Genomic DNA, 288,358 nt, shown 5'->3' with positions numbered 1-288,358 from the left:
AAATGGCAAGGAGCAGAGTTATCCTTTGGGAGAGCATAGGGTCACATTTGGAAAACAGAAGAGGCAGGATGCAGAGGCATGTCTGTAGTCCACGAAAACATGATGCTTCCCTGTGCACTGTGACACTGCTCCATCAGGAAAACATGCGAACCAGGGTGAAAATGCAAATGTGAAGAGTGGTATTTCCCTGTGCTGAGGGTCAAGTGGTTCAGGATGCAGGAAGATTTACTTTAGAAAACCTCTTTGTCCCTGGTGTAGCTTTGGACTGAAAAATTGCCTTTGCCTAGAAATACCAGGGCTTCCATGAATGACAGGAAAATATGTATATGAAGCTAACACATTTACAATTGTTTAGGGGTACCAGTCACTTAAAGACTTCTATTTCTATACTTATATCTCTTTCAAGCTCAAAAATTTACCATTGGTTTAAATTTTAAGGCACATAGCTATTTGTAGATTTTTGTCTCCTGGAAAATTAAGGAACTGTGCCAAAATACTTTGTAAGGGTAGGTGGTCCCTTGAGGAACCCAGAAGCATTGCTAGGAATTTAACTGTCAGGAGCTTTATTTTTCATAATAAACATGGTGTGTGGTTTTGTTCTTTTTTGTTGTTGTTGTTGATTTTTTTATTTTTTTTTTTACTACATGGTCCTCTGTTCAGTGGGCAGAAACATACAAGGGTACCAAATAGAGAAATGACAGTAAATGTGAGTGTGGCATGTTATGCATGTTATGCAAGTTATGCAAGTATTTCTAAAGTTGTAGGTGAGGATCTCTAACACGGATGAACTTCAATCCTTTTGCAAGTAAATAATATTAAGAAAATCTGTTAATATATCCACACCCCAGATTTTGACTCATGTTCCCAACTATTTCCTTGGTGAAGATGACAACAGGATGCTCTCATACCTCCAGAGACATTTCTGTCTTGTGAAATATTAGCCCGCTTACACAAACTCGATCTCCGTGTCTTCACCTTTCTCCCCCTGCACTCCAAAGAGATTCCTTGTTAGCTGTACAATCAACACAAAACATAACCTCAGCAACTAGTCAATCTAGTTTATTGAAACATGGTTTTGACACAAGTGAGATATATCTATCCTTTAGATGCAAAACTATTCACTAATAGGGTGCATTTGGATAGACACAGACACAAACACATTGGTGAGATTAGGCTGAAGATAACCATCTCTAGTTATTTTCCATTCCCTTGTAGCATTTAAGGTGTAGAGTACCTTGCCAGAGGCTCCAAGATTGTCACTTGTCCCTGCTCAGGCTTACTCCTGACAGGGGAAAAACACATAAAAAGAAGTTGCCCTCTTTCCTTCTAATTATTTGCCCACTATCTTTTTGCACAGGCTACCATCTTGGTCCCACTGACATTGCAGACCTTACGTATTACTCTTTATTCCTTCAATAGCATGGGACCCAGCACTGCAGGAATTCATATGGCTTCCTTACATCAGCTTCAAGATGTGCCGCTGGACACATAAGCCAATCTGAGCTATTGAAATAAGGATTTGGAAAATGAAAGTCGGTGAAAACTTCATGATAAAGCTTTGTGCTTACGTCAAAGACAGCATAAAATGACTAAAACACATTGACTCTTCAATTGAATATAACCCTTAGATAGCCAAGAAAAACAGGATTTTCCCAAAGCTATGTCAAGTACTTTTCCACCTGACCAGCAATGACATGTTTTCTGCAAATTTGAGACAGAGCTGAAAATAGCTAGTTGCAGTTATTTTTGCTTGGGAGTAATAATGCTCAGTTTACCAAGAGCTTTCTCCAGCAAGGTTCAGAGCATTGAGAAAGCACTTTCACTGGCAGAAACCTTCCTTTGGGAGGATTTCACAGGAAGAGAAGGCTTTCAGCCGCGTCTGCAAGTTTTCATAAGACAGTTGCTTTCCTGGGAAATATGACAAGCCATGACAAGTCTTTTTTTTTTTTTTTTTTAATTATTATTAAAAAATGAGGTACAATTAAAAAGAAATCTCAATGTGGTCAGAGTTTGGACCCTGTTTTCACTTAATTGCAACTGGTCTGATTTGTAGGAAATATGCTACAAATTATTCACGGACTTAAAAATGCAGACAGCCATTTCATGAGATTTCCCAAAGTACGCATAGGAGTAACTTGTCATTGCCTAAATAATTTTAGTTTTCTTCTGGATCCCTACATGAGGATGAGCTGCCAAACCTGCAGCCTTCCAGCTCCATGCCAGCCCACGTCCTGCCCTCACTGCCAATAGTCATCATTCGTAGCATCCCAGTACCCACACTGTTTGCTGGAAACCATTATCTCACTTGATAATCAGCGAAATGTTAAACAAAATACCTCAGTGGCCAGCTCAGAGAGGAAAATCTGGAAATGGTAATGCCTTCTAAACAGGCTGTGCCAGCACTGGGTCCCATTTAGTTCTTCACCTGATCTACAAAGTCAGCCTCAGCAGAAAGTATTAGTGATACTTTACATTTCTATTATGTGTAAACCTTTGGCCAGTGTTTGTGAAGAGACCTTGCAGAGGAGTGTGAAGCTGTTGGGTGACACAGCACCTGAGATAGGCACCTCTGCATGTGCAGAGAAACAGAGAGCAAAGAGGCACTAAGATACTCAGGTGAGCGTTTTCCCTTTAAATCACTGGTTGGGTATCGTGAAATTAAATAAATGGACTCCAGTAGCAAGGCACATTCCTTTCCTTCCCTTGTCATGGGGAAGGTGGGCACTAGAGCTGCATCTACAGTGCTCAACAGACAAGGAGCAGGGATCACACCCAGGCACCTAACCTCTGACCAGACATGCCACCGAACTCCTGCCTTGCTTTTGGCCAACCCCGTGAGGTCTTTCCCAGACACTTGTGGTCCAGAGGGGCCTGGCACAGAGCAGCGTGGCTACAGGGTGGCCAGCGCCATGCAGCCTCTTTCATTTAATAGCATGGACCCAGTCTAGATGCTCCAGCAGGAATGTGCGTATGTGATTTTGCAGTTCTGCACCAGCTACCTCCGGTATAAACTTCTGATTCTTGCTTTGAAATTTTCAGCAGCAAAGTAGTAGAGCACAGGGTCGAGGCAGCTGTTCATGGCAGCAAGGCAGAGCGTGACCACCAGTGCTTTGTGCACGGACAGGTTGTTCTGGCTCCAGCTGTCGAGCATCAGGTGGACTGTCCTCAGTATGTGGTACGGCAGGAAACACAGGAGGAAGAGGATGAGAGTGATGATGATGGTTGACAGTGCCTTCCTGTGAGAGACCATCTTCTTGCGCTGAGGAGTCCTGGACTTGAGCAGTGCCCTGATGGCAAAGACATAGCAGATGATAATCGTGCAAAAGGGCAGGATGAAGCCCACAACGAGGACAATGCTGTTCATCATGAGGAGAATATCTGTGCTTTCAGGGTGGAGGTCCAAGCATTTGTCTGGGTTACTGTACCCAGCAATTTGTTTGCAAAACAGAGGGCTGGAGGCTGCCAGAACAAAGACCCATATCGCTGCACAGGTTATCTTGGCATACTTCATGTTGGTTACTTTCCAGCGCTTGAATGGGTAGACAATGGCGGTGAAACGAACCACGCTGAGCACGGTGAGAAAATAAATGCTGCAATACATGTTCACGTACAAGGCGTAAGTCATAATCCTGCAGACAATATCACCAAATATCCAATGCGATCCCAACAGGTAATAGGAGGCCCGAAAGGGCAAAGTGCTCACAAACATAAGATCTGAAACAGCCAAGTTCTGCATGTAAATGTTTACTGAGGTCTTCCTCTGGGAAGGCTGGAAGAAAACATATATGGAGAGGCTATTTCCAACAGCACCCAGGAAGAAGATAAAGAGGTACATGACAGGATAAATGGCTTGCTTGAAGGCATCAATGGTATAGTTGAATGAGCTGCTATTTGAGTTGTTTAGCATCGTCTCGGAAATATTCATAGTCTGGAGTCTTCCTGCCAAAGTAGAAAGAAGTGGAGTGAGTTCAGGGTTGCAGCCTCTGCAGGGACTTCAGTGCTGGGGTGGTTTCACAGGGCAGAAGTTACAAGATGCAGTGGAAAATAAAGGTTCCTTAATGAGTAATCACTTGCAATGCTCCTGTAAATGATCTCAAGATGTAAAAATCTCAAGATATAAAGCACCAAGTAAGCTCTAAATGGTTTCAGTATTACAGCATCTCTTTGTTATCTCAAACTATGAAAATCCTGGCTCTTGAAGGTGAATGTTATGCCTACATTTTGATGGCAATTCCCTGATCTTCCCTATGCAAAATAACCTGACTTACCACCAGCCATTTTGTAGCAGGGAGGTTTTGAGTCCCCAGTTACCTCCCAAGGGAACATCAAAAGAGAAATCACTGTCCGCTGGTAAGTTTGTGCTTCAAATTAGGATAAAAAGTCAAAATTTGTCTAGTTCCAATTCACCAATTGGAACTAGACAATTTTTTCTGGTATGTTATCTGCTGTTGAAAGCGTGTCACTGAGCTTTCCTGAGCAATACCAAGGGCATATTGACACACTTCAATATGTGTCAATTACGGATGTTTCGACCTGAAACACTGAGTAAATGTTGTGCTAGTCATGCATGGTTCCTTTTTTAACTCCCTCCTCCTTATTTCTTCTTTCCTCTAATTGGTTTCCAAGGTCTCTTTTTGTGGGGCCTTTGCTTCGTTTACTGCTTTTTCAACCTTTTTTGTGCTCATTTTCTCTAAATCAGACACTCATCTATGCACACTTCCAGGACTGCCTGCATTAGCAGTCCTAATGAAAATGGCCTGCGAAAAAACAGGCTGTGTTCATAGAGAGTGACATTTTCCCCCTCCATGAGACTATATTTCAATCAAATCAAAATCTCTGATCACTAAACCACTCTAAATAATATATATTTCTCATTAGAGGCTATTTCCTTGCTAAACTCCTCGTTTCTTCTCCCAGCAAACCTGCAGCTAGTAGTATTTGAAAATGAAGTCTCTAGTCTTGTTACTTGTTTAACAGTGGGACAGCAATCCCCTCTCTGCATCTACCAGCACATCCCAGAAATGAAGCTCTGGAAATTTTTACCCTAAAAAAGAGAATTATATGAGATTTCCAACTGCATTAAGAAGGACGTCTTAATTTGCTCCAGAGGGAGTGATACTGGGCCAATGGCACATGATTGTGCGTTGTATTTTAATTTGGACCTCACAGGCTTCATGATTTTAAATGAAATTATTTGCACTCCTGGAGTCTCCCTAGGGGGGAGAGTAGGATCTAGACTTGGGAGCCCTTGTCTGCCACTTGCCCACTAGAGTACTGGCAATGCTGCTGTGAATGGGAGGTGATTTGTGAACCCTTAGCCTTTTCCCATGGTGTGGGAGCCTGTGCTATGCTGAGGGCAGCCCACGACATCTTCAGGGCTGTGTCTGGATCCCCTAATATAGCAACCAGATGTGCCCTAGCAGTCACCTTTTATTGGTTCCCCTGTGAGACGGAGCATGGGAAATGGGACCTCTCCAGGCTGGGCTCCTGTGGGACAGGGCTTACCCTCCCTGTGGCAAGACGGGACCGTGGCAGCTTAGGCAATGAGGACATTTCACTCACAGTGAATTTGTGTCCATCCCTGCAGTGACCGCAATCATCCCTCCAGAAAACAAAGACAATATCTAGGAAGCTTAGGAGCACTGAAGACTGGAATGGGGAAAACTGAATATTAGTGCTCAGCAAAGCCTCTGGAAACAAGTGCTCCTAGAGTAAACCTCATCCGAGAGCCTCTTCCACAGTGGAGGGGATAGACAAGGTACAGTCCCTAACAAATCTTTTGTGGTCTGAGGAGTTTTGAATGATTTTGGTTGACTCTGTACAAGTTGCTTACTGTCTGACACCGAAGTTTTCTGTGTGGGATCAGGAACCAGCTTTTCTCCTAATGGAAGTTGGTCCCATTTTGCAGGGAAACATTGCATCCCTATGTATTACAAAGGAAAGAGACCTGTTGATTGTGTTTTGCTATGACTCAAGCATCTGTGCCTTTAGAAACCTCGAAACACAACAAAATATCTATCAGTGAAGAAACCTGCCAGTTGTAGAAGCATCCCTGTTGTGCAGGTCACCAAGCCCTTCTGTGAGATAAAGGAGTAGAATGAGGAGGAAGAACTTGGAGCATGGTCAAATTCAAAGCCCTGCTCAGCACCACGAGTAATGAAAGTCCCGTTGATGAAAAGCCCTTGGGTACCTGTGCTCTGTGCACTACAGGCACAGAACCTGAATTACCATTGGTCAAGCTCTTCAGGTGAGGTTATCCAGCTAGCAACTACCATTACAGATATTTTGTGCTCCTTATCTCTCCTGCCATCTGAAGACCTTCAAGAAACCAAATGTGTATGTGTAATTGAGGAAACTCAGCATTCTTGCATCTGGCAAGCGAGCCAGTACTCAGACTCCTCTCCAAATTATACAAGTAAAACCTTAAGGTGTTATGGGCTGTCTAAGAGAAAAAGACTGGGGACCAGTAGCCTGAAATGCGTTAACCACCATGGTGCCTGCCTTCTGCAAACGGCCAGGAATGACCCTTGCAATTTTCATATGCAGATGCTCCTATTAATTGTTTTAACACACAGATCAGTGTCAAGCAGAAGATGTGCAGTGAAAGACATATTCCACGCAGGACTATCTCAAGCAACCACAGAGGAGAAGGAGAGAATTTTAATCCCGTCCTTGAAGCCAAGAGCTGTTCACCAGCCAGCTAAGGCCAGGAGATGGCTCCTTGATACACAGAAAGAATGACATGTCTAAGGAAAGGCAACAAACTTTTTCACAGAGCATCCAGACTGTCTCCTGGGTCAGGAACAAACAGCAGGGGTTTCAGGTGAGAGGGGATCTATACGGTCCCCAAAAAGACTTCCAAAGGGAGATTGATAGTTCAGTCTAATATCCTTCTGAGAAAAAAAGAGGGAGAGAAAGGGACAGTCTGCAATGAGAGTCTCCCTTCAGTGGTGCTTGAAGACTTCTCTGCTGGAAACTCACTGGGAGGAGTTTTTTCTTTATGTGACTTTCTCTGATGGAAGCTACCAAGAAGAAGGAGCTGATGCACATCCCAAAGCTCTACCTTGGCAGGAGAGGGAGCACATCCACTGATCAAGGAAAAGGGAGGCTTTTCTGAAGTAACTGCTGTGTAAGTAGATTAGATGTTGAGTTTGGGCGGTCTTATTTTTTAATTTCTTCTCCTCCGAGAAGTTTTCTAGAAACATTTACAGCTTGATTATTATGGATATCATCAAGGAATATCGACCTTTTATTATAAATCATATATATACAAAATTATATTTTTTTATTATGAATAAAAATGCTGCCTTTTATTTTAGCCTGGCTTGAGTGTGATTTACGATTATGTGGCAATAAGAAAGTGAATCTAACACTCTCAAGAAACATGGGTACACAAGCCAGGTGGGGAACTGACAGAGCAAAAGAAAAAGGAGACTAATCTTGATTGAAGGAGATACTAAACTAATAAAAGTGTCCCAAAACTACCAGATTTTAAGTTGGGGATGCAGATAGCAGTCTGCACAGACTTGGGGCGTTTCAGCACGTGGATGAGACTGTAGAGAGGAGAGATCTAGGATGTAAGGAAATGAGGGATCTTTTGGGATAAAGGCAAACCGTACAGAAAGGATAGGCCGCTCCATACCCAGAGTGAAGCCGGAGTGCTGGCACTGCAGACTGAAAGGTTTGCAGAGGAATAATTGATTAGAAGCAACAGGAGAGCTGACGGGCATGGGAGAGCAAGTGGGCTGGACTGACAAGAGCTGCAAGAGCAGTGCTGCTGACATCCAGTGCACTGCTGAAAAGGCCAGGAGGGAAAAAGCAAAAAAAAAAAAAGCTGTAAAGCACAGCTGCAATAACAGCAATAACCAGGGAAGGCAAATCCAACTGCCCGTAAAGGCTGGCACATGCTATATTGAGGGAGTGAGAAAAAGCAAACCTTACACGTAATTCTGCACCAAAGCTCAAATCCTAGGATAAGACAGGGGGGCTGGAAGGTTTGGCATGAAACAGCAGCCCTGGTGCAACAGGCACCTCAGAGACCTGCTGGGGAGAGGATAATCAATGGGAGCCTGTGTTGCCATGCTACCGGCTTTATGGTAATGATAGTGTAGGATGTACAGGTGGAGGAGTGGCACTGTGCAGGAAGGACTGTGTAACTAGCAATAGCATAAAAATATTATCGCTACAGAGAAGCGCTACGAAGTCCTTGTGGGCAAACATCCCATCCTATGATAATAAAAATATAGTACTAGGACTGCACTACCAAGCTCCTCATCACGACGATGATAGTCATCAGAAAATGTTAAGTGAGATTAGAAAAGCTGAAAGCAGATAGTATTAGCAGGGGATTTCAGATGCCTTTGTACAGATGTGATACTGCATCAGAATAAGATACAGAGATGATATCTGTATGCAACAAATGCACAGTTCCTAGGATAATTAGTCCCACAATCCACAATACAAGATGTTATTCTGCATTTGATCTTTAGTGCTGCATGGATCCTAGTTAAAGCAGTTTTGGATGGAGAGAGCCTTGTACTAACAATCACAGTAGAGCCTGGTTCCAGAACCAAGCATTCTACAGAATTTGGGGGGGGCATTAAAAAAGAAAGAAGAAAAAAAAAACACAGAAAATTCAACAAAACCTGTTAGGTCAGAGGAGCTAGATGCACTTGACGTTATGTGTGCAGGAAATATTAAGCTGGCTAGATAAGTAAGAAGCCAATAATTAGTGAGGTCCATGTGGCATTCATGTGAGTATCCCAAAGGATCTCAAATGTGGCGCTGCTGGCCAAAGCACATAACCCACCATTACAATCAAGCACGGTGCCAGGGGACCAGTGTGTCACCACTAAAGCTCTTCACCTACAAGAAAGGCTTGAGAGAGGAACTCGAAGGCTGTGAGTTGGTGGTCTCGATCCTGCCCTACTCGCCTGCTGAAGGGCTGTAAGGATGGATGAAGGGGGGCATTTTATACGTGTATACGCATATTTACGCATTTACACAGTTGGATTTGTCAAAGCTTTTGACAAAGCTCTGCACTAAATGTTTCTAAGTTGCCGGAGAGCTGGAAGGTATGTTATCCTACGGACTGAAAGTTGGCTAAAGGGTAAGAAGCAAAGTGTGGGGCTTAACAAATCTGCAACACAGTCCTCTAGAGTTCAGTAGTCAGACCAGACTTGTGGAGGATTTTAAGAGTGAGGACTAAAAAATCTGGGTCTCTTCAGTACGTACAGGAGGATAGGGTCAAGGTCTGCAGATTTTCAGAGGTGGAGGATAGTGTGAATGCACTATTATTCACAGGGTCCCACAGCACTGGGACTTGTGGTGCTCAGCAGGGCTGTTGGGAGTCTGCTTTCAAGCAGGTAGAAGAGGGTGTTCCTCTGTGCAGTAAGGAGCAGGCAGCACTGGCAGCCTGGGCTCTCCCCAGTTCTAGTGGGGAGCTACACCATGAGCGGACAGACAAGTCAGCCAGCATCTCAGCTGACAATGGGAACAGTTTCTGTGCTTGCCCGGACGGAAGGACATGCTCCTTTCGGGGAGGTGTGATGGAGGGGACTGCTGCTAAATGTATAAATGTGGAACTCTCTATTTCCAAATTGAAAAAGACCAAGTAAAAGCTCAAAATCTGCTGCCTTGAGATCTACTACTGAGATCTTTGTAATGCAGAGAACTACCAAAGAACATATTTTCAATAAGATGTTCTGCATATGTAATGATGAATAAGGATTTCAGGCTATTCATTCAAAATACATATCTTTGTCATGCTAAGAGGTATATAGACCTGGTTGTATTACAGGAAGAAGAGGTGCTCTGTGAATCTATCACAGTATCCCTTTTGTCTGCAGAAGACCCCAGACACCGCAGTCTCATCATATTCATTATCTGAATAGGAAGGCAGTTGTGGTATTGCTGCTATATAGAAGCAACAGAAGTTCTAATATTCCTTAAAGTTCATGTTGGCTTTCTTTCTAGTATTCACTTTGTGTTTCAGGAGCAGCATTACCAAGAATAAATGTAACAGAATGTAATATTTGGAATTAACACTGAATTCAATTTGCCAAAACATATGGCATTTTATTAACCTTTCTACATGCAAGAATCTGACCTCTAGCCCTTTTTATTTTAAAAGTTGGCCATAAACTAAATCTATATTTGTCATCTAGTTAAAAAACAAGACTTACTTAATCAGATCCACTACTTGACTGCTATCTTCCATCTGGAAACAGTCCTAGTTACATAAACCTACTTTTCTTTTTTTCTGCCAAAGAAAATTCAGAAGCCCTGTGTTATCACAGAGAAATTTAGTTAACAACCACAGCTACTAGCAAATTCAAAGTTTACTGCAAGTAAGACGAAGGTCGTGCTTTAGTAGTTTGTATTTGAGTTATTGCAACCCTTTCTATCTACATCAGAAAAAGCAGACAAATCTTGTCTTACCTCAGCTCGTGTGCCTTCTGGTGTGCTCAGTATTTCCTTCTTCTGCTTGCTGTTGTTAACAACTTTCAGTTTTGTTAGTGGAAAGGAAAAAAAAACACACAAAAACTTAAAGCAAAATTCAAATGCTATTTATGCAGAAGCCACAGAAGGGCAATGAGTAGTAGGAAAGGGAAGTAAATCCTGATGAACAGACCTTATGGGTTCTTAAGAGAGAAATGGTCTCAGCTCAAGGAGTGGTGCTAGCAATCACATGGCAATGTTTCATATCTTTCACCCAATGGAAGGGGCCCTGCAGCTTACGTGGTATCTGGAAGCTCTCTGGATTTCTGTATTTGGCTCACACTTAAATATATGTGCTTTTGGGAAATCAGGATTGCTTGAAGTATTAGAAGATGTTCCTGTATATGTTTCACATGGATAAGAGTAGTTCTTGGAATTATGGAGAGGCCATATACCCACTTTATCTCCGAGGCTTCTTATGCAGAAAGGTCACGATGAGCAAAACCATAAGCAGGCATCTAGGAGTTCATGAGAAATCTAATTCAGCTCGCAGTCGAAAGACAAGTTTATGGAGCAGAGGGACTAATTTTCCCTGAATGTAGATAAGAACTGAATACATCACTATTTTAGGCCATGAACAAGAGACTGGAGTGAATGACTTGCTGTCCCTTAACATTTTACCACTTCTCGGTGGAGCTACAGTAACTACAATGTTGGGTGCTCCTGGACAACTGCAATGCTGAAATAGAGTTCTTTAAACAAAGCTTGTTAATTCTTTATAACTGCTTGTTTATCCCTCTTCTGTGTCGTCAACACACAGGTAGACCAGACACACCTCAGGTGCTGTGTTTTATTTCATAAACATCAGGAAACGCAATCAGGAATTCTCACAGAGCTGCTTACCACAGCTCAGCAGGTGGGGAGTCTCCCAACAAACCTTCTCACCACCTACGTTTATAGTCTTTTACATCCCAAATTGCTTTAGGTCATCCCATTTGTAATCTTTCCTCCATTGGCCACTTGCATATGATTCTCATTTATCACAAGGACTCTTCACTCTGGCTGTACACATGGGCTTTGGAACAGGTGAAATAGGCTTCTGGGTGTGCTCCCTATGTGGGGTCGTAGTGGGCAACGTGCAGTGGCTGTGAGGATCAGTGCCACCAAAACTCCCAAATCCCACGGAGGAGGTACATATAGCTTTCAAGTGGCTCCGTGGGCTTCTTTTAGCGTGGACCTGAAGGAGGACATGAAAAAACAGCATACCAAGGACCTAGACTAAAATCTTCAGTCTCTGGGGTGAGCTCAACATCCATGAGTGGTGGCTTTGAACGTTTGCCTATATTTGCATTGACACTGCAAAGTAAATTTAAAAAGACCCCTGGTAGAAGTCAATGTCAAGTGAACTTTCAAGGTGTGGTGGCTGAATTAGGACCCAAATGAAACCACTCCACTTAGAGTGATCCACTCTAAGTTAGGGCCTAACTTAGACTTGCCAGCTCTTGCGGCACCAAGGGTTGTGGAAGGCATCCTCTTGAAGCTGTGGTCATGCTGGCTGCTTTGCTTATTGTCTCAGCCCAAGGTCTGCCAGCAGTGGCTCACATGTGTGCTCCCAAACCCACTTTGGCCATAAAGACAGGTGCTGTAGATACCTGAAACAGGAGGTTTTAGCTCACCCAGCCTCTTTTGACCAAAGCAGGGTAGGAAATAACCCAGTGGGCAGCTTTCAGGGGCAGAGCCCTTTAGGAGGAAGCTACGATGTGCAGCAAGAGGCAGCATGGGGAATGACTGCTTCAGACAGCAAGACCATGGCCGGAGGAGAGTTATGGGCCCGGAGTTATCTCACGAGATGCGCCATCCATTGAGACTGCATCTTAACTGTATCTCATCTGCAAGTGGCAGAGGCAGTGCAGAAGCAGTCTGATAGCATCTCTGTCACATGGTTCACGGTGATAATCATGCTGGGACTGATAGGCAGGCTGTTCCCAGATACACAGGGTCAGAGACTGAAACATGCAAAAAAGTTAGACATTGATCATGTTATTTTCCTGAATGTGTTTTGAGACTGACTCTTTCGCCGTATGATATGGTTATCTTCATTGCCTGCAAGACTTCCTATATTCACATTCTAGTACACCCTGCTTTCTGGACAGACCTTTTCCCTTCCTTTTATAAAGTAATTCTGCATTTTGCTTTTAGCCTCAGTTTGAATAGATGGGGTTGGCTGCCAGCTCACCCTGCACCTGACGAGCTAGATCCGGAGTGACTGCTTGGGATTTTTTATATACAGTCAGTGGATGACTCAGCTTCCGAGGAGAGTTTATTACATTTCTTACTGATAAAAACTTCAGCAATTCTGGAGAAGCCATCTCAGAATATCATGAAAGAGTCATTACAAGACTCTGTGCGCACATCACACTCAACAGTTCACAACCCAGATTATTTCTGCATCTTGAGTTCCACAAAACTCACAGAGGATTCAGGACGCAGTAGAGTGCAAGCCACCCCTATGGGTTGCAGTTACACACCGTCCTGCCTCTGTTTCTCTTCCCTTTTTACACTTATGGCTGCACAAAAGCACAGTTTCAGGACGGGGTGACTCATTCTTTTTAATTCCCCTTCTATACAGACCTGCCTCCCCTCCAGCCCTGCACAGGCTCATTGCCCATGGAGGGCACCACTCCCTCCAGCCCACAGTGGTGAGCAAAGCCACCACTGAAGGCTCTGCATTGCCGTTGCATGGAGAAGCTTACCTTTCAGACTTGAGATAAGCATCCCAGGCCAGTTAAAAGCAAACATTTAGATTCTCCTTCTCCTGTTCAGCATTTTCTGTAGGCTAGTTGGAATGTCCTTGTGGGCTAAGCACTACCTGGTGGCAACCAGTCGAGCAGTCTACCTCCCATGCCTTGCTTAGCATGGACATCCTAAACACATATCATACTACCACATGCTGCAAAGGGCCAGGCCTTCCTCCATACCTGTGCTGTATTTCTGGAGAGCTGGGAGTTCTCTGTGGGAAAAAAAAAAAAAAAAGAAAGTGCTTAAGGCATTTTTAGAGAGCTCTGCACAGGGGGTTTCTGGCCTGGGTAGAGCTGCTGCTCCTGTTTTAAACAACAAAAGAGCAGATGTCTCCTTCTAAAATAAGTCTCTAGGCACATCGGACAAATTGCCATCTTCATTTTTCCCACTGACTAGAGAGGAATGCTACATTTTGTCTCCTAATGTCACATCACCTGGTGCACATCTCTATCCCTGCAGTCTCACCGGGCAGGTAGTTGTCTGCTTCACACTGCAGCAAAGGGGGCCGAGAGCTGCCCGACACCCACCTGGGCAAATCTGTGTGTCTGACACGTATGCGTAGCCCAACAGCTATCAAGCTGATGCGCACGTTCATCAGCCAGTGCTCAAGGGGCACAAAGGCATTTGTACATCAGCCCCACTGCCATGGGGACCATGCATGTGAGATGTGGCAATCTCCAGCTTTGGGGCAGCTATCAAGTGACCCAAGCAAGCCAAGTGAAGAAGTCCGCATATTTTTTCTCCTGTTCAGTCAGTGTTTTGCTTTCTGCAGGCACAAACTTCCAGTGGCAGAGTTTCACTTCTGCATGACAAGAGATTTTTGATAAAAATTGATCTGTCAAGCAAGCAGGAGGAATTACCTTCATTGAAGGTTTTAGCACTGCATGTCTTCAGCACAGCAGCTTAGCCTACTAACACATATCTCTTTCCAGAGACTAAAATCGCAAAGCCTGCATTCATTTTCTCTGCAATCCAGGAATAAAACAGTATCAAATGCTGGTAGCTCATCTGCTGACAGCCATAAGGCTTGATAGATGGGAAGATGAAAGTGACTGCTGCATGAAGAAAGGGGAAGTAGGGGCAATTTTAACAGAAATAATTCAGAAAGGAAAAGCACAGGAGGTTTTCAAGCTGTTTCTTCTGCAACAGTAGTAATTACATCTTTTTTAATTGCCTCTAGTTATCTTGTTACTGTTTGCTATTCCTCTTTAATATACTGATGAGGGCAGAAGAATGTTAATATTTATCTGGAATAGCAAAAGACACCTAATATTGTTTTTATATAAAATAAGCTATCCTTCCACAGAATCATAGAATATCCTGAGTTGGAAGGGAACCACAAGGGTCATCAAGTCCAACTCCTTGCTCCACACAGGACCACCCAAAAATCAGGCCATGTGTCTGACAGGATTGTTCAAACACTTCTTGAACTCCAGCAGGCTTGGTGCCATGACCACTGCCCTGGGGAGCCCGTCCCAGTGCCCGACCACCCTCTGGGTGCAGAACCTTTCCCTAACCCCCAGCCTGACCCTCCCCTGTCCCAGCTCCACGCCGTGCCCTCGGGTCCTGTCTCTGTCCCCAGAGAGCAGAGCTCAGCGCCTGCCCCTCCGCTCCCCTCGTGAGGGAGCTGCAGGCCGCCATGAGGCCTCCCCTCAGCCTGCTCTGCTCTGGGCTGAACAAACCCAGGGACCTGAGCCCCTCCTCATACACCTTGCCCTCTAGATCCTTCACCATCTTTGCAGCCCTCCTTTGGGTACTCTCTAATAGTTTTATGTCCTTCTGAAATGTGGTATGAACTACCAAAACCAGATATGTTTTCTGCCCACCCCTCCAAGGGTGACTGTGGGCCTTGGGAAGAATTGTTGGTTTTCAAAACTGTGGATTGATGGTGGCTGGGAGCATTAGTGCATTTCCTGGACAGTTACCGATCTAATCTTTGACTCTGAAAAGGCTGAACTACAGCAGGACAAAACACCAAACACTTTCTAAGGCCTTCTTCTAAAGCCCATTGAAGTTTTCAGAAAGAAAAGGTTTTGTTTTGTTTTGTTTTCTTTTTGATCAAAACCTACATAAGATAGCCTCAGAAACTTTGAAAGGAAAAAAGAGCTAGCGATCGCCACCAGTCGCCTTGATGCTGCAGTGACTTTCTGCTTGCATTATGTGTTTTGAATAATTGTACAGTCAGCAACTGCAACCTCTATTAGTTCTGGTTGTTTTTTGTGGGGGTGTGGATGTGTATTAGATATTACAGAATTGCACATTGATTGGATAAGGAAAGTGCAGAATCTGAAGGGCTTGCCAACGACTAGTTATCTCTATCTTAAATATGGTCTCCCAAAGACTTGCTGTTTATATATCGTGGCACATGTACACAATGTTACAGTAAGTTCCCTACTCAGAAAGCTCTTTTGTTTTGATCTGTGTTTATCTCATATTAAGTGTTCTGTTAATCCTGTGCTATTCTGCTGAACTCTCCCTTCATACAAATATAGAAACCACACGCAAAACAAGCTTCTTTTAATGTATTTTTTCTGACTGTTTTATAATAACCATGACACAACAACTGGATAAAAAAACACCAACGATGTTCCAAAGTCAGAATGATCAGGTTTTAGTGCTCTGCATCTTATATTCAGTGGTTAAATGCCACTGTTAAATATAGCCTGCAATTCTTTCCACATAAACTCCAACTAAAAACAAACCCACTTTCATATCAGTGTAGTCGCTGCTAATTCTTAACCTCATGAAGTTCAACAAGAGGAAGTGCAAAGTGCTGCACCTGGAGAGGAACAAGTCAGCTGGAAAGCAGCTTGGCAGAAAGGACCTGGGGATCCTGGCGGACAGCAAGCTCAATGTGAGCCAGCAATGTGACCTTGATGCTAGGGAGGTTAATGGTGTCCTGGGCTACAGTGCGCAAAGCATCACCAGCAGGTCAAGGAAGGTGATCCTTCCGCTCTGCTCAGCACCGGTGAAGCCACACCTGGAGTGCTGGGTCCATTTCTGGCCCCCCAGTACAAGAGAGATGTGGAAATACTGGAGAGAGCCCAGCAGCGGGCCACCCAGGTGAGGAAGGGCCTGGAGCATCTCTCCTGTGAGCAGAGGCCGGGAGAGCTGGGACTGCTCAGCCTGGAGAAGAGGAGGCTCAGGGGGATCTCACCCAGGGCTGTGAATCCCCGCAGGCAGGGGGCAAAGAGGCCGCAGCCAGGCTCTTTTCAGGGGTGCCCAGCGCCAGGCCAGGGGCAGTGGGCACCGAGGGGCAGGCAGGAGGCTCCCTCTGAGCACCAGGCAGCACTTGTGTGCTGGGCGGGCGGCTGAGCGCTGGCCCAGGCTGCCCAGAGAGGCTGTGGGGTCTCCTCCTGGGAGACACAAGTCCCTTGCTCTTTCTATCCGACATTGACCGCATGTGTCTGCCAGAGGTGATTCTCCCTGGAGTATGTAAGATGTTCTTCCTTCAGGCACCACCTGTACCTGACATAAAACGTAAGTTTAAATTTTTGTCCTGGGTCTGGATTTTAATGATGCTTCTTTAGGTAAAACTTAGGCTTTGGATCTCAGTGGCAACATTTTCTATTCTACAGGCTTTGTGAAATAGTTTAGAGCTTTGGATGCTTACTAAACTGTATTTTAAAATACCATATAAAGATAGACTGACTATATATGTGATTTTGAAGGAGATAATAATGTGACCTTTAGTCTCAGTTTTTTTTATCAGAATTTTAAGAAAATATCTAACTGTTTATAAATGATTGGTCATCAGTTGTGAAAAATGTCCATTTACAAATGAAATTTCCAGCCTTGTATTATATATTTCTTTCATAATTAGTTTGCAACTAGTGTCTCTCCAGATAAAAATGAGAATTAATTTAAGCTCATCTCTGTTACCCACTACATGCTTTTGTGAAATGATGTAGCAAAATCCTCTTTACTGGTACATACAGGCTGAGTCAGGCTGGAGGCGATGGCGGCAAGGGCGGGAGAGGGCAGGGGGAATTTCTGCAGCACCGGGTTCCTCCACCCTCGTAGGACAGGAATCATTCAGCACTATGGGTAGTCTGTCACCCACACATCCCACACCACCATGCTCTGGAAAGCTGCCCAGACTGAGCCGATTAATGCCGTCTTTGGTCTTTATCTTCAATGTTTTAGTCTCAACTCTGGGTTTCTTTGCAGAAGACAAGTGAAGCCTGAGCCATGATGCTGCCCCACATGCCTGGGTACCAAGCCTGGGGGGTACCTCAGCACCCATCTTTGGGGTGGTTTGTCACTGGTTGACCTTGTTCACCAGTACCACTAATGTTTGGGACTAGCCTGGAAAAGTTTGAGCAGCCTGAGGTGGGCTGGCTACAAGAATGGTTGATAGTCAGTCAAGCTTGCATGGGGTTTTACAGCAAAACCAGGAGATAGCTCACTATGTCTTTTATAAACTGCCTGCTGTTTTGCTTTTAGAGTCCTCTGTGCAATGAGGACAGGCTGGGCAAAGGCTAACTGCTCTTTTTCTGCAGAAAGAAAATAAACGCAAATACATGATATAATTCAGTTTTGTTTGGCAGAGATGTTTCTGCCGGTTTGTTATTGTTGCTACAAGACCAAAGCTGTAATTCTCTTTAAATCTGGAGCATGACACCAGAGAAAAATTAGCACAATGGTTTTAGTTTTATGTAACATTCCTAATACCCAGCGACCGAGTGCTTTAGAAGAGAATAAACAAAATGAAGTAAGCTGTTTGTTCAGCATGTTCCAGCACCCATCCATCTGCTTCCCTTTGTACTCGCAGTCCTGCAGCCACAACTTTTCTCATCCACTCCTGTCAAAAATGTGACTCATTCTTCACATAATGGACTGGGGAAGAAGTAGAGAAGTTTTTATACATAATAAAGCTTTCTCTTGCCCAGGATCTCCTGCATCAGCTTATTTTACTTCTCATTAAAATGAATGACACAATGAAAATGTACTTTTTGTAGCTCTAGTTATCTGCAGTAAGATTCACTATCTATGCCACAATTAGCTCTGCTGGACTCTTCTCACAACCAGGCAAATGAAGCTTTGGTATAGCTAATTTTAAGACAAGGAATTTGTTCAATTCCCAGGCCAGGAGGGTACTAAGGGCTAGTAAAGTTTACAAATAGTGAATTTTGTGGATAGAGGGGAATTCTCTTCTCTCCCCAGGCTCTGATAACATACTTTCCTGGATGTACAGGGCTGGCATGGATGTCCAGCTGTGGAGGCAAGGGCTTGAATCTGAATGCCTTTGAAATCAGAAGCCACTCTACAGTGGGGACACAGGCCAAAACTTCTGTCTCTGTCACGTTTTTAATCTGCGTTGCATCAGTATAAAAACTATATATCCCCAGGCAGATGAAGTGTTTTCCATGGGAAGGGGCCATGCATTCTGCCCTGTTGGTGGCATCTTCAGTAACTCTGTTTTCCATGGAGTTGTGCTGTACTCTGCTTACAGGAAGACTGATACTGAATTCCCATGCTAAGGCTGTTTTCCTGGAGCAATAGCACAGATCTCCCTGCTCTTGCTTTACACATGCTAGACTGGTTTTAACAACATTTCTCCTGGCTGATAGACAAGAAGCAAAACACACAGCAGGCCGTCAGCAGATTTCCAATTCAGATGAAATCTCACAGCTTTTTTTTTTCACACAAATCTCTCACTTTCTCATGAGACCTTCCTATGAATCAAGCAAGCATTGCTGCTGCAAGAAACTAGCATGAGTTAGACCAATTTCCCCATGAGGAGAACATCACTTGCCAAGCAGGTGGCGGGAAGAGATACAGCAAGCCCAGAGGGTGACCTGGTCTGCTGGGAACCCCTGTCCCATACATGTGGCACATGTGGCACTGTGCTGGGGAGAGGAAGGCACCTACCAGTGTAGCTGATCTCCAGTCAGTTGGAGGATGTCTCTGACAAGGAGATTGATCCTTTGCATTTCTCAGTGCTGAGAAATTTAATGTTTCTTAGTTGCAAACACTGGTAGTCATGCACATGGCAGAAGTGGGACTACAGCCTGTCAACTCTGATTGAGATGCCCATAAACTTTGCCAGGTTATTTTGTGACACTGAAGTTATTACAGAAAGTCACAGGCTTATGTAAAGAGGAAACAAGACAAAGTTAATATGCTTTAAAATCACAGCAGCTATTTACCTTCTGGATCTTAACATGACTTGACAGAACTGCATGATGCAGTCTCCAAAAAATATCACTCTGTGGAAAGCTCCAGAGAACATTGCCTTTAATATGCCTTTTGCACTTCATTTGCTCTACTCTACACATTAATTTCCTAGGCATCTTTTAAGTGAATTCAGTCAGATAGTAAGTATAATTCCTAGGAGCTACCTAAATTACTTTTCTCCAATTTGTATGAGCACTTATATCATTTTAGCATCATTACGTGATAATTTAAACCTTTCATTTCGCTACTAATCAAATGCAATTCTAGAAAATAACCCAAATGTTCTAATTTAACAATAGTATCATGTCTTTACTTTCTTTTTTTTAATAATCAAGGATGGTCACTATAACCTCTGAAGGTAATAGAAAAGTTTCCACATATCGGTATAGCAGTGCCATTTTCTTATGTCAAGCAGACTTACTAGGTCTTAGAATTCACTGCTTGCGTCTCTGCAAAGCTTAAATGCTTCAGTAGGGTCAGCAGCTTTATGTACAGCATCCTCTGCATACACCCTTAGAAAACTCCACAGGCCCATATGTATGCATATGGGTCTCATACAGACAAAATGTTCCCTTTCCCTGGTACCCTGGCTGTGACAGGGACCAGCCAGGGGCACCTGTGGAGCAGTTCAATAAAAAAAAAAAAAAAAAAAGTCAAGTATGTAGTGATGCTTCCCCAGAATAATCTTTCAGCTCTCAATACCTCTTGCTTAAGGATTTGCTGTGGGAGATTCAATAACCCTTGATGTTTTTTTTCTTCAGTGAATTTGCCCATGCCAGCCCCTGACAGCCACAACATCTTGCACAGAAGAGTTCCTCTGCTGAACTGCTTATCGTAGAAAACATATGCTGCTGAATCAGATTGTGTGCATTAAAGATGTACAAAAGTATAGTAGAGTTACATGAGTGAAAAGCATATCATTTCATCTCTTTTGAACTTTTGAACTTTTCTTTACTCCCTAGTTTTGTACTGAAAAAGAGCAGAAAAAAATGTTTCTTCCTATGTAGGAAGAAAAGACTGGCTGATGTGGAATGAGGATCTATGTAGGCCAGCATCCTATCTCCACCTGTGGCTAACAGAGGAGACTGGGAACAAAGCAAACTTGGCACTTCCCCTTAGTATTCTCCCACCTTGCATCTATTTTAGCAAAGACAATTCCTTCTGTGTATTCTGGATCTGGCTCCTATTTATCTCTACTGATGACCCTTCAATCCTATACAGAAACAAGTGGTGCATTTGGAAGACAGCATACAGCTTTCTGGCATTACCATAGGTGACAATTTTCCTTTTATTTCCAGACTGGATGTGAGTGTTCTGCCTTCCCAGGCCATCCATGGTTTTGCAGACATTTTCCACATCCCCATATCATCCCTTTCCCAGGCTGAAAAGCCCAAGCCTACCCATTCATTCCTTGTATGGGAGAGGCGTTGCACACTTTGGTCATTTTTAACCCTGAAACTCATCCAATTTAATACCCACTGGGCAGGGGAGCTCAATACACCACAGAATATTAAAAACATGTGTGCATTATAGATTTACACAGTGGCATAGTAACGTTTGTAGGATTTTACACAGTAGCATAATAAGTATTATTTAATTATTAATATTATTAATATTTGTTATTAATAGAATAATTGTTTATTTTACTTCGACCCTTTCTCTCCTGACTATTCACACAAGGATCTTCTCTTCTACCCTCCAGCTGTTAAATTGCTTTAAAAAGTCCCCTTGGCAAGAGACCTTCTTTGATTTCCTTTGAGCATTCAGGTATGCTGAATCCATGTCTCCTTTATTAATGTTTTTTTGTTCAGAGGACTCTAATATTAATTTGAGTGATACAATTTCCCATTGCAAAAGTTCTTCCTTGCTATGTCAAGTTTATGCATAGATCCACTAATTCTCAATGTTTCTTTAACAGAGTTACTAGTAATTTGCCCAGTATACACGTCAGGTTTCCTAATTAGTGGTTCCATTTTTCTCATTAATCATCTTCCATTCCTTTAGTACTAAGACAGCTGTAAGTGCAAAGTTACACTTAACAGTGAGAAATTTGGTGATTTCTACCTGGAGCTCCTTTGATGCTCTTCAGATAAAAATGATCAAGAAATGGGGACTTGTTAATTCTGTCTGCTTGTTCCATGACATTTTTAGTTCAAATTGAGACATGTCCTCTGATAAACCCTCTGCAAGAAGAACTATTCAGTCTCTTCCTCAGCAGATAGATCCAAAAAGTACAAATAAATATGTGTTTTTTTTTTCCTGCCTGTGGCTATTTTCCCCCACATCTTTCACGCATTGATAATTGAGTTACACCAACTCACCCCTAACGGCAGTGGTGGCAGCAGGCTTCGTGCTGAGGAGTGGGTGAGGCACACAAGGCCCCAGGGGATGTCTGAGGGGGTTTCCAGGCCCTGAAGCTCTCGGGACAGTCCTGTTCATCATCTTATCAGTGATCTGGATACAGTATTGTGTGCAGTTCTGGGCTTCACAAACCAAAAAGGATATTAAGGTCCTCGAAAGCATCCAGAGGAGGGCAACAAAGCTGGTAAGAGGGCTGGAGGGCATGTCCTGTGAGGAGAGGCCCCTTCCAACTGTTCTGTTTGGTTCGGTTCGGTTCTGTTCTATTCTATACTATTCTAAACAATCCTCTGAGAGGCTTTGCAGTCTGTGTTTTTAGGGTTTACTAAAAGCTTTTATGCCTTTTTTTTTATATATATATATAAATAATTTCCAGTGTTCTTTGGATTTTTGAGGGATTTAGGAGAAGGTTTTTTTGGCCTGCTTTACTGCATTTTTGCACGTAGGCACAGCTTAACGGATCTGTCCATTCACCCTATTTGGTCACAACTTCAGCGTCCCGAAGGAAGCTTTCTTGGTCTTAATTGCATGCCTTTCACTGATGTTTATCTATGCTGTCTTCCTTTTGTGCCTTCCCAAATCTTTTTTGATTAGCAGAAGACATTTTCTTTGTTGCTCCAGTATGGTATCCTTGAGTGGTCCCAACGTTGTGTACAGTGATTCAATTCTGCCCTTTTAAACACCATCTTAATAAACATCCTTACTTTTGTGTACTCCCCCTTTGTAAAATTTAACAGCTCTAAGTGAATCTTACTCGTTTCATTGGGAGTTTTTGCTTCAGTTAATCCTGCAAATGTTGTAAATCCAAGCAACTCATGGTCACTACTACAAAATGGCTCTTCCATGGTAACAGTGACTGTACGTCAATGTTGTTTCTTCTTGAAGTCCTGTGCAACCTGCTCCAGCTGACCCCGTTTTGAGCAGGGGGGTTGCACTAAGCAATATCCAGAAATTCCTGTCAGCTACATCTATTCTGTGATTCTATAATGTAATACTATAGTAATAACATACTATTATATAATAGCAAACATTCTAGAAAATAATGTAATATGAATACAGTCATATTTGCAATATGTTAATATAATATGATACGCTAATATTGTATTTTTCTTTCAGAAACCTGGAATTGCAACCCACAAAGATGAATATGTAATTAACACAAGTAGAGTTTTCTCTTACGTAGAGCAGAGCTCCATCAGCATAGGTGTCTACATCGTTCATGGATACTTTGTGCCCAGTATTATCATGTGTCATCAGGTTTCTGATACACCTATTACATTGATATCCTCATTCTAATTTTCCACTTCGATTTCTCTGTCCCATTTTCCAGACTTCATCTGTTTTTCCACATTTTCTATTTGAATATTGCAATAGTCTGTCCTATCCTTTACTCAGTATTACAGAGTTTTCCACTAGTGGATACTACATCTCAAATCATGTACACTTCCTTTTAAATACTGATCTGTGACCTTCTTAAGTCGAAGTGTCAACAGCACGATTACTTTATGGTTTATATCAGGTCCATCTGGCTGGTATACTCTCCCTTTACTATAGAAGTATCCTTTATAGTCAATGAATTTTTATGCCTCCCCTTTATATCATTTTCTCCAGCAACTATTGGAATTATGTCTCTGCCTCTTTCTAGTCTTTTATCAGGTGCCAGGAGCATTTTGGACAGAGAGCTTCCAGCTTCCTACTCGACATGGGTCACAAGTACCTCCAGTATTTCATAGAAGCTGATTCAGACACCTTTTGAGGTTCACCTGGCAAGCAAGTCACCGCTATGAGCTCACCTGTTTACATAAGTGATGATCAAACTGCCCGCTGCTACAGCTGTTCCTCCCTATGACAGGTATCTCTGCCTCTGGAGGGCTGGCTTCTATGCAAGCAGCCTAATTCTGAGATATCTGGAGAAGGGTAGGGGAGCAGCTACTTCCTTCTGGGTAGGAAAGGAAATAGAGCAGTATCAGAGCACTCCTGGATAAAGATTCAAGTTCTTGTGGTTTCCACCTTAAGGTAAAAATTTTTCAGTATTAAGTTAGTCCTGAAGGATTTGATTAAGGACTTAATTAAGGATTTAATTCCTTAACTTAAAGACATAGGGTTTAATTTAAACCTGAAAGGTAGATTTTGATGCAGGAGAATCTATTCCTATTGAAGCAGCAGGAGACTACTTGGTCTGTGCTGGAAATTAAATGCTTTTCTAAGAGAGGTTAAAAATCCATGGAAAAAGGCAGATAGCCACTAGGAAATTTTAAGAGAGGTGATTTCTGAAAGGTTACAAGGAGTCTTCAAGAAGCTCAGGAAGATGCAAGAGGAAGAAAGGGCGGATATTTTTCAAACAGTATAGGATGATTAATTCAGGTATGTCTAGTGCTATAGCTGGAAGCGATCAGAAGGCCAGCAGAGATCTCTTCTAGTGGACTTACTAATCAATAGGTAAATACAGGCCGAACAGCAAAGCACATAGATCGATGCTAAGACCTGAACTGACAGAGCTGAGGAATTCTCGTGTAGGAATTCTGGTTTATTCACAGCAATGATGTCCACTTATATGTGAAAACATTTGGAAAAGGATTAATAAATTGAGGACTGCAATAGAAGGAGGTGGACTGCTGCTAACATAGCTATGAAAGAATACTGATATTTCAATGACTTATTTCTTCAGGGCCTACGGTGGTAAAGCTGGGCGTGATGAAACCTTGGATGCTATCATTCAGAATAGTACCTGGGAGAGCATAAGGCTTCTGGTGCCCAGGGTAATTCAGAAGGAGGAAGAATTAGGCTCCTTTGAAGGTTGTCTTAGGTATCTTGGGTTGTCTTCTGCCCAGGGAGATTGTGGAGTCTTCTTCTCTGGAGATATACAAGGCCCGTCTGGATGCCTACCTGGGCAGCCTGCTCTACGGAACCTGCTTTGGCAGAGGGGTTGGACCTGGTGATCTCTAGAGGTCCCTCCCAACCCCTTCAATTCTGTGATTCTGGATATGAGCATCTGATTGCAGCGTTGGTAAAATTCTGTCCCTAGCAGGACAAGACCCAAGGCATGTAAATCATTGCTGGTGAGCTCTTATATCAAGACACAAAGAAAAGAATAGTTCTGTTACTAGATTTCGTCCAGCTGTGGGAAGGTAATCAAAGAAGGCCTGCGACAGATAGATAGAAGTAAGAAAATAGCAGCTAAGCAAAAAGTCTAGAAGGGAAGGATGGCTGCTGTGCAGCGAGAGAAAGGAGACCCCAACAAAACAGGGTGCCCAGTAGGGAGAAAAACAAAGGAAGAGTCATCGGAGATTGAGGAAATGGTCCCTTTGTGTTTACTGCAAGGCACATGCTGAATGCTGACCAGGACTGGGTGCACTGGGAGAAGCCAGTGAACAAAGAAATATCCTCAGCAGCTGAGACTGCAGGAGAATGACAGCAGGGTCATCTGAGTACTGTGCCCCTGAAACCCATCCCTGGGATCTTCTCAAGTACGGGGCAAGGAGGTTCTAACAGCATTTACCAGTGGCTCTGAGCATCTAAGATTTGAGACAGGCAGTAAACACCAGTAGCATTTACAGTAGAAAAGAAATATAAACCTTAGATAATATTTACTAGGAAAAACTTCCCATTGGTAAATTTAAAAATAGAGACCCCTGGGAAGAGCAAGAGTCTATGAAACGGTTATTCTGAGAAATATGGTCCATAATAACAGGGAAATAATGCATGCCCAGAGATGTTCTCACATACCATAAATGTTCCCAGATTGTCTACAATGTTAAATGGTTTGAACAGCTGATAAACAGCAGATTTCTCAAGTAAATAAAAAATGACATCATGAGAAAATAGGCATCCAAACTGAGAGAAAGAGTCATTGGCAGGAAGATACAGAAAAATATACTAATGATTGCCTACCAAACAAAGGTGCCAACACTAATCATAAGAAACCAGGCATTCCTATTCTTAGTATAAAGAATAAATTCTTAGTATCTGTTCCAAGGAGCCCATTACAAAGAACTTAGCAAACCACCCTCCCTTAGGCAATGCATGCATGATTCAACTGTGACAGGGGTTGAAGCATTTCCCACTAAAGTCAAAAGAGAGGAAAGCTATATGGAGATTTCTGGGAAAAGAGAGACTGCCAAAGGAGCTACTTCTGTAGGAGACATTACTGATTTGTACTTCAAATGGAGTGGACTGAATGAGTTAGTCAGTGAGTCCATACTCCCTTTTGCCCTTTGCGCAATGAGTATGTGGAGAACACCATCAGGGCTATGACCATGATTTGATTCCATCACAACGGAGAAAACAATACCAGAATAACGATAAACAACATGTCAGTTAATATACAGGGTGCCAGTTTACATTTTGTTTGTGGTGACCCTCAAATGCTTGCCTGTTGGCATAGTACGGTGCTTGGAGGCTAAAGAATTATTTGCCTGAGCCAAGGTAACCTATGGAGGTGAGGTGAGCAGAGTATCCCAGTGACACTAGCAAGGAAAGCACAAAGGAAAGTGATTGCCAGTCTCACAGTCCACCCGTCTTTGGCTCTCCAGTCTGAAAAACCAACTACTTTATTTATGTAACCTTCATTTTGGCCCCAGAGCAAGGCTTGAACTGGCACTTCTGTGTCTTTCGCTTATGACTGCACCTCTGTCAGGGGATGAAGTGAGATTTCGCTAATCAAGGTATGTGCACAAACCCCAGTTTACAGTATGACTTTCTTAAGTACGTAAAATATTGAAAAACTCTCAAAAGGAGCTGAAGGACCTGCCTGGTTTATTTTAGAGTGCAACTGACTATGAGGAGCTAGGACACCTATGCTAAACCAAATCCTTATCTGCTGAAATCCACCTGGATGTTTTTTGTTTGAAGGCTGGTTGTCCTTAGCAACTTCTTAGCAAAAGCAAAAAAAAGCCTTCAGGAAATGGCTTAATGACTTTGATCTAAGCAATCAGAAAGCAAAAACTCTACAGATGTCTAGTGTATGCATTGCCAAATAGGAAAGGGTCTCTTTTCAAGGCAAAATTACTTACCGATGCAGTAACAGAGGTTGTTTGAAGTGAATTGATATGCATTCATTCCTGGTACATATGAATACTGTGGCCTCTCCAGTGAGAAAACCATGAAAGTGAATAAAATGTAAGGATATTAATTTTGAAATAAGTTTGGGCTTTTGTCTCATAATGATCATATGCCAAAAGAAAGTAATATTTGAGACTTTGTAGACCTTACCTCTACAGTCTTCTGGTGGAAAAAACTTCTCCTAAGAGGTCATCTTCATAAGGGTAAAGAAAACAGGGCTGGAAAACATTTTTTAAAAATGTAAAATACATCTCTTAAGGGAAGTATATAGAAGTGCTTTCACTTACAGTGTTTCCTTCCCACACTCTCATACTGGTAACAGCATTGCCTACCTGAAATGTCCAGGAAGACAAGGACTGCAGAATACATGAGTGTTAGTTAAGGCAAAGGAACACAGATTCTTAAATGCAGTATTTTCTTTTTAAATGTACTTGTTTCTGGTCATTAACTCAATGGGTAAATTACATGGCACCTAAAATAGGCCTTCCAGTATTCTATTGCAAGTAATTGCTATTCTACATCCAGCATGTCAGCTCCCAAACCATCACAAGTTTTCAGGACAATGTTGCAAAGGTTCGTTATGTGTTTGCACTCTCTCCTTGCCAGTCCTAATGAAGAGTGATGGGCTTTGCTGATTTTATCATGGGTGAGAGGTTATATGTCAAGGATGATCTGAGAGGTGACAGATTCTTGTCTGTCAGAAGGGACAGAGTCTTTGAGCCAGTGCTTTCTTCTAATGTCAAAAAAGCCTAAGAGTGCTGCAGTGCACTGAGCAAAATAGGCCAGCAGCGCCAGAGCGCTCTAAAGAAATTGGACTTTGGAGTAGCAGCAGTTCAACTTGAAAGGGCCACAAATTTGGACAGTGGTCTTATACAGTGCTTCTTGCATTTCAGGTTCAAGAATATCTCTATGTCGATGGAGGACTGAATTCTGAAAACCAAGTCTCCATGCTGATTTGAGCACAGAACTGAAGGCAGGTTTATGGTTTCAGGGTATGTGTTTTACTGTCTTCTGCAGTTTTATGAACCAGCAAAATAAACATACAGACAGACTGCATTAAGAAGTACTTCAACACCCTCTACAGGAACCAGAAACTGAAAATAAAATGATTTCTACCTGCATTTAATTCTGGTGGATTGAACTGATAGACTCAAATTCGTATGGATTACTCAGGTAGTTCTGAGAACTCTCTTTCTCCTGACCTCATCGATATGTACATTATATCCTAGCAACTCTTACATGTTTTGTTTTGTTCTGTTTTTCTCAAAACAGATGTTGACTTGAAGAATACAAACTTCCCTCACCTTTTCACTGATTGTATACTTCTTCTTTCTTGGTTCTAAGAGTAGATTGTAACTACCATGCAGTCTCTGAAGAACTTTATAATATCAATGTTTGAAAGCAAATTTAGTCCAAGCAGTCCATGCTATTTCCAAAATTCAAGTGTGCCTTTTGTCTTATCATCTGCTAACACCATTGACAAAGGGTAGGTACAACTTCTGAGTAAAATTCCAGTCTCTAATGTATTTTGGAAGTACTGAGAAGGGCTTAGTCCATATTGTGTCTCAGCATACAAGATCATTGTTTTCACCTAGGTGACTTGCTCAAAGAAGAGAGGACAAGAGCAGATAACACAAAATTCAGATCCAAATCAGCAGTGCATGAGGACTTTTTTTGCCGAGGACTTTCTCTGGCATGGAGTAAAGCCCTGAATGCCTTCTTCTGTGGAAGGAGCTTACGAGCATGAGACCAAAACTGCACAACTCAGGAGCACCCACAGACACTACAGACCACTCTCCTAGACTACAGGAGAGAAAGAATGACTTTTCCTGGGTATTTATACATGGGTGTGAGGGAAGAGTGGGATGGGATGTGGGAATCAGTATTCAAGATGCAAGACACACATAATCAAGCACCATGAATTTTATCTTCACTAAAAGCAAAACCTAATTCTGCTGCCAGGCTTAACACCTCTGCTCACCTTACTCTTGGAGATTATGGGCAAAGCTGGGGGTTTCATGAGCAGTCTCCTGAGAAAGTCTGTCCTACAGAAGCCACACAAGCATCTTATGTAAATGCAGCCAGAATGCCTCCACATCCAGCCACAGTACCCACAAGCTTAAATTCCTCCTGTAAAACTGGATAATTTGTTACCCACATGTCTCATCCCCCTTCTTGTCGCTGGCTTTAATAGCTTTTCTCAACAGATTTCATGTAATGTGAGCCACAGGGTGGCAAAGCATCTATTAGAGAGACCTGTTCATAGTGAAGCATCAGTTCGTCTTTGAAAAGGTCAGCCTTCTCCCTTGTGTGTTTGGAAAAATGAGCAATCATGTTATAAAAATACTAAAAATACCTGAAAAATGACTTGGAATCATTTCTCTAAGATGTGTCAATGCCGCTTTCAAAGTGAGTTGGTCTTGTGTGAATAGGGTGAGCTGAATTTCAGACATGCTGGTTCTTGCTCTACCTCTTAATGAGTTCTTTGGATGCCTACTTGTCATATAATTTTGCCATTTGCTATTTGATTAAGGATGTGTTTTTTAACCATTCCAGTAATTTATTGAGTTCTGTGTGAGCTGTGGGTGTGAGTACTCTTTGATCTCTATTTGTATGCACACAGTTTGCTAAAATCCCTGCCGGTTCCTGCTAAAGGAAGAAAGCAAGTTGCTACCTGTAGAGTGGTTCCTATGACACTTTGCAGTCGCCTGGATTAAACCAGTCTCTTTTGCTTTCTGAGGTGGCTTTGGGAAGAAAATGTGCTTCAATGAAGCAGCGTCCAGTTTGAATTCAGAAATTCCTTTTATGTATATGAATATTCTTTCTGCATATAATATATGTAAGAAAAGAGATCACGGACTCCTGATACATCACACGATTCAAGCATGGGGGTCTTTTTAAGGGGTGTGACTGTAAGATGGCAGAAGACTATTTTCCCCATGTTGCATGAAGAATATTCAGGGACACACACTTGCCATTTTATTTACAGAGTCTCCAGCTAATGATGAAAGCTATTTTAGGAGGAAAAAAAAAAAAAAGGCCCACAGGGCAGAGAGGAAAAGCGAAAACTCTCTGACTGACCACCTGGGAAGAGCAGACCCAGATAAGCATCCTCCTGGTTTTCTCTAAACTAAAAAGCTCCAAAATGAAAGGTAAGAAAGGAGGGAAATAAGGTGCGAATCTCACGCCAGTGGTGGCTGCTTCCTGTGAAAACCCATCATAACAACAATATCTGGGTTTGCAGGTGCAAAGCCATGAAAAAAGCATGAAAAATGACAAGAGCTTGAGGACAACAAGGGAAAAAACACTGCTTTAGAAGCTCTGGAAAATGCTGCCTCAGCTGCTTTGGAGAGAGGTTGCAGAGCTGTGAGTAAAAGGCAAGCTGCAGGGCTGCAAATAGCAGGCCCTCAGCATTACCAAGGCTGAGGCATTGAGGTGCAATGCCCATCCCAGAGATGGGGCAGAAAAGCCTCAGGTCCAGACCATGGAGACCACTGCAGCAATGTCACCTCTCCCCTGTGCCAACCAGGCTGCTGCTGTCTGGTGAAACAAATCTCAGCATCAAGACGCTGAGTCACAGACAGATGTTTTCAGTGCAGTGTTGCCAATGTGGAATGAGCTCCAGAAGGAAATCAAAATGATGCAAACCATAATTAACCTTCAGGTGTGCTGCAAAATCCTCCTTCTTGTTTCAGTGGTCCCACTTGAAAGGCCAGAAAATCCCAGTTCTACTGAGGGCACTCGGGGTACTGAGTGGTTTTTGGATGACACATGATATAAAAAACCCTGTGACAGAGAAAGATTTTGACTGGCAAAGCAATATAATCATAAATCTGTTAGCCAGGGTAGGTAGACCAACAGAAAAGTTGTTCCACAATTTACAAAGCAACATAACCCTTGTATTAGAAATGTTATTAAAAATAATAGATCTTTAGAGCTAACAGCACCTTTGCATGATGCATCTGAAATTAAAAGCTATCAGTTCTTCTTGAAACAGCTGGAACATGGTAAAACTGATTTCAGTTCATAACCAGAGGCATCAGTCCTTCAGGGAGAACAAACTGACATTAGGCAGTAAAGAGGTTTGAAACAACTGCAGGGACATATAAAGATAAATTTCACTGCATCAGTTACATGTGAAAGGGCACCCCAAAACCTGCTTTGTAGGGAGGTGAACCAAGCAGCATCCCTGATCTCATCCAAATATGTGAGTTGGGATGCCTTGGTACAGACAGGCTTTGTTCTGCTCTTACAGTGCCTGTTACTACAGGGCCATGCTGCAGAGTGGAGAAAAGACTCCAGGCTATAGAAAAGTTGGAATAATGTCATCAATCTTCTTTCATATTTTATGTAAGCTAGCATGTTCCATACAACAATAATAAAGCATAAACTAGATATTAAAAAAAATAGTAAAAAAAAAAAATCTGCAGAAAACATCCTAAGCCATGAAGTCAAGAGTGAGATAAATAATAGCAGTTGTCAAAAGTTAGCAGAAGGGGATGCAAAACTCAGGAGCGAGACACTGGCGCCATCTAGAAGAGGAACATAACGTGCACCGAGCAAGAGTTAACTGGGAGCATAAAACACAGCCCAGCCTGGTTTGCGAAGTGCAAAAGACACTTCTGCTTCTCACGCACTGTATTTTTATGAATTGTAAGACCACTTTTCAATGAGGAGGATTCTCTACATTTCCACGCCTCGGTGATACTAAAATAAAATACTTACAAGTGTTTTTATCCTGTTTTTATTCATATTTTTTCATATCACCATCTAGTTACTGAGACATCTTCCTCTCCATGGCTGCTACTTTCAAAATCTTATTTTAGTGGCTTCATACATAAACCACTGAAACAGGTACTTTTCAAGACCCAGTTTTCCATCCCTTTCAGCTAACTTTTTTTTTGTCCCCAAGGCACCGCCAAGATGTGGGGACTCTGAGGGCTGAGGTGGGCAGCTGTTGCTCAGCCTTTCATGAGGGTTACAGGGAGGCATTGCGGGTGGCTGGCTCCATCCTAGTGCGGTGTGACAGAAGTGCCCAAAGCGACTACAGGGGGTGTGACTGTGGCTTCCTGCTGGGAAGGCTTTGGAAGGGAAAAACAATGTGTGTTGTTTCTTTTTTTTTTTTTTTCTTTCTCTGCTACATGCAATAGGCCATTTGAGTGGGATGAGAAACCACTTCCAAATGGGAGAGCAAAGGTGAAAGAACTGCACTGGTCTTGCTGGTGTTTTGAAAGTAACTCTTCATGATGCCCTTATTGCAGTCTGAGATTCATGAATGTTTTGAACATTATGAAACCTTGTATTCTAACATAACAGTCAACACTCAGGGGCGTATCAGCCATGTGGAGTCTCTCCCTGTTACTTAGGAGAGAGATACTGTACGACATTCATGCAACAAGGAGATACTGCAGCTGCAGCTTGTGCTGGCTGCTCACAGAGTAATGCAGGAGAAAGACCAGACCAGGCAAGCAACAACTCAGACTAACCTGACCACCAGGAACCAGAGGATCAGCTTGAAGGGGTACACTGTTAGCCGAGAACACCTATATGAGACTGCCATGTCTTGAAAATATCTGAGCTGTGGGTCTACAAACACATCCCCAATTTTGCCATCATCTCTTCTCCTTCGTGTGTCATTTTGTTAGACAAGAGAACTGACTGCTCTCCACAGCTCCACCATAAATGAACTACTCTGTCTTTCTAATAAAAAGGACTACTCAAGGGCATGAGACGTCTACAGATGCCCTCTCTCAGGAAAAGATCTTCACTAAGGTTTCAGGTACCTCTGATATCCACTTGGGTTCAAACAACTCTTGTTTTGACTATTTTTCTTTTGTGTGCTTGAATCAACTAATTTCATACCTTTGGTAGGAATTCTCCAGCGTGTTTCAACAGGACTAGACAGGCCAAGATTTCTGAGCTCAAAACCTGCCTGTACATCTATATTGCTCTGACAGGATTTGTTCCACCAAAATTAACTCCAAAATGGGAAGAGAAACATAAGTTTTATAATCCATGGTTCTGATACTGAGCAGCCAGACAAGATGATCCTAAACAGGGAGACCTTTCACAGGACTATTTAATGGAGGGCTTATTTGTCATCTGTGTGCCTGATTCATGGGGGGAAGCCAGCAAACCTCATGGCAGAAATATGACGCTCAAATAGGGCCACACTGTAGGGTTACACAGGGTCAGAGAGTTAAGTGGCAAAACCACCAGGGGCAGTTTTATCAGTAATATGGGATAAACTGTGTAAAAGTATGAAAAGTGCATCTCCCTCTTGTTGTGGTCAAGTTACTGACTCGATAAGGCTGTCGTTTTGAGCTACACATTGGTGACCACATGAGTTGGTCACTGCTGTGATGCAAACAGTGCAGCTCGAGAGGCCAAAGTGGCTGAGAACTTATTTCACAGAATCACAGAATCACAGAACTGTTGGCGTTGGAAGGGACCTCAAGAGATCATCGGGTCCAACCCCCCTGCCAAAGCAGGTTCCCTAGAGCAGGTTGCCCAGGTAGGCGTCCAGACAGGCCTTGAATATCTCCAGAGAAGGAGACTCCACAACCTCCCTGGGCAGCCTGTTCCAGTGCTCCGTCACCCTCACCGTGAAGAAGTTGTTTCGCATGTTGGTGCGGAACTTCCTGTGATCCATTTTTTGGCCATTGCCCCTTGTCCTGTTGCCACAAACCACTGAAAGAGGTTGGCCAAATCCCTCTGTCTCCAACACTTAAGGTATTTGTAAACATTGATGAGATCCCCTCTCAGTCTTCTCTTCTCAAGGCTGAACAGACCCAGGTCTCTCAGTCTTTCCTCACAGGGAAGATGCTACAGGCCCCATATCATCTTTGTGGCCCTCTGCTGGACTCTTTCAAAAGTTTTCAACAAATTTCAGTTGTTGTAAGGGAAATATTAAGGATTTGTCTTTGAAAAAGAGGAAGGCGTCTATCAGACAAAAGGCAAGAAAGCTTTGTGATGCGCCAATTTCTCAATGTGGATGGATTTTGAGAGAAATCACAACGTTTGATGCTGTGTTATAAGGAGGCTGCGATAAAACATTTGAGAGTCAGGGTGGCTGCTGCACCAGCAGCTCTGTTGAGATATGTGTAAGATTACTGGGACCTTACAAGGTCTTGGTCTAGTAATGCTGTAATGACATAGACATGAATTAACTGATGTTTGACGAGAGGGACACAGAAACAGAATCTACTGCAAATTAAATGATTTAGGCTTTAAAAGGCAATGGCTGAGGAATGTTTTTGGAGAGCTCATCACCTCTTCATCTCTTGTTTCTCTTTTGTCCAGAAAAGCAGGTTGTGAGCAAGAAAAACATAGGAAGTTAATCCAAAGTTGTTCTTTGTGATTTTTTTTTTTTCCATTTTATCAATTATAAACATTACCTCTTGATTTCTACTTAACTAAGCTTATTATTTCAGTGTTACATTCTTAGGGTGAATGATCCAAACCATTCCTAGGTAAAATAAAATGACCACCGTTTACTGGGGCTATATATAAACTCAGTCTAATCAGACCAACGTCTGTGCCTGTGACTCTAAAAGCAGTGAGATTAAATTAAAATCCAAAAGTGGTCACCAGACATTCTGGCCTCTAAATTTTCAAAACATTTAGACTCGAGTGGAGATTTCAGTATGGAAAACCTGAACTGTAGGAAAGTTGGCAGTCATGCTTGATTCTACCTCTGAACTTTGGAGGCTGGCATGCTTTTTTCCCTAAGGTAAGCGTAAGTAATAGCACTCATGGCATGACACAAAGCCCACAGGACCAATGTTTTAATGAAGTCAGGATTTTCTTTGGATGAGAAACCTACAAGCAAAGCCAAAAGGCTGCAAGAAAAACTACTGCAAGTGGAAGGTAATTTATCTGAACCAGAGTCCCACCACAGTGGTCGCAGTGCTACCCTGCAGATGTAGCTTCAGATAGGAGCCAAGATGGTTCCTCACTGCCAAGATGGTTCCTCACTGCCAAAATGGCTTCCTAATGGAGATTCTTGTTAAGAGCTATTCTCAAGAACCCCTTGCACTGGGATGAGGTAGCCGAGTGACGGGAAGGTCCCTAATGTGGCTCAGGGGAATGAAAATCCAGACTGGGGGAAGTGAAAGGGGCCTAGAGGAAAGAAGACCTAGGGCAGGAGCACCTGGACTAATGGAAACTGCAAGCTGGACTGATGAATGAGGCGAGGGAAGAAGATATCTGTGCAGATAAGATGACTGAATGCTGCTGTGGAGAAGGACACTTTGCCCTTTCCAGCTGAGAGCATCCTGCAAGGTCCCGGCCTGCTTGCCTACACCAGGCCCTGCACAGGACTCACAAAGTGCATTTTCCTGGGCCTGTCCTGAGCGCTGCGTGCTGGTACATCTACACAGAACTACACCCAAAGGCAACGACAGCTCCCTTTTAATCCACATATAATGCACATTTGAAATCAAAACTGACAGATTTTAGCAGAATTAGCAGACTCAGTGTCTCAGCTCTCAACAGACAAATTGGAGTTGCATTATCCCCCCATTTTAGAGGGTCTTGAAAAAACATAACTTGTGAAGCTTTCAGACTCTGAAGTTGTGTGTATCATGGCAAATCCCAAACAGAGAATAATTATTGCTTTAAGAAGAGGAGCAGAACAAGGCTTATGGGCCACCATTATTTCACCTAACTTTAAACACTCAAGGTGTGTGATATAGGCAGTTATTCACCAGTGGCTTCCTTCTGCAGAAAAGAGAGAGAAACACTTCCAAGAAGTAATTCAAAGTTGACACTGAACTGAAAACGGCTGAGGAAGTGCTAATATCTCACCACTGACTCCAGAGGGAGCCTTGAACAACTGTCTCCTCATTGCAGTGCCGCTAAACCAGGCCAAAGGCTGAAGGCTAAAGCAGGACAAGGCCAGCTGCTGAGGAGCAGGTCTTGAACAATCATCACTCTTCCTCATTGCAGAGATTAAGGTAGAAATTATTTGGAGCAAAACTAGGAGGGGAACTAGAGGCTGCATCACAACATGCCTGTGCAAAGGGAAAAAAGAAAATTGTCTGCGCAATTTTTTCTGGCACTTCCTAACTTTGGAGAGCTTGGGCCTGAAGCCTTCATGCTCTTTTATCATAGCTTGCTGTGCAAGATGTGCAGATGTGCAGATAGGAATGGTAATAGTACTTTTTCTTTTTTCTTTTTTTGTTACCTATCTAGTTTCCATTTTCAGTTTTGGTTGGATACAGGATTTCTTTCACCTTCAGAAATGCCCAGTGAAACTGTGAGTTATGTTTTAGATGATACAATTGCTTATTTAGTACATGGTATGCATATCTCTATATATATTTGTGTACACATCAGTACATTATAATACACAGAGTATATTTAGAAGGAGCATCAGGTAATCAAAACATACCTGGAGGAAACAGGAATTTTTAGGGGATATAAAAATACTTCTGCCATGTTTAGATTCTGGTTTTCCTTTAGGTTGTGTGAGAGGAAGGGACAGGGGTTGAACAAGCACTATACCTCCAGTACTGCACCTGTGTTAAAGGCAATCCAAATACTTCCTGCATGTGGCTCAAAATAGGTTACAGACAGCTCTCCTAATTCAGGCATAAGCTTTTTTTTGTATACTATTTCTGTAGAAGATGCAGAGTACGTCTCTAAAAGGTGGTGTCAGAGCAGCTTCAGAGGGAGCTTTCCCAGGAGCCATAGAAAAGTTTTGCCTGCAGCAGCACCCCGCAGCAAAATGCCTTTGGCCAGAGCTGCTGATGAAGTACCGCTCCTCATCTTTCCCTTTTCCTGCAGTTCTGGGTGGAAAAACCACATAACGGCATATCCAGAACATGCATAATTATATACGGAAACATTATTTATAGAATATAATTATGTAAGTATCACTCTGTCTTTGGCATGACTTGCACACAGCATCATTCTCCCTGTAGCCCTCTCTACTGAGGGAATTAGCTGCCTGTAATGATTTACACACTTGAGAATGAATATTGAGTTAAATCTTTGAGTTACTAATGTTATTTTAGGACAACAGCCAAGTCATACTAAGCTATTTTGGTGAAGTTTCACTGGAATAAAAGATAACTTTAGGAAAGACAATCTTGCTTCCATTTCCTACATCTCAGTCATACAGAAGTGAACAGAGTTGTACGTTACTGCTGTTGACACCTGACAGTACCCAGAGATGGATATAGCAAACAGTGCCATTTCACAAAGCAAACAAAAACATGCATGATCTCACGCAACCTCTCTTATGCTCTCACTTGTGCTCTTTTGGGAACACAATGGGAATTATCAAATGACATTCTCCACCATCAATACTGTGCCTCTTTTGCAAACTACAGGTAATAAACTACAGACAATATGGCATATAATACAGAATCAATTATACACTTAAGCTTTAGTAAAATTAAGGTTTTCTTCTTCCTTCACATATTTTCCAAATCTACCTCCATTCATGATCTGTCAAAATTTCTCTCCACTATCTAATTATTGAGTAGTTTGTGGTCAGAAGTCAAACCTTTAAACCATTTCGCTCCAATTTAGTAATTTCATCCTCCGCAGTATCTCTAAGTGTGGGCACTGCTCTCTTGTTTTCAGTCATTTCAGAATTAATAGCATCCGTGATCTTATTCCATTTTATATAGCACTGGTTAAGGCCACAGAAAATGTTTGATGTGCCTTTTAATCCTAAGATTATCTACACACTAATTTGCTGTGAATTCCAAGACAACTGGAAGACAGTACGATAGTAATCTTTAAACTTTACAATTTGGTAGTAAGGTTGCACTATTACTGAAATAACATTCCTGCTTTTTAGCAGCATAAAGAGCATTATCATACACACATCATCGCCTATGGTCTTACTTTTCCTTATGTCGGTTCACTGTTTTGCAGGAAGAAGTCACTACCTCTCTTGGATTATCTGGAAGAGTTTAACAGTAAAAAAATAATCTCCATGTTCTTACATCCTGTCTTGCTAAATTCAAATCAGTACTGATTTCAGAGCTTCTGAGAATCACCATCAATTCAAAAACTTTTCTTCACAAAGCAAATGCATCTGCTCTGACTTTTAGGACCAATTAAAAATTTTAAAAGGAAAGTTCTCAGCAGCAGCCAAAATAAATCTTCCCCCTTCCCGCTCCAACCTGCAACTAGCCAGCATTTGTTCCTAATTATATTTTCACACATTACAGTGTCTCTTCCTTTGGAGAAACATATGGAAACAGCAGCTAGTAATACTTTCCAACAACCTGTATTTTCCCTGCATTATGGTGGGTATAGTGTAATGGATGCATCTCTGGCAGGCAATGGGTCTATCAGTGCTCACAGTAATAGTATGCACTGCAAGGTCCATATATCTGCTTCTCTTTGACTTGTAGGTGGGCATTTGGAGCTGATGTATGTTCATAAAGGAAGCTGACAGAGGCAGAAAGTAGACTGCCACAGGGCAGATTCCCAATACACCCTGTCTGCTTTGCTGCCTTCATTCAACCATAGCCATCAGAAACCAATCCCAATTACACTGTTAAACTGGGTTAATGACTACTTTTTGTCCTTGGGAGGAAATAAAGCATAAAAAGTCCTGGGTGTTTTCAGCATATATCCATTATATTTTAAGTGACTGGGCCTACCATATTAGGCATACATCCCATTACAAACAGTCTCTATAACTCTTTTTCATTGGCATGGGCACTTGTGCTTATAATGTGTCACAAAAAAGGAGGGGTTGAAGGGCTGTACGACCACAGATTGCCCCATGAAATGCCATGTACCTGATGTACTATGCTATGAGCAAACAAATGAATAAATACAGTGTGAGCCTCTTGTCTACCAAACTTGATGTCCCTAGGACAGAACAGGTACACAACAAAACTGAAAACAACAGCTTCCTAATTCACTCTCAACTTTCATGAACACTTCCATGTTCACTCTCAACACGTTTTAAGTTAGTGGTCTGCAGACTGCTTTTATTTGCAGTAATAAGCCCATGTCAGCTGTACATTGCAGGGGTGGGACACAATTCTGCCAACTCCCTGCACAAAGAGAAGGTGTTGAATTAGGAAGTTTTCTCCAAAAACTTTCCAATATTGTAAACAGACTTATTTAATCACACCAACCCACACTAAATCTTTCTTCTAATTTTGCCTTAGGCTCTCTCTTCTATTTCAGAAGACATAAACTTTGAGGTCTGAGGCCTATCCAGCAAGAGGGATGCAATGCACTGTCTTCTTTGGTTCACTGCAGATTTCGGTCTCTGTCAGTCCAAACACAACTGTCTGCCTTACAATTTGTGGCTCAAAACACAAAAGACTGTGATGGTTGAAGTAATTATAATATGTGGGGAAAAAAAAGTTCATTTCTATTCAGAAAAAAAAAATGTTTTTAGAAATGCTGTACATGCTCATAACGAAGAACAGGAAGGAAAAAAATGTAGTTAGCCTTCAAAGTTTAGCAGCACGTTATTGAAACATTATGTTGATGCTACTCGGCAAATAACTCAGTCTACCCCAATACCAGACTGCGAATTTGTAAGCAATAAATGCTATGGTTGCATGTGTGATGAGGATTAGCAAAAACACAGCCAAGACGGGGTAAAGACAGTTTTGTTGCAGAACATTAATAATTCTGCAGGGAAAGAGGCCAAAACACTGGTATTAGCGTTCATCACTGGTATGATGAGATTACAGGCAGTGCAAAGACAGACAAGAATCTGATACAAACCCAATCAGACTAGCAGGAAAGCACAGCTATGTTTTTTTTTCAGAAGACCAAATCATTTTCATGCACAACCCAAGACTGAATTACTGATGCCTTCCCAGAGGGTTCAGCTGCAGCCAGCCCCCTCCCAGAAAAACTACCTACTTTTGAGAGGGGAATTGCTTACCCAGCAAGGAGACTGAGCTCTGCACCTGATTTTCCTGACAATTTGTCAGCTTTGCTCAAAAGACTGAAGTAACAAAGGATTTGGATCACTGCCTGTAGGGAGGCACTGTGATAGTCACTTGAGAAAATGAAGGGTTTTACAGAAAGGAGCTGGGAACAAAGCTCAGTGCTGAAAATGGAAAGTGAGATAGCGCAAGACAGAGCCTATCAGGCCAATGGGAAAACCCATTTCTGCTCTGGCATCAAACATATCAACACATCATCCATCCTAGACTTTTGGGTTGGATCCCAAGGCCCCAGGTGTGAGGGTTTGAGGAGGTGTGGGGTAGCTCACCCCATGCTTTGTCACTGAGCAGCTCCTCTGACCAGGCTCACACAGATCACCCCCCAAAGCAGGGGGTTGTGATAAGGCTTTCAGGAGTCACCAGGAGAGTTTCAGCACCCACTAACTGAATCTACAAAGAGATTTTTTTACACTACGTGTGTATGTGTCTGTGCCTGATGCTTCTCCACACAGAAACAGGTTTCTGCACAGGGCAGACCAAGCCCAGAACTTTTTCATATCTCATACCAAATATATATATATATATATATATATAGGTTGAAACTAATGGATTTGTGCAAAAGAAGTTTTCATTCTAAATAACTGATGTTTTCTGATGACATAAAAAGTTCTTGGCTGTCTCTAATTTTCATAGAAAACTATATTTAGTGGTTTTTTTTGCTTTTAGTTTGTGTTTTAGTCTCTCTCTTACACATATACTTTTGTACAACATCAAGCCCAAAGAGGCCACAATCCCATTTGAGACTTGTACATGTAAATAAATATAGCGCTAATTGTGGTGCACACAGAGTGTGTGTTATTATCTGCCACAGATATAGTAGCCCTGCTTCTGAGTTCAAGGAGTTCACATTAAAGCTCTGGGACTGTAGATCACTTTTCCTGGAATTTTACATACTTTTCTTAAAAAGGCCATGAAAACCTGTTCCTGAGGCAGTGAACCAAGGTCAAATGGATTCTGTTTTCAGTCTGGTTGCATATTTGGACAAGTTTAGAAAACTCTTATCAGTTCATTCAAAGAGGGTAAAGCAAAGAAAAATGAACCACGGAGGAAAAAAAAAAAAAAAAGGCAGCCAAATTACTTCATGAATGCCAGAAGTAATAAGTCAATCAGACTTCTTCTTTTTGGGTCCCTTAAGCCACCTTTCAGCTGCACGAATGTGCTCATCCCACAGTAACCCAAATGTCCCCCAGGCTCTCCTGAGTTCCCCCAAAGCCAGAAAAAATCACATGCTGGGGCAGCTAGTGGCTGCTAAAATGGATGCATCATGATCTGGGTCTGCTTGTTTGTCCGTAGGTAGGCCCGTTTGTTCAGAAATCTCCTCCATCTAGCTGTCAGTCTCAACAAATCTGGTAGAAGCACGATTATTTGGAAAAGCTCCATCCCTCTGTTTAATTTGGTTGAAACAGGACAATGAGTTTAAAAGTAATTTGCTGAGGGGAAGAGAAGGAGAGAAAGGAGCAGAGAACATGATTGTATGGATATCTTTTCTTCTTTAAAAAAACTGGTGTAAGAACTCAGCAAAATATCAGCAGTGAGGAACTCCCGTAAAATAGGAACAGAGAAAAATAGCACTAGAATTATTTTTAGTGTGGCCAGAAAAGAGAGAGCTAGACAGTAACAAGAATAGATAGCAATAATTAGTCTTTCAGGTTTGGAGATTCAGAAAGCAATTTGCATTTTAAGTAACCCAATACATATTGAAACTAATAATATCCAGCGTCTCTTCTTTTTGATTTTTTATGTCACTGTTCTAAAGAGAGATCAAGACTTTTTTGACTTACTCATGTTGATTAATATCTTAATTGCAATTTAAATGTCTGGAAAGATTATTGATTTAAATTTAAACCTAAGTGCTCAAAGATTGCTCTCAGCTTTTCCTGATGGAGCCAGAGAACAGGCATTTCTAATTCTTTGTACAAATCAGAGTAAAAAAGAATTGTGTGAATGTAAGCTATTTGCTCTGATGAATATCAAATGAAAAACACGAGTGATTTTTTTTTCCTGATATCTGTTTACTTCATGACAATATTACAGCATTTCTGCACATACCTCCGAATAGACAACATCATTATAATTATTAAAAAGTCATCCACTGGCTCAGTACATCATGCTTTTGCTTTGTGGGCTGCCATGTGCCCATGAAGTCTGAACAGTAGCCAGTGGTGGATTTACTCCATCACAGATTTCTGAGCCAGTCACGATCCTAATTCCCCTCTGTAGTCAGCAGAGAAGAGGGGACATTGCCAAGATTTAATTCATCTCGTCCTAAAGCAGACAGCTAAAACAAAATAAATCACCCCTCAAAATGATGATTATTCTCTCCTGACCGTAAAGGATGCATGAGGGATCGTATAGGTCTACCCTATAGATACCTGAAGTAAAGGAAGATGCTCCCACCCGTTATGTCTGCTTGTGTGGGGACTGGACCCAACCTCACTGAGGAACACAGAAATTTCTCACAGCTCACATCACTATAAACTCTAGTTTCCACTTAAGAGGCCATGGCTTTTCACAGCATGAAAGAAGGAATATTTTAGAGTTATTAAAGAAGGAAGAAACCTGTACTTCTGTGAAGCCTTTTGTTTCTGGGGAATGGAACCAGATTCCTCCTGATATCACACGTTATGAAAAGACTCAATTCTAGGCGGGCATTCTTCATCTAGGTTTAGTTCTATCCATATTTATTTGCTTATGTGATCTTTGTCTGTCTCTGAAATGTTTTCTTTCTGTAGAGCAGACAGCTAAAAATGCATGATTTTTTTTTTCAGTTAACGTATGGGTTTGATTAGCCATTTGGATTCAAAGTAGCAGGAGGAAGAATGAAAAGAGGTTAAAATTTTCTTTGCAGAGGTTTGGACAGAGAATAGAAAAGAACAGGGTTAGATAGAATTGCAACCATAGCTCCTCAGAAAGAAAGAAATTCCACTAACAAGGAATAAAACCAAAATCATTGCTAAGAAAGAGCTTCTGAAGAATGGTTCTTTATATATGAAGCCCCTGAAGGCGACAAAAATGCCGAAAGAAATATCTTTGGTAAACTGGAGCTGGAACTCCTCTTTAAATTTTGAACAGCTCCATCCCAGCATTTGCAACATGAAGCTTGTACCCAGAAGTCCAGATGGCTTCCAGATGAATAAATATCATTTTGTCCACACCCCACTTCGCCCCATTTTGCTTGTCTTTCTGTTCACTGAACCGTGCTAATCTGAACCCTTAGCACTGCTGCACGCTCTGTCACTTGTCAAGCGATGCTTTTAGAAGTCGCAAGCCTTGCCTCAGTCCCCTGGCAGCAAGTCAACCGGTCAGCAGGCAAAGCTGGGTAATTACTGCTTAGCCTTAAAGAGCTTAACGTGTGTTTGCAGAGGCTTGTGTCCTGGCAACACCAAGGCACCGAACCAGAGAGTTAACTTTCTTCTCCCCGAATATTTTCTGTAAGGGAAAGGACACAAGGGACTTTAGCACAGACACAAAATGATGGTTACCAAGAAGGATTACCAGGGATTGGGATATCTGGACTATCCTCTTGGGTTGGCTTGCTGACTTTATAGAGAAGAGACTGCTGGGCTCCATTCCTCCTTTTCCATGTTTATAAAAAACTGCACAGGCCTAAAGGTACTTTGACAATTGCCTTAGCAGAGGTGCTTAGAAAAAGGCCTGTCAAGAAGGCTATAACATAGACAAGAGAAAAGGCAAGCTAGGAGGTATTAGATTGTCACAGGGCAAGAGATGTTTGAATAGCGGACAACAAACCACCAACAGAATGCCAGCTTATAGTCACTGTATTGTAGCAGCGAACCTTTACTACACAAACATCTATTTTTAAGTGAAGTATAACCAATTTAAACATAACTGTACTAAGCAAAATGCAGACAACTCAGAATGAGCATACTAAACGCAACGTCAACAATTTAAACTAGAGCAGGGGAAAAACACAGTTATCAGAATGACGGGGGACGATGCCTTTAATGATTAATCTCACCCACTGATGAGCCATGCTGGAGGAAGTTGTGAACCTCTCATATTCTCCATCACATCAGATGTCTCCTTCGCTAGGCAGCACCTCTGGACTGTCAACAAGAGCTACCCAGAGCTCGAGCTGGGGAGCTGCTCTTACGGGGTGGTTGCTTTCAGCTGCCTGATCTACTGGCTGATGCAAAAGCACCAGTGTGTGTCTAGAAGGTTGGTGGTCCATGAATAGTGGACTATTATCTAGTGAATAGTCTATCCATGTCCCTGAGGAGAACATTGTCTAGACCATTCATGAGCAACCGAGTAGGCCAACACAGCTGTGTCATCTGTGAGTAGTCCATTGATATGTTTAAGGACCACTATGTGATAAATCACAGATTTATTTGTATAAATTGGCTATGCAAGCATGTTACGTGAGCATCTGTTGTCGTATTGTCCCATGCCATAGCTGAGGAAAGGAACGTCTCACCACACAGGCTACATGTTCCAAGTAAAGCTAAAGTTTTCTTTGTTTATCCAGTGCAGTTTGCTTGTTGGGTTTCTCTTGTTAGTTTTTCATGGCTGAAGCATCCTGACTGGCTCCATATGGAAGAAATAAATTTCCCCAGACAATGACCAGGGTAGTAAGGAAGGAGCTTAAGACAGCTACACTCAGTTTCTCTACGGCTAGCTGCAGCCTTTCCATGATGTTGGCGTTCAGTGTGTAGGAAGTTACGCTGGAGTGATGGCAGCAACTGCCACCCTACGTGTCATGCTCATGCATGAAGGTGATCCTGTGTCCACAAAACAAAAGTCTAAATGGACGTCTTCAGTCACCAAATCATCTTGCAAATGTAGGCAGTCAGGCTATACAACCCTGTTCGTGGTCTAAATGCCAAAGTATCAAAAAGAAGCTGCAGTGTTCAACCTAAGTACACTCATTCTTCACTGTTATGTTACTCCTATTCCCATTTAACTCGTGACATTTATGCAATTGCATTTACACTGTAATCTGGTAAGTATTGAGGTAGTTTAAAGCTATATTAAACACGTTGGATGCAGAGTGACAGAAGTAGCAGGGTATTTTTGGAGTCCAGTATGAGCATTATCAAAAATGTGGAGGGGAGCTGCATCCTACCACATCAGTCAACTCTGTTCTGCAAGAATGAACCTAAACCCAGCTTGGGGCTGGATTTGCTGCCTGTTTCTGATAACCTATGAGAGTCTTCAGAGGCAGTCTAACTTGTATGTTCAGGGAAAACCAGACCTACTACTTTCCTGGGACGTTTCTCAAGGTGTTTATCAGCTGTACGAAACAGTCCTGCTGTGCCTGACCTCTCTAAACCATCTCAGCAAGATCATACAGCCAAGAGACACGTGAGTTCATGGTCTTTCTTTGAAGACCACTGACCCTGCTGTCAGCCAGGGAAGAAGGGAAGCACAAGCAACCTTATATTGGCATGGGAGAAATGTGGATGTTCAGAGGGAGATCCCAGAAATGCTTTAAGCTTCAGGTTTGCAGCAAAAACTTAGAGATCTTTAGGGTGTGTTTTTTAAGACTTTGAGAGTCCTTGGTTTGGTTTGTACCCCTAAACCTTGAGACTTAGGCACCATTTATGTCCTGTGTCTAACCTTCTAAATCCAACCTCATTTCTTCATCTACATTCTACTTAGGTCCCCTAAAATGTCAGTGGTGCCACAACTGCAACTGATGGTACTCAGCACCTCATGGATTGGATTCATTAGTTAGAGATACTTTTTACTTAGCATTTGTATGGGTCTGTAATGTGCACAATACTTGTTGCATAATGTACCACTGCAAGCTTGTAATACAATAGGAATACCAACCTCAGCTTGCAATGCTACTGGGGCTACTGTGTTTGTCCATTATGAGCATGTTCTTTTTTTTTTTTTTTTTCTGTTTCAGCTGGGGGCCTTTTTTGGAAAGGGGTGTGAGAGACACCCCACAAATCACTATTCCAAAGCATAAAAAAGCATTTTTGAAAATGTGCTAATTGTGGTTCTAGTCTCTCTTTACTGGCGTACTCCGTTAAGCCTGTATAGAAAAATAGGTGGTATCTTAGCAATTTTTTTGTTCATCATTTAATAGTGATATAATCTGTTTTTAGTCTTTTGGCTAGTTGAACTATCACAGGAAGAAATACATAACCACAGTGCTTGCATTAATGATGCCTGGAAAAGAGTAACAAGCACTTCACTTTGAGAACCTCTGAGGACTTAGGTACCAAAACTGGGACCCGGGTGAAATGTCAGTTCCTTACTCAAAGTTGTTATGAAAATTGCCACAAAGATATTGCCCAGTATGAGATAAGTGTCCCAGGGGAATGAGCTAAGCTGGTATTAGATATTAACTCTTTTCTGAAGACAGAAAGCAGAGGGAAGACTGAACAGTCTGTATTACAGGTATTGAACTCTTCCTTAGGAGGACTTTGCTACATTCTTGGCTATATCAGAAATCTGTTATTTTGTCCAATGCATTTTGCAATCTGCTGTTTGTATCAGCTTTAGAAAAGAAGGGAGAGGAAATATTTTGCAGTGAATATGTCCAGCATTTTATTATCTAAATGTTTTAGATAAAGAACTACTAATCCATTAATGGAAAATAAACTACCTAACTTAGGGCGATTAGACTTCTTCCAGTGGATCCCTCTTCAGATACATGAGCGATCCCAGGGTCTTTGAACAGCCAGGACCAGTTGGGTCCCTTTTTGCACTTATCTCAAAACCACTGAAGAGAGAACACCACTAACACCCAGGAAAGCTGTGATGTACAAAGAATTTTTGGCACTGGTGGAACTAAAAGAACTGACCATAATTTTGAAGTTAATTATATTCCCTGGATATTAATTTAGGAGATCAAACTTCAGATGTATACCACAACTTGAGATTTATACTTGAGATGCCCCAAACTTGAGGTTTGTACTACACAACACGCTTACATGTGATGCTCAGACCAAGAAAAAGTACAAAAAAGGAGTGATGTGAAATAGTAACCGTACTTCGGTGTTTAATTACAGTGTTAGGCACTCTATTGAAGAATGCGATTTACATTCCAAAAGTGCTTCCTGGACTTCTGCATCTCTTGTCCCTTTGGACAAGAATGAAAAGTTCATGCTTTTAAGAAGTGGATTTTGTACTACAGTAGAGTCGTCAGAGCACTTCACAAAGAACAGGACTCCTGCTTTGGGGGCTTACTGACTAGACAACAGGCAAGAAGCAATTTCACTCTATCTGTAAGACATTCAAGGACAATAATCAACACTTGAAAGAGAGAGGAAGGAGACTGGGGAAAAGAGAAGGAAAGAAGTGCTGTAGAACACGTCATGTACAAAATATTTAGTAGTAAAAGAGAAAAAAACATCCCTAAAAAAAATAATAATTTAAAAGTGGAATTAAAAAAAGATGGAACTCACTTTACATGTAAACAAATAATTTCAGGTGAACTATTCTGTTCCATGGCTAAAATTTAAAGCACAATTTGTTTCCTGCCTCCAAAAAAAATAATTTTATTTAAATTAGAGGATTTTGACATTAGAATTAGGGAAAAATTAGGATTTTTGCAAGGCTTCTTTATTCTTCCAAATTCCTCCTAGTAGAAAATCCTCCCCTGAATGGCACAGATTCTATCTGCTTTTTAGAATCATCTTCATTTTTTCCATGAAGAGAAGCTGACAGGGTGATTGATGAACTGTCACACAGTGTGACTTGTAGCTATAGAAACATATGAAAAAGCTGTGAAACGCAGTATGAGCCATTCCCCAGTGTACAAAAGAGAACATCAAAAATCTTATGGTGGTCCAGAGACCCTTGTCACTGGAAAAGATTGAAGGTTTCGGGAAAACTTCACCTGACGCTGACAACTCGACTTGCCTGTGGCTGGTCTGAGGAACTCCAGTTTTGTAATTCCAGCTCTTTACCCAGAACAACTTGCTTATTTTCCTTTCCCGTCCCCAGGTACTGTGAAAAGTAACAGTTATACATCACTCTGGGGAAAATATAACATGTCTTTAAAAGTAAGTAATAAATTCTATTTCTATGTCACATTTCCTACAAAGAGTGCTGAATACTGTATAGACACGTTGACTCAACAGCCATATCTGATATTGGACTGTTTGAATTAATCTAGTATTTTATTAGATTTACTAGATTTTTATTTGCCTGTTCGTTTGTTTTCAACGTGCAGGTTAGTAAGACCATGAAGAACTTGAAAAATAGCAATTTTAAGGTTGATAATAAAGACAGATACTTTAGGGATACTAAGTAGGCCCAGACTTATTGATTCACCTTCATTTTGAATTCTGGCTTTATTTTTTGACATTGTCGATTAATAATAATGCTCATGTATATCTCTTATGTATGACACTCTATAGATCATCTTTAGAGCTGATCTATCACTGATTTGTGTAGCATTTTAAGTGTGTCTTAACACCTATATATGGTGTACATACCCTATAATGTGTATATAGTAAAATACTGTCACATTTCTGGTGGCAATACAATAATTTGCATTTACACAGAATACATGTTATGCTTCCTTCTTTAAGCTATTCATTTCTGTGTATTTTAGTACAGCATATATGAAACATATTCAATGACTCGGGGTGGGTTTGGGCATGCCTGGCTGCCCAATCAGTCTTGTATCACATTTCCTAGACTCGTACAAAATCTTCAGTCCCTCTGACCTTAATAGAGAATAGTCCTCACATCAACAAACAGCAACAGTGCTTCCGTTAAAAACAAAACACCAAAAAGCCCCAATCCCAGAAAGCACTGAGCATTTCCTCACAGGAAGAAAAAAGCGCCTATCTGTGTTATCTCAAAAGCTAGAAGCATAATTAAAACATCCTCTACATAAGGACAGAGAATGAAAGAGGGGCCATTGGGGGTCAGGTCAAAGTTTTACCAAACCCAGTGTTTTCTCCCCAGCACTGACAAAGTCTGTTCCCTGGCAGAGATTATAAGAAAAGAATGGGGTAAGTAAACATAAAACTTGCCTTAAATATTGTCGTAGCCTTCAAACGTTTGTATCTCAGAGACTTCCTGAGTCTCTGTTGAGCAATCTCAGTTGATTGCTCTCCCATGACTTCTTCATGAAAACTTTTAACACTTGCAGAATCTTGTAACAGGAAGTTTTGTGGGTTGAATTGCACTTTGTGAGGAAAATATCTTTTTGTTTGAATTGTTAGTCTAATGCTGTGAATTTAAAAATAAATAAACAATTTTTTACACACATCGTCAGACAGATGATTACATCAGTGTCATCTTCTTTCAGATGCTTATGAATTCAGCCCCGAGTTGCATGTCTTGGATCAACATTTTGCAAGAACACTTTCATTCACTCTCTTCTAGCGTAACATTTAAAAAAAAAAAGAGAGAGAAAGAAACCTTTCACTCTGTTTCATATTCTGTTTCCTTGAATAATTTACTGAGGATACCTCCAGGATGTGTACGCAAATTGTATCTACCCCCAACAGACTAACAATCATGTATTTTTAAATTCAATCTTATGCATGTGCCTTTGTCTAAAGGCTCCTTCTTCACATTCTTCTTTCCTCAGGCCTGACAGAAATAAAACTAGGACAAAGCCGTAGTTAAACCCCATGAACTCATCATACATGGACACACAGGCTGAACACTTGACCTTAGAACATCCAGACTCTTTGTTAGCTGACTTCCTGGCAGATTTGACCTGTGCCAACTAGCACAGTTCAGGGATAGTGCATACTGAGCACTGCTCCCAGTGGGCTCTACGGTGAGCACTGCTCCAGTTCTGCTCCCTAAAGTCTACCTCAGCACCATCTCAGCAGGCTTTGCACCTTCAAATACTACATGCTTTCAGTAACTTGCCTTAATTTTATTTTTCTTGAAAAACTGCATGGAAGAAATCACGTGTTGTGTTTCACCATGTGTAGATCAAACTTTTAAACAAAAGGTAATAAACAGCCACATTCAAACACAATGAACTGGGAAAAAAAAAAAAAAAAAAAAACCTCAGCCATAAGTAAGTGTTATGTCTGAAGGCCACAGGATGTTTAACAGCACAGAGCAGCTCCAGGGCCAAGAGCTACGCAACATCAATTTGTCAGTCTGATCTGAAGGGAAATACAGCCTTAAATAATATGGACGTTAGCTAGGCTACGCCAGGAGGCTTCATGGCCAAAGTCTGTGTCCTGGCCATCTACTATTTAGTAGAGGCGTAGCCAAATGTACTTATGATCTTTGTGTGAATGAGAATCAGAATCAGCTATATTCAAGTGATACTGCCTGTCTCTTATCATTAAAGTAACCAGGTAACTCCAAAAATGGCAAAGGTGGTTCTGTTGATGGAAAACATGATATTTTGATAGGGTAAATTTTTAAATGTCATCTCATTTTAATATTAGTTTGCAAGGATGATGCTTTGAAGCTGTTTAGAAAGTGCCAAAATTCTTCTGATACCCTTCCAGGACAATTCAAGTCCAAGTTAGCACTGAACAATCAGATTCTCCATGAAGTCCCACCTTCTAATCAAAGACTGCTTTAGAAGCTTACTGCAACCACAGCAAAAAACGCTTTATTTGAAATACTGAGAAACCTCCACCCTGCTGGGAATTCCCAGTTCCCAGAATGTCCCACGTGTTTTGCTATTTTATTTATTGTTACAGGCAAAGTTTAAATGATGGGAAATGGACAATATAAATTCTTGCATCGCATTATAACCACGTCTGCTTTACTGAAACCTTTGTTTGACAGGATGAACACACTTAGCCAGATCATATATGTGTGTTAATTATAGTAAGGAAGACAACAAAATGACAATACTTATAGCAAATCCGACCAACAGGAAATGGTTATCCAGCTGAGATAAAATGTTTATCAGGAAACTTTGTTACACTATCCAAAACATTTCCTGTCTGCAACATTTTTTTTTGTGGGAAAAAGAAAGTTTGTGGTGCTAGAAATAGAATTTTTGCAAGGAATTAAATAACAGTGCTATAGAAAATCATAGCAGTCACACTTCTGTTTTGTTTCCTGTTTTCTTCTTTGTATAAACTACGATGTAACATAAAAAGAAACCCACCTTCAGAATTAACATGGGCATTCATTAAACATGAACAAGTTGATAAACATGAACTTCAAACATTAAAAAATAATTTAAAGCTAATTTTACCTATGTAATATCTAAGCATTGTAATCATGCAGGTAGCAAAGCCCTGTCCCTTCTCTCATTGACACTGATGGTAATGTATTATTTATGTTGGTATATATGGAAAGGATGAAGTAGACTGAAAAACAGCACTGATAAAGACGTCTACAGAGCTATACTCAAAGTAAAGAGGAACCAGGGATTACGTATTGAAATGTTTATTCAGAATGAAAATAATGAAGAATTAGATTTCCCTAATCATGATTTTTTTCAAAAACAAGGAAAATCTGATTTGTTTAAAACATAATAATAAACTGACATTTTGATATGAACAAAGATTTGACAGGACTAACCTAATAAGACATTACTGAACATGGAAGCAAAATATATCATTCTTTCTAGACTTGTTGCTCTATCAACTGTTTGAAGATTAACTGACAGTTTATTCCATTTTTAAAAGATCCCAACCCAAAAAAAAGAATAGTGGATGGCGATGGATATTTAAAAGGAATTCAAGTACCAAAATTGCTCAAGTATTTTGAATAATTGGGTTACTGTGAAGTAATATTTTTATTATCTATATGAAACAGACTTTGCTTTAATTAAAAACAGCTATTTGTTCATATCTTAAATTCAGGTTGTATTCCAGTAAATGGAAGTAACGATGGAGTCCTAGAAATGGAATGGAACTCAAAAGGTCATCTGTTTGACTACCATCAGCTGAACTAGAATCAACAAAAGTTATTTTATTCTGATATACAATCTCTAATGGTAGAAACTGTACAACTTCACCAGGCAATCTATACCCAAGTTCCTTATTATTACTGAGAGTATTTTTCCCTACTGCCAAAGCAAAATTATCTCCTTTATTTCAATTTTTCTCCTGATCATTCAGAACAAAAAAGTAAATCTCCTTCCTCTTTACAATAAAATTTCACATTCTTAAAACTGTTACTCCATTTTCCCTCAATCCTTTCTTCTTCAGTTTAATAAGCCCTACTCACTCAGTTCTTCCCCAAGCCTGTTTTAAGTGTTCATTGAGTTTAACTTATATTGAACTATTTAGTTGTTTTACAAATTTCTTGAAAAACAACTTTCTGCAGCTGTTCCACAACTTTCTTGAGCTCCCATAACAGGGAGCTGATAGCAACATTCCTTTGAATCTTTCTCCATAGCAAGAAAAGGGCACAGTTTCTTTTCTGACAAAACGAACAAACAAACAAAAAAAGGCTAGCACTACTATTTTTGCTATTTTTATTTTAGTTTATGGCAGTAGAGTATTAATAAAACTACAGGGCACATAGAAGTGAACAAAGCAGGACAGAACTAAGATAATGCAATTAGAGTTTAAAGGATTGCTGGGATCTTGGTCAATTTGAGAAGAAAAACATTAAAAAGCAAAACAGTCAAGATAAAGCTACTTAACCACAGTAAACCATTTTGTTACAGCAAAATGACTTGCTGTATTGATCTACTGTGACTATAAGTAGTCTTTGGTCATCGGTGTCAACTTCTCCAATTAAAGGTATTATTTAGGCATAGGATAAATTTAGGCATAGGATAAATTTATTAATCTAGAAACAGAAACTAAATTGTCTTCTTCACGATGTGAAATCCAAATCCGATCAATATCTCTGCTTCAAATAAACTGTTTGAGTTGCTCAAGTAGCCACATGTCTACATCCTGTGGGAGGAGTTCTGGAATGGCTTAAAGTATTTGCAAGGCCATAAAAAATCATGACAGGAGATTGACTGACTTTCTTCTGTTACCGTAAAGTTACCTCCAGAAAACAGAATGAAAAAATCTGTTTTGCATCTACCTGCTGTCAGAAGCAAGAATATTGACAGTGAGAACCAGCCTAACTACTAGACAGACATTTAGGGGGAAATTGGCATTGCAATTGAAATGGATTCGATGACCTAACTTTATGGTAATTAAGTGAAATTCCTAATACCTTTAGACAATACGAACATAAGAATATAGGGTTAATATCTAATGTTTATTTGAAAATGAGCGAAATTTGAAGAAAAAGTAAAGCAGCATTTTGCTACCGACTCCACTGATGCCAAGATTTCTCTCTACAATGATAACAGGGAGTCATTTAGGACTGTCTGAGATAGAGATATCTCTGAGATGTCTGTCAGAGATAGCTGAATCCAGTGGCCCAGCAGATGCGAGGGCACTGCAGCTCCATGCCCCGAGGTTCAGGCAATAGCAAGGCTGAGCACGTGCTTCCAAGGCACACCAAAACACACGCAGTACACACACGTGGCTGACCACACAGATCAACAGACAGAGAGCAGTGCCTTACCAGCTCCAGCACCACACAAACATGAATGGCACAAACTGCTCCATCCTGTTCCTCTCCTCTGTCGGATTAGGGTTGAAGACTGCTAGCAGTGTCCAGACATATACACGCAGGTGTCCATGGACATTCAGTCACTATAGCTGGTTCCAGATCTCCTGCTCTCCTCGGTTGCTGGCACTTGGGCATACAAATCCCCAAGGTTCATAGTCTGCTGGTATTTAGATCTCTTCTCATTGTAAGCACAAACAGAAACAATCTCAGTGGCAGCTGGTCCGGACCTACAGTCTACCCTGTAGCTGAATCTCAGAGCCCCTGGTCTCACTGGTGGTTGGCTCAGACCAATGGGCCCTCTGTGAGGCAGCTTGTAGATCTTTCATCTCTACATGGAGCCCACGGACCTATGATCCCTACGATAGCTAGCTCCCAGATCTCTTATCCTACTTGCAGGCTACTTGGGCTTGAAGAACTCTACCAAATTACAGTTACACACACACAGAGGATTGACGCTCCCTAGGGAAACGTAGCACAGTCACGGTCTCTCCAATTGCTGGCCCACAGACCTATGGCTCATATAATATATATGGATTATATGGATTATATGATAAATATGATTTATCACTTTCAACAAGTTTACCTAACTTTTCTCGCAAGGATCCCCTTACCTTCCTGCCCTGATGCTCCTAACCACAGTGATGCCTTCTCCTTGCTTATGGGAGACCATGATGCCAACTTCTTGTGACTCTTGAGGAACATTACGTTTGGCTGTTGCTACCACCATCCCTAAATTCTTCAGGTAAGATGATCTGAATGACAGACAGGATGATGCAAGGTCTTTATCAAGACAGCAGCTACTCCTTTTCGGATGTCCAAACCAAACAGGCTACAAACAAAGCATTTAGGGCAGTGAGAGCGAGAATTAACAAAATCACTTAAGCCGCAGTCCCAGACTACTTTGGCCAAGTCTCTACCGAGTGTCAGGTGGATCTGCAGCACATTCCAGGAGTCCGACTGTTCCATTTTCCCTGACCAATCTGCACACTGGCCTGCTGGCTACCTGTCCTAGAAACCAAGGCGTGGAGCAGAAGGGAGAAAGGATGAGCCAAAAGGGACGCTGCTTCATGCCCAGGTCTTCCCTTGAAGTGAAGCACAGCTGTGATCAGAGCAAAAAAACAGGTTTCACAAGCTTGAAAATTCTTGGATCCACCAGCATAACTGAGGTTTCTTAGCCTTTATTTGCTAAGGCTCTTTTTACTGACAAGAATGTAACCTATCCCAAAGCATGTTAAAATGTGTAAGTGCTTTTTTCAATCTTAGTTCAACAGAAAAAGACAGCTCTTATTAAACATCTGCTTTTGGGACACTTACCCTTTCTTTAACTTGCTGTGTCTTCAGGTCTAACAAGTTTATATGAAAGCAGTCATAAAAATCTCAAACATCCTCTAATCTCGCATGTGGTGACAGAATTTACCAGCCTATGGTTGCCTTGCACTCACATTATTTAGCTTCCACAAAGGCTGACGCAGGCCTCTCGTGGTAATAACTGAGGACGCCAGTAGTTTCCCCGATGCACACAACTGAAAAGTCATCCCCAAACCCACAACACAGGTAATGGGAACCCTGCCATTGAGGTGGGAAGCTGGTTTTATTTTGGCCTGAAAATACTCTTAGCTTTCTCACTTCCTGATGACAGGCTTTTGAAGAAGAAATACGACAAAAGGTTTACTGAAGTATTTTATTTGGCAACTGTTTAGCAAAACAAGTCTCTACCATTACCACCTCTGCCCAGTAATGCAGTAGTTGGGCTCAAATACAGAGGCTTTAACTACTGAATGAGAACTACAGCATTTGATAATTTTGTAGCAAACTCCAAAATTATGTTAGTCCAAAGCTTTCATCAGCCAGGAAGTACAGAAACCCTTCCCAGTGCTTCAAATTCTTCGGGGAGATCTGTTGAGGAATGTGAGATCAGTCTGTAACTGTTTCATTGTTCTGAAATATTCCAGACAGAATTGTGTAATTGATTTTGAGAATCAGATTATCGTGAGTTCAAGGTGATGGGGATGTATCTGGGATGTATCTGTGAGGCTCCACATCACTACGCTGCGGCAGCCATTTACGGCAGCTCAAGCCTACAGATTTGCCCAGTGCCTCCTGGAAGGTTTCCAGACCACATATTCCAGAAAGGGAGGTGGACCCTTCTTGGAGAACTTGCATCCTGAAACTCAACTGGTGTACCGAACTGGTGCTTACATACTGGAAAAATAAACAACTTCAGGCAGAAAACAGTACTGAGGAAAAGTAACTGAAATCCTATGGGTTTGGAGTATGTTGGTGCTGGAACCAGTAAGCCTGTTCACTGACTTATAGGTGTTTACAATCTCTGCTACGTTCTCATTTAATGTCTAATCATATTTTTACACTGTACAAAATAATACTGTCAAATTAAAAGCAGAATAAATGTCAGTTAATCAGAAAAGAAAACCAGGTCATCTTCCAAGAAGTATTATTCCAAAGACCAAATGGAAATGCAAAAAATTCAACTGGAAAACATATTAAGAAGAAATATATGCAAAGCTTAAATTTCAAAGGACAATACTTTGCTATTTGATAAAAAGAAAATACAGTCCTGGTACATATAAAAAGAATGTCTGTAAGATGAAACAGAGATATACTTCCTTCCATTCATTGCTGTTGAGTTCTAAATCTAGCACTACACTTAGGAAAGAAGAAAAGCAAACTGGAAATGGCCCAAATGAAAGGAAGAAATTGAGACAGGTGTAGAACAACCGGTATGTAAAGAAAGGCAGAAGTAACATAATCGCTTTTTGGTTTGAAGTAATCAATAAATGGAGACCACTTTCAGCGTCAGACATTTGTCCTCCATTTCTGATTTATATTATTATGGCTTTAATTTCTCCCCGTTTCTTTTTGTTATGTCTTTTTTTCCCATTAAATTAAAACACCACTCAATACTTAATGTTTTCTCATTACAAAGAACCTATAAACTGTAATCTAAATAATAAACTGTTTTTCATAAACTAATCACCTTCTAAAGCATCTCTCGTTTTCAAACCATTGATCATCTCTGTGCAACCTATCACATTTTCAACTTCGCTATCAAAATATATAGTAGCTTTATGTGCAGTTTCCCACTAGTTGGTTTCTAATAATTACTGGAGGCAAATTTCCTGTTAACTTCTATTTGCTTCACTTTTTATACATTCAGAAATGACGTTAGCATTTCTTACTTTCACACTTTCAGTTATTGTTCACCGACAATCTGTTAGCAAAACGTTTCAAATGCAGACTCTTTGCTTGTAGATTTGCTTCTAGATTTAAGGGCTTCACTGTATTAAACCCAATTTTTTTTGAATGGGTCAAGCACACCATCTGTTCCACCAAGTGTGACCTTCAGCCTAACACAGTACAGTGTTCTTTTGGTTAAATAAAGCATAACTTTTAGAAAAATATCCAATGTTGTTTTACAACGTACACCGAAGAATCAATAAACAGCTCGCAGCCCAAAATTAAACTTGTTTTAGGGAACAATTGCTTCTACTAAAAATGTTTGTCTTTCTGCCAATCTGAAAATGAATAGCTTGCTACCATTGTCTGCTAGACTGACATTATCAGGCATATTTTTACATTTACACATGCATCTGAGTTCCGGCAACCTTTTTCCCCTGAAATGGATTCAGGAAAACAGGAAACTGGGAAATGAACATGGCAACAGACAATAAATTGTATTGTGTTTTACTGTGATCATTTTATTCTACATAAAGAGAGAACAAAACTATGGGGCAACACATTACTGTCGTCATTGAGTCCAACACCCCCAAAATCTGCTGACACTCTACACAAATCATTACTGATATCTCATTCGAATGAAGAAAACATTCCTAGGGAAAAACACTTCCAATTATCTTGGAAGAACCACAGTGACTGAGCCAGCAAAGCAGAAAACAGAGACCCTTTGCAGATTAAAATGCATTGGGAACACTGAACGTATTTTGATGTGTAGTATCTTTACTTCCAGCTGACAAACTAAAAAGAGATGGATACTCCACAGAGCACTGCAGTTAGGGACAGACAACACACATGCATTAGGGGAGCACATTAGGGAAGAGCACTGGTAGACCCTGCGGTGGTACGGGCACTTCCCGTATTACGTATGAAGGACTGGAGGCAAGGCACGTGAAGCACATCACATGAGACCATCACACAGCATAGCAAGCATGGAGAATGGAGTCTCTGCTCCTTCGGTAACTGCAGAGACAGGTTTGGCTGTTTTACATACTTACACAAGCCTCATTTTTTGAAAATTGCCTATCGATCTGTGATTGTGATTATCAATTGTGATTATGATTATGAATTGTGATTATCGTGACTAAAAAAAAAAAAAAAAAAAACTGAGACCTTCCCCAGGTGATAAAGGAGTTTCATTTTTGTCAGAGCGCTAGCTCCTACGCCACATTTCTTTCTTCTTCTGAATAAGGTTCCCACAAGAAAAATCTAACAATATTATTGTATAAAACAGCAAAGGTCTCTGAACATACCACAGCAAGGAAGCAGGGTATATCAAACAGAAGGTAGGAGATATGACCAATAAAAACATGGATGCTACCTTCAGAAAACATTTAGGCTATCCTGTTAAGGGAGAGATAAACTTTAAACACAAATTGTAAGAGAAATAGAAAAATAGTTACGTCCCTTCATTTCTCTTGGAAAAATAATTTTAACTATTTATTGCACATACAAATAGTACACAATGCTTGGTGTTCTCATAATAATCATCCCTGAACATGTCTCTCACTACGTGACGTTGTCAACTGCACTTAGGCCGAGGCAACAGCTGGAGGAAAAGTGTTTCTGTGCGCTCTCCCTCAGTGCCGTGCTTGCTTCGAGCACCCAGCTCTTCTCAAGGCGCCCACATCACCAAAAGCGACGCGCCTCAGAGAAGAGATGGGGTGTGTTTTCTCAGCCTCTCCTCGCCTCAGCTCGGCGGCAGCCGCACTCCCAGCCCCGAGGGGCCGCCCCAGCTAAGCCTGGCTCGGCTGCCCGCTCCGGCTGCGGTAGGAGGATCCCGGGGAGGCGCTACCTCCCTTCCCTCCCCCTCCTGGCGGCTGAGGAGGCGCCTGACAGCGGCTGCACCCTCCCCAGCCCCACTGCAGGGAGGAGGAGGAGGAGGAGGAAGAGGAGGAGGAGCCGCCGCCGCCTGCGGGGAAGGTAAGCTATACGGAGCAAGCAGCCCGCCGCCGCCCTTCCCTCCCCGTCCCCCGGGCAGAGCCGCCCCGCTGAGGGGAGCGGCGGTTGGGACCGGTACGCGGCGCCCCAACGGCCGCCGCCCGCCCCGCCCCGCCCCGCGCCAGCCGCCGCCGCCGGGCATGGCGGGGGAGGGTGGGACGGAAAGGGCGGGCGCTGCGCCTCCCGCCCCGCGCCGCCCGGCCGGCATCTTGGGGCTGCCCGCTGAGGGGGCGTCGTGGGCTTTCCCGGGCGAAATTCCATTGTGGTTCCTTCTAGAGATTGGGTTTCTCGTGTTGTTGAATACAAATAAGAGGGTGCAGTTAGCACGGGGATCGCAGTGTGGTTGCAAACTGAATAAAGTCTGTTTACGGATGGTTTTTGTGCATCGTTGTGACCCGCTGGGGTGAAGTGGTGGTTGGTTTGGGGGTGAAGTAATGGTGGAGGGTGTGAAAGGAGGCACGGGTAAGGGAAGAGTGGAGAAATAATGACCCTGCTGCATGTGGGGTTGGGGAGAAATAAACGTGACAGAGTGACACTTGGTGGTAATGATGCGATGGGCAGTAAAGCAACAGGAAAAGGCTGTGTGGATAAAAAAATAAGCAAGCTTATCATTGCTTTGATGGGGAAAAGAATATAGGATCTTTTGATGGTGTCTGCTATAGACCAGAAAAGCTGGATTTCAATGAGGATAGTGCTTGCTGAGAGGAAAATACCAGGAATTTTATCATAGGTGGGCTTGTTAACATCATCATTTGGAAGGAAATACAGCAGTCCACTTCTTACACAGAACTGCTCGAAGCTTGCTGAACAGGCACTGAATTGCCCGTTTCTCAGTGTGAAAATTTCTGGGAAGAGCTTTCAAGGATCACATTTGTAGTTTGATTATTGACATACAATACAGGCCTAAACAAAGGTTGAAATTCATGATCTCGGGAGGGCCAACTTTGAAAATCAAGAGGCTTAATTCGTGATGTCAGTTGCACTGAGTCCTGAGGGCCCTGAAAGTAAAGAAGGTATGAACTTGTTTTATGCCAAAGGTAAAGTTTGTTTGGAATTAATATCCAAAAAAGAAAAAAGGTCTGCCAAACTGTTACTTATCTCAAAAAGAATGTTTTGGAAAAAAGAGTAGAAAAAGGACGGATAAGCAAAGAAAGCTGCAGGAAATAAAGTGTAGTGATGAAGTGAAAATTGTCCAAAGTTAGTCTGAGTTAGTTATAGGTGAGTGTTTTTAAAGCTTGTGTAATCATCTAAGTAAAAATGAAAATAGAAGTAAGACCTCTAGGTGATAAAGTTGAAATAAAATAACCTTGGCCTTACGTTGCATGAGATGTCTTACAGTTTGGAGACTATTGCAGCAAGTAGATTTAATATTAGATGCTTAAACACATTAAGGAACAATATTTTGTCTCTGGATTAGTTTTTAAGAGCTGGGAAACTTCTATCTGCTATGTCTAATCCTATACTCTTGCTATTTTTGTTGGTCACTTACAATTTCAGAAGACTCTTAAAGAAATACCCAACTGGACAGTTAGAGTCATTTACTCACCAAGAAATACTGCTAAATTTTTTTTTCACGTGCAAATTCTATTTACTGTTGTCTCTCTCCCTTCTGTAAAATATATCTTTTTTTATGCAGACAGCTATAACTATCAAAGTTTAAACAATCTGAATTCTTAGATCCAGGTATAGAATATCCATTATTTGTATATCTATTTTAGATAATACGTTTATATTTACATGGTAGATGCATATTGCACCGTCCTTCAGCCCTGCCTGGCCTTTTCTGCTGGGTTCATGGGAAACACTCTTGCAAGTACCCAGTGTTACAGGGAGGTCTAAGTACGGCCAGCAGTTCATGCTGTGGTCGTGTTAGACATAGTCTTGAAAAAAATCCACTCTTGGTGACCCCGTGTGCAGAAAGACTGTGCTAAATCTAACAATGAATGTAGAAAAGAGAGCCAGATGTGGTTTAATAATGCTTATGGGCTTGTTTATTTACTTTGTTTTTGTTGTTGTTTTAATTAAGGCATAGAATGTTTTAGAAGGTACCTTTTATAAATTAAAGCTTTTAGCTTAAATGGGGCTAGAAGGCATAGAAGGCACTTCCTTGGACACGTAAGGAACTGGTTGTAGGTTAGAACTATAGGAGCTTTCCTCTTCAACAGATTGAGCAGGATGTGAGGTCAAAGATCCAACAGCTAGACCTGATACATGGCTCAAAATTTGGCTGGATCAGGTAATGTCTGGCGATTAACAATTTAGGCTAGGTGAAATCCCATTAGAGGAGGCATAACGAAGTAAGTGCATTTGCTTGCTGGTTTTGTATTAATGTAATGACATATTTATGATTACATGATAAAATAAAGACCCTTGCCTGACATACTGTTCCTATGGCATTGAACTGGTGTCATCAGGCTCCCACTTGTAGTTGCAATGCATCTTAACATCTGCATTATACATTGTTTATCCTGATAAGCTTGATGAACTGTTAGTATTTCTTAAATTCTTAAACCTTAAACATTTTCTGAACTAAGATTCATTAAGGTTGTAAAAAGAAATGCTATTTCTTTCACATATTTTATTGCATTATTTTGCATTCATTTGCTATGCTACGTGGTTGATATTTTTAATAAAGGTATTTTAAAACCAAATCTTCAGAATACTTTCATTTCCCTAAAGCTGGTTCCTTGAACTCTCAAGTTGGAAAGTCAAAATGAAAAATCAATATAAGTTTCAATTCTACCAAAACGGTAATATGGTAAATTAAATGCAGTATTTTAAATGGACAAGAGCTAATAATTGCATCCATTGTTAATATTTTATTAGGTTTGTCTCTGTATGGATTATAGGAACTGAAGAGTGTTCAGAGTTTGGCTAGAAATTTGGCAAAGAGAGAGCTTTTCATGTTAGTTTTTTGAAAATCTGGAATCGGTCATTTTAAAAAAGCAAATATTTTTCTTTGGCATCTCAGGTTAGATTTAGATTATATTAGATTTAGATACAGGAATAACATCCTGTTCCCAAGAAACTGTCTAACAAATTGTTTGATTATTGTAATATACCTGAAGATCTGGAGATAATGCTCATTATATATTTTTTTCTTTTAATGCAAAAGTAAACCACTAATTATGTGAAAATGACTCTAGCATGCTCCTATCATGGTTTTCAGCATTGAAGGTAGTTTGTGCATTCATTTTCCATTATCTGAAACATTTGATTGCCTTCAAAAGGTATTTTTGCTCTTATATAAAAGAGTGAAAATAATTTAAAAATATTTTGTGATCAACACCTTTTAATCAGGCTTTTTTAGCTGCCAACCTTGAGATTTCAACATAGATTTGCTGAAGACTATTTTCTAATCTTTGTACTTCTGCTTTTTGTTTGTTATATATTTTCTGTTCCTTAATAGTTTTTAGTTGTTTCATTCAAATCTTAATTTTTTTTCCAGTCAAGTAGATGGATGCCCAAAGCTTTCAAATTATTTTTTCAGGGTGACTGGAGGGTTTGTGGAATGGAGAAAAGAATTTGAGATTTGTTTCTTCTGCTTTAAGCGTTTTCCCTCTGGTAGATGACGATGCATTTTTCCAGTCAGTTCCACTCTTGCTGCTCCCTGGTAAACAATACACCATTCTACATCAATGACGATGAGAGACAACAGTTCTAAGGGGGGAAAAATAGAATAGGGATGGAAGAAATAAAGAAGCTTAATATGGGCAGTGTGTCTTACCATCTGTTTTCTATAGGACTTACAAAAGTCCTATTGAATTTTACAAAAATCAAATTAATCAAATTTTCTTCCTAACCAAAAGCTCCAAGGTTTGGGGTGGGTTTTTTTTTGTTTGTTTGTTTGTTTTGTTTTGTTTTTGAGGTGAGGGGAAGGTGTCCCAGGAGTCTTCATATGAGTTTCAGAGCAATTTTGTCACTTAGGGCAGAAATTTCGCACCAGATCCTGACACTTATTTTTAAACCATCAAAGAGTTGAAAGGTCATGTCATCTGTTTTCTTTCCTGCCTTCTCACTTATTTCAAAACATTTTTCCCTGATATATTTGTTCTTTACCACCACGGTACTAAAGCTGAATTGAAGGGCAGTGCTGAGCATGGGTTATAAAACAGTATTCCCACTAACTTCCTTGCTTTGGTATGTCCGTGTTCCCTTGTTGTATGTTGTTTGTATCTTATCCTGCACTGCTTTCATTTATCTCAATTAATTTATTTTGGGATGATGAAATTACTGGGAAAGAAAAAAAAAGCCTTCGCGTATAGATTTCAAGCATCTAGCTCCAATAAATCATTCTGCATGTAAATGGGGCTCCAATGTAAGAAGGACATGGACCTATTCAAACGAGACCAGAGGGCTGGAGAAAGGCTGAGAGAGTTGGGGGTTGTTCAGCCTGGAGAAGAGAAGGCTTCGGGGAGACCCTATAGCGGCCTTCCAGTACCTAAAGGGGGCCTACAGGAAAGCTGGGGAGGGACTCTTGGTCAGGGAGTGGAGTGATAGGACAAGGGGGAATGGCTTTAAACTAGAAGACGGGAGGTTTAGATTAGATATTTGGAAGAAATTCTTGACTCGGAGGGTGGTGAGGCACTGGCACAGGCTGCCCAGAGAAGCTGTGGATGCCCCATCCCTGGACGTGTTCAAGGCCAGGCTGGATGGGGCTTTGGGCAACCTGGTTTGGTGGGAGGTGTCCCTGCCCATGGCAGGGGGGTGGGACTGGGTGGTCTTTCAGGTCCCTTCCAACCCAAACTATTCAATGAACCTCTGATAATTTCAGTGGGGTCATACTGGATGTCTCTTCCTGGAGCCAACAGGCAGAACTGGTTATCGTGCTAAAAAGAGAGATAGCATCTGACTAGATGTTTTTTGGCTGAAGTTTTGGTTCTGTAGAGTGAGACAATAAGGCTGTCTTATTTTAGGTCATTTTAATTAGAAATTTCTGTAGCAGTTACCTACTTCACAAGGTCAAGGATGTCAGGCTTTCAGACTGTCAAGACTGCAGTCTTTCAGAGGTTCTTGGATTCAGCCTCCAAATTGCATGTAGTTTTGCTCTTGAAATTAGTAGGCAGCCAGTGGAGCTTGCATCAGAAGCCAAGAAGTCACAGTACGGTGTCAAGAAGCAAGTAGGGAATGAGAAAAGAGCGTGCTTTCGTTGGAGATAGCAGCTCTTCAAACAACCACTTACTGTTTGCCAGGGTCTGCAGTTCCTTGGTCATGGAAAATGCTGCATCAGTGGAGGAGTAAATGAAGATCTGAGTTCTGTCAGTTTATGGTCGGCACTAGACAGGGTAGTGACATTTCAGTGTTTGTACATGAACAAGGATGATAATTTTGAAAATAGACTCATGTCTTCCCAGAAAGGGAATGTAACCTCTTCAGTGGGAGTAGCTGTCAATAATATTACTGTTCTGTCCTCTCCTGCAAGATCAGTTGAACAATTTAGCATTGTTTCATGACTTTTCCTGCACATGGCTGCTGAGAAATCAACAATATCAGGCAAGGTTAGGTCCCTTTCCTAAAGGTGTCAGCAAGTCCTTTTTCTTCTGTGACTTTTTCCTTCTACTTTTTCCAAGGCCTTTGGTTAGAGTTATTGGGGGAGGAAGCTCCAGACAGACCTTTGATTCAGCAGATGAGATTCAGAAATGCTGAAATTAAGTGCGAGGAAATACTAAGTGGGGTTCTGGGAAGGAAAAAAAAATGTTTGCTTGCCAAGTTCCTAGAGAGAGAATCTACAGGCATGTTTACATTCAAATGAGTTAGTGAACCTGTATAAATATTTAGGATTAAATGGTCTGGTTAGACTCTTAATAGAGCTTAGCTAATAGAACCAGCATCTGTGTTACTTAACTTAATCTTATCTATACCACAGAGGCATACATAGTCTACCCACATACCATGGCTGCAAGAAATCCAGAGTCAGAACTTACAAATTGCACAACTTGACTCAGGCTGCCAGAGTACGCTGTCCAGATTCTTAAATTGGACTTGGGTTCCAGATAGGAGATTTATGAAAGTTCAATGTAAATGCTTTTAAAACACTGTGTACTTCCTCAAAACATGGACATTTACTATGAAGTTTCTTCTTTAAGATTTTCGTGTTAGATTTTTTTTTTGAAAAAACAGTTAGTGAATATGTATATATATAAAGTTTTAATGCATGAGAAATATTTCTTGCTTACCTACTTACTTTTGAAAGTATTGCCTTTTTTTTTTTTTAAAGTAATGACTAGCTATTCTAAGGTAAGGTTTTTCAGCAATTATTTGCATATTTTAAGATTTCGTAGGTGAACAGCCCTAAAAACTTGGTTCTAGTAGCTAGGACTGTATTTTTCTTCTGTATCTAAAGTACTCAAATATGAAGGTTTTGTTCTTTAAACATTTGATTAAAGTACTGTTTTTCCTTTGCTTCACAGTAATTTTTCTGAAGGAAAAATTCCTAAGAGTAAGCAAACATGAATCATCACTAGTATGCTAGAGGTACTCAGATAAGAATGATTGTTATGTAGGCTTAATGATTTAATATATTTTCTTTGTCCTTCTTTGTTTTCAGGATCTAATACTCAATATATACTCTTAAATCAATTGCCTCTTTTTACAAAGAACGCCCTTGCAGATGCAAACATGACAATCAGTATGTACTTGTATTACATCAAATGAATTTGAATAAAAGAATAAATGGGTATCATCTGAGGCATCCTACGTACCGATACCCTATGTAGGACTGTTCAGAAATAAAGCACCTATGTTTGCAGAATGGTTAGAAGAATGGAGTTGCAGGGTAATTTTCTCATAGTTATGTTTAAGATAAAACATCACTTTTGAATTGTGAGGACATGTAAGTGATCTCTGTTCTTGCAAAAGTTAGTTCAAAGCTCTCAGTATGTTTCTGGGGCTCTGAAAAATTAGTGGGCTGGAGATCCTTTTGTTAGGTAAGTGAATGGTCCATACTGATGTATCTTCATTTATACCAGCAGATAACCTGCTTTTAAAGTCAAACTATGTGCTTTTGTCTAAACAGAAGAAATGGAAGTAAAATATTAGAACTCGAAGAATGATGAATATCAGTCTTGTATCAAATGGCTTGCAGAAGAGAGACAGAATCCCACATTCACTTAAATTAGAAAATTCATAGTTAATAGGTAATCTCTTGGAGAACCTGTCAGCCGTGTAGGCTAAAGGTGGCTAAGGAGATGATTACACATATCAACATTGACAGGCAGTGTTGGAAATTGAAGCTGCAAAATTTTGCATGGCCTTGTTAATCAGTTTCACTCTTAACACTGCTGACGTGGTTGACGTTAAACGTTTCAGAACTGCAGTTTGGGAACACAATCCTGCCCTGGTCATGCAAAAGGCCTTAATTTGGCAGGTTGTTTCTAGTTTCAATAGAGATAACATTCGCAACATCAAGTGGTTGCGTTCTCATTGTCTGAACAAGTAAATATGTTGAAGAAAATAAGAAAATAAATTTCTTAACAGCAAAAGCATACCAAGTTACTGTGTATTATTAAGGTGTAAAGCATGGTAAATGGCCATGTGTGTTCCTTCAGGGCTCTGTTCAGTTGTGTAAGCGTAACTGACTAGTGCTCATTTAAGGCAAATAAAGAGATTTTTTCTTTATTCAGTGAATTAAATCATATTTGTTAAATCCTTAAAACTGACAATATTTAAATCGTATGAACTTGATATATTCTACATCTTTGGGCTTGGTCTTACAGGATGAAGGCTTCCATAAGAGACATGTTTTGTAATAACATTAGCTAGTTTTATAAAGCTACAGTTGATACTTCTTTTAAAGTGTAGTAGTCTTCTGAAAAATAGCTAAATAAAATGGTGGTTTCTTGTTCTTTGGATGTTATTGTGCCTCTAATCAGAATTTTCCAGACATTCTGTTTTCAGTGAAATGTAAACAGATTTTTAGCATTGGCTGAATCGGTGCCCCTCCAAGAAAATGACATTTACCACTTTCCAACTTGCTGAGTAAAAGAAGCCCGCACAGCTTCAAAGCTGCTTAGTAATTTGTGCAGTTTTACTGGAAATGGAGTTGCATGGCTTTATGGTAGGGAATTGTTTAAGGATAGCAGGGGCATGCATATTCATGTGGGAAGAAACATCTGATCTGGAAATTGTTTCCACTGATGATGCACATCACAGAAAGCATGCAATTCTTTTACAGAGCTGGCAATATTTTCTGAAACAAAGTGGACATTCTAACAATTCTCAGTAAACCTGAAAAGCCCCAAATGATTTTTTCTAACACGGCTTTTCAAAATGGAACTGGAATAAGAACATTTGAAGGCTTATGCCAGAAATGGAAAGCTTTGTCGAGTGTGCTTTTTCTTTTTTTTGAAAGAACTGTCTTGAAAAATTACATGAGCAAGGTTCTAAAGCTATTTTTACTACAATTAAAAAAATTAGAGTATTGTATTTATTAAAACCTTTTCCTTTCCAATAACTAACTGTACCACTTATTAAAAAAAATAAATAATTGTCCAAGAATTACTATTTAGGTAAGAATACAGAATAGTAGAGTCCATCTCACTGATCACTGTACAGTTAAATATAAAAATGAAATTGTCTGAGCTTCATGATTTTTGTTTTCTCACCCAATATAGGCAAATAGTTCTGGCTTAATATGGAGTGTGTATAGTTCTATAAAGTATTTTTGCAGCAATATGATATGGTGATTTTAACCACAGTTCTCTCTCTGCAGGGGGACACAGGCACAAATCCATATGGAGGATGAAACTCTTCCTGCTCAAGAAGTCAGTGCCAAGGTCAGAGTGTGACTTTGTGTTAAGACTTTCATACTGCTCTACTCAAGAGGATTAAGCTGGTTTCATTTAGTACTAACTTAGTACATGCTGGTAGCTTTCAAGATAAACTTAAAACCAAAACTCTAGGTATAAAATGATAGTTGGAAAAGAAATGTTACTTATGTGATCCACAAATCGTTAGAAGAACAATACATTCATTTGAAGTGGGTTGAATTGCTCCTTTGTCTTACAGCATTGGTGTAATTTAGAATTAAGTTCTGAAGTTACTTGTTTCAGCCTGATGTTTCAACAAGATGAACTTGTAAGAATTAACTTTTGTAGCATAATACGATGAAAAAAATCAATCCCGTTTTTCTCTTTCTTTTTCTTTGAAAACCCTGTGTGTAAAACTTCACGAAACGTATCATTTAGGTTTTGAGCTTAATGATAGTGCCTTGTTAAGGTGATCTGTATGACAGAACTGAATAACCAGCTTTTAGACTGATTGATGAGGTCAAGTGAAATTTTGGGGATATTGGAGACATAGCTGATACACCTTTGCGATAGGTAGCTGGTTCATTTGAAATCTCAAATTTTTGTCTAGCTCTGTCTTTCGTGAACCTGTGCAATATAACAAGGGAACTAATCACTGATGGGACATAAATATTGTAGGCTGATTCTTCAAGCTCTCCTTTTTGGGGGGACAAAATATGATGGAAAGTGAGGAAGGGGAAAAAATCTTTAAAAGTGAAAGAATGTCTCTTACTAAGTTGGATGAAATTAGTGATTCCAGAGACAGGATTTAGATTATGTTTTAGTCTGACAAAGTCCGTTAATAATTCTTCTATTAAAAAAAAAAAAGTCAATATTGTAAGTATTTTTCTTGGGTGCTTTTTATAGTACTTTTTTCAGAGTATGATTTTAATGTTAAGAAATGCTACAGTTTTTTCTTTTTTTGTAACCTGTTAATTATGAGGGTAGGACAGGAGTTCTTTGTAGAAGGAGATTACAGAAAAAAACTTCACTCTTTAAGATGAATGGGTGCTCATTCATCTGCTGTGTACTTGGAATTTATAGCTCACATTTTAAAGAAACCAGTAGCTTATTTTGCTGAGGCATTGGTAAGGGAATCTAAAATTGAAGGGCACCCTGACTGTCCTTTTGAAACTCTGGCTTCATCAGTCTTGAGCAAAAGTGGAATGCAGTTTTGGTAATGCAATTGACTAGTCTGTGATGCTTTTGCTACTCGTTATCATACTTTAAAAGTCCCTAAAATCTTCCATAAAATTCATGCTAACCTCTTGACATGAAACAAACTGTTCTGTGAAAAGCAGATTTATGAATCCTGATTTTAGATGAATACGTAGCCTTCATCTCTTATAATTTTGCTATGTGTCATGGAACACAGCGTTTCCTAAACTGGCTTGGCCCTACTTACTTGCTAACTTACTTCATAATGTATGTGTATGATTCTCCAGTTGCCTACTGCCAAATGGATTGTGTAACAGCTGAATCTTACTTCCCTTTCACTTGCAAATTTGGCTGAAAATGGTCACTGAATCTAGTTATTTGGTGTGAGGAGATGGGGAAATAGCTAGTGTCATCAAGACCACAGCTTTTTTTTTTAATGGAACGTGACCAACCCTCCTTCTCCTTCCTCAGAAGTATATTTGTTTAAAGGTTGAAATTCACAATTTATTTAGGGATTTATCTCTAGTTTCAAACGTTTTATCTGTGCTTCTGTGAACATTTTTTCATAGTAAGTGATATTAGTCAAAAAAGCAATATCCTTAAGACTGACACAGATGACTCTAAAGTAGAATTTATTCATATCTCTGTTTCAGTCAGAGGTTAAAAAAAAAGTATTCTGTGACTGTTCATTTTGTAGGTCTGCTACTTCCTAGATGTAAGCAAATCATGCAGTCCTTGCTGTTATGTGGTGAACTACATAATGCCATGATAGGCAAAAACCGTTCTTACTTATCTTCAGAGCTGGCAATTAATAATACTTTTCTTCACACCCAGAACTTATTTTAATGTTAGTAAAGAAACTTTGATGAATGTTCTATGCAAAATTTGCAGCTAAATTTTGATACTGCAACATTTTCCTGATTTATGCTATACTAAAGCAGTAGAAATGTAGAGTGAGACTCAGACATTAACTTGACTAGTTTTAATGTCTGGAGAGAGCTACTTTTCTTTTCCTTTGACAAGAAACTTGTTATTTCTCCTTGACTAAGCTGGAGAATGTTCAAATATCTTTTTTCTTTTATTATATATTTACTTACAAATAGAAATATTCTTAGAAAGTTTCCAAAGATTCAATAATTGTTGAAACACAGACTATTTCAGAAGTGAAGAATAAAGGAAAAAATTTCTCAAGTTTTCTTGAGTTTCTATTTTTAATGCATGAAAATAAATGTATATATTTGTTAAATATAAGTATATTCTTGGGCAGTTCTTACACGGTTCTTTTTTTTTCCCTCTTAACAGTAATTATAGAATCAGAGGAAAAAACACATTATTTTCAAGTTTTGGATGTATACTTCACACCTTGATATTAAAATCTGGTATATTGAATCCTGTAACCTAGCAGTTATGTTGTATAAGTACAATGAAAATATGACTGCAGCATTTAACTTTTTATTTTGTACTTTTCTTCATGTGTATTGGTACTTTCTTTCCGGATCATGATATAGTTTATTTATTTTAATGGCTTTACTCCAGCTATTGTTCTAGAATTAAAATATATTTTGTGGTTGTGAAAGCTTGTAGTGGTATATCTCTGAATTTATCCTTTTACTATGCAAATTTATATACATTTCTCTATGTCTAGGTATTTTATATCATTTTTCTATAACATCAGGTCTTGGAGGCAACATTGTTGTCAGCCCTGAAGATGCTGGATGTTGGGAAATGGCCAATTTTTTCTCTTTGTTCACAAGAAGAGCTCAAGTTAATTCGTCAAGCTTGTGTGTTTGGCAGTGCTGGTAATGAAGTGTTGTATGCAACTGAAAATGATGAGGTAATTGTTCAAGTGTATGAACATGACATACTTGGTCATTCATGTGTCAAGTTATTATGAAAGCTAGTACTGTGATTGTATACCTAGGACAAGTTGCATGCTGAATACCTGATCGTTTTCATTACTGCTAAGATATTTGCAATGCAAAGCACTGGATTCCTACCATGATCAGAGAATAAAGAGAAGATGGGGCTACACATTTATTGGAGATGCATGGACACAAGTTGGAACATGGGAAATTCCAATTAAATATTAGGGAAAAAAAATACCATGAGACTTGTTAAATTCTAGAGAGCTTGTGAGATCTCTTCCTTGGTGTTGTTCAGGACCCAATGGGATATGGCCTTGAGTAAACTGATATATTCAGACTTCTGTTCAGAAGAGGTTTGGACTAGTTGACCTCTGGAGGTCTGTTCCAACTCAAATTATGATTCTGTGATTCTTTTGTAACAGGTTTTTGTGCTTGGAGTGAACTGCAGTGGGTGTTTGGGAACAGGAGACATCCAAAGCACTATTGAACCAAAGAGATTAGATTCTCTGTGTGGCAAAAAGATTGCCTGTCTGAGTTATGGAAGTGGTCCTCATGTTGTTCTTGCTACAGAAGGTAAAGTATGATGCAAATACTGCTTTTTCAGATAGGTCAACTTTAATTAGTCAAGCAGGAATTAAAGGTCTGTTGGGAGCATAAGAGAGAAAATTGGGATATACCTTCTGGGCTATCAAGTCTAACATGCTTTCATTAGCCAACGTGACATGTTACTTCTGTTCATAGCTAGTTCTTTTTGTAAGTTTCTCAAGCTCTGCTTTGATCTTGTTACTACTTCTGGAAGATTTTTCAGTACACAAGTTAAATTTGGAACTTCTGGTTGGATTTAAAATGTGTTAGTGGCTACATTATGCTCCTGTTCTTGTGCCAACATTGTCCTTCAGCTAAAATGCATCTTTTCCCTCAAGTACTTACTTCCAGATGTGCTTTAGAACTTTTATATTGCCTTTCAGCTTTTTGTTTGCTGTTGTCTCATTGGCGCTCTGTTGAAACATATACCATGCTAGCAGCCCTTCTGTGGATCTGTTCTCTATTAAGTACATTATTTTTGAAGACAAATGGCTAATGTTGTGTTCTCAGTGAGATTCTTTTAGATCCTGCCTAGTATTTGTCTCCATTAATGAGAAGAAATCTTGTTAACTAGTTTAGATTAGATGAGTAAAGGTAGGTGAGGTGAATTATGTTCTCTGTGTATAACTATTCTTTATATACTGTTACACCCCATGATTTTCTCCAGTCTTCAGGGTCACTCATTCTGGAAGCTTTTTACATATGCACCTGCATTTTCTTTTGAGCTTTGTTGCTGGTAGATCTACTCATATCCCATCATACTCCTTATCCAGATCATAAAGTGAAATATTGCACAAGAACAGGTCCAGAACTGATCCTTGATGACTTTTACTCATAACTCCATTCACATGATTACCTGCCATTCAACACAGACTCCTTTAACCTGCCTGTCAGACTGTCCTTATGCATTTCACAACTCTTGCGTTAATTCCTATCATTCTCATAGTGATGAAATGAGGAGAAGGTTGTTTGTATTTGACAGCATAAAGCCGGTAGATGCAACCTGTTATTGTAGAGAAATATTGGTTTAGTGTAGCACATTTTCTCTTGTTAGTTTTGAGGGAACCCTTCTTAGTGAAAACATAAGGAGTCTGGTGATCTCTTTAGAGATCTGAAGAAGTTCTATGTCAAATCTAGATCTCCTGGAATAACAGTGTAACTTAGGTGTAGAAGATGATGACGATGGTAGACAAGATGAAATTAGAATAACTATTCACTAAATCTGGCGCTATTGTAACAAGAGGATACCTGATTTAAAACAAAAGAAAAAAAGTGAGTACAGAAAGGTGTTAGCATCATGCAAAACAGGCCAATACACATACATTAAAGTAAATTAGAAGGGTTGTGCCTCATAATATCTGTAATCTAGTGGTTCTAAATGCTTGGGAAGTATGAGGGGAATGGGCTGCAGGTTCATTTTCCCCCTAAACAGTATCTTTTTTTTTTATTGCTAGTCAGAAACAGAATTCTGCACTAGATAGACTAGATGCCTAACCCAGTCAGACATTTCTTGCATTCTTAATTTTACTAGCATATTTCTCAAAATGCAAGACACGAATGGCATGTTTAAATAATAAATAGCAGCATTGCCTAATTGTTTTTCCTACAAGCATCTTCATGTATATTGCAGTGGGATGAAAAGCTTATTATTTGAACTTTTCAAAAGTGGGAAACACAGGGCCAGGACACAGACAGAAATTTTGGCTGGCTCTCAGTAACAAAGACATAAACTGAAATGGGGACTCGTGTCATTTCATCTTTTTCTCTTCTATATTGCTCTATCTCCTTTCTTTCAGCTATACGATTTCTTTTTACGAAGATTATGGTGATACTATCCTTTTGGATTGGTGGTAAACACTATGAGAAGATAGTATTGGGATAGTCCATGGGATTAGGTGCCCAAAAGGGCACATGTATACTTAAATATGTATAATGTGTTACTGAATTTGACTTTTCAGTTCGTAATTTCAAGTCATGTAGTCATTGGAAAAATAGATTTTAAAACAACTTTTTCCATTTTTATTATAGAAGGAGAAGTGTATACATGGGGTCATAATGCTTATAGCCAGTTGGGCAATGGTACAACAAATCATGGTTTGGTTCCCTGTCAAGTCTCCACTAACTTGGTGAACAAAAAAGTCGTTGAAGTTGCTTGTGGCTCTCATCATTCTATGGTGTTAACATCTGATGGAGAGGTGAGAAAAGCTAGAATAAATCTCTCTTTTCTCCTAATGAAATCTTTGTACATGAGAAACTGGAAAACATACTGCACCTAGTGCATTGGTTGTGCTTTCTGTCCTCACGGTGCTGATGCAACACAAATGTTTAGCAAAAATGGAAAATCTGTTAGTCTATCTACTTTGACGTGCATGTAGGACATGGATTTTTGTGCCACATCTGCTTGTAATAAGAAATTATCATTTCTTCCTATTCTATACCTTATTGTAGATGCTTAATGGCATTAAAACTGACGTCAATTTAAATCATGTTCATGTCAGGAGTTTTACCCAGTGAAGTAAACAGTTTTATTGTCATTTATTTTGAGATGCCATTTGTGTGCAGTTAGTCACTCTGCTTTGGGCTCTGGAAATCTAACAAATCTTTTGTACGATTGCAACTGTCGTGTTGCCTCTTAACTTTGGTTGGTGGAACATTAAAGAATGGAATACATAAATATTGTGAGTGGTATAGTTTTGATAGAAACAATTATATTGTAAACCTGTGTATCTTCCTAGATCTTAAAAGAATACATGAACACAAACTCAAAATGTACTTTTTAATGCACGTAACTTCTTTCTTGAATACGTACTTAGAACTGTATGTTATAAACTCTACTTTGATGACAATTCTTTTACGACAGGTATACACATGGGGTTATAATAACTCAGGCCAGGTTGGGTCTGGCTCAACAGCTAATCAACCAATTCCTCGAAGAGTTACCAGCTGCCTACAAAATAAAATAGTAGTTAACATAGCCTGTGGACAGATGTGCTCCATGGCTGTGGTGGAAAATGGAGAGGTAGGAAATTTTAATTGAAATTTCTGACTGAATTTTATTGTATGTAGTATTATAGGATTTGGGTCATTTTAAGCCTTTCAGTAATGTACTATCACTGGGAAAAGCAGTATTTATTTCCAGAATCCCTCAAACCTACGTGCTTATACTGTTTGTAAAAATCTTTGTCATAAGATGTATGTTGCATATTCTCACATACTTAAGCACATTTTCCTATTTGTGCTGGTTATAGCTTCTTTTTTAGAAAGAAGTTAAATAGAAATTTGTTCACTAATATTTGGCTTACGACTTCTTGGTTTATGAGGTTACTCATAACATTTAACAACTATTACTTTGTATCAACTACTGAAGTTGGCTTTCCTGAAGGAATTCAGGTATCAAACTTCAAATTTACTTGAAAATACAGTTCGGAAGGAAAAAAAAGAAGGAAAAAAAAACACATTTTGAAGGCCAGATTTTTACAAATGTTGGGATTCAATCAAAAAAGCTATATATGTGTATTTAACATTTCATGTTAGCTTGATTTTCTCATGTGTAGAAACAAGGAACTTTGTAACAGCGATTTACTGATTTTTAGAGTTGGTATTATATTCTAACAAAAATGAAAGTAGTGATTAATGTTATCCCACTGCTGTCTTTATAGCAAAATAAAGTATTTTGTCTATACTAGAATCTTATATATCAAGAACGTGAGAATAATCAGTCAATACTATCTTAGTTTTCAGTGTCCATATATACACATTATCTCAAGAAAAAAAGAAAAACGGAGAAAATAAAAGCACATTGCATATGTTTGTTCCACCTCAATACACCTTGAATCCCTCTCATACTTTTTATTTTTTTTAAATCTCCATTGTAAAGATATCAAGGGGATATAGTGTTCCTTCTGCTTTAGTTCATATGAGCTGAAGACTGAGGGCAGCCTAAGTCCTCTCCAGATTCATCATTCCAAGCATTTCAATTAAGACCTAGGTAGCTACTGACTGCAGTAGAGCAGTGTAATAATATGTCACTGAAATTATCAGTACTCAGTATTTTCCTTCTTATATTCGTTGCAAAACCATTAATAGTCTACTCAAACTGTTGTGATATTTTCCAGTTTATACTTGTTTTAATATGTTTTCTTCTGTGTTAGATTTTCGAATGAGAAATTAGCTCTTTGAAAAAGGGAAGTATTTGTGCTGAATCTGCTCTGTGCTGGGGAACAGTCCTATGAATCACTTACTTTCCATTTTTATAACTTCTAAAAAGCAAGATGAATATGAAGGGTTAGAATTTTAGATGAGCGTACACTTAGAAGTTTTAACTGATGAAGCATCCAAAATTTGTCATTTCAGGGGCAGAAAAATATATACTTCTTTTATGTATGATTATATAGGTATCTGTATATTTATATAAGTTTTGTGTATATGTGTGTGTGTATGTGTATATATATGTACACATACATGTAAAGTACAGATCCTAAGGTGTGGGAACCCGAAATATTGAAAGAAATTATTATGGGAACAGTGAAGTAGTTGTATTGCTTTCAAAAGAATTACATACAAGCAAACAGTAGAAATCCCTGTTTCTGTTTTTAAGGTCTATGTCTGGGGTTACAATGGTAATGGGCAGCTTGGACTGGGCAGCAGTGGTAATCAGCCAACGCCATGCCGAATTGCAGCCTTGCAAGGCATTCGTGTACAGAGGGTACGTGTGTGATGCTCCATGTCAAACCCTTTGTGAACAACTGAAAAAATGCTAATATTCTGTATGTGAAGAATGTAGTACCGAATCTTTTGTTTGAAGTGCCGTTCAATCAGAATGAAAACGTATATCTTAAAATGAACCTCTGAGAAACTGTGGCCCTGTGGAGTTCAGTGGGAATTTTGCTATTGACTTCAGTGAGGTCAGGATTTTACTTCAAGAGGACTAGGAATTTAGAAACGCTTGGTCCTTTCTAATAAATATTTTTTCCTGACATTTTTAATAAATGTCATTTTTAATAAAGTCTTAGACTTGTCTTCCATTCTTCATTAGATTGTCTTTTTTTTCTGGGAAAATGCTACAGTTTAGTATTTTGTCCTTCTGGCTGACTTAATATCATTTTTAGAATTGCACTTCAGCCACAATCGCTAGCAGGTGTTTGGAGTCAGACCAAGCTGTCCCCACTTGATTTTAGTCAACAGTTGGTATGATTTCATGGTTGGTGTTGAACTTGGGTGGCTATTACGCTCTACCAAATAACTGAGCTGCCATCAGTGCTACTAGCAAATCGGTAACTTCTTTATAGAATATTTCAATCAGAAATATTTGAAGTAAATGCAGAACTGATACTGAAAGTTTTAAATTGAGACACTGAGGACACTGCCAGGAAAATGACATGTTCTGCTAGGAGAAATGTTTTTGTACGCTAGTGAGAATTTGCAAGAGTGTTTTGAACTTTGAATCATAATTATCACATTTAATCAGATAAATTATGGATTATTATTTGAATTTGAAACTGAAGTGAGCTCATTTATTACATAGTTTTACATTCAGGTCCTAGGATGTAGTCTGTAGCTTTGATGGTAACAGTTCCTACTGGAGAACAGTATAATAAAGCAAATAATACTTTCCCGTCTGTATATTTTCTTGTTTAGATAGTATGAGCATTCCAGTAAATTTGCCTTAAATCCTATTTCCATCCACTTCATTTGCTTGATATCCATTAATACTAAGCTGTAGACATCCAATCAGCAAATCACTTAAATATTTATTTCATTTAAAGCATATCTCATGCTTCCTGGATGTCAGTGGACTACATGTACTTACACTGTTTCTGCTTTGCAGACTATATAATGGTACATGAGCTAGTTTTGAACAAGGTAAATTGGTTTTAGATTAAATTTCATCTCTTCTTTTTCCTTCTTGGGTGGCTGCTCCTGTTGCTTATCTTGTATGGGCACTGGTGGTCCTCAGGCCCAGCTGTGGAGAGTTTCCTTCCACTGATGTAAATTATCTCAGCAGAGATAAGCAGCAGAGCTGGCAGAAGGTGGGGGACAGTTTTGTGTAGGCAGGCACTGGGGAGACCTCACTTGTTTTTACAGTGGTAAGCTATTCAAGTTGGGGTAGTTGCTTATAGTGCAGGGTTAGTGCAAGCCTTGGTCGGCCTTTTCTCACGTTTTTTTAGCATACTGTCCATATTTGTCATATAGCTTTCCTTCTTTCTCAATCCCTAGGTATTCCTTTTTGTACTCTTGAGATTGTCTGGTGGGTTCCCTCACAGATTTCTTTTTTTTTTTTAAAGTCAATTTTCTACTTTGCATCCCATTTTAATCATCTTACCTGTATTTGTCATTTTAAAAAAATTTTATCAACTATAGTGAAGTACAATCAATAACATCAATGTATAACATAACAGACATCTGTCTATATTAACTTACTATTGCATAAAAATGAGATTTTTGTTTTTATTATTTCTTACAGGTTGCCTGTGGCTGTGCACATACGTTAGTGCTAACAGATGAAGGTCAGATTTATGCCTGGGGAGCCAATTCATATGGCCAGTTAGGTACTGGGAATAAAAGTAACCAGTCTTACCCTACAACAGTTATTGTGGATAAGGACAGGTAATACTTACATTCTAGCAGTCAGACGTTAGTTGGCATATGTTTAGAAGAGCTACATAAAATAATGGCATTTTTTAACTTTTCTTTTTGAGGAAACAGACTATCATTTTTACTATAGTTCTCATGCTAAATGTGAACAGATTGGAAATTTGTCTGACATACAAATTCAGTACATTAAAGTTTGATTTTCACAGAATCATGGAATGGCTTGGGTTGGAAGGGACCTTAAAGATCATCTGGTTCCAGCCAGGGATGAACCACTTTCAGGGATGGGGCAGCCACAGCTTCTCTGGGCAACCTGTTCCAGTGCCTCACCACCCTCTGAGTGAAGAATTTCCTCCTAACATCTGGACTAAATCCCTCTTTTAGTTTAAAACTGTTCCCCCTTGCCCTATCACTACCTAACCATTTAAAAAGTTGATCTCCATCTTTTTTTACAAGCCCCCTTGAAGTATGGAAAGGCCGCCATGAGGTCTCCCTGGAGCCTTCTCTTCTCCAGGCTGAATGCCCCCAGCTCTCTCAGCCTTTCTTCACAGGAGAGGTGCTCCAGCCCCCTGACCACCCTCACGGCCCTCCTCTGGCCCCGCTCTCACAGCCCCACACCCTCCTTGTGCTGGGCCCAGCCCTGGACGCAGCACTCCAGGTGGGGCCTCACGAGGGCAGAGCAGAGGGGCACAATGCCCTCCCTCCCCTGCTGCCCACCCCTCTGGTGGTGCAGCCCAGGACGCAGTTGGCCTGCTGGGCTGCAGGCACACACTGATGGCTCCTGTCCAGCTTTTTGGCCACCAGAACCCCAAGTCCTTCTCCTCAGGGCTGCTCTCAGTGAGTTCTTCTCCCAGTCTGCGCTCATGGCTGGGATTGCCCCGGCCCAGGTGCAGCACCTTGCACTTCTTGGCCTTGTTGAACCTCATCACGTGGGCCCACTTCTTCAGCCCGCCCAGGTCCCTCTGGATGGCATCCCTTCCTTCTGGGGTATGACTGCACCGCTCAGCCTGGTGTCACCTGCAAACTTGCTGAGCGTGCACTCGATCCCACTGTCTATGTCACTGCTAAAGATATTAAACAGCACCGGTCCTAGGACAGACCCCTGAAGGACACCACTCGTCACTGGTCTCCACCTGGACATGGAGCCATTGGCCACCACTCTCTGGGTGTGGCCTTCAAGCCAATTCCTTCTCCACTGAATGGCCCACTCTTCAAATCCATCTCTCTCCAATTTGGAGACCAGGATGTCATGTGAGACTGCGTAAAGGCCTTACAGAAGTCCAGGTAGATGACATCGGTCAGTCTTCCCTTGTCAACTGATGCACCCACTCCATCATAGAATGCCGCCAGCCTGGTCAGGCACAATTTGCCTTTGGTGAAGCCGTGCTGGCTGTCTCGGATCACATCTGTGTCCTGCGTGTGCCTTGACATTGCTTCCAGGAGGATCTGTTCCATGATCTTCCCAGGCACAGAGGTGAGGCTCACTGGGCTGTAGTTCCCTGGGTCTTCCTGTCCAACCTTTTTAAAAATGGGAGTGATGTTTCCCTTTTTCCAGTCACCAGGGACTCCACCTGACTGCCAGTACTTTGCAAATAGGATGGAGAGAGGCTTGGCAACTCCATCAGCCTGTTCCCTCAGGGCCCTGGGACACATGGCATCGGGCCCCACAGACTTGTACCTGATCAGTTCCATCAGGTTGTTTCTAACCTGCTCTTCACTTGCGGTGGGAGGCACTTTGCTCCCCCAGCAAAATCTTGCCCAGAGGTTCAGGCACTTGACAGATGTGGGAAGCCTGATTGGCAGCAAAGACTGAGGCCAACAAGTTGCTGAGTACCTCAGCTTTCTCCATGTCTGTCGTTACCAGTTGTCCCCTCTCATTTATCAGAGGGGACACGCTCTCCTTGGCCTTTCTTTTCTGGTCAATGTACCGAGAGAATCCCTTCCTGTCATTCTTTGCATCCCTCGCCACGCTCAGTTCCATCCATGCCTTGGCTTTCCTGCCCCCATCCCTGCACACCCGGACAGCATCCCTGTGCTCTTCCCAGGCCACGTGTCCCTGCTTCCCCTGCCTGTGCATTTCCTTCTTGCACCTCTGTCTGACCAGCAGCTCCTGGCTCAGCCAGCCCGGTTGTTTGCCCTCCCTGCCCACTTTCTTACACAGGGTATGGAGAGTTCTTGTGCTCTAAGGAAAACATCCTTAAAGAGCTGCCAGCTCTGCTCAGCTCCGTTGTCCCTAAGGACAGCGTTCCAGGAGATCCCATCCACTAGGTCTGTTGACAGCTGGAATTTTGCTCTTTGGAAGTTCGGGGTCCTGATTTTGCTCTTGGCCAGGCCCACGTTCCTCGAGATCACAAACTCAGCCACAGCGTGGTCACCGCAGCCCAGACTGCCTCCAATCTTAACCTCTTTAATGGGTTCATCTGCATTTTCACTGAAAGTGCCTGGATCCACCCCATAACCACCCTTGAGAAAGAAACTGAATGTTCTGAGCTCAAATGTGCCATTTTCTGCTTCAGCTCGCACTGCGCTTCAGAGGTCTTCATTGCAGTTTCTCTTTGGTGGTGTAGTTTCATTGTTTGAAGTCAACAATAAAAGCTTTATTGCCTCTGAATATAAATTGTATTTTAACATGCTACATTTGACAAGGAATACACACAGAAAAAGTGAAGAGTGGACATCTGCAATTTGTGTTATATCTGCTAATAAATCCAGCTCGTAACCCAGGGGAGAGAGAAAGGGATCTGTTCTCTTTCGGTACTGTTGCCTGAAAATTAACCTTAGATTTTTACCAATTGAATACTTTACTGTAGTCCTTGATGGGTAGCGGTGCAGTTATTTCTATTGCTAATTCAAAGCCATGTATTTATGTGGGCTGAGAGATGAATCTATTCCGTACTACTGAGTGGTGATTGTGGTCTCCTGTTGTGAATATTAAGAAAATCATTATGTCTCTTTCTACATGTGCCTGTGTCTGTTACTGTAAGGAAGATGGAACTCCTTGGTGGTGATGAGACACGGCCTGGTTTTGAACATTGCTATTTCTTTGTATTTGCGTTAAAATGTAACTGATTTTTTTCCAAACACTTTGACTGCAGTTGAAATGTTACCACATTTTAATATTGTGCATTGCCTTTTCCTTTTGTTGGCCAGAATGTGCATTCCTGGTGTCAGTGAGAGTATTACCTCACTAAAGCCTGCAAGATTTGTACATGCAGCTTTAAACAAGTTGTTTCCCAGCTATTTTCCCCAGGCAGCTGGGAAAACAAGTAAACGAGCTGTAGTTCAAGCTGCAAAACAGCAGATTGTGTAATGTTGTACACAGTGGGAGTCAGGAAATCCTAAATCAACTTTAGGATCACTGAGATAGCCTACCATAACTTCAATACATTTAGAAACAGCTTTTAGTGCTCTGCTTGGTTTGAATTTGTCATTTTCAAAATGAAAGTCTGTTATATGTAAGTAATAATAATGGTATGAGTAATGACACTATAGTATTTTAATTAAAATAAATCTGTTTAGATTGTCAGTTTATGACCATTACCTATAAACAAGCAGAAAAAATTTGCTCTCATTAACTTTCTATGATGACTCGAAGTACAAAAAAACTTACCTAGACCTGACTTTTGTATTTTTCTTATTGGCAACACCTCATTTTCTCCTTCGTCTTCTCAAGTACCTCATCTCCACAGCTTAATGCAGCAACTCACCTCACTGTGCAGCACCACCGAAGGCATGCAGAGACTTGGAGCTCCTCGTGGCTTTGTTTGAGGGAGCAGAGTGCGTGCTGCAGCCTGGTGCTCTGCTGCAACAGCGGCTCCTTACACCCATGAGGCTTTTCCACCAAGAAACTTTCTGAGCGCACACTATTTGAAGAAACATTGAGAGCTGTTTTAATTTTGCCACGTATGATAGGAAATGTTCTTGCAATCTGAAGCGCATGTGTGCTTGCAGAGAGGGTTTGCACCAGGGAAATGCAGGAGGTAGTGAGCTTTTTCACTGCGTTTTGTTCTTGTGACAGTGACTTGCTTTTGTTCTTTTTCTGCCTGTGAATTCAGAGTTATAGAGATCGCAGCCTGCCACTCTGCTCACACTTCGGCTGCCAAGACCCAGAGTGGCCAGGTGTACATGTGGGGCCAGTGCCGCGGCCAGTCTGTGGTCCTTCCCCACCTCACTCACTTTGCCTGCACTGACGATGTGTTTGCTTGCTTTGCTACCCCTGCCGTTATGTGGCGTCTTCTGTCAGTAGGTGAGCTTAAACATTTTTGTTTCGACATTTTCTAAATAAAATCTTTACTCCATAAAACAGGTGTGCATGTATTTGAAGCTTAAGCTTAGTTTATTGCAAAAAAATATACTGGGAATTACAAATGGATAGAACGATAAAAATTGGTAAAGCTTGATGGCAGTGCTAAATGATTGTCTATTTTATTGATGTGATCTATTTCTATGGGAAATGCTCTTTTTTTGTGTGTGTATTCTGTGTGCATTTGTTGTTGGAATGGTGTTCTGAATAGCTGGTACATACTGTATTTCTTGTAAAACTATTGAATGTTACTGTACAATGGCCATGGATGGAGAAGCTGAGTTTGAATTTGGAGAAATGAGGGAGCCGTGCAGAGTCATTACGAGCCATGAAACTTTCTTTGGTGCCTTTTAAGTAGACTACTAAGAAGGAGGGATTCAAATTCCCACGTTTAGAATTGGTCCCAGGCACTTAGAATCCCAGGCACGTCACAAGTGATCATTACCTGAGCTTTTGAAGAGGCAAGTTACTGGATCTCAGATATTTGATTTACATGAAGATCACAGAGTCACAGAATGGCTTGGGTTGGAAGGGACCTTAAAGCCCACCCAGTCCCAACCCCCTGCCATGGGCAGGGACACCTCCCACCAGACCAGGTTGCCCAAAGCCCCATCCAGCCTGGCCTTGAGCACCTCCAGGGATGGGGCAGCCACAGCTTCTCTGGGCAGCCTGTGCCAGGGCCTCACCACCCGCTGAGTGAAGGATTTCTTCTTGAAAATTCTTCAAGTTCATTCTTCAGCTACAAATTCAATTCCATATTAGTTGCTAATCACTGACCTAATTGAAGGTGAGACTCTTGGGGTTGTCTGTAGATGTCATATGGGAGCTTGAGCGAAAAACTAGAGTACAGCAATTTGTTCATTTGTAATTTGAACTGTGTGGAGTGCATCATGCATCTGTTCCACTTCTGGACTGTCTTTGCTATTGCTTTTATGTTGCCGTGTGCTTTTGTCTGAAAATTGCTGAACACACTCTGCTCCCGTGATCCATTCTGAATGCTGGGCTAAGGAAACTTTGATACTAGTAGTCGTATTTCATCTTTGGGAGAGTAGGGGATTCAGTGGAGAATCCTGCCCTGAGGAAATGTCTTCCCCGAAATTCGTGTTTTGGGGCATAGTCCAAAGACCTCTGTTCGCTCTAAGGTTGAAGCAGTTGGATTTTCTTGGGTGGCTTGATCAGAACTGTAATAAATATGCTCAATTCCTGTGGATATTATAAATATTCTTAATATTGGTCTAATACTAATTAGATGTAAATCGTGTTACTGCACTAAAATCCCAGGTAACGAGGTGGCTGATTCATGTAAACATGTTTGTCAGTTTTAAGTTCTAAATAAAAGGATCTCTGGTGCATTCGGATTTGAAAATTGGCTTCACCTCTGAATACTGCAGAATCCTTCGAACTGTTACAGTAGAGCTTCAGCTTTGCATTGGTTGTTAAAATCCCTGTACTTAGTAGCAGATGTCTGAAACCATATCATACAAAAGAAGAAGTAACAGTAGTTTTGCAGTATCATAATTTCGGAAGGATTTTTATTGCAATTTCCTTGCTTTTTTTCCTCATCCTTTCATCTGTAATCCAAAGCACTTTTGCTTTTATTGTCCTAATTGGGTATACATACGTATTCCTGAGCATTTTCCTGAGCAATTTCAAGTGCAACAGTATCCAACTGTGTGTATATTGTGTTGGGTTTTTTTCTACTGCTTGTGGTGGAGGTGCTTCTATTTACAGCAGACTACTATTGTTCTTTATAACTTGGTAGGCTACAGGACCTAGGATTTATGTAATTTTCTGGAGAGGACAGCTTATTACTGCTCCACAAAATTTGTATAAACCAGTAATTTGTATTCTTCTAGTAAGGAGAAAAAATGTTTTCTGGATTAAGAATGGTGTTTGAGGTTTTTATTTTGTTAATAGTAGTAAAAAAGATAGTTCTCTAAGACCACCTAATATGCTGGAGAATCAGTTCAGAATCAGACCTGGAAACAGTTCAGGAGATCAAAATTTCTGTGGAGACAGTTTTCAAGGCTGCCTGTTAACTTTATAACGCAAGTGTCATACGCACAGTGGGATGTACGTACATATGAGGCACACAGGAATATAGAGACAGACACAAAGAATGTTTCCTAATACTATAACTCAAGGAAGAACACTCTGAGTAGACCGGTAACTGCTGGTATTTACCTTTAGGGGTATTGTACTGGACAGTTTCGTATATAATGGTTCTCTTCTGCTTTAAGATAATGTCTCCTCATGTGAATATTTCAGATAACCTTACTCTGAGTTTTATTGACTTTTTGGGCATCTTATTGTAAGCAGCACCTTTTATTTGGAATAATTTAGCCAGTAACAACTGATAACATTTGCTCTCAGACACGTTATTAAACTTGTGAGACTATTAATTGTATTTTTTTTCTGGCCTTGTACAGATGAGGTTGAGGAGTGGGACATGCTTTTTGTTTCTGAGGCATATTTGTTTGGAGCAGGAAACCAGTAAGGACTGAAAGATGCCCCTTATTTGCTTTCCTGGATGTTTATACTGAGCATGTTTTTTTGTTCGGTTAGTTTTTACTAGCCTTACAGAAAAGTTCTGTTAAGAATGTTAACTGCTGGCAGATCCACAGGATGTTATCATGAGCGATATCAGTATTACCAGTCACTATCAATTACCCTTTTTATCCTAGAGCCTGACGACCATCTAACAGTAGCCCAGTCACTGAAGAAGGAATTTGACAACCCTGAAACTGCAGACCTAAAGTTTCTAGTGGATGGAAAGTACATCCACGTCCATAAAGTTCTTCTCAAAATTAGGTAAGGAACAAACTGTATAGTTTACTATAAACTAAACTGTATAGTTACGTCCACTATGCTAAGTAATTACTGCTTGAAAATATTGACTTTGTACGAACTCCCTTTTACTTCAGGCGTGAGATTCACCTGCTGTTCTTCACTGTTACCTTATTTTCCTTACTTCGTTGCTGCTTGGAAATTTCAGACATGCTGCTTACTAGCAGCCTTTTCATCACTTTTCTCCATCAGACATCTATCCTCGTTTGTACTACCTAAACAGAATATAGTACAAGAATGTGGCAGAAGCTAGATAATAATTAAGTCTATGAATTTGACGTGATGCTTTTGTATTTTATTTTAAAAAAAAGAAAAACAAACAAAAAAAACTGATAAAATCAAATGTGAAGAAGGTAAAGTAAGTGATAAATAACTATTTTTCATTTGTATATAAGTTGTGATGTCTTTACGATGTAGACTTGTCCAAGAGTCATTAAAGGAAACCAACTTATCTTGTACATTAAAATTTTTAGTAAAAGAAAAGCATATTCTGATGTGTAACATTTGGAAATAAAGTGGCAAAGAGGACGAAAGAGTCATATCTAAAGTACTAACAACGTCCTTTTCCTTCCTCACTAGATCATGTTGTAGCAAGCAGGTTGAAATGTGAGAAATGTCTAACATAATTTAAACTTTATCTGTTACAAGCCAGGTAATCGAATTAATAGTTCATATATAACTTCTTTAAGAAAAGGACCTCAGAAACACATGGACCATCCTTAAAGATATTATAAGTAGAAAGGGAGCCTGCTATAAAATAATAATAACAACAAATAAAAGAAAATTCTGAATTATGTAGAAAGCTGTAAAGAAATTAACATATTCAAACCAAGATATCATATAGCTAGAGTTTATGGTTGTGCATTTGGTCTGCTTTTTGTTTGTTTGTTTGTTTTTTTTACCAACATCTTACTGCAGTTCATCTTTCATGCTTAACTCTTTACAGTAACAATTGTTGTTCTTGTTTTGTAGGTGTGAACATTTTCGTTCCATACTGAACAATGATGATGAAATTATAGAAATGAGTGAATTTTCTTACCCTGTTTACCGAGCCTTCCTGGAATACCTGTATACAGACAGTATTAGGCTCCCTCCTGAAGATGCAATAGGTATTGGCCATAAAGGGAACTCCAGGTTACTGGTGTAAACTCATTGCTTCTGATCTGAAAAACTGTTCCGTTCTTACAAAGGCACTAATGCCATTGTAAAACCTTACTGTTTGAGTAGCTGCAGCATTTCTATCACAAATGAAAAAGAGCTGTTCCCTGCATGAATTAAGAGTGTGTAAGTCACTAACTGATACCTCGAATGAGGTGTAATACAGTAGACAAGAAGACACAAGACTTTCAAATTAGCAAAGTGTCCCTTTTTGATATGTCATCTTTAAAAAGGCACATGATCACCAGGGGGAAAAATAGAATAAGTCTGATTAATTGAGCTTAAAACTATAGAGTAATTAATTAGTTTGAATAGAAATGTATATTTTTTGCACCAGGATAGCTAAAAATGTATGACTTTTCACAGGGCTGCTAGATTTGGCAACACTCTATCGAGAAAACAGGTTGAAAAAGCTTTGCCAACAAACGATCAAACAAGGCATTTGTGAAGAGAATGCGATTGCTCTTCTTTCTGCCGCTGTCAAATATGAAGCTCAGGTAAGCAGAACTTCTCTTCAGGCAAACAGTTCCTTTCTCAGAAATGAAACTGTTTTAATATAAACCTAACTGCATTTAACGTGAGTCACAATTACTTGCAATTACCCTTTCTGACTTCCCAGACATGTTTTGCCTTATTTAACCTATAAAAACTGCAGCTACTAGCGATACCTTCCTGACCTGTTGGCTTGCACCTGTGAGTCAGGATCCTTAATCTGCTTGCTGCCTGCTCGTGTAGCACAGCATGGCGAGCACATTTTTCACTGCCATTTACTTCTCCGCCTTTGCGTTCTCCACCTGCTCGTTTTGTCTGTTTGTAGCTGGTACAGTCATTCTGGCACCACCCTGTACAAACAGTCGGAGAATTTACCTGTAAAGTCCTTCCCTGTTTATGCTTGTGCTTATATCAAAAATCCATTTTTCACCATGTTGCTTACGGTGGATTGTGCTGTCATGCAACAAATTGCCCATTGTTACTCCTCTTTCCGTATCCTGTCCTCTGGTCTGCCCTTGGCTCTGGAACGTTTCACTGGCACTCAACCTGTCATCAGCAGTACTGCGAGCACTTCATTTGTAAACAGACAAATATTTTGAAAGATGTTTTGCTTTTCTCGACTTCTTAATGCCATGCTGACTGCGGGAATGGTGATGTGGTAGGTTTTGTTAGTCAAGAAATCCATGTAAAGCCATTGTCATAACTGAGCAGTTTAGTTGGCCATGGAGAAGTCCTGATCTTTCTGTTCAAGGTTTATTTTGCTGTGTAAGAATAAAACTAAGATAGCCAAACAGAGAAATTGACCTTTTAGAAGAGCCAAAATACATAGTTGGTAATATTATTTTTTAATTAAACGTCTTCCTTTTGCTTTTACCTGGTTGTGAGATGCAGATGCTTAAAATAAGATGCATTGAGAGATGGTTCCAGGCATAGGAAGCAAGTAGAAAGAAGGGACTGAAACAAAAACTGAGTTAGGAGTGTTGCAATAACCTGTTCTGTATGGCAGCAGTATACTAATGAGATAAACTCATGTAGGACTTGCAAAGAGGAGGCTGGAAGTTTACAGTGAGTTTTGTAAACGAAGAGGGGATAACATCAGGTTAGTAGATGATGAGATTAACAGCTGCTGGTAGAGAGATGAAGTCAGACTTAACCAAGGTATCAAGACTAATGATCAGTAATGGAAGGCATGGACAACTGAGGCAAAAAGAGGAATTGTAGTTTCAGTGTGTTGTGGAGGTAGAAGCCCCGAGTAACGGGAGAAGCTGGACAGGAGAGGAAGACGGAATGATTTGATTCTCCTAAGAGCAGAAATTTTCATTACAAGTTTATTCTGGAATTTCTCTTCCTAGAAACTTTTCACCAGTTTTGAACATCTCAAAAATAGAAGTAGCTTTAGTTGACCTGTGTCAGGTGGAGTAATTAGAAATATATTTAGGTGTATTGGGGAGTAGTGAAACTAGCCTGGACGAAGTACTAGAGATTATGTCAGAAAAACAATAAAAGAGATTGGGTAGATAACTATGTATATGCTATCCTCCTCTTCCTCCTATGATTCAGTGTTTTATTCTGCATACACCGTATTGTTTTAAAACACATGTGATATTTTAACACAGTCATCAGACAATGAATTGGTTTACCTGCCCCTCACGCAGCATGTACAGGAGTAGGTTGTTGTCCTCCTTCCTACATCCATATCTCAGAAAGGGATATAGGAGAACTGCTTCAGGGAAGTGCTGTAAGACTTCTTTATATGGGGTAGCCTCTGTCTAGGGCACTGTGAAGTAAGTCAGGAGACTTACACTGATATGGTAAACATGGGTTTGAGAACTGTCTGCAGTGTATTGGCACTTCGGTAACAAGCCGTCCAAAGAAGGATTATGAAAAAGGGCCTGGTAGCTTGGAAGTTTGGAAAGGGAGAATTAGTTCTTTCTGTGGGTTTGGGGTTTTTGATTTTGGGTGTGGTTTTCTTTTTTGGTCATCAATGTGAATGCTGCAAGTGGAAGATTATAGTGCTGTGCTTATCTGCCATCAGCAAGAACATTAACTGAAGACTTGCTTGGCTATTGTACCCATCTGGTAGGATTAAAAATTCTGATAATATTTTTTTCTATCCTCAGGAAGTACAAAGATCGTCTGCTAAAAATTATTTTTAGGTTTATTTCTAACGCACAATGTGGAAAATTTTAGGTTGATCATCTTTGATATAACAGAATTAGTTAGAAAGATAGCGTTTCTTGAAATTGCAAAATTAGTCACTAGAATTCTCCGATACCTTGGTCATCTTTTCAGTCAGTACCAGAAAAGGCAGCTGCCGTTCAGTTTATTTAATGTGGAAGTTTGCACACTGACTGTAGAGCAACATCTGATTACCCAGATAATGGCAGCAGCACTCCAGAAGTGTACTGAAATCTGAGCTGCCAGTGACTTTGGTCTTCTATATTCTACATTTTTTCTTTTTCCTTTCTCACCCCTTTTCTTGCTGTGTCCTCTGTCAAAGCTTCAGTTGTATCTTAGCAAAGGCAACAGACCTGAAGTTTCAGTCTAAGGAAAAGGTTTCCAAAGGAAATGCGCAAGTGTTCTGCTAAATTTCTTTGTACAGGCTGCAAAGTTTGTGTAGATTACATAGAATAAAATTGGCATGGATTAAGAGCGCTCTTTTTGCTTTAACTTCCAAGAGTTTATAGATCATGGATTATACTACCAATTTAGGTTTGCCTCGCAGCTGGCCCCAGCTGTGCTTGCTGCAGAAGGCAATTCATTTTCCTTCAGCAGCAAGTTGTTACGTAGGAACCAGCTAAGTTCTCCTAAGGTAACCCACTGACCCAGTAGGTGGAGAGGAGGATTGCCACTGTTGTGAGCAGTTCGAGTGGGCAAAATTTGCTGAGTGAAATCACAGCTGTATGGCTTAATGGCTTGTACCCCATCTTGCCCTGAATATCTGAACGTCTTTTTACAGCAGGACCATGGTAAGACAGAACATTTCAGCAATCTAGGTATCCCAGTACCAGGAGAGGGACATAAAATTCCTAGGCCGACCACAGAAGACACTCATATCCTAACATACAGTTTGTGTTCAGTGAGCAACGGCTATTTAGGAATCTCAATTTCTATATGCTTTCTCCGTGTTATATCATTTTTTTGCTTTTATTTGCAGAAAGACTAGGATATCTGTTGGTTTTCACAGGACCACCAGTGAATTCAGTGCAGGGAGGAAAAGGAAAGAGTCACTGATGCTCTAGTAGGCGTATGCGGGGAAAGCTGATGGTGTCAGTTACTAATAACCTTTTCTAATGAACTCAGTAAATATGACGGAGTCCTAGAGTCAATTTAGGTGGGTGCTCTTGGTTTTTGTGTTTATTTTTTCAGAGGGGGCTTATTGAATAGTTTATATTGACAAATTTCATCCTATCGCTTGTGATCTAATGAAGCTGATCAAAAAAAGGGATTGGTAATGTGAGAAAGCTGCTATATTGTCTGCTAATTACACGATGGATTTGAAACAGGAAAATAATGATAATAATGTTGCTGTCGGTCGTTCAAATTACAAATGAACTCAATCTGTTCCTAGGACTTGGAAGAATTTTGCTTCAGATTTTGCATAAATCATTTAACTGTTGTTACACAAACGCAAGGCTTTGCAGAAATGGACCACGATCTCCTGAAAAACTTCATTAGCAAAGCAAGCAGAGTGGGAGCATTCCGAAACTGAGACCCGAGTACCACCAAGCTGAAGAGCACATCCTCTTCCCTCCTGGAAATACTTCTCCCTTGGAGAACTTACCCATGGTCAGAACGTGCAGAGGTGTGGAAAGAAGGACTTGGTGTCCACCAGCTTAGGAAGTGTCTCGAAGTCTGCTCACGTACAGCTTTTGGAAAGATGACTTCCAGCGTAGATGTATGGTGAGAGTTCGTTGCCAGCAGTCAGAATTTGACAGCAGAATCTAATACAGTAACTTCCCTTTCCCACTTAAGCAAACTAAGCTGTCATTATCTCACCTATTTTGAGTATTTGCTTTTTGGTTTTTTAAACAACCTGTATCTGGATTTTATGAGGCAGTGACATGTTTGCTGCTAAAACTTCTATAGTGTACTTTTATCACCAAACTAAGTTGATATGCCATAGTGGGCTTCTTTGTGCCTGGTTTATCATCCAGTGAAGATACAAACTTGTTTTTCTGAATACGTGCTATCAATTTTGTTGCGAGGAGAGGCTTTCTGATTGGTAGGAGGTTTTGTCTCGCTACGTGTTCATTTGGAGTGTAAATACTTAAACCATGAAGAGCTTCAGCTAGATATCACAGGATATAGTTCCTGCCAGTTATGCCCGTTGTTCTAGACAATGACAAAACTCTTCCTCTCCATTGCAGCAAGCATGTTCCCTGGCACCCCAGTGGGGCAGTAAACATTCAATAGTATCGGTCTGGACACGAATTACTGTTTTCTGAGTGTTTCTGAGCACTCTGAAAAACATCTGGTTGCTCGTTTCTAAGAAAAAGAAACCCGAATGAAATCTCCAGGAAAGGGAAGTTCCACTTGAGGTTTGTTTGTTTATTCTTGTCTTACTGCCTGTCCCCAGATAGATCACTTTACGAAAAGTGGAGAAAGAAGATAATTTTCAAGTGAAAAAAATCGGTCTTAAGATTAAATCATGGAAGTGAGACTCAGGCTGTTTTCCTTCTGGCAATAGGGCACCTGGTCCAAATATGTTGTCATAGGTTCTCCGTTGGTCCCTAAGGGGGACCACACCACGTGCATTACATGGCTATTTTAGGTGAGAGGAGTTGCCCTCTGGACGTGCCTCTCATATCACTGACCATCAGGGGCGACGGGATGGCTCACGTGGAGTAGGTACTTGATTTCTCACCGACTACAGTGAGCGAAGATGAAATCCCGCTTCGTGTTACGCAGACGGGGGTTGCCCCTTTACGGAAGATGCTGAGCTCATGAAGCAGTTACTTCAATATTTTTTTTAACAGGCAGCTGTAAATTAACTCTGAGAAATTATTTATCTTGAAAGACTGCGTGAAGTGGCTTTAAGGGCCTTTTGCGGGATTTTACAGGTGCAGAAGGCGAGAAGCTGACTGTCTAGGCTCTGTGCACGGATACATGTCGTGCAGCCTTCACTCAGACCCTTGCTCTCACACAGAATCCTTTGGTGACTTATCCTCATCCTCACGTGTGGTTTCCAAGAACCACATTTAATTCCCTTAACTGATCTCAGCTTCATTTCGTCATTTCTGAAGTGAAAATAGCTGTCCTTCATTATGTCAGATTATTATTTCTCAAGCAATCAATCATATTCCTTGAGGAGAACGAAGAGGAGAAGCAAGTCTGAAGAGAAGATGAGGAGAAGGAGCGAGTAGTTCCTCTTTTCACAGCAGGCTCTGCGGATGTGATTGGCTGGGTGAGGCGCGCAGTCAGCAAAATTTACATAGGAAGAGGGCTGGAAGCAAATTAATTTGGAAAAATGCTCTGGTTAAAAAAAAAAAAATCACTTCTGTTTTCAAACCATCACTAGAAAGATACTGAATTATCTACTGCTACCACGCTTTTTTTTCTGTCCCCTGATCATACAGCTTTGTCCAGCAGCATAACTCCATCCTGCAGCAGCTGTGTCACTAGTCTATATTCAAACAGAACTGGTCAAAACTTTTCAGTACATAATGCAGTTTCAGCAAAACCACAACTTCCCTCGGGGGGGGGGGAATCCATTTTGATAATTCTGAAAGGCACTTGATGCAGGCACGCAGATAAAACAGTATTCAGAATGGGGGCATAAGTTTACTGCAAACCTCGCGGGTTTTGGTTAAAACATCTTTGCCCAGCGTTAATGATATCAAGAACACAGATATAAAGCAGTGCTACGTGAGCCAAGGCCGGGGAATTCCAAACCTTTTGGGTGAGCCAGGAATGGACGGGGTGAAGCCTTTGTCCCCTTCACCCCGGGGCCCAAGACCTGCCTGGGTAGTTATGAAATGGTAAGTTCAAAAAAACGTACGATAAAAGTCTCTCCAAATACTCCTGTTGTTTTACTTAACGAACCCAAACTGGCAAAACGAAATGTCCACTTTATTTATTTATTATTCAGTGTCTGATCAAAACCTTTCTCTGCTCAGTGAAGAGCCTGGCTCCCCGGGGATCCCACTCCCTGGACTTAATGACACCACTCTCCTGTGCAGGCTCAGGTTCACAACACAGTGGTTCGACATCCCGAGAGCCCCAGATAGAAACTCCTGCAGTCAAAATGTTTTCTTAGCGAGGCATTTTTTGGCTTAATAGGACCACTAGTGCCTTTGGTTGTTTTTGTGTGTTGTTTTTTTGTTGTTTTTTTTTTTTTCCCCGATTCATTTTTCTCCTGCTCATTTCCCACCTCCCGTACACATTAAAGCTTAGCTGTAATTTCAGAATAGCTGACAAAGCCTGTAATTTTGAGAGAAAGCATCTCCGGATTGAAAGAAGGTGACTCTAAAGATCTCGTATGTCTGTGTTGGCTTTTATTCATGCAATGTGTATCATTTGACCTGGATGTGACAGTATTTTATTCCTAGAGACGTTTATTTATTTCTTTGTTAACCGTCATTTGCATGCACTTTCCTTGGCACTTAAAGGTCAATGTTTAAAGAAACATACTGGCTTAAGTGGTTAAATTTGGATGCTTGTGCATAAATGTGCTTGAAACCCAATCATGGGACGCTTTAGAAGAAATTAAGGATGCATTTTACCATTGTACGATTGTCTGCAAAAAAACTTACATTGTGGTTCTTGCAGGTTAAGTGCTTAATAAAGGGGTGGGTCTCGTTCTTTTTTGGGGGACACCACAAACAAAAAATGTATTTGTTATGTGAAAACGTGGTCCAGCATAAAACGTGCCTGGGGTTGAAATAAAGAGAGATCTTCAACTTCTCAGAAAGGGAAACGCAGGTGGATCAAATTTCTGAATCAAGTGGAATTTGGAAGAAAAGATAGGACAGGAATAGGATCACTTCAAAGTTACGTTACTGAAATAAGAGTTAGAATTGCGATGCCATTTAGTAGTTTTGTTATAATACCTGGTAACTCTGTAAAGTGCTGTTTTTATGTTGTCTGAGTAATTTCCATGCGCTTTCCTTGTAAAACAAAGCATTTAATTACTCCATAGAGACAGGACTCGCTGGGTACCACCTAATGATGTAGAAAGTTTACAGCCTGAACATAAAAAATATGTTTTGATTACTTGTTTCTTAATAAACTTGCCTGGTTTTAACAGACCATTAATAAAAATGCCATAGTATTTAAAGAGTGTGAGTGGGATTTTTTTCTTTCTTTTCATCAAAGGGGAAGAAAGTCTGACGAATGTTTGCTCAGATTTATAAGCTGAGGTGGCTACGTAGTTAGTAACGTGGGAAGAGAAGAAATAAAGATACTGTTTCAGAGAGAGATTTAATTAAAAGACCATTAGTGTTTTTAAGGAAAATAACTGCCACCAGATAAAGTGTACGTAAGCAGAATGAAAACTGAGGCTGCAAAGCAAGAGGGCTGGAGAATTTGCAACAGTGTGTTTCCACCTTTCACATTAATGCCCTAGTGATTAAATCATTAAAAAAAATGCTTCAGACCACCAAGAATTGCTTCTGAAGCTGATGTTAGTTCCCGCTTTTACGACCAGCTTATTTATTACCTTTTAAAATATCTCAACTTGCACTTTGCACCAGTATCACTCAGCCCTCGTCTGAGCACTATTCAACACCTCCAAGTCAAAGGCAGAGAGGAGAGAATAAGTTCCAGTGAGAACATAAGAACAAACTGTTTGGAAAGAGGACAGCAGCAAGAAATTAAGGCTTAAGGTATAAAACTACAAAAGTCTGGGAGTCAGCACCTCCATCTCGAGACGTCTGCATGGCCGAGGCAAGCCACTGAATTCCCTCAGCATCAGGGGAGAGAAGTGGGCCTTTCTGAGACGTGGAGGCTAATTGTTCTCTGCTGGCATGTTCCTCCACGCTCATTAGGGGAGTTTGATCAGGGGTACGATCCCCAGCAGTAAGGCACACAAAATGCCTGTCTTGTTTTCCATCCAACTCTTCTGCTCTGGAGTCTAATCTTTTTCCCTGAACACAGGTTCAATAGCACAGGGCATTTTGAGTAGACCCAGGCCTTGCTGTAAGCTGTACTCTCAAACACAGTGAGATTTCAAAATCTGGTAAGAAGCTGATAGCTGCAATATGCCTTTCTCTGCACAAGAAGATGTTTTTAGAGGGGGCAGGGACCGGCAAGTTTGCAAGTGCACTTGTGTGCTCTCGGCATTATGTCCTGCGTGTCAGTTCTGTAAATAACCCCCCAAGCTCAGCAGAGCTCTGACTCACCGGCACCTATAGACTCTCGTAAGGCAAAGACAGGAAGCGTGCACGGCCGAAGTGCCTGCAGCTGGACACCTGGCTGAGGCAGCGATGACAGCTCACACTCCCGTTTTGACATCCTGGGCTATTTTCAGCAGTTCCAAGAAGACGAGAATCGGTGGTGAAAAGCAGGGTGGTGCAGCGACGTGAACGCTTCTCAGTGCAGACAGGAACTTCTCCAAGGACTGTCTCAGGCACCCCTGCAAGGGCTGTGCCATACAAAGCCTTCTGCTCATCTAATAAAATCACCAACTGTACATCTTTGAAAAGCTATTTTATTTGTCTTGAAAGGAGAGAAACTGATTAGTTGTATAAAATATTATCATACATTTGATGTAAAGCCTTCAGTCTGTTTGAGCAAAAAATACATTGTCACAGTAAAGAAATAACAGATCTGTTTGGTACTGGGCTCTGTAACGTTACCCCTGGAGACTCTCACCAAAGGAGCACTGAGGAACTTCAAACGCTGTAACAGAGCTTGGGGATAGCGACCCCAACACAACACACGTTCTGTTTGCAAAACTGCAAGAAGTGAAAAAATAAACATAGGGTACTCGTAACGCTTCTGTACATCTTTCAGGAAGAAAGCTGAAGCCATATTGAGACTAAAAAAATAGCTCAATTTTATTTTAAAATTCAGTGACAAATCCGGGTGCTGTTTGCAGCATTTTTAGTAGCTCTAGGGTTAGCTTCTGATCAACACCAGAACTGATCTTTAAAATGTACTACTGTAAGTATTCTAGGTTCGGCTATACAATTTCTAAATAAGCTACCCAGAGATGCTTTAAGTTGTTACTGTGTAAGGAACAGCAGGCTTTTCTACTATAACTGTATTAATTTAAGTAGCTGCAAAAGCTACATTTCATTAAAAAATGGGTAATTTAAAAGTGGGATCTCATTTACTTATGTAAAAGTATTATTTCTCATTTCTTCTTATTTCTACTAGGAAATAAAACAGGCTTTCCTTAACTGGCTATTTTGCAAACCCTTTATCATTGCGAGAAAAAATCCAGTATCCAAATCAGTAATTTACAAACACATTTTAAAAAAAAACAACTTTTTTTTGGCTACTTGTAACTGGTCACAAGTTGCCTATTAAATTCTACCTTTTGGGGTCATGAAATTTGGCTTTTGTGCAGATGCTGCCACCAGGCCAACGAGAGACACCCTGCACTTTTAGATAGCAGGCTATCTACTCTTACCTGGAACCCAACTTTCGACACAGCTTTCAGCTGCAGGAAATAGCTTTTGAGCCTGTTTTTCAACTTTTTGGGTTTGGCTACAGTTAGATGAAAATTTGAAATCACTCCAAGACAATTCCACGTCACTGACAGCTTACGTGTACCAGGCGCAATGTAGGTCCGTAGTGCTTTTTGTTTTAATTGAGATTTTCCAAAATATTAAGGAGCCTATCAAGTACTTTGCACATGGGAATAAGTCTTGGTTTCTGGGACTCATTTAATCTGTGAAATTCACATTCAATAAAATTTGAACTGGACAGATGGGCAGTGCCCTCTGAAGGAGCGGAGCGAGAGCTGGGACAGGAAAAATGCAAAACATTCTGTATCTGAGGTATGGATTACTGGTTTCAGTAGTACAGCTACATAATGAGTTCACTTTGCTTTCTAGTTCTACTTCTGCAGTGAGATCCTGACCCTGCAAGACTGCTGTGCAGCTTAAGTTAATGGGAATTTGATCTAATTATATACAGAGTCAAATCTTTGCAGTGTCTGGCCCCTAATTTTCAAAATTTGCAAATAATGCTTCGAGTTCCGATATTAAAATGAAATCTAAGTAACAAAAATTAGTGCACTTCAAAACATTCTAGCTAACATTTTGCCTTTAGACAGAAAAATTCAATCCAAGGAGACTGAACTGGCTTAAATCAGTAATGTCGCAATAGGAAACTAAGACATTTTCCAAGTCTGTTTTTAAAATCCTCAAAAAATATATAAATTAAATTCAGTGGCTTACATCGGATACATGCTACATCATAAGGCAAAGGTATCATGAAAAATATTTAAAAAATAAAAAAGTCCAAATGTTTTCAACTAGGAGTTTGGAATAAAAAGCGACTAAAAAAGCAACTCAATTAATGAAGGCTGTAAAACAAAAACAATCTAAGAGGGCCTGCAGCGCAGACCCTGGTCCTGAGAAGAATCTCACTTTTCTTCACTGGCTGAGGTATCGTTTCCATCGTTCAGCTTCTGCTTCTGCATTCTTGTTCGAGTGGATGCTACAAAAGAAAGAATGAAATTAGCTACTTCCTTCAAAATTATTTTGGACAGGATTATTTATTGTAAAAATTGGTAATGACACAAGGAATAGAAGCACACTAGCCTAAGTAACAAAACCTGCACTTAAAAATAAATGCAAAATGTTATTTCAGCAATTCTTGCTCGATTTATTTCACCACCTTACAGAATCCCACCCATTCTCATGGCTGTTGTATCCTCACTTTTATCTGTTTTCATCCTTAAGATGAGCAAATGGACTGCTCCGTGTAGGGCTCTGCCTTGTCGCCAGACAGACCGAATGGGTTGCGCAGTCCCCACATCCCAGGGCCAGCCCATGTAGCAAATTCCCTTTTCCCCCCAGTGACATACGAACACAGCTGGCCATGGAACAGAGCAGAGCACGCCATCTTAACCTCTGCCACAGGTAAACACTGAAGCATTTCCCCTACCCTAAAATAAACGAGAGGCGCCTGGTTCTGCAGTCACCCCTGTCCTGATGAGCAATAGCACCTAGGTAAGAATTTTTAACGGGCAAATCCACTCAGCTACAGAGCTCGGATTCTACCAGAGAGGTCAATGCCTGGTCAATCCAAGAACGCTCCTTTCTCAGGAGCGGAAAATACAAATTCAGAAGTGGAAATGGAGCCGCTTTGTTTTTCATGAGCTAGATTTGAATTTTCTTTGAAAAACATTTAAAAAATTGAAAGAAAGCTTGATCTGCAGTAGAAGAAAAGCAGTCTTGGGCATTCGAGTATAAAAGCAACACATAAAATTAGGTACAATTTTCCTGTGCGTATAATTTTCCTCGACTATACTGTAATGACCTAAAATGGCGTTCTGGTCAACTAATGCTGTTGCAATTACTACTGATTTCTACCTGCAAGCTCTCAGTAAAGGATCTGTCATTACAACAAATGGGAAAGCCCTGGAAAACATTTAATTCAACTTCAAAAATTCTAGGATTTAGGAAGACCAAGTCATGCTCCTTTTCCTATTCACATGCAATGGCATGATAATATTAAATAGCATAGTGCCATTGAAAAGAGCCTTCTGAGGATTTTCACTTAATCATCTCCATTTTTTAATATTAAGTGTAGCAAATATAAAAAAGCAAGCACTGAAATGCTATCAATGTTGAACAATGTTTTTATCTGAGTTGACACAAATTATTTTATGCAAGGCACTCACTGCTGACAAGTTACTGAAAAAAAAATACTCACTCATTTCTGCAAGCTTTTGTTGGAACTTGGACTCCTGGGGTAGGTGTTTACTGCAGACAGAAAGCATTTGATTAAAGAGAAGTTAAAAAAAATATATATATATATTTTAACTTTTATCCTGATAAACCTAACTATAAATCAGTATTAATTAATTTCAATGCTATTGCCTTATTTTACAAAGATAAACTATTTTTTTCCTCCAAAATAAACTCATGAGATGCTTGATTTCAACACTGTCTAAGGACAATAGCATGATTTAGATTTAGCACTCAGCAGAAACACCAGGATGCTGAATGTATAGGCACTGAATAAATCCTTGCTTTTGACATCATGACACCAAGTGTCCTATTAAGTATTATGCTTCCAGCTCTCATTTAAAATTTTTGAACTTCCGTAACTATAAATGGACATTGGGATGCATTCTGAAGGGCCTGAGAACCAAACATAGTTTGGTTCGGTTTACCTGAAGTCCAAGAGCAATCTCTTACCTCCCATCTGCTTCATCTTGCCCTTCTATATCAAAGCGCAGCCTCTTCAGTGGCTTAGGAGCATCGCTTACTTCGGCACTGCGTTTTAGCTGCCTCTCACTGTTGCACACCATCTGGTTTATTTTTTGAAACTTTTCGGAAGTCTGAAATGACACAAAAATAGCGAAAGAATTACCAGTAAATCCTGAAACTACTCAGACTTCCCAGATTATCCACTACAATACTACAAGTTCTAAAGCTGCAGCCTAAGAACTCTGCTTTTAAAATGTTTTGCATTTGATTTTAGTCGTTGTGAAAGAAGTCTGAATATTTGAAAAAAGGTTAATAGTACACCCCCTGTAATCCTTGTGCTTACAAATTCCATGAATTACTACATTAAATTAGAAACACTGGCCGGTTCTACAGCTGTCAGGAGGCTCTCTCATTCCTCCCAAAGTTACACGCATTCCAGATCAGACAAAAATTGTAAAACTCACCCCAAACGACTCTCCGATTGACACCAGAATTCTGCCAAATGAAGAAAACAAGTGTTTTAGATTAAGTAACATTCCGGAATGAGACACAAAAACATCCATTAATTTAAACAGCTTCGCATGAGACATTAACGAGCTCTCTTTCTCTTCCTCTCTGTGCCAACAGTGCAAACACAAACCGTGCTTTGCCATGTTCAGATCATTCATGTTTCCATTAGGGCCAGTGAAAACTCAACTGCCAAACCAACAGTCCTATACAGATAATTAATTAGAAACTGTGGCCTGAAAGAATCAAAGGCCCGGCAGTCCATCCCCTATCAACAGGAGGACACTTCAGTGCTGAGTACCTGATGATCATCCCTTAATTAGATAACCTTTAGATGTTTGCTAATCAAACCCATACAAGACTTCAACCTAAAACATACAATAATTGCACAGTGAATCAGTTGTACCAGTACTCACTTGATCCGACTCTGAAAAGCCCACTGGAGATATGCACGGGCTTTTAATGGTGAGATGGAAATGCTTTTTACAGACAGCATGCCTTTGATTTGCCATCATCCTTATCAGCTAAAAGCTAGTGACCAGGAGTTTGAAATGTTTAGCTAAGTCAACTAAATATTCTGAGCCATCTTGTTCCAAAAAATTATTTTCTCCTTAACCAAGTGTAAAAAATTCATTCATCTTTTATGATCCAGAGTCAAAACCAACAACATTGAAACAACCAAGCCAAAAAACACATATTGGATGCAATTATCTGGGGAGAAAAAAAAATCTTACATACTAACCAAACTGAAACAGAAACGTGCTCAAAGATTCCAAATACAGGACACAAACTTTTAAGCAGAAAAGATAAAAAAAAACCACAGACTATTGATAAACTACACCATGCAGTTCTCTGGAGTCCCAACAACTTCACTTCGCTCAAATAAATGGTTGCAACCAACATACCTAGACCTCGGAGTCATCTTTGTGGGAGACTGAAACCCATCAGAGAATTTGTATGGGCTCTTTAAGGGTGAGATGTAGATGTTATTGCCAGCAGGGACACGCCGAGGAGAAGTGGAAAACTGGTAAGGGCTGCGAGGAATGTGTGGGATAGGTGACAGAGTAGGAGGCTATAAAAGAATAAAATAATTATGTTTTATTGTCTATATATTCCCATTCTATTAAATAAGTAATACTGAACACAGCTAACACCTTACCCTGTTGGAGGCATACTGCAAAATGTTCGTTTTCAGTTTCTGCATAAACACTAAGTTGTAGAAGACTATAATGGAGTCGTACTGTTCTTCCCTGATAAGAACACGTTTGAAGGTCTGCATAGGGTGAGAAAACCATACACAACAAAAAGAAAAAATGAAAAAAAAATTACATTTGACAAACTCATAACACCACTCATAAACTTTGTGGCATGTGTCAGGTACCAGCCTTTGTGACTACTATTTAGAACGTTTTTTTTCAAACGTATGAACAGCAGTAGAGGTTCCTACTTAATTAAGCAGCACATCCCTTTCTTTACTGTGAATGTAGTTAATCAGTACTATAACAATGTTTTCCAAATTTCAGCTCCATTTACTTTCAGACATCCGATTGTCATTAAAAAAACAAGGCCTTGCTACTTTTGCTACTATGATCACCTTGCAAGGCTAAAAAGCTCTTCATTACTCACCTGACATGGATAAAACAGTTCTTCAGGTTTGGAGACAGAGCTCAGGGGTTTAGCCAAGACACACAAATACACTGAGAAAGTCTGCTACTAAAAGGACACTTACAGTTCAAACAACTGTTTTTTGTACTGAAGCAACTTTTTATGTTAGAATCGAGCCTGTAACTTTAATAGGCCTCCCTACACTTACCTATTTGAAATATAACCACATTTCTATTGGAAATATCTATAAAAAGTAATCTATCTCCCCTCAACGGTCAATGGAAGTTAGGTAAATCTAAAGCAACTTAGGTTGCTTTTGAAAAATCTTGTTAGTACTCCATTTGAATCTTTCATCTAGTCTCCAGATAGAACCATAAACTGTTATTTAGTATCTTGAATTAAAAAGGCAGAATGAAGTTTGCCTTCTGAGAACTACTAACATATTTGTGCAAGATGTTTAAAGAGACATTTAGTATTAGAGCTGGTTTTCTCATCCCCAAAATTGAGATACAATAAAGCATTTGGAGAGTTTGTACTGAACAGGAACATTTGTATGCCTGGTTTTTCATTTTAGACAGAGGAAAAACAATTTAAAAATTTGTTTATCATATTGTATATCATATTAAAGAATTTCCATACCTCTTGGTTTGTATTGGGAAGCTCCTTGTATGCTGAAACTATTATTTTAAATCTAAGATCCACATTTTTTACTTTGCATATGCCATACATGGAACACATCATGATCTATTAAAGAGACAAGAAAAAAACAACTGAAAATGCAGCAAATTAATTCGGGCTTTTCATTTCGAGTTTAGAAATCCTACTTTTTCTGTGATACTCTTCTATGCTTTCATGTTTTTAAAACAGAAAGCAATTCTGGCTTCAGCGAGAGCAAAAGAAGCTTTGCTACTGACTTTGAAACTTTCCTAGCAGCTGTTCTTGAAGTAAACAAAAGCAAAAGCTCAGTTTATAAGCCTTCTGTTAGTGACTGTGCTCTGAAAGTCACCGTGCAACTCACCTTCGTAAGAACTTTCAGAAAATATCAACTACTGTTCCTTCCATTTCTGTAGGACAATTAACTAATTGCAGCTGGTAATACCTTTTCAAACCCATTTCACAGACTGAAACTTTAGGGTCCAATAACAAAACAAGGATCAGTCAAATATTTTGTCTTCCCAAAGAAAATCAGTATTTTCTTACACAAATTAATAGAAAATTTGGTCTCTGTTCATTATTTTGAATATACCCATAAATGGTATTTTGAGCATTTCATAGTACTTAGAAACAAACCAGAGATGATCAAAAATACACTTCACTAAGTGCTTAATTTCTGTTATGAGTGATCAATAGAGAAATAAAAGCTCAAATCATAATTTTTAGCAGTTAAAGAATGTGTAAGGAACATTTTGTGCAGGAAAGCCTTTGGAAATTTTTTTTTTTTTTAGTGTTACCTGGTCCAAGTGTCTGTCTCTCATAAGCTCATATTCATTTTGCAGTGTGTGCTGGAAGAGGGTCCAGATCAAGGGTTCCAGGTCAGGATGTTCAGAGAGAAGCCGAAAGAACAGGGTACGTAATCGAAGATAGGCCAGTAGATACACTTGAGGGATAGAAAAGAAAAATAAACTGAAATGGTAATAATAGGGGTATACAAAATAAGAGGAACATGATGGAGGATGGATAGCAATTAAGTGTTCACCATCTCCCACTACAAGAGCTATGAGCTATCAAACAAACTAGTTAGGTTCAGAAGAAATGTAAGTGGATACGTGGAAGTCCACACTGTACAATACTGCACATATGTCTGTGTCGAATCAAAAGGTCTGGACAAGCATTTGGAAAATGAATCTACTGAGAAGTTATTAAGCAGACGTACCACAGAAAGCTCAGAAAAACCCCCAAGCTGGAAAAAGTCAAAGCTTAGAAAAGCATTCAGGGGAAGCATCACATAAGCTTGCCCAGTTCTTAAGCTTTTCGTGACACCTATTAATGGTCACTGCTGCAAAATGGATATTATGATAGACGAACCCTTCATCTAAGCCAATGTGGTCATTCTTATAAACAGTAGATAAGCTTTCAGCTGAAACTTGGTCTGTAGAGTGCACTCATTAACCCGCTGGCACCATTTTACTATTTCTTTCAATAGCAGTTCAGTTAAGGGTTTGTATGGCCTTTTGCTACATATTTCTATCATTACCTCTTAAGAATGTTGAGCTCCAAAACCAGATAAATGACCGCTTTACAACTTCAGTAAGTATAGAAGCAACAAACCTTTTTTGTAGAACAGAGAGAGGGAGGTAGATTTTTGCGGTTTCTGTGTTTGCGGGCTTGCAGCTGGCTGAGCATCTGGATTGGAAGTAGCACTGTGAGGGTGTCCAGATGCTTTCTTCTTAGGAGATCTCACAGGAGAAAGATACCTGGAGATTCAACTTCTATTAAGCACTTAACATCACAAGATAAAGGAATAATTTAAAATGAATAATACTTGCACGAACTCTTCCCTCTCCCCCCATGAGACTAAATGTATTGGTACTGTAACCAGTTATTCCCATAACAGAAATAAAATTTCAAATTATTGATTAAATACTAATCTGTATTCCTTCTTATTACAGCTCAGAAGAGCAAGAGAAATGTGTTAGTGATAGCACAAAGGAGCTGCATCATCTTTCTCTTCTTCCCCTCCTCTCACAAAACTCGTACCCATCCACTCACTCCACTAACTAACCTCAAGGCAAAAACCAACTAACGTCAAGTCAAAACCATTTTACTGATAAGGGGACTTGTTTATTCCTAGACAAATAAGGTAACAGTTTGCAATTACAAGTTCGATGGGGCTTGGATTTAAATATTAAGGGAGATATTAGCTATACATTTCACTAGACACCAAGCATGCACGTCACTTACAGGTCTGCTGCAGTGTGGTTATGTTGGAGAGGCAGATTTAGAGTGGAGGCAGGCTCAGGCTGATCAGTTTGACCTTCTCGTTCTTTCGACTGCTTGATAAGATCAAACAGAGGTGAATCCTAGAAAAATCACAGTAGCAATACATTATACTGAGAATAGTGATTGGATAGATGTTATTCCTTCTCTAAAAACAACCCCCCAAATATGCTCCTAAACAGAAGATTAATGCTTTGAAATCCTTCAAAACACTCATGCTTTGTCCAATAATACCAACCAATTTTAACTATTAAAATACATCAAACTTTTTTTTTTCTGTCCACTAGATACAGGTCAATTGCAGAGTTCAGACATAGCTGTTGTATTCTAAAGTCTCTTATTGATTCCTATTAAAAAGCCATTCCTGAAGAGAAAAGTAAATGGCACATAGAGTATGAAGACAAAAGGTCACGTTCTCAAAAAACACATGGGTGACTAGAAGGTAACTGATGAAAGAAAGGTACTATTGCTGCTACAACATCTACCTAATATTTTACATGTGACAGATAACATACAAAACACAGTCATAGCCCATCTAATTGCACCAGGGACTATTCAGATCTCTGCAATACCATTTTTGGATGTGATTTTCCTAGGGCTACTTTTGGCAAGGGCTATAGTCGCTCTGCATCCATTAAATCTCTGCCCTTACGCCCAGCTGGGATCTTAAAGGCAAATACAGCGACCTGATCCTGCTTTGGTAGCTTATCTTCAACATTACGTAGCTTTCAATAGGCAACCATGATGATGGAGAGAAACTCCAAAACATCAGTTTGATATTAAAGGACATATTTAACTTGAAAAGAAGTCCACACATTTTGATTTTAGGTCAGTTATCTGGACTTTAGGAAAGGCAGCTGGAATAAGCTTGAACTTACTACGACCTTGAATTAAGGAAGCAATGAAGAGAGGATGTAAGTGGAAGGTGGATGGTTCTGGCTGAAGTAACATTAGTACTACTGCTGACAATAGTAACAAACAGCACTCTTGCAGAAACAGAATCTCAGGCTTTCGCCATTTGCGTGTCACGTACAGGGTAGAATTCTGCTGAGACTGCAAGTCTTCATTGGAAAATAATTTGGCATCAAATTTATACTTAATTTTGAAAACACGGGGTTGCTGGCTTCTGTTTTTTACACTTTCTTTAAACAGGACTCTCGTCCTTGAGCTGAATGTTGCCTGCCAAGAAGGCAGCATCAGAAGTCCAGAAGCAACAGAACAACATCTTACAGAAAACCAGCTGCCTTCTCAGAGTTGAAAGCAGTGTCCCTAAAGACAGGGCAAAAATAGAAATTCAGCTTTTTCCTCCAAATGGTCTCCTAAAAGCCACAAAATCAATTAGGTCAACACTTTGTACATAAAATGTCATCTGATTGTCCAAAGTCTGTTTGATCCTACAAATGCATATATTACTAACAAAATGTGATGACACAAATGACAAACCTGTACAATAACAAATACGAACATAGCATGCTGTTAAGCAAGCTGAAGGTGATTCTTACCGGTTTTAATAGTATTAAAACCAGCATTAAGACCTCCTTTTAGTCTTACTTCTAAAAGAGCACTTTCCTTCTGAAGTGTGACAACTACAAACTCAGAGCAACAAGATGAGAGCGGCTTGAGATTTACAATTCTTCACATTGTGTAATTTTTAAATTAGGATTTTGGCAATACTGAAGCAGTTCCATCCATAACAGAAAAACATCAGTTACTGACTCATAACCACACAGTTATTTCTCCACCATTTCTCAACCAGATCTTGGACTGGCTTGCATCATCCTTCCTTGTATTTAGGAATGCACGTGCTTTCTCACTTGTCTCTTTCAGTGCTGCCCTTGAGGAAAACGCAGACATGACCTCCATTTCTTATTCTTCTGGCCATTTTGCCTGCTCTTTTTTATTATTTCTAACCATGTCTCACTACGCTCTGAAGGATCCAGGTTTCTTTCCCGGAGCAATCACTAATTCATTCTGAAAACATCTCTTGATTCCCTGACTAAGAGTTAATCCCGCTTCATTTGTTTAACATTTTAACTACAATGACTGGAAAGTATTTTTTTAAATAAACATAAGTAGAAGAAAAGGGAATTGATATAGGGTGAGGAAGAGGTCAAGAAATGGAAACTGCAGTCACAGTTTTATAAGTTAGCACTCAAGACCAGAAGTTCTGGGTCCTCTTCTCAACCCTGCTCCAGTTTTCACTACACAGAGTGTGGTTTTATTAATCACATCATTTAATCACAGAATCATAGAATATCCTGAGTTGGAAGGGACCCAAAAGGATCATCGAGTCCAACCCTTGGCTCCACAAAGGACCACCCAAAAATCAGACCATGTGTCTGAGAGCATTGTCCAAACACTTCTGGAACTCCAGCAGGCTTGGGGCTGTGACCACCGCCATGGGGAGCCTGTTCCAGTGCCCGACCACCCTCTGGGTGCAGAACCTTTCCCTAACCCCCAGCCTGACCCTCCCCTGTCCCAGCTCCATGCCGTTCCCTCGGGTCCTGTCGCTGTCCCCAGAGAGCAGAGCTCAGCGCCTGCCCCTCCGCTCCCCTCGTGAGGGAGCTGCAGGCCGCCATGAGGCCTCCCCTCAGCCTGCTCTGCTCTGGGCTGAACAAACCAAGGGACCTCAGCTGCTCCTTTGGGCACTGATAGCTTTATGCCCTCCTTACACCGTGGCACCCAGAGCTGCACACAGTGCTGGAGGCGAGGCCGCACAGCGCAGAGCAGAGCGGGACAATCCCTTCCCTCGCCCGCTGGCAGTGCTGGGCCTGATGCACCCCAGGGTACGGCTGGCCCTCCTGGCTGCCAGGGCACGCTGCTGGCTCGTGTTCAGCTTGCTGTGACCACAACCCCCAGATCCCTTTCTGGGGGGTGCTCTCCAGCCTCTCATCCCCCAGTCTGTATGTATAGCCAGGGTTGTCCCGTCCCAGCTGCAGAATCCAACACTTGATCTTGTTGAACTTCATGTGGCTGGTGATCGCCCAGCCCGCTGATTTGCCATTTGCCAAGATCTCTGCAAGGCCTCTCTACCCTCAAGGGAGTCAGCAGCTCCTCCTAATTTAGTATCATATGCAAACTTGCTTAGTATGCATTCCAGTCCTGCATCCAGGTCATTTATAAAAACATTGAAGACAACTGGCCCCAAAATGGAGCTCAAGAACCCAACCAGTGACTGGCTGCTGGCCTGGTGTAACCCCATATACTACAACCCTTTGGGCCAGATCCGTCAGAGAACTGTTCACCCATCGCGTTATGCACTTCTATGTCTGTGTGCTGGACATTTTGTTCAGAAGGATACTGCAAAAGACAGCATCAAAAGTTTTGCTGAAATCCACAAGGATTACATCTACTGGCTTCCCTTGGTCAACTAGGTGGTCATAAAAGGACCATAAAAGGTCAACCTTGTTATAAAAGGAAATTGTTTGTTAAGCAGAACTTTCCCCTCGTAAACATGTGTAGGATGTGACCAGTGACTACACTGTCTTCCAAGAGTTTTTCAGTAACTCCTAGAATAATCTTCTACATAATTTCACCAGACACCAAAGTGAAACTAACAGGCCTGTAATTACTAAGGTCTTCTTTCTTATCCTTCTTGAAAACTGGGACAACATTTGCCAGCTTCAAGCCAACTGGGACCTCCCAACATTCCCAAGACTGCTGACAATACTTGAGAGAGGTCTCTTAGTGAGATCAGCCAGCTCTCTGAGTACCCTGAGATAAATCCCATTGGGCCCCATAGACTCATATGCATCCAGCTGGAGCAGCAAATCCCGTAGAAATTCAGAGCTGGCTGAGAGTTTATCATTCCTGCAGTCACAATCTTCCAACTCAGGGTATCCCAGGGCCCATCACCAGTGTTAGAGGCGAAGAAGTCATTAAACATCTCTTGATAATGACTGAATGAGAGGAGACATGGCAGCTTGCTACCTATGAAAGGGATCTGCCGACTTTTAAATGATTTTCCCTGTTTCTTTCCTCCTATTTACTAGCGTTAACATTCATTCAATCTCCATGCAAATCAATCTGATGCACTAAAAAAGCAAAAATTTAACTTAAAGAAAAAAAATTGGTTTGAGTTGAATCAGCTCAGAATCGAGCAAACAAAGCCGAACAAGCATTAAGAACAGTGAAGGCAGCAACGCTAAGGTTGGGAACAAAGTAGGAAAGAGCAGAAAACAGGGAGTACAAGATCTCCCACATTCGCTGACAACAACCTGTTAAATCAGCTGATTTGCACATGAAACATTACCCTATGGGAATTTATATGAAAAGCACTGCTTTCCATCAGGTAGATGAAATACAGTAAGCAAGAAGATATTCGTTGCATTGAAAAATCTACTTATAGAGACAGAGTAGTAGGACACAGCAAGCCCAGTACATCTCCTGGCTTCCCAAAATTCTCATTGACCTGGTGGTAAAATAAATAAATAAATAAATAAAATGTGTGGCCATAAATGAGTGGTTGTCACATCCCAGCTGGCTTCCAACAGCAGAGGCTGGCTGGCATGAGCAATGGTGGGATGTGCTAAAGCATTGACTCAATGGGTTACCTTGGGCAAAAAGCACAGTCACCCGTGACCTGACTGCAGAAACTTGGTTAGTAATGGGGCTGCACGAGGCAGGAAAAGGTTATTTAGCTTTTAGACCTGTTGAAATGAAAGGTGAGCATCCTGACAATCATAATTTGCGCTTTATGGTTGAAAGCGCTTTAGGTAAAGCCATCTGTGCTCTTCTCCCAGGGCCATCCACCACTATTACTTATGGCTTTCCAAGTGCACAGCCACACGCTGCGAATGAAAAGTAGGTACTAACCGCATCGACAAAACCAGTGCCTCACAAAAAAACAGAGACGATGTTGAAATACACAGATGTGAGTTTTTGCAAATGCATCTATCCTCCACCCTACAAAACACATCAGCTATTAAGGGCTTAATTATAACCCTGTCTCCTTCCTTTATATACATAAACATGAAAAATACTTTTATTTAGTGAATCTTGAGCTTGCAGTCATTTTTCTAGGCCAGAAATTACCCAGAGCTTATCAGTGCTAACTCTGTTCAGCTTCAGTCACACTATTTGGTATTCAACAATCTACCTCTCACTCGAATGAACAAAATATGATGTCAATAACCAGACAATTACCAGTCCCCTAAGTAAGAGTCCAAAAAAAGAACTTTAACCCCCAGGTCCAGCTTTATCTAGCAGGAACGTTAATCAGTAACTCGTTTCTAAAGTGACATTATTCACACTATCTTTTACAAATTTTATATTGCTTTTCAAAGCTTTTAAGCAGCGCTTCGGGTCAACAGGTCACCTCCAATGCATTCCTTTCACGTGAAAGGAGTTTTGCGCAATTTTTACCTTAATGCTAAATGCAGCCACAGAATAAATTTTACTAATAAAACGTGATGCTGCTTTTCCTTTGAGACTTCCACATGGTAGCTAGCCAAGCCCCATTTTAGTGGTGCGAAAAGGAAGGAATCAAGTAACGGCCAAGATTTCTCTGGGTCAAATGGCCATTGGCAGAAGAACCAAGAACAAGACAGAAATTTGACTCAGTCCCCTCTTACACTAACTAAAACTCTGCAAAACCAAACAGTGCATTACATGGGGGTTAGTTCAGGAACCCTCTACAGGATGCTTCCCTGCGACAATACCTGCACCACAAGCCTTTACGGTCATTTTTCCACAGTCTTCAAGCTCATTTTCTGGACAAAATACACTGAATTTCTTGTTGGCTAACCTTTATTTGGCTATGATGAAATACAGGATACACGGGTGCTTCACAGCTTCCTGATGTTTATATCAGCTCTGTCCCAACTCCATGTTTAACGGGACTTTGGTTTCCATGAGAAGATTAAATGAATGACCTAAAGCCTTAAATACAGAGAACAGCAACCCAGGGGTTTGGGTGTAGTCCACTGATTATAAAGGAAGGCCCCGAGCAGCTTTCCTCTCAGGCAGTGTTAATTAGCAGTTTACAATATTTTAAGGTCTGCTTTTCTCTTTATTTTCTACTGCTTTACACTTCCCTTCTTTACAGTAATTTTCTAGTTGGTTTTTAGTTATTTGCCCGTAATATACCTTAATACAACGTTTATCGCTAAATTGTGCATCTCAATGCCTAGCAGCATTGTGGGGTTTCTTGGTTTTTGACAATTAACACCACCACAAATTATTCAAATTATTGAGTTCATCAATACAATACATAACATTAAGAAATGTTTTTCTTCATAATATGCTAAAAGGTAGATGTGATTTTGTATGGCAAAATAAAGCTAATTTAGAATTGACAACCTTGGAATGAAAGGACAAGGAGCAGATGGGAGCTATCAACTTCCATTCCTCTTGTCCAGGACAGAATTACATGCTTAGAAAGCTGACTTCTGTTTGCAACTGCGTTTTCAGAAACATTACACAACAACTGGTATTCAGAATTTTGAAGTAATTTAGATCTGCCACACCAAAATATACTTCAGTCTACATTTAAAGAGTATTGCCATGAAAAAAATGCAAGATTAGGAACTTTTAATTTCACATATATGTACACATCTCCTACTAGATGAGCTGTTTATATAAATTATGATCCTATTAGGTCTTGTTATTACAAAATTTATTAAGATAACATTAACGACTGCAGTGTTAGCGGTGTAATTCATTTAAGAATATTGTCAGATCTGCTTTTAACTCTTTAGAACAACTGTATGTTTAATACAAGTCCTCCTTCTAACTTAGGGCTAGTATAACACTGGTTTACAGAACAAAATGTTGTCATCAAGCTTTGTGATAATCTCCTTTTATCTAAATACATAATGGACAGAGGAAAAAAGGAGAGAAAAAACAATGTTAATTAGTCCTGGTCATTTGAGAGCTCTATTTTAACAGGCTTTTCCTCCTCACACAAAAGACTTGGAAAGTCATAAACTACAAAGAAGGTGGCAAACACATACTGACAGCATTTGCAAATCACGCAAACTCCAATTATTTGAAGTCCTTGACAGAAAGCACATGAACAGCTGATCTGAATGTGGGTGTCCTAGCCCCAAGCCTACTAGGAACTTTCAAGTCCAGTTCTCTCATGTTCTAGATTCTCATTAAAAAAAAAGTACTGCACCATAGAAAGAGCAATTATTCTGACACTTGGAACCCCTCATGGAAACTTGGAACTGCTTTAGAGATCCTGCTGTAGATAGTCTCTAGCATACCTACATGCATATTAATATGAAATCAAGCATCTCTAATGGGAGCAACTGCCATTTCCTATAAAGAAGTACTTGAAGGCCCAATGAAAAATAAGCTCAGATATCTTCAGTTAGAGAAGGAAAGCCAGGTTGCCACAAGCCATTCTTCAGAAGATGGCTTTGTATGAACCAGTTCTCTATGTTTCACAAAGCTGATCTGTGAATGTCTATGGGGCCACCTCACTACAGGATGTAAGAGCATCACCAAGATATGTTTCCTAGAAATGGAGAAGGATGCATGTGACAACTTCTGGGAGAGCACCACACACGCATCTTCCCTTGAAATTAGAAGGAAGGTGCGAGAAAAGATGTAAAAACTCAAGAAGTGTATCACATATGAGTGGTTGGAAAGCTGCCTGGCAGAGAAGGCCCTGGGAGTACTGGTTGATAGTCGGCGGAATATGAGCCAGCAGTGTGCTCAGGTGGCCAAGAAGGCCAACAGCATCCTGGCTTGCATAAAAAGCAGTGTGGCCAGTAGGTCTAAGGAGGTGATTGTCCCCCTGTACTCGGCTCTGGTGAGGCTGCACCTCAAGTACTGTGTTCAGTTTTGGGCCCCTTGCTACAAGAACGACATGGAGGTGCTCGAGCGAGTCCAGAGAAGGGCAGCAAAGCCGGTGAGGGCTCTGGAGAACAAGTCTTACGAGGAGCGGCTGAGGGAGCTGGGATTGTTCAGCCTGGAGAAGAGGAGGCTCAGGGGCGACCTTATCACTCTCTACAGGTACCTTAAAGGAGGCCGTAGCGAGGTGGGGGTTGGTCTGTTCTCCCACATGCCTGGTGACAGGACGAGGGGGAATGGGCTAAAGTTGCACCGGGGAGGTTTAGGTTGGATATTAGGAGGAACTTCTTTATTTAAAGGGTTGTTAGGCATTGGAATAGGCTGCCCAGGGAAGAGGTTGAATCACCATCCCTGGAGGTCTTTAAAAGACGTTTAGATGTTGAACTTAGTGATATGGTTTAGTGGAGGACTTGTTAGTGTTAGGTCAGAGGTTGGACTGGGTGATCATGGTGGTCTCTTCCAACCTAGACGATTCTGTGATAGCAAGATGAACAGTTGACAGGCACGATTAGATATCAGGGCTGACAGCTGCTTTCAAAGTAGAAATAAAGTCAAGCTAAATTTTAAAAAGTGAAACAGGACTCAAGCAATCTTCTAGCAATCATTTTTTTCTTCAGTTTTTAAATGTTAACCATAAAGATGATAGACCTGTTGTGTTAAGAGTGACTAATACTATTGGTATGTGTAAAAAATACTACACAGACAGATGATAGTACTTTACAAATATGAAATCTACTGACACAGCGATTGCTTTGTACCTCTGTAAACCAATCAGCAGTTGAATATTGAAGAGAAAAAATGAACCATGAGCATCAAGACTGTTCTTGTTTGCCAAGGTGGTGAAACTAGCTTTTGGAAATACTGCTTTAAAAGGAGGTTGGAAGAACAGCCTTCAAACAGAAATGCGTCTTTATTCAACTACTTGGTTTAAAGCACTCAGAACAACCATGGGAAGACTGCTGCTACGTGGCTTGCAGTAGGCTCCTGCATGGCTTTCTTCAACAGCTTTTCTGCTCAACGCTCACCTAACATACACCCCTTTTTATTAATATATATATATAGTTACCTAGCAAGCCTTTCAATATTCAGCACATTAAAACCTTAACTACACAACGCTCTAAGTCAGCATAAGCCAGCATTACACCAAAAGACACAGTCCCAAACCCCTCCATCACCCTGCTCTGTCCTTCCAACTATACCCAACCTGTCTTGTTCAAGTAGAGTTGAGTGACTGCATGTTGAAGTGGACCAGGAGCTGTGCTTTTTTCTGTTCTGCTGGTTTTTCTTAATTTTCGGCAGGGGATGCCTTAGTTGTACACTCTGAGGTGCTCTCCTATTTATGGCACCTTATGGCAGTGCTGGTGTCTGCATGGGGTCAAATGAAGAGACAGAAACGAGCAGCTGTAGGATGACATGAGACAGCATCTTTCAGTGGCAGTACCAGGGTAGAGAAAGGGAAGTCATGCCCCACAAATCCCAGGATTTCTCCTCTAAAGTAATAGAAGCCATCTGTGAACAGGATGATCCTGCAGCCAGAGCATGTCCTGGTGTGGTGGTTTTACGTGGGTGGGCAGCCAAGCTCCACGACAGCCGCTCTCTCACTCCCCCTCCTCAAAGGGAAATGGGGAGAAAATACAATGCAAAGGGCTCAAGGGTTGAGACAAGGATAGGGAGATCCACAGGCAAAAGACTCAAAGTAGATAGACAGCAAAATTTATTGCCTATTACTAATAAGCTAGAGAAGTGAGAAACAATGGAAAGAAAAAAAAAAACCTTCATCCCCATCCACTCTCTTTGACCTCCTCCCCCCGAGAGGCACAGGGGGATGGGGGCTGTCGTCAGTCCCTGACACTTCGTCTCCACCGCTCCTTCATAGTCACTCCCTGCCCCTGCTCCACGCGGGGTCCCTCCCACGGGATTCTGGCACCCCCAGGCCCCTGCTCCTGCGTGGGCTCCTCTCCACGGGCTGCAGCTCCGGCCCGGGGCCTGCTCCTGCGGGGGCTCTCCATGGGCCGCAGCCTCCTCCAGGCCACATCCACCTGCTCCACCGGGGGCTCCTCCATGGGCTGCAGCGTGGAGATCTGCTCCGTGTGGGACCCGTGGGCTGCAGGGGGACAGCCTGCTCCACCAGGGGCCTCTCCACAGGCCGCAGGGGAACTGCTGCTGCCTGCCTGGGGCACCTCCTGCTGCACTGACCTTGGGGGCTGCAGGGCTGCTTCTCACTCCTCTTTCCCAGCTGCTGTTGCATGGCAGTTTTTTTTTCCCCTTCCTAAATCTACTCTCCCAGAGTCACAAACAACATTGCTCATGGCTTGGCTCTGGGCAGAGGTAGGGCCTTTATCTAACCTGGGGCAGCTTCTGGATTCTTCTCACAGAAACCACCTCTGTGGCCCTCCCACTACCAAAGCCCTGCCACTTAAACACTACACCTGTTCTCCATGAAGGCTCCTTCAGGAAAGGCTCTTTAAAAAGTGCTGCCAGGGGGCAGATGGGAAGGCAGACTAAAAGAGAAATATCACAGGCATGAATAGTCTGTTTTCACTGTGGAGAGAGGTCATCGTTGAAGCTTCACACTCTCTGCTGAGACAGCAGCTGTTTAACTTTCATTAAAGATGGGGAAAAGGTGGCACGACCAGGAAGGAAAGGCTGCTACTAGTAGCACAAAATGCTCAATTGTAGGTGAACCAAACACACTGCAAAAAAAATCTCACTAGTTTCAGTGACTGGATGATAAAGTTGCCATGGTACTTGTTGATAAAAGCGAAAATAATGAACAAAAATTACCCTAACTTTACATTCACTAGGGCTCTGTAATCACTATTATTCTATGAGACATTTAGAACTAGCGTAATTCTGAAAACGCCAACTCAATGCTCAGAAGTCAAAGTGTAAAGAATTATTAGGAAAGTAATAAAAGTTACCATTGTGCCAGTACAGTAGTAGCCCGTGGCAGGATATGAGGAGACATTTCTTCCCAGAAAGAGCAGTCAGGCACTGGGACGGGTTGCCCAGGGAGGTGGTGGAGTCACCGTCCTTGGGGGTGCTCAAGGAGAGGCTGGACATGGTGCTTAGGGACATGGTTTAGTGGGTGACACTGGTGGTAGGGGACGGTTGGACCAGATGATCTTGGACGTCTTTGCCAACCTTAATGGTTGTGTTTTTATGGTTCTGCTGGACATCATCACTGTAAGTGAAGTTGTAGCCTAGTCCTGCACATAGTTTTCCCCACAGCAACTGCCACAAGCCTCTTCCAGATGGATCTTTGGTCTGAATTGGCAGTGCTGCTACATAAACAACCTTATCTGAAGTCATCAGCATGTTTATTGCCTAGCTCCCCATTGTAGCCAGGCTTCAGTATGACTAATTCTTGGACACACCTTATTTGTCAAGGTTTTTTAGGCAAAAGCCAAACGTCTCAAAGACGAATCGAGCTCCTACCAGTTCCCCCCCAACACTCAGCACAAGAATTCGCATACAATTCATAAACTAAAACGCACCCAATGTGAGCCGTTTGACTGTCGGAAATGGTGATGCATCATCAGTCAGCAACAAAATGTCCTGCCAAAAATCTTGAGGTTGAGAACTGTATCAACAACCTTCAACAGTAAGAACACTGCAGGGTGCGAAGACATTTTTGGGAAAGGAAGTAGAGAAGGCATGCTTTAAAGGACCATTACATTAACCAACAGCATGCAAGTATTAAGAACACAGTATTTCTACGATTATTATACATGAAAAATAATTGCACTCAGAAGCAAAATAGCACTCAAGCACTTCCTTTCTTCATTATTTTGGGGTCACAAAGTGCCCATTTCTGTAAGGAGAATAAAGTTATGTAATTACTCTAGTAACAACCAGATTGTTACAGTACCATATCGTGCTAAGTTCGCTCTTCCTGGCCGTTTCATTTCTGACTGACTTGCACAGTCACTGTTCCCAGAACAGTTAACCAAGAGTAGCAGTTCCAGGAATTACTTGTCTGAGTACAAGTGCAGACACGAAATTCCCCTTACTTCTCTGATCTTCTTCAATCCAGCAAAATACTCTGAGGTGATTACAAAGCAGTGTCAAATGTGGATGAAAATAAGCCAGCATAATGTCATGCTGATGAAAACATGCAACCTCAGCCCAAGAGTGAGCCTGTTACCTCGTTTTCCTCGCAGCCTGTGCTGGGACACACATCACAGCGCATCAGCTCTGCCTTTGGATGAGGCATTCCCAAGAAATCATCATACTGAAACCTCTAACTTCAACTAGCTGCTCAAAGCCCAGCTGGCAACACGCATCTTTTTCCATGAAAAAAAACATTTAACACAAATTTCCTTCAGGTACCAACAACATGGCATCTCTTCTAGATCTTTGCTTAAAGCCAGTAATTCAGTTTCAAGTCTCATTTTCTTTCCAGTTTCTCCTTAGCTGGACAGACTTAGGCACAACATATCACTAATAACTCTTAAGCCAGGTAAAGCAGTTAAGGGTGCTGAGAAACTTTGTGGACAGCAGTTTTTAAAAGCTGGAGGGTATCTTTTAACAGAGCCAAGGATTTGAGGAATTATGAATTGAATAAAACCGTAGACAACAAATAACCTGCTGAGAATGTGGATGTCTAGAATGAGTTGCAAATACAGTAAGATTAATCCTGTAGAAAAAGGAGCATTAACTGGGAAGAGTTACATCTTCTGAAACCTGTAAGAACAGACTGGTGTACGATCCTGAGAAGCAAAAATTACTGCAAGCGCTCTGCAATAGACTTCATATAGTTTAAGTAGAAAAAGGAGGTAAAGAAATTGGGAGTTCCAAAAGCAACCTGATATGTCGTGTTTCACATCAAAATGCAGCCACACAAACATGAATACTGTTTTTTATGCAACAGATTTAATGACTGCTTTTAGAAAATATCTCCATCTGCAAAAAATTACACATGAAAGTGAAAAGATAAAAACTAAATTTGTAGCAAAGCTATCTTACAGCAGAGTGTAACAACACTCTGGGCATAAATCCATCCTTTATAATGGCTTTTGGTCTTAATTTGAACCTGTACTTCTGTGACCACCATTAGAGAACGGGCAAATTTTAGTTACCTCAGTCCACACCTAGCCTTTGCTCACAGCAGACAAAACCTGGCAGTCATCCTGTTGCGCTCAGCTTTCAAGAGGCATAAGCAGAGCTTCTGAGCACCCAGCTGACAGGATTAGCAAGACGTCTCCAGTTAAACACTGCTGCCTTACAAGCACTTGGTTAACGATCAGATAAAATATGATACAATGGAGGTAGGGAGGAGAGTGCTGGAAATGAGCTTAACATTTTAAAAACTCCTTGGGTTGGACTAGATGACCTTCAGAGGTATCTTCCAACCCAAACTGTTCTATGATGCTATTATTAGTCAGCCTTCATTAAGAACACATTCCTCCCAATCTGAAAATAAGAAATTCAGTTTTCATAGTACGATACAGAACAGTATAAAAATCAGAAAAACATCCCCAAACTTCTCAATAACTTGTCTGAACAGATCTGAAACAAAACCTTGGAAGACACTGGTATCTGTATTCTTTGACGTTGCACCCATTTCACACTTTTTAGTGATTCTGCAAATCTGGTATTTTAACATTTACTTGGTATTTTTCCTGCTGCTTTCTTTGAAAGTTTTACAGCTAATTCTGAAGTGGATATTACATGGTTTGCCACCCAGACTTCTACCTGGTTATTGCTTCACTCTCCCCTCCTCCTCTTGAGGGCAATTTCACTGATCTACAGTATTAATTGGCTTCCTCAGCTACATATAAATGCAGACGTCTATAACAGAAACAATTCTAACATTAGTACATCTACACTAGCTTTTCATACATTTGAGACAAAAATATAACCAATATTGTCAAATGCATGAGTATTGCCAAGAAATGATGGAATCCGAAGTGTCTTACACTAAAATATGCAGAGAATCATAGAATATCATGGGTTGGAAGGGACATCAAAGCCCACCCAGTCCCACCCCCCTGCCATGGGCAGGGACACCTCCCACCAGACCAGGTTGCCCAAAGCCCCATCCAGCCTGGCCTTGAACACCTCCAGGGATGGGGCAGCCACAGCTTCTCTGGGCAGCCTGTGCCAGTGCCTCACCACCCTCTGAGGGAAGACTTTCCTCCTAATATCTAATCTAAATCTGCCCTCTTCTACTTTAAAGTCATTCCCCCTTGTCCTATCACTCCGCTCACTGACAGAGTCCCTCCCCACCTTTCCTGTAGGCCCCCTTTAGGTACTGGAAGGCTGCTATAAAGTTTCCCCAGAGCCTTCTCTTCTCCAGGCTGAACAACCCCAACTCCCTCAAGCCTCCCTTCTTCATAGGAGACAATCCAGAGCTACTTCATGATCCTCAGAAACATGAAAGAAAACTTAATAAAAATGCAAAATATACCTGCTTTAGTATTTTTCTAACAGAGTAAGAACTAACACTTTCCAAAATTAAACCATTATTTTTCAGCAAATAATGTTAAGACATGATATTCAGCACCTCTCCTCATGGCCACAGACAAAAATCTTTTTTTGAAGACTCGGTGAAGGATAGCTCTGGCAAAACAGGCTGGCCGATGGCTGAACATTTCCCCCTCAGGTATTTAGAGGGAAGTGATGCAGCAAATTACTGATTTATACTGCTTTAAAACACTTGGTTTCCAGTTTGCACCATAAAGTCAAGCATAAATGCTTTTCCATGTAAATACAGTGGCCAACTATACAATGTTTGATCGCTTGATGGTATAGGAGACAACTGTTAATTATTACTTGACATAAAATATAAAATAAGCTGCTTTCATTCACCTTGGCAGTTTGGGGGGTAGTGGAAAGAGTGGTTGGATGCTGCCATTGGGAATCATTTGACTAGCAAATAACAGATATGCAGAGAGCTGCAGTAGATAGGTAGTACCACCAAGTTATTGTTGCAAACTCAACACATTTGTGTTTGTTTTTTTTAAAGCTTCCTTGAGGCTGTTAAAAAAAATAGACTAATTTATTTTTTTTCTTAGCTATTTGAATTACAGGAACTAACAGAGTACCATGTAAAGATAAGTGACTCGAGCAAAAACGTGTTTGTAGAGAAAAGTGTCTGAGCGCTGACATACCGAGACAAAAGCAAGTCAGATCATGAGATAAGCCCTGCAGATGGCTGCAAACTACACAAGCCTGTGTTTAGAGCACTCTGAGCACTTCTGTTTGTGTGACTTCACAGGGACTTGGGGCAGCAATATCAATCATATTCAAGTTTTAAAATCACAGTAACAAGAAGGCAAAGACACCATATTTTTTCTCTGAAATATGATTACCAGATCCCCCCCTTCGCATTTGAATAGCACCAGCGCAAAAACTTCCCTCCCTATGGGGAGGCTTTGTGCTATGCAGATGTGCAGCGAAGGACCCACACACAGCATCCAGCTTTCCTATGTGCAGCCCCCGTTGCCCACCCGTTCTGAAACCCAAAACCAGACCTGGACTTCAAGGCTCCTTGTGAGAAAGGTGAGGACAACCAGGTGCCTCAGGAGGATGGCTTCAGCAGGGCTCACCAGCACTCACCTAACTGGGGACCCAGAAGTAAGGCCACCAGCTGAGAGATGGGAGTAAGGGGCTTGGGTTTTTGGTACTTGAGTACTGAGGAAACGACCCTCCTTTTAGATTAAAATGACTAAATATAAACATTAATATATCCTGAAAAAAGCGACAAATTTCCTGAACAAATTTCATGCCTTTTTTTTTTCTGACAATCAGGTACTCCTGAGTGTTTGGAGATGTGTTTCTAGAAATCAAGAAACTTGCATGGCCTCTGCTCTCTCCCTCCTCTGTGCAGCGTTCATTCCTTGACCATTTATCTTGGGGTTGTATTTCTGTTGGCATCTAATTAAAAACTACAGCGCACACAGAAAAGAATGCTGTGACTTTCCCTGAAATAATAAAGCAGTGATGCTATATTACACGTGAAGCCTGTGTATCAGCAAAGCAGTAAAACTGACTTAGGTGACAAGGTATATGAAATTATCAAATGATCAAAACTTATGTTTCCCCTGATCTCATTAAATTACAAATATCTTGCTGTTTCCACAAGAAATACGCCAAATTATTCGGTAACAACATGCTTTTTATATTCAAGCTCTCTGGATTTTTCCTTGTGAGAAATTCTCAGTCATTTCTAAACAGAACAAAACCCAGGTTTCAATGTTTCTGATGAAACCGCTACGTTTTACAGGTCCTGTTTCGAGAAAATTGAAGTGTTCTGATGCCAGTTTTACTTCCTGAAGTTTCAGGAAAATGAAATTAGCTTCTAAAGATACTTCTTTTATTTGTCCTTCTTGCAAGAAACCTCAATGAAATATATTCCCACAGAAAGCCTAGATTTTGTGAACGTGTTTTCCAGCAAAGAGCATTTCCAACTCTTCCTGTGAGTCTTACAGTCGAGATCCAGTGTCTCTTTTAGCAACTTCAATATAGGAGCATACTGATCAGGCTTTTGAAGGCATTATACTAATTTTAAACCCTGGTCACACTGTGAACTAACATTGCATATGATTTAATCAAAATATTTGAGTACTGTTACTGAAGTTGCATACAACCATGTAGAATTTGGTGCTGTCTACTTTCTGTGAGCTTGGCAAGTTTGGATGACTTACAAGCATCCTCTCACCATAATTAATTTTAAACCACCGGACATACAGAAGATTCCCAAAATATTTCCCTTTAGCTCTCCAACTCCAAAACGTGTAAAGGTCACACATTATGTGGACAGAAACGCAATCTGAAGCCCATTGAATTTTACAGCTTCTCCTATTATTTGCACTTGAAAAAACAAACCCAAACTGCAGCTTAGCCATTTCTCCCAAACCTACCTTTCACGTACTTTCTATTCTGCTTATTTCCTAGCAAAATAAGCATGTTGTTCAATACTGAAGCTCTGCACATTCAAGCTGTATAGACATGGAATAAAGCTTACCTCTCCCAGGCACGAAGACTTCAGCAACACCTATAACCTTTGGCACAGCTACAGCAACTAAAAATGAATTCTGACTGACAGGTCTATGCAGGAAGAACAGTGCAGATGCACTGTTTGAGCACAGCATGCTCAAATGCATTAAATGAGCTGTTTCAGCCCCAGTTACACAGATCTCCCACATTTTTTCCCCCTCCCAACAGAAGCTGAAAACCCTTCTTAAGAAAGGGTGGAGGGCAGAAATGGTTCACCTTTTTAAAGATTAAATTTTATCAACTTTACTACGAATGTGAGCTCTGAGAGAATTACCTTAAAAGAAGCAAAACGTCCATGAAATCAGCAGGTCATGGCCACCATAGATTTTTATTGCATTTAAATAAGGAAAAACTTCCTGCTTCAGAAAATCTGAAGAATAAGAAGAACACTGAAAAATACAAGTTGACCTTGACATTTCAACACTTTGCTTCTGGTAAGGAAGCAGAGCGTTTTCACACCAACTCACTCTAGATATGTTTAAATTGTTCTGTGCATTCCAGTGTTTTATTCCCTCAAAGGAAGACAGGCAAAGAACACATGGAAATAGCTGTCAAATGTAAAGGAATGACTTTGTTTTGGATGCAATTTTACTCACTGCCTTTACTTTCACTGTAGAGAAAATGCCTATTTCTGCTTTTGGCTGGTGTGGTATCTGTTTTGGGCAGCTTCACTGACATCAGTAAAAGCATATAAAATAAACATAAAGTGAGAGAAATCAAAGCAATTATGTAACATCTTACAGCCCAACATGCACCCACAAGTGCCCCAAAACAGCAGACAGGAGCCTTACGTAGAAGTGTCTATTTATGAAAATCTCATGCAAGGCACCTCAACTCAATTGCAACAACCAATCAGTATTTGTTCTGCAAAGTAGACTTCTGTATTTTTTTTTTAAACTTACATATCTAATAAGCTCCTCTTTTGTCACTCTATGTGCATTTTCTACACCTACTCCGAACCAAATGTATCACTAAGCCATAGCAAAAGCAGCAGATGAGTTTTACTATAACCCTCCAATGAAATAAGTGCGTGTAAATCGAGGTATTCCTGAAGTTAGATCCACAACTGACAGACTGAACTTGAATTTCTCTCTGCTGACTTTCTAGTCTTGGTTTTAACCATACACTGCACGAGGTACCTGCAGTATATTTGTCTGTGGCTTTGTAACTGTCTAGATGGTTTGACATGAGCCTGTATACTTTAACCTGACAAGGAAAATAGAAGCTGATACCAATAGAGAGGACTGTCAGCTCAAAGCATCTACCACCCTGACGTCAGTAAGAAAGCTTCCAGCAGCTTCAATGAAGCAGATTGGGTGTTTGGCTGTTATCCTGAATCACACCTCTATCAACCTCAAACAGCAAAGCACGACGATGGGCAGTATGTCCGTGTTACTGTGCATTTTTATCTTCCTTTGTGAAAAAATCAGGCACACATTTTTCTCTACTATGTTATAGATATCACTATTTCAAGCCATTTACATTAAAAAAATTATAGGGTGCCACACCAGAAACACAGATCTCACTCTGGAGCTTAGCAGAGGCTTCTAAGCATCGCATGGCCAATATTAAGTTAACATCAGTCCAAGAGCAGAAAGAAAAGGAATTTGAAAGCCTCAAAGTCTAACACCCCACCACAACACTCACTGCAAAGTTTCACAGTTGGCTTAAATCAGTTTAAGTGCGCTGGTACTTCTCTAAACTGCACTCGAGCATCTGCACTTTCTGCTCTGTCCCTTGCTTTAACATTAGCACAGCTACGACTACGGCAATTATGTGCTTGTTAGGATTAGCATAAAACCAAATCATTTTCCTCATTCAATGGACCGCACGTAAATACGTACAGCACAGGAGAGGAAACAGGACTGAATGGAGGGCAGTCTGATTGCTTTGAGCAACAGCCCACATTTAAACTCAGTTAATCATGAAAACCATGTCCTCGGTTGCCTGGTGCACGGAAATACGAGAACCTAATGGATTCAAGAAGTACACAGTTAAGATAACATTCGTAAGCAGATGTAGGACCTTTGTGGTCTTTCCTAAATAATGGGTACTTAATCTGCTCATTCTTACCCTCGTCCTCATATCAAACATTTTTTTCTTTAAAAGTTGATGCAACTGGTAACTACTGAAACCTGGAGCTAATAGCTTTCAAAACTACTGCTTCTACCGCAGATTTGAAGGACCTGCATGGCTACGTTTTCTTTTTTTTCACCTCTATCAGTACACCACTAAACCATCACAGATAGCAGCTGAGAAAGTTTGACAAAACCCAGAAACATAAGCAACTGGTACACATGACAGCGCATGCTGCCCGCCGCCACCCAGACCTCACTCTGACCTCTGTGGTCTTTAACATTAGCACAGATACGACTGTGGAAATTAAATATTTGCTCGGATTAGTTTTAAACCAAGTCATTTTCCTCACTCAGCAGAGCACTTTTGCGGTCTAAAAGTACCTGGGGGAACCTACACCCCACTGCATGGATGGCTCTCTGGAAATTGCAGAGGCAAGCTTCTGCTCTCGATGCAGATTTCTGAGCTCAGGGGCGAGGTCCCAGTCTCCCCTCTTCTGACAGGGTCACTCCAGTACCTCCCAGAATGGCTTAACTCTTCCAGGAGGTCTGTTAAGAAAGACTCACATGACAAAAACCGGTTCTGTCATGACAAATGTCTTTTCAACCAAGCTTAAGACCTTGAAGATGCTTATCTGATGGAAAAAATGTCGTCTTTAATTTACATTATTTTGTAATGGTTTTGATTGTCCAACTCCATTATTTCCAAGATATCAGCAGAAAAAAAAAAATCATGTGAGAAGCACATCCTTTGTCCCTCCTCCAAAGCATTGACATGTATTCTTACCTTGTACGTCTCCCCTCATTGTCACACTGAAAATGTAACTGCCAAAAGTGTGCAATGCGATGTGTGCAATGCAACAACGAAATTCATAAAGCACTGAATTTGTTTCAGCAAACTTCAGAAAAATGGGCTGGGAGGAAAAGAGCAGTTGTATGGGTAAAGTCAGCTGAAGGACCTCTAATACTGTTTACCAGAACTAATGACATGCTACATAATCATTTAAGTGATCTTATGATGCAGAATTTAAAGAGGTTATTTGCTGACTTACGCTTTCTTTAGAAAGTAATCGTTCCTCATGTTAATCAAGTCCGAGCTGTGCTTTTTGGCAGCAGTTCTCTCCAGACAAGCATTTTCATGTCAGTATTTATCTATACTAATTAGCTTACCAGCTTGAACAACTCTTACGAAACGTTTTTCTCCCCTAACTTCTTACATTCCAGTTTTGTGAAGGAAAGCAAACTAATTCTATGTTTTTTTAAACTGTATGAATGCACATAAATCTTATAGAACAAGTATGACAAATTCTTTCAATAGCTTCATAATGCTGTCCTTTACAGAAGAGAACAGGAATGTGACTGCGGGCTTCGAGCTGCCGCTGACAAGCAGAGGTTAAAATCCTCTCGTATAAAGGCAGAGGCCTCCGCTGTGTCAAAACTGCAAGAGGCTGCAAGCACTCGATCCGGTGGCTGCAAGTAATTTGGCATGGAAGTGAAATATGTCTTTAAGACCTACACGGATAAATACCAGTTATCCTGACACGGAACCCAGTCCTGGCAAGAGAAGAAGAGAGGCTGGGCAAAAGCTTAAACTAAAGACCTGAAAAATAACAAGCAATTATCTTAGAAACTAAATAAATCATAATCTTCTTTCTACAAGTTCTGCCCTACCCCATTTCATCCTGTACGTTTGGAAAAGCTTCCAAAATAATTTCTGAAGCGTCTTCCATTTCCTTTCCGTCATTCCTAGGATTTGCTTACTATGGCAGTTGATTTTTTATTTCTTTCATCAAAGTCGTGTTTCTGCACTTGCAAAGTATTTTGAATGCAACTTTTGTCATTAAACGTTTTGCAAATTTCAGCCAATTCCAGTTAAAGTCTGAATTTCTAATCCTATGGTTTAGAAAGTATAAACTTGAGTAGTGCCAGAATATGTTATAGTCTTAGGGAAAGCCATTTTACTTATTTCTTGTATATAAAATGGAGAGAAATCTCAGCTACCGACAAGATTTCAGCTGTACTTGCAGAATGGTTGGATAAACGTCCATCCCTTTAAACCATTCAGTCAAAAGCTTGAAGCTTGAAAAGATTTGAAGTTGTTTAACCACCTACTAACGTACTGTACTACCAACTGCAGTTACTTACGTGTTGTCATCGTCTGATATCCAACACACTTTAAAGGATGATTCCATACTGTCTTCACTAGTGAAGACCTGAAGATATTTCCTTTAATTAATTTATAAAGAACTGCTCCAAACATCTCCTCAGGATATATCTGGATACCTGTTTTAAACCACCAGCTCACAACGTCACCATCCCTAACAAACCAACAGCCAAGTGGACTCATTAAACTCCTCTAAATATGCAACAGAAATGGCAATTTTGTTCTTCATGCAAAGTAATTTCTCCCTTAGAGTGAGAAAGAGGTAGAAGCTTAAATTGTTAGGGACCTAACACAGACACACACTGTTCATAACTACAGAAAATGAAAAATTAAGAATTAAGGCTGGCACGGAGCGCTAAGTAGATGTTTCATTTCTTACCTGCTATTGCTGCATGTATCAGATAAAAGTGGAGGGCACGATTTTAAATGTATCAGATAACAACTGACATGTTATCAACATATCATCAATATTTTACCAAGTTACTGCTTACTCTTTTCAGATATCTTTACAATCAAGTTCTCAGAAAAAATTTACTTTGCACATCAAAATATTTTAGAACATAAGCAAAAACTAAGATTTTCATCAGTTGCACAAAAAAATGCAACTCAAAAACCCTTATGCAAATATTTACCAGTCATCTGTTAGTGGCCTAAAACACTGCTGTAACTGCTCGTGTGTATTTACAATGCAAACAACCAATCTGCATATCCCACTACACCATTTACATAATTCTAGGTAAGCCTTACGTGTTCATTAGTGTAACTGGAACTCTGAGATAAAAGCTTTTTTTTTTTTTGCTGTTAGACACTGCATGTTTCTATCAATGCTAGAGAAAACTATTTCCAAATTTTAGATAACGTGCCTTAAAAAACTGACGCCGTAAATTCAGTTACTGTCACAATAGCTGTGCTCAACAGAAACCAAGTAACATCAAGATTAAGCTCTAAAGCGTAAGCAGAGGACGCATACAATATTTTCTGAAATAAAATATTCTAAAAATATCTTCAGAGCTTGTACAACATACTCCAGGATATAGTTCTGCACTTTCCTCCATCAAAGAGCACAGGAAATTTTCCGCCAACCCTGTTCCTGAAACCTTTTATGCAAAATCAAAATGAAACAAGGGGAAAAAAAAAGTCAAATTAGTAGCATTTGAAAGATTCTCCAATTTTCCCATTAAGTCTCTTAAGAATTTCCCCTTTAAATTAGAGCATCTATAAAGCCTCGAGTAGTCTTATGAAGGATTACATTATGCTAATAGGTACTGCGAAGCCTGAACACAGCCCCAACAGCAGCACTTGAGATTTGAAGCTCCACTTCAAAGGAGAAGGGGTCCCAGCTACGAGAGAAAAGCAATGTAATGTACTTGTTTGCCTCTTAGTTACTTAGAAGTGATTAACCACCACACATTGGTTTTCCTTTCCACTTATGTCAGCTTTTACATAGTATTCTGTAATAAAAATATGTTCTCGGTAGACTACTTCTCTTTATGATATTAGGTATAAAGGACAGTACAGGAAACAGCAAGAGATTGTACGTAACTAGTGGTTCAAAAACTGCTTATTCGTACATGGGCATACCAAAACTGTTGTGAAGAAGTGTTTCAAACTGAAATACACTGCCCTACGCTCCTAGAATTTGACTAAAAGTGGCATTTTTAAAGTACGGTTGGCAAAATCACTGCACATATTTTTAAGAACAAAGAACCACAGCAATCCATTACGCTTGAGTTGTCCAAAGACACTGCAACAACAAACTACCTTTGCTATACTGATATTTGGGTCTAAGAAGCCCTCCCTCCATGAATCCAAAAGGTGGAGGAAAACACAAAAAGGACTCCAGCAGCCTAAAATTAAACAAAAGGAGAGAAACCGTTTCCTCTTTTTGTAAGCAAGAAAGGAAGAGCTGTGCTTCCTATAAAGGAAACACAAATAGAAGAGAGAAGCATTTCAGCTATACAGGAACGAAGAACTCTTACTTTATTCTGAGCTTCCTTCTTCCTTTTTAAGCCATTACACACAAATTATTTTAACTTGGAGAACCCAAGAATTTCACAGCCCAAACACTTTAGCTTGCTGCCTTTTTTTTTTTTAAGGATATTTAAGACTTTTTGCATCTATGTATCAGAACATAGCTAGTAAAAGAAAAAGTAATCCAGAAAACTGGTTATAATCAGTCAGTCCATCTTTCAGCAGAAAATGTTTACAGTTTTAACTTTTACATGTAATTGGTATATGTAGTTTCATTTGCATCAAGCTAATCAGTTTCCTGATATGAAGGAGTCTTCTGCTGGCTATACAACAGTCATCCAGTATTGGTCTGACAAGATAAAAATCATCTGTTCACCATTAAACGTATAATGCTCATTTTAAGACTTGTCTACTACACTGGTGATTGGTTTTGGTGGTCCTGTGTTTGTTGTTTTTTTTTTTTTAAAGGAAAAAAACAGAATTTTCAGGCCCCCCAGGTCCCTTTGCTGCAGAGCTACTTCCCAGCTGGGTGCCCCCAGCCCGTCCTGGTACCTGGGGTCGCTCCCCCCTAGGTACAGGATGCTCTGCACTTCTCCATGGCAGACTTCACGAGATTGCTGCCAGCCCATCTCACCTCTCCCGCCTGCTGAGGTCCCTCCAGACGGCAGCGCGGCCCTCTGGTGAGCCAACCCCACAACCCAGTTTCATTGCCAGCCCTGCCTTCTCTGTAGCTATATAATTATGCAGTTGAACCAAGTGAAGTCCTTGAATAGATCCTTTTACTTGGCAGGGATCTAATCTACAACTACAGAAATTTTATCTTACTACATTTTTACCCAATTTGCTAGCCATTATAATTATCTCAATATCATATTTAATAAAGTGTTCTCCATCCAAGGACTTCAAACTGTTTTTAACAATTAAGACAGCCTCACACCCCAGCAAGGAAGTGAACAAGCTCTTACACAGAGTGAAGCTAAAGCACAAAATCAGAAAACTTTACCAAGATTGGAAAAGAACAAATATCTGTGACACAGCCAGCTACAGACTTCCTGGCTCCCAGTCTCAACCGTTAAATTCCTTCCTGTACATGCACACACACACTCAAACAGAAACTCCAGTAAATAGACTAAAAATGCTTCAGAAATCATCACTACCCCATGAAAATGAATAGATAAATAGCAAGGAACACTTAGGGCAAGTAAAATAGGATCCTGCCAGGGTTCGTGATGTTACTATGTTACTGATACTGCCCTTGTTTTTTCTCTAAAAGAAGTCAGAACATTTATTCCTAGCATCAGTGCAATTCATGAGTTCAGAATTCATTTCACTGCTGACTGTGATTTCTGCATGATTCCAGCACTGAAGACTTGAACAACACTAGACGAACGTGCAACACTGGTCAGAAGAACTCCAGAAGTTTAGAAAGCCTTCAAATATTTGTTTCATTTCAGTGAAACATTTCTTTGCCATTCAACTTGGACTCCTGAATTTAAGGGGTCCTCATGCAGCACTAGCAACAGAGGGTAGGTCCTAACTCATTCTTGTCTCTACTTTGGAAAAGCAGACAGACTTAAATACACATCTCCCTTCAGTGGCAGCATCATTTCCTTTGGGGAAAATAAAAGCCCTAAGCATACAGGGCCCTCCCTGCAGCTGTTTCCTCCTGCCTACCCCCACCTGCCCATGCCAAAGGGAAGTTTGCCGGCAGCAAAGGTGGGTAAGGAAGGTCATTACTATGTGAATTCTTCCTCCATAATAACTAATGTACTTTTTTTTTCCCCTCCCAGTGCTGGAGCTTGCTTTAGGGTTTTCCAAATCTGACAGCATGGAGCGCAACAGCTTGAAACTTGAGAGCACGCGATGAGTTTTCCTCCCAGCCAGCACTGGCTCTCAGCCAGACGAAGGCTCCTGCGGACTCCAACGCAGGCTGTCCTAGCGGAGGTTCATTCGCACAGAGAAGCATACGAGCAGGCTGGAATGCAAATTCAAACAGTATTTGATAACCATCAGTCACGTTTAATTTAAGGAAAGGGGTATGCCGTCCCCTTCTGCCATACAAATTTTGACAATAAAGAGAAAATGAGTCAGACTGCCTGCTCAGTCACATACCCATTCACTGCAACATGATACGAAGTCAAAACCTGTCAACTTGGGCTTTTCAAGTTTTCTTCTGCAGGTGGAGAAGCCCTGCAGCTGAATGCTATTTTTGGAAGAATACAAGTATCACTTATTTCTTCAGTTAGCGTGAGGGGCTAATAGCAAAGCAACCAAATAGGTACAAGGGGAAGTCCCAAGCTTACCCAAGGACAGCAGAAGCACGTACCTGATTCCCTAAACTACAGCTCTGAGAAGTTCCCGTGTTCATGATACGAGCACAAGCATGGTCACCAGGCAGGGGCTCTGACTAACCAACTGCAGGCTGAAAATGCACTTTCACAATTGCTCCAAAATATATTTAATGTGGCAAAATTTACAGCACCTCTGGTTACACATATCCCCATCCTTTCTCTTCACACCCACATCTCAGCTCAAATGGAAAATTAAGAACTGATGAATAAAGAGAGACTTATTCATTTCTATTTGTTTCTACCTCTAAAGATGAGTTTTCACTTGAGGTTTTGACATACGTCAAATTCCCATACTGCGGGGATTTTAGCAACTGAAACAGCCCCACAGCTTTCCCTGAGGAAAAAAAAAAGACAAGTCAGAGTAGGAAAATTGAGTATAGAGCTCCTATGGCCTGATGCAGGACACATTGGAAAAAAACAAAACCACCTTTTATTCACACAAGGCTGCCAGGAATGGAATCAACATTCAACCATGTGTTACAACTACTTTTGTGAGGGAAAGCCAGGAAAGGTAACTTTATGTTAAACTGTGAATTGAGCTAGACACACAAGAGACTCTGCCAGGCTCACCTTTTCATTTCTTGCCAACTTGGAAGTGGAAAACATACCTTGCTTTACAGTTATGAATTTCAAAAATATTTTTAAAATACATGTCTAGTGGTTATGGCCTACTGAAGTCTGAAGTGAAACTGCTTGACTTCACCTCCAAATCAAGGTGAAAGGGTTTCACTGAAGCTAACCTGAAACAAAATACACGAGACCCATTTTAGCACTGTTCTGAATTTTGTCTGAGGTACCTTGCGTTAAGAAACTAAGCCAAAACCCTGTGGAGGGTATTATTTTCTCTCCTTTACAAGAGACTAGACAATTTCTGCCTAGCAGAGCCTTGCTTATGTACAGCTGATTAAAATCTCGTTCAAAAGAGCCACGCCACCCAGCCAGATATGAAGAGGTTTGTTTTTCAAAGACTTTGAAATATACTGGTTTTGATGCCAGAAGTCAGAGTGTCTCTCCAAGCTGATGTTAAATAAATGAGTCTGTCTAAACTGAGATTTATCTCTTATCTGCCCCTAAAGGCAGTAAGAGCTGCTTTTTTAAAAAAAATTTACTTAATTTAATTAGTTACAACATGTTTTCGTTTCATTACTCAGCGACTAATGTGAATATTTCATGCATGTGTGATAACTGGCCCCATTAATTTATCAAAACCAACTGAATAGTGCAGTATTTATTTTGGTAGAGCGTATTAGTTCTGTGCTTAGGTACCAGAGAAAAATGCTTTTCCCATAAAAAAATAAATGTTTGAAATCTACTCTGTAACAAGTGCTATCTGTGCCTATTAGAAATAAGTTTGAGACATATTTCCTAGCACAGATTAGGAGTTTCTCCTCCCACTGCAACACATCTCAGTTGTGGGAATGTCCCGGAGCAACCCCCAGGGCATCACCCCGTACCTCTCCCTCTGAGTAAATCAGGAGGTGAAATTATTTAATTATCTACTGGTATTACTCTGTCCCTCGTGAGGAACGTACTGGCGTACTGAGGGAAATCTAGACAGGGCTACTCAGCTGATTTTTGGTGGTTAAACACGCAGTCTCTTACAAGGAAAGACGATCTTCCAAAAACGTAAGCTTAGTTCAATCCTACATAAAACAGAAAACCCCTCTTTTGCTACCACCTCTGACAAAGAACGAAACTAACTTTTAGGCGTGAGAGCTATTCTGACGCAGAAAAGCCTCCCCACAACCAAAGCAAGATTTTGCAGCCAGACTTCCCAGCTTCCACGCCGCACGCAGAGCACCCCTGGGCGGGCGCAGGAGGAGTTAGGGACCCGGCGGCAGCGCTGAGAGACGCGGGGCGGGCGGGCAGCCCCAAGCGAAACCCTTCCCCGGCGAGCCTGGCCTCTCCTCCCCGTGATGTGACGCTACAAAGGGGGCCAGCTCTCCCTGCCCTCCGCACCCGGAGGCTGGGCCAGGCGGGGCGAGGAGAAGGCCGGGCACTGAGGCGAGGCAAGAGCCGCCCAAGCACCCAGGTGCCGCTGCCGTCCTGCTCTCGCTTCCCGCCCGTGGCGCGGCGAGCCCTCAGCCAAGCTGAGAAGCTCCTTCCGCAGAAAGAAGGCTGTGAGAAGGGAGACATGGCAGCGCCTACGCTTCACCGAGCCTGGGAAATCGTCCTCTGAAGCCTACGTTTTTGCTGGTTACTTCAGTTTAGAAGAAGGAGGCTGGGACGACACGAGCTGCAGAATGAGACAGAAAGTCCTTCATCAGATGGAGGCAGGGGAAGAAGGGAGCTAAAAGCAAGCCTGGGGACAGCCACCTCTGCTGCAACTACGAGGTTTTATGTTGAAAAGCTGGCTGATTACAGTAGCTGTGGGAAGAGAAGAGCGATGTCCCGGGGGTTACTGCAGGAGATGCACCCTGCCACTGTCACCGCTTCGCTGAAGCTGAGGAGAAACTGAAGCTCATCGGAGCACCCAGGACACACACCTACAATCTCTCACTTGAAGTTTGAAAAGTTGAAATAAAAATACCAGAGAAGGCTTTGAACCACAGGAAGCCAGGCTTGTATTTTAAATATACCATTATAATGGTAAGCTCTAATTGTTCCACTGAGGACTCCTTTAAATATACTTTATACGGATGTATCTTTAGCATGGTATTTGTTCTTGGCCTCATAGCAAACTGCGTTGCTATCTACATTTTCACTTTTACGTTAAAAGTGCGAAATGAGACTACCACATACATGCTTAATTTAGCAATATCTGATCTGCTTTTTGTGTTTACATTGCCCTTCAGGATTTATTACTTTACGGAAAGAAACTGGCCCTTTGGAGACATTCTTTGCAAGATTTCTGTCACACTGTTTTATACGAACATGTACGGGAGCATTTTGTTTTTGACCTGCATAAGCGTAGATCGCTTTCTAGCTATAGTTTACCCGTTTCAATCGAAGACCCTTCGAACCAAAAGAAATGCAAAAATCGTTTGTGCTGTAGTATGGATAACAGTGTTAGCAGGGAGCACACCGGCAAGCTTTTTTCAGTCTACAAACCTCCGGAATAACACCGAACAAAGAACATGCTTTGAAAACTTTCCAGAGGCTACCTGGAAAACTTACCTATCCAGAATTGTTATCTTCATTGAAATAGTGGGATTTTTCATTCCACTCATCGTGAACGTGACCTGTTCTACTATGGTCCTACGAACGCTGAACAAACCCCTTACGTTAAGTCGGAATAAATTAAGCAAGAAAAAGGTACTCAAAATGATTTTTGTCCACCTGGTGATATTCTGCTCCTGTTTTGTGCCTTATAACATTACCTTAATACTTTACTCTCTCATGAGAACGCAGACGTGGATTAATTGTTCGGTGGTAACCGCGGTCAGGACTATGTACCCTGTCACCCTGTGCATCGCCGTCTCAAACTGTTGTTTTGACCCAATAGTGTATTATTTCACTTCGGATACAATTCAAAATTCGATAAAAAGTAACAGGCTCACTAGAACACGTGATACCAGGTTCTCCGAGATGCCAGTTTCAGAAAACTTTATTCAACACAGCCTTCAGACCATAAAAATGAAAATATTTGACAGTGACTCTCCAAAATAAACTGCATTAGAAACTGCTGGGACTAAACTGGAGTTAGAAGCCTGCACATTTCTTCAGCTGTGAAAATATATCCTGATCTGTAAATGTTACTCCTCCTTTACATCAGAAAAGTTTATGATATGAATAAGTGTTAAGCATAATAGTACACAGAAAATACTTTAATAACTTACATCAGACATCTGTTTTTATTGTATTTATGTTAAAAACGAACTTCTGTTTTCAGCCTACGCTACCAAAGTCCAAAGACTAGTTTGTCAAGTCAAAAAACAAATAAGAAACCAGGTCACTTCTAAAATTAGCCTAACTGCTCGTTCTAAACAATTATATCGGTTTCCAAGTTACTGAGGACAGGGGGGCGAAACTAGTTGGTTTACAATGCAGAATCCACTTACCGATCATATTGGTCATGTAATTACAGCTAGCATGCCTGCTTTCAAATTTCCTCTTCCCTCTCCCTTGCTCCTAATCCCTTTTTTTTCTCCCAGCAACTTCCTTCATTGTAAAAGGCTTCGATCACTGTGCTAACAAGATCTTCATTTCTCCTGTACCTGCCCTTCCCCAGTTAGCCATCTTCCATAAGTAATAAATTACCTGTCTGTTGCCTGTTCCCCAAAAACCAACAGATTAGTTATCTCCCCTTCCACTAATATCCCTTTTTTCTCCACAGGCCCAAACTATGCTTTCTCCCAGATTACCTAAACAATTCACGTGCTTACTTTAACCTCAAAAACAATTCATTCTCAACACATTCAGCTTTAAAGACTGCTGTTTCTGCTTTAAAGACTGCTGTTTCTGTTTCAGATCTGGAAAAAAAAGACTACTGTTTCTCCACTTATCTGATAGAATGTATTCCTTCTCCACAAGCCTTACTCCATAAAGAAATTAAAGCTTTGAGTAGTTTAGGGCATCTGGAAACAACTCAGAAAAACTGGTTTTTCTTCTCACCTCTGTCTCAGATGTCTGTGTAATTATAACAAAAATAACCTCTGATGACTGAAGCTGGTGCTTTTAAGTACAGTACCACTTCATTAAACTCTCTTCTGAGAAGTTCTTCAACTCAACACAAATTTTAAGCAAAATAACATCCTCCAAGTAAGGTAACTCCATCCCAAGAGACCATATTGTTATTAAAAAGACACAACCCTTGATGACTAGGAATGAGTATGCACGTTAGCTAAAATATTTCTTTCAGGAAACTATTTGGTGTCCCATAAAGAAATTCAAGACAGTAATGTTCAGAATGAGCCTTCCTCTCAAGCTTCATGCCCAAGAAATATTTTGGCTTTTTAACATTAGCATTTAAAATTTCTGATGTTATTTTCTTGTGAACTTTATTTTTATAAAGTTAGTTGAGACTACGTGCTGGCAAAATTGAGACACTGTAAAATCAAGGCCAATGTAAAAGGAGAAGTCTATGTATATTACTGTTACAAACAGGAATATAAATACAAAAGAGTATTTTTAAGTGTCCTGCTATGTATGTTTCTCAGTTATTAGAACACTGTACATATTCCTCTAAATTAATTTAACACTAAAATTAAATAAATATTTAAAAGGTAGAAGTGTCGGGTTTTCCTCCCCAAGGACAATGGAGTGAAGAGCTAAATTAAAATGAAGTTATATTTTAGATTTATGGCAGTCAGTTGCACCACAGATACAGTACTCTGAGGCACTTTTACTTCAGGGCACTATATGGAAGAATGACTCAATGTTGGAGAAAATGCATATTGGGCTATCAGAATATATGATGTACTGTCTGAGTTTACTTCTAGCGCAATACTTTTGCTTAACTGTTACAAGTCATTTTTACATTGAATACTACTATTGGAAAACTTGAGTTACTGAGGCTACTAGAAATTGATAGATTTCAAATGCTACTAAATTAGAAATTCATTCTCTGTACGACTGGTGAAAGGAAAATTCAAACAGTATAAGCTAAACTACAAAGATAGGTAGATATTTAAGTCTATGCTAATATCTTAAAACAGGCAATGCTCCTAGTTGGGAGTCCTACACTCTCCTGATTCGTATCTGACTTCAGAAAAATGCATGAGAAGAACCACTGAGTAGAAATCCAGTATGATTCCTATACAAGAAGTCACTGAGAAATCCGAAGTTCGAAAGTCAGATACACATCTGTTTTGAAGAGCCTGTTTAGTAGTTGGAATGGTAAAAAAAGCTTTTTGTTATCAGTGTTTGCAGTCAGTTTTATATCCTTCTCATACTTGATAAACTTCAGGGTTTCCTTTCTTAGTTGTTCTGAGAAGAGATGCTGCGTTTCAACAACCCCGTGGAAGCACCTACCATCAGTGACAGGGATGACTGCCTAGGTGCCACCACTGACACCACAAGCACGCAGCAAGAAGTATGATGAGGAGTTGAATTTTTATACAGAGCTGGTTTGTTCTGAGGGTGAATGGCATTTAATCATCTCCTTCCTGATCCCCTCCAAAGGCTTTAAAGCTCTTGGGCTCCATGTCTAGACTATGGCTCATGCCGCGCGTGGCAGTGACACCCCGTCCAGTAGCATCCCTGCACTGCAGCCACGAGCACCACTGGAGCCTCACCCTGGCAGAAGGAAGCTGCTCCTGCTGAGATTACAAAACTACCCCCAAAAAAATCACTGGACTTGAAAGCAGAACAAGATGATGAAAGTAACGTGTTTGGGTGCTGCCCTTTGAACCAGACTTTCCTCTTAGTTCAGAAAGCCTAGGGAAGCATGAAGAGGGTTTTTTTTCTGCCTTGCACTCGCTCTCTGGGGCAGTAGCTTCTGCTTTTTGCCCTAGCACAGCACAGCAGCTTTCCCATCAGCTAACGGCCTGCTACCTCAAAACTGTGTGAAAAGGCTTTGAGTTTTTAATTACCGAACATACTTCACTCTTGCCACAGGAAAAGAAAAAGACAGAAGAGGAACATCTGTAATTCAGAGAATCTGTGACTTGAGAAATTCCTGATCTAAGCAGTTCAGAAGAAGGGAAGCAAACCTGTACCTCCCAGAAAAAGCTGATATAAAACCAAACTACAAGCTCATCAGGACTGGATGAGGTTTTCTCCTCCTTTTACAGCTCTGCAAGAAGATTAACCTGGAGAGCCATGGATGGAGCAACACTTCCACTCTCCTGAACAGCTGCACTCCTTCAGTCTAATCCTGCTTTTGATACCAACTCTGCTGTCTCTCTGGCAACAGACAATGCCAAAATTTAAATCTAGATGAGGAGTTAAGCTAATTGTGCCACGGCATCTTAAATAAAAATGTCTTACAATGTCAGAGCTCCTGAGCATCTGACAATACACTGCATCCAGTACGTGCTAAAAGTGCATTATTTTTACTCATATGGCTATGCAGAGGTTTAGGAGTTCATTTTTTAGGACTGTAACTTGCAGATTTCTTTGTATTCTAGTTACTTCATCTACAGAGTGCAGATACTACCTACTTACCAGGATAATAAAAGTAGTGAAAATTTAGTTAACTTCAAGTCTTTGTGGATCAGAAAGAAGGCAGGCAGCAGCTGCTCACTAGATAATGAACAGTCTGCTCCAAAAGACATGGAAAAAAAGTCTATCAGAAATCTGATTTACTTCAGCTTATTATTTCAAAAAAAAACAAAAGATTTCCCCTTTTAAACTTAATATTCAGCTTGAAATCTGAATTTCTGGCTTTCTGAGGAACAGACTAAGTGTAAAAATTTGTCTCCTTTGGTATACACACCTTGGACATTCAAAGAAACGTAGGACCAATACCAAGTCAGATTTATTTATATTTTTCATCTAGAAGGGCTTAAAAACTAGATTCATCAGGGAAGCGAGAAATCTGTAACTGGAATCAACATCCAACCTTTTATTTCTTAAGTAACTTCAGTTATAGAAATGCAGCTGGAAAAAGAGCTCGTTAGAGCAAGCAGAAGATAGGAATGGCTGTACTGGGCCAAAGCCCAGACATGCACCTAATCTACAATCGTGCTCCTCCAACAGTGGCCAAAGCTGGATATCTGGGGAAGAAGATAACAGCAGGAGGGGCATGCCGGGCTTCCCCTCTTCATCACTTGCATCTCAGACTTACTGAACAAACAAACATCTGACCTAGAAACACGCACGTTTTTCTTCTGTGAGCTTGTCCTGCCTCCCTTTGAACTCGTCAGCTTTTAACATCCACAACATTCTGTAGCAAAATGTTCACCTTGAGTGTACGTGGTAGGAAACAAACCAAACCGAAAACCTTTTGTATCAAATCCACTGGCTTCATTATTGCCTCCTTCCGAAGAAGCAAGGAGCATTTGATTGCCATACCGCCCTTCTGTACCACTCCTCTTATGCTAGTCCTCTGTCATCTCTAGCAAATGAGAAGCGGTTTTCATTCACAACTTCAACCAGCATCACGGCCAAAAATAAGATCTTCAGAATTACACAAAGTACTCCTGTAAAATCACAGTGAAACCAATGAGGGCCACTTTGAGGCTGGTCATTTTAAAAATCCCACGTGAGCATGGTAAATCCTGGCATTATGCATTCTTCCAAGTTAGTTTTCAGGAGTCCTGTTAATGAACAGCAATTCCTTCATACTTTTCCAGCAGTAAATATATTAGAGGGTCCTTGCACCCTACCAGAGTATTATTATTTACACCTCAGTGTTACTGGTATTTAAGCATCACTGACAAAATGCAAGAGGATACATTTGAAAGCTAATGCAAAATGTAAATTAGAAAATAAATCTAAGAGTTATAAATGCCTGGGCTTCATTTAATTATCCAGTTATCAGAGTGCTGATAAAAACTTCAGTATAAATACAATTGACAATCACTGAATTAGCACATTTTCAGAACACACTCAAGAGAGCTCATTAAAGAAAGGTGCAAAGTTAGAAAGCCATGCTTGCCATCTAGTACCTCTGCAAGAAGTCAGAATTAGATTAGAACAAACCTCTCTGCTTTGACACCAAAGCACTGCGTAGCCTTTCACATTTATCATCTCCCTCCCACCCCCAGTTCCTGTTACACAATTGCTTATAAAACAAGCTCTGTTTTTCCTGAAAGAAAGCTGAACTTATCACAAAATTAAAAACAAAAAGAAAATACACCCTGCAATCATCTGTTTTTCCTATAAAACCCACCATTTTGTTGGAAAAGTGAAAATTCCAGAACTGAGAACTGAGATTTTTTTTCTATTTAACAAAAACTTATTTTAAACACAAAAATCAAAGCACAAGGAGTAACAAAGGAAGGCCTTTAGTGATAAGTTCCCAGCTTTTTATCCACAAACAATTCTTTTAAAGGATAACTTCCCACACACACAGCTTTAAGACGCTCCCTACCTTCATCCTTTGTAAATAATGAGTTGCTGCCCTGAAGAAAAAGTCTTAAATAACAACGCTAGTAACAGGAGGTACCAGAAATTAATGCCATGATCTTGGGAACAGAATCAAGTGTACTTCATGTGGAAACAACTGTGCCAGGCTCACTCTTCTGTTTTTCAGTTAAATTCTGCAAAAATTGCTTCTTTATAAAAGGAAGTCAATTGTCCATGTTAGTTGCAAGTCTCCACCTCCTGTAAAATTATGCCACATTAGATCTATTGATTTTTGGAAGTTTGTCCTTGCAAGCTCTTTATAAGAAGAAATATTAATGTAATAAGAATTGGGAAAAAAATCCAGGTTGCTAAGGAGTGATAGTGGAGTAATCTACCATTCATCACAGCATCAAGAACTATGTTCAACTTAAAACTATCTATAATGGAAGCTCTGATGTTTTCATTAAGTAATGAATTGTACAGAGCTCTGAAGATCTCCTAATAGAGAAATTAGTTAAATTCATAGCAAAACATGACAATAAATTGAGAATAAAGTATAGGAATATCTACATTTTTAGCCTGAGTAAAAATATCTTTTATTAATAAAATCAAATTCCAAAACATTTTGTTTGCTCATTTACACAAGTTATTTAAAGTTTCTTTAACACTTCCACTGTGCTATCTACTGCATCTTCATGCCATGTTTCACATGTACCTGTGCATGGTTAAGTGAAAAAAAACAAAACATTCATGTATACATGCAGTAACTTAAAGAAAATGCAACAGCTGGAAAGAAAACCCACTTCTAATGGTACATAATTTGGTGGTTGGGGTTGGACAGGATCCTGTTAGCCCCCTGAGAGCTTAAAAGCCAAGCACATAACTAAAAAACACATTTGAACATTTCTTCAACGCCCAACTTTGCTTACTAATGGAAACAAATTTTATCTTCCATAGAAAAGCTAACTACAGAATGGCTCAAATAATAGTCAGGAAAGGACAAGCAATGTAAGCTTCTGACAACTGTTGAGGACCACAGGTCACATAAAACATGCAAGCCAAGCGTTGTTTCACTACAAAGACTTACAAAACTACAAAGTTAGAGAGCATAATCCTATCCAAGACAGGAGCAGCAGGGATACAGCTGCAGAATTTAACCCATGTACTATTTACTTTTGCATTTAAGGAGACAGCTCCGCTAAGTTCGCCCCAATCCAGACAGATTTCACAAATGGAAACAACTGTAAAGCTCCCTGAATATATATATATCTCCCCGAATTTTAAGGTATTTTTCCTCATGTGCAACCTTCAAAAATCCCTACAGAGCATTTGTAGTACAGATACCGCAATGCTGCAGAACAAAAGGCTTTTAGTTCATACTACCTACTAGGACTGAAAATGGAAGTCCTACAGCCATAGTACAGCAACAAAAATACAGAACACCACAAATCAAAAAGCAAGAATTCCCAGAAAATCATTTCACTATTGTTTGTTAAAATGTTACGGATCATCAGAGCAACCTGAAGGGAAGAAAGGCTAAAAACTATGATACTGTGTTAATCAAGATCAATTTCTGTGCCTAAACCCAGGTTGGGACCAGACAAGATACAGTGAGGTATCTTTGTGTTGCAACCAATGTAGCTTGCAAAGGTCAGAGGCTACAAACAGCTCACCAGTACAGCTGTAAGCCTAGAGCTGCAGAGATCATGCTGTTACCCTGGCTTCTGTAACCACACGGGTACGCAGCTTGTTCAAGTACCTAAGTCAGAGGCCTCTGCATAAACAGAAACCACAAGTGTCCGTAAGTGAGAAACACAAGCCCAACCACCACCTACAGCCAAGCCAGGCGTCATAACAAACCACGTTTTGTTAACATAGCCTTCGTGCTGAACAGAAAGGGAAACAGTTATGAACATTAAGCGGATGATTCATTTCTACTAACCTTAATGGGCTAATATTATCCATCTAGTTTAGGGTGGTCATTGAGACTGATGTTCTCCTCTCTTTATAGAGAATGGGGAGAGATACCTTCAGAAAATTAATAATCCCATCACAAAACACCTGCTTAAGATTAACAGAATGAATAGCTTTCTCCAAGTGCAGCTATTCCTTAAGTACAGAGCAAGCCTAAACACAAACTTTTGAAGGCTAACACAGAAGGATTCATATGCCCCCGGTAAGAGAACCTCTACATGTTAAAGCAGTAGATGAAGTGGAGAACAAACCCTTACTTAAGGATGGCATCCAGATTTCTCAAAATGAAAATGCTGCCGGGCTGCTGTGTCTTAGGTAATCCCTTTGGTCGTGTCTGTACTTGAATCGAAACAGCATCTTAAGGGTTGGGCTGCCTTGGTATAACTGAAACAGGTAAGTCTTAATACATAACCAATACCTTACAACCCTAGTGAGTGTTTGTACCCTTTGTCAGTGCCTATCAGGAGGTGAGCACATCGCCAATACAGACAAAAGCAGAAAGTGCAGGACCTCTCTTCTAGTAGCCTAGAGGATTTGGGAGGATGGTAACACCCAAGCACAGGTAACAGCTTGAGTCAGCCTGATGACAAACAGGAGTGACAGGGAAGATTTTCAAAGTGCTGGTGCTGGAGTGAAGACTAGCATTCAGTAGTCTTCCTGGTTCTTCAGAGTGCTTTCAGCTGCTAAGGCAGGTAAAGGTTTTGAGGCTCAAAAACCACAGTAAAATTCCTACTAAAGGCCACTAGAAAGGTGAAAGAATCACTTTTACATATGTGTACGTAAATATATTTTATTTATACATCTATTAAAAAGATTTTTATGCATATACCCAAGCTAAAAAAGTATATAAATATATATATATGCTACCATATGATATGTACACAAACACAAAGCAAACATCTTACAGACTTCTAAGAACGTGCTTAGTATTGTAAAGGCAGGAATTTAAAAGCTGGCTTTTGCTTTAAAACCTGTAATTTAGAAGGCTTTCCAGGCACAGTTGTGACAAATGAAGGGTCAGGGCTAATTCTTAACCCTGACAAAAAAAAGCACACACAGCACAACTGGTGTGATTCTTCAGCATTGTCATGCAAACCAGCAGCGATGGCAGTGACCTGATCACACACACTTCTGGCGCATGCTCATGATGCAAGAGAAATATTTTTAGTATGTAGACAGAAAACCTCAAATCAACTGTCAGTTCCTCCTTTAAGAGGAAAGCTGCACCCTCCTAAGCTAACGTTTTAAAAAGGAGAGTAAGTGTGTGGAATGGCATAATTTGGTGATGCTTAACGCAGTCTGACCTTTAAGAAAAAAACAGAAAATTCAAAGTTATAAGTCGCTGACCACAGCAACATCGACACCAAGACTGGGTATGAGGCACCTAAAATCCAAAAGGTGGCAGCAGATAGGGGAAGCCCACAAGATTTCATGAGGTGCCTACCGTTACACCAGTCAAGCTCCCCTAAGTCAGCCATCTCCTGCCAGTCAGCATGCCCGCAAGTGCTGCCATTCTGGGTAAGCCAAACATTTCTTGTGCCTACAGCACAAGTTCAGGACTCCTATATCTAAGGTCTTTGAAAGGCAAAGTTCAGTAGACATGGAAAGAGAGCGTCTGCTGGATTTGTTAAGAGAAACCAGCTGCTGTGCAGCCGCACGTATGACTCCCGGAGCCTGAAGGGGAGAAAGTAAGAGGAGGGGTGACTCACTTGCCAGCGCTGAAGTCACTCCTGTGGCTGAGCCCACGATTACATCTGTAGCCATCTGTAGCCGTTCACACGACGAGCCATGGCCTGTCCTAAACCCTTGGGGGCAAGCGGCAAAGCACGGCTTGCACTCACACAGCTAGAGCTTCCTCGCCCACTAATCCACAGCAGCAGTTGGAAATAGTTCGTGACCTGCATCACGCCCCACACCTTGCCCAGGCACTGTCCCAAAGAGCACCAAAAAAAGGCCCAAACGAGCCAGGGAACACAACAACAACAAAAAGATATTTGTCCGGCAGTACTCAAGCCTGAACCACTGTCCCTTTCAGGCTGTCAGCATACATGCAGCCCCAGACTCTAATCCTTGGCACCCGGCCTTGCTTGGCTGCCTATCAGCAAAGTTTTAGGGTCATTCTTCTAATAAAGCAACGCAACTTACCCAGTAACCTTTTTGTATGTGTTGATGGTATGACCATTCCTACTTCTTCTAGTTTTAAAGGCAATGTCTTGAGACACTTAAGTCAAAGAGAGGGCTTTCTTAACTGCACGTAGACACCTACCTCCAAAAGAGATGTAGGACTTCAGACAAACCTAACAGAAAGAGCTCCCGAGAAGGTCATATACCACCAGACAATACACTAACCTGCCCTCCTAGATGTTTAATTCCTCCTTAAAGGGAGCACAGAAACCTAACCTGAAATTGTACACTTCATCCAAGGAAACAGGCAGCAAGCACTCGAGCATGGGGAGCTCCACAATAACCACGTCCTTGTACAAAGACTACCAAAAACTAAGGAGTACTTGACCTGCAACTCCGCACAGCTTGTCTGTTTAAAGAAATCTTAGGCATGCTTATTTAATGTTTTCCTCCTTACTGCATGATCAAAGAAGGTCTGCTGTTATTCCGGCTCAGGGAGTTTGTCATATTTGTGCAGTAAATATATTCTCTGGGAACGCATTGTTTTCTTCTGGAAGGTATTTCTGCCACAACAAGCTGCATAAATTAAAACCAATAGTAGTCTCTGCTGTGGGATGAGGCAGCCGAGCACAAACATTAACTACATATTTAGTTGACGAACACGCATTGCAAACATTGAGATGTTCAATCAGTGATACATGACAAAACAGCACTGCAGATCTCATCACAAATGTTTAATTGACAACAGAAAGCCCAGAGAAGGCGCTGATAAAGGAGAAGCATTGCAGAGCACAGTTTAGACAATGCTACATGGAAGAAGTTAAAGATCAGACCAAGGGGTTAGGATAAAGCAAAATACACTTGCTTCCTTCAGACTGTACTTTAACCATTAAGAGAAATAACCTTGAAGAGACACCTTTATCTTGCATCAGTCGTTACATCGTAACACCTGTCAATATTGGCTCTCCTCCTTCCTTTAAGGAAATATAAACACCAATTAGGCCAGGAAGTGCTAAAGAGCAACACAGCCAGTGAGTGAGCGACTGCACCTGTAGCGCAGTCATCTGTCTCTCACACAAACACACCCACAAAAAAAAACTAGCAGACCAGATCACCACAAATTTGCAGACCTAAGACCGCATTAACTCCATTCAGCCCAGCGCACAGGGGCAGGGGCAGTGTACTTCCCCATTCATTTCTGGGTGCTGTGGGGTTGCAGCTGCTCCCACTCCCATTAACTACAGAAGCTATCAGGTAACCTTTTAAAACCACAGTCCTGTGTGGATTACCCTTTGGACTCCTCTTACTCATGAGGATGCACTAAAGTATGACTTCAAGTATGCCAAATGTGATGTAAAACAGGTACAGTCTGTACTCTACCTACTGTAGACGTGAAGAGGCATTTACAGGAAGCATAGTCCCCAAGCAGAGGCATAAAAAAGACCTAGTGCCTTGCCTGGCCCTCCCACTTCATGGCTGAGAGGCATGGAAACACAACTGGAACAATTTGCAAGTATGGATAACAGGACGGACACTCCACAGGCATTTTCTTGATGTTTTCTTCAGTAACTCAGGAAAAAAATTGCAGAGATACATTTCAGATAGTACTGAGGTCTTGCTCCTAAAATAGACTGTGAAAACTGACAGACTTTGATTTACTGGCACTGAAAGTCTGCTCCTCCCTGGTTCTTTCCCAACGTAGAGCAGTGAGCAGCAATACTTCAGCCAAACACGTGGCACAGCAGCTGACCAGGCTTTCACTAAGGGAAACTCAAAGAATTGTGAATGTGTTCACGTAACCTTCATCTAAGATATTCAAAATAATTCCTGACTGGCTATTAGACAGATCAATTTGACAAAAAAAAAGGCTGAGTGTGAACTCCTGGGCTGGCAGACAACGGGCTATCCTCATTTCATAGGAAATGGGCTTGATCTGTTCCAAGGTTTAAATTATATTTATATAGACATGATAAAAATGAATCAGTGACTACAGATACCTTTATTTTTTGAAGTAATTTTAGTCTCTTTAACTGAAGCTATCAAATTAAAATGGTGCCTTAAATACTTTAACGAGATGAAGCACAAATACTCCGAAGTTAAATATAGATGTATAGATAGTATGGTATTCTTTTACTTAATGAATAAAAATATGTAGTGTTAGTAATGTATTCCAAATTGATCTTCACAGTCTGTAACATCGCTCATTGATGGAAAGTAGAGAATATTTCTTTTTTCCCCTCTGTGCTTCTGCACAGCTTTCCTTGTTTTATCCCCCCTCTTGCTTTTCCCTTTAATTAAATTATCTTTATCTAAACACATGAGTTTTGTTTTTTTTTTTTTTTCTTTCCAGCATATTTTCTTCACCCACTCTTCTTCTGAGGAGGGGGAGTGAGAGCGCAGTTGTGGTGGAGTTCAGCTGCCCAGCAGGGTAAAACCACCACAGCTAAAGGAAAGGATGACCTAGAAAAGTATCATCTGCTTCCTGAAGTACAGATGACTAAATCAGCTAGCAATGCAAAAAGCAATAAACATACTCGCAATGACTAGCAAAGGAGTGATGTATTATCTTCGAACACCAGTAAGAAACCATCTTTCACATTCATTCAATACAGCTTCCAAAGTCAGATAAAGGTCAGATGGGCTCTTAAGATTTTTTCTTCAGAGAAATTATGCAAGGCGTTTTCCCTCATAAAAGCTCTGTGACAAGTAAAACTACAATAAATTCAGCTATTCTCTGTTCAATTTCTGTCCCTTCAAATCTCGCATTGCAGTCCTGCTTCCAGAAGCAATCAGGAAAATGAGGAAAGATCGGATAAACACAGACAATACAGCTGACTTTCCAAAGAGCAGACAAACCTTGTAATGGATTGTTTCACCTCTGGGGAAAAAGTAAGAACTAGATGAAAATACAAAATTAGTTTTTTTGCATGATACACACTTCTTCAGAGTATAACACTTCTTAAAAAAATACATTAAATATGTTAGAGAAACTTTAACCTAAAGAGGTTACACTTAGGCTAAAGAATTACATTTTTCATACTAGAATCACAGGATACCCCAAGGTGGAAGGGACCCACAAGGATCGAGTCCAATCCCTGGCTCCACACAAGACCACCCAAAAAATCAGACCATGTGTCTGAGAGCATTGTCCAAACGCTTCTTGAACTCCAGCAGGCTCAGTGCCATGACCACTGCCCTGGGGAGCCTGTCCCAGTGCCTGACCACCCTCTGGGTAAAGAGCCTTTTGTCAACACTGACATTTCACTACTTCTGGTCCCCTGAGCCACCGCTCTCCTGGTTACAGAATCACAGAATGGTTTGGATTGGAAGGGACCTTAAAGAAAGTCTAGTTCCAAGCTCCTGCCATACCTTCCACTAGACCAGGTTGCTCAAAAGGTTGCTTATATGTGTAGGATATGTGTAGGCTGGTTAAAACTTGCAGCCTTTCCCCTTACGTGCAGCTGTAGCACCAAACAGGGTTCAGGTACTCACCTTTTTTTTGTACTCTTCATAGCACTAACAAATGCTAAAGTAGAGACTACTCTTTGAACCATATTGAAAATTTTAGTTCCCTTTAAGCTACAGAATACCTGCAAGAATTAAACTGTTTATTCAAATTACAATGGATGAGGAAGACAAGGATGGGCAGCAATGCTGGGTGGAAAGTAGGTAACTGCAGGAGTCCTACAAGGAGGCAACGGAGACCAACACGAAGTCACAAGATACCTGCACACTCCTGTTGCAACCAGCCCATAGCTGCTTGCCAGCACCAGCTTCCCTCAGCTTTTGAGAGCCTTGCTGTGCCCTCTAGTGATGAGCCTGCCAGCAACAAGGAGGGACAACAGGAGACTGTGGACTGAGCATCCTGAGCTCCTGGTGATCCAGAGGAGATATGACAGAGGACAGTAAAGTAGAAGGGCACCTGGCTACACGTACTGCATGTTTCTTTGTATTTATTCCCTCCTGTACTATCCACAAGCTCTTTTCTAAGCCCTGTTTTTTAATAGAGGCCAAGCACACGTGGGAAGGGAACAAAACAAGTACTTTTTGAAATACTGTTTCACAGACGCCTACTGGCAACCACTGAAACAAACTGCATAAGCCACCCCAAAACAGGGCCAAACACACCTCTGGTAACTCACAAAGATGGATTGAATACATCAAAGAAACACCCCAAACATTCAAATAAGGCATTCAGAGAACTTGAAGTAATCTTGTGCTTGTTGCTGATGTTGTAATTTAACAAAAGACTTCAATTATACCCATAATTATTACAAACACAATGCTTTGGATTTCCTAGTCTGAAAGCCCAAGTCCAGATCAGATTATCTGCATGTTGTTCCTAGGTAGAAATTGGTAGGTAAAGGCTTGTTGCTGATCAGTAAGCTGACAAACTGGTTTGCATTAGGTAGCAGAAGCCAATTTCTGCTCTGCCTTTGTCCTCCAAAGGATAAAATTCTGAAACAAACACTCTTTAAACATTTCAAGAAGAGTTCAAGCAATCTGCTTCATCTTCCCTGTTGCTGTAAGCTCTGGTACAAGACTCTCAGCCTTCGAGTGCTTTCAGGCAGTCTCTTTCAAAGAAAAGCCAAACTATGATGGAATTCATACAGCAGTGGAGAGGCCACGTGCATTTCTCTAAGACATTCATATAATGTGCAAAAACATTACAGAGGAAAAAATATTACACTGGTATATCAGCTGTAGCACAGCACCAGGAGTTCTGGGGCACACGCAATGCTGGGGTGATGAGCATGAAGCCAAATCCACAAGTTTTAGATCGCTAACGCAAAGGTCACCATCTTAACAGGACACATTCAGAGAGCTGCCTGACTCATGCCCATTGACGCTGTTGGCAATGGAAATCAAGCAAAACGAGCTGCTTGACTGACATAAGGAGGTCAACCAGACTCAGCTTGAAGCATGGTAATTATTTCCTTATAATGCTGAGGCCAGTGTGCTTCTCCTGAGCTAGAAGCCTGAGCCCAAGATGCAGCTCCTGTGGGTCTGACACAATGATGCAGTCTCTGTTCATGAGAGCACGACCCCACAGCCTGGTAAAACATCACCAGTATGAAAAAGTTGTTAGCTTTTCAAGCTTAAGTCATACCACAGAACAAAACCATACACAAATTTGCTTCACAACTGGAGTATCATATTGGGTAAGGCATTGTGTTCTTTTAGACTTCCCAGAACTGCAAGGTACCAGATGGATTTTTACACAGTCACTATGCTTTCTGGTCAAAATTAGTAGTCTTTATAGTCTCCTGTTTTGTCACATTAATAGCATATTTTTGGTTTAAAAGTAACACACAGTATAAAGGGACAGTGGTTGATTTACTGAGATTCAGCCTCAGAAGCATAACCCAACCTGCCAGCCTGATTTTTATGGCCTTCAAAAATACCAAAGGAATTGAAGTGCCAAAATTAACATGAATCAGAACTGTAAGTACTATTAACAACCACATCAGAGGCACAGAACTAAGACCCCCATATCAAGTAGGAATTAAAACTGGATAAAACAACAGCATGCATATAAAAGCACAGAATGCATTGCATTGCCTATTGGCATCAAGATAGCATTTAAGAATATTACCCTTCATATCCACGGCAGACTGGTAAGAGATGTTGGATTACGATCACGGAAATGAGAAAAACTATCAGAAAAGCTCTGTCACTTTCTCTGATATAACCTTTTTTCCAAAACCCGAAGACATGTCAAGACTAAACTTGTTTAGCTCTTGTATTACGAGAAAAATTACATCTCAGCAAGACTGCAACTTATTTTATAGAGTTGAGTGTGATTTTTTTTCTAAATACACATTATACAAGTGTAAATACTACTTGAAAGCATTACTCACAGATTGCCAAGCAAGAGATTCCATAATGCGATGTTCACAGCGTTCTAGATGCTTTATCATGTCCCTTGTTAGGCTCGGCTCAGCTTTAATAAAACTTTCAATCACCTTGTAGAAGTCAAAAGCTTTTAAATCAAATACATTGAGAATCCACGGGAAGGACAAGTCTGTTTCAGCACTGCTGCCATCACTTTGTGAAGCAGTTCCTACAAGGAAGACAGATTAGTATTACCAAGAGCGCTACATTCTTTTACTTCTGTTGTATCTCCTTTTTTGTGTTTAATGAATCATTGCCAGTTTGGAAATTTCAGCAACCACTGTTTTCTTGCTATTTACTGTATTTTATGTATTAGAACAAATAGCAAAAATTATTGATAAGTAAAAATGCTCTTTGGCACTTCAGATTCAACTTACTGACATACGTAGCCATGACAACTTCAAGAGCACATGCCAGAAGAGATGTGTGGAAGATGTTATCATTCAGCAGTTTGCTAAGGGAAAAAAAACAAGTCATTACTACTTGCCTTAACACTAAAATAGAGGATAATAATAATGAGTTATGGGCACATACCTAAAATTGTGCACTGAAAGGCGCTCTTCTTCCTGAAATGCATAAATCAAGCTTGTGATTCTTTTTCGAATTCAGAAATGCAATACCAAGTTACAAGTACTAAACTTACCGACTTTAGCATAGACTCCATCACCCTGTAATACAGCCGTACCCCAAGTATATATCTCTATTAAAAAAGAAAAAATATTACAATTAGTTCTTCAAACTGCATCAGGCACACTCATGTTTTATTCATTTAGAACATTCTTTTTTTTTTCCCCCCTTTCTGTTTTGTAGTTTGGGTTGGTTGGTTCAGGTTTTTTTGGAAGAGATACTATAAAGATCTCATTCTCCTCATCTCTAATTGTCAGTAATACTGGAAAGGCATCAAAGGCCACTAGGGTTTGTGACCACCTCAACCACACGAAGACCAATCCATGTTTATGTCAAGTCATGGCCTACAGGACAAAAAGCAGTGCTGACAGACAAAAGGCTACAGAGTACAGACTTGGTTGTATTTGCTTTCCAAAAATTCTTGTAAAAAGCACGGCTGGCCTACTGATTTTATAAGGAAGCAAGTCACACTTTGCATAGTTTCAGGCTAAGTTACCGTAATGAATGCAAGTATACCTTTCACTACATGCATTATGCCCAGCAATTTTCTTATTCTTCATTAAAGTGCTTCTAGCACACTCCCCCACCCAGCTCCTATTGCTCCTTAAATAATAAAAATCACTTGTTAATTATCTTTACAGAGCATTAGAAAAAAACCACATCCTTTCCTGAAGTTGAAGAGTATTGTTGCTTCCTGACATTATTAATCTTCACTGAAGGAGGGCAGTCATTATGTCTGCTCTCACACTAGCTAGTAGCAATAGAGTTCAGATGAGTAATACTCAAACAAAACGCTAGTTACCTGTGAGCCAATCTCAGCACATCCCTGTCCAACTGCTTCAGCAAATTTCTTTTTGAAGATGTGGCCAAGACTTTCCACTCTTTTCAGGATACTATCTTTAGGGTTCACTGTGCAATTCTAGTGGAGGACAGGAAGGAGAAGAGGCGGCAAGGAAAGGATATTTTACTTCAAAAACATTTTAACGATTTAATCAAATGAGTCCTGCATCACTTTGTAACATCTCTTAATCATGTCATCAGCATAAATCAGAGTGGACTATTTAAAAAGATGGAATATATAACATACGTGGTGTTCAACAATTCCCAGTAACTACAGCTTCATTTCTCACATGCATCTAAACTGCAACTAATACTAGTAATATGAGTACTACCAACTATGTTAACGTCTTTCAAGTTTTAAGTATGGTTAAGTTGCTGAATATGGACACAAGAGATCCTCTGTGAACTCATCCTTCTTTTCTTCCTATGTCTCCTTTATACCCCTTTATTTTTCCATCTGATGTATAAACCATTAGCACAGTAACAGACAGGTTTAAGTACTTACAGTCTCCCAGTACACATCAGATAGATAGAAATGCTTTCTAAGTTCGGAGTTTAGGAGTAATTACATTTAAACCATCCCAATGAAAATGTACATCTTCCAAAGTGTGTGTTAATAAAAGAGTTACCAGAACACGCGTATCAGACCTCTATGAATAGGTTTTAATTGTGTGATAATTCTAACAATCTTTCACAAACATTTCATCAAGTCACTTCACTTACATTGAAATACGTGATAAGGGTATCTGATGGTTTATCAGTTGCTGAGTTTAAAATCATCATCAATTGCTGAATTGTATTCATTGCAGCTCTGGAAAAAATAAAAAGCATTGAGGTTGACTCAGTTTCCAGAAACGGAACAGCACTTCTGCGAACAGAAAAGTTTATGATTTCAGTTCTCAACTCAGTTATCAAACAACCTTCTGGGAAATATCTGTTGTACTGTGTTAATCATTGTGAATTCTAATAACCTGATTCATCTAATTCTCGCATTATTAGAATGATTACAATCCATAAGTAAGCAACCAGAAGACATAAGTAATAAATAATGAGCACTTCTAAAAGCAGTAAGGTGGAATTGCAATCCCTGTATGTGAAAATATTCAGTTAAATTAAGCAAAAACCTAACAAAAAATTATTTGGCTTTTGTAAAAGAAAGACTGGTGAATGAAAACAGCTTTGTTTCAAATCTTGTGATCGCAAGTATAGTAAGAAAAATGTACTGAAGTGTGGCACTTGATATCCATTCACAAGATGATACAGCCTTTTTAACATAAATACTTAAAAGAAAAGCCACATTTTTCTGAAGTAGAGCTGCCAATGTTCCCATTAGTAATAGCATGAGAAGGTCTTCTCCCACCCACCCCGGGTCTAAATCTAACTCAAGTTCTCATGTGACTTTTTAATATTTTTAAAATTTTTAAGTCTCTTCTACTTCCAATAGGAAGGCTGTAATTTGCTGAAATCCTAATTCTACCTTCTGTATCTGCAGCTAGGTTGGAAGATTTTTGCATTTAAGATCCTTAATTTTTAAACTGTTACGGATGAAGAAGAGGATGCGGACATTAAAGCAATTTTTCAGTGTTCCTGAGAATTATAAGTAGTATCTCCTTAGAAAGGAAGAACGATGATGCTTTATTGCCTAGATGAGAAGCAGAAGATCAAAAATATATGCATTACATTTTGTGAAGTGGGATATATTGAAATATTGAACTATGCGTCCATGTATAATCTTATTGGCTTTTTTTTACAGTTAATTAGTAGAGAAAAATAAAAAAGGCATCAAAACCATGTGCACATATACATAATGCTTCGAAGATTCCTGCTAAAAACAGATTCAAAACCATATTCAACATCCATTGATTTATATCCAATGCCTTTTTCTAAAAAGTTAAGACAAGAAGTTAACTTACTAAAGTTAACCCAAGTAACATCAGTATTTCAGAAGAGCTATAGTTTAAAGAATTAGATTTATTCTTAAGACAAATGCATAGGATCTTGTATTTGACAGATTAAGTATCTTGTTAGGGTATTTCTCTGAAGACAGCATTTTTCAATTTATCTTTTAAAACTGAAATTCTGATGACAAACATTTTTCATGACTTTCAGAAGGATCAGTATTCTAAGATAGAGCACAGCACTTTCTCAAATTGCGCATGTTATGCGGGAGGTGACTGAAATATCTGTATGTGGGAAAATAAGAACAACGATCTTGCCATACAGGACAAGAAGGTAAGTGCACAAGCTAGTACCTAACAGTCCACATTTCCAACTTTTGGGGACATAATGTATTCTTCTGCCTTTGTTGTTCGCACATACATACAGAACCATGGTATCCATTACCATCCATGAATACTTATGTGGACTGGTTTATTTCAAGTTCTGTGTTAAGCAATACCATAAAGTTCCTATTCTTTTAGGAAGATTATTGTAATGATTTTTCACTTAACATCTAAAAAAGTTTGATTCCTCAAGTGGTATAGCTATTTCCTGAATTTTTTATTGAATTTCTGCACTGTTTAACCTCAGTTTGGCTTGTATCACTCAAAAAATAAGTGGACAAAGAAAAAACGTTTAGTCATCATAATTGTATAGTCCAAAGACACATTCTCTAATCTATTTTTCAGAAGGCTTGGGAAAAGCACTTCTAACAGAAATTCTACTAATGATAATAAAAAGCTTGAAGACAATTGAAAAAATTGAATGAAAACAACCCATAATTATGGTGCTCTGAACTAGTACTTACACCTATTTTATCTACTGGTTTTACCTGAATTTTATGTAATGGACCAGATAGAAAACCACTGATGAAAATGATTATATTCTCACCAATTTCAGGGGGCTTAAAAGCAGATCCTAAACATCTAGCTACAGTAAGAAAACATTATAAGAAAACTCCAAGTATTAAGTCTAGTGCTTTCATCATAACCTGTAAGGGGATCTACTTAATGCAAGGAGTTAGCAATACACTTCATACTCTGCATTGGTGATCAAAGGTTTACTGCCATCTAGTGACAGCTCTGTGCTTTATGAAAAACAGTTGCTACAGCCAAAGTCATTCCTATTGAACAATAAACTACTTGGGCTATCTCAAATGGCAGCAATTTTGGAAAACTCAGAGAAGTCCTGAAGTCTGGATGGAGAGAATCTGAATCTCTCACTAGAGCTCCTCAGAGTTACTTTAGCACATTTCAAATTTTTAGCAGTGTGGAAGCTTGCTACTCCTGGACTTTATTAATAAAGACTTCCACATCAAGAGTTTTAATCAAGCATATTTCACAGTGTTAAGAGTTGTTTTCTTAATGCCAGTACAACCAAGAAGTGGCAGCAACAAGCTGCCAGTTTGTGGAAAAAACAGGATTTGTTGTCAATGACCTTCTTGTTAAATACATTTCAAGTTATAGATGGTCTAGATCCTGATATCACACATTTAGTCGGGGAACCACCAGTCAAGCTGTTGCCTATGTGGCTAAAAAAAGCATCACTAGCAGCTGAAGACTGGAAGTGTAAAATTAAAAGGCACCATTAAGACAAACAAATAAAACCTTTCACAGTCACAGGCAATTAAAAGTTCTTTTGTGCACTGATCAGTATCTAATCTCAGCTGCATGTCTCCATTCAGTATTTTTATTAAGCTTTTCAGAACCTTACTGCTTAGTTGGCTAAAAAACAATTTCTATACACACTATTTAGTAGGTTTTGTAGCGGATGCACAAGCCCAGAGTCCATTTCATTCTTTCACAAGCATATAGACACAGTAGAGGCATTTTAAACAAAAATTAAAATAATTTTTACTCATTTGAAAAAATGAAAGTAGTAATTAAGCATAATACTTCAATTTTTCACCTCTACAAAATGCTAAAACGGAAGTAATTTACATAGCAAGCATGGAAAACAAACTTCGCTGTCCAATTTCATTAAGCCTGACACCTTCAGAACAACTGCCTGTGCAAACAGTTATGTTTGTCCACGTAGCACATGACACTGCGGTGACGCAGCTGACTGGTTCTTGAGCATCCAGGAATTTCTAAGCACTGCTAAATAAAAATCTTTGTCCTTTCACTAAAAAACTGTGTGGCACACAGGGAGAATAGCACATACAGATCTCATTTCCTTTGTTAACTGAAATCAAGCTTGGAGTTTTCCTGCACTGGATTGCAGATCGAACAATCTGCAATTAATACCACATTTCTACCATATCTCCCCATTTTCCCCAATAGACCAGAATATATTAGCATTCTGGAACACTTATTTTGACATTATATAAAGAAAAAAGGTTAGTACTCCAAAACGTTCATCTTCACTTATAGAAAGATGACAACACTAGGAAGAAGATACCATGGGAGAAGAAATGTGTGTATAAGCAGTTTTGTATCAGGAAAGGAAGCCACAAGATCTAGACTTAAACTGATGATGGGAATATGGCAGACAAAAGTACTAGTGTGAAAGTAAAAAGGTTGTTCTGACAAGAACAGATACAGTAATCTATTTTACACATATTAGACTTAGACATTTTAGACATATTACACTTCTTAGACAATTAAGTAAAAACCTTCCTATGATTTCCAGCAACTTCACCAGCAACTGAGGGCATTTGGCATTCTCAGTACATGCTCACTACTCATTAGGAACCATGACTACAGTCTGTTTTATAAAAAAATACTTTAAAGAAATCAAACCAACTACTCTTGAGATGAGTATTTCAAGCTAGGACATTAAACAAAAGAACACAGTTTAAGTGAAAAATTCATACCGAACAGGTGTCTGTGGAAGTATTACATTAAACTCCTCATCTGGATTGTTTTTTCGTGGTGTTCTCTCCAACTGTGAACTACAGAAATATAAAACAGACTTATGAAGCACACAAGTAATCCAGAAAAGTACGTTTTCTATAGAAACTTAATTAAAATTAATCTGCAGAAAAAATATGAAAGATTTTTAAGAGATCTAGATTTCCAACCATTCCACATGTTAGAGCAATGTAATTTATATTGTTAAGGAGATCTATGAGTAGGTTATTGGACTGGATGACCCCCAAATTTCCCTTCCAACTTGAAGTTTTTCCCTAGAATTCCTTTTATAACAACTTAGTTTACTATGTACAACTAGAATAGGGACTGCAGCACCTCTCCTATAAAGAGAGGCTGGGAGAGCTGGGACTGCTCAGCCTGGAGAAGAGGAGGCTCAGGGGGATCTCACCCAGGGCTGTGAATCCCCGCAGGCAGGGGGCAAAGAGGCCGCAGCCAGGCTCTTTTCAGGGGTGCCCAGCGCCAGGCCAGGGGCAGTGGGCACCGAGGGGCAGGCAGGAGGCTCCCTCTGAGCACCAGGCAGCACTTGTGTGCTGGGCGGGCGGCTGAGCACTGGCCCAGGCTGCCCAGAGAGGCTGTGGGGTCTCCTCCTGGGAGAGCGGCACAAGGCGTCTGGACAGGGTCCTGGGCACCCTGCTGGAGCGGGGAGGTCGGAGCAGATGGCCTCTGAAGCTCCCTTCCAACCTCAACCATTCTGTGATTCTGTATTATGTACAGCTCCATTTTAATCCAATTCTAAATGAATGTGTTTTCTAGTGTAGGTAAAGTCAGTCTCATACTGTGAGCACACATCAAGTGAAGTTGAATTGTCAATAACCACTGTTACTTCAGAGTACGACTAAAAAAATCCGATATCTGCATTATTGAGCAGCACCAGGGAATGTGCCAAGACACCGGTACTCAACTGTTTATTCTGTTAAACAGTCAGTGGCATGTTTCTGTCCCATGCAAATCTACTATTCCCCCCGATAATTTCTGGGTACAGGCCAGAGGTCAGAATGGGCTCAGGAGCACTCCCAGCAGGCAGCTTATACATACCACCAGCTGGTTTGAAGAAGAAGTTTGACAGCAAGGACCCAGCTGTCCCCAGAGCCATAACACATTCTCAGGCACATGTAATAAACTAGCATGCAACCTCCTCTTTGCAATTCCTCAGCTGCCACTGGACTGGAGGGACTTGCACAGTAAGAATTGGGTTACAAAGTCCATATCGTTTTATCTAGATATGTAGCAACTTGTTTTATGATTACTTAAGCCGTAATACAAAGCAAGGTTGGTGACACCAGAAATAGCTGAACTACAAGCCCAAGAGATCAACAGGATACAGAGATCTCCACTTAGAACACAGGACAGGGTGGGGTGGGGGAACAAGCTCACGTTTTCTATTGTAGTGCAACAGCAGTAAGAGGAAACATTACCATGCTATGACATCGGGCTGAAGAGTTTCATCATGATCCAGAAACAATCTTGCGTCTATGTCTTTGTTTTTGAGATACAGCTCATTGTATTCTTTCGAGAGAACCTCAACCTCAAAAAAACATTGAAAAATTTTATTTTACAGCACCAAATTCGACAATTCGCTCAATAACGTAGGCTAGCACTACCTCATGAATACAACCGAATACAACGCTGAAAAACTCTAAGAAAATGACCTTGGAACTCAAAGTCACTTCTTATACAAAGAGCTGAAACATACCCAGAGGAAATTTACCGTTCCCATGTGCAAACAAAGATAATCCTTTATAAGGGAAAACAATTGAAGATCATGAGACATTTCTGAAGAAATATAGGTCTTGATACTGTGAAAGAGCTAAAAATAGCTGGAATAGAAGATGTAGACCTGCAAATCATACTAGTGTTTCTAGGCTTTTAAATCTTTCCTTCCGGAAAAGGATAGAAAAATGTGTCTTTATGTGCAGGAAACATAAAATGTGTAAAATGTGTGCCTTTCAAACAGCTACTAGACAATCCAGAAGGCCCCCATCTTTGCTTGTTTGGAGATGGAAGCTTAAAGATGCAAAGCTTAAACTTTGTTAAGAAGTTTTCTTATTACTCATTAATGTTTGTGTTGATGTAACTTTTAAGAGACATGCCTAGTTCTACAAAAACAAGCCGTTATTTCATAGTCCACATTCTTCTTCTTAAAATTACTTAAAGTTTCTTAGTTGATTAGATCCCGCATTGATACATTATCTGGCATGAAAAGTCTGTGAGTTTGAGTGACTAACGCTAACTGGAAGTCTAAAACTGTTCTTCAGGGCCAGATACCAGCCTCCACATCAACTCTGCCACTGCGCTTCTGCAGAAGCAGTCACTTCAATCATCTCTTCCCTGAGCCCTTAATCAGTTAAATAATGCTGTGCTCTAGCACATTCCAACAAGAAAAAACAGGCAGTGCATACAACAAATTAACCCCGTACCTGTCCAAGCAAAAGCTGCAAGCATCTCTTACATGGCTTTGCTCTTCATCCTCTTTTTATCTTCGCCAAATTTGCACCAGACTGATTTCATGGTTAGAACTTTGAGGTAAGGACTATTAAATCCATACGTTTTTAGACTCCAATCATTCCTTTAATTTTTCATTAACAAAGTTCATTATCTTTTCATCTTTCATTACCTTCCTAATAGTTTAAACATTCTTTTTTTCTGAAGTATTTCAGTATCCTATTAACATCTATAAGCTTCAGATTCTTTCACTGAAAAAAAAAACAGCTTCGAGACCAAATTGCAGTACTGTGTTATTTCTGAGGAAATCTTCAGCCAAAAATAAAAGTTCTGAATCAACTCATTCATTAGTTCATACAGCTTGATCATCAAGCATGCAAGTGAAGACAAATGTAAGCAATAGTAAGTCCCAGAAGTTTTACTTGTTTTGGAAACAACATTAAAGTTTATTGGAAGCTCAGTGGTTTGTGTTGGTGTTTTTGTTGTTTTTTATTATTATTTTAATGGAAATAAAAGACAATTCAAATGTCCCTTATCATTATCAATTGTATGGATGAACTTCGTTATGACTGATGGTTAGTTGGTTTATATATAAGGATTGACTACCTCTGAAATATACCTGCAACTTTTTGCTTTGTTTTTAAACACACATCTCATGCAGGTTTCAGTAGAAAGACTCATGTGATAGGTCTTTTCTTCAAATATTATTTCACAGATTTTTCTTCAGCAGTATTAGGCTATTATTCTGATACTATGCTTAAATTGTGCAGTTAGTTGAGAACCCTGGTTAATTTGAGGATAAACTGTATAATGACCGCTGCCTCAAAGTTCATACAGGGCTTCTAAACTGTACACACCCAAACACAAAATCTAGACAGATCGCTGATACAGAACACGATGTTGCACTGACCCTGAAGTTCATATTGAAAGGGATAAAGAGATTTCAGTGGGTCTTGTATTTCGTTCCCCACCCAACATACTATAAAATTGAACACAACGTATACTTGGCATACCTGCAGACCTTCAATCTGACAAACTGCTCATTTTCACAGGGCTCTATCTAACAGTGACACAGCTAAAACTACTCTTTAAAGAATGATGGATGTAACTTCTTTGAAAGAAGTTCTCTTGCATGCAATTAGACAGAGGTACTCTGCTGCATCCAAGCTACAACTCAGTAGGATATTAGTAATTCTACAAGGACACAGCAGTGCAAACTCTGCCAGTTGTGAGACTAAGTCTGATCTTGTGGAAACTTCTCACACATGACTAAATACATGTCCCAATTATATTAAGGGATGTAACTGAAGATTGTATGCAACCACAGATTGACTTTAGAGCCTTGATATTCTAAATTGTAACTTAAATTAATGGCTTTACCAGGATTATGGATATTCAACTCTGTCATGTTTTGCTTTGAGCAAAACCACCACTAGCTCAACCTCAGGAAAATCATTTATTAGATTCAAATGTACATGCTACATATACCCAATGAATCCTGGAACCCCTGTGAAGTCACATTCCTGAAACACACTGCATTTCGCTAGATTATTTCACAACAGCCTATCAGAACTTGCTCAATGTGTAAAGAGAATCTTAAATAATCTGGCATGAAGTAAAGTACTGCTGTTGAACTTAAATTATTCCAGTTACCTGTGGTAGTCCATTTGAAGCTACAATACCCATAGAATTCAAGAAAGGAATAAAGCTTGTGAAATACACGTTTTTGACCTAGAAAAAGGAAAAAGCATAACATTAGTAACATATGCAGGCAGCCATGCATACACTGCTTTCATGTCTTTAAGTCAAGAAACTAAATGAGACGCTTTTATAACAGTGTTTTGTTTTCAATAAAGCAAAAATAAAGTTATCTGCATATCCAAAACTTAGTTACATGTAAGCACACAGCATATAATCCACAGCTGGAACATTAAATTTAGATGACTAAACTGGAAAAGAACAACACTCCTTCCAACCCCCTTCTGCTTCTACTATGATCATCTACTTGGGTATTCAAAAACGGTCCTTTTTATACAGGAATAGATTTATCAGGAGAGAAAGAGGGGAACCGGGATTTTACAATCCCACAAAGAGCTGTGCATTAGGTGTGTACATTTTTTCCACTGTGGGATACAGCTGTGAAACCCCCCCTTGAGAGTAGCCCATGCTACACGCTCTGATCAGCATGTAACTTCACACTGTATTCTTCACAGTTAAATAACCCTAGTAAAGTTATCACCCATACCATGGGACTATTTTTTAGACTACCTACAAGAGAAACTGCACAACAGTATAACACCCTCACTACTGAACTTAAGAGAATCAAATAAGCACAATTATAGAGATTTTTAAAAACTGTTTAAGCAAACACATTCCAGATGGGGTTTAGCAGAAGATCTAACATACACTAAAACAGACCTTACCTCATCTAAATTACAATCGTGCTCTTTACAAAGGATTTCAATAACTTTTGTGTCAGTATCAACTTGTTTTGAAGTACGTGTACTCCTGTTCTGACCTCTTCTTGGAGTTCGAGTTGAACCATTCACAGTCACTGCAGTCACAGCAGACTCTGGAAAGACAGGCAGAACCATCACAAGGTTAGTCACCTTAAGAAAAAAACTTCAGAGATTTAATTATTTATATGACTCTTCAGGCATTTAATTATTTTCCCTTTTCATCTGTTCAGCTGGGTAAGAAAACTTCATTACAGAAAATCTATAGAAAAAGAAAACCAATTTTTAAAATCCTATATCAGTATTTGGACATTGTTTTTAAAACACTATTCAACACAAAATTTAATAGCACTTTTTGTGAGCAGCATAGAATATTTGTAAGCAGCATAGAATAAGTAGCAAGGCTAGGAGAGCCTTGTCTTTTCACAGATGAGTACTATTTTTTCTATTTTTATAGACATGTGAAATGATGAGCTGAAAGAGTGACTTGACATTTCTGAAGGTTAATGAAGTCACACAGGATGTAACTGCTGGTGGGAACCTGGAGTATGGTTCTACAGAGAATTCTTCCTTTCCCCAAATATCCCAGTCAAACAAGCATGAAAAAAGAAGTTCACCTTGAAGATATCAAAAACCTTAACTAAAATGAGGTTAAAACATCTTGTTTTGTTAAGCTCAAAGCAGACAGCCTCAGTACCGTCAGCTTGAAATATCTGAATTATATTAAGAACATGTTAATACAGTTAAATGTTTTAAAACTTGATACTCCAATCAGTATGCTGTTCTCATTTGTAACTTCATTCACATTTGATAACTGCTCTATGAGAAAACGTGACAAATGACACTGCTCTGGCAGTTGCACCTTAAATCCCATCAACTCTCAGCCAATATCATAAAGCTCAGACAAATGGCCTGATTTTTGGGCAGTCCTGTGCAGACCCAGGAGCTGGACTCAATGATCCTTGTAGGTCCCTTCTGCCTCAGGATATTCTATGACGACACTGTTTAAGCACAACATGAAGCCTCTCGGTCACAAGGACTTGAATAATACGTTGTGTTATTTGCTAAAAGAACGAAGCACTGAGTGACAGCTTGAACAGCACCTGTATCACACAGCCCAAGTCAGAATAATGCCTTACACTTACAACAGCTGAGACCCATATTTGCAATTTAGACAGAAGTAGTTCTTTTTCAGTGTTTCTTTTTCAAGATAGAAAACACACATCCTGTCTTTTAATAATGAGTTTTTTTAATAATGAGTTGCTGGTCTTCATAGTTTCACTATGGATATTTAGTGGTAAAACAACAGAAGCACAAGTAGATTCAGGCTATGAATTCCACTACCTCACCCAAATCCAACACAGGATATACCTGTGTATTATCAAAAACTGTTTTCTACATACTGCAGCTCCAAATACTTTAGTGTACCAATTCTGTAGCTTGTGGAATAAAAATATTCAAAGAAAAATAGATTTCTGTCTTTCAAAGTTACAAGTAAATGCTTCCTTTCTCTGACTTTGAGTGGTTTCCCAGGCTTTACATATGAAAATTGAATGTACAAAAAAGTTTGCTGAACACGACTTCCTATTGGTAAGACCCATTATATTTTTGGGTAAGGAAGAACCACTTGCTAGTACCAAACAGACATAATAGAAATCTACATTTTTCCTCTTCCGTTTTATTTTGAGCTACAACTGCAATCAATTTATCCATGTATTTCTTTTTTAATGTTTGTGTAGTCCTGTACCTTGCACACTTCAACTGTCATCATACTGCTATAAATCAATGAATTGAGAGTCATAGCACCATCTTCTCCTTTTGTAATTCAAAGCAAACCTAAATAATAGTACTCAATCAACATCTACCCATAATTATTTTACCAAACCAAGACTACTCTTCTTGCAGGCTTCTAAACAACTGGAATGGGCAGAGGGCATTGCAAATGGATGGCAGGAATAGAAAAAAATCAAAATATTAAATACACTGCTACATTGAAATAATTTAGTTCAAGTTCATTAGCATCTCAATTGAACTAAATATTAAAAAATCCATTTTAATGAGGTTAAGAAATTTCATTATATTAATTGTGAATGTTATAAAGACTAGTGGAAAGTTTAAAAATTTACTTTCTACTTAGTTAACAAAAACCTGAAATCCTTACTGTATGGTTCCTTGAGCATAGCAGGTGGTGACAGTTTGATAAAATAATCTAAGACACACAGCAACAACTGGAAAGAAATCACCAGGTCATCTTCCATTTGCAACACTTTACCTGCAAACATTAAAAGGTAAAGACAACTTAAATTTGAAAGTCATTGTTGGAAAAATAAAGATGTGGACGTTTATTAAATAAAATACACTACATTTAGTAGTGAAAGCATTGTGTGGGATGCCCGTGTTCTTCAAAGCTTATGTTTCTTAAGGGGTTTGTTGTTCTGGAGAAAGCATGCATAAAAATATGTATAATTCATGTAGAAATTCGTTTTACCACAGTGGAGTAATTGTGTAGACTATTTTACCTACACGTACTTCTTATTTCTGCACAATTCTTCATTTTTTTGTGGTCTCAATAAAACTTTGTGAAAGCTGCTAAGTATTCAAAAAGCATAAGCGAGTTCCCAATACAAAGCGAAGAGAAATTCAAAACATGCTTACTGTATGCCTGGCCTGCCCACTGCATATGAAATGACTTGCAAGTTAGCAAATATTAGTATGAAGAGCACTTTAAAAACTACATTACCCCAGCTGTTCCCAACTTATGATTCACATGCCAGAAAAGATCTACAGAGCCATTCCAAGATTTCCAGTGTCTCCACGAAGTGTTTGGAGAGCCGACAGCAATTCAGAACAGCTATAGACACTACTTGTGTTCTATTTACATGTACAGATTTTGTATTTATTTTCTAACTGATTTCAATAGCGGAGATGTGCACACTTTGCTGAAAAACAGATCTGGAGGAGGCAGCTGCTAAGACACACGATGCATTCCTTTTTGTAGGAGCAGTACAATGAGACAGGACTTCTTGTACTATTGTAATTGTTTCATTACTCAGCTTTAACTGGGATTTCAGCCTTTTCTAGGAAGAACTGTAGCATTCAAAGGACATAATTTCAGGGACTTCGTTTAGTTTAAAAAGATCTGCTAGTCTTTTTGGGTAGTCAGCCATTACTAAGATACTGGCAGACTATAACAAAGCATCTCAGAACAGACTCAAATACAGAATACCGACCTTCAAAGTAAAAAATCTCTTTAAAAGCTTTACAAAATATTATTCATAAACTGGAAGCAATACCAGCTAAAAGAATAGCCCAACTGCATAGAAAGAAGTATTACTGAGTAGTTACAAAGCCATGCAGTCAGAACACTCTGGAACTGTGCTACAGCTATTTGTAAAAAGGATGCTATTCTCATATTGGAGGTGTAAAAACAAACCCATAAACACACTTCAACAATATTCAGCAGAATAACTGCGTTAATCAAAACTCACCTTTTGCCAGCAAAAAAGTAATCCAGTAATTTTTTAGGACTAATACAGAACTGAGTTCAGCAGAAATCCTGTAAATAGACAAAAATAAAGACTCCACATTAACAGTTCTGTAAAACTAATTTCTGAAAACATGCTTCAGTCTATGGAACAATTTAAACAGCATGCAACATTTCCCATATAGTTAAGCTTATTATTACATTCCCTACGCAATTAATACTACACGTGAAAAAATTAAGTCTTCTGTAAAGCCATTCAAGAATCAGGAAACATCTGTACCATCCTTGGAAAAGAAAGTGAATATGGATAATTCACTTAACTGTTATGAGCTGTTTTCTCTCGTGCCTTTGACTAATGCCCTATTCTCCAGTCACAGCATGAACTCAATCTCATTTGGGAGTTGCTAAGGCATCTTTTCATCCATTCATTTGTTGCTATGATTAGGAAGCTCACTCTCCAAATGTTCCTTTCCACCAGGCCGAGACACCCGCCATTGGGTGGAGATCCTTCATGGAGGAAGTGATCAAAATTTATACATATATCACTTCTGCAGCTTTCATCATCTCTCACTGAAATTCAAAGTCCCCACTAAATTTAAATTAAACACATGACATACTATGACTTAGGTCAATCTTAGCAGGTTAAAAGACAAAGCACAAACATCTTGACAAACACAATTTGGAAAGTCAAACTTACTCACTACTGGGTTGTTCCAGATAAATAAGGCCACAAGTCCTAGAAAATAAAAATATTTATTTTTAACATTTCCCTGGAACTATGCAATATCTTTGACTTCAATATAGTAAAAAATATGCTAATTCTCAGAACATTATTGTAAGTTTTAATAATTCTGACTCTCGGAAGAATATTACCAGACCAACTCAAGCCCTGCCAGAGCTGAAACAATGCTACTGCTAAAGTGCTTATGTCAAAGTTTAAAATTGTTTGCTATTTAATTTGGTACAATGAAATTTGTTACTATTTTCTTCCAGAAAAAACAGTATTTTTATGTATAGTTACTCAGTAACTTGTAAAACACGACAAAGCAGGTGCCACAGCTGTACAGACCAGCCCATAAAAGATATTTTTAAACCTTTACAGTTTCTGCAGTGTCATTGCAAGCCTTGTAGTACCTGATGCTTCTTCCCAATTATTTTAGATACATGACATCAAGAAAAATTCAGTTTATACAAAAACAAAGCAAGAAAAAAAACAAACTGCAAATCCTTCTGGCTGAAAAAAAGTTACTGCAATTCAACTGTAGCAGTGTAAAAACAGGGAAAAAAGGATTTTTAAAAACAAAACTTTCTAAACCAAAATTCAAATTCTGTATATGTAAGTTGCACGCATATTAAAATATAGCCAAACAATTTGCCTCTTAATCCCTTCCCTCAGTGATACGCTGGACAAGAAGTTTTGAAAAAATAAGTGAAGAAAGAACTAGGGGGAGGGACACAAAAACAGAGTGTGCCTGTGTAAATATGCAATGATGCTTTTACAGCTCGGTAAAGACTTCCAATAAGTAAAAACTAAATATTAACAACCCGCACAGAACTTCATAGCTTTAAGGCAACTAAAAACTTCACAAAAATGTTACAAATATATACATTACTCAAGCTAATGTTAATGGACTTTGAAAAGAAAAAAATTAAATCACAAGACACATTGGTGCCTTGATCCTATAGTCTGTCTTCAGGTTAAAGAAGAGTGGTAACTTACCAACTTGGAAAAACTGGACCCAAAAAAAGCATCCACTTGAGAATCTCCTGAATTTTAAGTGACACACAGGAAGCTCTCTGCATGCTGCCATAACCAAATTCAATTTATCCCATACGAAGATGAGTGATTTTGAGTGTATGGTCAGCTAAACCACTCGGGAAGGTTTATCTTGATTACAGCTGAGAACTGCTGTTAGAGCAGTCTCTGCAATGCCCCGAGACTCTGGAACAAACAGCCTTCAGTTCCAGATCTGGGACACAGAAACAATCTTATTTGTGCTTTTTCTTTCCAGAGCTCCTAAGAAAAACTCTTGGATCAGGAACTGGGGGGTAGGGCAGTGTAAAAATGGAAACACCGTTAAATAAAAATTATTAGATCGTAAAACAATCCTTCTTACATTTGTAAAAATCTTAAAGCGACTAGCAATCATTTGTCACGCTATTCTTACTGTTGTTTATACTGCAACAATGGGAATGTTCAGAGCATTGGAATAGTTACGGAGTAGAATATAAGATGTGTTTATTCAATGCACATAAACAGCTCCACTTAACTGATCTGTAAATATTAGCACACAGTTGAAATGAGCACTTCTAATACACAATTTGAAAAATACAAATACCTAAACGTTGACCGCCATAAAGAATTTGTTATTTCAAAGTGGAAAACATACACTACCTTTCAAACTTGTGATATAGTGCAAGTAAGACATCATATTTCTTTTTCAGCCTTGATACAGTGCTATCAACTTTAGTGCTTACAGTATCCATGTTAACATCCACTTCTTTGAGAAACTGAAAAAACGTGCACACGCTGAAAAAAAAGATGACATTATTTTAACTCTGAGAATGACTATTCTGAAATAGCTCTTCAAAAAAAACACTAAAAATCATTGCCTTGCTTCACTAGACTTCAACATAGTCTTACTAAAACTAGCAGTGACTGAAAACCTTGCTTTGGGAAAGACTATTTGTTTACCTGGAGCTCCATATACCACTTTGACATTTTCTAGATTTAGAAATACTGTTCAACTAAGTACCACAGGTCTCTACTAACACAGGTTCTACTACAGAAAGAATTTTCTTGGCTAGTACAGATATATTTGGTAGTCCAAATTTGCTAACTAGATACATCTTCCTTACTCTGCCAGTAAAACCATAAACACCCAACGCTGACATCTTGACTTCTCTGTTTTACTTAAATGTTCTACTTTAGAAATTGTTCTTATTACTCTAAGAACATAAACCGTGGCTTCATCCTTGGCAAAGAAAGACCTAGGAATTAAAACAGGTGAATGCATTGAATTATATGGAACTTCAAGTCTTCCAGCAAGCATTTGGCAGCAAGGAAATAGTATTGTACAGGAGACCAAAGTCATCCATGTAATACTATGGCCATCAAGAATGTGTGGTTTTTGTTGTTTTTTTTAAACAAAAAATGGCTAAAAATTAATGTGGAGGAAGCTATCAAACATTTTGATTCTTTATCAAAACAGTATTTTGAGAGTTCTGTTTGCTTCGTAATAAAATAAAGTCAGAAGTTCATTTAGAAATTCTTTTACCACGTAATGAAGAAAAAAACCTTTCAAATATATTTGTGTGGCTCCAGAGGGCAAGATGACTGGTAGCAATTCTCTGCCAGATTGACTTTATAGCTGCTGAAAAGCCCAGAACTAGCGAGCAATTGAGTATTGCTAAAAGCAAATAGAATAATAGCTTATTCTTTGAAGCCCGAGGGGAAAAAGTGTCTTTCGGTTTGCAGTGTAAGTTAGTCAGGTGAATGCGTTCTGTACTCCAGCAGAACATACTGAACATCACCTCACAAATGTGATTAGATTTCATCCGAGTAGTTTCAAGTCAGCCAAAATTGAACAGATTAAGTTGAAACTTAGGACCTGATCACTGTTCTGTGAGATCATATGAGGAGAAGAGGCATAGAGAAGTCTAACCGTAACTGATGACTCCCAGGAAAAGAATATTCTGGCCCAAATCCGGAATTACCAACCTGATGTGCTCCACATCCTGCCTTAGCCTCCTTAGCATCCTTGGTGCTGCATGCAAGGGGAATGGGTATCTTGACACCCCCCCCCCGCAGCAGGATGCCTAACCCCTGCTGTGTATTCCCATTTTTGCAACACTGTCTACAGATGTGAATGTTTCCCCCCAACAAAAGCTTGTAAATTCACTCCCTTGGCTATCACAAAGACAAGGATGGGATGAAATTACAGCTGCTACGATCTCCTACCAAATGCCCATGTCCCACACACTCATGGTGAGGCTTCATCCATGATAAAACCACAGCAATGCACTAAGCTGCTGACAAACACCAGGGGATGATGCAGTGCCTGAGAACATCAGAAGGCTCTGCTCACCCACACAGGGAAGGGTTATTAGGCAGAAAGCACTGGAATCCTGCTCCTTCAATAGGCCTAACACAAGGGTACACCTATTGCTGTTGCCACTTAACTTTACATTAAGAACAGATATACTGTAATCCTCATTTCTCTAATATGAGCTTAGTGAATGTAAAAATATAATGGTAACATTTTCGAGTCAAAAGCATGTAGAAAGGTAAGAAGTTTAAAATGGCATTAAAGTGTTTGAAAGTGAGCAGCATACTGGCAAACAATTTGAATGCTAATTTTTTTTCCCCACTTTTTGACTTAGCACAAGCCTAATGCTAATGGAAAGGTTTTACAGAAAATCTTGATATAGAGAAAGAAAGGAAAATATCAAGCATGATTTATACCAAGTTAAATCAATTCAAACTTTAATTTATCAAGGACAAGAGTCAAAATTGTCATACAATCATAAGCCAATCTCAGTTGAAGCAAATAAATGCCACTGTTCCCTCAACTAGAATAAGATAGCAAGACTCCTAGTTTACTGAGATACACAGTAACTGCCGTAAGTAACCTTCATTTTAAAAATCAAGCCTGATACACAAAGATTCCCACTGAAATCTAAATTCACAAAAACTTACCTTATGCTTATACTTTTCAGAAGCTCTGTGAAAGTGAACGTCATTTCATCCAGATCAATTGCTACAATAAAGATACAGACTCCCCACGTTTCCTTTTTCTTTTTGTCATAAGCCTTTCAGAAAAAGAGAAAATGGGTTTTATGTCTATTATGTAATACAAGTGGGTGGTATACAGAGAACATTAATTTGTTCACAGTAGGTTAGAAAATGTAAAACAAGAGACGTTCATGCAGACATTCATGTATGATAGCCAGTTATTTGGTAAGTGAAAGCCAGTAAAAGTTTTATATTGCAGATGACAGATCAAGTACTCCAATTCTTACTATACAGTACTAAATTAATTTTAACTGTAGCTGTAATTCAGCTAAGCTTCAAAATAAAAGCTGTGGTTCCACTGAAAACTTATATAAAGCAGAAACTTTTTTTAAATGTACATTAAAATTACGATTTGAAAATAGGAACTGTTTCCCATTCAGGATTACCTGAGGGAGCAAACATCCCTCATCATTCAGTTGCACTTCCACTGTTACGGACACAAACTACATTTTACCATAACAAGACACGGGAGGTTAAGGAATGAGGAGAGAAGGATTTGTTCCTTCCTAGAAAGGAGGCAGCCATGAGAAGCAAAATAATTAGAGACAGGGAAATAAATACTCATGAGCTTTATCCTACAACTGGGTCTTAATAGCACAGCTGGACCACAAACATCTCCAGCAAGTCATGGTAGTAACAAACACCTTTAACCTTAAAGCAGAGCCAGGAGGGAGCTGAACCATCAACCTCACACTCTTCTGCACTGCTTAGTTTTAACCCACTCCCTTCCCTATTTTACTTTTTCCTTCCCCACCACCCCAACTAGCTGTCTCCCAGGCAGTACCTCTTGGAACCACAGGGACCAGTTCAAACCAGCAAATACTTTCGAAAGGCAGCAGGGATAGGATCACACCAGACCTAGCTCCCTCCATCCTACATGGTCTTCCAGAACTACCCCAAAAGCCTCTGTACCCTTGATACCCCTCCACATCCTCACTGGAGGTAGCACCTACCCCTAGTTTCCTCTAGCAGACTGCAAAGCATCTCTCTTGTCCTCTCAGCCGCTTTTAACAGACCTCTCCCTCACTCAACGGTCACACACTGAGGTGACAAGAGCACCGTATGGCATCCAGAGCCAAACCCACGGAGGGCACTAACATGGCTGTCCAGCTGTTTCTTCCTGAAGGGGACTAACCCTAAGCAGTCCCAACACAAGTCAGTTCACAAAACTCAGTCTGGCAGTGAGGAAACCAACTCTGGCCCTCTTCTTCATCACTTTAACCATCACTAATACCTTGTCATGTCCACAAATAGCACAAGAACAATTTCACTAACATTGCTAATAAATCTTCTACAATGGCTACTTTTTTGGGACCAGCGTTTACACATTTGTGAAGACTGGCTGGGACCTCCTCCAAAGCATGAAAAGTTTCATTTGTTGGTAGACTAGATTAGGTAAGAATTATAGTCTTAGAATATCTCAAGCTGGAAGGAACCCACAAAAATCAAGTCCAACTCCTGGCTCCACACAGGACCACCCAAAAATCAGACCATGTATGTGGGAGTGCTGTCCAGACACTTACTGAACTCCGTCAGGCTCAGTGCCATGACCTGGGGAGCCCGTCCCAGTGCCCGACCACCCTCTGGGTGCAGAACCTTTTCCTAACCCCCAGCCTGACCCTCCCCTGTCCCAGCTCCATGCCGTGCCCTCGGGTCCTGTCGCTGTCCCCAGAGAGCAGAGCTCAGCGCCTGCCCCTCCGCTCCCCTCGTGAGGGAGCTGCAGGCCGCCATGAGGCCTCCCCTCAGCCTGCTCTGCTCTGGGCTGAGCAAACCAAGGGACCTCAGCCCCTCCTCGCGAATCTTGCTCTTCAGACTCTTCACCATCTTTTAGCCCTCCTTTGGAGGCTTTCTAATAGTTTTATGTCCTCCTTATACTGTGATGCCCAAAACTGCACACAGTACTTGAGGTAGTCTAGATCTGAATACTAACTGACCAGACACCTTCAACAACATGGTAATTGTCAGTTAAGTTACTTTCTTCCTACATTCCTATTTGAATTTTTCTATGAACTGTGACACCTTGTACAGCAGATAATTACTTTGAAAGAAGCTCCTAACAGACTGAGATGCATTTGATAATACTTAAAGGAATACATATTAGTATCAACTAGCCATTGTTTTTTGTTTATTGGAAGCTTTCACCTTTTAGACATTTCAGGTACCATTATGTACCACCAGCAACCTACAGATGAGGCAAAAAAATGTGGGAATCCTTGAGGGGATTTTACATATAACAAAGGCTTTGTTAAGAAATGCACTGCCACTGTCTCAGACAACTTCAACACTCCTTTGCTAAGAGGTAAAAGCCACAGAACATAAAAACAAAAAGCATCCTATAGGATGGGAATGGTTTCTCCTCTATTAGTGTCTGTGACCCATTGAAGAAATCTTTAATGTTACCTAGTTAGCTACTAAGAAGGATGACTATTCACTTCCTGAGGACGACACCATCAAGGTTGATCTTGTTTAATAAGGAAGTCCTTCTCACTTTATGCTCCTGCAAACTCAGATCATGGCACTGCTCTATAAATACAATGTTTTGTAGGTCAGGAAGACTGAATGTTAGGAAGCAGAGCCCTTTTTCCTAGTATGTTGCCTACAAAGACAAGGTTAGCTCCTTTAGCAGGCTTAGCTCTACACAGGGAGGATGAATGCTTGAAGGCTATAGCAATGGTTTAGTTGGTAAGAGCAAGGTCTGGTTTTGCAAGAACAATCTTTAAACTCACCCCAAACCATACTGGTTTGATGAGAACAGCTCATTTATTTCTACCATTAAACAAGATGGCAGCTTTTCAATCCACTAGATTCAAACTACTACAGCAAGTCAAATTCTAGTTATCTGGACTATCCCCATATCCACTGCTGATGTTACACGTTGTTTTGGACATCTTCTCCTCAACCAGACAGATGTTGAACAAAAATTCCACAGAAGCCAGAATTAACTAATAGATTATGAGTATTTTTCTACTAGCAAAGAAAGGTGAGCAGTACCTGAGCGTGCCAACCTCTTAACATCAGCTGAGTGATGGAGAACAGGAAAAGAAGCCAGACCACCAGGCTATGTATACACATCATGGGATTAGAAGAGAGGGAGAAGAGGTAAGAGGAGGTCTTCCCATTACATCCAACTGCTGAGTGATCTCCTTTTCATATTCCTTCCCTCCCAAACCATACAGATGTTTAAGTCATTTCCTATACAAACTAAACAAAGCCATAGAACAAACTGCAGCATCATCACCCAGTTCAAATACTTTACGAATGGCATACCTTTAGACGAGCCAATCCCATGACACAGATAAATGGTTTGTTTACAGTTAAAACCAGACAATTCACCCCAGATACTTGAAGGCATAGGAACATATATAAGACAAATTCACAGCCAGAAATTCATTCCTGAGGGTTATCTTATTGACCAGTCTGACTTAAGCTCTTTGTTGATACAGCTCCACTACAGAAAATGGGCAGGACAATGACTCAATGTTTGCTCTTGACTGCCAGTCAGTTCAAATAAGGTAACTTCTAGTAACCTCATTTCAACTCATAAATCAAAATCCATTAATCACTAACTCAAAGATTATTTAGCACTCAACAGTTCACACAGGAATTGTTTATTTGCTTTTAAGCATTCTGGGGAAATCAGTGCTGTAATATTCAGGTAATATAGGTCAGTTGCATTAAATCAATCTAGTTTTCTGTAGGAAAAAAATCTAAAGCTTTACAGAAAGTCTTTCAATATTTCTTACTCTGCAGTTACTATTCCTATTATTTAATCTATTTTTTTGCAAATCATCAGTTTGCCTAAGTCTAGTGAAAACAACCTGGAAGATTGGCTTAAAAGGTTCAAACTGAATTACTGTGCAATGGGGTCATTGCCTCTCTGCTTTCCAGATATTGCTGGAAGTTAAAGGCACCAACAGAAATAACTTCAGTCCTCTACCTCAAGATGGTCTCCAGGGCTACAACAGATGCAAGGAGGAGATGGTAACAGGAAATCTCAGTTCTAGTCTGAACAATTAGAGAGATTTATTATGAAAACTGTTATCAGTGTTGGCAGAATGATTGCCTACAACAGTGACCCAGGAATAGAGACTTCTGATGATGTTGCATAAAAGAAGGCCAAGAGAAACATAGATGAGAAGTATACAAATAGAGACAGGTACTTTAATTAAATGGGATGTCACAATGAAGCCTTGTTTTATTAACGGGAACACACAGAACCAAAATCTCAGCCACCACATTTTAATACACGCAATTACCTAGATGGTGTGAGAAAGACTCTCAGGTATGCTTATGATTACAGGTACAAGATGGCAGGAAAAAAGATCAAGAAGCGCTCACAATAAGAAACTTAACAGATTTAAGACCTGTATAAACAAATTTATAGGAAAAAAATCTGAAAATGAGTGAAGTGCCCACTATCTACATACAAAAAGTTCTGTAGAAAGACAAATCCTCTATTTTTTCAACAGTATTTTTTTTTCCCATTAAAAATTTGACAAGTCAAAAAAAGTACATGCCACTTAATTATGCTTTTCAAGTGCAAGAGCAAAACACATACATGCACTGGATCTGCTGTTAAAGTACTGAGTATGACCAGCTAGAGGCCATGGTGATGATTTATATTTGCTATGGGACTTTGAGCAGTTTTTTATGTTTTATTTAAAAATAAAGGATACTACAAGATCTGTGACTCTGCTCATCCAGCTGAAGCAGCAGATTCAGATTCAGTTTTGCTGCAGTTCTGTAAGAGACAAAGCTCCAGCCAGAAAATACTTTATTAGCTTGTACATTTTGTGCTTTTCCTGAAAGTAAGAAACCTCTGCATGTCATTAACATGAGGAGTAGGTGGTTTATCAACCATAATATTTTCTTTTTCATGATACTACAACCAAAAAGATTTAACTTACTCATGAAATTTTAGAGGTTTGGAACATGTCACCAGCTGATCAGCTTTTCTGTCTGTCTAGAGCAACCTTAAATATAGCAAGAACTATTTTGTTCCTCCATTTAGGCTGCAGTTCATTTTTTACGTTTTCTCCACTAAGAAAATAGTTCTACTTGCGTCAATTAAGTGCTCTGCAGTATCCACATAGCAGTCACCAGAGTCAGAACATAAGATGTGCAACCAGAAACAAGAAAAGATGACAAGAGGGCCAGGTTTCTCAAGTAGTTCCATAAACAGCAAACAAAATGCAAAGCTTTTACCCAGGCATCACAAACTGCAGCAAGTTGGGCAGCTGAAACACACCAGACCCTATTTCTCAAGGTCCTTTGCAGACTCCAATTTCTATCAGCTTCCTAAAGCGCTGATTTTCTTTGCGGAAGTTTGGTTCCAATTTAGTCAACATGCCCATCTGTTCCTCATATTGATTCTTTCCAATACGTTAAGCAATAATTCACTTTATTTTTCCTGATAACCTACTTCAGATTCGCAGGTTGTTCTCTGCCTGAACAGTAGCAGAATATAACAAATGCCCCAAACTTTCTCCTAATAATATAAGTATGGCTTCCAGGACCTCTCCTAAGCTTTCTCACACCAAAAACCACATACTGCTGAAAAGTATGTCAGTACTTCCACTAAATCTATTCACTCCACCTGGAGTTTACAGGCACTACTGATTCATAATACAGATCGCAGGTGAGTTACACACAACTGGAGTACAAGGGTCCCCATACAGGAAGCCAATTTGCTAAGGCAACAACTGTCAATGCGTAAGAGTTTTGTAATGAAGATAGCGAAGACAACACTAAACCAAACATTTTCTTTACCTAAGTAACTTGGTTTGGTAAACAAGATTAATGACAGAATGAACAAAAGGCTTTGTGTGACATTAATGCAAAAGCCTTATTTATATATGCACTACCATGTTTGCAATAAACTTGCACTGGAGTTCACCAGATACAAAACAGAATTTAAAGCAAAAACATCTTTCTGGTTATGCATCGGATAACTTCTTTCATACCATATACCAGCAGTGCTGCACCTCTGGAACCAGCATTAGGGATTTTGTCTCAGAGGTCTCAAGTTACGATTGTATCATAGAAGAGTGCAGTTCAACTCTGGTTGTCAGAGGAAAGCTTTAATGTTCTCTGCTTAGGAAGGAAAGCCCCATCATTTTTGCAATGTTTTGAACAATGTCTCTCTGTAGATTGAGCATTTCAAACTACACGCTGGTCTCATTTTCCAGAAAGACATGTTATAGGAGGGACATAGCCATGCTTTCTCCTCCTACACACCCCCCAGCAGGGTTCAGCTGTTTCAAGGATTCAAGGTCCAGCTGCATAACCTTGAGTCAAACCAATGAGGAAACAGAGAAGCTGAGAGCTGTAAGAAAGCTACAGTGTGGACCATGCAAGATAAAAAAGGTAAAGTTACAGAGAGAAGTAGGATCATTAGTAGCTCAGATTCAAAAGGAAAAAAAAAAAGTCAATACAGAAAGGTGTAATATCCTAAAAGGAAAAAAAGCAGCAAGTCAGTTTTGGTGGTGTTGGTGGATGACGGCATGGGGGAGTTATTTCAGGGAGCAGCACATACCAGCCTTTTTCCTCCCAGCTGATGCCTGCCCGTCCAGCAAAAACACCTTAAGTGTCATCGAAGTGCAAGTACACTCGGGCTCATAGGTCATTACATCCTAGCTATCTTTTGTGCGCTTGCCAAAATAGTAACTGTAATAATAATAAACCTTGTTTGCAGAGTCTCTTTGCACGTGGCTATGTGTACCCTAAGCAACCCAGAAGGGGCAGTTAATAATAGATAATTTTTACTTGAAGTTACTAAACATCCATTAAGGATGTATCGTGTTCAGACCAGGTCAGAGCCCACATGTGCACCCTGAACCTCTATCATTGACACAGTCTTTTGTGTCTCAGCCTCGCTGCCTCCTTGCTAGCACTGCAGGTCCCCTCCATACCTTCAGAGGAGGGCAAAACTGAGATCAACGATAAAAAAAAAGAGGCTGATGTGATAGTGAAAGTAAGGTTTTATGCTCTGTAACAGGTTAAGATGCAGGATCGTTAGATGCTAGCTTTATTTCCATCAGCGGTCTTATGATTTGACCTGCCTTGAGTCAAACCAGCTACAAGGTGAAGCAGAAGACTTCCGGCAGGCATTTGTCTCAATTTGTGTCCTGCTATTTCCCTTTTCGCTTGAGAAGGGAAAGCAGCTTGATAAGCAGCTTCTGCTCCTGTTCAGAGTTGAAAGGTTAGTACCAACTAGAACATGCACAGCTGATGCTTGTAGGACAAACACTGAGACAGCCCCTCACACCGCACCCCCTTACCGCAGGGAAAAAGGGAGTGGGCACTTAAATACAGCCTCCTCCTGAGTGCTCACAACCTAAAGCAGAAAGTCACACTGCAAAGCCTCGCTCCCCATGATAACAGCCTGACTTGAAAAGAGAAGCAGCAATTAGCCAGGCTATTAATTTGCTTGATTTCAGCCCCAAATGAAGCCTGCTGCTTCAGCTAGAAGCAGCAACTCCAGCACCTGCCAGTTTCCTCATTTCAACACCTTGCTGATATGTCAGAAAGTTTGATGAAAACATCCAGAACTGCACCACAACATAGCACAGACCTTTTCCTACATAGGGAGTCTCTTAGGATAGACCTTGTTGCACTTGAGCTGCAGGAGAACAAACATTAGTTACACATCACAATGAAGGCCTTGTCATTGTCCTGGTCTGAACAGATAAACAAAGTCAATCACAGAATCACTAAGGTTGGAAAAGACCTCCAAGATCATCAGGTCCAACCATCCCCCACCACCAATGTCATTCACTAAACCGTGTTCCTAAGAACCAGGTCCAATCTCTCCTTGAACACCCCCAGGGACGGTGACTCCACCACCTCCCTGGGCAACCCGTCCCAATGCCTGACTGCTCTTTCTGAGAAGAAATGTCTCCTCATTTCCAACCTGAACCTCCCCTGGGGCAGCTTGAGGCCATTCCCTCTAGTCCTATCACTGGTTATCTGTGAGAAGAGGCTGACCCCCAGCTCCCCCCACCTTCCTTTCAGGTACCTATAAAGAGCAATGAGGTCTCCCCTGAGCCTCCTCTTCTCCAGACTAAACACCCCCAGTTCCCTCAGCCACTCCTCACAGGACTTGTGCTCCAGGCCCTTCGCCAGCTTCGTAGCCCTTCTCTGTGCACATCCTCTGATGTGGAAAGGGAGGGTTTCCAAAGCTCTTTATCTTATCCAGCCACTTCTAGATAATCAGTGAAATGACAATTTCACCTGAAAGTGAAATTCGCAGAATTATACTGAAACCTGTCTTGGTTTTTTCACTTGACAGGACTGACTATTTCCGTTTCGGTTCATACCAAGAAGCCTGACTTCGCTTTTAAGTAAGTGCTCCCCAGGGAACCTCCACAACCAGAAAATCTTATTTGTTACAGCAAGAGCCACACAGCCTTTCCCCCACACCGTTTCTGTTCTGCGTCAACAAACTCACAACTGCACCAAGAGCCACTCTGAAACCGCAGGCAGCGAGGTATCAGCAGCGCACAGCTCCTGCTGCAGGAAAACGAGCGGCGGCCACAACAAACACACGGATGCTAGACCCCAGATGGGGGGAATATACCCAAGTTGGGCGTTTTAGATTTAAGTCGGGTCAGTATCACAAAGCTTTGGTTGGGTTTAAACTGTGTCATAGCCATTCTCTGAGTCAGCAGTAGTGGGGGGGGGGGGGGGGGAAGTGAGGGGAAAGAGAAATATTTTAATCTATTTGCACACCCAACGACTAACGTTGGATAGGAATACCTGAGCCACAAGTACATACTGATTACAAGCATGGAAGGGGAAAAAGTAAGAGTTTGACAGTAAACTTCACATTTTTCTGCGGCCCCTTTCGGCACCTCCTGAAGAGGGGCATAGCAGGCAAAGCACGCAGGGGAACAGGTGGGGATGACCCCTCTACAACTGCCTTTGGGATGCCTGAAATAACTCGCAGAGGGGGCTGCCCACGGGTCGGGGATTCCTGCCGCCGCTCAGGGTCGGCGTGGCGGAGCTCCCCACCCCCCGCCTCCCCCGGGGAGCGGGCTGCCCGGCCCCACGTACTCACCGGAGCTCCATCGGCGGCGGACAAGCTCTCGTACGTCTTCCACGCCTTCTCCCTGACGCTGCCCGACACCTTCAGGGCATCGCAGAGCGCCACGAAGCCGGCTTCCCCGACGCCGAGCCTGGCGAAAACAAGAGCGCACAGCCTCACCTCCGCCCGCCGGGCTAACGGGGGCTCCGCGACCGAGCCGGGCCCGTTAAACCAGGCGCTTACCGGGGGCTGACGGGCGGCGGGGCGCTGCCGGAGCCGCCGTCGGGGCTGGAGCGCTGGTTGCGGGCGGCGCCCGGCCTGCGGGGGGGCTTGGGCGGCATGGCGCGCCCGGCCGCGCTCCCTGCGCTCCTCTCCCCGCCGCCCAAACCGCGGGAAAACTGCGTCACCGCCAGCCGCTCTGACGTCACGTCCGCGCCGGTCGGTGCCCCGCCCCGCCCCTTATCCGTGCCGCTCCGCCCGCCCCCCCCCCCCCCCTCCGCCACCGAGCCCGCCCCGGGCTCGAAACCGGGGCGCGGAACCCGGAAGGAGAAGCCGCCCGCCGCTCGGCCAATCGCAGCGCGCCGTTGCTCGGCGCTGGCCAATGGGAGGAGGGCTCGGCTTCGCGCCACTGGAGCCCTGTGGTAACGGGCGGGGTGCCTCGCCCCACCCCCCCCAACCCCTTATCGGGGCAACCGCCCCCCGTCATATATACACATATATACACGTATGTACACGTATATACACGTATACACGCGTGTATACACATATATACATGTATATACACGCATATACACATACATACACATATATACACATATATATATGTATATACACATATATACACATATACACACATGTATAAACATATATACACATATGTATATACACATATACACACATATACACACGTGTATACACATATATACACATGTATATACACATGTATACACACATACACATACATATATACACATATATACACATATATACAAATATATACACATATATACACATATATACACATATACAGATATACACATATATACAACGGTGTGGGTATAGGGGACAGGAATTGAAGTCCTGCGTGGCCACCTCTAAACCTGACGCTCATCCACCTCCCCACCGCAATCCTGTTTGTAACACCACGCACTGTATTTAACAAAGGAATTTCATCCGGCCTGCGGGATTTTTGGGGGCCGTGAGGAACCTCGTGAGGTTCAACAATGGGGAGTGCAGGGTCCTGCGCCTAGGGAGGAATAGCCCCAGGCACCAGTATCGGCTGGGGGTGACCTGCTGGAGAGATCTGCAGAGAGGGACCTGGGGGTCGTGGTGGGCAGCAGGCTGACCATGGGCCAGCACTGTGTGCCCTGGTGGCCAAGAAGGCCCACGGTGTCCTGGGGTGCATTCAGAAGAGTGTTGCCAGCAGGGCAAGGGAGGCGATCCGGCCCCTCTACTCAGCCCTGGTGAGGCCACACCTGGAGTACTGCGTCCAGTTCTGGGCTCCCCAGTGCAAGAGGGACATGGAGCTACTGGCACGAGTCCAGAGGAGGGCTGCTTAGATGAGGAGGGGACAGGAGCACCTGTCTCATGAGGACAGGCTGAGAGAGCTGGGCCTGTTTAGTTCGTACAACAGCAGACTGAGGGGAGACCTCATCACTGTGTGTAAATATCTGAGGGGAGGGTGTCAAGAGGATGGAGCCGGCCTCTTTTCAGTTGTGCCCAGCGACAGGAGGAGAGGCAACGGGCACAAACTGAAGCACAGGAGGTTCCGGCTCAATATTAGAGGACATTTCTTCACTGTGAGGGTGACAGAGCACTGGCACAGGTTGCCCAGAGAGGTTGTGGAGTCTCCTTCTCTGGAGATATTCAAAACCCACCTGGATGTGATCCTGCACAATGTGCTTTAGGTGATCCTGCTCAGCAAGGGGGTTGGACTGGGTGATCTTCAGAGGTCCCTTCCAACCTCGGCCATTTTGTGATTCTGATGGATGTTGAGACGATGAGATTCAAGTCCCCATTGCCCCTGTTCCAGATCTTAACATTTACTCCGTCATCTACAGTCACATAACCTACATTTAGAAGGCAGATCACTGCTGCAAGTTAGCATGCTTCCTTAGAAGTTTCTTTATTACGGCAACTCGCTAGTAAAAGCACAGTCGTTGTATGTAGGGGCTCTTGCTACATGCCCACATTTACCATCCATTCGTAAAGCAACTAGTTTTAGTGGCATTGATGTCAAACTTCTGGCTTTAAAAAAAATATGAGTACAATGGTGGTATACCAAAAAAATTACTAGCACTTAGGATTCGCATGCTTTATTTGCTTGTTTGGGCTTTTTCTTTTTTCATTAATTTCTCATTTAAAAATAGGCAAACAGGCCATTTTCTGGTTCATAATTAGAATTAAACCAATTACAGTAAAGTGAACACAGAACAAATGGGATTTCTGAGGTAAATCCACATACATAAACTCCAAGCGAAGTGTTTGAATTGCAGACTGTAGGATTTAGACATTCCTGTAATTCTAGCAGGCTGTAACAGAAACTTTACCCTGCTTCTCAGCGCATTTCAAATACTTCTCGGATTTTAATATTTAATATTTTACTTCTCGATGATGCCAGATGGCGTGGAAGGTTCAGAGTCTAGGTCTGCGCGTGATCTACAGCCGAACCACGGACAACCAGGCAGATCCACCAGCTTGGAAAAGGGAGCAAAAACCCTAAAGCACAGAAGAGCCCATTGCCCTCTCCTCGTCAGTGGCTTTCAGAGCACGGAAGAATTCAAGATGAGAGCAAAGCATCCCGGAAAACTCGGTGGCAGCCAGTGGAGACCCTCCCAGCTGTCAGCAAGGAGGAAGCACGCCCTCCTGGGTAGCTGCCCTCGCAGCTGCGTTAGCGTGCTTTCAGAGCCAGGCCCCAGATCACCCGAACGATAGGCAAAGAATTTGTGCTGCTCTCATCACTCCCTGGCTATTACTGCTTAGGGAGCGGCACATTCTATTAAAGAGCTGACAACCGGTGTCGGCGTAAATGCTTATTTTCTGAAATTGTTAGCACGACGAGCCTCTTCTCGAGTCAAATTTTATGCAGCTTTTCATCAAGCAAGGCGCTCAGGGCTCCCCTCCAGAAGCAGGTACAACCAAAAAATAATCTCAGTGCTTCATGTTGCAGCTCACTGAGAACCAGAGGCAGCAGATGAATTGAGGTGCAGTGGCCTTTAATCCAGCCCAGAGCCTCAGATATAGCAACTACATCTAAACTGCGTGAGGAAGATCTAACGTGTATGTAATAAGAAAGGCGTATGCATATGTAAAGCTGTATGCAAATTGCTGCATTTTCTTCCTTGCTAGACATTTGAATTTTAATCCTGTATTTTAAAACATTTCCTTTTAAATGGAGCCTTTTGGCTTTTGGGATACAATGGCAAAGGTAAGAAGAAAAGTAGTTCTTAGTGGGAAAAAAAAAAGAAACACTGCAAAATCAAATTAGGTATTAATCATCTTTTCTCATCAAACCTGACATTATATTTGTTCTAAACATCTTAGCACAACAGCTTTTGAAGTGTAGGTCATACACAAACGGCAGTCTGCGAAACCTTGCCCAGCCAGGCAGTCCTGATTCATTGTTTCCAGCTGCTAAACAATCTTAAGTAATTTCATTATCTTAATTCTTTCGCTTAAAAGTGTTGCTATAGTTTCAGAGTAATTGCCAGTGGAAATAGAAATCATTCTTTCATTACAAATGAAGCCAAGCCTTTTTATTTTGACTCTTACTGCTGAGATAAGGTAGAAGTTTGTTACGTTTTTAGTTGCCATAAAAGTTAAGTATTTGTGATGGGGAAACTTGATTTAAGTGCACCTCATGGTCTACCAAGTCTAGCTTCTTATTTCCACATTAGCCAAGACCTCTACCACCTAAGTTACAATTCTAATAAAGCCATTTCTTCTGCAGGTACATGAAAGAAATGTATTTTCTGCAGCCACTGAACTGGGAGCATCTGGATATTAGTCCAAGCACTACATATTGACTGAATTTTTGCTGGAATAAAGCTCATGGGCTGTAAAATTCAGAGATTATTAAAATGTCTTTAAAGAACTAGAGTGGGCAAAAAAAAAGGGCAAGCTAGAGCTGAATGATTTCTCTTGTATTACCTGTTGATAAATAAAGTGTCTATTCTTTTCCCTAGGAAACCACAGGGAGTTTTGTGAGAACACAAACCCTGGCCAGGCAGCAGGGGTATAATCTTCCCCAGCCAAACTTTTCTGTGCAGGGACATCCCTTGCACCGTGCAGCAGCCACCAGCCCGTGCCACCAGTGTCACCAGGAGCCCAGCAATCCCTCCCAAAGCCCCAGCACAAGCGCTGGCATGGGCAAGGAGCAGGTATACCTTAAGAAACAGGCCTTAAGAAACGCTTTCATGGAACAGCCGCCCAGAGCAACAGACAAACTTAAATGACAGTCCCATTTCAGGAGTGCCTCGAGGAGGAAACGGCTACGCTTTGAAACAGCCCTAGCCAGGCCTTTTCAGCTCCCCAGCATGACTTTCACTGGTAACCTGGCATCAGCTCTTCCTTTGAAGTTCGAAATGGTGCAAAAGTGTCTGATTTGTACCCATTTTTGGTGATCTGTTTGAAATACCCTCTCACAGTACCAATGATGCTGTGTAGGTTAAGCTCTTATCTCAGGATACACTGGCAGGGTTACGGGGAGAAAGAATGAGCGTTTCTGAGACTCAAAATATGCTTGTTTATACTGTACCTAGACTGGCCCCAATATCATTGTATCCTATGTAAAGACTCAGTTCAAAATACGAAGGATAGAAACTGTTTCTAAAAGTTAATATTTCTACAGTGATGTAAAATCCATATGGGCCACAAACAAACTTCAATCCATTTCTCTCTAAATGGAGAAGTATTTCTTAGCTGTTGGCTTCTCTAACAGTTCAAAGCCTCTCCCTATACACGTTACTAATAATATTTTCACTCCACATTTATTCACATCTACGAGTGCAGTATGTAGTGCTGGGGTCTCAGTTACTGTGATGAGTCCACAGCAGGAAATCTATGCCAATAGAGTGGTTAAGCCCATTGTTAGTGGGGTATTTCAGGCAAAGAGCGTGCACACACTCTTCTCACGTGTTCTGACCGTGACGGCTTCAGAGATCAGAAAGGAGATGATTATTGGTGCTGGATGGAGCGACGTCTGCATGGGCATCACACCTAGATGCAAACCCGCAAGCCAAGCCTTGCACGGGTACTTCTAAGCTCTCTCCATTTGGCATTAGTTAATAAAAGTTTTGTGCTGGTTAAGCATTTTGACCCGAGATTGACTTTTTTTTTCCCCTTTTTTACTCAGATAACTTCATTTATCTATTTATATAAAATCATTTATAATTGTATTAGGGCCCGATGCAATGCATTGCATGTGCTGGGTGAAAACAGCCACCCGAGTCATGTCCATTTTACAGATTTGTGCTAGCATTGACAAAAAGAAAAATCCCTGAGTGGTGCAATTTATCAAAAGAAGCCCTGGTGCAAATGCAATTACAGCAGAAAAACTAATTGTTCCTGATACAGCTTTCCTTGCTTCTGGAAGATTTTAGGACATAAATGTAAAACGTACCTTTGTGCGCATAGCTACATCACGCCATGTTTTGCCACACGGGTACAGTCCTATGTGCCCCCATACAGGTAAAGCACTGCTAACCCCAAGCATATTCTGTCCTGGGGGTTTGTAGGGCTTCCTGCGATCCCTCTGGAGTACAGCTTGTCTTTATTGGTACTGATATTTAAACAGAAATAAAGGTCAACAAGCAAACAAGCCCCAACCCTATTGTTGTTTGCGGCTACGCAGCCGTGTGAATGACCCCATCCTGATCCCTCCCTTCCCGTCCTGCTCAGTCCCAACTTCTGCTTCCTCTCTGCGTGAGAAAGCGTGCTCCAGCACGGCCAACACCCTGTCCTGCTGCGGATGGTCCCTGCAACAAGGATGTTTCCTCGTGTCTCTTCTTCCCAAGACCACGAGAAGTAGAATACGCTCCACTAGAAGTAGTACTCGGGAGTCGACTTGAACCAACAACCTGCAAACCAATGGAAAATGAGTGACCAGAGCTCATGGTCAGCAGATGTGGGTGTTTCTCTGAATTAAGTCTACCTGTGACCTCGTCTATTTGCTAGAAGTGAGCCCAAGATGATTAAATTCTTTATTAAGGCTTGGCAGTTAAACACCCTGGTTAGGTGAAGGCATTTTGCACTCCAGCAACACCCTTAGCGTGACAACAGCTCTACAGACTCTTCATTTTTTTCCCTCTAACAGCAAAACATCCTCCTACGACTCGAGCAAACAATGCCAGTGAAAGCACAGCTCTGCTGGTATTTCTAACCACAGGCGTCTGCTAACACAGCCACGGGAGGCTTGCATCCTCCCACCCAACTCACGGCAACAAAAGCAGACGCTCGTCTTGCAGAGAACGCGGCTCTCAGGTAGGCACTTCCATAAAGCCTCTGTTGGCTCCCACAGGACTGATTCAGCTGGAAACCATCTGCAAACGAATGAATCCCGCCCTTGCTTTGTCTCTGCAAGCGCAGCACTTCTGTGCTCCTTGCTGCAGGTAACCCCACAGCTTCTCCTTCCACCAGGTAACCAACCTCTGGCGTTTTCCGTCATTCACACCTTTGGTGCTTTCTTCGTGCCAAAACCTGCCCCTCGGCTCTTCCCGCTGCAAGACTTCAGGTAGAGGATGAGGAAGGACTGGGAGCTTTTACCACGCTTTGCAAGCCCAGATCACGCACATCAGCTGGGGACCAAAACCTTGCTGAACACCAGAAGCATGTGGCACACAGAGAGCAACACAGCCCCCTGCACAAAACAAACACGGTGGCAGATGACAGTGGTGCTGCTCTGTTTCTGCTCCTTTGGTGACAAGCTGACTCCCAGCACTAGGATTCACTAGTCTGCAATGTTTGCAAAGATATTTGTCCAAAAATGTCATTTTTACACTATCACTTTCCTGGAATCCCTCGGGCTTGAAATGTAGTTTCCTTCAGTACAGCACAGCTAGGTTTGTTTATCATCCCCTTTTTCAATTAGAAAAATAAAAAATAAAAAACAGAAGAAGAAAGCCCAGGCAGTTCAAAGAGTTATTTTTTTTCCACTTTTTCCAAGAGGGCAGAATTTCCATCAGGAGCTTTTTCTGGTCTCAGGGTGTTTTAGGTCTTCTTCTCATACAAACTGCCTGGCATTTAATAAGATGTGAGCACCTGCCAGGAGCTTTCCTTCATTCAGCACAAGTTTCTCTCTTGTCCTCCAACGCTTATTTTCACACTGCTGATAGAAATAAATTTCCCTCCGCTGGTCAACAGACTCAAAAGCTATTAGGGACACAGGTGTGCAGCACGTTCATGGGAACCTTCGGTCGATAAGAACCAATCTATTTCTCCCCACCACCTCCACTCCTTCCTGGCTGGTCTCTCCATCAAAGGATGCTCCTCAGATCGCAAAGTTTCTTGCTGAGTTTTATTTGGAAAACAAGGTAAAGACGGTGAGAGGCTTGCTAAAAATATATATAAATAAAATAAGTTCCGTGTTTAATTTATGGAAAAAATTGGGGGTTGGACCCGATGATCTCTTGAGGTCCCTTCCAACCCCTACAAATCTGTGAAAATAGGAATGGCATGCCCATGAAAAGGTAGGAAACATGCTTTAAAGTTCTTCAGTACAAATCTCAAAGACTGAAAGAATAACCATTTCCTGACATACATTTGACCTTTATGCAAGCACACGATTTCAACATCCTGATTGTCTGTAGCTGAAGTTTTCCCAGTGGATTTTCCAGCTTGCTTAGACCTACACCAAAGTGTAGCTACATAAATGTAATTTATACGTAAACGTCTAACCTACATCTACACGAAGTTTTAGTTGACGTTGTTCATGACTGACATCCACCACCAAGAATGGATTAAATAACTTTCGGAAAGTAGCAATTACACTTTTCATTTTTCATACAATGCACCTATATTAAACTGCAAGTGAAGCCAAGTGCAGAAGAAGGAAAAATGTGTTATTTAAGAAACTTCCTTTAAAACAAATTATTTTATCTCAATCCAGACGTTCACAATAGTAGGAAGTGGGATGATAGCATGTTTACAATTATATAATAGCTCCAAAACCACTAAAGCATCCTCCCACTGTATTAATAAAAGATGAAAAATAAGATCAGTCCAAAGCCTCTTGACTGAATCCACTTAAGACAAAATATTTGGACACCTATGGTGGATATTATTTAAAAAAATTGGTTTAAGCAGCTGATATTTTATTAAACATTCCTACTTTCCTGATAAATCAACGCTCATAATTTGGTTGGAAGGACAAGCAGGTCAATTCCCATATTGTGAAAGCTCAGAAGTGGATTTTGGGGGAGATTTTCCAGCCTTGGTTTTGGGTGTTACTCCCTTTTTTCCTCCTCTGTAAAATTTTTCTCACAGCCAGCTTCAAAACCACAGGTAATAGGATACATCCTGTCCTGTACTCTCTCCCATAGGAGTTGCCATACAAAGATCCCAACCATATCAAAAATTTCAAACTCACTTTAAGAACAATAGTTTAAGTGCAAATGGCACGATACAGACTGGTATTATCAATACTTGAGCTAGCTCAAAATGAACCGGCAAAGCTCAATGGTGCAGTCCAGCATCATGCAGTGGTGGTTCATGTCCCAGAACCAGAGACTGATCAGCCCCACTTACGCTGCTTATACGGATTCTGGATTCAAGGTTGGCTTGGAGCAGCCCAAGAGAGATGGTTGATTTTCCAGGGTCAACACCTCCAAGTTTGAGAATGGTCCATTCTCACTTGGAAAGTCAAGTAACGGTGGCAGGAGGTCTGCATGGGAGAACAAGGAGCTCCTGACAGAACTCAAACTTAAAAAAGGAAGGGTACAAGAGGTGGGATCAGGTCACCCAGGAGCAACATGGAGACACTGCCCAAACAGGGCAGGAATGGGGTTAGGAAAGCCAAACCCCACCTGGAGTTGAATCTGACAAGGGACATGAAGGCTAACAAGACGGGCATCTGCAGATACATCAACAGCAAAAGGAAGGCCAGGGCAAGTGTAGATCTGTTGCTGAATGGGACAGGGGTCCTGGTGACAAAGAGCATGAAGAAAGCTGAGGTACGCCCAGTGAATGGCATCTCAGGGAAAGGCTGGGGTACTCCCAGGTGGCACCTGAGGGCACGGCATGGAGCTGGGACAGGGGAGGGTCAGGCTGGGGGTTAGGGAAAGGTTCTGCACCCAGAGGGTGGCCGGGCACTGGGACAGGCTCCCCAGGGCAGTGGTCATGGCACCGAGCCTGCTGGAGTTCAAGAAGTGCTTGGATAATGCTGTCAGATGTATGGCCTGATTTTGGGGTGGTCCTGTGTAGAGCCAGGAGTTGGACTCGATGATCCTTGTAGGTCCCTTCCAGCTCGGGATATGTCTTATTATTGGTCTTTACTGGCAAGATCTATGTCCAGGAATTGCAGGCTCCCAAGATGGAACAGCGAAGCCTGGAGCAATAAGGACTTACCCTTGGTGAAGGAGGATCAGGTTATGGAATATTTAAACAACTGGACGTATGTAAGTTCACAGGACCTGATGGGATGCACCCATGAGTGCTGAGGGAACTTGCTGATGACATTGCAAGGCCACTCTTGATGATCCTTGAAAGATCATGGTGATCAGGCAAGGTTCCTGAAGACTGGAAGAAAGCAAACATTGCTCCTGTATTAAAGAAGGTCATGAAGGAGGATTCAGGAGCTACAGGCTGGGCAGCATCACCTAGATTTCCAGGAAGGTGATGGGGGAAGTTATCCTGGAGGCCACTTCTGAACATTAGTAAGACAAGAAGTTGGTTGTCAGTAGTCAGTGTGGTTTTACAAAGGAGAAATCGTGCCTGACCAACCTTACTGCCTTCTGTAACGAAATGTTAGTAGATAAAGGGAGAGAAGTGGATTCTGTTTATATTGACTTTCTCAAGGCTTCCAACACTCAAAGTGACGAAGTACAGACTAGACAAATGGACAGTAATGTGGACTGAAAACGGGCTGAAAAACCCAGCCCAGAGGTTTGTGATCAGTGGCATGAAGTCCAACCAGAGGCCAGTCACGAGTGGTATACCCAAGGGACTACATACAGTACTGTTTCGTAGGATGATCAGTGGCCTGGATGACAGGACAGAATGCACCACCAGCAAGTTTGCAGATAACACATAACTGGGAGGAATGGTTGATAGACCACACTGGTGTGCTGCCATGCAGGGGCAACTTGACAGGCTAGAGAAATGGGCTGACAGGAAAGCCATTAAGTTCAGCAAGGGAAATGTGAAGTCCTGCCCCTGGGGATGAACATTCACCAGTACAGGCTGGGGGACACCCAGCTGCTGGAAAGCAGCTTTGCAAAAAAGGACCTGGGGGCTCAACAAATTGACCACAAGCCTGGAATGTGCCCTGGCACCAAAGACGACAAACAGCCTCCTGAGCTGTGCTTGGAAGAGAGCTGTCAGTAGGTTGAGGAAGGAGATTCTTCCCCCCTGCTCAGCACTGGTTGGCACATCTGAAGCGCTGGATCCCATGTATTTAAGGGATGGGATTAAGGGATTTGAACATCTGACATGAGAGACAGAAAGAGCTAGGACCATTCAGCCTGGGGAAGAGAAGCTTCAGGGGTTTCTTGTATGTGTAATATCCATATACATGTATGTGTATAAACACGTGATTGAAGCAGTCATGAGACAGAATTCTTAGTAGAGTCCATAATCAGGATGAGAGACAACAGGCACAATTTGAAATACAAGAAATAGCATTTATAAACATACTTTTTTTTCTTTTTTTTTTTTTTTACTGGGAGGGTGGTTGAGCACTGGCACAGGTTGCCCAGAGAGGCTGTAGTATCTCCAACCTTGGAGATACTCAAAACCCAGCTGGACACAGCTCCAGGTTGACTGTGCTCTGAGCAGGAGGCTGGACTAGATGATCTCCACAGGCTCCTTTCAACATCAGCGATTGAGCAATGTTTTGAAAATATGTACAAACTTCATAGCGTAAGGTTGTCCTTTCCCTACATATTTATTCAGGCTGGAATAGCGGTGAACTGGATGCTTTAGTAATCTGTGCTTTGTCTTAGTTATGCACAAGTCAAGAGCTTAACACACTTGTGTGATGAACACTCCTGGCTCTCAGCTGGGTCAACCTAACTCACAGCACACTCAGCTGTGGAAGAAAATACCAGACTAGTGGAAGAAAATACAAAACTTTTAGACAAACAGGTTTATAAGATTTATTTTCCATTGCACATACATGGATTATATACAAGTTAGTAACATAAGTTACTTCTTAATTTTCTAAAAGATTGTTACAGCAAACACTTGCCATTTTAAAACATCAAGTCAGAAATCAATCTAAAAAGGTAAATATGACAATATTTTAAAAACAAAACAAATTGCACTTAGTTAGGGAGTCAAATACAGATTTGTCTATATGCTGTAACAAACTATATAGCAGGTAATATTACAGTTAGAAGTAGCTCTTGCAGTCCATTTGTACATTAATAATTCTTTTCAATTTTACTTAATTAAAAACCGGTGGATAATTCAAAGCCTTTATCTTCTTCCTAGTATTCAAGATTCATCACATGAAATGCACTAGCAACTAAGACTTTATACAATTGCTATTCAAATATAAGAACACCACCACACCTGAAAATAAGGAAAAAAAACTAAAACGTATTGATTTTACATGTATCATGAGATGAAAAGTATGGAAGGTGTTCAGCAATAAAGCCCTGTCCACTACTTACATAAAAGAAGATTTAAAAAAATAATCACTGCACACAATACAAAGGGTGGGGTCATACGGTAGTTTAAGTCTCCTGTAACAGTAATATTTCTCCTTACTGTTCACAGATGAGTGTTTCCATAGCAAACCTGTTCTCAAAGTGTCGAATCTTTCGGCAATTAACAGCTTCACGCTTCTGAATTCCTGTTTGTAAACAGACAAGAGAGTGATGGATATTAGAGGCGTAATAGTTTTATATCCACTATAATAAGACGTCACCAGAAACCAGAACTCTCTCTCCTCAACCCCTCTTCTCAGAGGGAAGACACAGACACACACATTCATCCTTAGAAAAGGATCGATATGCAGGCAATGATCCCTGCAGAGGCATGGTGAACCAAACTGCAGTAGTGACTGAAGTTAAAAGCAACCTACCAAAACCCCTCTAGTGGTTCTTTTTAACCCAGATCAGTTCTCATTCTACCTCGGTGAGTCTATAGAAGTGCTGTGTGGACAGGAAAAAGGGAACAGCAAAGCAACAAGCTGCCATAGGCAGAAAAGAGATGAATAACCTCTTTCCACAACAGTAGCTATTTAAACAACATCTAAGAATCAGAGAAAAACTGAGTTTAACCAAATATTAGTCCAACCAATGCTCACTGCCATGCTATGCCCATCATTTATTACCACAAGAGCAACATACTGAATTCATGCTGTTAAGACCTTTGCACTTCTAAACATTGTTCTGTATTGTTTTCTATATATTTATTTTCCTTGTTTTTCGAAGCAATCAGGTCCAACAATATGGCTAGAACAATTGAATTTCTTCGGTGGCCACTTGTACGCCACACATCATTTTTTAAAAAGTCTGAGTGAAAACTGAGTGAAAATTTTAAGGCAATATTTGATAGCTTGTCAAAACTCTTCCAAATAACTTTTTTTTTCGTAAGTTTTCCATGAACAAATACCAAGAACTAAAAGTATCCTATGAAGACAACTCTTTCACATTTCACTGATGCAAATAGGAAGATGTGGACTGGTTAATAAGGGACGTTAGTGACAAGAAGAACCTGCCATTCTGTGCTTGGACTACAAGGCTGTGGGCTCTCTCATATGAAAGGGTTTTTTGCTTTTTGGGGTGGACTAAGAAACAAGATTGAAGAAAAGCATCAATGAAAGCTTGAACCACAGAAAATATACCCATGCATACACATAATTTTTAGGAGTTCCTAGCCCACTGGGGCCTTGAGCACTTCTGCACAATAAATGCCTTATTTCCATACCTACATGGAAAATATCAGACATACTTAAGCCCACAGAGCCAGTTACTGCAATAAGCAGTTCTTGCTTTAATAAGAGTCATTCCTTTCACTACAATCAAGCCCATTTATTGAACTCGAGTGGCAATGAACTTTCTCTCCCCACAAAGGACCGCACGGAGGAACGCTTACCTTTCATGGCTTCTTTGCGCTGTAGTTTATAGGTTTCTTTGCCGCGGCAGAGGCGGTAGATAAAGAATCCCAGCTGATCCACATTCTCAATGCGATCAGTAACAATCATCTGTTCGTGAATCAGATAGGACTGAGGCAAATACGTTCCAGCCTGTTGAATACAAGCATAGCAGCTCAGTCAAAAGGCATCCCTTCATAGTCTAAGTACACAAAGAAACACTTTGCATTGTGATTCTTCAACGTGGTTGCAATGTATTTTCTTTGAAAATTTTCAGAATATGTATTACCTACGGAATTTTATTATAAACATGCAAACACGACGGCACTGCACTATACATAATGATTACATTCAACCCTTCCACCAATATATACATCCTCCTTTCTCCTGTTACAGTAACATCGCTCTTCAGCAGTGTTTTCTTCCAGGAGCACCCATTATCATGGATCAAACTCCACAGTTCTCCTACGAAGTTTTCACTTAATCAACCACAGGCTGACAGACTTCAGCGGGAACTTTTCCCAAGTAAGAGCTGCAGAAGCATGTTCTGCATCAGCATGTTCTTGCTGATGAAACCCACCAGGTGCAGCATACTCCGGCTGCAGTCCACGGGATTTGGGAAGCCTTGAACGTTTTCACAGCACGGATCACAGCTTAGAAACTAAATGCAGGAAGAGATGGTCTGGGCCTGCAAGCTATTATCGGGGGGTCCCACAACTGTTTACACAGAAAAGTATTAGAAAGTCTCTGTGATAGATGAGGTGCTTTTAAGGCAATAAATTGAAAAAGGGAAAAGCCAAGACAACACACAAAGGCTTCCCAAGCCTTTTCTACTCTCTTCAGTGTTATTTTGCCGCAGCTGAAACGACAGAAGAATCAGGCTTCATTATCCACAGCTGAAGATGCACGGACCTGTGCATCAACTGAATTCCTAATATTGCTACTGGTAAATAATAACCAACTCTTCTGAAATGTTACTTCATTTAAGAAATCCTTTTAGTGTGATTCTTATTATGTCAGTAGAAAAGGTGTTGCTTGCTTTCTAAATATAAAATGGTTGGTTATTATGGAGAGAAACCCAGGTTCTGTGGCAAAAGAGCACTATCCTTTTTATTGTCAATAAACAACTTGGAATTTCCATTCCTAAACACATCCATCCTTCCAGCCCAAGCAACATGTTGAGAAGAAGCTGATTAAATGCTATTCTTTTCAGTAAAGAAAGGAAAGTCCATATAAATTCACTTGAAATTACAAGAATTTTCTCCAGCATGTGCTGTGAAGAAAGCCACAGGAAATTTTCTTCTTCAAATAAGAGCTGGGAAGATTTCACGATTTTCCCAAACTGTCTGACTTGTTATTATTTGGTGAAAAGCTTGGTAAGCAAATCACTGCAAATCATCTTAATCCCTGCTCTCTAGAATTTCAGAAGAAAGCCCCAGGGGAGTTCCAGAGCATTGCAGCAGCTCAGACCACCTGCAGGGTGGGCAGCAGTGCTGGAGATGCTCTCGGGTCTGTGCCATCCAAACCACAGGACATCCCTGGACCCACTCAGCCCTCCCTTGGGGCTGCAGGAGGAGGAGCTCAGTGGCTGGGCTGCAGGCATCATCCTTGCCCAGCTACTACAGGAGCAACTACCTAAGGGTGGGATCCAGCATAGCCACAAATGTCATCATCTTTAAGATGTCTTCTGCATCACTGGTGGTGAGAATTGGCCAGTTGGCTTTACAATGGTCAATGAACAAGAATACCTGGGTTTCGGCCTTGCTCCCCAAGGAAAGGAGGCCTTTCACTCAAGCAGACTGTATCAATAAATAGAGATGTCATTCTTTAAGCTAAAATTACAACTTTTGAAAAAGCAAAACAGCCCAGAGCACGTCCATCTTCCAAAAATGCCCTTGGCATGTATTCAGAACTCATTTTAATGACACAACTACTTTAATTTCATAGTTTTTTTTTTCTTTGTGCAATCAATGTGAGTGCAGGACAGCGAAAAGAATTTTACTTACTTTGTACATCTGCAGAGTAGTTTCCCAGATTTCAGTTACAAAATGTTTAGCCTGATTTTCTGAGACATCAAGTGCCCACAGCTTTTTGTTAATACAATGAGAATTAAACAGATGTCTGATAAAATTAGGGCACTCACTGCTGGGGACAATGATCAAAACAGTTTGCTTTTGCACAGATTTTCAATTAAATGCATGATGCCTGGTTATCCTGTTACTAGCAAACCAAGCGTATTTGATTTCGTACCAATGACAAACTAGGAAAGTAACAGATTTTAACAGTGGAGTTTGTGTGGACTAAAAAGGCCAAAAAAAAAGGGGGGGGAAAAAACAGGAAAAAAAAAAAAGAAGGTGTCTGAGTTTTATAGACACAACTTCATCCTTATGCACAGGATAATGGATGTGTGGTTGAATAGCCAGTCTTGAAACAGGCATCAAAAAGCAGCACAGGACTTGCTTGTGAATTCGTTTTTCAAATGAAATTCATTTATATACCCAAACCATTCAGAAACAGCTAAAATGGTTCATGGAGTCTGAATTCCAAAGCCACGTTTGAAAGATGCAAGCCCAAAGATGATACCGACAATTCCAAATTTACAAAAGCTCAGTTAAAAAAAAAATTAAAACACCCTACAGGTATCTTAGAAAAAAGTTAGCTTACCAGCTCTCTTCCCCTCCCTGAGTATTCTGGCTATCATATAAAGAAAACAAAAGGCTGAAAACCACTGTAAACACTATTTAAATATTCATTGAAAGCACACGTACGTATGTGGAAAAAAAGTTAAGATCATTCATAACAGCTTAGTAAGAGACCCCATCAGATTATCTACTTTGGCCTCTTCAATTTCACAGGCCATTACGTTTCACCCAGTTACTACTACTGAGAGAACAGCGAGTCCCTGTGGTGGCAACAAGCCAGCCAGCACCACAGGCCAGGCAGTGCCGTTCAATTATCAGACCCCACTGGGAAGCGATTAGGAGCTCCCACAACATCGCACTGAAATCTCATGTTCAGTCCCTCAGCGACTGTGGTGTCTCGGCCCGTTCCAGGGTCCTCGTTTTTAAGGATGCAGAAATCTTGTTCTGAAGGTCTGGTGCTCATTTCCTCTTCCTGAGACGCAGACCCAGGAATTTGGCTATATGAAAAAGCTTTTCATTTCATTGGGCCTTACTAATCATATATACCCCAAATCCTGATCAGTCCTACAAATATCTCCCTGGAAGTACAAAGATCCACTGAACATGCTTTGAACAGTGCCCACACTGAAGGATTTCCCAGTGCATCTAATGTAAGTGTCTCAGCTGAATAGGCTTAATTCAGGACAAGCTTTATGGAAAACCTAGACATAATGGGTTTTAAATTAATTTGTAGATTCCTCTCAAGGGGTACGCATACTCCCCATTTGCCCAGTGCTGTCAACCAAATTTGTAGCATCAAAGAACAAAATCAGATTTGTTTGTCTTCCTCTGAAGGTTATAACCTAGAAGGTTACAGCCTTTTATCTCTCTTTGCAGAGATCTCCAGTGATCAGTTAACTTTCTACCTCATTCATCCCACGTGAATGTCAGTCCTAGCCAAAAAAAAAAAAGGCAAAACATTTCCTTTTCCCATCTTAAGAACAAATCACTTATTATTTAACCGTACCTTGATGTTGATGAGCAACTCCAAGAAATTCTTAGGTGGCATCACAACTGAAGTGTTCAGAGGAATCACATAGCACTTATCCAGGCTCAGGTCAAGATAGGCAGTGAGTCTCTGGCGAGGAAATATTTATTTTAAACAAAATAAGCAGAACATTAGAAAAATCACATGAAGATGTCGCTAAACTGCTATTGCCTCATGTTTTTCTTCAAGTTAATGTTTTGTTCTCTATCAAATCTGTCCAATAAAGTCCAATTTGAGGTCAATACAGAAATAAAAGGCATTTTTGATAACAGTTTAAATCCCTTACTGGGATTTGTGCAAGGCAGCAGGCAATAAGTAGCTCAAATGCACTACATTAATGGAATTACAAAGGTGCATCTGAACTGTGAGGGGATCACGTGCAGTATTAATTTATTCCTATAGCCTGTTTTTTGTAATAATAGAGCCTTGCTCAAACCTCCACAAAATCTTTTATTTTGCTGTAGTGTGAAAAGGTGCTGATAAGAACGAGCTATAGGAAAAAAAAAGACCACGTTATAAAGAATGTAACAAATAAAAATCCCTTTATTTACTAAAATACTACTCAGGTGAAGTGTTAATTTTTATTCATAGCTGAATTATTATCTTTATAGCACCTGAATATCTGTCATTATTTGATAATTAAGAGAGAGAGAGAGAGAGAGAAAAGCCCCAGGAATAAACCTGATGAATCCTATGGTTCTGTTCACTGAGCTGTGTTTTACTGCATCTGTTCTTGCTTAAGAAAACATTATCTCAAGCTGCTGAAAGCTCTAAGGCTGCGGACGTATGTAAAATACTGAGCACCACGAGACCAGTAGTCAAAATAGTACCAGGACAGCAATTGTCAGTGCAACTAATCTCATTACACAGGAGTATGTGCTCTGCCCATGGCAAATGCTCCTTGCACTGACCTTTAGAGCAAAGCATTAAAGATGCATAGTTAATTTTAATCCATTAAATAAAAAAGTAAGTTTCTAATATTATATTGTTCCCATTCACTTCTTACATACTGCTTTTTTTCTAGTTTTCCCCGTTTAGAGGCTTTGCTCTAACTCTTAACAGAAGCTCACTAAATATATTCAGGAATATTTTTAAATGACATAGCTTAAGCAAGCTCTGCTTTTCTCCAAGTCTGGTTATGAATATTTGATAGATAGCACTCTTTTTGCTTGGAAAACTTAGAACTCTTAAGTGCATAAAAAATAGGACACTTCCCTATTCTTCTTTTCCAGCCCTGCTTAAAAAAAGCAGTTCAGTGAAGCCTTCAAATGTTCACAGAAATTTAGCTTCCTGAAAACCAGCTATAGAACATTTCATAGCTATCACTTTCCATCAAGCTGACACAGAAAAGGACTTCTAATTGTTTTACAGCTCTGTCATTACTACCAAGAGCTGTAAGCCCATCAGCTGTCTTACCAAAAATTTATTACCGAGATTCCCACTGAAGCTGTTTCTACAAAAAAGGAAGAAACAGCTCCAAGTGCTTCAACAGCCTGATTTGGTGCCTTTAAGAAACACAGTAGCCTGTGGTGCACAAGGAAAATTTAGCTTCTGCTAGGCTTCTTACGATATCTGGAAAATGAGCTCTCTTCCTCTGGCAGGCAGCTGGTCGTTTCCTTCCCTCTCTCCTGCTGCTTTGGGGTTTTTGAGCTGTGCTAGGACAGCACCTCTGAGGGCGCTTGACCATACCTAGTGACTTCAGCCACAATCAGCCCCTGCAAGTTGAGGTCAAAGGTATGAAAGCCCTCTCCAAACTTCCCTCGTCACCACAGCAGTTGGTCGAACTCTGGTTTGCTGGAGTTAGCACGGTGAGAAGCGTATTTTCTTTACTTTCTCATACTGAGGAAAGGAAATGGCTTGAAGATCTTTCCCGTTCTAAAAACAGAACTGTATTTGCAAGTGGTGCTTTACATACTACCTCATGACGGTTGTATAATGCTGTACTTTGTATGCTCGGTTAATAATTGCTTCCAGGCTGCCGATGATCAAAACGTTTCTGCTGCCTCCTCCACCCTCTGCTTTCCGCCACCAAAATAATTAGGGAGTACATTTATCAGGATGACTGAGGGGGAGCATTTTTCATGTTTAAAATGCTTTCTGCTTGTTCAGAAACATTTCTTACCCGATGGAAGTCATGGACAATATCAGCAGGATCGCTATCAGCAAACTCAGGGACTGGCACGCTGATAAACTCCACATCTTCCTCCTCCAGGATCTGGATATTTTGCTCAATTGTGTGGTAGCGAGCGCTCTGAGCCTCTGCCCCAGGCTCAGGTAAACTTAAGCCGTCTTCAATGTACTTTATTCCACAGAAATACACACCGCCCTGCTAAAAATAGTAAACAACCCAGCAACAACAACATCAGCAGCCTTGTTAGAAGTTTAATATTCTCAAAGCACTACAGAGAAGAAAAACTTGTCAGACTAGATGAAATATTTTTCCTTTAATTTGATTCACATGCGTAGACCAAAGTAGGAGACAGTAGCTATCTGCAACAGGACTGTGGGCAAAGCCTTCATTCTGCTGAACCCAGTGGGAGTCCTTCCCTTCTTGACTTCAAGGCAAACAGGATCCCAAAAGCAGGTTCTTAACATCTAGTCTTCTGCTTTGTACCCAGGATCTGTGGCATTATTTTTAGAAAGAGTATGAAATTCTTAAGCCTATATGCATGCATGTTATTAATTTATGATTTAACTGCAGTCTGTAGCTCCAATTTAAAGCACTGAACCTGGTCATCCAAATGAGCTTTAGAAAGCAAATCTAACTCTGAATTTGGTCCCGCTTTGAGAAGGCGGTTGGACCAGGCAACTTCCAGAGATTCCTTCAAACCTAAATTACTCTGTGATTCTATGAAGCTGTTTAGTTTTACAGGGCTTGAGAAGTTCTTAAAGTCAGTTGCTAAAATAAATTGTTTTCGTTGTGAACAGTTTTTAATGGAAAAAAGGTAACCAAAAGAAATGAAAAGAACCAGTTCACGTCCTTCTGTCACAGTACATGCAGTAGGGCTCACCTAAGCAGAGCATAAAATAAACTCCTAAGTCAGAGGAAGTCACGTAACAGATTTATAGGCCAGATAGTTTTTGAAACGTATACCTTATTGCTCAGCATATGCACATGCCAGCAATTTAGAATTTTACATAAAAAACACATCTTCAGCGCAACACTAGTTCAATTCCTGAATGTGTCCTTCAATCCAGATCTCGCTCGTGACCAAGTATCACAGGTTTGAGTTAAATGGTATTTGCAATTTCAGCTTGCTGGCACATGAAAGGTAAAGAGCATGCTAAGCACCAATGAAACAGGAGTGAGTAATACAGCCAGCCTTCAGCTGCTCTGAGCCTGCCAATCCACCGATGTACTGTGCTGTTTGTAGCACTCCTGCTCCCTTGTACGTCAGGTTAACTTGATAGCCAAAACGACTATAAAGTGCAATTTCAACTGGAATTTCTCACGTTCAATCATTTTGCTTTCTACATTAGCACCTAGCAAAATGGGGGGCAAAATCCTAACAATGTGGACAAGAACCAGGAATTCCTACCTTACAATTGTGCTCACTCACCAGTGGGCTAGAGGGATTCAAATTCTGCTGATGCTCTCACCTTTCCTGCCCTTGAGAATTTTGCAACTCAGCACAGCTTCTGCGGGAGGGAGGGTGCGCTCACGCCACTTGGGCAACAGCCCAGCAAGCCCAGCGTGATCCAGTGACAATTCCCCCAGAAGAAAACAATATTTAACTCTCATGTCCCGTGTTCCAGGTAAACGCTCCGCTTCCCTGGCACCACTGCCTTCCCCGGGCTCTTTGTGCGGCGGTGCCAGTAGTTAAAATATGTTTTGTCAGAGATCTCGTCTTGTCAGTGTGGATTAGACTTGACAGAGCATGCTTAGCCACACTGACTGTGCTTCTCCAAAGTCCCCTGCGGGGCCTGTTTTTCGTATCCCCGTGGAGGCTAGGAAGGAGGAGAGTCGCTGCACCGCTCTGGCGAGCGGTCCCTTTCCTTTGCATGAGCGGTTCCGCATGTGTCTAGGAATCGTGGGTCAAACAAGGAGGCTTTCACGGAGTTAAGCCACCTTCAGTGTTTGGCAAGTGCTGAACATGAGAAATACTGGGTGAAAATCTGGGACACCGCTGGGGTTCTTATATTCAAGTCCTATATTTAGATATAATCCGTTCTCCGTGAGGTGTTAAAAACTGTTATTCCTTTTTATCTGCCAACTTTGGTCCTGCCCTCCTCTGCTGATAGAACAGGCCATACACTTTGCTTGTAGAAAGGCTGAAGTTTCCAAAGATAAAAAAGAGAGCAAAAGGGCTATTTGGTTTAGTCAGACGCTCCTCTTTTAAACACAAGGAAAGCGGGGGAAAACACACAATGCTCTCGTAACAAAATGTACTTGGCTTACCTGGAATGCAAAGTATTTGTACAGATAGGCACCACCCAGGATCACACCAGCCAGCATGAAGGCCAGTCCAAAGCACATGCACCAGCACCAGGCCCTCCTCTGCCCAACTGGCACGACGACATCCTCCGGCTCCTGCAGTAGATCAGAGAGAGGCCTTCAACACGGTGTTCCCAAGACACCTACCACAGCAGACAGCTTGGGCCCAACGAGCACAAACATTGCACCCATCAGAAAAGGCCACGAGCACTTTATCGCAGTCGTTTGGGAATGGTTTTCGTTTGGTTTTGTGGTTTTGAAACATTTAAAGCAGAGCTATTTCAGCTGAGGTCTAGGGAAACTTGCACCGACAATCACTTTTTAACGCCATCGTCATGGACTAAATCAGCAGAGACAAGGAAAAGTAAAAATAAAATCTCTCAAGACACTCAGTAACACTCTGTGAGCCATTTTAGGGACTGCAGACAGAAGTATCTGTTCTCAGGCAACCTCCATGCACCAACAGCGTGGCGAGGAAGCCAGTTCGGAAAGGTCAGATTTTTTTTAGCATGGTATATGCAATTTAAGTGAACCTGCAGAACCAACAAAAGATCACAGGCAGTAAGAAGAGCAAAATATATCCTTTCTTACACTGGCACATCAAGAAATAGACCTTACCACCTCTCTGCTGGCAAAACAGGAAGAATGGGAATGACAAAATGATGGTTTAAGAAGTCCTGCTTCAGGAAGCTTTGTGCCTAAGGCAGCGTTGGCCACGCATTACTTTCTGCTGTGCGTGTTGCACTGAAGGAATGGCAGGATGTTTCCCCTTTGGGGCACTCGTTTGCATAACCATGCAGCCCCCACAGGCATCCGAAGCAATAAGCTGCTGCTTGCTAAATCTTTCCTCTATCAGCGACATCACAATGCTCTTTCCTCCCTCGAGAGCTTGCATAACTCTCATCAAAAACAAAACAAAACCAAAAAACCCCCCAAAACAACAACCAAGAAAAACAGCACGATATTGCCCTAATATGATTTGAGTCACCTTCTTCCAAGCCATGATAATCCTGGGAAAATATGAGAATTCAACTAAATACAAAGCAATTCATCATCCCTTCGCAGCCAAAGGAACAATAGGATAGCACGATGACCGGGGTGAAACCACTACGAGTTAACCAACCAAAAAAACCCCAACCAGGACAGAGGAAGAGCAGGAGGGGAGTGCTTGAAAAGGGACTGATAGCTGTGATAGTCAGTGAATGTTCTGGCTCATGTGGTATTGGCTTTCTTCAGTATTTGCTAATTAAGACGATTTCCCACTCGAAAAAGAAGTTGTAGGTATAACTCCCCCTCAGGCTGCCATGGTCCAGTTAGGAAGGAATTCCTCTCATCTGGCCACAGCCATCACAGCAAGTCTGACACCAAAGAAAGGAGGCCCTCCCTGCACAAACAAGGTGGGGAGAAGCCGGCACTTCCCCAGCATGACTCATCCCAACCATCTCCGAGTGGGATAAAAAAGCCTTTTGGAGGCACTTCTTTCTTTTCACTGATTATAGGGAGAGATTCCTGGTTAACGAACGAGGCACCTAATTCATATGCAGCTAAAATTAGGTGATGTGAAACCCACCTTTGCAGCGCGCTGCAATTATCTTCCCTACAGAAGTGGCGACGCAGCTCCTTTGCCAGGCAACAGTTGCCAAAACCCGATTCAGAAATATTTAGAGTCCAGCTCCAAAGATATTCCCCAGATTACGCTTTCTGTTACCTTGCGAAGCGCTGCAGTAAATCAGATGGAGAAATCTCCATCTTTGGAGGTTTTCAAGACCCAACCTGGCTGATCTTGCTTTGGCAACCACCCTGTTTCTAAAGGGCTGCTGGCCCAGAAGACCTCCAGAGGTCCCTTCCAAAAACCACGTGCCCGTGATTCATTACGAGGCAAAGCCAGAGTGGCTAGAAAACAGTTGCCTGAAAAAAAAAAACAGAATGAAAAGCCAAGTAACAACTTTAAGAAGTTTTTACTTTACTAATTAGTTAAGGAATTCGGTAGAAAGCATTACAGGATTAGTAGCTGCGTGGTTTTTAACCTGGCTGCTTGCGGAGACTGAGAATAGACCGTAATACCCACGGTAAGCTAATTAACTTTCAGGTCAGGTTGGGATTCACTGCGGATTCTTCTATACATCATCTCAATTATAAATCTAAACCAGGTAAAACAAGGATTTTTATTTTTACGTTGCCCTGTGTCATTAGGTAACCATTTCCCTGGGTATTTCAATGCATAGAGGACACCCGACTGAAACTTTTTTCAATACCTGTCATTTAAATGGTTTTAAGTGAATATGAGAAAAACGGATAGCAAACTGTCTCTGGGACACAATGCCAAAATATTCCCTAGTGAAGAATATAAAGAGCACCTTTATTCTTTCTTTCTGATATTATTTCCTCGCTTATTATTATTATTTTTCTACCTCCAAGGATAATTATCCGTTTGTGGAACAACTGCCTCTTCCCTTCTTCCATCAGGTTGTAAGCTCAGAACAATTTACAAAATACACATCTGGGAAATGGTGCAGAAGGGATATAGTGCGTGAACACCTACCTAGAAATGCGGATTAATGTCAAATTAAGTTTGCTTAGGCCACAAAAATAATCAGAAAAAGGAATGCAACTTTTACACTTCTACCAAGCCAGAAGGAACCTGAAGGACAAGTTTATGAGAATTCCACCCTAAATAATTTTGTTTTGATATACAAGATGACAAATGTGTACAATAGGTGTAACAGAACTCTTTAATCCTCTACCAGAAGCTAACCTTTATCATTATTATTTTTTCAGGCATCCCTAATGGTAGGGCATTAACATACTTTGTGTTTGCAGTTGCCTATTGCATTGATTTGCCCACAGCCTGCCAAAAGCAGCAAGCCAAAATTAGAGCAAGATTTCAAGCCCTGTTTAACCTCTTGTTTAGACAGAGTACGAAAGTATTGCATCTCAGTACAGCGGAACCACAAGCATTAGGTAAGAGTGAAAGTACCTGCTGTTGTTGAAGAAGCACACAGAATGGATTTCCTCTTCTGAATTTGACAACTTGGTATACCACCAAGCAGTTTCAAACCATCTTATGTTAAAATAGTATAAATAACCAACTGAAGCTAAATTATACTCATATTAGTAGCTGTCCTGGCTAAGCTGGCTAAGCTTTTGTACTGTTGCCATGACAGCTTAGTTTGGGCTGAACTGACCCAAAAGAATAACCCATCCGACGCTACATAAATCTGACCCTCTGCACCGCGAGAGATCAAAGCGCGACTCAAAAAAAGGAAAGAAAACACAAGAACTGGAAGCAGATCCCAGCAGCAGGGACAGTGCTGAATTAGCACCTCTCCCCACGTAGCTGGGACTGCACTTTGTTCCCTGATAGCGCCGAAGCCGCAGCACAACAGGACACTGCAGCCTCGCTGGCCGATTTTTCTCTAGGTCAGCTTTCCGCTGCCAGAGGTATCTGACAAAAGCGAGCATCGTGTATTTGAGGTGAAGATTGACCTCTACAAAATATGCCTCTGCACTTCTGCAACAATTACTCATCGTTGTTCTGGTCCTCTTCTCTCCTGCCTCATCGCTGCCTCGTGCACTTCCAGTTCCATGGTGAATCCTCAACCTGAAGAGGATGCCACGCAAGTAATCTTCTCTGATGCAAAATGCCTCCGGAGGAACTGGATGCAAGCCCAAAGCTGGCTTTTTTCCCTTGACGAGCTGATTGTTCTAATTGGAAAACATTTGATTAGCCTACTTCCCATGGACAAGACATGAAACAGAAGCATCTTCTGCCACTTGTACACTAAATCCTACAAAGTTAAAATTAAATTAATCAGCTCAGAACTTCCCAATCGGAATAGCTCCGAGCCCTGCAGGAACACTTTCTTGTAGATATGAGAGATCATTTAATACTTCTCATTTTCTTTGAGATTTAAAGGCGTTGGCAGGATTCCCTTTGCTCTGTAACTCTTCTTCTCACACCAAAGACTGCAGCTTTCAGTAAGGGTGCCTTCATCAAGTGACCACAGCAGCTAATAACGTGCAGCTGCATCGTGTCTTGTTACTGGAACTATAAAACACTAGCTAGTGGATAAATGGTATCACAAACGCCTTGTCAAAGCACCTCTCGATTAAAGAGAAATCTTCACAAAAACACAGTTACAACAATTAGCATCAACCGTTCTAGAGTAGATTAAAAGAAAAAAAAAAGAGTTAATAACCCTTAAACTTGCAAACATCAGTAATTATTACGGGGCTACTGCACACACATTCTCTTCCTCTTTTCAGTTCAACTTTAATGCTACATTTTTTCTTTAAAAAAAATGATGCTTTTCAGAAGGACCAAATTCATGTTTGGGGTAGCATTGCAAATTTCTGCTAAGAAACTCCAATACTGAGACAGAAAATGTGTATAATTAGACTTGGTAATTACTTGGATTTTTCCCTTGTGGCTTTTTGTACATAGTCGAATATAATTGCTTTAAAATGATAGAAGTTAAGCAGTCTAAAAATTTACAAGGCTTATGTCTAGTTCGTATTAAAATGGGTAAGAAGATTATCAGACATTGTCCCTTCGCGTAAATTAAGGGTACGTCAATTTTATGATTTAAAAACTTCATATTAATCAACTCAATATGAATCTACCTAAACCAGAAAAGAAGGATGTGCTTGCATACACTGTGGGGAGCCCAGAATATTGCATGACCAGTGTGCACCTATGCAAAAGATAATGGTCATAGATTAAAAATAGGTATGGTAGGGAGAAAGAAAAAAAAAGAAAACACCAATTTTGGGGGAAAAACCTTTCAGGTCCACCCTACGCTCTGATCCGCAGAGAAACCAGACGCAGATTATTGCTGAGTATTACAAAATATTACTAAAAATGGCTGTAGCATGATACACAGTCCGTAATTATGCATCTGAGAATAACATCTAAGCCATACAAAGACAAACACACACACATATATAAACTTTAAATTTGTGTGGGTAGAACCGGCTGGAAACTCTTCAGAGATGTTTTCTTCAGAGGTCCTCTGTGTGCCAGTTAGCCAGATGGGCAGAAGGCAGTGGGGCAGACAGAGCAAATATTGACCACGTGCAGCTTTTAATAGTGGAATGGGGAGAAGAGAAACTAATGATAACTCCCTAAAAGTGTCTGTTAATGAAGGAAGCTAAAAAATCTTGGAATAAAATACTGACCCAACGGCTACAGAGAATGGGTTCCGTTGATCGAGCTTGCCTGCTCTGACTTGCAGCTCTGATGCCTGTGGAAAACCCTCCCAAAAGACAGTCAATATAAAGTGAACTTAATTTAGAAAGAACTCTGCATTCCTCCCATGGTATTCCTGCCTGAAGACTGCTCCAAGCCTGGTATTCTATTTATTACTTGTTGCAGATGGGAAATTAAGGCAGGCTTTTGCAAGACTCCTCACTTAGCTGGCAGATGCTGCCGAACTGGAAGGCCATCAATACTCATCTGCCTCTCAAGCGGCAACTTTATGCTTCCTAATAAAATTAGATCGAAATTTTTAGTACAATGTTCTTTTAACTTGCTATTGGAACAACAGCATATACATATACATACCATATACAACAGACGCTTCAGAGGTCTCTCGCTGACCACAAGGAGTGACGTATTCTTTCGACTCGGATGACGAAGCCCGAAAACAAGCTATAGTTGTTTACGTGCAGTTAGCATCTGGGCACTGCAACCCTTCTGCGGCAGTGCCGCCAGTTCCTCCTCTGGCAAGATGGACGAGGACTTGTCCATCTGGCCAAAGGCTCTCTGCCTAAAGAGCTGCAGGAAAACCAGACCTTAATTCTAATTCCTCTGTTGCTCGCTGCCGCCACGTAGCTTGGATAACCAAGTAGATGAATCAAGAAGAATTATCTATCAGGCAGCTAGTGCTATGAACCTTTTCCTGTAGTCCAAATATCTGTGCATTTTCTATACAAAAATACTGTACAAATTTTGTGCATTAGGAAATCCATCAGAGTCAAGAAAATACATTCCAAGAGCTTTCAAAAGTTCAAAGTCAAAGTTACTTTTTCTGTTAGTCAGACACTACCTTTCACCAAATGATAGGAGTGTTTCCCATTTATAAAATGAGGTGTCTGTCAAGTGAATCATCATTTCCTGGTTCAAACATCACAACCATCGTGGAATAAACACTAATATAAGCAGCCAGCTCAAGATCGCCTTAAAAAGCTAAGGAAGAATTAGGATTTCATTACTAATGGACAGAAACATGTTGCATGTACCTGGTAAGACAGAGGTGAAGGTGGAACAGAAACAACACGGTAAATAGGCGAGTGAAGGGAAATAAAACTAGAAAGATGGTGGAACACGTAGGTCGATGTCTCTGCAGGAAGTCAAGAAAAATTACAACTGCAAGTGAATGCCAAGGACGTGAATCAGCAGTTCACCCGCAGCTACGTGATAGAGGGACAATTAAAAAAGCATGTGTTGGAAGAGTGATCCTGCAACTCTTAACTGATGTGAGTAATCCTCATTTACCTAAGTGCTGCCTTCAACTTCTGAGATTAAGAGATTACAGAACTTGATAGCAGCCAACAATTAAAGAAAACAGGTAAGGAGATGCAGAGAAAGAAACCTGTAACTAGTCTTCTGCTTTGATTAAATTCATGAGCAGCGCTGTTAAGTGTGGTTATTGTTAGCTTTGTTATTGTTAGCTTTGGTCTTACATTGACTAGAAAGTGAGGAAAAAAAAAAGCAATGCCCAAACCACTTTTTTTTTTTTTAATTGCTAGTGTGACGAGGCAAAGACTTTCTCCAGGTGATTCTTGTGTACAACATTTGGCTATAACCTCATCCCAGGCTGTCTACAGCGATTGCACATGCATTGTATTTCACTCTGTTTTCTCCAAACTATGTTCCCCAAATTGTTCCTTTTGTTTCCCTTCACTTCCAAGATCCCCCGATTCCCTTCTCTCACCACCAGAACTGCTATTTTCAAGACTTCCTGTAACTTCTTCCTTATCCCAGGACCGTGCCCCTGTATTTTTCCCCCTCCCAAAGTAGTGTTTGCTGGTGTGCCACGCTGGGCACACCTTATTTCCACTCCCTCCTTTCACTACTGCTCTACAAGACAAACCATTCACAGTGCCAGCACGCTGCCTGCTTGGGAAGACAGGCTAAGCTGCTTCCTTCACTTTGGGGCTTTACGATCCTTCTGTCCTCTTCCCCCATCCCCTTGCTCCCCACCTGAAACCTCACAAGAGCATTCCAGTTCCCGATATCTGCATCACTCAGCATGTTCATTGCCTTTCAATGCCTGCATGCTGGATTCACAATTCTGAATTACTGTGCCACTGACAGCCAGGGAGCTGCAATCGCCAGAATAGAGAACTTTTTCCAAGCTTGGCTAGTGAAGAGGTGCTAGAAGCCAGGTATTTTTGGTGATATACATGGTGATGAGTTTACCTGTACATTCTCATAAACGAGAAGGAAGAACATTCGCTCTGCATTCCGTATCTGTTTTTCCTTGAGTATTTTAAGAGCAGAGAAGTGTTCTGGTATAAGCTTGCAAGGCAGACCGAAACACACACAAGTAAACTTGCAGAGCTATCTGGCAAGAGGTGCCTGAGGGCTGTTTATGTTGTTGAAACCCCAAACCTAAGAGGTTATACGGCACATTCTCCAGAATACCTTTTGCTTTCAGAAAAGAAAATCGCTACATCCTGTAAGGATACAGCATGCCAAACATGACATTTCTATAAACCGTCCGATTCTGAAAAATGTTTTGTTTCTGCACATTGCCAGAAGGAACTTGTTTCCCCACCCACATTCCTTGACTTAATCGACTTGCGTTTTACCAAACTTATAAAAACTACACTAAATAAATCTATAATTTTAAGTGAAATATTTGTCTCAACTTTATCCTGAATTAGCATCACTGTTCGAAAACAGGAACCCAGAAGGCTCCTATTCCATTTAAAATAGATCAATACTAAATTATCTTTTTGACCTTGGCTGTTCCAGTTCCCGTCTCCTCCTTATCCTGCTCGCTTCTTATCTCTGAACATTTCTCTGCTTTTCCTCCTCTGACTGAATCTCAGACATTAGTATGGCAGAACGCGATGTGGATTTAACCTAGATTTCTCTCAAGACTATTTTCCCAAACGGTGATGGCTCTTTCACCCAAGAGATCTCATTAGCATGCACATATGCACCACTGAGCCTCGCAATTTAATAACTCTATTCCCAGTTCAGCCACAGATGGTATGTCAGCTCAAGCAAGTTACAGCACCGCGTCTCGGTTTCTCTCAGAAGCAGACTGTAGAGCTACAGAACGGCTCGGGTTGGAAGAGGCCGCAGGAGGTCTCCAGTCCAACCCCTTGCTCAAGAGATGCTCAAGTTGACCAGGTTGCTCAGGACCCTTGTCCGATCGGGTTGTGAAAACCTGCGGGGGCTGACCCTGCCCTGACGCCCCCTTCCACGGGGATCCTCTTCAGTGTTCAGTTCTGAGCGAAAAACATTTTGCTCTCACCCTGCTGAAGCTCTCCTCTTTCAATGTTTGACCACTGCTTCGTTCCCCTGCTCTGAAAGGCACCCCGTTTTGGTCCGAGCCTGCTGGGGTCACTCGGAATGGCAGCTCGACCTCCAACAAACATACTTTGCTAATATATACATTCCTGAAGTACGACGTTTAATATCTGTACAGCAAGCTGAGCTCTTCGAGTGGATAGCGCACTACTAGCGAACACAGACTAGCATTTAGTTACGGCGCTTCAAGAGTAGCAACACGGAAGAGCTGACCTTGAAGGCTCACTGTTAATCACACGCTTTCTGGAAGAAACTACTTTAACAGTCTAATGGGTTTTGCTGCAATTAAACTATCTGGGGCTTCAAGTGGAGGCCGTACACCCCAGCACTGGGTACCTGGCCGTGTCCTGACCGGCAGGCAGCAGAGTGCAAGAGTAGATGTGGTGGAGCTCTGCTGCCTAGCAAGGTGAAGCCACCACACCTCGCCAGACACAGAGAGAGAACCTCTTGCAGTCACTAACCTTGGAGAAGGCAACCCGCTGCCAGACGCGGCAGCCTCAGCGCCACGCTCCACATCCTGCTCTGCAAAGGGGACTGTGCTTTAACACGTGCAGCTGCGCGGTTTTGCAGGTAGACCATACCTTTTACAGTAAATTCATTAGGAGACCTTGATGATTAAGCAGCCGGGTGACTAAATCTGTGCACAGGGCACAGAGGGAGCAACCCACCCCAGAAATCACTGCTCCCTCCACCTATGAGCTCCTCAATGCACATTTTTTCCAGTTATTCCGCTGTCTCCTTCTACCCTCAGAACAGAGGAAAGCGTGAGTTTGCTGAATCTTTGGAGGAAAAGAGCCACAAATTACCTATGAATTTATATTCAAGGAGCTCTAGTCCTCAAACACCTGGGTTTTATTTTTATGTATATATAAATATTACATGCTTTATATACATTATAATATATAATGTTTTAAAAAATATGTATTCGTATTCACAGACACTATTTGAAAGGGCAACCATCAGCTTAGTTTTTCCAAGACCCCTGTAATAACTGTTGAGCAAATACTACTTCGCCTGTTTGCTCACGGTAAGATCCATAAGGATGCTGTCGCACAAAGGAGCCTTGCTTGGGGATGCAGCACGGATGGCTCAGATAAGAGCTGGAGGCTCTGCATCCGCTGTGGTCCAAACCCTGGGCCACATGATGTCTGCTGCAAGACCGTTTCTGATTTTATTGCAGGCTCAACGTTATTAATTCTCTCCTTCCTTTAGTTTACCACATCTGGAAAATTAGGACAGATATCTGAGTTTTATAAATTAGCATGCTTTTCATCTGTAGATTCAAAGTAATTTCCACCGAGGATGAAAAGCAGGACATAAATAGTACGAAAATGAATGTTGTATTATTCATATAGACCAGGAGACTAAAAGCGGATAATGCCAACCTTTGTCAGTCACTGCATAAATGGGAGGGGAAAAAAAACGAACCTATGCAACAGCAAACAGAACACACCACTACTTATCCCAGCAGTAGTTCATAGGTTTTAAGTAAGTCATGTCTTTAGAAGCACAGAATAAAGGACATTTTAAATGACTAAGACTTAAAAAAAAAATGCGAGATTTGCTTTCAAAGAGATTCCCTGAGAGTCAGACAGGACTATGAGTATCAAATGTGTAAAATGCTGACAAACACCCACTGCAGAAGAATTAAATGAAAACATTACTGGAGCTAAGTATGTTTATCATTCTTACAACACCCCAAATACACAAATGACCACTGGCAAACATCAAGATTTAAAAAATTTCTGGTAGAATTAAAAAAAGAGGAAAACACCAGGCAAAAAGAAACATGATTTATTTGAGTCTATTAAAAAAAAAAAAAAAGTGTTAGACTAAATTTGCAGCCATAAACATTTAATTAAAATACTTAACAGGAAAAATATATACACACGTTTTGAAATTAAACTTTTATTGAGATAGACGTTCATATGCTGGAGTAAACATTCGTTTGAATAGAAGGAGTCTAAAGCGTTTGGACATTTCCCTTGAAAATATTTGATGATCCCAAGCAAGTTTTCATTGGAATGTTTGCTTTTACAGTAAAGTGCAGTTTCTCATCTTGATCCAAATCTTCAGGAACAAACAAAGTTTCTAAACCTGAGCATTTCCCACTAAATCAGAACTTTTGGTTTCAATTACCTGTTTATGTGGCATTTTATGCTGCTCTGCCATGTTAATGTTCAAGCTGCTTTCATGAATCTCATCAGAGAGAAGAAGACTACGTCACAGCAAGACATGAGTGAACATAAGAAAAGAATTTATGGCATCAACAACAACAATTACAGCTGCAGGGTAGTTTTTCTAGACGTTGTGCTATACAAAGCTTCACCTAATTACAGACTTGGTCACGCGACAATGTTATACACAAAGGAAGTTCTCCAAATAAATTTTTAAGGCAGGGTGCCCAGGCCAAGTATGTATGTACGAGTTTGTTAATCTGAAGGCAGAAACTATACAGAACTGTGTAAAATGTTCTTGTTGCCTTCATGTGTATGGATGCCAGTTCTTGTTCACACAACCAACACCATAAATGACACAAACTCACCATGCAGTTATCACAAAGGTCTGGCAGAAAGCACCCCGTTTCAAATATTAAATACTGTTCTGGGAATCAGCTGTGTTTCCAAACTAAGGCTTTGTATTTGTGTTTCATGTCGGGAAGTGACGAGAGAAAAGGAAGTGAGATACAAACCACTGGCAGAACTCCTCTATCCCAGAGGTTCATCTCCACAACTTGAGGATGGGACGAAAACAGGCTCTCCAACACCACTTTTTGACTTCCTAACCTCTAACCCCAAATCCCTAACTGAGCTTTGAAACTGGGCAAGATTTTCAGAGGCACTTGAGGAAAAGAACAAATTTTAAAGATCTTGCGGTTGGTTTGTTTGTTTGAGTATTGTTCTCTCAGTTGCTGGCAAGGTCTACAAAACAGCATTAGGAGTTGACCATCTCAAGACCACAGGGATGTTATCCCAGGAAGCTGCACTGCTTCACAGACCCCCCACGTAAGAGGATGCATGGGACACCAACAGCCACAAGGCTTCTTTTCTTAGGAAGAGCTCCTTATGAACAATCCCTCCCACAAGTTTTGTTTACGCAAACTCAATTTCCTTAAATTTATGCCTGCAGTTACCCGTGAAACCAAATCTGGATCAGAATCCTGGGTACCCTCATGCCTGACGCTGGAGGGTTTGCTTCTGAAGTCTGAGGCTTTCTCACTAAAACCCTACCAAAGTCAGGGAGAAGGGGGGAAAGAATTCAGTTTGCCAGATATTTTTTCTTCTTGGCCTCTTTAAAATAATCATCTCTTAATTCATACTGCTCTGAGAGACTGCAGAAGCTGTTGGTTTAATGACCTAGTTGCATCAGGGAAAATACAGGAAAACACAAAGCCTTACCGGAAATTTGGCTGGAGGAAGGCTATGAGAGGAGTAAGAAAGCCCCTCCAACAAAACAGAAACCAACACCACCAAACGTCCATCTACAAAAATGTCACAAATTGGGAAAAAACATTTTCCTAACAGCAAAACAATAAGCAAACAACTGTGAGTGTATATACTAATATGTACCATATATGTTATATAGGATGTGTACTTCTATATGTAAGCACAAAGGCGTTAGCTTTGTAGTTGCAATATTGTATTTCAGAATCATATAAAACCACTTATGCAAAATCTAAGGGCTTTTCTATGTGGAAAAATAGTGCTCATTAGTTGCTCAACATTATTTCCCAGGTGGGCCCTCTTATTCTGCGTTAAAAGTTCCCATTTTAGCGCACTTTAGAAAAGATTAAGCTAAACTGGAAAAGAAAAAAAAAAAGATTGAGTGAGGAGAAATAATGTTCTCATAAGGAATAAATGCAGAAAAGCTGCTGCTTTTGAAGTTCTTAACATTTACACCTTCACAATAAAATCCCTCTGCAGATACAGCTACCCAAAGGTCAGCTGTGATGTGTACGTGGGAATCCACAGCTTCTGAGCATGAAGCTGTATTTAGTAAAGATGCTCTGAGCTGAGCACCCAGGGAAAAAATCAGGTTGTCACCCACCTCCAGTGCAAGGGAGCAACTGCCCACGGGCTGCTGAGGGCCCAGAGAGCTTTGGGGAGGACCCGAGCTATCGAACGTGCTCTGAAAAGATGTCTGAAGACTTCAACTGTGCTCAGAACAAACCATCTCTGGCTCTTTATTTTAAGGAAAACATTAAAATGACACGCATTGTCTGTCTGTTGGGAAACCGGGTCATAAAATAACCTATTGTATTGACAAGGAGCGAAGTGGAAAATTAAACATGGCCTGGGAACCTTGGCTAAGAGCATTCTGAATGTTGGCCAAGAGTTGTGGCATGGAAGTATCATTCCAAAATCAGCAGCGGAGTTGTAACTGGTGCCTACAGTAAGCGTGGAGCCCCTTCCACAACGCACAATACCGATGGATGATCACGCAGAGAAAGGATTAGCACTCCTGATTTTTAAACTCCTTTTAAGAATATTCCAACGTGTGAGACCATTGCCTTCTGCAAAAGCTTTTTTTAAGCTGTTCCCCAGTTACATCCCCTACTCTGCTTGCATCTTCCTCTCCTGACTTCCCCAATTACATTTCCTATCAGTGTGCGTATCAGAAGTTATCGGGCAGATTTTGGAAAGGTCAGAGCATTTCTGTGCCACATCATCAATACAGTTTGGCTGCAAACCCCTGTTAACAAGCCCTAGGAAGATTATCCGCTTCAGAGTAATCCTGCAATGGCAGAGTTTCAGTCTTCATGATACTGCACTGGGAAAAGCATCAGGACAAGACTCAAAAAATTAGCCTAAAAGCTTATTCCATGAATCCTTCTTTTCCAGACATTTCAAACTATTTGTCCTTATTCATGAGTATCAGCTGGTTTACTAAGACCTCTTGCTCAAATCTGGAAGTTCTTAATAACAGAATTCCGAATGTGCAGTTCTGCTGATCCTCTCCCATTCTTAAGTTTTTTTTCCATTTACTGCAGACCAGAAAGCCTCCCAGAACCTTTTTTCGTAACAGAATCTTCATAAAATGTTAATTCGGGCATTTTTCACGTTCACTCTTGTGATCCAGACCTACCCATCATCCTACAGAAACTGGGTGTCTACAAAGATACCGGAGATGGGAAACCAAATGTCCCACATGGCATTTTGGAGATGTGACCTTTTTTCAATCTACCAGCATTCACTCTTCCATATACATTCCCATACCACCTTCAAACCTCACTTGAAGCTACGCATCTTCCAGCAATGAAGTAAGCGATACGAATAACACATTGATCAGATGTGCTTTATTTTCCCCTTTCCTCTGAAGAACTGCATAGACAGTAGAAGTGCCTTGTAGAGGGGAGAAAAGAAAAAACAGTTTCTAGTCTATTTATATTAGAGAAGGCAAAGTTCAAAGAGCCTATCTTGCACTTACACTGAAGTTCTCAAGCTTTGCAGTGGCCCTCAGTTCTTTTTTTGTCCAAGATCTGAGGATAAATTCCCAAAATCGAAGACCCAAATACCTCTACAGCTATGGAACAATTTGTTTCAATACTTTTAAACCCTCAAGGATTGCACAGCCTTTTCTACTAAAACTACAGATACCGTACTCAAATCTGCTTTTATTCATGTCCTAAACCACACAAACACAAAAAAGCTTTTTCAAGAGGATTTTTGCATACCGGTAGGTACAGTCTGCAGTTCTGCTAAAAAAAAAAAAAAAAAAAAAAAAAAAGAGATGGAAATATGTCAAGGAGAATGTCAAAGGCTCGATGTCCCTCCAGAGCATTGATTTGCTTTTGGAATTTTCATCTGCAGAAAGCATCCGCTCCTCGCATGCTATTTTAGGGCTGCTTTAAGCCTTGAACAGGCATGTTCATCCCCTGATAACAGTGCAAGACTCCAAAGAACTTACAAGTAGCTACTGTGAAACCGGACTGCCTTTTGACCTGGTTAATAAATGTTTGCAATTGTCATTGCTAGGCAAGGAAAGCAGTAATGATACCTGCGCAAAGTTAAGGGAGATCCTGTATCTCTTCCTCAGCTGAAACAATTTACAGCTCTGCGTTAAGGAAATCATAGTCAAATAACATGCTTCCGTCAGTATCTGGACAGGGTCAGGAGCATTTGCTCCCCAGCGTACAATTAGCCAGCTGTATTTTGTTTGTTTAGCAGTTGGAACAACAAACCCAAATTGGTAGGCGATCTGGAAACAAAATCATCCAGGGCAGAGCTGAATTCCAAGGTAATACGAAAAACCCTTCATTTTCAGAAACTTGTCATCTTTGCCTTGCTCACATACCGCTCAGTACCAAACTGGCTGCCAAAGCCAGAGTCTGGAAGGGGCTCCACAGCTCAAGCTGGACTTGGGAAACCAATTACCTTCTACAGGATGGCTCTCCTGCTAGCAGCCAGTAGGCACCCAGATCACCTAACAGATTTCCCATAATTGCAGGGAATTTGAATAATCACATTGTGGCACACGGCTGCTTACTCTTCTAAGGACTTAAATGTTTCGGTCTGAGTTTTATAAATGCATTACGTTTAGTAGAAGCGTGGGATTTAGCCACTTTTTGTACCCAGGAAGATGTCACCATACAAGACAACTTGCGATATCCCTTTGGCTTTGAAATGACACGGATTCTGCAGGCAAAGAAACCGGCCCTATAAAATCACGGCAAAACCTACACAGGGGCATATCATCATGCTAAAACACAAACACACACACAAAAAACCTACAGAGTTTTCCCAGGCAGAATTTCATCACAAAGATTCAGGGAATTAACGAACGCTCCCTCTTTTTGCAGATCCCATCTAGTATCTGGGAGGCCCGATGCACGAAAAGATTATGAAAACAAATGAAAACAGCGGGGCACGCTGTTTACGTGCAGCTGGCCATTTTTCAAGTTTTCGCTCTCTTTTCGAAGAGCTTAGAGCACATCACGTTACTGCTCATTAAAAACTGCCTTTGATTAGGGGAGCAGCGAGAACTGCAAGCAGAGACCTTTGCATTCCCTGCAGTTTTTGCACTTCAAAAACTTGTGCAGCGCTCGCAGCCTCGCTCTTTGTTGCTGCTTGGCGATGCCGGGGGAAAGGCGATGGCGTTTCCAGAGTCTGGGGGCTGGTTTTTGGGGCAGGGGGAGGCAGCTCTTTGTTCCCGTGCTGAAACCAACCCCAGGCTGACCCTCTCGAGCAGGTCGCCAGCAGGATTTGGCCCTGCCACCAAAGGGGGAATAAGCGTTGTCTGAAGACGGGGAGCACCGTCCCCCCCCCAGAGGGGCAGTCTGGGGGGCCCCAAACCCACAGAAGGGCTCCCCAGCCCGTTTTGGGGACACGGCTCAGCCGGGATAGGGGGGGCTCGGGGACAAGGGAGCCCACACACGGCCGGACGGGACACCACGAAAAGGAGACGAAAAGCGTTTTAAAAGCCAGCTTGGCCGCGAGCCAAGCGCTGACGGGCTTAGAAAGAAATAAAGAAGAAAAAAAAAAAAAAAACCACCACCACCAACCACCCCAAAGTAGGGAGAAGCGGGGCTTTAAAGCTCGCTCTCCTGTCAGCCATTTTAGAAGCATGAGCTGGGGGGGGAGCACACCGCCGTGCAGCTCTCTCCCTCCCGGCCCGTCCGCGTTTTATGGCTGCAGGGGCGAAGGCTGAAAAAGACTCAAATCGTTCCCAAATGTCGTGGTGGCGGTGGTGTCCCCCTCAGGGCAGCACCTCGCCCGTGAAGTGACCGAGCTGCCCGCAGCGCTCCGGGGGGGGGGGGCACGGTGCTGTCCGGAGGCTGCGGTGGGGGTCCCGCGGAGCCGAGCCCCCGGCTTTACCGGTGCCCCGCCGGGCTCACCTTGGCAGGATCCGGCGGCAGGATCAGCACCTGGCTGTTCTCCTCCTCCTTCTTGGCCGCCTCCTTCTGCGCCAACGCAGAGTTGAACGACACCTTCACCATGGCGGCGGGGGAGATGAGGGAGGACGAGCGCGGGGGCCGGCGGAGCTGCGAGGGAGGGCTGCCTCCTGCCTTGGCGCCCCCCGACCCTCGCTGCCGCCTCGCCGAGACTGCTGCCCCCTTCCTGAGTCCCCTTGGCAGGCGGCACCGCAGCAGGAGGAGGAGGAGGAGGAGGGAGGCGGGACGAGGAGGAGCCGGAGCCTGCTAGGAAGGGTGGGGAGAGGGCGACGGGGCCTCGCCCTCAGCCCGGCCGGCGCTGTGTGGGGCAGGGTCGGTGCCCTCAGTCGCGGCGGCCTGGTCTACCCAAGCCCCCGGCCGCTGCTCGACCTGGCGGGCCCTCCTGCCTCGCCCCTTCCCCGGGGGTGACACCACTGGTTGGGCTCTGCTGGCGGCGCCTGGGTTTCTAGGGTTCTCTTTTGAATTGCATCTTTATTTTTAAAGGGGTAGCGATAGGGCAGAGAAGCTCAAAACCACCCTTGTTGCATCTCTCAGGAGTGGTGAGCGCGCCATGCCTGCCTGGAAAAGCACAGGGAAAAAGCACAAGAGTGAACGTCTCAGTGCCACTCGGATGCGGTGGGTGTAAGATGTCAAGTGAAAATCACACACAGCCCCACGCAGGGTGGTGTTCAGGAGAACTGTGCAAGGCACACAGTCATGTTGTGAATATTGCTATCATCTGAGAAGGATTTTATTTTAGTGACTCACCTGGGTAGAGCTTGATTCCTGGCAAGAGCTCGGCAGAGTAATGTTTCTGTCACTCTCAGTAAGATACCTGGCAAGCGAAAGGCAACCCTTGTGCACAGCGGGCACTTCACTGCTGACTTCAGCAAAATCTGGCCTTTCTAGGACATGAGATGGCACCATGACTGAATTGTCCTTATGCTGTATGCCTGGTCATCTGCGTCCTTTCAAATTTTTCACTTAAAATGGCTGATGGAAAATCTAGCTTAACCTGGCTCATTCTATCACCCCAAAGTATTTTCACCCAAAGGTATATGGATAATTTAAGGAACATGTTTGCACTCAGAACTGCAAATTGCCTCAGGTTTTCCAAGAATTCAATCTAACTACGTTAAAATTCAACAGAGATTAACCGAATCCTTTGCAGATATTTCACAGAAGTGTAAAAGGTCATGGCTGCACAAAACGGACACAATACAGAGCTTTCCTTAGGCTCTTTCCAAAAATATTTGATGTGATCCTGGGGTTTTACTCAGCTTTAGTAGTAACTTTCTTAAAAAGTGTTTGAGCATTCTACATGGAAATCACAAAGTATTGTAATGAGGCTATCATAAACTACAGTAGGCCAGGTCACAACTATGGATTTTCTTTGGTAAATTGGACTTTATTGCCCCACTCCCACATTCAGAAGTGCGTCGGTGACACCTCTTCTCCCAATTTCATTGGGAATTCTTGCAGGCATTATGTGTATTCAGGACAATATTTAGCATGCAGTGGCCGCAGTTCTGAGTTTTGCTTTGCTTTGTTCTTCATGACATCTTCAGATATTCCTCACAAGATGATGGGTATGCAAAAGACAGTTGAGGGCAAAGGCATGACATTTTATTATCTTTGTCAAAGTATATCTAATACCCCAGGCAGCATGCGCTCTTGTCTTTTGGGATCAAATACTCTCTGTCTGCTTCTTGAATCATGCTTACAGATGGCGGCTTACCACAGGTAGATAAGGGCACCCTTATGGTGTTGCCACTTCTGACCTTTTGATTAGTAAGAATTTAGGATATTTGGGGATCTTTCTATTAGAGAACAGAGTAAGAATAAAGCAACAGGAAAACCTGTCTGCTTACTTTCAGGCTATGTTTTGCTCCTACGTGCTTGCTTTCAGGCTGTGGTTTCACATGCAGCTGAGTTGATTGGATGGCTCCGTTCCTCTGAAATGAAATCTTACCTCATCTTCCTCCTCTTGCCCTTCATGTTCCCCCACACAATACCCTTTACACCCACCTCCTTCCACCAGTAATCTGCCAGTGCCTGTGCTGCACGTATGTATGACCCATGCATGAGCCAATTCAACTCTCCAATCCAGCAGAAAACTATCCGAGTTTTTCTGGATTATTTTTCTGCTGAGTTGGTGAGTTATGTCAGTTCACAGACATATATGGATCAGCATCAGAGTAAACAGTGGGACTGCGAGGCCAAAAACAGCAAGGGAGAGGGATTTGGGGATGGGCGCCTCACCACTTTTGCAAAGGTAAAAAAAGCATTAGTGACAAAAGTATGAGAAATTAGAGATTTTATCTGAGATAAAAGTGTTATGTCAGCCTATTGCATCTCTCAAAACCACAACCTCATTTTTTTCTCAGGCAAGTATGTGCATCTCAATTTATATGCAGACGACTTTCTCATTCTCTCACATTGCTGCCCCTTCTCTCTCACAGACAAGGCTCTAGTTCTTCAGTCCCCTGCCCCATCATTTATCAGATCTCAGGAACCCCCTGTGGGGCAGATGACCTACACTGTTTAGATCTGTGTGTTTGTGTCCTTGGGCAAAGGTTTTCCATTGTTTCAGCTGTCACTACAAAGGGGGCATTTAACTGATTTCTTGTTTACTCCCAGTGGAAAATGGCTGTTACCTTCATCAGGACTGGGACTTGCTTTCTCTTTCAGATACCTCTCTTAAAAAGCCATGATGCTTCAAGCCTTGCTTCTGCTTGCCCATCTACAATTCAAAATCAGCCTACATGCCATCTCTCATACTAAGATCGTAAGTTTCTAATGCCTGTACTAGACAATATGTGGATCAAAACACGTAAAACTGTGGGCCTTTTAAATAACTATATTGTCTTCCAACAAAGGACACTGTTTTGAGATGAGGAAAATGTAGTTTTTTATAAGGTTTCTTTTAAAAATCTTTTAAGTATAACAATGTGGAAGGTTCCATATGGTGTCATGGTGTTTTTTTAATTGTTTCTTCTACTCCTTGTTTCTCATTAACTGCATGACATTTTGACATGGTTATGTCTTATTTCTCTTTTCCCTCAACTGCTCTTCCCAGTTTTATGTCTCTCTCTATCTACCTCTGTCTAACTATATATATAAAATTCTTATTTTGGGAGAGTGCGGGAAAGGCAGACAACCGAAAGTTGTTTCTATGATAGACATGTCTTCAGCTTGCTTTCTTAGTCAGAAGTTGAAATCCATCTACACTTTTTCAAGGCTTTTTGCACCATGACTCTACCTGTCTGACCCATTCTTCCTTCCACCTCCCATTCTTTTCGCAGCCCCCTCAGCTCCTCCTGAGAGTCTCATCTGCCAGCTTCTTATGTCCCCCCAAAACTTTTCTGTCACACCATCCCTTTTGCAAGATCCCTGAATTCATTCATAAGGACTTGTACTAGGAATGGACTTTAGCTTAGATACATAAGTCTACTACGAAGGTAAGAACTTGTATATTTCACTGACAAAACCCTCTACCGAAAAAGCCACTTTTATCAGCAATATATGTACATATTGCTGTTACTTTATGCGTTGATCTGGCCATTTTTTTTCCAAGTTCTTTGTTTTGGTTAGATGGGAGCATATAGCCACGGTAGCATTTTTTTTAGCTTTGTCCTTCGTTAAATCTGCTACCACCTGCAAATCTACCTTTCCTATAACAACGCAAAATGATAACATAAAACCAGTGTAAATGCCTGATGGCTAAAGCAGAAGTGAAAAGGTGGTACTTATTTTTATAAATAGGATGGGATAGGAAAGAAAACATATCCAAATGAATATGTCTGTTTATCAGCCTCTATATTCTTTTTTAATATCCCAGTGCCCACTGACATCAGCAAGTGAAATGGCATATAAATCTTTGCCATTCTTTAGATTGCAGATGGTTGGGATTGCAGACTGTTGGTGTTCTCAAATATTTTGGGGGCCCAATCTCTACAGCAGACTCCCCAGTTTTTCTTAGTCTCCAGGCAGTATTGTAATCTACATCTTAAAAATAACACGATTTTCACAATCTGTCTAAAATGCGGCCACAACTACGACGCATGAAATAAGCTTGACAAATCTATTGCAACTTGTCTTGTGCCTTCCGGCACCTCAGTCATCCCTGCTGTGAATAAAGCCAATTAGAGTGCGTAAGTGGCACCGCAGCACTGAATTATGCCCTAATCCAGCAAGCTGCCTTGCATGGCCAGCTTCTGCACCCACGTGGAACCCTAGGGCCCACCAAGACACGGCGGCTTGCCTGACTGGGTCTGTAGTTTGTCTGGAGGAAAATTTCCATATGCAATATGCAGAAATTTACCTGCACGTAGAGTACCCAGTTGCATGCACTTAATTTCAGAGAATCATTTGCAACATAAACCAGATCCCCCCTCACTTGAAGTCAATGGAAGGACTCATGCTTTTCTCTTAAAGCTGGTCCCGTCCTCAGGTTCAATACAAATGCTTTGACTTCAGTTTTATCTGGGTGTCATCTATTAAGTGCTAGACTGCACAAAGGCAACCTTTATATTAATTTATCTACATTTTATTTGCTCATTAAGCATCGATGATTTGGCCAGTACTAAAGAAGACTCGAATTAAAGACTATTGCTGCCCCAGGGATTTTATAATTTAAATCAGGTACAGAAAAAAAAATCTTAGGAAGCTAAGGACACGGAATAACTTGAAGGCTCACTCTGTTTTCCCTTAAGCTCTTCTCTTTCTCTCCTTTCTCTTCACAGAGATAAAACTTGATGCAAGCCCTTGTCCTCTAGTATCCTAGCAGCTGCAATCCCCTCCTTCCCATCCCCACAAATGCCATTATGTACACTAAACATATGCTGCAAATATATTTTGATTTTTAGGATTTATTGAGCTGATATTATCTCTCCTTTTTGTTTTGTCCATTAGTACTCAAGAGTGCCTAGACGGTCAGGTGCAGATATTTAATTTACCACAGGACACCTGCATCGGGAGGTTAAAGATGAATTCAGCTCGCTCCATTACAGTATATCCTAACATAAAGTGTCATAGTCTCCAATTTCTGTTTGGGCCTCAGGACTTTTTTGTACCTGTCGTTTGTCTCCCTTTCTGCTGCATCAAGCACAGACTTCCTCACTTGGCCTTCCAGGCTGGCGCCTGGCCCTGTCCATATTAGTTGTTAGATCTCATGGCCAGTCCTACAGATTATTGCTGGTGCAAACTTTGTTTGGTCCTGCGTCACGCACGCATGGAAGGAGCTGTCCTGTCCATCAGAAGCTGTGATGTTGTTGAATACACGTGTCCACAGCCCAACAAGGAATCACATCTGGGGCAGGTGGGTCTCCACAGAGTTGTAAAGTTTCCTTTCTCTCATGCTTTCCAGCCAGATCGCCAGGATCTTGCACATTTGCACTTAATTCTCTACCTTCTCTCTTCCTCAGAATGAATAGTGTCTGTGCAGGGAAGACAAAGCCAGGCCAGACGCACTGCGCCTACTGGATGGACCCACACTCTGTGAGACCCCACTATTACAGGTTCTCTCCAGTCCTGTGTCTCAGGATACAGCCTCTCACACACCGATGTGCAGGTAAACTAGGCTGAGAGATCTGCTGATGTGAAATGATAGCTCACACACCTCACTAGTCCAATTCTCATATACCAAATTTGTCAATTTTTCCAGCTTTTCCACTAGCCAAGTTCTCTCTCTCTCTCTCTTTTTTTTTTTTTCTCTTCTGAAGGTTTTGTTGCTTCTGTCGATTTTCAGAGTTTTTCTATGCTTACCAGCATTTGGCAAAAAGGTAAGGAACTGACATTTCCAGCCTGATGCTGTAAGATTAATTCTACCTAGCAACTGTTGGTTTTTAGGATAAACTTCTGCAAAGCTGCATGAGTTACACAATAGAAAGCATGAAACGCTCTATCCTGTTTAAACAGGTTTCAGTGGGGTTGGCATGCAACCCTGCTCACAGAACAGCAAGCTTTACATCTTGTACTGTAGGGTTAACGTCCCTGCTAGCCGCTCTGCCACACCTAAGGCAAACTTTCTTCCTAAACAGCAGGAGTCCGAGGCTGCACCCCAACATGCCTGCTTGAAGCATCACCCGGTATCTTCAGGTGAAGTTTCAGGTTGCACGGAATTTTGGACAACTGCATGTGTCTGCCAGAGCAGCACCCCCGTTGCATACGGTGAGTCAGTCATTGTGTGGTCTCATAGGTAAACTGGATCTCAGAGAAAATTGCTTTTTTATTTATTTATTTATTTATTTTGCCTCCATTACTGCCCTTGCTTAGTGGAGGAGCTTGCACTGGGTCAGCTCTGAGCCGTTCAGCCACACGATCCCTAGACTTGCCTCCAGGGAAGCAGCCAGAGCTGGCTGGTGGGGGAGGAAGGGGAAGGAGCAGTGAAAGGGCTCCTTGTAGGCAGCAGCCCACAGCCACTTTGCTTCAGATGTAACACGAAACCTCACTCTCAATGCCACAGCCACTGACATTGTCAGCCTTGGTAATGAAGATGGTTGGGAGGGGGTGGGGGGGTGTTAAAATGGCCCAAATGCTGAGATCTGCGTTCATCAGTTCTTTTTCTCCTTTATTTTCCTGACACGCAGGGCAGCCTGGAAAGACAGAGAAGGAGCAGCAACATAAATTTAGAGGAGCCGTGAAACCATACTGGTAACAGAGGGTGGGATCCATTACTTGTACCATAGCAGTAGTCAGAGGTATCCCTACTTGTGCATTTGAGATAAAATACGTTTTTAAGATGCTTGGACATTTAATGTCCTTTCTACTCAATTTACAGACTCAGAGAATAGCCCCCCCGTTTTGCGTTTTCTTTAAAACATCCATAAATTCAGTAAGATCACCTGGCTTAATAAAAACAAGGAAAGATTTTCACAGGAATGCTGCGTCATGAGGGAGGTTTCTTTTGTGATATGGTAATTCTAGTAAAGCAGAGCAGTAGGTGAGGGTTCCTTGCCTCTGACTTCTTGGCATCATACAGCACAAATTTTCTGGTGTTGCTTACAATCTGAACAAAAAAAAAAAGACAAAAAACGAGAAGTTGAAACCATGGGTTATAATGACAGCAAAATTTGGAGTTGGCTGCAGCATACTGCTTGTTAAATATTGTTGTCCGTGGGCCAAAGAGAGTTAGGTATCTGGCAATAATTTATACCTGTTTTAAAACTTCCTTCAAGAAAATTTACTAAATGACTGCCTTCTCAAATCCTAAATGGATTTGTGGAAAAATGTTTACTCCCCAGAAAGCCTCATTTTTTGGCTTATTATAGAGACAAAAATCAATAACATGTAATCTCTCAACAAGGTTTTTCTGTTCAGGATTATTTAAAGCTATAGAGCTAACAAACAGCTTCCTTTATATTTCTGAGGTTGGTTAGTGGGGTAATGTTATGATCATGAGGATGAAACCCTGAAGAAGCTGAAAGTAACTTAAGAAATATTTCCTAGTTTCTCAGGAAATCCCTGTGGTCGGTTGTTACGAAATTCTCTGCATCCAACATAATGCAGCATTGGCTGGACCAGCACAGGGTAAAACAACCTGCGGCGTGGTGACTACCTATTCGCTATTTGTTCGGGATGGTGCAGACACTGCAACGGGGAAATAAATTATACAAGAAAAATAAACGTAATGGTAATTTCTAAGGAAATGCCAAGATTTAGAGAGAAAACAGTAGTCTCAGTGTAGGAAAGATTCTCAGCTCTCTCCTCTGGGAAAGTTTAGACAAAAAAATAATAATAATCTGTCTTCCTGCCTGTGACTTCATTCTCTAGTTACTGAAGTAAAAAGCAATATTCCCATTGACTGAAGTTGTGCAATTATGTGTCTCGACTGCCTTCGAGATAAATCATCAATCTTCACTCTGCTAAAATAGGAACTTACAATCCCCCTTCAAGATTATTAACATTTATATACCAAAAAATACCTGGCCATTTCTGGAAGCAACAGGGAAGACTACAAAGGGTTTGGACAAAATGTATCATGCAAATGATTTGACAAGAAGCCATCATCAGTCAAAGGCATGGGTCAATGATTTTACATATGTACCTCGCCAGCAGCTAGTTTTCCTTCAGTCTTAATAATTCATAGCACAAAAGAAATTAGATTCCTAAATAATACTGCCCCTTCTAAATGGAAACAATTTAAAAAATAGGTTAAAACATTAAACTTTATGAAAAATAGATTCCTAGATATAGATTTTACATGGAAACGTAATATTTAACTGGCAAAGCTGAGGCCTCTTGTATATTGGTGAATGTCTATACCGGCATGCAGCTTGTCACAGAAGCAAGATCCTAATATGAAAATAGTGGATCATTTCCGTTGCCTTTTCTCTAGTAAGACTGTCATTTGCTTTCAATAAAAGATTGTCTGAGTGAAGACAATAGAAGCAGGTCCCGTATGTGAGAAGCAAGAACAAACACAAGTAAATAGGAACCAGGAATGAAGGAGAAGGAGCCAAAAATAAATAAACCAGAGGAAAAAGAGCAAGAGGAATAGGCAGTTTAATGAGACTGGGAGTGTGGAGATTAAGTCAATTTTCATGCTAGTTTTAAAGCCAAATTATAAAGAAAGCAACAACTCTTATATAAAAAAAATATGGGTAGACATGTTTTGGCACAGCGTGCTTTCCTCAGTACACATGGGGGCTATCACCTTGTTTTGTTTTGTTTTAGAAGGCCTAAAGAGATGCTCTTAAGTGTGAAAACATGTTTGAATAAATCACATTATAATTTTTGCTAAACTGTGTTTTCTCCTCTGTTTTGTGTTACGAGCTGAGTTTGTGAGCCCTACACTCAGCCTCAGGATACCTCTGGTTCCTCTAAAGCAGTAACTTCTGAATACAGTTTCTGGAGTTGCAGGGAATATTTGTGGCATGAGTGGGCAGAACTTTGTTGATTTTGGTAAACATTTAATAATGCAGAAGGATGTAGAAAAGGGTACAGAGCCTCTTCCATTTGTTTATCAGACCTACAGTCTGAGGTACTTTTGAAAATGTATACTGAATCAAAAATCCATTACGGATACATATTAACACCTTCCAAGATAACAGTGCTCATTCATCCTCTCCGCTAGCCCTTTTCAATAGAGCAGAACATGTCCACACTGCATAATTCCTCTCCTAGACAGAAAGAAAACATAACAATGGTGGGGGAATGGGTGCGAACTCAGCCCTGAGGTAAGGAGGGGAGGAGATGGGGGGAGCCTGAACCAAAAAGAAAAATAGAGCATAAAGTCCTTAGCACGGAATGAAAGAGCATGAAGTCCTTCGCATAGGGAAAATAGGGTAAACTGAGCCAGTAACAGGAAAAATGAGAGGAAGGCAAATTCCTTGCAGGAGGTGGAAGGGTAGATGACAAGGGAGAATGGTTTGTACAGAGAGCTTTTGGCGTGAGAAAAGAATTGAGATCCTAGCAGAAAAATTGGGGTACGCTGGTGTGTGTGTGTCTGTGGGTGATGGGAGGTGGAGAGTCATGGTCCTTTTTAAGGAGGGAGCAGGTAAAGAGGATGCCGAGCCACCAGGAAGGTAGTAAAATAATGACTGTAATGTCTGAAGTTTGAAACGTGGGGCTGGGGGACATGGGGAACCCTGAAACTGAAATGGAAGCTGTCACATTGAGAGATTTTTTGCGTGCAGTATGAAAGGTGGCTTTAAAAATAACAAATCTTACGGATTCGTAGGGTGAAGTTGAAGACAAAAAGGGCTTCCAGTTAAGCTGGGTATTTGCAGGAACCAGCTCCTCTGAGATCCCTTTGCTTTGTCATCAATTCTGCCCCACTGCCTCCAGGTGACGAGGGACCACTGGAGCCCCCTGTGATAATTAAAGGGCTTTTCAGTCACTGAGTGGGAACAGTTTTCAGGCAGACCCTTGTGGACCATGGTTAACCCTAGCCACTTCCACAGCCACCACAAACATGAACTTGCCTCCTGGCTGCCCATTTCCTCCAGGGAGTGATGTGTCACTTTGGGAACGCACGCCCTGAAACAACCCCATTTTTTCCCTTTCTGGCCGAGATCAAAGCTGGCTGGGGAGAGGGAAATGGACCTTTACAGAAGTGCAGTGTTTTGCCTGTCTTGTGACGAGGCATGCACACAGCTCTGAGCCTGTGCAGTGTCAGTCAACAAAGCAGGATGTGTCAGTAAATTCCCTCCAACTGCTTTTATTGTATCCTTTCCTATCCAAATTCTTGCTTGGTACCCATTAGCTTGATGCTGACTGGCTCTGTGGTAAATGAAGCATTTTGCATTTCCAACTTGGGACATGGCAGAAAATACACAGGTTTTCTACTTAGAAAAACATTAACCTTGCAAAGGAAGGAAGGACATTCCGAGCAGTCCTTTCACAATGTCTTTGGGCAGAGAACTCCACCCATTTTTGTCCCTTAGCATTTCTCCCCTGAAAGCTGGAAGCCAGCCTTGACCCATGGAAACCCCTTTTAGCCCCTAACTATTAAATCTGGATGGACTCTTCCCTCTTAGTTCTCTTGGAATGCCACACTGGCAATCACAAGTTTATTGCCCATTTAGTATGAATAAAGGCAAAAACTAGTTATCGTGGACGTGCTCATGAACCAAAGTTGATGCGTTAAGCACAAAAAAAAAAAAATTATAAAAAAACCACTCCACATAGCACATACAGAGTGTACAAACTTTTTGACTGTCCCCGATGGATCACCTTGAAGCAATTTCCTCATGTAAATTAGCTTCCCTTGAAATATCCTGCAGAAAACAGCAGCCTGCTGCAGGGAAACTGAGATACATAGCACAGATGAAGAGTAGTTATTGAAAATAAAACTGAAAGAAACTGACCTGTTGGTGAATACTGGGGACAGGAAAGATGTGGTTGTTGAAAGGGGTTACAGATGAACTGACTGTAGGAAGGAAATTTGTTGGTCTCTTTTTTTCAGTAGTGAAAGCTGGTTTATAAAAAGCCTCGTTTAAACTGCTCAGAGTATTATTTTACAATTGCGATATGAATATGTAATATCATAGTATCCAGAATGGTTCTGTAGTAGCAAACCGACAGAAATGAGGGAAAGAATGATCCTGGGATAAGAAAAAAGCTGTGAATCAAAAAAATGTACCCTCTCCATGTTTGCCAGAAAGTCCCATTTGCTGGACCCTAAAGCTAAGGGGATTTTTTTGCCTTACATATCCATTAACTTTAGTAATAGGCAATACGTGCATTACTATGGGTTTCATGGTGTGTTCCTCCTCTGTTCTTCCCCTTCTCCATCCTCCCCACCACTGTGGTCCTTTGCTTGTCCAGATGGAGACCTGTTGGTGCATGGCGTAGGTCCTTCTTTTCCCCTACACCTGAATTTCCTTGCAGGGGAAACTAGAATGCTGGGAGGAGAAATACTGTACATGGGAACCTTATCCCAGTAAGCTACAATGTGGCTGGGCTACATTTTGGGAACTCAAAACTCTCCTGTCCCCCAATATCAGAAACACCCAGAGGGTACAAGTTACCCAATAACAGCTTTCGATAATTAGGGATTAAACTGTGTTTCTTACTGCCCTCCTCTGTAAAACAGGAATACTACTTTACAGCAAAGCAAGGGATTCTGACAACATCAGCTCTTTTTATGATCAAGCGAGTGCACTGAGAGAATAGTTATTTATCTAGAAGCATTTGATTTGTGAGCTGCTTCAAAATCATCAACAAAAGGCTGTGTTCATATAGATATTCTGGACACCTAAATGTTAAATGGATGCTATTACAATTAAAAGGGCAAAGGAAGCCTATGGAAAATTGATAGGTGAATGTCAGGTTGAGACTTCTGTTAACTAAAACATGTAATTTATTAAAACAAAACAAAACAGTGAACTGAATCAAGACCATCTGTCCACGGTAATCATAACTATATATTCATAGCATTGCATCTTTTGAGTAATAACTATCGATAAACAAACACTTTGAAGGAAAGATAACGCCGTCAAATAACAACGTCAAATAACGTTTTTGTGTGAGCAGAATGAGGACCCTAGTTCTCAGTCAGGAGTGGGCCTCCAGATACTTCGGTGATATAAAAAATAGCAATAAGGAAAGGGAATTAAAAGGAATTGAGGATTAAACAGCAGGTTGTGACATGTTTAAAACTGTTGACTAATATACATCTATGACTAAGAAAAAGAATATATTCACATCTCAATTACTCAAGTTTTGCCCTTTTTAAGCAGTGTTTTATTATCTTTACTCTTCTGCCACAGGCTTTTATTAAAAGCAGAGCAAACAATGATCAAAATGTGCACTGGAATGTTTTCCTTTATGGAAAAAAAAAGAAAGAAAAGCATCTTTCTCAAATGACAGTGTTTGAATTTTTATGTAAAATGCATTCTGAGCTAATCCTCTCTTACACAGGCTTGTTCTTGCACTGAGATGACAGGCTTTTAAATCTGCCAAAGCTGAGTTCAGGCCTTTCTTTCCATATCTGCAGTGCTTCTGCAATACTTGCCGACGTCATTGCTACTTGGGGGAGCATAAGAAGGCTACCTTGGTTTATGGGTGAGCTGTGGGAACAGGAGATGCTGACAGCTGGGCCTTAAAAGCGAAGGAGGAACTGATGCTAAAACCATCTTTAAATGAACAAAACGGATAAGCAAGAATTGCAGATAATTAGTCAGACTTTAAAGGAGTTTCTTTATGTACTGTAAACCTCACAAGTTCACATGAGCTGTATCCATGTTAGCAACTGCAAGATACTGAGGCTATGTCTATACTAGCAAATTAAATATGCTTATGATCCCACTGAGGCCCACTGTGATGGAACAACCCATACCCATTCTGTTGCACTCGTCTCTCCCAAAACAGGACAGTTGCTTCCCAACTTCTTGTTGCAATTGGTCCCTGACTGATTACCACACAGCATCCAGGAACTGTGTGGGAAAAGGCTGCATGCCTAGGTCAAGCATCACAAGAGGATCCCATGTCAGTGATATTTCTTCCAGTTTAATAGTCTGGATTCTCAAATTCCAGTTCCAAAGGACATTCACTGCTTACTTCAGCAGTATAGGTAGCATGGTACATTTGTCTGCTAACATGAATAAATGTGTTGAAGCCAACAGAATAACTCATAATAATGAAATTACAATGCTATTACATTCTATTATATATGTAAAACGACAGCGTGATTAATTATTACAACATCCGTCTCTGCATTCTCATATGTATTTGCTCTGTGAAGCCACAGGCCTCTGAACACTTGAGAAGATCTGGTGAATATTTATATGCGTAGAGTTGCTTGCATACTTAAGGGATTGACATACTGCTGCCAAGACAGAGACAGTAAAAGCCACCAGCAGCGCACATAAAAACATGTACTTTATTTCTTCTGGCAACTGAAATTTATATTATATTTCTGTTAGCACTTGTCCTGATTCAGAAAGTCAGTACTACATTCAGTTTTGGGAAGGTGAGGCCCTCACCACAAGATAGGAGATTGTTTTGTTGAAAGTAGCTAGAAGACCACCCGAAGTTCAAAACTAGCACAGTTTTACTGTGTTTTTCCCCAAGAAAGCCTTTTAATTCACCCACTGGAATAGTATCTTTTATAGTTTTAGTGATGGACATACAACCCATCCATCAAATACCTGCTAACACCTAACCAATGTGTGGTTAAGTAAGAGACATAGAAGACTACAGGAAATAAAATGTTCCCTGTTCAAATCCAAATGATAAGTTTCTCTTCATGAATATGCTCTTAAAATTAATCCCTCTGTCCATAGGTAGGAGCTCTCTGTTCCTGGTCACGTAGGATCAGGTTCTGGATCACAGAACTGTGGAAAAGGAAGCAAAGCAAGAGAGCAGGCAAGAGCGGGAGACAAAATTAGTATTTAATTTTTACTCTCAAAAGTAAATAACCATTTCCATATGGCACACAGCAAATGAAAGCTGTTTCCCAACTCATTTTCATCTCATGGTGAGATCCTCTGGTGGTGCCAACTCTGACTGAAGCTTCTTAGGAGGTTAGGGCATATAGTATTGCTTTCCTGTGTAGACTCTTTCATGACTAACATGGCTTGGGCTGATGCTATAAAACTCCTTCTGTGTAAGGCTGTAGCCTTTCCTTGTGCTATATGCAACCGTCTGTTTTCATGAAGTACATAGGGACCTAGTAGCTTTGAAGCCACTAGCCCTAAGAGAAACTGGGATGAAAATGGCCAGGAGTTATTTGCAAAGCAAAGCCAGACAGACACAAGAGCACACATACACCCAGAGCATGACTGCATCACTGTAATTACCATCAAAGCTAAAAATAAATAAACACAAAAGTATGATTTCACTGCACAACGTCCTCCTTATTTGTGAAAGTTCAGCTGGGCTAGAAACCGAGTTAACCACATTTTAATGATAAGCACATCTGAAGACTCCTGCTGCAGGCCTCAGGCAGGCGTGTTCTCGGAAAGCAGGCTGCGCACCAGGCACTGAATGCAGCCACAACAAGTCGCCTTTCAGCCTGCGTGCACCACCCTTTGCACAGCTAGGTCCTGAAACGGGGTGCAGAGTCCATGCACGCTGTGGCATAGCTGTAGAAGAGCAAAAAATATGGACCCACCACCCCTAATGAAACCACAGAAGCTCTGTTGTGCCACCAGTGACTTAGACCTGCTTCCTTCACCCTCACCAAGAGACCCGGGACGCCTCCTCTTCAGAAATCTCTCTTTACGTTACTGAAACACATGCACTTCCCAACTTCTGGCACAAAGTGCACGCATCCTCTTTGCAGACCTCGACAGCCAAGAAACACATAAGTCGAGTGACTTTGTGAGGAATAATCTGGAGTCTGGAGCTCCTGTGGCTTCGCTATGTGCTCAACAGTAGCTCCACAACAGATGCTGTTGGTAGGAACCCAGCGAATATACTGCACAGAGGAGTTTTCACTGAGGGAAATGGACTTCAGCGTGAAGTGAGTTGGCACGCTTACGTTGTGCATGTGTGGGAGAGGAGGAAAGATTCCCCCGCCTCCACCACAGCTTCTACAGGACCACAGAGGGTCTCAAGGGCCCTGAGGGGATCCTGTCGTGGGTCTCAAGGGCCCCAAGGGGATCCTGCTGTGGATCTCAAGGGCTCTGAGGGGATCCTGTTGTGGGTCTCAAGGGCCCTGAGGGGGTCCTGTCGTGGCTCTTAAGGGCCCTGAGGGGATCTTGCTGTGGGTCTCAAGGGCCCTGACGGGATCCTCTTGTGGGTCTCAAGGGCTCTGAGGGAATCCTGTCATGGGTCTCAAGGGCTCTGAGGGGATCCTGTCGCCTGGACGTCCCAGGTTCAGGGGCAGGGAGGGTTGTTTTTCTGTCTAAGGAATGTGGATGGCTTTGTAGATTGCAGTCACTCAGAGTGTGCTGCTCCTCAGGGGCAAAAGAGCTCTCCTTTCTTCCTGACTATCGGCCAAGTGAAATCACTTTTGTTTGGGGAACAGGGAAGGGCCGGACCCGTGACCTGTGAAACTGATCTGTGAATCTCTGGGCTTATAAATGCCAGCAGAGACAGGCTGGACCTGTTGGGAGAGCCACTTGTAAAAACTGCGACCTGACAGCGAGCAAAATGTCAGCTCCTCTCAACAAAGGAATTGCTAGGAATCGCTGCTGAAAGAGAGGAAGTTCTCAAGCAGGCATTCTGTCATTTAAGTGACATTCTTTCCTCCTGAATGCAGGCTTCTGCACAGCATTTCCTCCTATTGTTGCCTAGCATCTGGATTACTGCAGCTCCCTCCAGGGGGCTGGTGTTACAGATTCTCCAAAAGCTTCGAGCACGTAATTAGATTGCTCCCTTAGCAAGCTGAATTTCCCAGAGGGGAAGCACGTTGCGCTGCTGGCCCATAACATGCCCGAGCTGCCAGCAAGAGCTGAGAACAAAGCTGGTTCTTCAAACTATGAAGACCTTGCAAATCCCTTTGGCCCATAGTCTGTAGCAGAAAAGTTTGGCGGGGCTCTGCCGCAGCAGTTGCGTGCCTTCAATAATGTGCTTCGGATAGTGAAGTCCAAGAGGATTTGGGCTGCAGTTTGGCAGCAAGAGGAGCCAACCCAGCAGCTCAACGTTGCCAACGGGTCTGATCCTGCTCCCAGGCCAACCTCTTGCCCCTTTCACGGCGTCGGCCTGCTGTGGTGCTCATCCGACCAAGCCAAGGGATCGAGCAAGCCACCTGAGCTCCTAAGCGCAGCAAACCACTCACTTTTCCACAGGCTTTTCTTTTCTGATGGGGTTAGAAGACAAACTGGCCACTCGCTAACTAAATGCCGGATGGTACAAGGGAAGCATTAATGACATGTGGCTGTGGGGGAGGAAATGCAGAGGGAAAAAAGATGAACAGCCCCCTGTCAGCAGCAGCAAGCTGTTAAATTGTGTTCAGCATCACATGAAACCCCACCCTTGGGCCTCGTTCATTGCCAAGTCTTTTTTCTTTTTTTCTATTTTTTTGGTATCACAAAACCCTACAGTGGATGATATCTAATCTATTTTGGGAATTGGTGCGCAGTTCAAACAGATTTATTTTACAGGAGGTATGGATGATGGCAACCCACTGGGCAAATAACAGCCCAAACTGTACCTTAGGGTACGATTCCAACACAGCATAAGCTGCTCTAAATTTGGGCTGCTGCTGCCTGATTCCCCTCCCTCCTCACACACATTTCTTCCTTTCTTGCACATTTTGGCCTCGTGTCTTGCATGACACTGGTGCCAGAACAACCAGAAGATGAACCAAGCTCAGGAAGCTGATCTAGCTAGAAATCTAACTTGTGCTTTGTTTCCTCAGGAATCTGTTTTCTGAACTGGGCCGCTGCACAAGTCCATCTCATGCACGGGAAGGGGCAAGAACATTTAGCTGATGGCATAAACAAAGGAGAGAAGATACTTTGCCTTTTTAACTACCTCCCCTGTGATTTTATTTTACTTTTACTATTCGTGTTAGACGTATTTTTAAGCTTAGGCACCAGAACAAAAAGGGAAGACTCACAACGGGACTTGGGCTGCGTATATTATCTGTAGGCAGGTACCCAAGCACTGTGATTCATGAGCTTGATTTAGGCATCTCTCTCCTCTTCCAGGAACAGGGAGACTTAGGCAGTGGTGCATCCTTTTCCTAGCAACAAAACCTCTGAATAAGGGAGAGCAGCATCTGCTGAAACCAGCCAGCATGAAATGAGAAGGCAAAGATGAGAGCCGAGATTCTTCCTCTTCCCAGAATTAGACTTTATGGGAGACTGGACCATATTTTGATGCCTTCTTCCATTCATTCACTTCTAGATTTAGGTAACTAGCTCTTGCCCTGGGGAACAAACGTGTGTCTTGCTGAAACGTGGCCTCCAAGGAGAAAGTGTTTTTTTAATCTATTATATAAATAGGTGGTGTCTTGTTATCCACACAAAAAATAAAATTTAAAAAATTGGGGGTTCTATCTGGGTCCTCCCCAGAGGGATACTGTTCAAACCTGAAGCTCCCTTCTTCCCGAAGGAGAGCTCCTTACGCAGCAGCAAAGAGGCCATGCAGCACAAGCCTTCCCTCCTGCAGCAGGGCCCACTGGGCAAAAAAGCGCGGAAGAATCAGCCAGCCAACTAGACCCTGAGCAACAACAGGAGCCTCAACTTTGTATCTTAATTATAGAGGTGCTCCCCTGCGAGATGGAGGTCTCAGGCGCCAGGCCTTGATTCCAGCATAGATTACATTTTTTATTCAGGGACTCCTTAAAGGAAAACACATAAGCAAATCCTGGGGCAAGGCTATAGGGAAGGTATTAATTCTCCTTACTCACTAATTCCTTTGATTTTTCAAAAACATGAGACATTTGTACAGTTGCTAATAACACTCTGTAAATGCCCAACAGCTCCAAGCAGGATCTAGAATGAACACTTTGTTATCCTAGGAAAAATAGATGTGTATTTTCACTGTAGTCATAACAAAGGAGGCTTCAAGCGTTCCTCCACATGCCAGTTGAGCTGTTATTCTTATCATAGATATTCATCTCCCTGCAGCCTGTAACATCTTTCTGTGTTCATATGTGATGCATTCTGACAGCTTCTTTACAGTTAAAATTTGGTATTTCAAGAAATCCGCTCACAGTCTGGCTTTGAATATAGCACGTGAAGTTCCTTGAGCTTCCGCATCACTTTCCATTTTATTTTCAGCAAACTCTGGTTAGCATATTCCTCTAAAAGTGTGAAACTTCAAATTGGAAAGGACTTGTTTGAATTCTCCTTCTGTCAATAGAAGTTTGTCATCTTTCCAAAAGATAGAAGCAATAGGGTTTGATAGAGGGCCAGATTCCCTTGCCACATACCGTTACTTTTGGAAAATCGGTGCATGTCAGGTGTTTGGAAGCGAGCACGTGTTGTTGTTATTCCATCAGGGCACAGGATTGCCAGAGGTCAGTCTGAAACTGGGGGCATTGCATGGCTCCTGCAACAAACACACCTCTGATATTCAGATGTTGAAACAAACCACAGCATTTTGTTTTGATAAAAACAAGCCTTGAGGTAACTAGGCACGTGGGATTAACAGCAAATACTTGGATGAGGACTGCAACAAATAGACACTAAAATCACATGAAAAAGCAAAACTAAAGTCTCTCTGCAAAAAATTTTAAGATAACGGCAGAATTTTCAATGCCTGAAGCCCACTTCTAACTGCTTATGTCAGAACATAATTTCTGTATCATGTCCTTGCATAAATAATCTTACAAACCTGAATCGAATCCTTCTCTTATTTACAATACTCTGTAGCGTTAGGTTACCACGTATAAAGACACTTTTCCCTCTTTCGAATTCCGCATTTCTTGACAAAAGCAAAGGCAAGTATGAATTCACAAGACAGGAGTTTGATGTGGATCCCCAGTGAGCAAGGGTCACCTTTGCAAGGCATCTGATAGCCTAAGAGAAGTAGAAATCCCACACTGTGGATGTGAGAGTGGGATGGGATAGCATTTTCACAGAGACAGAAGCAAGGTTGTTTATGAAATACCTATTTTTTGAGAAAAAAATAAATTTTTAAAACTGTTTTCCAAGATCAGTGGTGTGAGTTAACAGAAAAGAAGACTCTTAAGTCTCTAAAACAACAGAGTGCATGTGGCTGTATCTGCAGTGTAGAGCCAGAAGACTCTACAGTATGTTTCTCGTTTACCTTTTCTTTGCTTGAGGATCTGGAAGAATGTGTCATGCTTGTCTTTTCGCCTGAGTTTATTTCCCATGAAACCAGGGAGTGGAGAAGTGGGTGAGGCAAGAGGAGAAGTTGGTGCACACCCAAAAGACGTGTGTCTAGACTTGGGACCACGGTGGAAGCGCTCCTGGGTTCTGCAGTTTAAGACGTACCCCATGAGATTCCTTGACTTTGCTTACAGCTGCATGTAATAAAATGTTTTAGTCAGTGCTGGCAGGGAGTGTATGGTATATTGCTATCTACAGCACTGACATCACCTCTACACTGCTCGTGTAGGGCGTTTGAGCTGCTGGGGGAATGTGGAAGGCTCCCCTCCTGTGACAGCGGAGTGGCCATGTCAGATGCAACCCGGTTAGTCCCTGCAGCTGCCCACAGCCCTGTAAGCATCCTGCCGGCATCCGCACTGGGTGCAGTTCCAGCTCGTGGAAATGCTCGGGGAACAGCAGGACTATACTGTATTCGACAGGACAAAATGTCACCGCTTAGAGGGCAGGGTAGACAGAAGCACTTGGCAGTGAGCAGCGTCTCGAATAAATGTGTTTGTGCGGCCCTGGTACAAACGTGTTCCTGAGCACTCCGTCCTGCAGGACTGGAATCTGCCAGATGCTGTGTGTTCAGGCTACAGGCTACCAAAGAGCTTAAATATCTAATTAATCATAAGCAACGAGTCCAAAGCCTGAAGCTAAACATAGGGACAGGTATGCTATTGAGCTGAGGGCAGAATGCTCGGCACTTCATCAGGTCAACCCCTGGCAAAATTGAGCCTTCGTTTCTTAAAGTATCATAATACTTCATTTGTCTTTGAGGCTCGAATTTGGAAGTAAAGGTGGCCATTGAACTTGGAAGTGAAGGTGGCCATTGAACTTGGAAGTGAAGGTGGCTATTATTCCACGGGGTATGACTCAGGCACTGAGCAACCAGCGCAAGATCAGAGACGAGGGAGAATCAGCAGCACAAGGGGTTCTGTGGGGGAAGAGGCAGACTACTGAGCAAGACGTCTGTCTGGGGTGAACTTCGTGGCAGGCTGCCTGCAAATGCATATAACTCACTGCTACACCGTCCTTTTCGCTGCCAAGTTCATTGCCAGATAATCTAAGGGTGATGAAATGTAATTCGTGAAGCACCTGGGGACAGGAATTATGTGGGATCCCAGCCCAGCCACCTTCCCTCCTATTGTAATGAATGTATTTCTAGGGGGGGCAGCAGGGAAGGTGAGGGATGAGGAAAGGAATTTTGTGAGGTTAAGAGAAACAATAACATGTGAATTATTCTCCTCTCATTCCAGGGCCTGGAAAAATGCAACAGATGGTGCCAGTTGCTCTTCATATCTTCTATTCCACAGTGAATTTTGCATATATGCTTTATGTGCCCAAGTTTATGCCTGCAAAGTGGCTCTTAATGAAGCACTACCCAGTGCTGGTGTTACCATATAACGTATGAAATTCTGACAAGCAGCTTGGATCTGAACAAGCTTCTGTGTCCTTACGAGGCACAAGAGATAATTCCAGGCACAAGGAGCTTAGATTAAACAGGCAAAAGAAAAAAACTCCCCCCAAAACAAACAAACAAAAACACACACACACAAAAAAACAATAATATGGCTTCAAAATGTCCTGGATGTCAGTGCTACGGTTATTTTAATTATGCATAAACTCTTGGCAGATAATTTTAATTGACTTAGCACAGGGTGGCATGATACAACTGCATGGCTTTTAATGACCTCACGTCAATCGTATGTTGCAGTTTGAGCTAAAAAGGAGCCATGACATGAGTAAACATGAAGTGTAGTTAGGATTTACCTACTGGGGAGAGGTTTGGTGTGAATTTGAGGTGCACTCTCTGAGTCTGCATTGAGAATGCTGCTGAATGGCTTAATTTGTTTTGTGAGCAGCTGAGGTGAATCTCTAAAGCCACTAACGAAGAACGACTTCAGTGTGCTGTCTGCATTTCTGGATGCTCAGCGCTATGGAAATAACTCCTCGCGTGGCCCCACCGCTACTGAACAACACATCCACGGACATGATAAATCTGCCAGCATTTAAAAGAAGAGCGGGGTTGCTTTCTGAATGCTATGTTGTGGTCCAGATACATGCCATAGTCCTGAAGTAGAGATCCATGCGGCCGTCTTCACGCAGCACAGACTGCTACCGACTGTAACGGCCTTTCCCAGGGTTACGAGCTTCGCGCTCTCCCCTCGTCTCATGTGGCACCAGCACTGTCAGTAGTCAGTCAGATTTCAGGATCTCCCATGGGATCCTGCTTGGCTGCTCAGTCCAAGTCATCCCGTAATTGCTTTTGGAATAGTTTATCGTAGTGTTTTCTCAGCTGCCAATAAAAGCTTGCCTCACTTCTCCCAAGACTCATCTTTCACGAGGAATTTTACCTCTTCCCAGCTCCAACTGCTAGGAGGAAAACCACTTTTTTTTTTCCCCCTTCATTTCTGCTCTTGTAGCTTTCTAAATAAATCTTAATTTTATCCTCAGCCAAGAACTCAGCGCTCACAGCTAATTTAAACCAGACACCGCTGTTTCTGGCTGGTGCTCTGCTCTTTCTGAACCTCCTGGGCTGGAGCTGGTGTCAGCTGCAGGTATTTAAAAGCCGTCTGGAAGTTGCGTTCCTGGGAACCAGGTGAAACTTTGAGCAGCACCTTGGAGATCAGAAGACAAACTCAGCCAGTTAAAGGACAGGTGACCTAGTCTAAATGGGCAGAGGTGACAGCTTTTATCTTTAGCAGGCAGTGGGGCACAATAAAGGGATGAGGGAGGTGTGGGAAGAATTCATCATAAGCAAATTCATCATAAGCAAATTACCACTCCTATCAGCCTCGTTGGAATTCACCACGTGGGAGAGTGGGGACTCTGCTGTCATCACTGCCCTTGGATTTTTTTTTTTTTTTTTTTTTAAGGGAAGTAAACAACTGTAAATTTCAGCCTGGCTTCTAGAGAAGCTTGTGTAAGTGTCCCAGTAGTGTTTGGTAAACATGTTAAGGCAGGAGCCACAAGGAAAATAAGATTATTTTTTTTCCAAATAAACAAGTTTAACTTAATGAAAGCTCAACATTAATATGTGTTGGGGGGCTATCCCAGGAGTCTCATTATCCCTAATTAGATGCTTTATTTTATGAAGTAGCCAGTGTTAACTTTAGCGTGGTGAGGGAGAAGCTCTCATATCTAATTGCCCCCAAATTTCTTTTTTTTCCTGGGAACGCTTGGCAGGACTGTGAACATCTCTAGTGGCCAAGCTGTCAAGCAAGCTTTCCCTTTTCAAATGTCATTTTTTCCCCCCACGCTATCCAGGGCCAGTTTTGATTCTCTCTCCCGCTCAACACCTCCTCCTTCCTAGGCAGCACTGGCCCCAGGAAGCCCTCCGGCACACCGAAAGCCGTGACTGCTTTCTGCCTGGGTGCCTTCCTGTCTTGAGGGCTCCGTGCCGAGATTTCCACCAGCAGAAATCAGTGTAACTCGGGTTTAATATAGCACAAAGCAGAGCTAATTTTGTTCGGGAACAGTCTGGAATGGTGTACCAAACTCTGGTTTTGGCCATATGTACTAGTGTTTCACACTCCTTCCACAAAAAAAATAAGCTTTTGCTCATAACGCTATCTATTTATACCTCATCTTTAGCCTATTTTTGAATTACACTGGCTAAGCAAAAACACCTTTTTTGTTTTTTTTCTCTCTCTCTTATCTCATCAGTCTAAAATCGCTATCCAACCAAAGGGAGCAGGGAAGTAAAGACTTCTTTTTAAATAGCAGTAAGAAACGGATGTTTTATTAGAGGCATTTAAAAATATTAATGGTGTAAACAGCTTGACAAATAAGGGATGATTATTCTCTTTTCCACAGGCCAAAGTACAGCAGTGGCATCCTCCCAAACAGCGCTCAAGATGTTTAATTTCTATTTTAGTTTATATTTCACAGAAAGGATTTTATTTTTACATTATCTAGGGGAAGTGGATGTGAGTGTTTGTTCTGTCCTTGCTCTCGCTTGCCCTGCTGCCTTTTTATTTGTGCTGTTTTATTACACGTGGTCAGACACCTGAGAGCCTTCAGGAGTTACGTATCTCATGGAGGCACTATCTTCCATTATTATTTCAAGGTGTGGTACACCACACACCAACCGAGCACTTGGTGTTTAGTGTCTGGAATACATAAACAAGACGACAGCCGGAGAGCACTGGAGCCTGGAAAACGCGCAGACTGCAACACACACCTGAGCTGGGCTCTGCACGTGAGGCTCTACACAGCTCGACTTCTAAGGTACAGGGATCCTCCAGTTCGTGAATAGTGAGGAGTTAAATCCCGGCAGTATCCTGGGACCAGAAGAATCAGAGGCATGAATTTCACTTAACTAGGAACAAGGGAAGCATCCCTCTTGCCCCGGCTACCCTGAAGCCAATTGCTTCAACGAGCTCTTCAGACAGACAAGTCCACAAGAACAGTGACGCTTTTCCATTGAACTCCTTTGCCACCCGATTCACTCTGCGCTCTCAGTCATGTAAGGAGGAGCGAGACAAAATGCATGGCTTGAGAGAGATGGGGAAGACTGCACTTTTCAGCACTGACCCGCAGTCATACTGAAATACTTGAAACATAAAACTGCACTCTGAAGGCAGATGAGGCTGGGTGACCTACCATTTACATGGACAACGCCCTCTTCCTCCCACCCCTTCTGCTCCTGGCCGTGTGCCCATGAGCAGGTTTCACTCACTAACCCGACAGGAAACAAACCCAACGATGACAACAACAAAATTAATTGTTTGGGGGGGCTTTTAATTGACTCAAAGGGGCTCATGGAAGCATACGACAAGCACCAAGGAGGATCCTAAGGGAAACTGAAAATCTGTGGCTGGGAGAGGAGCGAGCAGCATCTCTGCTTCTCAGGGCTGGCGAACCATTAGATCAGCTCAGCTCCTCATGGGTCTGTACCTACAGAAATCAGTTTGCTCTGCAGATCGTCATTAAAGGTCCATTCTGGAAGAGAGAAGTCTCAAGTTAAGTGGATAAAAAAAGCGCTATTTTTGCTTGTGCTAACAGCTTCTTAATAATATGTTCAATATACCGTTGAAAAGACAATCTGAAATCACAGAGCTCTGAAATGTCCAATAAACTCGCTGTGCATGGAGAGATACGTTCATGGCCACACAACATAAAATCTTCTTAGACTGCTGAAGAAAATTAGGGAACAATGCTTAGCTATTCAGGAAAGGCATAAGCTTTAAAGGAGCAGAGCTGGCTCAAAACCAACACAATTATGAAAAAAAGTTTACTCAGGGGAAAGAAGGCCAAAAGCACTGAAGAACTGAGGAAACAGAGGAACCAACACTGGGGGAACAGAGGCTTTCTTGTTTTGTATGGCTGTTTCAGAAGCCTATTCAGCAAATCATCCACTTCAACCAGTGGGCCCACGGGGCAAATTTGGGGTTCAAGCCCATTTCACCCAGCCTTCCCCTTTGTCCTGAAGGACACAGCCTGAATGCCTTTCTGTGTCTCAGCACAGGGAGGCATTCCCTGATGCCTCTGGTCTCAGCCTGTCCTCCCACGTAGAGGCAGGAGCTCCAATTAAGTCTTTGCCTGGGAACCTGCACTTCACAGCCACTGCTGCATCCACAGGGCAAGGATAGGGGAAGGACTGGGCACCCGAAAACAGCCAGACGTCCGTGCTGCCTTGAGGAGGTCAGCGGTTTGGGAAGAGGCGGTCTGCTCCAGTGAAAGCCTGATGGCACGGTTGGGCAGGAGAAGTGCTGCTGTCAAAAGGGAGGGAGGCAACAGGTTCCTGGGCACCAGAAAGGAGAGGGAAAATCAGCTTGCAGGAGCCACCTACATCAGATATTCACTCCTTGGCCTGTCAAGTTCTGGCATCCAATTAATGCTGCAGGCTTTAGCTCTAGTGAAAGTATTCTTACGGCCCTGAAATGTATTAGAACTCCTTCAGGTCTAAATCATTCAGATGCCAAAAGGAATGTGAGAAAGAAAATGATTTAGCGGAAGGATTGCTTTATTTTCTGGAGCTGCTATTTCCTTCTGTTTCTGCACCCGTACAGACACTCTAACAAATCAGCGAAGTGGATGCACAACCAGACAACATCACTGATTATATCCTTCCATGAACAAAGTCATTGAAATACTGGGGAAAAAAAGCAAGCAAAAGTTATTTAAAGAGTGGAACTATTTGGCGAGATTTTATCTGCTATGTAGTTTAAAGAGAATTCCCAAACTATCTGCAATCAGGGCTCTGAGGGTTGTTGTATATTGTAAACGAATTTTAAATAACTCTTGTTGGCAGAGTTATCTTCTTCTCGGGGTTGCCAAATCTCATTACTTTATCACAAATCTCATAATGCTGAATCGTTTATTCAAACCACAATTTAAAGAACCATTGATTAATGAGTTTCTTGCCTTTCATTTTTTTTTCTTTTTTTAATAAGTGTAAATTTCTCAGGGACATACTTATTACAGAAGGTAAAAAAAGATAATCAGAGTAAATACCAGAACAGCCAGAGATGTTATCATTCATCTAGTGCTTTCTTTAACCAAGAGAGAAGAGAATCTCTGTTTGCTGGCGGGTTTTGCAGCTGCCTGCTGGCAACAGAAGAATGTGGAGCCTGGGGACTCCGTGCTCTTCTGTGGAAGTGCTTACCCCTGCTATAAACCCTGGCCCTGGACTAGTTTTCACTCCCTCATCTGCCCTCCACCTTCTGTCTCCATGTCTTCCCATTACCAAAAGTTTCATGACTGTAAAAAATTCCACTGGCTTCACTTATGACCCCACCCAGAGCTAGCGGCCTGTTTACAGCACCAGCCCCAATGCAGCAACATCGAAAAAAACACACGCCAAACAGTATTTTTCAATTAAAGCTCAGCTGCCAGCAGGATCGAGGGCAGGATTTGCATGTTAGCTGCCCCACCATCCGATCACAGCATGTAGACTTGGGTAATGGGGGCAGAGGTGCCGTTAGCCTCCATGGAGAGGTTGTGTCTCCTCTTGGCACCTCTTAGGTCGTGCTTATGGGACAGAAAGCCTAGGTAAGAGGTGTTCTTGGCTCTGTCCTACATATAGCTTGGGGTTTTGTTACATGTTCAGTGTCAGCCACTTAATTTTAACTGTTCCCATCTGATAGAGCACCTAAGGGATTTTCAGACATCAAGACCCTCAGACACTGAGGTAAAAACGCCAAGCTGCAAGCCCTTTCTTCGCCGTTCGCTTTCTAAGCCTTTAGAGTACATCTGAATCTCATCTAGGAGGCTTTCCTGTGGAAACCCTGGGACCCAAAACGCCTTCAGCAGAGCCACAGGCGCTTGTACAACGCCCCAGCTCCAGCAGAGGGCGTCCCCACACAGACGCGACCCCCCTCCCCTCAGGGGAGCCGTTGCTCCCCTCAGCCGCTTCCCGCCTCCCCTCCCCGCTGGGGCGCATGCGCACTGCGCAGCTCCCCCCCGCCGCCGGCAGCGTAATGGCGGCGGCGGCACCTCCCTCCCCGCTGGGGCCGCCTTGCGCATGCGCCGTGCGCGCCTGCGCCCTCCGCCGCCGGCAGCGTAATGGCGGCGGCTGCCGCGGCGGTGGCGGGCGGCGGGGAGCGGAGCAGCACCCGGGAGCGGCTGCTGGCGGCGCTGGAGGACCTGGAGCTCTTGGCCAGGTACTGTGCTCTGCCCCCGCTGCTGACCGCATCGGTGTGGGGAGGTGGGAGCGAGCGGGGAGCTCAGGGTAGGCGTGTGTTCATGCTCCCTCCCTCCATTTTTTTTTATTTTTCAATGCAAATCATGCTAAAGTCATCATTCGTAGGTGGTGGTGCGTGGTTTAAGCCTTTCTGGTCATTGCCAAGGCAGTGGTAAAGGTGATCTCGGTGATCAGGTGGCCGTCCTGACTGCTATGAGGCCATGCTGCTAGCCCCAGCCAAGCTGGCCACCATGTTGTGTGCCACAGCTGGCAGCGTAATTAAACGGCTTAATTATCTTCCTTCTTCCAACAAGAGCAGGAGCTTCCGAAAACTTTTAAGATGGAGCATCCCGTGCTGTCTGTGGGGCTGGCTCACTCCCCATGGCCACCACAGGTACCACAAGGAAACCATGCTGCTAAGTTGCTACTGTCTTTCTAGTTGAGTTCATAACTAGTTTCTAGTTATTTTAAGTTTTAGAAGCTCTTGTGACACTTGGGTTGCTGGAGAATGTCCAGTCTCTTTGGAAAAAAACAGATGTACTCTTCATCACAACATATTTTTTTTCCATCTTGGTTCTACTATTCTACTGTAATGACTCCAGAGCGTCCCTTAGCAGTACTTTAGGCAATCCTCCTGTTGATCAGTGGTGTCGCAGCCCCACAGGGCTTGGCTTTTCACAGTCATGGGTACTTGCACGGCTGTAGGCACAGATACAAGGCAACATGTCTAGTCTATAACCCCTGTGTAGTTTTGAATTGCATATGTGGTTTACTTGGCAAACACAAGACAGAATTGTGACCCACCACAACATCAGCCCTGATGGTGTTACCAGACCTAGTTACAACAGATTTTGTTTGCTATTATCAGTGTCAATCAGGTGTGATTGATACTTTAGTGGCAATGACAAGTTTCTTTATTCTGTAATAGTTTTAAATGATTTTGGTGTTTAGGACAAGATGCTGTTTATAGCTTTACTGGTGAGGGTTTTACTCAGACTTTTTGGAAAGTACCTGCTGTCGTCTTAAGATTATGGCCCTGCTACTATATTAGTCATATATCTGTGTTGAGCTACGTGCTCCAGCCCAAGCAAAGGATAGGTGCTGTTCCAACAACTCTACTTTGGATAAATAATTATTCATGCGCAGTGTTGTACTTCCTTCCATAGCCTTAGAAGGCAAACACATTCACCAAATTTATAGCAAGATGCCTTTTTGCAGCATGGTCTTGTTTAGTGAGTCCCCTTTGAGGTTCTCGATGGCTCTTCATAGCAGTGGCAGAGTAAATGGGTACCATGAAGCAAGACCAAGAAGTTTGTTTGAGAAGCACTTCTGACCTAGCCCTGGGTTATTACCAATTTTTCAGTGTTTGTGCCTGATTGATACACTGCTAGCATACCGTTGTGGAAATACCTGTTTTTATAGAAGTAGTTTGACAACAAACTGAAGATGTGTGAAAGCACAGATGTAATTGCTCTAAACCCAAGTGTGATATTTGCTCTGCAGTAAAAGTGGAGGAAAAACGGAGAACAAAAATAATGTTGACAAATTAATCTTTCGTGCCCTCTTGCAACAAAGGCAGTAAAAGTAGGATATGAATGCATTTCTTTGTGCTGTTTTTCCTCAGCTTTTGCTTGTGTCTTATGCAGTTTGGCAAGAACTTAGCGTGTTTTGAGTACAAATACACGAGTACTTCATGAGCTCAAAGAAAAAAAAAGGAACATTTTCCAGTCTGTGAAACTATTCACAGAATTAGTTGCAAAATCCCTGCCATCACCACAATATAAAATTGTAAAATACTCGAGTACATGAATGCTTTTATAATGATATAGATACTTTGATAATATGGGGATGTGAGTTAAAAATAATGGCTTAGAAAATTGCATAAACACACAGTTTTTCTTTCAGGGAGCTAATTGAAATTTTGGCAATTTCAAGAAATCAGAAGCTTCCACAACCAGGAGAAGAGAGCCAGGTAAACTGACTTTATTAATTGTAGTTCTTTGTTTGGGTAAGCACTATGATTTACTTATTTTTTCCCTTTTTTAATTTCTCCCTTCGTCCATGCCAATACTCAGGCCAATAGTGATGCTGAGGCTTTGGCCCTACTAAAAAAGTTCTTGGTCCTCATGTTGGTGTTTGTTTGTTCATTTGTTGTGTGCTTCCTAGGCTGTTTCTGCAAAAAGAGCAAAAATTTGGTTTCATTTTTCATACAAACAGAAATACTCTTGTGGATGTCAGTTGTTCTTTGCAGCGCGATTGAGGGTATGTTGTTACTTGAGCTAATTAAAAGTTGTACAAAACTCTTGTCTAATAGATCCTGGAGCTGCTGATTCAGAGAGATGGAGAGTTTCAAGAGCTAATGAAGTTGGCAGTTGACCAGGGGAAAATCCATCACGAAATGCAGCTTTTAGAAAAGGTAGTAGAAAAGAGGGATAATGATATTCAGCAGCTGCAGAAGCAACTGAAAGAAGCAGAGCATATTCTGGTAAGTTCTTAATGATGTGTTTGCTTTTGAGCATTTACATGGGGAAAAAGATGGTTCTGGAGAAGGCAGTGTTGTGTTAGTTTGAGAAGATTTAAATATTTAAAACTTTGTGGGAGCTTTAGTGTTGTTAGTTTTTTTTTCTCTCGTTAGTCAAATACTGTCTAGTTATCATGGTATTCAGTTTAGTTTTATAATGGTAATTTTCTTCCAAACCTACTTTATGCCTGTTTATTTTGAAAATGTTCCTTGAGTAGTTTCTCTCTCAAAATGCAATTAAATGCAACAGTTTATTCACAGAGCTGACTTAATGTAGAAGTATACAAATGAAAGATGTATTGAAGTTTTGGTTTAGTTCTTTTTTTTCCTACAACTAGGCAACAGCTGTTTATCAAGCAAAGGAAAAGCTGAAATCAATTGAAAAGGCAAGAAAAGGTGAGTATCCATGATTGTACATAATACACAAACACAGATGTAAAGAAAGTTGCTACTGAGCTCAAGTTATTTTTTTAATATCGTTACCACAGATTTCAGATGCTTTGTCTATAAAACAAATTTCCTCTTCATTACTGTCCTGTAAACCTTTTCAACAGAATAAAGGCAGAATGTGTTTTTCACAAATCAATTATTTTCTGTGTCAAACATATCTTAATATTAGACTTGATTTCAAGTTTCTTGACACTCTTCTTGGACTGATAGTAGTGTATCTGCTTACATAAACATTTTAACAAAGGCAAATTGCCTCAGACCAAATACTTAAATAAGGGAAAGAATTTCTGTGTGCAATAACATTTATTTTGTACAATTACATTGTATATGAAAGACTGATTAGATGGTGATACTGGTTTGTATGTGTATCAATTACTGCTACTCTGTGGCACTTGCCAAGCTAGACTGAATTTTGGTCTCATTTACACTACCTCTTATCATTTTGTCATTTTTCTTCTAAAAAAAATCAAGGATTTTCATAAAGATTTTAGTACCTGTAATGCAGACGTGTTTATTAAACAAGGTCTGCTACATGTATAATCTACAATTACCAAAAAAAAAAGAAATCTTAATTACTACAGAAAATTTCATAACAGAAGTGCTGAATTGCAACATGGAAGAGATTAGTTTGTGTTGTTTTCACAGGGTTGAAGAGCAGTCAGTTGACATGGAAGGCGTACTGAACTTGTGGCTGAAAAGTCAGTTCACTGCAACCCTCATTCTTGTGTAGCCCAAGCAATCTAAGCAGTCATTGCATTCGAAGAATACTCTTGATGTTTGGCAAAATGACATTTCTAATGTTTTCAATGTGACAGTATCCAATATTCTGAAATAACTGAATAATGCAATCTCAAAAAAATAGTGACTTTCTTTCCCTTCTTCCAGGTGCCATTTCATCTGAAGAAATAATTAAATACGCCCATAGGATCAGTGCTAGCAATGCTGTTTGCGCCCCACTGACATGGGTACCAGGTAAATAACGTTTTTCTGACAATTTTTTTAATAACAAACCATAGTTGGTATCTGACCTTACAGTGTTTTAACATAATGAAGTTTCTCACCAGTGTATATATTCTTTACAGAGGATGTTAGTAGTTGGTGGAGACAGAAGCAGGGCTTTCATTGTGTTGGGTTATGTTATGATAGATTTGGAAACTACCCTCCTTGTCTAAAATGAAAGTCTTTTTCCAGTAGTTGTCACAGTCATAGAATGGTTTGGGTTGGAAGGGATGTTAAAGACCACCTAATTCCACCCGCCCCTGCCGTGGGTAGGGACGCCACCCTCTAGACCAGGTTGCCCAAAGCCCCATCCAACCTGGCGTTGAACACCTGCAGGGATGGGGCATCCACAGCTTCTCTGGGCAGCCTGTTCAGTGCCTCACCACCCTCACAGTGAAGAATTTCTTATAACCAATCTAAATCTACAGTCTTCCAGTTTAAAACCATTAGCTGTTGTCCTATCACTATATACCCTTGTAAAAAGTCACTCTCCGTCTTTCTTAGAAGCCCACTTTAAGTACTGGAAGGCTGCCAGAAGGTCTCCCTAGAGACCTTCTCTTCTCTTCTCTAGGCAAAACATCCCCAGCTCTCTCAGCCTCTCTTCATAGGAGAGGTGCTGCAGCCCTCTGATTGTCTCTGTGGTCCTCCTCTAGGCATGCTCTAACAGGTCCCTGTTGTATTTTTTATGCTGGGCGTCCCCAGAGCTGAATGCAGCACTCCAGGTGGAGTTTCTCAAGAGCAGAGTAGAGAGGGAGAATCCCCTCCCTCACCCTGCTGGCCACGCTGCTTTTGGTGCAGCCCAGGATACAGTTGGCTTCCTGGGCTGCAAGTACTCACTGAAAAATTGAACGGGAGCTGGCATCCAAGAGTATCCTACAGTCCTGCTCCTCAGGGCTGTTCTCAACCTGTTCGTCTCCTGCCCGTGCTATTTAGTTGTGAAGTAGCAGAGAGAGCAAAGAGACCTTCTAAACGTGATTATTTTTTTAAACGTACTTTTTGTGCCAAGTGTGAATGAACAAGGAAAGTCTTGTATTTTAACAGAACATGGGTGATGCTCATTGCTGATTCAACCAGAGTACTTTTTTTTTAAATCAGGAAACTGAAGAGAAAAAGATAATGTTGGCAAGGCAATTGTTAAATAGTAATTTTTTTCTTTTCAAGGGGACCCACGTAGGCCCTATCCTACAGATCTAGAAATGAGGAGTGGCCTCTTGGGTCAGATGAACAACCCATCCACTAATGGGGTTAATGGACACTTACCAGGGGATGCACTTGCAGCTGGCAGACTGCCAGGTAAGAGAAGCCTTTTTTCCCCCCCTTACATTATTGTCAGAACAAACGTTGCTTGGCAGTGTCAAGTCAGAGTTAAAATAACAAAAATTATGGCCAACATTGTTCTGTAGCGGTGAAGGACTAGTTAATAGAGTTAACAGTTAGAAGTTGCATCGTTTTATTTCATGCTAAATCACACTGCAGACACTAGAACTAAGTCAATGTAAAAAAAACCTCAGTTGTCCTTCAAGTCACTTGTTCTAGATTGCTGTAAACTAAATGATACTCAATCATATCAAAAAGAAGCATTTCCAAAGCAACCTTGTCTTAGCAGTGGTGACAATGAAATTGTGAAAGCTGTATTCAGAAGAAAGGAGGTTTATTGTCATCCCCTGCTTTCCTTTAAGTTTACACTGTGTATAGCAACACTGGTTAGAATTTCTGGATTGAAAAGCCATTGGCAAGGACCGCTGGTGAGGCAGTGCCTTGAGTGCAGGAATTAAGGTTTAATTTGTTAATTGCTTAGTGCATTGCCTGAGGCGTTTTCACTGACTTTAGTGGGATTCATTCATTTATGCTAAAATATAATTTAATGGTAAATGGCAGTAGCTTAATGAAGAATTCAGTAGTTCTGTTGCTTTGCAGCATTAAGTTATCATGGTTAGACTAAATTGTGGAAAAATTCCTAGTTTGGAATCAGAGGAGATCTGCAACAGTTCTTAACTACCTGTTAAGCCTATTGTAGGTGTTATGAGAAGCTTGTTTTCAAAAATTACACAAAAAATATTAAAAAAGAAAACCCACGAAACAAACACAAACAACAGAAATGCCTATATTGCAACTCCACGGGAGAAACAATAAACTTGGAGTTTGTGTTTCCAGTCACCTGTCTAATCCTCATGTCACTTCTTAGAAAGTCAGTTGAAGTTCTGCATCATCTCCCTTTCTAAACCTCTGGCCCTGGATATAATAGGGAAGCCTGTAGGATTCAAGTCAGTGAGCTGCAGAGAAGGAATGGGGCCCTCAAGTCTGTTCACAGCAACCCAGCAGGGAAATGCGAAGATGGGTCTGTGGTCAGAGGTGTCAAGATTGTGTCTTGTAGCATGCTGTAATTTGGATGTTTCCCTAAATTTTGGTAGAGCCCATTTTGGCCGGCTCCTCTGTGCTATGTCAGACTTGCTTTTTTTGTTTGAGTGTTGTCTCTGTAAGAACAGAAAGTTCACTCCGTAGGGCTTTTTTGTGAGAGGTTGGAAAAAGTGGGATTTGAACTCAACGAAAGGAGTTAACTGAATCTGGGTCTCCCATGTCAGGGGAAATCCTCTAATTACTAGACTGTCAGGTGAGAGGGAAAAACCTCATTTAAAAGAAAGAGACTGACACAGCATTTTGTGTAGGGATCCTCAATCTGTTGGTGTGTGATGGGGAGCGTCCTGAGAATGCTAATTATGGCATTGAGTCCTTTCAGAGACTTCTACAGAGAAATGTCCAGTTGCTGAGTCCTTAATGAGTCTGCGAGCCAGCCACTGGGCTGCTCCTCACAGCTCCGAGGCTGTTCAGTACACACTTTTGACCAGGTTTAATGATACTTTAATTCTGGTGTTGAAAACATGGCCACAGGATGTAAACCATCAGTTTACAATCTCAGCTGGTTCAAGTGAAGCTGGCTAACGTCACAGCTGGGTTAAGACCACCCGGTGCTATTGTTGGTTTTCCAAAAGCAGGCAGAGAACTGGCATACAGGCTGCACCGTGGCCTCACATCTGGTGGTGAGTCAGATTTGTATAGCTAGATAATGCACACATTATAGGGGGAAGAATACCCTTTACTTTCATGAGGAGTACAGGACAGGAGGGCTTTGGAAGTAGGAGATAAGAAGGAATAGATTTGAGAGAAGATGGAGGCAACTGAAGCCGTACCGGCTGGGGTGCTGTGGGGCATTCCTTGCTGACTGTGGCCCTAGTTTTGTAGTAGGACTGTCTTCTCCTTGGTGCACCATATTTGCTGTTGGAAAAAGGATAACAAAGGTGTTTGACCCAAATTGAGACAAAACCTTTAAGTCTAGATTTCTGTGATGCGCCTTACGTATTTATTTGTTTTTTGATCTAATGTTTTCATCTCTTTTTGCATACTGACGGAGGGCGACCATTTTCATTACTGCCGGTGCTTGTGCCTGTTCAGTCAGTTCTTATAGAGATTTTCATCTTCAAAGCACCTTTTGAATATATACTGTTTTGATGTGGAGTGGCGAGAGATTGAGCCACCTACATAAATGGACCTCTCTGGCAGAAAAGGCTTTTACAGTGATAGAATGGCTCCGTCATGAGATGTTCTCTATGTGTTATTTGAGTGTTTCAACTGTCCAAGAATCAGTCATGTTTTTAAGATTGGTTTTAATTTTACACTGGAGTTCTATTTTATCTGTATTACTCGATTTGTGGACATACAAAGCTGATAGTTTGATTGACTATACCCCTTGTTTCCAGACGTGCTCGCTCCTCAGTATCCTTGGCAGTCAAGTGATATGTCGATGAACATGCTACCTCCTAATCACAGTAATGACTTCATGTTGGAGCCTCCAGGACACAATAAAGAGAATGAAGATGATGTAGAAGTTATGTCAACAGACTCCTCGAGCAGCAGCAGTGACTCAGACTAGATACATGGGGGGCAGTATCCCTGCTAGACCTTTCCTGTGGTGAAGGTAGGTTGGATGCTGTTAGTCACCGACTGCAATACCCTTTTATTCTGCTGGCAGTCCCGCGCAAGGAGAAGATACAGCTGGCTCAAGAAAAAAAAGGGTGACTGATTTCAGATCATGGACTTGAGATTTTTTTCCCCCATTAGATGCTCAAGTAAAATGGGAGCTTTCTGCTGGAGGAGCGAAGTCAAATTTCCAGTGATTATGTAAATGTGTGAATGTGTATGTATGCAAGAGATGCGCACGTGTATATAAATATTTACTATACGCTAGATGACAAAAGTTCCTGGGAAAAAAGGTGTAAGGGGAATCCCCTTGTATGTTTGTTAGTAACTTTACTCTTTTGATGATAGCCTTTTCTATGGCACAGAAATGAGGCATAAAATTTGTAATTTTAATATCTTTTTTGTTACTGCAGAAATCCATGTTCTTGATCGTCTACTGTGTTCTGAGAACAAAAACACGGCAGCAAGGTGCAAAAAAAAATGTTTGTAATTATTGTAATATATAATGAATGGTTTGTCATAAATAAATTCACCTTTGATGCTACTTTGTTGCATTTTGCAAACTTAAATCTCAGATGTGGTAACTTCATTAGTCAGCACATTTTGTGCCAGTATTTTTGTGATTTCTGATTGAGTTTCAGAAGTTTGTATTCCATTTTCCCCTTTGCAAAGTGCCATGTCAGTATTAAAAGCAGCTGAGCAGTCAGCAGCTGAAAGCCTCTCTTTTCCAGCTGAGCTTAGCAGGTACACACCTAACAGTGCGGATCCTGAGGCAGTGATGTAACGTGCCTGTTCGCAAGACCTCACTGATACTTTTGGTCAGGCATCCTGGGATCCTGGAGATGGTGTGTTGGGTTTACGTGGCAAGGTTTTGGTAGTGGGGGGCCTCAGGGGTGGCCGCTGTGAGAAGAATCCAGCAGCTGCCCCATGTCAGATAAGGGGCAGTTTCAGCCGGCTCCAAAGGGACTTGCTTCTGCCCAGAGCCAAACCAGTAAGTGAAGTTGTTTGCACCTCTGGGAGAGCAGATTTAAGAAAGGGGGAAAAAAAACAAACCAAACAAACAAAAAACAAACAAACAAACAAAAAACTGTGCAACAGCAGCTGGGAGAGAGGAGTGAGAAGCAGCCCTGCAGCCCCCCAGGTCAGTGCAGCAGGAGGGCAGGAGGTGCCCCAGGCAGGCAGCAGCAGTTCCCCTGCGGCCTGTGGAGAGGCCCCTGGTGGAGCAGGCTGTCCCCCTGCAGCCCGTGGGTCCCACACGGAGCAGATCTCCACGCTGCAGCCCGTGGAGGAGCCCCCGGTGGAGCAGGTGGATGTGGCCTGGAGGAGGCTGCGGCCCATGGAGAGCCCCCGCAGGCGCAGGCCCCGGGCCGGAGCTGCAGCCCGTGGAGAGGAGCCCACGCAGGAGCAGGGGGTCTGGGGGGAGCTGCTGAGTCTGTTTTGCCTGTGATGATAATTGTTGAGTGATCTCCCTGTTCTTAACTCTTGAGCCCTTTCCATCGTATTTTTCCCCCTTTCACTTTGCAGAGGGTGAGTGAGAGAGCGGTTGTGGTGGAACCGTACTGCCCAGTGGAGTAAAACCACCACAGATAGCATGCTTTGGGGCACGCTGCAGGTTCAGCTACTTTCAATTCAAAGTACTCACAGATTCGTTATTCTTGTCACCTATAATTTTTTTGCAGTCCTTAGAAGCTAATTTGTTTACCTCAGCAGCTGTACTTCCTGCCTCAGCTATAGCGTTCTTTCATCTTTCCAAAGTGACTTCCCTTGGCTTTCCTTTCCTTGTTCTGTTTTGCTTAGGGAGTCATATGATGACAGCCACTTTTATTTTTCCAATTTTATCAGAAAGTTACTTATGCGAACTGTTGCTTGTGCCAGTTAGAGGTTCCTCCCCTGCAACAAGGCTACCAGAAGCACAGATCAGAATTATCTCTACTTTTTTGTATTCCTTGCAGGAAATTCTGGTAATCAAGTCCTTCCTTATTTGCTTAGGCAGTCCTTCAGTGATGTCAGTAATGCTACCACACGACCAACACATGTATGAGTCCCATGGGGATGTGGAAATGAAAATGACCTCTTCGGTTAGGTTCAGTCACGTAACATTGGACAGCGTTTTTTATTTTAAAAGGGAGAGGGGGAATTTGGTTTCGTCTTAGCTACTCCTTTGGAAATATTTTCAGTTTCTAAGACTGCACCTCTATTGTGCAGTCTGAAGTGATGCATATACATAGATATTTTAACTTCTATGCAACTTTCATCTTTTTCTCTTTGGTGTTTACTCCTCCTATGTCTCTACAGCTTTACTATTTCCCCTTTAATTTATGTTAATCCAAATGTGCTTGGCCTTTCTTAATCACATTAATTAACCTTGCTTATCCCTATTCTAGTTAACATTTTTCTTAAACATGCATGATCAAAATCATACATGATATTGCAGACTGCACTTTTCTTGCTTCTTTGTACCATGGGATTAGTGTTTTCTTCTAAAGACCGCCTTTAACACGTTACAACACAGCCACAGCTCACCAGTCTCTTTCATCTTCTTTAGAAGCAGTTTTTTCTTGGAATGAAATCCAAATAGAAATAATTAATACTTGTGGGAAGTGCAGTGTACGGTCAGCCCGAAAAGTCTGATATGTCCATATGTGATTCACTAACTGAAATATTGTGAAGTTAGATGATTGTTTCCAGATATAAATAAGAAGGAACAGAAGCAAGACTCAAGAAATGACCACACGTTTTCCTGGGTTGTGTATTAAAGGATTAAATGGGACCAGTAAGTTACATGTAAGAAATAGGTAAGAAGTCAGCTCTTCCCACTGGCCACTTCAGTACATAAGAAGAGACTTGGCATTTAAGTTGCATCCTAGATAAACAGTTTCATTGCATCAGTGCTCCAAACTATGTACTTACTGTTCAGCAACATTTTTCTGAAAGGTGGGTAACTGTAATGCCGCAGTTGAGGTGAATCCTGTCTATGACAAGCAATTTAACAAACCACAAAGGTTTAACTGCATGTTGGTATTCACTTACTTAAATGTACCAAAAATCAAATTAAACCTAAAATTTAGTTTAAAGGAGCAAGTTTGAAGAGCTAGAAGGACCAAGCATCGAATTTTTGGGTGTGTGGGAGGGTGTGTGGTGCGGGAAGTGCAGATGCCAAACGCATTCAGAACAAGGCAAGTCAGGGATTGTTGACAACTGATTGTGGTAATGTGCTGTCATTTAATCAGTCTGCTTAGCAAGGATACATTAATTGACATATGGAGATGTTGTCTGTCCTAATTTCAGTAACTACTTGCATATTTATAACACATGGAGTGAATATAGCCGTTAACTGTAACGAAATATTTATTACAATACAAACAATTTTACAGTGACCTGGGTTTTCCCACCAGGACTTAGATACCTTCTAAAATTTAAAACAGCACTAAATTGTTTGAATTACTCTTTTTTTTCATTATTCTTTGGGACAGATGGGCTGGACATCTGTCGACTTCCTACAGCCTCTTTGTTGACAGCTGAATAGAATAATTTTCAGTGTACATTAAGTTGCTTTTGGGATGAAAATCTCCACTTTTGAATTCAACAGAAAAATGTTCTGTACAAAGATAGGGCTGTGAAGAAAGTTTCATTGATATCTTCCATTTCAAAACTGCTTTTTAACCACATCTACTTTCTTAGCTTCACAGAGAATCTGTCGTAAGGGAAGTTGCCCATAGTTAATGCTTTGAATTCAACATAGGAGGCTTGCAATTATCATCAGCACCCTTACACTTTGTATCACTCTGCCTGTTTCACAGGAGAAAAACTTTCTTAAATGGAGATGGCTCTGCGTAAAGTAAGGAAAAGCTTTAACCATTCAATCTCATTTCCTTTAAGAACTGGTGAGTCAATTCCAATTTCAGACAATTTTAATCTTCCAATATTGTGTTTATTTAAAAGAAATTAAATGCATCTCAGATCATTTTTACAATGAGTATACCTAAAGGAAATGAAAATGTGTTCTAAAAGAACCCTAAAGAGAAAAAGATCAAAGCAATTCTGATTTTTTTTATTTGTAGTCCATCCTTCTCCAAAAATTAATGGCTGAAATCCTAATGACCAGATAGAAAAGAACCAAATTCTGTTAGATGGTAGAAAAATAACATTTAAATTCATTGGTTTTGTGTGTGTATGTATGTATGTTCCTTCATTCTCTACCAATTTAATCATCTGTTCACATCATCCTGAAAATTAAGAATTCTATCAAATCCCAGTAGCCATAAAAAATGACACCCAACCATGCTGTGTAAAAGCGGCAACCCTCTTCAGCAAAGAAGTGCACCTGTCTGACATAGTTACAGCTATAAATGAGGTTAGTTTTCACAATGTTAGTTACATCAGCCTGGTAGAACACTGTAGGCACCTCTCCAGTAAGGTGTTAAGTGCTATGATCAGAAGTGAACATCAACCACAGGTATCTTTAACACTTCTGCAGATGAATTCTCACGTCACTGAGGTTGCCAACAGACCTCTGTGAAGGCAGGAAGGGTCAGAGAATCTTCATTCCCCGCCAGCCAGGGCAACCTTTTCATGTTTATAATACTGTGCTTTTCAACTGTCTGCAGGAAAACAAGGTATTCTCTGGAAAATGTGATTTTTCTTCCGTAGGGACGTTGACAGTACGTTAACTGAAGTTAGGAAACAAGGCAAAGTTTAGAAATTGGTCCAAGATTTATAATTAGAGGAAAGCAGCACGATGTACCACATAGCTTTACACTGAAAGCAAGACAGTGGCTTAAATCAGCTTCACTTAGGCACGATGCTATAACCGTTCCCAAGCTTCTCCGAATGGTTTTGGTGACTTCCGAAGGGCTATCCATCTACGTGAAGATGTACCAGATAAAATCCTATGACTTTTATAGAAAAGAAAACATTAATCATTAATAATGTTTGTTGAATTGCTCTCTCTCGAGGGAGCCCTCAAGGAATGACAACAGGGGTGGAAGCGCTGGAACACCGGGCAGTTTTTGGCTTTGCTAAGGGTAGTATTTTCACCTGGGTGATGTTAGCATGGTAGAAATAAAGCAGCTCCATCCTAGGCCAGCTGGTGGCTCCCCGTGTACCCCTGCAGGTGATCGAGCTCTTCGCTGAAAGGATTGTAACCCTGCTCCCTTAAGCACCACAGGGCCCAGAACAGCTGCTCCGCCGGGGGGAACTCATCCCACCTCACCCATTCCCATCCTGTAGAAAAAATAAAATAAATAAAATAAAAAATAAAAATAAACGAGCAAAATGGGATGGATGCAGGGAGGGATGCATCCCTCCTGGGTTCCCCCCCAGCGCGCCAACTCTCGATGGCCACGCCCCCTCTCGATGACCACGCCCACTCTGATTGGCCCCGCCCACACAACGTGGCCCCGCCCCCTATGTAAGGCCCCGCCCCGCCCCTCTCACCCTCATTCTTGTCCGGCTCGCTGTTGCGCGGCTCCGCCCCCGGCTCCGCCTCCCCCTTCATGAGCACGGTGACGTAGTGGTAGCCGGCGGCCGGGCAGGCGGCGTTGACGGCGGAGGCGAAGCGCACGTTGCGCAGGCGCAGCGCCGCCTCCTCCCGCGCCTCGCGGGCGGCGCACTCGGCCAGGCTCTCGCTGAGGGGAAGGGGGGGGAAACCGTGAGGAGGGCGGCGGCTCCCTCAGAGGGCGGCGGCCCCCTCCCCGGCTCCCCGCGGCCCCCTACCCGAACTCGAGGTGGCCGCCGGGCAGCTGGTACATGCCGCCGCCCAGCCGGCCCTTCCTCTTGCCCAGCAGGACGCAGTTGGGGTGCGCGGGGCTGGTGATCACCACCCCGACGCCGACGCCCGGCCGCGGGGGTTGAGCCGCGTCGCCCATGGGACCCGCGGGGGGGGGGGGGGCTGAGAAGATGGCGCCGCTCTTCCTCTTCTTCCTCCTCCTCTTCCTCCTTCTCGTGAGGCCTGGGTGTGCGCATGCGCTCCCCCACAGGGAGGGGCGCGGCTCCCTGAGGCGGAGCCTCCACACGGCCACCCCTCGGCTTCCCCCTCCACAGGAGTCAAGGACGGGGAGTTGAGGAGCTTAAAACGCTTCCAAGGCAGGCAAATCGGGGCCTTCCTAAAACAAACATGAAAATCCTACATGCATACGCATCCACTTACTACAATCAGTGCCAGATGTTCTCCAAATTAAGTGTTAAGTGTTTAAATGTTCTCGAAATTAAGTGGCTTGGTATGTTAGCCCATGGTTTCAGCTGGGCGAGAGTCAATGAGAAATTACTTAAAACAAAATTACAACCATAGTTAAGCAGAATAACAGTTCCTTACTAATAAAATTGAAATAAAAATCTGTTCATGCAAACACTTTTTACCTTTTGTTTTCCCTTTTTTCTTACAGAATGACTATACAGCATATAAGAAAAAAAATTATTTAACTTATTTATTTAACATATTTCTTACAAACAACTGCAATATTTCCCCCTTCACTAGCCTATTTATCACAAGAAGGATATGAAGTATTTTATCTTTGCAGGACTTCATAGTTTCTTGGTTTTTTTTTGTAAGGTTTTGAAATGCACTTCTATACAGATGTTTTTATTTATTTATGAAGGTGATGTGGCCAAATTGACTGAAAAGTGGTCACTACTTTTAGTGGGATTTGTTTAGTTGCCTGAACTGGATCGGTATGGCATCAAGCGAGCCCCAGTGTTGGCATGCAGGAAATGTCAGGAGTATGTGGCTGGGTTGTCTTAGAAGTAAGGCTGCCCTTTAACAGTAGTTGGCAGTTTTATTTAGCTGTAATGTTTGTTTAGCCCACACTCTGAATGACAGGCATTAGTACATTAATAATAATAATAAAAAAAATGGGCAAAATCCCAAGCTAAGTGGCTTTGTAAACTGAGCTCATTCATTTATATCTTGTCTTCCAGTACAGCTTGAGTGTCTTATTCTCCAGGTTAAATGTCAGTCAGTTATGTCATTTGCGTGTTGACAAGATGATAATCTTAAAAAAAGAAGACTCCTCCTCCATTAAGCTCATTCTGGTAGAGTAACTCCTCCTCCATTAAGCTAATTCTGGTAGAGTATATTAAAACACCAGCACTACATCAACAAGGATGAAAACATTATTTGTGTCAAATGTAAACCATTTTCATGTATCTTACTCCAAACAGCATTTACAAATGAGTTTGAGGGTGGCCCACTATCATTCTGCTCATATCATTTAGCATACAAAAAATACTCATATGATCATTATGCTTATTGGAATGGTAGCAGGATGCCATTTCTTACAAATATTTTATTATGTGTGTAACATATATAAAAAACAAAACAAAACAAAACCAACACAGAATCATAGAATGATTTAGGTTGGAAGGGACCTTAAAGATCATCTATTTCCGATTGCCCCAGCCCAGATGAAGGACCTTGCACTTGGCCTTGTTGAACTTCGAGGTTCACACAGGCCCACCTCTCAAGCCTGCCCAGGTCCCTCTGGATGGCATCCCTTCCCTCCAGCATGTCGACCACACCACTCAGCTTGGTGCCATCAGCAAACATGCCAAGGGAGTACTCGATCCCACTGTCCATGTCACTGACAAAGATGTTAAACAGTCCTAGTCCCAGTCCTGACCCCTGAGGAACACCACTCGTCACTGACCTCCACCTGGACATTGAGCCGTTGACTGGAACTCTTTGAGTGTGACCATCCAGCCAATTCCTTACCCACAGAGTGGTCCATCCATCAAATACGTGTGTCTCCAATTTAGAGACAAGGATGTTGTGCGGGACAGTGTCAAAAGTCCTTATAAACATTTGTAGTATTTGTAATAGTCCTTATAAACAATTGGATTATTTATCAGTCAGCTAAGACTTTCTCCGTCCCTGTACCAGTCTACTGATCACAGGGAGGACATGTCCTTTCCTTTGCAGGGCTTCAAAACAGATTTTTTTGTAGGTTTTGAAAATAGAAAAAAAAACACCTCAGGTGTGTTTTCACAGATCATGAAAGAAATATAGAACAGTATTTACAAGTGTGATGGTGAACAGACATCCACTGAAAAAAAGAGATGAGAACAAACCAAGAATTAGAAAGTTAAAACGCACCTTAGTGATATGTAGAAAAGCTTGCAAGACTAAGATTTATGTGCTCTTGCAATCTTATTAATACTTTACCTGGCAGGACTTCCGTGAACTACACAGCTAAAACTCTGTATTTAAACCAGCATGGGTCCATACTACTATTGAAAGAGGCACCTGGTTTTCAGACCCAAGCACTTGTTCCATGTTTCTCATGCTGGCACTGTTATGGATGTGGCTGTGCAGTGAATCAGATGAGTGAACTGATCTGGCTGCTAAAAAAATCTCATTTTGGTGGATTTGTTTTTCAGCATGCTTTGGGCAGCACAAGGAGGGCATAGAATAGAGTAGATCAGATTAAACATAGCATGAAGCCAAACCTAACTCTGCAAACTGTGAAAAAAACTACTATTTTTTAGCAGGATTGGTTCCCTGATATGATTTACAGCTCAGGTACATGAATGATTGAATTGGCACAGAGAGTATGAGCAGCTGGGAACAAGAATGATGGAACTAACCATGTTAGTGACAGGCAAGATTTATGTTGGACTGAAATGACTATGCAGCCGTTCTTTAAGAATGCACATACAGAAACCAAGTCAGAAAAGCACACGCTGTACAAAACAGAAAACATCCATCTTCCTGAGACTCTCATGCGTGCGGTTCCCTAGCTGTGGAATTTACTATATGTTCACATTCGCTTAGCAGAAGTCTGACCTGGAAGGCACAGGGATTATGTTTATAAGTTGTACATTGCAAAGCTGGCGCTGAGCAGCTGGGTGGAATGTAACAGCAGTGCATTACATCGAAGTCCTCCCAGCAGGCTGAAACATAAGCTTGAAAGATGTGTGAAGTCTCCCTCACTTGCATTCAAGAAGATGGTTGTTATCCTGAAATTATATATATTATATATAATTAAAATTTAACGCGGTTAACTGTTTCATCACTAGTACTGTATCAGAAATATCTCTATGTTTATTCCATAATCTTGACATCTCATCACGTTTCTACTAAATTGTCGTCTTTTTGCCTTAGATAAATCATCCATTACTGTCATGCTGCACCTTGATAGAAATTAGCACCAAAACTTAGGAAATATATGGTACATTCTTTTTAAGTTGAAACATAACTAAGCTCTTATCACATGTAAATCATAAAATCCTGTACTTTATGTGGGTGAACAATTGCCAGACGGATCTGGCCCAATGGGTTGTAGTAAATGGGGTTATGTCAGGCCAGCAGCCAGTCACTGGGGAGGCTCCTCAGGGCTCCATTCTGGGGCCAGTTGTCTTCAAAGTTTTTATAAATGGTCTGGATGCAGGACTGGAATGCATACTAAGCAAGTTTGCAGGTGATACTAAATTAGGAGGAGCTGCTGACTCCCTTGAGGGTAGAGAGGCCTTGCAGAGATCCTGGCAAATCAGCAGGCTGGGCAATCACCAGCCACGTGAGGTTTAACAAGAGCAAGTGTTGGATTTTGCACCTGGGACAGGACAGCCCTGGCTATACGTACAGACCGGGGGACGAGAGGCTGGAGAGCAGCCCCACAGAAAGGGATCTGGGGGTTGTGCTCACAGCAAGCTGAACGCGAGCCAGCAGCGTGCCCTGGCAGCCAGGAGGGCCAACCGTACCCTGGGGTGCATCAGGCCCAGCACTGCCAGCGGGCGAGGGAAGGGATTGTCCCGCTCTGCTCTGCGCTGTGCGGCCTCGCCTCCAGCACTGTGTGCAGCTCTGGGTGCCACGGTGTAAGGAGGGCATAAAGCTATCAGTGCCCAAAGGAGCGGCTGAGGCCCCTTGGTTTGTTCGGCCCAGAGCAGAGCAGGCTGAGGGGAGGCCTCATGGCGGCCTGCAGCTCCCTCACGAGGGGAGCGGAGGGGCAGGCGCTGAGCTCTGCTCTCTGGGGACAGCGACAGGACCCGAGGGCACGGCATGGAGCTGGGACAGGGGAGGGTCAGGCTGGGTGTTAGGGAAAGGTTCTGCACCCAGAGGGTGGTCGGGCACTGGGACGGGCTCCCCAGGGACGCAGTCAGAGCCCCAAGCCTGCTGGAGTTCAAGAAGCGTTTGAACAATCCTGTCAGACACATGGTCTGATTTTTGGGTGGTCCTGTGTGGAGCCAGGAGTGGGACTTGGTGATCCTTGTGGATCCCTTCCAACTCAGATTATTCTATGGTTCTGTGATATTACTGTGCAGAGAGTTGGCTCTCACCTAGTACAGCAGTGAGAGCAGTCCTTTGATTTGGGAGCTAGCATGAGTCTCCTGGAGACTTACTTTGACCTGCTATTGTAGAGTGATAGGATGAGAGGCAGTGAGAGTGGTAGAGCACCACAGCAGGTTGTTCAGAGAGGCTGCACAATCTCTGACCTTGGAGATACTGAAAACTCAACTGGACACAGCCCTGAGTGATCTGCTTCAAGTTGGCCTTGCTTTAAGCAAAAAGTGCCATGAGGGGAGTGGAAGGGGTTGGAGCAGATGGCCTTTCCAACCTAGATTATTGTATGATTCTATTTTGGCAACAGATAAGATTTCTTCTGAAAAAACTTATGTACTCAGTATTTGCAAAAATACAGAAAATCAGGAAAGGGTCTGCACTTTTTGATTTAAATAATGATTCCACCTGTCAGAATTGGGAGGTAGTTTTGCCTCACAGATAAAAAATCAGGACTATGCCCTTGCCATGTTCAGTATAAGCAGGCGCATTTAAGTCACCTTCAGAAGTGAGTATTCAGTCAAAAACTGCTCACACAGTCCGTACAGCTGAGACGTGATCTAATAAGCTATCATCAGCTGCCTCCAAGAGGTGGTGATGACGAGAGAGTATCTGATATCCATGTTTATTAGAATTTCATGATTGGCATTTTTCCTTTTTTTTTTCTCCTCAAGCTTGCTATCTTAAAAACATGAAATTGCACTAAAGATACACATTATAGTAAAAAGGTTGCAAAGTTTTATACATGAAAGTGCCTATGCCAATGTTACCTACACGCTTAATTTCTTGTATTTTTGTATATGGGAGTCCAAAAGTAAAATAGTAGCTGCTTTAGGCAAAACAAGCAGAGAAACCAAATGCAACTTGTTGTTGTTGTTGCATTTCCCATTTAGATTCAATCGGTAAATTGACATGATTCAACAGACATAAATGTTGCTGCCATGGTTATAAGTTGAGTCTTGCATGAAGCATGAAGCTGGCAATCCTTTCCTGGGTTATTGTGCAATAAGTGCTTTGGAGATTTTAGATAAAACAGGATTCTCCACCAGAGTCTAGTTCTACGTCAGTAAAACAAGCCTTGCTCTTTGCTCTCACAGAAGAGAACCCAGATCCTTCCAAGATATATCAGAACACTTTATTATTCCTATCATTACTTGTGTAAAACATGACAGAGTAGCTGACAGGTGTCATTTCCTATTTAATAGTTTGTCATGCAAGTTTTTAAACCAAGATGCACTTCCACTTGTAAAAAATTGTCTTTTGACTCTGAAATCCACTCTTTTTTCCCCCTGTCACATACGTGACAGACAGCAATACTAGTGATAACTTTAGATTTCTGACAATACATCTGGTCTGCTTCAATTTACTTTCTTATAATTTGAGATTTTAATTTAATTTCCTTGATATTAGTTCTCTGCAATAGCAAATATGCTCTCATACTGATAATTAAAATTAATTGCTTGTCAAATAAATTTTATTTTCCTTTCAGAATACCACAGATCTGATACTTTGTACATCTCTGTCTAGAACTTCCTAAAGTTCAAAAAATACATTTCAATTGTAATCATGGAAAGTGAAAGAAGATTGGTGAGAAAGCAGGTTTTGCTTAAATGCTGTCACAAAACATACAAACAGACACACACACACAAACAAACAGAAACCAGCAACAACAGAAAAAAAAATACCAAATTGCTAAAAAGGAATACCTTTAATTTTTAATTTTTAATTCCAGGCAGGTACTTTTCGATAATGTCTTCCACTGATTCTTACCTGCAAATAGAGAGTTTACTTAGCATGAACTAAGTAACTTGATGAATGTTGACCCTGAGCTATGTATCTCTGATCTGGAGAGCTCCAAAACTTAGGATTCATGCCTGAAGGTGTAGTCAGTGCATTATTATGGTAAAGATTCATGTTTCAGTGCTGCAATGTTTATCTACTGCAGTAGATTCCATTGCAGAAGGAGAAATGAACTTGATCTGCCTGCCTGAGCTTATGGAAGTGTAAGGAAATGAAAGAAGGGCTGACTTGGCGGCGTTGCTGGTTAGGTACCACATGGCCTGATTTCCTCTCCAGGCTTTGTCTCTGAGCTTGGTCTCTTCCTTTTTACACAGCTGTAGAATAGATAATGCCAGAGAACTTCCTGGTTAGGAAATCTTTGGAAAATAAGCGGGCAAGGGTTCACATTATCTGTAGTGTGCCACTGGCTGTCAGAGTAGTTAGTGATTTGATGGAGTGACCAGCAAGGAAGCTATGAAGAATACTGAGTAAGGAAAAGAAATAAAGACTGCTCTCCTGCAGCTGAATTACTGTAATTTCCACAAACAATCCTGCTTCTTAAGAGTTTCCAAATGAAGAAGGGAATTTTTGCAAAAGTTAGCCTACTTCATCTTTGCTTATGCCTTGACGTTACCTTTATTACAAATTTATTATCTGGATAATTCTCCCCAATCCTGGTCTCACGTTAAATTCCAAACAATGGCTTTTCATTACATTTTCATATCAGGATTTAGGAGAGCTTTAAGGTTTTCTACTTTACGTAGTTCCTTATCATACAGACAAGGAACAGAAAATCCTTGCTTTTAATATCATACTTCAGAAAGGGCCTGCATGAGCAAAAGGAGTTTATTCCTATAACCTTCACTGACAGCCATAGCCTAACTCCTGTAGTTTTCTTAAAAAACAGAATATTCTTTTTCTATATTAATGCTGGAATTATCATTTATATCTGGTTGCATTAAGAGTAATCTTTCTCATTAAGATATGCTGTCAGCCCTAAAGTGGTCACCGTCTTCATAATGATTTATACAGAATAATGGTGTGCACGTGTAAGAAAAAAGTGTTTTACTGTTTTAATTGCTTATTAGTTATTTCTTTGCTCTGGTGTAGACAGACAAGATTGAGTCATCAAAACGGGTGTAGGTGGTGAGACAAGTCTGTTTTATTTGTAGCTCTGCTATTAACTTTTTAAGTGACCTTGGGCAACTTGGAAGCTGGCAAAGTTGGATTATGCTCCAGCTCCTATAAATCTCCTGTGTGTATTCAGTGCCAGGACAGAGTGAGACAGAAGAATATAAAAGTGTCCATTAGTTCAAAACAAAAATCTTTCAAGGGCAGTACCTGGTGGTCCAAAGTGGATCTCTGAAAGAACAGATAAGAAAACGTGACAGGGCTTTTGACTGCTCTTCTACAGCTATTTGTGGCTCAGTGACTTCTCAGTGCAAAGGTGGCTTCTGCGTATTTAGTAACGCTTTTCTTATTTCTCTTCTCTGAGCTTATAAAGACCCCTTTTGAGTGATTTGAGTTCACCCATGTGAACTCCCATCATTTGCAGTATCCACGGCAAGGTGCTGCATAGCTTAACTACACACTGTGTGAAGAATCACTTTTGCGAGCAAAATCCTTTTGCTGCATTAACCCTCTGCTGCTTAATGTTCATGCCCTCCTCTTTAGAAAATTGCACCCATCCAGAGCTGAGACTGCGTAAAAATGCCTGCTGCGAGCACAGGTGAAAATGACAGAACCCTTTGCAGGAGAGACACTGGAGCACCTTCAGGGAAGGACATTGGATTGCCTTTCTGTATGACAGCCATTGGAAGGACAGGTGGAATAACCTGCTCATACTGTGGATGGGTGCCGTGAATAGTTTCATGTTGTTAGATGCTCTTGATGTTCCCTTTAGGAGTTTGTCCAGAGTCATCCCTGACAGTAGTCCTGCAGGCCAGCAACACATAGGGAGTTAACTGGCTGCAAGACATGCTATGTAAAGCAGGGTAGACACCTCTGGAGAATTTTTCTTACTTTGCTTCAGGTCAGGTTTTTCCCTGTGACCTTGGCTAGTGAAGCAGCTGAAGATGTTTACTGACCTGCTGCTTGGCCTGGCTGTAGCCAAGATCATTATCTTTTCTTGTTTCTCTAAGAAAGAAAAGAAATGGTGAATATGTCATTTCCAAGAATTGACTTTTTATGTTATGTTATGTTATGTTATGTTATGTTATGTTATGTTATGTTATTTATTTATTTTGAGTTGCACAGCTCCAGATCACAGTGTACTGACAGCCTGAGCCAGAGGATGGCATCAGTGATCAGAAAGCAGAGACAGAAATTCATGATTTTTTACAATGAATCCCAGTTAGGCCAGTTCTCACAGCTGCCAATGAAATCAGGCAATGCAACATCCAAATTATTAAAGCTCTCCATACAGCTGTTTTTCAGGCTGTACACAATGACAGTAGCTGCCATAATCTTTCTAGAAGTCCTTTAATATTGCAAGAAAATGTAACATTTCTTCTTTTGATGCATAAGATAAAAACCTTAAAACAGCATAGCTGGAAGATGTCATTGATAGTGAGAAGAAAATACAGTAGGAATTGTACTGTGATGGTCTCACAGTTCTTCTCAAAGGCAAGAATGAATTATAAGCCCAGAGAGATTTGTCCATCTTTCTTGCAGTAGCAAGCAATTGAGTCAGGGTGTAAGTATGGTTTCACAGCATCACAGAACAGTTAAGGTTGAAAGTGACCTCTGGAGGTCACCTGCTCCAACCCCTGCTCAGGCAGCACTGCCTACAGCAGGTTGCCAGGACCACGTCCAGGTGGCTTTTGAAGATCTCCAAGGAGGGAGAGTCCTCAACCTGTCTCAGCAACCTATTCTAGTGCTCCATTACCCATATTGTAATGAAATGTTTCATGGTGTTCAGAGAGAACCTCCTGTCTTCCAGTTTGTGCCCATTGCCTCTAATCCTGGTGCTGGGCACCCCTGAAAAGAGACTGGCTGCAGCCTCTTTGCCCCCTCCCTGTGGGGATTCACAGACCTTGGTGAGATTTCCCTGAGCCTCCTCTTCTCCAGGCTGGGCAGTCCCAGCTCTCTCAGCCTCTCTTCACAGGAGATGTGCTCCAGGCCCTTCGTTATCTTGGTGGCCCTACAAAGAACCCTCTCCAGTAAGTCCAGGTCTCTCTTGTACTGTGGAACCCAGAACTAGGTACTACTTTAGGTGCAGCCTCACCAGTGCTGAGTAGAAAGGAAGGATCACCTTACTCAGCCTGCTCTGTTGACCAGTACTGGTCTCTGAACCGTAGTTTTGGGCTTCTAAGTTTAAGGTTTTAAGTTTTGCCAAACCTCATTACATTCTCTTTGTAAACTTTGTTGCATACTCTTCTTCCCCTTTCAGTGGGGAGGGTCATTTCAGAAAGTCTCCCAGAGTTGTAAGATTTCCTGGTGTTTAATATAGGGAAATATATGACACAGAAGAAATGGCCTGTGACAGATACAAGAATTAAAATTGTGTTTTTGCAGTAGAAAGTTCCACTAACCTTGCATATTCAAAAGTGATTGTGCAGGCATAACAGTGGGGGGTATGTTAAGTAGATAAGGGGATAGTGGAAGGTCCCACTGTCCCAAAATAAGGAGGATGGCTAAGAAAAACAAGACAAGCAGTTGCAGAATCAGCAAAAACAAAACAAAAACAACAACAAAAAAAGGGCCCCTCCAGTCACAATAGAAAAAAAAAGGGGGGGGGATTAAAGGTTGGTCAAATAAAATTGTACATATATGGTGTAGTAACAAGCATCAAGTAGGTTGTGAACCTGTAGTCCTTAGTCAATGAGGAAACAGGGGAGGAATCAAACGTCGGGTAATAGGGGATATGAGGTTATGATACACTTCTGCTGCATGCTCCTGCTTGCAGGACACCCGCCATTGCAATCATGAATAAAAATGTTACTTTACTGAGATCCTTGCCTGAGCCTGTGTTACTGGCTGCAGATTGTTTCTCACACAGAGCCACAGGCAAGCCTGTTTTTTTAGAGAAGAGCCACTGTGTGTACAGAAAGGAGTTATTTTGGTGGTGAGAGGACACAAAGTTTAAGTACTTTTTCCCTTGGAAAAGGCAAGTCATTTGCCAAGGAAATGTCTCAGATTTTATTAGCTGTTTTGGAAAATTTTGGATGGCCTATCAAAATTCTGTAGCTCCTTACAGGTTCAATGGTGTGCTCATACCTTGAATGTCTGAACATAAGAGGTGCAGACCTGAGTGCTCTGTGGAGTTCACCACAGTGCTAACAGATAACAGTAATGCTACATGCAGACAGCAGAGGACCAGAAGCTATCGCTACTCTGTCTTTTGCAATACTTGCCTAAATAAAAGCTATTATTGTGCACTTTCAGTTTCAGAAGAAAAAATGCAACCTGTCTGGTTAGTGGGTAGTTCCAGTTACACAACTCACTACAATCATAGTGTTCCTTGAGATAAGGTTTAGCTTTGGCATTCATAATGCATGGAAATAACTGCATTTTTCTTTATTACTGTCCTCTACTGTTAACAGAGGGCATTTCTCATTCTGGTTTCCCAGAATTAATGTTTTCTTAAACATTAATTTTATTTCCTAATGAATGTTTTGCCTTAAAGAAGAAGTTTTGTCTCCCTGTGACTCACAAGGTTTATTTGCTGGGTTCTGCAGAGGGTTCTGTCTCCTTGAAAAGCTTGTTAGTGAAATAATCCAAGGACACCACAGTACACGTATACATGCAGTTCTGCAAAAGCAGAGACCCAGCTGTAAGCTGCATGAGGCAGAAATTAATTTGGTGTCAGGTACAAAGTCTGGAATGCTAGGGAATTAAAGATGGGTTTCAAAATACAAATGTGCAAATATTGGGTCATAGAATCGTTAAAGTTGGAAAAGCCCTCCAAGATCATCTGGTCCAACCATCCCTGTACCACCACCATCACCCACTAAACCGTGTCCCTAAGCACCACGTCCAACCTTTCCTTGAACACCCCCAGGGACAGTGACTCCACCACCTCCCTGGGCAACCCGTCCCAGTGCCTGACTGCTCTTTCTGAGAAGAAATGTCTCCTCATTTCCAACCTGAACCTCCCCTCAGCACACTTGAACCTCCTCTGGTGCAACTTGAGGCCATTCCCTCTAGTTCTATCACTAGTTACCTGTGAGAAGAGGCCGACCCCCAGCTCCTCAAAAATTGACGTGTTTGATGTATTGCATGAAGACACAAGGAAATAAGGAAAAAATATCTTCAGAGTGAAGATAATAGTGATTATTTTGAACTGGAGCGGAAATATCCTGCTACCCTACAGCAGGACTCTGTGAAGGTGCATACTACAGAAGGAGGCTGCAGTTGTGTCTGCTGAGGTGAAGGGAAGCATGTTGCGATTTTGTCATGACCACAGAGCAGAATATTGTGTTTAAATGTCTGCATTTCAGGCCATGCTTGGTGCCTGATATGCTCAGCAAGATGGGTGACTGAGGGGAGGTTCGGCGTGCTGAGGGCAGGCCATGGCTGCCCAAAGCACGGTGGGCCTGGAGGACACTGCAGCTGGGTCGGCCTCTTCTCACAGGTAACCAGTGATAGGACTAGAGGGAATGGTCTCAAGTTGCACCAGGGGAGGTTCAGGGTGGAAATGAGGAGACATTTCTTCTCAGAAAGAGCAGTCAGGCACTGGGACGGGTTGCCCAGGGAGGTGGTGGAGTCAAGGAAAGGTTGGACGTGGTGCTTAGGGACATGGTTCAGTGGGTGATGGTGGTGGTAGGGTGATGGTTAGACCAGATCATCTTGAAGGGCTTTTCCAACCTTAATGGCTCTATGGTTCTATGAGGAGGTCAGGATGGGGGGTGAGAATTATAACCCTTTTTTATGATCCCTGTGGGAAAACAAACAAACAAACAAACAAGCATAAACTCTATTTTTTTAATCCTTGGTAAAGGGGAGGCTGGGAACGAGGGTTGGAGACCTCGTCTACCCTCAGTCCTCCCCGCCAGGGGGCAGCACCGCCATTTCCGCGTCCCCATGCCCCTCGCAGACCATCGAGTCCTCCCTCCCCCGCTCCCCGCGCGGTCGCCATGGAGGGGTAGGGCGCCGCGCCAGCTCTTCCGCCTCCTCCCCGTCCCTTCGGCCCCGGCTCGCTGGTAGCGCATGCGCGCTGCGGGGCGTGGGGGGGGCACCTGAGGGCGAGGGGGCTCCGCCATGGCGGCCTCCATCATCCGCAGCCGGGCGGCGGCCGGGCTGAGGGGCAGCGGGCTCCGCGCCACCCTGGGCACCGCCACGGCCAAGGTAGCGGCGGAGGGGACGGGGACGGGGCCGGGAGGGCGGCAGCCGGGCCCTGGGGTGGCTCTGTGGCGGGGCTGGCAGCCCGGCTGCCCGCGCGTCCCCTCAGAGGCTCGCGTCCTTCTCGTTCGCCACAGGTTTTCCCCCCCCTTGGTTGCTTTTTCCTCCCTCCCCGAGGCTTTTTGTCCCAGGTCGTTGGGAAAATCGGTTGGTAAATTTGCTTCCCCGCCGTCACCCTGCTCGGGCGGTGCCGGGGTAACCTCTCAGCTTCCTCTAAACGCCGTTTCTGCGAGCCGCCTGCTTTTATAACCCCTTAAAAAACGATTGGGACAAAACGGGGAGCGAGGCCGGCGTGAGTAACCCCCTGCGGGGCCCGCTTCTCCTTGCACACGCGGAGGAAGGTCGCCCCGAGCTCCCCTCTCGTGTTACGCCGAGTCCCCGCAGCCCGTCAGCGCCTCTCCCTCGGGTCGCCTGCCAAGGGAAGGAGCCGGCTGCGAGCTGAAGGAGTCCTCGGGGGTTAGACAGGCTGCCTCCAAATGCCACCGTGAGCTTCTCCTGGCGTTTTATGGGTCTGCTTAAAATCCAGTTTTCACAGCCCAGGCTCTTCGAAACGCCCAGGTACAGATGTATCTGCACGGTACTTCTGCCGACGCTGCTTACTAAACAATCAAAAGCAAAATTTTGCTTGAACCTAGGTAATTTTTCTAGTCTTTTCACCTTGAACCTGTCAGTTACGTACATAGATTAGCTGTATTCAACGGATTTGCTGCTCTGTGTGCATAAAGTTAAGGTTTTATTACCTTACATTGAAACATGCAAAATGCTGCCAAGGTTTTTTACTTCTGTGGTTGGAAGCTTTTTTTGTTATGAAGTACAATTACGTTACAAGCTACTCTTTGGAAATCGATGTTGTCATAAAGTGTATGAGTAGCTGTTCTTTTTAAAATGCATTGTTTACGTAGTACTGCTTCTGATGTTTTACCATCAAAATTGGTTTCTCCCGGGACTGTGTTATAGAAAATAACTAGTCAGAAGTTCTTGGGGTCCTGTACATCAACTCTCCAGGAATCCGGACTCACTCCACATTGGAATTTCCTGGACTGAATATTAGGCATGTTGTCTTCTACCTAGCATTTGAAAAGTTATCTTTTGGCAACCCTCTGATTGGGGGTTGATATTTTTATCTAACTGGTTATGTCTAGCTTTCTCTGTTTCATCATAATCATATGAAGGCAGAATAGCCTGTAGCAAATTTAATTCACTGTTTACAACTGCTGAAGTTGGTGTTTCCAATGCCCCTCCTACCCAGAGCTTAGTTTTTAGTTTGGCAGAAGGAGACAGTCAACCAAAACTTTTAGAATAAACCTTTTCTTTGTGCTTTTCTCTGTTCTCTTATACTTCCAGATTCACTTAAGGTTCTTTCCCCTGCAGATATATTCCTTAAAGTACTTAAATATGAGCTTATGCTATATGCTAAAAGGTATTTTAACCCTGCCAACCCTTGCCACAGCTAGCAGACTCCCCAGATCTTCCCCATTGTCCCCAGTAAAACCCCTCAAAACCTTATAACACACCTGATATGAGTGGCTGATATGGAAGGTAATGTACAAGAAATATAGGATTAAGCGGTCAGATGTTTCCATTGATACACTTAACTGTACTTGTTTAATACATAGGCTTTTTCTTTAACCTAAGCAGCAGCTTTTTGTAATACAGTCATGTTCTTTTTCTTTTTTTCCTCTTTCTTTCCTTTTTTTTTTTCGTTTTCTTTTTTTTCCTTCAGATACTTGGTGGAGGTCCAGGAATACTCAGTAATCATGGGTTTCAGGTGCAACAACAGCAACAGAGGAAGCTGTCACTACATGAATACTTGAGCATGGGACTGTTGCAGGAGGCTGGTATTTCTGTTCCACATGGAGTAGTTGCCCGGACACCAGACGAAGCTTACAAAATAGCAAAAGAAATAGGTATAACATTAAAGAGAACGTATACAATATAGGCATGGGATTGATACAAGGTGTAACTACTTTTTCTGTCTTTCCTGGTAAGACATTTATTGGAGTTGTGAATATAGCTTCTCTTCAAGAGAGAGGCCTTCCTATGGAGCAACTTTTTTGCAGATTTGAGACTTTGGAGCTGATGTTTTCCTAATACGAAATTTTCTAATGTTTAAGTGCATAAGCACACAGTGAAATCACTTAAGTGTCAGTTTTAATGATGCTCTGGGTTGTACGTAGAGACTGGCTTATGAAGCTGAACTGTGTCCCTAAAACTGCAATGGGGAAGGACCTAACCCTACTTTCAGTGAAGGCTGTGGACATGTATTTCAGTCACCATCGTTCCCGTATCACAAATGCTGAAGATATTTTTCCTGGAACTTGTGAGTCTTGTTTGGAAGAAACATATTTTGAGAGGATGTGGCAGGTATAAATAGTATTAGCTTAGATTCATACAACTACAGAGACTTCTTTGAGATGAGTAATAGGCTCTGTGTAAATCCTGGATTTGTTTTCACTCTCCAGCCAGGTTAGAGGGAACCTTCTGTGAAGAGCTTCGTAGTTGGTTATAGATGAGGCTTTTGTAGTCCAAAATCTCCTATAAAGCTGAAGATGCAATGGATGCTTACTTTTAGGCTGCAGGAGGGTTAAATTGTATTTCTTTGAGGACATGCTGTTCTGTCAGGATGCAGCTACTTCATATAGGAGGGGAGGACTTTGACGGCTTGTAGTTAGTGTTAAATTCCTGGCTTGTTGATGAAATAGCATTCGATCTCTTTTGCTTTTGCTTGAGTACGTGGTTAGAGTTGAGCTTTAATTTAGGACTTGATTCTACGGATTGGTTTGCCACTTTGCCTACTATGCATCTCAGTAAAAATTTAATGTTTAATTTGGATATATTGTAGAAGTCTGCTATCATTTGCAGGATCAATGCTATTTTTAAGTTGAGAGGTTCACCCTCCCCCAAATATTTTAAGCTTTTCACACAATTTTAATTGATAAATTTGTAGTGACTTTTGAGGTTACGTGTTTTGTTACATTCATTTCTGTTTCATGCATAGATGTAATGCAAGAAATAACATCTGAAAAAAGAGCTATTTTTCCTAGAGCAAATTGTGCTGCTTTATGTAGAGAGGAATTAGAAAGCTTCAGATCTGATGTCCCAAAAATTAAAGTATTTTCTGCCTGTCATCTTTGTCTTGTTCCTATTAGAGAGTGACTGCTACACAATTGTAACATCGTCGTCAGGAAGGAAATGTCTTAAAACAATTCCTTTCCAATTATTCTGAGAACTGTTACCTAGTCCCTCAACTTCAGTGAGAACTGAGCCTTTGGAGTCACCTAAACCTCACAAGTAGGGCATAACCCTCTGCTTACATTAATATCTGCACAGAAGTCCAACTACCGGCAAATAAGACGACCTTTGCCTGTCTTTTTTGACAGCTGGCAAGCTCACAGGTCAGGATTCCTTTATTTTGTTCCTTGTTCAGAGAGGAAGCCTGTAGCCAAGTAGGTATGTCTGTAGTTAATTGCTAGCTTATAGCTCGGGCTCGCCCACATGGCTTCCCAGGTATGCCTGTTATCTGGCATATGTGACTCTGCAATTTCTTAGGGGTCAGGAGAATAAGGTTGTGAAGTGTATCAGTTAGCACCATTTAGTAAACAAGAATTAAGGAATTCAGAGCTTCTGGTTGTCAGTTGTGTACTTCCTTTAGGTTGGTGTATGTTTGGCACTGTGGCTTTGTTTGGTAGTAGAGATAAGAGGGGGAAGACTTCCCAAAATGGGGAAGACTGAAGAAACCTAGGTTTTTGGTCTTTCCTCAGGCATTATCCGCAGCTCATTCTGAGTGTGGCAGACTATCCTTTGCTCCAGTGTTTTGGTTTTCTGTTATTGTAGCCATTCCCTCTGACTTTCATTTAGTACGTGCTTTAAAACCCCCAAATCTCTAGAGTGAAAAAACTCACTTTTTGTCCACCTGCTCATTGTGTGTTTTTGTTGTGTAAGAGTTGTCCCGGTAGATAGGACATTCTTTTTTGCTTCTCTTTGTGTGTCAAACTTTTTTCAAGTGTTTGTCTAACCCATTCCAAAGATAGCTGGTGACACTGCTCGCTCTGTCTTTCTGGTGCGGATCCACGCGCTCCTGATAACCTTTAGTCAGAAATCTGCTCTCTGTCAACTTCAGCTTGGCACTGGATTTGTTTCCTTTTGCAGATACCTCACTCCAGTTAGAAATGGGTGACTTCTAACAGTAACTAGAGTTATTCCTACCCATTTAGAGCATAACAAATGCTCTAAATTAACAGATTATCATAGTTTAGCTGTGTCTGTAGCTGAATCAGTCGTGAATACAACCCAAGCTTAACCATGCCAAGGGTTATTGTCACTGCAGGATAACTAGTATGTGGTAGAATCAAGCTGAGGCATACTAATGTTGCCATTTGTTGTAGAGCTGAATAAGCAGAGCACACTGTATATTCTTTAAATAACAGAAATAATGGATTTGTTAGAATTTTATTCTAAGCTATACTTAGCTTGAGGTCCGAAGTGAGCTGAAATGATCTGGCAACCAGAAAGGTTGTTTATCCTCCTTCTGCCCAGCTTTTCTTGTACTGAATATATATATTTTTTTCTGCTGATGACGAAAGTGTCCTAAACAGAGCAAATTGTTTACCCATATGTGAGGTAATTCTGAAACATATGTGGAATAAAATAGAGGATTTTAGATGCATTGTTTTCTAATATTTTTAAAGGAAACGGAGATGAAATTCGATGCTGCGGGCAACTTTTAAGCAATGATGCCAGATTACATAACGGTTTGAATTTTAAGGAAAAAAAATCAATTTTTATTGCTATTTTTCAAAATCTGATTTTTTTGTTGCGGGTGTTGAATTTCTTAAAGTGCTTTTTCAACTCAGATTTTTGTTCTGGCTGGACTCTGCAACTGTTTATTGCTTCTCTTTTTTCTGAATGATTTTTGTTGTGTCATAGGAAAGTTGGACACTACTAAAGCATTGCTTTGCATGTAGCTTTTCCATCTGTTTTTCCCTCTGTGGAGAGTTAGTGGGATTTATTACTTATCAAACAGCTTTTCCTTAGAAATTGCTTTCTATCCCACTTCAAGTGAATTGTTACCACGTACTGGTTCATGGAACTACATTCCTTCAGAGTAATTACTAAGTAATTCCAGACACTGGGAACAAGTTTGGACCTCCTGTAAACATCACCGCTCACTTAATTTCCCCTAGTATTTCACTGCTTCCATTCAAGACCTCCACATCTCATTTGTGCCACTGAAAGGGCGTGTTTTATTCAGAGCTGAGAAGACTGGTATCTGATGCAGTCCTTAAAGTGTTTTTTTTTTTAATCAGTAAAGTATTTTTAGTCGTCTGTGGGCTTTGCAATATGTGGCTGTTCATGAGAGTGTCTCAAATTTTGAAAAAGTGAGCAACTTCTGTTGTAGGGTATTGATCCAACACTGTAGTATGTCTTGACGACTGCCTCCGAGTTTAGTTTACTCTCAGCCTGTGTGTGCATCCCAGCTAACTGTTACTGGTGCTGCTTTAGGAGCTGATACGTGTGTCAAAAACATGACTAACACCTAAAGACTGTTCCTTGCAGAACGGGTGTCTCACCAGTGTGATAGCAGGTAGCTCAGCAGAACACACTCCTTGTAACACGTAGTATTGCTCTTAGTTGACAGCACGTGTGAGAGTTTATGTATTGCGGTAATTGGAATTTTGGTGCTTCCTAACACCTTCCTCTGGTAACAGTTTTTTGTGTGGAAGGGAGTGATGTATTGCATGCCCACGGAAAAACTTTCTTTTCTTTCGTGGAACATACGTATTTCCGTTCATGCTGATCTGAGAGGTGTGTCTTGAGGCAGCTTTGGTAGTGTTGGTTCCTGTGGTGTTGTAGGATTTTAAGGTAGTGAATCCCATGGCTTCATGTTCATGGCAAACTTTCAGATTTTAGTTTAATAAAGTAAGCTGTATGGAAGTGGAGGTGTTAAGAAACTGAGTGTATTACATTCCACTTACCCACACCAGAGTTACTGGAAGGAAGTTGGAAGCAGTAGAGTTTTCCCAGTTGCTGCTGTTATTAACTATAAAATTGCCATTGCAATTTGAGGTCTAGTTGGTGTCCTTATCAGTGTGGTTTATAAGGAATGATCTTTTTTGGTATGTTTTTTACAGAATGACTCAAGTGATTGGCAGGGCTGTATTCCTAATGACATTTCTCTGATTAACGGACGTTTCTTTTCAGAGCTTTAAGTTCTCTTCAGTATTTGTATTTTATTCTGCTGTCTATTGCTTAAACCTACAAAAAGTAATATATACATGTGGGTAGATCTAAAATAAATTTTTTGATCTCAGGCTTGATTTAGTCAGAAACTAAAGTCTAGTAAAACTGATGTATTTTAGGTTGTCTGTAGAGTCTGAAGCTCCAGAGAGTTATTCCTATGCTGTAGGACATGGATGATGTTCCAAGGTGGAAAACTTGTACAGAAATCCTCCAGGTGTTCAAATACAACTGCTCTAGTGGTCAGATTTGGTAAGAGTGCTAAGCAATTTTTTCAATTAGGATCCTAGTTACGTGGTCAAAGTCTGTAGATAACCAGCAGTTGTAGTCTAGAAACCAGTATTTTCTTGCTTTGTGGCAAGCACTTTTTGGCATCCAAAGCTTAGATTTTGCTTCGTCCTTTGCTTTCTTCTGTAGCACTTCACTCCTTTAAAGTTCTTATATCAGAGCACGCTGTTGATAGTACTTGAGTCATTCAAGTAACTCATCTAACCAGCAGGTTCAGATTTTGACTGCTGTATTTTAATTGCTTAAATTAAGCTACTGCCAAACCCGTCTTGCAAGTTGATGAAAAACTTGATGCAGTTGATTAATGTCAGGATCCATTCGTGTAGAAAATAATTTGTAGTAGGTGTGAAACATCTTGTTTGCTCTCCTGACTTAGGAAGATTTGGCACATAATTATTTCGATAATCAGGCTTTTGCTTGCAGTGATTCCTCTAACTTGAATGTTTCCAAGGCTAAAAAAAATGCAATTTTGAAGTTCTGTTGTAAGCAGGTATGCTTATTAACAAAATGTGGTATACTTTGAAGAGATTCTCTGCATGTGTTGGCAGAGTTAGATTTGGTATACTGTTTATGAGACTTCACTGTTAATAACACATTATTGGTTACAAGCTTAGCTTTTCCTTCCTTAATTCCGGTAAATACAACGAGATTGTCTGAACTTAGAATTTTTCTTATATCCATGCAACAAGAAAGGATTGCTTTGCCTTATAAATGGAGAGAGATTTAGCCTGGAACTAAAAACTTTTAAATACAGAGTCACTGAGGTAAAGATTTGAATCTTTCTTTCCCAGGGTAGGTTTGCAGTTGAGAACTTGATTGTCACTTGTGTTATTAACCTATCACGGCCTCTTACTATTTTCCCTGTTTTGTCAGAACACATTAGGCATGTGTAATCATGAAGGTGTTCACGGTAAGTGGAAAGCTGTACTGCCACCACGGTGAATATTGGGCACAGAAGTGGCAAGGAAGATGATTTGACAAAAGTGAGAATGGAAGCCTGTAAAGCAGAACGTTTTAATTAAGTTTGTCTGCTCTAATCATCAGATTTCCTACTTGCACAAAACTTCAGAGATAATAGAACAACAAGCCTTCTTGCCTATTAAGAAGCTTATCATAAGATTGTGTTGTACTTAGATCATCAGTGCATGTATGTGTGGAGACAGGGACCTTTCTCCCAGTTGGAAAGTGTAGGTTGTGGAATCAGAAGTTATTCCTTCCAATCAATAAATATCCTTATTGCTAGAAATAAAGATCAGGAAGTTTCCTGGCCGTGTCACTCTTTGCCACTGTCTAGTTAATAAACTAGTTGAAGATGTTGTCCTGAACAGATGCTGACTCAGTGTTTTACTGATTTCAGGCACCTGTTCTTCTAATAGGTGTCTACTCCAATTATTCTAAACATTTTCTGACTGTTTTCTGCTTACTTACGTATGGTTTTAGTGCTAACTGCTGTTAATACACAAACACAGTTCTTACAAACACCAATTCTGAGTTTTGCACGTTGCTGCCATAGCTCGCTTGCCTCCACAGCTTTCTTCCCTGAGACCCTGGCTGTACCGAAAGCTTGTTGGTTTGTTCCAGCGCCTGACGTGCTCAGCAGTCCTCTGCTGTGGCAGAACCTCTGGCAGTGCTGTAGCTGCAACGCTACAGATGAGGTGTGTGGCAAAACATTTCCATCCTTGGTAGTTTTAGGGCCACTTTAAATAGGAGCAGTAGGAAAAACACGTTCACTGAACAACAGGCTTTTTGCATGGCTCAGGTTAAGGTTTTCTTGGGACATGATATCTTTACTATTGTTTTAGAAACATCTGTGAAACGTAATTGCCTGTGAACATAGCTGGTTGAATAACCCTTAAAGTTTTATGTGCTGATGCAATCAAGAAGCTAGTTTGCTTGCAGTGGTACAGGAAAACAAATTATAAATAATGAATATACTGCTCATGTAGTGCCACAAATTGTTGTATGCTCTTCGTGAAGGATAGTCCAATGGCAGCTTTATGACCACAGTCGATGGTGAAAAGGTTAAAGTTGTTTCTTACAGGCTTTTTTCAGGTGTCTTTGTATGTTGCCGTTCATACTACTTAAACTCATGTAAGAAATACCCCTTGGGAGCAGGCCAGTGGTGCTCCTGTGTATGTTCTGTATGTGCTGCAGCCCAGTGTTCTGCCTCTTATGGTGCCAAAGGAACATGCTATTTAGGGAGATTGCGAGGCTATTTTCTGTAGTCTGTGCTCTTCAGTTCCCCTCAGCATCCTTAATTCTTGTCTTCAGAATATTTGAGGGAGCATCTCTGCTGGCTTCTTTTGGAATCTGTTCTTCCTTCATGCCTACTGGCAGACTTCACTATCTCCTGTTAAAGAAACGCTTTTTTTCTTGCATCTTTTTAAAATTGACTGCCCTTGGTAGGTGGCATTTGTTTTCAGCTGGCAACGAGTGTGATACAAAATATTTATATATTTGTAGGTGCTTTTTCTTGCTCTGTCCCTCACCAGGTATGGCTAAGGACAGTAATCACATTCCTGCCTTGTTCTCCTTTCTTAGGTTTAAAAAATGCCAAGCTCTTTCAGCCTTCCTGTAAGGGAAGCTCTTCATTTCAGTGATCATCCCAGTAACCAGTCTTTACAATCGAAAATTACTTTTATGATCATGCCTAGATCTAAATATAATGTTCCACTTGAGGTCTTACCAGAGCTTTAGTTGGCATCTCTTTCTGACTTGTTCAGGTTCTGGTCTTCATTGCTAGGATGTAATTACTGCAAAGAAGGTGCCTGTGAGTAAATTTCACTTCACAGAGAAAGTTTTTCCCCGTTTTTTTTTTTTTTTTTTTACTAACACTCAGAAATCATACTCGTCCAAATTCTTTTTTTATGTATGTACAAGATAAACGGTGTTCAAATGGAACTTTATCTTTAAGCTGGCATGTGGCTTTAATTTATCCATGAAGCAACTATGACCTTGTACGTGATGCATAATGTTTCTTAAAGCAAGCTAGATTTGTACTTAAAGTACTTGCATAGAAGTTGGTCTCATGAATAAAAAAGGCCACTACCTTGTTTCACATGCCCTCTATAAAGCACTACTTGATTGCCAGTACTCAATAGTTATAACAAAAAAAAAAAAGTCTTCAAGAGCAGAATTAGATATCAGTCTATGATAAATCAACATACACATGCATGTTTATAACCCTTAGGCTTCTTGTGCCAGAGAGCTTCGTATCAGTTGTTAAATTCAGAGATCTGTTTTTAGGTAGAGAGTCAAGAAATAAAACCTACAAGTAGCTAGTTGGGAGTAGTAACTTGAGTAACTCTTTGCTTATAGCCACCCTAACTTGTGACATCATGCATGTTTATTTTTTATTGGGTCAGACAGTGTGCAGATTAAAACAGAAATCAGCACGATTTTTTGATGTCTGATGTAATATTTTCAGTGTGCACAGGAGCCACTTTTGTTCAAGCGCAACAGTTTCTCTTATGCTCTTACCTGGCTTCCTTTTCACATCCAAGAAGTCAATTTGTTTTTTTTTTGCCCAGAAAGACCAGAGTGGCTCAGCTAACTGTGGCATGAAAGAAGATGAGATGTGCCACACAAATGTGAATGGGGCAGCTCCTGCATCTTGCAGTCTAGCTGCTTTCTGCAGTGTATTCAGTATAATTGGAGTTGAATAATATCTCAGGTGGGGCTTTGTTTTTCTTCCTTTATCATCTTAAAGTTGCTTGATGACTCTTTTTTTTATCTTTCAACGAGACTGCAGAATATCCAAGTTGATCATGACTCTATTCTCAGATTTTAAACCCAAGTGCATAGCCCGCCTTACTTACAGGAATATTTTGGAGAGGAATTTTAAAACAGTTTAAGGCAACTAAAAGACTTTGGCTGCTCTGAGAAAAATAGTGGATTTGCTTAGGCCTTTGACTTCTGCAGAGCACTCAAGCTTGTGCACTAGTGCTCTGCTGAATGGAAGCCATAGGGGACCTGCGAGTTAACTGGGGTAAGTGCCATAGCTGTATATCACTGCTGAGAAGATGATGGTTATAGACATAAGGTATTTATACTTGATTGAGGAAAATCATGGATTGTTATGCCTCAGATGTTTGATGTCATCTTGTTAATAGTCTGGGAGATACTAACCATTTCTTACTGAGGGCTTAATCATCTGGGAGTCAAACACATTAAAAAAAAAATCAGAATACTCAAAGAGGAAGGGTATTTTTTGAATACTAACTCACCAAGGTTTGTTCACAGAACAGCCTAAAGCTGCAGTTTATGGATTTTTGGAATAACCTTTGAGAGTTATGTTCCAGTCTTTTGATTCACGTCTGTGTTTTGCACATGGGGAGGAAGGGATAAAATGAAAACAGCCTTTATTATTCTAGCTGGGGCAATTCATTTTAGTAGTCACAGATGACAAGTTTTGGGTTTTCTTTCATTCCAGGTTCAAAGGATCTTGTGGTAAAAGCACAGGTTTTAGCTGGTGGTAGAGGAAAAGGAACTTTTGAAGGTGGCCTCAAAGGAGGAGTGAAAATAGTTTTTTCGTAAGTTCTTTCTAAATTATCCAACCAACTGGAAAAACTTCACTTTCATGTAATGAATTGAACCTGTTGCCTAGTTTAAAATTGATGTGTTAATGATTAACCTTAAAAATAACAGAAATTAGGTAAGATTTTCTTATGCTACTTCTGTTTTGCCAAGAGTCTTTGTCACATTCTGAGCTTCTTTTATTCTAGCCCAGAAGAAGCAAAGGATATCTCCTCCAAAATGATTGGAAAGAAGTTGTTTACCAAGCAGACAGGAGAGAAGGGCAGGATATGCAATCAAGTATTTATCTGTGAGCGCAGATATCCCAGGAGAGAATACTATTTTGCAATAACAATGGAAAGGTCGTTTCAAGTGAGTAATACTAGAAATAGAAGTCATCTAATTAAATTGTTAAAGATGAATTTAAAAGAAGTACTGTTTGCTGTACTGGTCGCTTGCATTTGAAAATCAGAAAAATACATGAGCTAAATTATATTTCATAGTGTGTCTAGCTATATGATTGTCTTAGTGTTTTAAATGCTTTAAAAATGTTATGCTATGATTTGAATTTAAGGTATAATGAAAGAGTATTGACAGCCTCATCTGAAGTTCAAAGTCATACGGTTGAAGGGGAGGTGGGTGGAACGAAGGGTCCTTTTCCTTTTGGTTTTAAAGTTTGCACTTATCTACCAGAGTTTAGTTTAAAGATACAGCTATGCATGTGCATGCACACGTGCGTGCTATTTGAGGGTGCTGGGAACAAGAGAAGTAAAAGTATTTTGGAAGAACCAATAGTTCTGGATAAATTAAGCATCTGTGTTCACCAGTGTGTCAAGGTTTCTAGGGATGCACAGGTGTGTCCCTCAATTTTGAGAGTGGTGGTAGCTTTCTTACACCAGTGCTCTTCAGGAACTGGTAAAAAAAAGTTGGGGATTTGAGGTCTGTCTTCACAGCTTTTAGGAAGATGAAAACTGTAGTCTCCTCGGCTTTCACATTCTGTATGTTTGGGTATGTAGTTTTTTTAGGCTAGAATACAAACCGAGTTACTGAGCTCTGTCAATGTATTACCTGACAGACTAGCGTTCCATTTAAGAAGAACGGAACGTGAATTGCTAAATAAAAAAGTCAGGGCAAAGTAGATCTTGGAACTTTTTCTTCTGAAGCTCTATAAAAGTGAGTTTGGTCTATCCAGATGCTTAAGAGTTTGTTAGAAATGTAGCTCTTGGTCATTTGAGGAGTACCTCTGGTTTGAGTATGAAATAATTTTCTATGGAGGAAATTAGTCATCTTTTTATTGAAGAATTAGAAGTTTGATATCGTATTTGTTCCTGTCTCTTCATTTGTAGTGTTTCTGACAAGAAATTATCTCTTGTGTTGGGTTTTAGTACAGTTCGGTGACCTGGGCACCTACATTCTATTGTACTGTACAAAAAGTTGGAAGATCCAAAATGTTACGGTATGCCTCCCAGACTCACCACAAGGTGGCATTAAAATACTTCAAATGGTTGGATTTTGTAATTGTAAAATTTCGTACTACCCAAACAAGCATCCTTATGGAAATAAGAAAAAATTACTGTAACTGATTAAAGCAGTTTGGGGAGAGAATTCAAATGTATTTTCCTGACTTGCTCTTGCATTTAAAAAAAAATAAATCTTACTGGATTATACTGAGCATAATTATGTGGATTATTGGTTTTTGATAGGGGTGTTCTTTGTTTTTACTGTTGACTTCTTAAGTCTTGCTTTTTGAAGTGCTTTTAATTGCTGTAAATAGTGTAGAAAGCTGATGAGGAGGAAATACCTTTCAAAGAAGCTGTGAAGGTTGACTGGCACACAGCATAGTATTTGATATTGCTGCAAACCCCTTCATTTAAAACAGGGAGGAAAGCTTTTAAAATGGTTGAAAGTGGAATATAATGTCTCGGGTATTATTCAGCAATGGGGGCAAGACTTCTGATGTCCCAGAACTGTTCACTTTGGTCAGTTCTGTGGAATGCTAAGTTATTTTTGTGAAGTGTTTGTAGCTTCCTAACTGTTCATGATATGAATATCCAGGAGTGCTCTTTATGTTGAACCTTGCTATTTGATGTAGGATAATTCACTGTCTGCACGTTTCCATTTGGAAGGATGGTGATGGGAGGGGAGTAGCGTGGTTATTAAGTACGTTCTCTGAACCAACATCTTGTTTTCAGTAATTAATTGTCAGAAGATAGAAGGCTTTTTAATGTTTAAGACCTGTGCTAATAGGCAATGCTTACGCCAGCTGTCATAACACATTCATGGATGGTGATAAGGGAAGTTAGTTGACATCATATGAATGTGTGTCTTTGGAGTAAACAGGAGGACTGTTCCCACAGGGAGAGATTTCTAGGTTTCATTGTGGTGAGTCCTTGATGTTTTCCTTGAGATTTAGCAGAGAAAACAAACAAAACAACAACAAAGCAGAGAAGCTTCTACAAATGTTACCAATTCCATTTTCTTAGTTTCTTGTATTATCGAATAATTGAGTACTGTTTTCTCAGAGCTCCTTGACTTATTTTCATTGGTGGCTATCGTTACTGAGCTCTGTGGTCCTACTGAACAGGAGTCGTTTACCATAATTTTTCACTAGATTCTGCAGATCTAGATTTGTCCTTGGAGTTGGAGTATGCCAGGCACTCTTTTATTCATTCTGCCATTCGATGTGTGTTTGTGTAGGGGTGAGTGGAGAAGGGGGAGAGAAGGCTGTTCTTTCTCTGGTGACAACCTAGAACATAAGATGCATGGAATTACTAAGTTGAATCTTTATTAAAATTTAGTATGTCTGTGTTAATTGCTCTGTTGCTGTGGTATATACAAAGAAAAGTTTTCCATGTTAAAAGAAATTGGGCTCAAGACACACCTTACAATTTGGAAAGTATTATTAAAAATTGTTTATACAGATGTACTGAATGGAAAAGACAGTAGCATTCTTTTCAGTAAAAGCATGCATGTAAAATGCCCAAATCCAAATATTTCCAGCTGACAACAGGGTTTCATTGTTGTGAAGTCCATTATGGGAAGAACTAACTTTCAATTGTGTGGTATAAAATTATTTACACTTTTTTTTTCCTTTTCCTTTTCTAGGGTCCCGTGCTGATAGGCAGTTCTCAGGGTGGCGTTAATATTGAAGATGTTGCTGCAGAGAATCCTGATGCGATAATTAAGGAACCCATTGATATAGTAGAAGGCATAAAAAAGGAGCAAGCTGTTAGGGTAATTGTTAATGTGGAAAAGTACACATTAGTGAGGATGGGAGTGTTGTTTCTAAATCTTGTGAAGCGTACATGCGTTCAGCCTGCTGAGTTGTTTTAAACCATTTTGAAACAGATTTGAAGGAGTTATTTAAGTATTTTCACTTTGATAGCTAATGTAAATCCAACTCTGCACGGCAGTGCTTTATATAGCTGTGTAAAAGCATACAATGACAACTTTTTACTGGCTCTTTTAGGATAAGTGCAGTGTTTTATATCAAAACAAATCTTCAAACCTGAGAGTTACTTCTTTCCTGGAAGACAGGAGAGGTTCTACATCTACATATTCAGTGATACTGAAATAATAGTTAGCGGGAGCTTCCTAGTTTGTAACTGTAAATAAAAAAATCAACATCAGTTAGCTGATAACCCATCTTTTACTTTCAGCTAGCCCAAAAAATGGGATTTCCTCCTAATCTAGTGGATGAAGCGGCTGAAAACATGATCAAATTATATAATCTCTTTCTGAAATACGATGCTACCATGATAGAAATAAATCCTATGGTTGAAGATGCATCAGGAGTTGGTAATGTTTCTTCTATTCATATTCTTCTTGTAACAGCTTGGCATTTTTGTAAATCTGAGATAGTTTGCAATGAGTTTCAGCTAAAACTGTAGCAGGAGGTCTGGGCATTTACGTGGTGTGTTGAAAAGCAGATTTAATAAAACATAAATCTGAGAATCTAAGCAGAGTACATACCTGTTTTTTGTTGCTCTGTGTGATTGCAAGTCTGATGTAGCATGCTTTAACATGTCTGTGTAGCATTTGAGGTATTATTCTAGTAGTAACTATGTGAAATGACTTTCTTTTTAACGGTTCTTTCCCTTCAGTGATGTGTATGGATGCCAAGATAAATTTTGACAGTAATTCAGCCTATCGTCAGAAGAAAATCTTCGATATGCAAGACTGGACACAGGAAGATCAAAGAGACAGGGACGCTGCAAAAGCAGATCTCAACTACATAGGATTGGATGGAAACATAGGCTGTTTAGGTATGTTCTAATAATGAGCTTTAAATGATCTAGTGGATTTAAAAAGTGACTTCCTAAATGTTATTTTTATTCTCTTACAGTCAACGGTGCTGGTTTAGCTATGGCCACAATGGATATAATTAAACTTCACGGTGGGACTCCAGCAAACTTCCTTGATGTTGGTGGTGGTGCTACGGTGCAGCAAGTGACAGAAGCCTTTAAGCTTATTACCTCTGATAAAAAGGTGAGGGAAGACTTGGCATTTTAAGGGACTATAGAGGGGCAAAACAGGCTGTGCTTTGAAATTCAACGCTTAGTGCATGTTCTGCAGAAAGCACGTTTTTGTAAGCATAAAATTAAAAAGGGAAGAAAATTGAGGTGTTAGTGAAATCTTGGTGCAAATGGAGGTCTGTAAACCTGTTGAAGTTTCTTCTCTTTTTTAAAAATAGATTCTTTGGCTTAGTACTGAGTAAGCAGTTTTGCGTCCTCTGGTTGAAATTACAGCTGTATTTGAATCTTTCCAGAGATTCTATGAGTGTCAAACTGCCCACGCCTGCTGTTTAAACAGAAACCAGTATTCAGATGGATTTCCATTTTGTTTCTTTCTTTTGTGCTAGTTTTGCAGCTGTTTTGCACATAGAGTTGTAGAGATAAATATTCTTTGTGCTGTGCACAAACAAGTTTCTAAGATATTAATTCTATGGAACGTAAGATAAAATAACTTTGTAATGGATTTGGAAGGGCATTAATACTTTATCCTATCCAAAGTTTCTCAGAGGTGTTTGAACATGATTAAGAAAATAAATTGGCTGAAACCAGAGAAGGAACTTTACTGTCCTAGAAAGACAGTGTGAAGACTGACTTGTTACTCTACATGGGGTTGATTCTGTGTGATTCAGTGGGAACTGGATGGCAGTTTAGGACTTTAAAAAAAAAAAAAAAAAAAAGAAAAGAAAAGGTACAGAACAACAAAAAAAACCACCCAAGAACGAGGTAACCAGAAAAGGTGGGAGTTCATTGCGGGTTCTGGTATCCTACTTTTGCACCAGAATTTAATGCACCACTTGATCCTTCTTTGAAAAGGAACAGAAACAAACAGAATTGTCTTACAGAAGAACTAAGTCTCTTTCCCTTTGGAAAGATATTTGATAACAAATATAGAATCTGACACATTCTCCTAGAGTGTTCTGACTTAACCTGTTTTCAGTAAACTGAGGAAAAAGTGAGGGATATAGGCACAGAACATCTGAGTTAAGGAGAGAGAAAAGGAGGAGAAACTAGAAAAAGCTGGGGGGGAGGGATGTCGATCAGGGACAAGTTCTTGCAATGCCAATTCTCTGCTGATGCATAGACAAAGACTTTCCAAAACTGCTTATTAATATTTCTTCATTCCTGCCTTCCTTCAGCTGCTTGCTGTTTAATTTAAGAAAAAAAGCAAAGGTAGCTGGGGAATTCCTGGTTCCCGCTGGTGGCATGGAGTGCAGCCTGGCTGAGTCCTGTTCAGGGGGTGTTTGGACAGCCTTCGGGGGTTCCAGTCTAGGTTACTTCAGCCCATTAGTAGCAGGAGCAAGAACAATGTCACATAGATGAGCTAGTCTAATTGCAGGATAATGAGAACCAAACTACTGTTTATTACTAGCTGCACATTAACATTTTGTTTTAAGTTTATTTTGTCCTCCAAGGCTGTCTTCTGACCATTTTTTTTTTCTTTTCCATCTTTCACCATTGGCTGCAATCTTTTCAGCAATTCTTTCTGCTGCTTAAGTGGGAGAAGTCTTTCACTTAACCTCAGGCTTAGTCCTTCTGAATAAAATATACTTCAGATACCCTACCTCTATATAGGCTAGCTTTTAAGTAAACTGTATAAACAGTGCGTGATTTTTAAAAATTTTCTGTGTTGTTCAGTGTGGTTTCTTCAGCACACTGAGGTATTAGTGTGGGAAATACCTGTGCTGGGGTATTGTTAGAAATGGAAAAAGACAGTTGGAAAAATTAAGTACTTAGATGAAACCTCAGTAACAAAAGAATTTTGATTTGCCTGAAGAAAAAACGTCCCTCTTTATCAGTCGTGCTCTGAAGTCGTGCTCAAATATTCTGAAGTAATGTACGGTGGTGAGTTTGTACAGAAAATATTTGTGTGTCTTCTCAAGTAGTTATGTGGCATACATGCTAGAAGTCAGAAGAAACAGCTGTTGTCCGCAGCTTTTGCTGGATTGAAGGATAATGTGGAATTTCCTGGGTCAGGCATTTTTGAAATAGCATTTTCCTGAATTAACTGTATTTCATGAAGTAAAGTTTGTGACTTCACAGAGCTGGGCTTTTGTTGCCGATGTTCTCTAGAACGCAAATACTCCTTTTCTTGAGCCGAGTCCCTTACTACACTTAACAGAGCTTGAATTTTCCCTTGGTTGAAAGGCTGTGTTAGTTGATGTGCTTCTGGCCATTTTTAATATGAGTATTGTTATTGATTCTGCAGGTACTGGCTATTCTGGTAAATATTTTTGGTGGCATTATGCGATGCGATGTGATAGCACAAGGTATTGTTATGGCAGTGAAGGATTTGGACCTAAAAATACCTATTGTGGTACGATTGCAAGGTGAGTGTGTTTCAGTACATAAGTATCTTTCTGTCCATACTGACAAATGTTCTTGAGCTTCTATATTACTTAGCAAGCATATATTGTGTAGTAAGCTGAAGACTATGGAAAAATGAGGCAAGCTTAGAATTTAGATGGTGAGGACTGGCCAGTTAATAAAAAGAGATTTTCTGCTTGTATAACTTCTAAAGTAGTTGTCTTCCAGGTTTATCCACTAGCTTAATTTTGGAACAGGTTTCTTAGAAAATATGAGCATACTCTGGAAATAGTAGTGCACTATTCAATAAGAGTTGCATTTTATCTGTTTCTTAAGGTACACGAGTTGATGATGCCAAAGCTTTAATAACAGCAAGTGGCCTCAAAATCCTTGCATGTGATGACTTGGATGAAGCTGCTAAAATGGTAAGAGAGCTGCTTATGAATATCCTTCTCAGTATCTGTTAGATAATATTGAAAAGTTCAAACTCCTTTCAGTGAACTAAAGGTAGCCTAGGATAAATCAGTGCCAGTTATTATCAGGGCTGCAAGTGGATGTTTTACAAATTAGTAAGGTTATATTTTGCAAGAACAGCTGTGATGTCAGGAGCTATCAGGACCCCAAAGTTTCAGTATTTGGACTTTTTTTCCTGAAAAGCATTTTTTTTTAAAAAAAAAAAGTTTGAAAAATAAAGCAGGTAAATTACCAGGTCAGTCCCCTCCCTTGGCAGAGAAATGTCTAAGAGCTTAGCTTTATTAATTGAAATGAAATACTTAAATTAAGATAGCTGAAAAATGTAATACTTCATTTGATATAACACTGTATTTCAATGTGTGTGATTAAAACCAAACATAGTTGAGCGCCCTGTTGCTTCATAAAGTAATTAGGTATTCAGACAGGTTGGTTATGATTTTTGCTTCTTGGGGTTGAAGCTCCTGAAGCTTGGGATTGTTTGGAGTAAGAACTTGCTGAGCCTAACAGCGCAGCCCTCTGTTTTATGGGATAGTGTTGAGTTCTGCTTGGTTACAAAGCTTTGATTTGGTCCTTGGAAATCTTCCCTAGGAGTACATAAGGGTTCTTAAACTGCATTTCATCTATATAATGTATTTTTTTTAAAGCTGACGCCGTTCTGTTAGTTGAAACATGGAACCATTCAAATGTTGGAATTGGTTTTGTAACCTTAAATTGTCTGTGTGGAGAAGCACTTTTTGAGAGGGTTCCATTTGTTTGAGTATATTGCCCTTAGATAATTCCTTAAACAGGTTTATGTAAGATGATGCAATGGGTGGGATAAACAAATGCATGAGGATGGATCAGTGCAACGAGCTGAGCATTCAAAGCAGTAATTGTAACCAATGATGTTAAAAGTGTGTGTGTGTATACGTTTTTTTCCATCTAAATGTTCACTAGCTGTCTGTAAATGATTCTGGCCAACTAGGATTTTAGATGAGTTTGAAGTTAGGTAAGGTGGACAAGAAAACAAACAACAAATGTGTAGCAACAGTGAAGATGAAGAATTTTAATCTTCAAAAAACAAGAGGGTGTAATTCCTAGGCAGGAATTAATTCATAGAGGTTATGCAAGAGAAGTTTAGGCTCCGTAAGGTATCAAAGTATGATCCAGAAATGCCTGCAACAAAAACATACAGGAGGAAAAGCCTCTGGATACATAAAATCTCTTGTGAGTGGGATGCCAGTGCTCTCCCTTCCCCCTCCCAATCCAAAAGAAGGTGGTATGTAAAGTTTAAAACTTTAAACGCTACTTTAAAAGTAGTGTTTTAGTATGATATTTATTTGGTTGTAAATAAGAGCCAGACATTGTTTAATCCTGAGATCTTCTCCTAGAGATTTGACTGATCTTTCAGTTAGAAGTGGTTAAGAAGCACTAGGCTAAATCAATTTACACACAATCTTCACATTATTCTCTGGCACTGCTTTATTTAAAGAGATTGTTCCAACTCACTCAAGGTAGAAATGTTTTGCAATTAAATCTTTGTTTTCTTTTTCAGGTGGTGAAACTCTCTGAAATTGTAACCTTAGCAAAACAAGCTCAGGTGGATGTTAAATTTCAGTTGCCGATTTGATCTGAGAAATGTCATGCCAGTGTCTAGTATGTTCTCTGAAATACTGTGTTCTGTGGGATATTTTTCTTTTTTTGTGTGGAGGTTTCGATTGTTTGACAGGCGCACAAACTGAAGTACCTGGTCTTTAATGTTAACATTCAGAGTGGGCAGAGTTCTTGTAAAAGTGTGTATTGCTGATATTTAGTCCTTCTTAGTTGTTCTCAAACCTCCAGCTTCTGCTGCAGAATGTCACTTGCAACATACTTTTGCATTGTCCAAAGTAAAGCTTCTGGTTGAAAGATAATAATTATGAATAAATTCTAAAGTTACTTTTCTTGTAAATTTGTATTAGCCTTGGTTAAAAATAAATATGACTAGATTATCTAGTTGTCCATGTGGAGAAATGTATTGAAACGGTATTTTATATCGGAGACAGTTGTACTTAGTGGTGTAATGGACTTGAGCAAACAAATCATTATTTATGAACAGGTGCATTTGAGCTTGATCAGAAACATTTTTAGAAGTGCTTCACTGAAGTGGCTGGTTACTCTTCTGGACAACGTGTTTAATCACTACAAAGTATACTGTAGCACTTAGATTTTCACGATTTCAGGTCTTTACAAAAAAAAAGCATTGTGTAGTTTTATATATGAACAAGCATTTACCAAATTTCAAGGAGATGAAATATATAGAGAATTAGAATGTCTATTGTACATTGCTGATAAAATTGTACATGAATAAAACGTCTCCCAAAACTTCTACTGTCTTTCTTTTTTTCATCCTTTTGATCAGTTGCATAAACTCATGGATTAGACCATGATTTAGAGGCAGCAAGCTTAAAAGCTTTTAGAAATAAATTTATAATAGCACATAATGCAATTCAAAGGGAAAAAAGAGCATGTGTTAAAATTGTGAACTTACTTGGAACTAGTTTTTGTCACCTTAAAATGCTGTTGATTTTGTCATTGTACACAAATGAAACTTGTCTGGTGATACATTTACCACTTATTTAATATCGAGTTTGGAAACTGTTACTCATTTTTTGTTTGTATTTTTGTAGACTGTTGTTGTTCAAACAACATTTTCTTGGCTAAGGACAGTGTTTTTATCAGGAAATAATGAACTTGTTTACTGTGAGATTTCAAAATGGGAAATCCTTTATAATACAGATGGAGAAACTCTTTTTACCAAGGTCTGT

At 41.2% G+C, this 288,358-nt stretch overlaps 8 protein-coding genes and 5 long non-coding RNA genes across 22 annotated transcripts in view; 9 read left to right on the top strand and 4 right to left on the bottom strand.

Moving 5' to 3' along the window:
- Positions 1-11,096, bottom strand: part of CYSLTR2 (cysteinyl leukotriene receptor 2) — a 13,970-nt gene extending 2,874 nt beyond the window's left edge. The window contains exons 1-3 of one of the 2 annotated variants that reach the window (XM_080594851.1): positions 10,634-11,096; positions 10,441-10,502; positions 1-4,081 (exon numbers count right to left, since the gene is read on the bottom strand). The exon at positions 1-4,081 is cut by the window's left edge and continues 2,874 nt beyond it. In XM_080594851.1, the coding sequence (XP_080450977.1) occupies positions 2,996-3,925 (930 nt within the window). In that variant the 5' untranslated portion in view covers positions 3,926-4,081; positions 10,441-10,502; positions 10,634-11,096 and the 3' untranslated portion in view covers positions 1-2,995. Of the gene's footprint in view, positions 4,082-10,440 lie in introns of both variants that reach the window. The other variant, XM_080594852.1, reaches the window with a different exon arrangement.
- Positions 11,097-15,464: 4,368 nt separating this feature from the next.
- On the top strand, positions 15,465-29,188 carry LOC308196196. Of its 4 annotated transcripts, XR_013952119.1 has the most exons (5): positions 15,465-16,719; positions 21,122-21,186; positions 22,894-22,981; positions 23,423-23,629; positions 27,732-29,188. It is a non-coding gene; the product is annotated as an uncharacterized lncRNA (long non-coding RNA). The 4 variants fall into 4 exon arrangements; XR_013952120.1 differs by having other exon boundaries at positions 22,894-23,629; XR_013952121.1 differs by lacking the exons at positions 15,465-16,719; positions 21,122-21,186 and adding an exon at positions 21,196-21,964 and having other exon boundaries at positions 22,894-23,034.
- A 6,525-nt stretch (positions 29,189-35,713) lies between these two features.
- On the top strand, positions 35,714-38,992 carry LOC308188304. Its single transcript, XR_013945377.1, has 3 exons — positions 35,714-35,795; positions 36,034-36,097; positions 37,729-38,992. It is a non-coding gene; the product is annotated as an uncharacterized lncRNA (long non-coding RNA).
- Positions 38,993-47,031: 8,039 nt separating this feature from the next.
- LOC308187951 lies at positions 47,032-53,667 on the top strand. Its single transcript, XR_013945026.1, has 3 exons — positions 47,032-48,724; positions 51,338-51,393; positions 51,515-53,667. It is a non-coding gene; the product is annotated as an uncharacterized lncRNA (long non-coding RNA).
- Positions 53,668-57,595: 3,928 nt separating this feature from the next.
- On the top strand, positions 57,596-93,494 carry LOC308196151 (RCC1 and BTB domain-containing protein 2). Of its 2 annotated transcripts, none has more exons than XM_080594772.1 (13): positions 57,596-58,412; positions 67,141-67,204; positions 70,050-70,208; positions 70,662-70,812; positions 72,853-73,019; positions 73,685-73,843; positions 75,422-75,529; positions 77,288-77,430; positions 81,471-81,661; positions 84,403-84,529; positions 85,538-85,674; positions 86,090-86,220; positions 89,373-89,768. In XM_080594772.1, exons 1-13 carry the CDS (start codon positions 57,955-57,957, stop codon positions 89,379-89,381), a joined length of 2,004 nt encoding a protein of 667 aa, XP_080450898.1. In that variant the 5' UTR covers positions 57,596-57,954; the 3' UTR covers positions 89,382-89,768. The 2 variants fall into 2 exon arrangements, with proteins under 2 accessions (XP_080450898.1, XP_080450897.1); XM_080594771.1 differs by lacking the exon at positions 89,373-89,768 and adding an exon at positions 89,787-93,494 and having other exon boundaries at positions 57,597-58,412.
- Positions 93,495-94,851: 1,357 nt separating this feature from the next.
- On the bottom strand, positions 94,852-176,982 carry RB1 (RB transcriptional corepressor 1). 2 transcript variants are annotated; one of them, XM_080594767.1, is made up of 27 exons: positions 176,569-176,982; positions 176,359-176,476; positions 167,205-167,317; positions 164,901-165,035; positions 163,203-163,241; positions 162,510-162,577; positions 161,183-161,293; positions 158,989-159,137; positions 158,219-158,296; positions 155,539-155,648; positions 154,066-154,143; positions 150,036-150,123; positions 149,275-149,391; positions 148,489-148,545; positions 148,380-148,411; positions 148,223-148,299; positions 147,812-148,014; positions 103,561-103,679; positions 102,928-103,073; positions 102,111-102,256; positions 101,299-101,403; positions 100,214-100,327; positions 99,960-100,126; positions 99,012-99,042; positions 98,536-98,678; positions 98,048-98,097; positions 94,852-96,826 (listed from the first exon to the last, which is right to left on the bottom strand). In XM_080594767.1, exons 1-27 carry the CDS (start codon positions 176,664-176,666, stop codon positions 96,753-96,755), a joined length of 2,766 nt encoding a protein of 921 aa, XP_080450893.1. In that variant the 5' UTR covers positions 176,667-176,982; the 3' UTR covers positions 94,852-96,752. The 2 variants fall into 2 exon arrangements, with proteins under 2 accessions (XP_080450893.1, XP_080450894.1); XM_080594768.1 differs by lacking the exons at positions 163,203-163,241; positions 164,901-165,035; positions 167,205-167,317; positions 176,359-176,476; positions 176,569-176,982 and adding an exon at positions 162,827-162,894.
- LPAR6 (lysophosphatidic acid receptor 6) lies at positions 128,611-137,286 on the top strand. The gene has a single exon (XM_080594842.1). It carries the CDS (start codon positions 131,547-131,549, stop codon positions 132,567-132,569), a length of 1,023 nt encoding a protein of 340 aa, XP_080450968.1. The 5' UTR covers positions 128,611-131,546; the 3' UTR covers positions 132,570-137,286.
- A 266-nt stretch (positions 176,983-177,248) lies between the features above and the next one.
- On the top strand, positions 177,249-188,079 carry LOC308196124. The gene is made up of 2 exons (XR_013952099.1): positions 177,249-179,456; positions 180,275-188,079. It is a non-coding gene; the product is annotated as an uncharacterized lncRNA (long non-coding RNA).
- Positions 187,610-214,500, bottom strand: ITM2B (integral membrane protein 2B). Its single transcript, XM_080594634.1, has 6 exons — positions 214,064-214,500; positions 197,649-197,780; positions 195,372-195,578; positions 193,229-193,339; positions 189,583-189,733; positions 187,610-188,335 (listed from the first exon to the last, which is right to left on the bottom strand). Exons 1-6 carry the CDS (start codon positions 214,163-214,165, stop codon positions 188,247-188,249), a joined length of 792 nt encoding a protein of 263 aa, XP_080450760.1. The 5' UTR covers positions 214,166-214,500; the 3' UTR covers positions 187,610-188,246.
- Positions 214,501-214,641: 141 nt separating this feature from the next.
- LOC308196118 lies at positions 214,642-236,820 on the top strand. 3 transcript variants are annotated; one of them, XR_013952096.1, is made up of 3 exons: positions 214,642-220,270; positions 220,690-223,278; positions 234,534-236,820. It is a non-coding gene; the product is annotated as an uncharacterized lncRNA (long non-coding RNA). The 3 variants fall into 3 exon arrangements; XR_013952097.1 differs by lacking the exon at positions 234,534-236,820 and having other exon boundaries at positions 214,642-217,560; positions 219,212-220,270; positions 220,690-233,985; XR_013952098.1 differs by lacking the exon at positions 234,534-236,820 and having other exon boundaries at positions 214,642-219,882; positions 220,141-220,270; positions 220,690-233,985.
- A 3,908-nt stretch (positions 236,821-240,728) lies between these two features.
- On the top strand, positions 240,729-249,393 carry MED4 (mediator complex subunit 4). 2 transcript variants are annotated; one of them, XM_080594649.1, is made up of 8 exons: positions 240,729-240,884; positions 242,810-242,876; positions 243,219-243,389; positions 243,764-243,821; positions 244,761-244,847; positions 246,036-246,167; positions 248,630-248,847; positions 249,263-249,393. In XM_080594649.1, the coding sequence occupies exons 1-7, from the start codon at positions 240,787-240,789 to the stop codon at positions 248,800-248,802; spliced, it is 786 nt and encodes a 261-aa protein (XP_080450775.1). In that variant the 5' UTR covers positions 240,729-240,786; the 3' UTR covers positions 248,803-248,847; positions 249,263-249,393. The 2 variants fall into 2 exon arrangements, with proteins under 2 accessions (XP_080450775.1, XP_080450774.1); XM_080594648.1 differs by having other exon boundaries at positions 248,630-249,393.
- Positions 249,394-252,758: 3,365 nt separating this feature from the next.
- On the bottom strand, positions 252,759-255,224 carry NUDT15 (nudix hydrolase 15). Its single transcript, XM_080594669.1, has 4 exons — positions 254,565-255,224; positions 254,286-254,476; positions 253,887-254,072; positions 252,759-253,744 (listed from the first exon to the last, which is right to left on the bottom strand). The coding sequence occupies exons 1-3, from the start codon at positions 254,714-254,716 to the stop codon at positions 253,927-253,929; spliced, it is 489 nt and encodes a 162-aa protein (XP_080450795.1). The 5' UTR covers positions 254,717-255,224; the 3' UTR covers positions 252,759-253,744; positions 253,887-253,926.
- An 11,695-nt stretch (positions 255,225-266,919) lies between these two features.
- SUCLA2 (succinate-CoA ligase ADP-forming subunit beta) lies at positions 266,920-287,915 on the top strand. The gene is made up of 11 exons (XM_080594602.1): positions 266,920-267,186; positions 268,964-269,147; positions 278,198-278,297; positions 278,490-278,652; positions 281,386-281,514; positions 281,940-282,078; positions 282,384-282,545; positions 282,626-282,768; positions 285,001-285,121; positions 285,435-285,523; positions 287,107-287,915. The coding sequence occupies exons 1-11, from the start codon at positions 267,100-267,102 to the stop codon at positions 287,179-287,181; spliced, it is 1,392 nt and encodes a 463-aa protein (XP_080450728.1). The 5' UTR covers positions 266,920-267,099; the 3' UTR covers positions 287,182-287,915.
- Positions 287,916-288,358: the final 443 nt, after the last annotated feature.

The sequence above is a fragment of the Anser brachyrhynchus genome (assembly GCF_964034855.1).
Source record: "Anser brachyrhynchus genome assembly, chromosome: 1".
Classification (NCBI taxonomy): domain Eukaryota; kingdom Metazoa; phylum Chordata; class Aves; order Anseriformes; family Anatidae; genus Anser; species Anser brachyrhynchus.
This window is presented reverse-complemented; position numbering and strand designations above follow the sequence as displayed.

Bases quoted from the DNA above. Each gene is read 5' to 3' on its own strand.
- LOC308196151 (XM_080594771.1), top strand. From the start codon at position 57,955: ATGCTTGGTGTTCTCATAATAATCATCCCTGAACATGTCTCTCACTAC. The intron at 58,413-67,140 runs GTAAGCTATACG...CTCTCTCTGCAG, and splicing joins CGCCGCCGCCTGCGGGGAAG to GGGGACACAGGCACAAATCC. The intron at 67,205-70,049 runs GTCAGAGTGTGA...CTATAACATCAG, and splicing joins CTCAAGAAGTCAGTGCCAAG to GTCTTGGAGGCAACATTGTT.
- LPAR6 (XM_080594842.1), top strand. From the start codon at position 131,547: ATGGTAAGCTCTAATTGTTCCACTGAGGACTCCTTTAAATATACTTTA.
- RB1 (XM_080594767.1), bottom strand. From the start codon at position 176,666: ATGCCGCCCAAGCCCCCCCGCAGGCCGGGCGCCGCCCGCAACCAGCGC. The intron at 98,679-99,011 runs GTGAGTTTTACA...GTGTCATTTCAG, and splicing joins CAATCGGAGAGTCGTTTGGG to ACTTCCGAAAAGTTTCAAAA. The intron at 96,827-98,047 runs GTGAGTATTTTT...TTTCTTTTGTAG, and splicing joins ACAAAAGCTTGCAGAAATGA to CATCCACTCGAACAAGAATG.
- ITM2B (XM_080594634.1), bottom strand. From the start codon at position 214,165: ATGGTGAAGGTGTCGTTCAACTCTGCGTTGGCGCAGAAGGAGGCGGCC. The intron at 195,579-197,648 runs GTAAGCCAAGTA...TACTATTTTTAG, and splicing joins ACAAATACTTTGCATTCCAG to CAGGGCGGTGTGTATTTCTG. The intron at 189,734-193,228 runs GTACGGTTAAAT...TGTATTCAACAG, and splicing joins AGTTGCTCATCAACATCAAG to GCTGGAACGTATTTGCCTCA.
- MED4 (XM_080594649.1), top strand. From the start codon at position 240,787: ATGGCGGCGGCTGCCGCGGCGGTGGCGGGCGGCGGGGAGCGGAGCAGC. The intron at 243,822-244,760 runs GTGAGTATCCAT...CCCTTCTTCCAG, and splicing joins AATTGAAAAGGCAAGAAAAG to GTGCCATTTCATCTGAAGAA. The intron at 244,848-246,035 runs GTAAATAACGTT...TTTCTTTTCAAG, and splicing joins CCCACTGACATGGGTACCAG to GGGACCCACGTAGGCCCTAT.
- NUDT15 (XM_080594669.1), bottom strand. From the start codon at position 254,716: ATGGGCGACGCGGCTCAACCCCCGCGGCCGGGCGTCGGCGTCGGGGTG. The intron at 254,477-254,564 runs GTAGGGGGCCGC...CCTTCCCCTCAG, and splicing joins GGCGGCCACCTCGAGTTCGG to CGAGAGCCTGGCCGAGTGCG. The intron at 254,073-254,285 runs GTGAGAGGGGCG...TTTTTTCTACAG, and splicing joins CGAGCCGGACAAGAATGAGG to GATGGGAATGGGTGAGGTGG.
- SUCLA2 (XM_080594602.1), top strand. From the start codon at position 267,100: ATGGCGGCCTCCATCATCCGCAGCCGGGCGGCGGCCGGGCTGAGGGGC. The intron at 282,079-282,383 runs GTAATGTTTCTT...CTTTCCCTTCAG, and splicing joins TGAAGATGCATCAGGAGTTG to TGATGTGTATGGATGCCAAG. The intron at 285,122-285,434 runs GTGAGTGTGTTT...CTGTTTCTTAAG, and splicing joins TATTGTGGTACGATTGCAAG to GTACACGAGTTGATGATGCC.